Source organism: Diorhabda sublineata, chromosome 6 (assembly GCF_026230105.1).
Source record: "Diorhabda sublineata isolate icDioSubl1.1 chromosome 6, icDioSubl1.1, whole genome shotgun sequence".
Classification (NCBI taxonomy): domain Eukaryota; kingdom Metazoa; phylum Arthropoda; class Insecta; order Coleoptera; family Chrysomelidae; genus Diorhabda; species Diorhabda sublineata.
The window spans coordinates 7,139,046-7,380,498 of NC_079479.1; the positions used below are offsets into that span (position 1 = coordinate 7,139,046).

Consider the following 241,453-nt stretch of genomic DNA (forward strand, 5'->3'; position numbering starts at 1 on the left):
TTTAGTCGTGTACGGAGTTGTATGTGAAAAATTATTAATTTTATGCAAGCAACAAACTAGTACCCTTATTATTTATTAAAAATCTATACATTTATAGACTATTTCAAGAAGTTATTCATCTTAAAAAAATAATTAGTATATATGTAAAGCTAAAATTCAAATCTGATGAGTAGAAATGATATTCAATGAAAAAACAATCACTGACTTAGAAATCGACGTTAGTACGTTGAAATTTTTTAGTATTCAAGTATTTTCACATGGTTTTGGATCAAATTTATTCGTTGCGTGTTATTCTTATTTTTCAAAAAAATTCGATACCTTAAAAGGGCTGAAAAAGTGATTAGTCATATAAAAAAGTTCACTTCTGACTTAGATTAGTGTCAATACTTCTAATTAAACATTTTTTCTGTGGAAAACCAAAGAAACAAACTGAAAAAAGCTACGTAAATATTATCCCGAAAGTATTTCGTCTCATGGAATGAATTATAAGGGATTCTTTGCTTTTAAAAGTGACCATATAAACACAGAATAAAGCCGAACGTCTTGAATCGTCATTTACTGTAATTTCTCCTGAAACGATTAATAAAATCCGTGCCCTTCCATGTAAGTATCAACTAATAAAAGTACGGGAAACAACTAATGAAGTATATATTTCAACAAAACGAGTATGCAATATTATAATGTAAACGAATGTAAAGATATTTCCCAACGTAACAAAAACCAAAAAGATGTCAAAAAGTGCATTTGCTATAAAGAACTTGCTCCAAAAAAAGCGTGGAATGGGAGTTCGGACAAATGTGGAGATAGGGACACAGAGAAACATTTATTTCGTGAAGGTTGGTTGCTTTCAAAACAGAAACTCGCTAAACCAATTGTATAAAGTTAACTGGAGATTATGTTGATAGATAAAATATTTTTTTTTTCGTCATGAGGAAAAGTCGTTCACTTTTCAAAATAATTCATAAAATAAACATGAAATATTACTTTTCGAGGATTTATTATTGACAAAATCAATAATTAGTCATAAAACAATTTCTTGATCAGATACGTTAGATATTACTTAAAGAGTTGATTCCTCAATTTTAATTTGTTTGAAAGAAAATAATTTTTTTTTTTTTTTTGGAAAATATCAATTTTGTTATTCTATCTTCTATCTATCTATCTTCTATTACTACAGAGGCAGATGGCAGATTTATAGCCACCGTGAGGTTTTATCAACTTTTTTTCAAACCAACAGTATTTTAAGAGCAGTAACCTATCGAGATAAAAAATCTCGTCAATATGTCGAAATTGTACAAAAAATGTTGTGTGTATTTCGTGTATAAAATTCATGGTTTCACAGTATAATCGACAGAATTTTTGACCTCCATCTGCAGTTTCCAAAAAAAATTAACACTCTCATGAACCATTTTAAAAAACCCGCACTTTACGCATTTGATACATAAAATAACTATTTTTACAGTTAATATTTTTTTATTAAAAAGTACTTTTGTTAAACCGCCCTGGTAAAAGGTAAATTTATTGTTTTTAAAGTATATTTTAAAAAAATAGTATTTAACAGGAATTGAAATGAATTTGTTCACGTACTGAAAAATGTTAAACTTTTTTCATACATTCACAAAAAAATATGTCCGTTTGTATATTCCTGTATATTTTGAAACCCATTTTATATAACCATAATTTTCGTGATGAATCACATTAATTTTAATAGAAAATCACTTTAAAATAACTTTAATTGTCACATTTCAAAATTAAGCAGCTATCAATTAAATTATTATTAAATTATTATTAAATTATTCTACTAGCATTGATATTTACAAATTAGACCTATAACTTTTACTCGTATTCTGTAGGTTTTTTTTATGTACGTGAATTTTTTTGTGGACTTTTTATGATTGTATATGTTTTTTTTTTGATATATCATTGTTTGTGAATGCCGTTTTATTTTTTTGTCGAATTAATAGAAAAAATTATAACTTTCTAAAAACATGGGCTTTCTAGATTAATACCACAAACACCTAAATACTGCCCCTGGGATTTATTTATAATCATAGCGAAAGCAAGCTGTACTGGAAACTGTAGTCGTTTAAACTTAAATGGTACGTCAGCCGGAATCAATTGGATGCGGGGTATCGAAACATCTTCTCCTTTATTCTTTCCTTTCAATATGATTGCTTCTATTACGTTATTCAGTAAATTTTTTATCTCTAATCGTGTGTTGTTACGAAGTCGCGGTTGATTAATATTTCGCATAATTATAAATACAGTTCCAACCTTTAAGTGAAGATTGTGAGGCGACAATCCTGGCAAATATAATTTAAAAATTTCGCTGAATAGTTCACATTATCTTCATCAATTGCCGTATCAACTTCAGTTACATATCCACGTCACTTAATTGTTTTGCCTTCCCTGAACCTCTCCACCAACACTTTATTATATTATAGAAGATAGAAAAGTGATGTTTTTAGGCTGTTTTAGACAATTTTTTAAATATTTCTCTCCGTAAGAACCATCCTCGTACTTCAAGGAATTGTATAAAAAAAGAATTAGTGAAATCGGTTCAGCTTTTTTAGAGATTTGTGCAAAACATTCAGCGATTTATTTTTATATTATGGATAGATATAAGCTTAAAGGCGAAGTATGAAATCAAAGCAAGCAATTCAGAAATTAGATAAAACAGATAAAAGCAGAATAATAAGCCAGTAATGAAATTTAATGGAATGATTATGGCTTAAGTGGGCATGATAGATGATACAAAATATTCCTAAATTTATAACAAGAAGTGATTTCCCTTTCCTATTACAAAATTTCCTTAACTTTATTTCGAAAAACTTTGTTTTATTTTTCTCTCCAATGAACATAGCAATTTTATAAATTCCGTGCACTCACAAATGACCAACTCTCGATGTTTGTTTCATTATAACCGGGAAAAATTAGCATCCCTTTCGTTCAATATCAAATTTTCAAAAATTCATTTGCATATGCTGAAAATATCTCTCCAGATGACGGTAGGTAGAAGCAAGTTGAAAGAAAAAGTTGAAAAGTATCTAAGGAGATATGGAGCTTGCTGTATTTAAAATTGAATTCAAACTGTAGGATTTTAGTATGCATGCAATGTTTGTTGGAATTACATGGTAAAGCTCCTCTAAGGTATGACGACAATTAAGGTAATGGACATAACCGTTCATGGACAAAGTCGACGTTTGCAGATAGAGGATGGAATAAGGAAGTGGTCACCACACTTCGCAGCGATAGATTAAATTTATAAAATTAATATATTCCTATCAGCGCTTAATAAAATTGTAAAATTTGGGTCTATTTGATTAGGTAACTAATAAAGTATTATTCAGAAATTATCGTATTATTATTGGTCCTTAATGAACATTTTAAAATGCATCTGACGATCTAAACTGCTCAAAAATATCGGGTGATTTTGTTAAGTATAGTAAAACTTCGATTATAATAAGAAATGTTTTGATATTTAAGTTTTTGTAGTATAAAATTTATTAGTTGCATGCTTCAAAAGAAATTTTAGAAGGAATCTTAGAAGGAAGGTTTGATGGAAAAGTGATTTGCCATCTAAAAAATTCAATTCTGACTTAGATTAGTTTCAATACCGCTAATTAACATTTTTTTTTCTGTGAAGAACCAACAAAGAAATCGAAAAAAGCTACGGTAATATTATCTTGAAAGTACTCCGTTTCATGAAATGAATTATAAGTGATTATAAGTGGCCACATGAAGACGAATAAAGCTGAACGCATTGAATTGTCATTTACTGTAATTTCTCTAGAAACGATTAATGAAATCCGTGCCTACAATGAACTATATATTCCAACATTCAAAAAATGCAATTGCTGCAAGGAACTTGTCTCAAAGAAAGAGTGAAAAGGGAGCTCGGATTAATGGAGAGCTGGGGACATGTATTTCGCGAAGCTTGGATGCTTACAAAAAATTAGAAACTCGCTGAACCATTTGTATAAAGTTAACTGGAGATTATGTCGATAAATAAAATATTTATTCTACAACTGCTATGAAAAGTGACGTATTTCTCATATCTAACTTAATATCAAAACCCCATATTTTTCACGACACTTTGTCCATACCACATATATTTATATGGGGAATCAACAAAAATCAACGAAAACTTAGTTGGGTTTTGTCAACTGTACATAGTTGACACAACTGTCACATTATAGAAGTTTTCTAAATTCTTAAAGTAGTTTTGATTCATAGTTTAATAAAAATCGCAATTTCCATGAAATATTATTTTAGTAGGACATAATTATATCAATTTATAATAAATAATAAGGATACTGAGCGTAGTGACGATTTTGATAAAAGCAGCAAAAGTAACTTTAGATTTGGTTTAGATTTAAATTTATCGAATGGAGAAGAAATACAAAAATAAAATCTTTTTCGGAAACTGTACTTTTGGTATACTTTGAAAAGTTGTCGAAAACTTTAAAGGCGTCTACACTTTGGTCACAATATTCAATGTTGCAAAGTACTATCAGTATAAAAAATAACATTGATATATTCACGTATCAGAAATTACGTTTTGGAAAGAAAGTCCGACAATTACGTCCCAAAAAAATCAAACATATTGACAGCAGACCAATTGCAGAGATTTTCTCCTCCTTGAATTAACATAGACTTTTCTAGTGGGTTTTTCAGTAGATAAAAAAAATTAAATAATCATTAGAAATTCTATTTCGAATTATGGTAGATAGATATTTCTACTTCCAATCTACATATTTAAATCAATGGTCAATTGTGCAGTGGATAGCGTGTCCGCTTGGCAATATGGCAAAAATTTTTTTGTAAAATTTTAATTCTAGTTTTTTTTTATTTGGAGACAGCAGTAGCTATAGGCGTAGCAGGGGCATGTCGTAGAGAGCAGTTGTGGAAGTTAAGAATCGATAATTTGGAGCATTCAAATTCAGCTTTACTTGTGAAATTAGATAACACGAAAACAAAAAAGCCAAGAGCGTTAACTGTAACGGAAGAATTTTATGGGAAATATAAAAAAGATGCTGCTCTTCGACCGATTAATTTGCCAGAAAACGTTTCTTTTTAAAATACCAACACAGAAAATGTACTAGACAGGTAGTTGGCATTAACAAATCCGGTAGTATGTAATTTTTTCTTCAGGCTTCAGACGTTCTTCGGCAACAATTTTGGTAAATGCGGAAGGAACATATTAACCTTGAAACGCCATGCAGGAAAGCAATGCAGTACCGTGGCAGAAGGATACGTCGAAGAGTTTGTTAAAAATAAAATTAACGTTGCTTATAAAATTGTCAACTCCATTGAAAAACCACTCGAACCCTTTACAGAAATGGAGACAGAAAATACACTGTATATTAACGATCAACCCTCAACATCTAAAATTAACATAATATAAAATTTAATAAAAAGGTTCAACTACACAAAATTGTAAAAATTTCACAATCAACTACAATTTTAAATAATATTATTCAACAATGAAGAGGACATTTAGGTATTATTTTGGTTTTACTATTCATAAAAATAAACATTAAGTTCCATTACTTTTCTTCTTTCTATTTGTGCAGTTGTAGAAAAAGTATAGTGTCCAACATGTGAGAAAAGTACTTTTCTCACTCGTGAGAAAAGTTGAACTTTTCCCATTTGTTACACAATATACTATTTTTGAAAAATTGTCAAAAATTTGTCATTTCTACATCTATATTGATATGTCAATGTTAACTGTAACACATAATAAACATGAAATATTACTTTCTGAAGGATTAAAATACTGCTAATTGAATATTTTTTCCGTGGAAAATCAATCAAAGAAACCGAAAAAAGCTACGTGAATATTATCCTGAAAGGAACGAGGAAAGTTTTTTTTTTACTTTTCAAAATAATTCACAAAATAAACATTAAATATTACCTCTGATGGATTACAACACTACTACTACTACTAATAATAATTTATTTTTTCCGTGGAAAACCAAACAAAGAAACCGAAAAAAGCTACAGCAATATTATCCTGAAAGTACAATATTTGTTGGAATTACATGGTAAAGCCGTCATGGACAAAGTCAACGTTTGCAGATAGTGGATGGAATAGGAAAATGGTCACCACGTTTCGGGAAAGAAAAGCAGCAATAGATTAAATTTATAAGATTAGTATATTCTTATAAGCTCTTCACAAAATTGCAAAATTTGAGACTATTTGTATCGTATTTGAGACTATAAAGTATTATTCTAGATCCAGGAAATTATCGGTCCTTAATGAACGTGAACATTTTAAAATGCAACTGAAGATTTAAACTGCACAAAATTATCTGGTGCTTCTGTTAAGTATAGTGAAACTATGTATATTGTCATCGGTTCTTGTACAAAAGTTCAAATTATTCCGATATATGAAAGTGTTCGGGAATGCAGTCAAAAACAAGGTGTTCTTTTTTATGAATTAAAACTTTATGATGGAATCGATTTTTGTCAGCCCTGTATTCGGAAAAACACAATTATTCATTAGTCGTTATTCTCTTTATTACTGTCTATAGAAAAAAATGTGTAGTTATCATTGAATTTTGTGAAAATACTCTGAAAAGTACCACAAAGACTCTATTTTTAGGGAAACCTGTTTTTTATGTACATAAATTTCTACAGCTGATAATCTTTTTAAACCCAAGGAACTTTTGAACCTCAACTTTTTGCTACAGTTAGAGAATGGTGAGACCCAAAATAAGTTGAAAATGGAGAATAAAATTTTTCGATATCTCGCTTTGTTTTCGAGATATCGACACTTGAATTTGGAAAAATTTATTTTTATTTAATATTTGTATATATCCGCGAGCCGGATGCAAACCGGTTAAAAACCCACTCTCTTCTCCACTAACGCATGCGGTATCGCTCTCAGCGAACATCGCTTCACACGAAACTAAACTAACCCAACCTACCTAACCTAACCTAACCTAACCTAACGTAACCTAACCTAACGTTCTCGTGGTGCACTTTGAGTGCAAAAAGTTCAAAAATCGTTAATTTTTTACAGCCAAAATTGTCTAAAAAAATTTTTTTTCACGTGAGGATTATTTTAGTTTTATTTTATTATTATTTTTTTCAGGATGATTGTGAAATACTACAATAGTCTGTAACTTTTAAAAGCATTCAGAACGTACTTTTTGCTCGAAAGAGGGTATTTTTACATTAAATTACTAATGAAATCTTCAAACTATCATTAAATATTTTTTATTTTATAAATAATGGAAACCAACCGACAATTCTTCATGAAAAGCATCAAATTATTCATGTATTTATCGTATGTTAAGTTATATTCATAACAGAGTGATGAAAGTTATCAAAAATGGTTCATTTTGCTATAAAAATCTGTTTTTTTTTTCAATATAATTTTGGAATATCAGGGTAAATAATATACAAATTAAATAAAATATCTTTTGTTTATTGAATTACAAGATTCATATTTAATTTGAAGTGATAAAATATTCATTTGAACACCATCTGTTCAATAAAGCGAATTTTGAACAAACCTTTGATTATAACTTTAAGTATCGATATCTCAACATATTCTTCTCTTAATACATTTATCACAGAGAACCTGCAACGTCTCTAGATCTTTCAAAAAAAAATGTTTCTTTTTGCTCTGCCAACCAGACCTCCACAGCTTTTATTACCTCCTCGAAAATTTACGACCTTTCAAAATTTTTTCAATTGAGCAAAAAGATGATAGTCGGACGGAGCCAAATCTGGTGAATAAGGGGGATGTTCTAGTAATTCAAACCCTTTATCACGAATGGCAACTTGAGATTTGTGTGCAGGGGCGTTGTCCTGCAAAAACAAAACACCTTTGGATAGATTTCCGCGTCTTTTCTCATTAATTTTTTCCCGTAGAGTGGTCAGTAATGTCGAATAGTAATTTCCAGTTATTCTACCCTTATCCAAGAAATCAATCATGATTACTCAATGACAACCCCAAAAAACTGAAGCAAGAACTTTTCCAGCAGATTTTTGTACAAGAAGTTTCTTAGGTCTTGGAGAACCAGAGTGTCGCCATTCCACCGATTGTTGCTTTGCTTCTGGATCGTAGAAATGTACCCAAGTCTCACCCATAGTAAAAATTCATAGTAAGAAGTCTACATCGTTTTCAAATCGAGCACAGATCGAACGCGATGCTTCTACCCTTGCACGCTTTTGATCAACATTCAAACATTTGGGGATCCATTTTGCAGCAATTTTTCTCATGTCCAAATTGACGTGAACTATATGATGAACGCGTTCGTATGAAATATTCAGTGCTTCAGATATCCGTTTTAGCCCAATTCGACGGTCTGATAAAATCATGTCATGAACTGCATCGATATTTTCGGAGACTGACACAGAAACTGGCCTTCCCGATCGGTCATCATCTTCAATGGAAAATTTACCTCTTTTCAAGCTTGCAGACCTATTTTTCACGATAGCATACAAAGTACATTGATCACCAAGGGTATTAAGCATATCTCCGTAAATCTGCTTACCTCTTAACCCTTTTAAATACTTGATGATGTCTCGATACTCCAATTTTTCGATTTTCACAATTTCAGTGGAAATCTTTTTTCTTTTAATTTATTGCGTAACTCTGGTTTACTTTTTTGACGTCAAACTTTACACAGACACTTCTAATAAGTTATTGTTCGTTGCTATGGTAACGCAATATTTTGTTTATGCATGGAACTGGTCTAGGCTAACTAGATATCGATACATTCTCGTATCTAATTTTTCTCACTAGTTGTATAATACACTATTTTCACATTATAGTGGAGTGATAACATAAAATATATATGATATCGTTCGGCAAATATTTGACTTACCCCTTTAAAAGATTGTACAGGTCAAAACAATTACATATACATAGTAGTATCTATATTGTTCAAACTCGTAATTACTGTATCTCATTCTGTGATAACACCCTTCAAAATGGTATATATCCTTAGTAATCTTCAAGTAAATGTTTTACTTTAAAGATTCAAATCGAGTGAAAAATCGGAATATGCCCCCAACCATTATTTATAAATTTTTTATTGTACGATTTTCGCACAGGTGTGCGGCGAAGGATCCGTTATAAGAAACGTCCCGATAAGCGATGTCCCTAGAGAAATTCGAGATCGTACTTGTGTACCAACGAGATGAGAGAAGGGTTGACCGGGTCAAAGTTCGTCACTGGACCACTATCGTTACAACAGAAGCTGAACGAGAGAGATCTTGTTCATATACGGGATATACTCATATTCTAACGGATAAAATACAACGGGTTTGTTTTCATAGATACACACATCTAGTGAATCTTGATCTGTAACGTTTAATGTAGTAAATGGTAACGTAATTTAGTGAAAAAATGTATTCACAACCGAAAATATATATCTTTTGATAACTAGTAACGCAAAATTGATTAGTTTAAACAAAAACTTCTCTAAAAATTATATTTGAAATGTTATTTTGGAAATAGTATTTATATTTAACTATATTTTCTAAATTACACATTTGTACATCATGAATTTTTAATGGATGATTACGTATAGTGCTGGGCATAGTGGCGCATTCGTTTGCAAAATTGCTTTAAGTCGTATTTTTTTTAAAATGTCCGAGAGGTGTTCCTGGGTAATTTTTTGCAATGAATTAATTTTTTTATATTCTTTACAATATTTCGATTGAAAAAAGTTCTTACACCTATTATCGTACCTCCAACCCATTAATTGTTATGAATTTTTTAAAATTCAAAATAGCCGAAAATCCTAATTTTCCTGAATTGAATAATATACCTAAAAAATTTAAATGTTATGATTTTTAATTTTTCATCAAATATTTCAACTATCTTAAACAAATCAACCTAAATAGATTTGAGGAATTTTGTTTTTTATATGTTTTATTTGTTATAATAATATAATCCCTAAGCACAATTTCGAGAGACAAGTATTTCTATTTCACTCCCATCTCAATGTATAAGATGAGTGAGAGAAAGGCCGACGACGCGCTTAAAAAGTTGTTTGCTATTTTTCAGTAATACGTTAAAAAAATATTCTTATGACCCCAGTAACCCAACAATGTTCATTGAAACAAATAGAAATTTTTCACGGACCACAACAAAATGGGGGTACATCATTTTTCCCGTGTTTTGAGACCTCCTGAACACGATTATGATGGTTTTTCGAATGTCTGTAGTTTATATATATATATATATATATATATATATATATATATATATATATATATATATATATATATATATTTTAAGCTACAATTCTTATTTTCGTCGTCAAAATTAGCATACATGGCTTTTTTGGCGGCGGATTGATGTTATTAGAGTTTGAAAACAAATGAATATTTCGTGGGGTCGCAGTGCAAAAAAAGTGGTTTTTGACCTTTGCTCACCTCTGCAGGTCAAACGAAAAGCGACTGAAGAATGAAATTTCACGTGTAGGTTCAATTAGTTGCGAGATGATTTCCTGTCTAAGGTCGAAACTTTCCATCTCCACCCCTCTCCATTTTATGGTCATTTTTGTTATATTTTCTTATTTTTTCGCCAGAAAAAGTTTAACTAGAGGGTTCGAACTTCGCATGCAAGTAGGGGTGATGTTAAAGAATTGTCTTTCTCAAGTTCAAAGTTTTCTTCTTCAGTTCTTCTAGCACAAAACGCCCGAAATCATTTTGATCGTTGTAATTGTTGAACTGGACCGCCTCCTATTTAATGAATAATACGAGTATGATGGTTGCTAAGGTGATTTTTTTTACTTCACATTTTCGAAATTTCTTGTCATTATGACAAGTTTTTCTTTGTTGTCAATTGGAATTGAACAAGGGGGTTCGGTACAATTAAAAAAGTTTCCTATGCCTAAGAGTGTCCTCTACAAGATAACATAGGTTTCATTTAGTTATATCTTTGAATCCTAACCTAACCTAAGGCTAGAACCTAAGTTTTACGCTGAACGTTGCTTGTTTCCTTTTTATAGATACGTATCTTCAATTGTTTTTTAGTCTTCTGCAATACTGCTCGTGTATCTCTATATTGTCTGTAGTAATATTAAGATGTCTACCACATACACAGCTGAAGTAAATGTTGATTATAGCTGGGTAACTGAAAGAGAATTTCGACTTTTGTGAAAAAGAAATTGTAAAAATAATCATGAAAAACCTATTATTTAGACGCTAAGAGGAATGAAAGAACAAGCAATCCGAAGGAAAGTTCTCTTTTAGGAACAAAATACAAACTTTAGGTTCTCAGAATAGTTAATGATTAAAGGTTCTGTGGTTTCGTGGTCAATGATGTACTGGCGGAATACTCATAGTTCTATTTGATGCGTGCGGTTGTATTACGCTAACATTGTTTTCAATAAACAGGTTTAGAGTTTACATGGGACACGCTAAAGGCATTCCAGAATATCACCGGTACTTGGAGGAGGAAGAAACTGCAAACGAGTCCTTGTTGAGTGCCAAGCACCCAGTTTTTCAAGGCTCGAATCAATGTGCCCAATTGGCTTTTTCGCGGACATCGGCCTTTAATAGTTTTTAGTGAGGCGCGATGGGTCTACCTTTTGAAAAACAGTTCATGATAAATAAATAATAAATAAATAAACCAAGTTGTTACTAAGAATTTCTCTGTTTCAATTTGAAAGAATAAATGTTTCCTGTATTTGAGTATGTGAAAGTTGCAGTTTTGTTTTTTGTGGAAAAAATACATACTATTGAAATTATGAATTTTCATTCGAGAGAGAGAGAGTTAACTTGAAATGAAAAGTTATTGAGAAATAGCAAATTTTCCATATAAAGAAATAAGATTGAGAATTGATATCATTTCCAAGAAATTCCTTTTTGTGGAAAGATTTGTTTGTGTATTAGTTAAATTCTTCATTGCTGCTCACGGCTTTTTTTATCTTACTAGAAAATAGGGTTACTTCTTAGACGGTATCTGACAATGATTTTTTCATAAATAAAAAGAAATGTTGAAAATAAATGTTTCTGTTAACTACAATTACCAAAAAAGTCATATAAAATATTTTAATAATAAATAAAAATCTCATTACACATAAAAATAATTCGGAAAATTTAATAGATTAATATTAGAAGCAGTAAGAATATTTTTTTAACGTATTACTGCTGAAAAATAACAAACAATTTTTTAAGCGCGTCGTCGGCCTTTCTCTCACTCATCTTATACATTGAGATGGGAGTGAGATAGAAATACTTCTCTCTCGAAAGTGTTTGCGCTTAGGGATTATATTGTAATAACACATAAAACATATAAAAAACAAAATTTCTCAAATCTATTTATGTTAATTTGTTTACGATAGTTGAAATATTTTATAAAAAATTAAAAATCACAACATTTCAATTTTTTAGGTATATTATTTAATTGAGGAAAATTAGGATTTTCGGCTATTTTGAATTTTAAAAAATTCATAACAATTAATGGGTTGGAGATACGATAGTAAGTGTACAGTATTTTTTAATTCGAAATATTGTAAAGAACATAAAAAAAATTAATTCATTGCAAAAAATGCATTTTCTCTGGCTCATTCAGTTTTTCGTCGTTTAAACAATAGCATCAAAAGATATCGAGTGTCATCTTACAACTTTTATAATCAAGAACACCTCACGGACATTTAAAAAAAAATTACGAACAATTTTACAAACGAATGCGTTACTATGCTCTGGTCTAGTATGTCCATGTGTTTGACCGAATGAATAATTCATCACTACAATCTGAAGGCCATGAGAGGCTTATGCACAATTGGGTTAAGAATCCGTAACTTTTACAGGGATAACCTGTACAATCTAACGATAGCAAAAATAAATTTTTCAATCGATTTTTTAACAAAAAGGTATAAATTGCTTAACTCGATGAAATTTATGGTTTATGAAATATGTAGATTTTTAGATCGTTGAGCATACCAAGGAAACCGTTCGCCATGAAGAGACATTCTGAAGAGAAATATCATAAATTTTAAGTATTTATTGAAAATACTTCAAGAGATATAGCAACAGAATCAACCATTCCTAATTGAACACTTCTACATCCTTCTGGAGCCACGAAGGATATTTCTTTGAACTTGAACAGCATTCCAAGATGTTCCCCCAATGGAAGTTTATTCTATGGTTTATTTCATTCCTTGTGTTTACCGGTATTGCATCTACCAAGCTTTTAAGATATACCCAAAAAAATGAATCCATTGTATTTAATTCAGGGAAACCTGGTGGTCATGTAAATGGACTCCCCGACTAATCCACCTGTATCTGCGAATATTTAGAAGAATATCACTTAACATGGGTTGGAAATCATTTTGGAGAAATTCTAAGTATCACTGGCCATTCAGGTTATTAGCAGAAAAATATGGATGTACTAAATTATCACCCACTACTCCTGGGCACACATTAACACAAAATTGACGTTGATTCTTTGTTTGGATTGTATCGTGAGGATTTTTATCTGCCCATAAATGTAAATTATGAGAATTAATAAAACCGTCTCGTGTGAAATCAGCTTCATCAGAAACAGTTATTCTCCACCAAATGTATTATCAACTCGTTGTTTATCTAGAAACCAACGAGCGTAGACCAATCTTGCTGGGTAATATTCTATTTCAATGACATGCACTTGATAGTTATGAATTATTATCATTGTTACGTTAAGTAGTATGTGACATTTTGCGTACGCTACTTGTGGGATTAGTATCAACTGCATCTAATGCATTTTGCTCTAAAGCTTGTGTTCGTATAGTTCGTTGTTGACCTTCGCCATCTTTTTTTGGTAAGACACTTCCTAAAATATCATTTTATAAAACATATTGGGAGCTAGTTTACTTAATTTATGTAGGCAAACCTGTTTTTCGTAAGCTGCTATCAACCCTAACGAAAGTTAAACTGTGGGGTATAATTCTGCCCGGAAAGCGTTCAGTCACAACCTTCTGGCTTCTGACGAGTTACCAAGTCAAACCATACATCAAATGCATGTCAGCATATTCGCTAAAGGTCAATTCTACCATATTGAAACTTTAAATACCGTGTGATTCCAATAAATAATTAAAATTTATGATAATATTCTTCATAATGTCTCTTTATGAAACGATCTAAAAATCTACATACCTCGTAAACCATAAATTTTATCGAATTAAAGAGAGAGTACCTTTTTATTAAAAAAATCTATTGAAAAAGCCGTTTTTGCTATCGTTAGATTGTACGGATTGTTAACCATTGGGTACGAGCCGCCCCTGGCATTCAGATAGAATTATTCATTCGTTCAAACACATGGACATACATAATCATCCATTAAAAATTCATAATGTTCAAATCTATAGTTTAGAGAATATACTTAAATCTAAGTTCTGATTTCGGAACTTTAAAGGCCTATAACTCAGAATCGAGGAGTCGTATGAAATTTTTTTATGTCACAGCATTATTTTCACGTCATCTACTCACTTTCTTCATCAGTTGTGAGTGATAATTTTTTTTATTATAATCTAATATTTTCATATTTTATTAATGTACCGTACAGACGTTCGTGTCGGGGAATCCCTAATTTATGTGTTTACCTATTATTTTCAAGTACAAAATATAACGTATCAATGCTAATGAAAAGCTTAACGTAATGTTTCACCTATTAAGCGAAAAATCAAACAATTTGATCATATCTTAGGTATTGAAAACAATACAGTTAGCTACATTGTAAAAAAACGAATTACAGATCTTTGTAGCTAAAGCAGACAATGCAAACGTTATTTCTAACAGCATTTCTCTAATCTACTTTTCGTGAAGTTCGAGATGCTAGGACTAGATGGTCTTGCAGAGAAGACCCGACCGGTATCACGATATATGTGTCCCAGGCAAGCTCAAACGTGTCACGAGCAGTTGAAATTTAAAGAACACTTTTCGGCATCTTCTGGTGGATTATATAGGTTCAGAAAACGTCATGGAATACGAGCACTGAAAATGAGCACGATCTAAAACCTCAACACCTGCTGCAACCTGCTGAAAAGAACACTTTCTGCAGTCTCAAAAATAAGTGAATCACATATTTTAACGTATACAGTTTTTCATTATAGTAACTTTTTATTCAATTTTCAAAATAAGCAAATATCATTTAACATGCTGTGCTAATGTATCAAAGACCAATATCCTAATCGAAACATCCAAGGACTTTTTAAAATGTGAAAACACTACCTGTTGATTATTATAATCAAAATGCGGCTTAGATAGATTGAGTAGTTTTATACGGATGCAAAGAAATTAAAGTCAACAGATGGGAACATATTCATATCATATTTGCCCTCTAACATCTATTACCTAGACAATCTACCAAGATGTTGTACCGGCCATGAAGAAGCTTTATTGGAAAGACATTATGCTTTAATTATTAATCTCACGTTTAACGTGCATCCACAGCGCTGATCATTGGCACACAAAAACAATCATAAGATACATAAGTTAAATGAAAAACTGTTACAAAATCTATTACAATACATAATATATATATTTTCCTTATTTCCGTCGGGCAGTTAAGTATCTCCTGGAGGTTGGTTTTCATATCAAACTGTTGATATGCGGTAGAGTATTCTCTGCAGTCGGTGAGGATGTGCTTAACAGACTTGACAACTTTAGCCAACAGGACGACTTTCTGACGACATCAAATAGCCGTGAGTAAGTTTTGTGTGGTTGATGCCAAGATTTCTTATTGTCACAGCTTCTCTCCTATTCAAAATGTTTACGGAAAGGTGAGAAGTAGATGGGTGGATGTTATGTAAAGATGTAGTACTCTTGCTCTATGTATTGCGCCAAGATTTTTTATTGAAGTGTTTCAAGTTAGTCTTCAGATCATTGGCAAGCTGAAGTGGGATTTCAGGATGAATCTTTGTGGCTTCTTTAGCATGGCGATCGGCACATTCGTTTCCAGCAATTCTAGTGTGCGATGGAAGCCAGATGAGAGAGACTGTTATATCAAGAGCAATGAGAGATTGGTAGATGTCAAGATTGTGTTGGTCTATTGGATGGTCGGTGAATATGGTTGTGATTAACTGTATAGATGAAAGAGAGTCGGTACGTATAGCGATATGTTTATAGGAAATAGAATTAAATTTGAAAGCTTGAAGGATACTGTATAGTTCACCAATCTAAGCACTGCACGTCAAGGGTAAGCGGAAAGAACTTCGCAACCGACACCGGATTCAGCAGAATATACAGAATTTCCAAGAATGCTTTCTCTATAAGGAAGCTAGGGGATTCTTGTTTATTGTAAATGGTTAATGAGGTATCTACTATGGGAATGTTTTTAATCCAAGGGGAAGAAGAAGGCAAATAAAGTGGGAAGGTCAAACTAAGGTTGGTATTTTGGAGTAGTGGTGCGAACAATTGAGGGATGGAATTTACAATTGCTCGTGAGTTAGTAGGTACGGACGTGGTGGTAAGTAGCGAATGGACAGGATTAGAAGAATTGGAGGATACTTTTGTATTGTCGTAGCTCATTAGCTTTAACATTGACACTAGCGGCTGGGCTTGAGCGAAAGGCACCAAGGCAAAGGCGAAACGCGATGTTGTGTACAGGTTTGAGCGTATGAAAGCTCTGCAAGCTCTTAGCAGTATAGTTTCGTTGGAGCCCCATTATACAAAATAATGACCTAAGAGGATACATTTAATGAAGGTGAGATATCGACCAAGAAAGTAACATATATAGCTCTGCGAGTCAAGTGTTTGAAAGAAGTAAACAACGAAAAAATAAAGGAATGGCTAGAATGTAATTATGAGGAAAGAGGGTATCAGATTATGTTATCATAAAGTTTTAACAAAAGTAGTAATGACTATGAGAATAATTGCGTCATCTAAATAAGTAATTGAGAAGGGGGTATATGTAGTTATTCAATATTTTGAAGAACAGCTTGAAACTGATGATATTCATGTATTTCATCATAAAAAAATGAAGGAAAGTATAAAGTGTAGAAGGTACGGAGTTCAAATATAAACAAAAACTAGCGATTTTTAGAGTAATTTCTTTCACGTAGTATGTATGTCATACTAGTGTCCGACCGAAATATATTTTTCACCTGAAACAGAATCCGAAACCGAACTTGATCTCAGTTTCGACCGAAACCGAAACCTAAACACATTTAAAATAAAATTTCTATGTTAACATGTTAAAGTGAAGATATACTCTTGGAAATAAACTTTTAAGAAAACAACATTCAGTTAGACTTAAACATAAACTACAGACTTTCAATTGATTGTTTGAATTATTGTGTTCACAATATTCTTAAGCTTATCTAATATTTTTTTGAGATCTTTTATTTAGAACTTTGGTTTTAACCAGTCTTCACATTTGGTTTTACCCAGTAATCAGTCAAGGTATATAATCTAATCTTTAATCATTCAACTCTCAGTCTCAGTCTCAACGATAGATCACAATTATTTGTACGACAATTTTTTACCTATTTAGTATTTACTAAGTCACAATTTAATTTCAAAAACAGCTATAAAATCGAATGAAAAAAATGAAACATTATTAGATTACTAACTAATTTTGTAATTTTAGTACTCGTAATTAAAAAGTCTTATATTATACGCTAAAAAAATAATGATCGGCCGAAAGTTCGGCTTCAGCCAATTTCGACCGAGAAATCTAGTTTCGGTTTTGGTCAAAAATTAGCCGAAACTTTCGGCCGCACAGAAACTCAGTGTTCGTGAATTGTCGTGCATCGTTCGGCTAACTCGTGGTCGCCCGCTGCGTCGCTGTCTCAGTTCTCTGCCGTCCTGCAGGTATATATACAGTACGAATACAATTGGAAAAGAAAAAATTTACCTTAACACGTTGACTGCCCATATAACGGTTCTATGCCACATTGAGTGTTGGAACAATGTATGTTGCATATATATGTGACACATGCCCATTCTTATTTTCATCGTCAGAAACAGAAATCAGTGATTACCCCAAGAATATTTTCGAATCTCAAAGTTTCTTGAAAATTCTCAAATTATTAGGTAGAAATTTTGTTGCTTTGATGTTTATCACATTTTACGAGTTATGACCAGCTTTTGCGAACAAAACAGTGCTAATATTTTGATTATACGCTTATACGATCTGTCTAGACTAGAGTTTTGTGGTGTGTTAATCGTTGTTACGCAGATGGCGTGTGTACTAATGACCGCCTGAAAGTTCGGTTTCGGCCAACTTCGACCGAGAAATCTAGTTTCGGTCAAAAATTGGCCGAAACTTTGGGCCGCAGAGAAAATCAGTGTTTGTGAATTGTTGTGCGTCGTTCGGTTAACTTCGCGGCTAACTTGTCGTCGTATTAAATTGAGATTGTGTTTTACACATAAATAATTAGGTAAGTATTTGTTTTATTTAAATCTTGGATCCAGTATTGTAGCAACCATCAACGAAGAAGAGAAAAGAAAAGCTGATGTTTAAAGTCTCGTACAATCAGTTTTTCATGTTTGTCATCATTTCATCGTCGTTTTCGCATCGAACTTGTAATTTGCGGTTTAATAATGATATCAAAGGTATCACTATTGATATACATGCATTACCGAATGATAAATCAAGTGTGGCTTCATAAAAGAATTTCAAAACGGCTATGATGTTCTTTATAACATCCCATTCATTAGAGAGAAGAGTATCAATCTTACCATGCTCAACACTGTACAAGTTAACTGCATTTTTGCTCTAAAAGCTTTTGCAGCATCAAGTAAATGCTATTCCACCTCACATCAACATCTTGCACCAAAGTATGTTCAGGCATTGTTTTTGATATTCTGTCAATTTTCTGGTTGCTGGCTCATTGTGATGTAAAAGGCCTACGATTTTTTTGCATTTTTTGAACAAGTCTAAATATATTGACTTGTATGAACTGGTTCCAGCACGCATGCACCCAAAATAACTTTAAGGCGTTGATGGTTTACGATATTATGAGCTGTAAAGCTGAGAAGTGAACATGTTTTACAAGCGTTGGTCCATATATCGGTGGTAGTACTCATCCACTCCCTCTTTGCAATTAACGTCTTTACTTTAGACTATGTTTTCGGCATCAGTGATGTTCTAAAATATTTTTCAAATTTTATTCGATATTTGTGAGCTGCATGGGGATCGGTGAAATTGAGTCGCCGAAATGCTCCGCCTTCCACCAATGCGAAGGGCAACAAATCCACAATGATAAGGTCCATTATTGCTTTGTCAATGCTCTTTTAGAGATCAAACTCGGGATCTTTTATTGAACAAGATTCGGTTGATGTGTACTCAATAATTCTTGATAATTGAATTCCTTGTCTTCATTTTTCAAATCATTTATTTCTGACTGTCATTTTAACACTTGTATGTGTTCAGCGTCATGAAATTTTGATGAATGTAGCTTTACAACGTGCAATGTTTGTTTTTTAGGTTCGTGGCTTCGCAATGAATATGAATCTTTACAAACACCGCTACGTGCAGGTATATCCCGGCTGTTTATTTTCATTGTATCCAACATAAGATGGCCAGTCTCAATTTCCCGGTACATCAGTTAATTAACTTTCCACTTACGATCAAGAGATACAACAAGGAAAAGATCTTTATTGAATATGTAGCTGTACTCAACGGTTATTTGAAAGCATTGAAATTGCTAAATGCAAGAGTAGCTTCAATAGGGACAAAGGGCCAATTCTTTACAGTACACTCTATAGTTTAGTAGTCAAGTAATAAATATGACGATTCCCGCTAAGAAGGTTTTACCGCTGGAACTAATTTTCACGGGAGAAGGCTTATTGGCGGAAAAATTTAGTATAAAACAGGCAAGTAAACTCATTAGGTTTTAGTTTACCTTCAGTCTCTGATGACGATAACTTGGTTATCAAAACGCGCGTCAGTCAGTGTAATTGTCAGTGTTGTTGTAAATAGTGTGTACAGTATGAATATAATCAACTGTTTCTGAAATTATAATACTCAAATTTTGGTTAGATATTACTGTTTACCTTTTATTTACTATTTTATATCTAAAATCTGTTTTCTTTAATTCTTCCCAGTGTTCGTGCCGAAAATAGTTGGTTACTTAAATTATTAAATTATTGAATCACATTATATATTTTTTTATAAAAAAGTGTCCTTCCGACAAAATAAAATATAATTTCATCTGAATTTTGAGTAAAACTTAAAACATAAAATGCATTTGTAGGTTCATCTTTTCGTTTTCAATTTCTTATTTGGTTTTTTCTTTTCTTCATCTCCATAATTTTCTTGAAACTTTTTAAGATCCGCACAAAACAAAACCTGAAAAATATTTGACATTATTTCAGTTCTAGCTTGCAATTAGTTGTTTACTTACTGTATGCGCCCATCCAGCTAATGGACCAAATATTGATCTGAAATGTTCTCCAATATCATTATACACTTTTTCTGTAACAGTCTTATTATTCGGCAATTTGGGCATATACAGCCGTTTAGCAATTTGATAAATGTGAGTATCTACAGGAATGGCTTGTAAATGCCCCAGTGACATAAGACATATACAATCTGCTACCTGAAAAACAATATATACAGGTTGTTTCATTTAACTCAATTTTAGTTCATATATGTAAAACTCCTATTGTGGTAACAACATTTGTCGTGTATGAAATAACTTCAATTTTAACTTATGTATCTACCACAGATATGAAAATTACAAATGCGCAAATTTACTTTAAGTTCTAAGTGACAGACAAATATTTGTCCAGAACAACTTAAAAAACATTGTTCATAAAACAAAACCTGCTATTATTCAGGAATTAAAAGATAGGATTACCACTGAGATAAGAAGAATTGAGCAAAGAATGACTAGACAGCATCAAACACCCTTACAGATTGTATTGTTCACTGCTATAAAAGCCAAATTCAGCGCCATCTAGTGACACGTGATTTGCGATAATAAATACAAAACTTCATGTGCTACCAAATTTGACAGCTGTTATTAACCTTTTTGAAAACATTTCACCGACCTTGAAATTCTTTACAACAGATTTAATTTTACAATTCATTACATTCTATTTTTCGTTTTCAATTACATTCATTCATTCTTTTACCCCGTGTCATCGCTTCCAATCTAATAACTTTTCCAGTGAATTCTAGTGGTGTGATTCAGGTTTGGTAAAATGGTCCTCCTAGTTTAAAATAGGATATAATTGTTTCAAGAACTTTTTTTTGCTTTTTATTAGTATCAAACTGCATAATTGACATGGGGGACAATGTAATATCTTTTAGAACATAAAAGAGCATCGAGTGCAAAAAATTTGAGAAATACTAAACTAGGTAAACAATCGTAGAATGAAAAATTACCTTTGCTCCTATTCCAGTTAGAGTCATTAATGATTTCTTAGCTTCATGATATGGCATATTTTTTAAATTATTTATCCATTCATCTCCACCTTGTTCTACTATTAATTTCGCAGATTTACTTATATATTTTGACCTGTAGCCGAAACCATTTGATTTTAATGTTTCTTCCACTGTCTCATCAGATAATGCTTGGACACTAGGAAATGAATAATAAGTTTCTCCTTCAACTTGACATATCTCTTCACCATAAAATTTTGCTAACTTTTCTACCATACTGCTTATCCTAATGATTATAAAAAACAATAATATTTATTTGATTGAAACTGTACATAGTTAAATATTTAATATATTTAATATATCAATAGGCATTTTACAAAGTAGGACGAAACTACAAAAAAATAATAAGAGCAAATTATTATTTGTATTATTGAATGAAGCTTTAATCAGGAAACAAGAATCTAAATTATTATCAGAAATTTAAACATTTTCTTCTTACTGATTTAATACAAATGATTACGATACTATGAGGAAAATTACTTTAAAATTATTTCACTTTGCAATGTTAGATGGTAAAGTGGCCAATATATGAGAAACAAAATCAAATCTAAAGTGCTACATATGCAAAACAACTCCGAGGATATGGATACAAAAAAAGTATTTGAAAGAATTCCTGACGCAGACCAGTACTGTTTTGGCTTGTTCACAATCCATTGTTGGATTTGGTTTTTTGAATGTTCACATTTCATATAGAATTTCTTTAAAAAGGCATGTTAAGGGTGACGATTTGAAAGATGTTTATAGATCAAAACAAGAAAAGAATTTAAGAGAGCCTCAAATTGTACTTATCCCGTACAGTAGATAAACCAAAACCTGGGTTTGGTTCATCAAATTATGGAAATACTGCCATAACCTTTTTTGTCAATCCCAAAGTCAGTTCTGAAATTACTGGTTTGAATGAAGTGCTGATTACTAAATTTCATTTGATTTTAAGAACTTTGTCCTTTGCCAAGCATGTGAATGTTGATATATATGGAGTTCTTCAGATTGAACTTGTCAAAGTAAAAGTAAAAAACTTATACATCAGTTATAAAAATACGTTAATCTATCAACTAAACTAAATAGGCCTCATGGTACAACCAGCAGCCAAGCATAGACTTAAATGACAATTTATACTACCTAATTGAAAGTTTTAATGAGTGTAGTGCATAATGAATAAACAAAACTAACTGTGTACTTATCAATAAAAAATAGTAATCACTGGATACCTGCTCAGCATACAAACTGAATAGTATTATCCCACAATTTGCCTATTATAATAATTATTACAGATTACAAATGAATAAGGAATTGAGAAAAAATTACCTTGTAATGTGATTGTTTGAGGAACATATAAAAGAAAAGATGTTCTCAACAACATCTTGTTTCAGTATTCTTATTCCATAAAATTGTTCTGCGGCAGCTTTAAAATATTTATCACATTTAGACCATTCCTCATAATATTTTGCGAGATTTAATTCTAGATGAAAATAGTTCTTTAAAATATCATTATACACAGTTTCACTATTATTTTGAACAGTAGTATTTTTTTCAAACACTTGATAGAAAATACAACTGTCTTCTTGCTTCAAAATCCAAACTCTGTTTGAAAATACACCTATCCATTCGTCCTCATGTTTTGGATGTTTTTTCCATCTACAAACCAAATCCAGAATATATAATAAATATAAAAACGTTAGATGTATAATTTAACACAATTTTCAGATCTAAATAATTACAGTGACAAATTTAAAATTTATTTTGATCGATAGTCTGTATTTTAGGTCTCTTTTGATAGAAAATTATTTTTCAAAAAACAGTTGAGAATTGACAATTTATCAAGAAAAACATATAAAAAGTTTTAAAAAAAGGTGAAGAAATTTAATGTTTATTTACCTAAAACTTTGGCCACCATTCAAGGTACCTGTAAGTTGTAATTCGGCTTTGTTGCATAATAATTTAAACCATTTATTCTTCATCTTAATATGAAGATATTCTTTTCTATCAATTAATAATAAAAATGTTTGGTATTATATTGATGGTCGCTCTATTATTAAGCACAAAATAGATAAACACAATAAACAGCTGTTCCCGGTTTTTTTTACTTAACCTATAATAACGAACTCTTCTCTTTCCATTAGCTGAACTCATTATTATACAGTGTGTTCAATTAAATCGGAACCATATAGGAAACGTTTTGATTCTTAGTTTTATAAAGAAAATTTACTCTTCGATTAAATAAAAAATTATTAAAAATACGATTTATCAATAAACATCTTTTTATTTCAGTATTGTTAGAGTTTAAAAATAAATGTACTTGTTTATTTTTTAACAAATAAAGAAAACTATGTCAAAAAAATGAAAATATTAAAAATAATTATTCATTCATGCGATGATAATAAAGAAAGAAGTTTAAATAATAAAAGGGGGAATTCCAAGAAATTAAAAAATAAAAATTAACAAAGATTAAATATCAAAGCTATTGAGTGATTTCATTGACCAATCACAAACATTCTTTTAAAAACCGACTCTATGTTAATATTTACTACTTGCAGAACGTATTTTTGAAACTGGTGACTGAAAATTAAACAAAAGTTTGAATAAACCCATTATTTCACAAAACGAAAGTTGCGGAAACTTTATTTTTTTTTAGTATGTGTAATTAAAACAAAATTTTTATTCACCTTTTTAGTATTTAATTAATTTTTAGTTTTTGTTCATTAAGTTTCTTTGAACTCTCATGGTTCCAGGGGGGCCATGGGCCTGCCCCTGTCTGCTGGCGCCCATGCGTTTATAGACAAACTTCGATTTAAACCTTAGTAGCGGTCTGGAGGAAATGAATGAAAGGGAGGAACCAAATTTAACTTTTTTACATTTTCACAATATTATAAAGGGTTTTGGTAGAATGATTGAAGATTTGCACTGATCCTGTTAGAGTTGATTGATGATTTGAGACTATAAAAATATACACGAATTATACCGACGTTTATTAAAATGAGTATTATTGAAAACATTTTATATACTAATACGTTAAACATAACTGTTTATATTATTTTTTTTTCTCGCCAGGATGAAACGTTCGCTTTTCGTCTCTGGTATGCGGGACAAAAGTGGCCTCTCCAGGGAAGAACTTTCTTTTGCTCCCAGTATCATAGCAATGACTCGTTTATCGAAATGTTTACTCTCGATGACAATTTGCTTCACACGACATTTAGTATTTATTATCGCGTGAAAAGAGAGAATTGAAGTTAAAAAAATGAATTTAAAAGATTTTAGTGATAGTTTTAGAATATGTCAAGGACGAACTTATCATCCCGGCGATTAAAAAAATAGTATATGCACCACGGGAGAAAAGTAGGCCATCCTACAATAGCGTCGAATTTAGGGACGGTCTAGAGGGGGCTGACGCCCCAGGCCCTGAGCACGTAGGAGCCCCGCAAAATTTTAATTTGATCAAGCAGCATTGGATCTACAGCAAAATTTGTATTTTTTCCAAAAATTGTTTGGAAATTTAAATGAAATTAATGAATTAGTATAATTTAATACACACACTAATTTTTTACTCTATATAATAATGTTATACAGTGCATAATAATAAATTCTACATACCATGCATTCAAAATATAAATGATGAATTAGAAGTACGAGTAAAATCTCTTATCAAACTTCAACCCGAATTGATTAATATTACAAATAAGTTATTAATAGCAATGAAAATGCTCAATTGGATCGTTGAATTTTGCCACAACTAAATCAAAAAAGAAGTTTATTAAATAAAAATTTAATACAGTTTATGAAATAAGATTTGAATTTATGTTTACTTATACACTTGAGTCCCGCTGGTCCGAATACGGGTAATCAGCAGATTTGTAAATATGACATAATTCGGTCTAATGTAAAAATATATTTTACAAAATTTAAAGTAGACAAAGCAGTCGGGAAGGTGAATTATGTTGAAAAGAAATGAAAATAAAGTACAAATAGTTTGTTTAATAACCTAAATTGATACAACGCAAACAATAAACAAAAGAACAAATATGCAGTCAAAAAGTTTGTAGGTACATACCGTACTGTTCTGAACATAAAATCCCTCACCGTTATTTATTGCAGCTGTTTTTATTCGCGCAATTCCGCCATTTTCTAATGAACTTGATATTCGCGATGTGGCAATAGACTGTTGCTCCAAGTAGCGAAGAGCAAGGTCAAGAGCCGCTGCTGCCTCATTGTGCGAGACTTTCTTCTCTCCCTCCGCGCATCCTGGCTCATCACCGCTCCCCTCCTCGTCGCACTAAACCCGCTCATGACTCACATTTGCGATGATGTCATCATATGTGAAAGTTTCAACGCTCTCGGCGTCTGCCGCCATCCATTCATTCACGTCTGCTTCGACTACATCCTCATAACCTGAAATGTTCTGTAGCAGTTGAATCAAGCTAACGATTTCATTTTTTGTAGACTATTCTACAAATTCCAAAGATGTTCATAGTTTATTCGAAGATTTTCTTATTGCCCCAATTGTTTCGTTTTTGTACCAAAGGGATAGTATTGTTTTCAATTACAGATTTCAAAAACCGTTTTCGGTACTTCAGCTTCAGCGCCTGCAAAACTCCTTAATTTATTGGCTGTAGTAAAGGTGTCACATTTGGTGATAAAAAGGCTGCTTTTATCTCATCGCAAGTAAGTTCTACAATGTCTGTGTGGGACGGGGTATTGTCGATCAAAAGGATAGCATGTGCAAGAGATCATTTTCCTTACTAAACTGTTTAACAGAAGGCACGAATTTATCGTAAAACCATTCTTTGAATATTTTGCCATCCATACAGACTCTTTTCAGGTGTCTATAATAGAATGGATGTGACTTCATGATATGCTTGAAGGCTAGAGGTTTAGCAGCTTTGCCTATTACCATGAGAGGAAGTTTATGATTACCGGCAGCATTGAAACAAGCCAGTTACTCTGTTCTTACTCATCTTAACACCAGTAACACAAGTTTCTGTTTTGGAAGCTAAAATTTTTGTTGGCAGAGTTCTAAGATTGAGACCGGTTTCATCGGCGTCATAAATTTGTTGGGGTGGATAATTTCCTTTAGCTATCAAATTTTCAAATGTAGCATGCTCTGCAGCATGATCATAAGAAAGCTGTTCTACAGTTATAGTTAAATGGCGTATACCATGGTGCTTTTTCCATCGATCAAACCATCAACCACCAACAATAGATCCACTTAAAAGGTAAAACCACAGAAAAAATGCATCGTCAACTTCGTCATACTGAACCGCCGCGCTATTTGCCGTTTTTCTAGAGTGCAGTGAAATAGTTTGCTGTCTCTAACGCTTGGTGCTTGTAAATAGACTATTGAAACTGGGTTTTGTGTATTGGTGGTTCATATTTTAACCACGGAGACGTTAAATTGCATTTTTTTTTATTATTTTAGTTATTCCGGCTAAACCGAACAATCAGTTAATCTGAACAGTATTCGGTCCCAATTATTTCGGATTAGCCGGACTCAACTGGAATTTATATTTAATTTGAAACTAATATATTACATTTAAAAGAGTTCGAGCTGATTTTCGTTTCCTTAAGTGGGCCAGGGTCTATTTTAGCCCCAGGATCCACTACTTTTTAATCCGACGCTGGGCGAAAATGCCCTACTTTTCTTCCTAGGTGTGTAATGTACTATTAACGTCAACAAGCATGGCTAAGAGAGTCTTGCCATGCTTGTCTTGCGTTTTAAGACTGACGAACAGGAAACTCGTTTTCCTCTATCCGAATACTTTGTTATTTGTATTACTTTGTAATGTAATGTACTGTCACTCTGGTAAATAAATAAATAGAATTCTAAATTGTTTGATTATTTTTGATTGGTATGTTCGTATAATCTGTTCGCAAGCAAATCGACTACTGTACATAAATTGTATTTTAATCATGCATATCTGTGTACAAATGGTCTCCAAGCAAAATATGTAGTGTTCCCAACCGTGAACACACACGGGCCGGCAATGTTGTGGGCGGTGTGCACGCGATCTCTAACGTCCATTGAACCTCCTATCTTTTTCTCTTTTATTACTTATGTTCAATATTTTCCAGTGTAGAATAAAGTTTATAACTTTTTCTATTTCTAATTCTCAATTCCTTCAAAGTAATCTATTATGTCGTTTTGCCATCAAGGCGTATATGGATTAATGATTTTTGTTGTATTTTAATGGTAAACATTTATTTATAAAAATACAATATATTTAAAAAATTTGCATTTCTTTAAAACAAACCTGGTATAAAATATGTACAAAACAACTAATCAACAAAATAGTTCCTTGATTAAGAGATGATTCCATAATATCCAAGTGAATCTAAAATATGAAAGAAATGTCAATAAAACAAGAATTGAAAACATTCAAAACAACAAATACAGAGAAAATTTAAGGATAAAGGAAAGGCAAGGCAAGGCAAGGCAAAGAAAATAGGATTCGTTAATACGAATGACATGACAGCCAAAGAAATGTCTCGAGTTATGTTACTAGGAACAATAGCAATGATATGAGTGACGAACAAATACTGCATTGTACAGAATATAATTAAAAAAATGATACGTTATTAAAAAAAAATTTGCCACTATGATGTAAAAAAGTAAAATTGACACAAACGTTGTGAACAGATCAATGCTAGTGATAATATTAAGTTTGGATGACATTGATCTACTCAGTCGAAGGAAGCGTGAACTGAAGGAAAGCTTTGAGCAGGTGAAGGAGGAATCCTGTAGAATCCCCCGGGGTTTTTCGAAGTAGGGCGGTATAAGTTTGATTACCTGGGATCACTAGTGATCGAAAATAATGACAACTCGATGGTAACAAGAGAACGAGTGAAAGCGGGGAGTAGATCATACTTCAGCCTTCAACGACTACTTAAATCACGTTTACTGAATTAAAAGATCAAAAAAGCGGTTCTATGGCACAATTCTCCGCCCGGTTGTCATATACGCCGCGAGGAACAGCTGCTCAACAAGTGGAAGCGAAATATCTTGAACCGAGCAGAGCGTGTAGCGCAGCCGTACAAACATCGAGCTCTACCGGCTCTATGAAGACCCCAGCTTGGTCACAGTAGCCAAGAGGACCAGACTCAGATGGCTAGGTTACTTAAAGCGTATGCCTGAGAAGCGGAGGGTGCGCAAAGCGTACCGGCAAAAGCATGAGGGCCGACGACTGCCTGGGCGACCGCGCAAACGATGACTAGTTGATATTGAAGAGGATCTTTGTGAGTTAGGAGTGTGGGGGTGGAGATGCCGAGCGTTGGCCCGTGATGACTGGAGGAATGTGATGTCCGAGGCCAAGAATCTTTGACGGCAGTAGTGCCAGTGGTAGTAATATCTGGTACCGTCAGTGATATTTATATCGAACACACTGTTTGCATTACCACTACACCAATACTCCAAATTACACTGTGATACGCGTTTCGATTAGCATTGTGAGCATTGGTGTGGTTGTAGTGTAAACAATGTGTTCACTAGTGATAAGAAATGAAGATATTTGAATAACAAATTATATAATTGGATAGTTATGATACTGACTATATTTTGCAAATAACTTACAATTTAGTATGTTTTTACTTACCTTTTATGATAAAAGATGCCTGGAAAATCGCAATTCTTGCCTTAAAATACCATCAAAAATTGCCTCTGGTTCGATAACCATTATTTCAGGATGTTGCTTTTTGATTTTGTTATATTTGGCCTTATAATCTGAAGATGCTACAATTACAAATTTGTCGAGATGATTTTTGTTGATTAATTTTGTTACGCACTTTCCTCCGCTTGCCTCAATTGCTCCTAAAATATGTATAAAATGAAAAATATGGAAGAATATAATATGTTTCAAGAGAGAAATTTATGAATGCAGTATACATTTTCCCCTAGTACCAATTCCGTAGAATATCTATCCAGAAGTCTACAGGAGTATCACTATCCGGTTGGAAGTTAACAGTCTTTAACTAACATCTGAGAAAGAATCTGCTCCATTTACGACCAAAAGAATGTATGGGTCGAGTTTGGTGCTCTATATTATTTTTAGGCCTAATACCTATGCAGCAAGCATTGCAAAACCGAATAAAACTCACCATATCCACCTACATTGCCATTTCCAAACATGCCTCATCCAATTATCCAATGAAAATACTTAATTCGGCATCACGTGATTATAACCGTCTTGCGCGGTTCTGTGTTATTCATATTGTTTTAATAGTCTTTTAAATAATTTTTGATAAATTTAAATTTTATTACAAAAAGATTCAATTGTTTACCTAATTTGCAAAAATAGATAATAATGTGGTACTTGCAGAACCATAAAAAGCACGAAAAAACCCAAGTGAGCCTTAAAATAGAAAAAGGAAAGCGACAAAAAGACAAGATTCATTTTGTTTGTTTTACGTTTATTTTATACAAAAGTTTAGATTTTTTATTTATCGATTGTGAGATATGAAGTCTGCCGGGTCATCTAGTAAATTAATATTATCTTGAACAAACATTTTTTTATACCAAAATAATGCCTTGATATTTTGTTGCTTCTAAACTGGAAAATGTAATGAAAAATTGTGATTATTACCTTTTAAAACCTCAGTTGCAGTATTAGTCATTAACTGGAAAACGTATCCAGCTAACAATTTTCCCTTATCTGCTTTTATTAGGGATTCTTTTAACGAAAATTCCCATTTTTTCTCTGCTTCTTCATCAATTAATATATAATCCCATGGATCTACAATATCATAAACATAATGTATGGAGTGTACCTCTAGGAGCTGAGTTCATATAAAATAAGAAACTACTTATCATGTTGCTCTAAAAATTTATATAAGTTTTCTAAGGAGCTTATTTTATTATTATTATTCAATATTATAACTGGAGCTAATACCAACTTTGTATTTTAAATAAAACACGCCATTTTTATTGAATTTTCGGAATATACGATGAATTTCAATATGTATTGAAACGTAAAATGTGCATAACATTACGCATAAACTATTATCGAATTGAAGTATTAATTCATTACTAAATCCTTGATGAATAAAATTGTGCTTTAACATGAAATTATTAGAAAATAGTTTTTCTTGAACGGCTACATTTGTCAAAAGTTTCAAAGAAGATTTATATAATACGAAATTGAAATTTGCCTGTGTATGTCTCGTATAAAGGTGTATTAAAATTCTCAAAATACGAGGGTGGTTCGAATATTAACCGGAATGTTTGAATAAACGCTCGAGAAATTTAGTAGCTGCACTGGATGTTAGACTGGTCAATTACGAAACGTAGAGAACAGCCGTAAACGCAAAACATCGTTTTTTAGTATACTTATAGCCATGAGCGAGAAGGATGACTGTTACGCAACGCATCTTTATTCGTTTTTTGATCGAAGTTAATTTATCGGAAAGTACTCCAGAAATTCGGAGAGGATTCCAATACTCAAATGTATGAATGGTGTTCCGCATGGCCTGGCGTCCCACAACAAGTGTTACCGAAAGTAATTGGGCATCAACATAGGTAGTATTGAGTAAATAATTCATGAAAAGCGCGGTTACCGCGAAATTCACACATTGGGAAGTTTGTACATGTCTCCTACAGTGATATGAAGAGGAAAGAAAAAGTTTATTGCACCGAATAATCACCACAGACGAAACTTGGGTAAATCACTATATTCCGGAGAGTAAACGCGAGGAAGAAAGACGAATGCGCACCAGTTGAAGTTACACTGTCTGCGGAGAAAATATTGTGTACCGTATTTTGGAGTATGAGAGGAGTAATTGAGGTTAATTTTATCACAGAACAACGAACTGTGAATGCGCAGTATTATAATAACTTTCTAAGAAACACGGTGAAACCTGTTGACATATCAAAACGACGTGATATTCCAAACCGTAGTGCGATATTGCTGCAAGATAACGTAAGACCGCATACAGTTTGGCTTACGATGGAAACGTTGGACGAATTTGGTTAAGAAGCACTGGAATACCCTCCTCATAGTCCCGATTGGTCGTCATGCGTCTATTTTTTATTCGGTTTCTTGAAAGAGGCACTTGGCGGACCGAGATTCGAAAATAATGCGGAGGTAGAATCCTTCGCGCGCGAATGGTTACGTGACAAGCCGAGAGATTTTTACGAGAAAGGCATAATACGGAGAGGTAGACTTGGAGTGTGATGGAGACTATCTAGAAAAATTGTACAAAACGTCAACTGTGTAAATTAATTATAAAATTTTCATAGCAAAATTTCTATTTACATTTGAACCGCCCTCGTATAATAAAAAATCGTATATCTCATTTAAAAGAACTAAGTTGGGATGCACTTCAGATATAACCAGTATTCCTAGATAACTGAGAATATTTTATATGAAACTCCCAGTTTAAATTCTAAAAAAAATTACCAAAGTTTCTAATAAATATAAATTCCGCTATACATTCCATATAGTAATGTAAAATATATCAGTCAGTAAGTCATTGCACTCTAAAAAACAAAAACATAAATATCCTCTATCAAATTCTTATAGAAAATAGCTATAAGAAAAATCATAGGGAACACCATAAAAAACGAGGTAATCAATGACATGCGGAGCAACAGAGAAAACACTGAAATAACCCCCACAATAAGGTATGGTCTATACCCCACCTGGACCAATTATCACAAAAAATTGAACAAACGCTCAAAAATGGAAACATAAAATTGCAACCAAAATATTTTAACAATTAACACAATTTACTCAAAAATAAAACGAAAAGAAGAACCTTCACCACAATTAAATTGCATGTACAGTATTCCTTGCATGGACTGTGACAAGAAATACACAGGCCAAACCTCTCAAACATTACAACAACGCATCACACAACACCAAAGTGAATGCATAGCCTTTAAACGTAATTGCGCCCTATCAGAACATGCAATTGATAGGGCTACAATATGAACTTTGGAGAAGCCAAAATTTTGGATATAAAAAATAAATACAATAAAAGAGTAATTTTGGAATCCTTCTATATAAAAAGCAACCATCTGACTCAGAAAACTAACCTAATCTAAATAAACCTAATCATAATATCAAACAAAGTATATTCTTAAATCAATCACAGTAATAAAAATAAAAACTCGAAAAAACAGCGAAGTCGTCTTTTGGAAAATGGGGGATAGAGCATAGGTGGCAAATTGTATCTCTCTCACACGATCCAAAATTTCTCACAAGGGGTTGAGTAACTGGCAATTACTCAATGACTTTACCCCTCTTAAACTTCATAAAATTTAAAACATTATCTTTCGCGCTGAAAACAGCAGTTGGCATTAGTAATGTTGGCAAAAATGTTTCTTAAGAACAAAAATCAAATTTAAAAATTACTTAAAAACAACTAGTCCGATAAGATAAGTTAATTGACCTTGAAAAGCAATAAGAGAAATGGAGTACACATAAAATCTTACAAAATAAATCAAAACCAAAATTAATGTTTTTCACTTTTACAATTTTACATGGATCTCAACTATTGGTAACATTTACCTTAAAAAAAATAACTGTAACAACTAAACTGTATCAATTTTTGTAGCCCTGATGAAGAAATTTCGAAATATTGGCAAAGTAAAAAAGTGTTTAACTTAAACCAAACCTCTTCATTGGTTGTTTCCTAGTGAAAATAATTTTTACGCACAGGCCATCTAGGCCCATAGAGGGTTAATAATTTTCTTCCATTCTTTTCTGTTTCTTGTCTTCACCTTCCAGTCCCGAGCTGCTCTCTCCATAAGATCTCCGTGTCACTCCGCATACCATCTCTTTTTGTGTCTTCCCTTTTTTCGTGTTTTTGTTTATATTTATATTAGCCATTTTGTTTGCCGCCCTTGATTCCAACATTCTTTCTAAGTGTCCTAGCCATCCTAGTCTTCTGGATCATATGGTTTTGCTAATTTATTGTTCATCATATGGGATTTTTATTTCCTAATTTGTCTTTCTTCTCTATCTATCTCCCTCCTAAGTAATTTTCTCTCCCATATATCAACTTGTTCTCCTCCTCTTTATTCAGTATCCACGTTTCGCTTGCATAAAGTACTATCCGTCTGATGAGTATCTGATATAGATGTAGTTTAGTTTTTTGGGAAATGTATCTTGTTTATTGTTCCTCTCTGTTTGCTTTTTCGAGTTAATCTTCTATGTTTTATCTCTCTCTCTCTCTCTCTCATCGCCATTGGCTTTGATAAATGCTCGAATTCAATTATTTTTTGCGTGTGTAATTCCATTGTTATTTGCATGCGTTTTCGGATGAGTCATTTTCATGACCTTGGATTTCACCTCGTTTACGCTTAGGTTCGCTATTTCTATGAAAGCCCTGCACGTACTTTTTAACTCCTTTTTACTTCTTGATAAAATTATTACCGCATCTGCATATGCTAGCAATTGTGTTATTTTTAGTGTCCCCGTGGAGTTGATTCCGCTTCTTCGTACTATCCATTCTAGTGTTATGTTAAACAACGTAGTAGAGGATCTCTCTGTTTTAGTCTTATATTTGTGTTAAATCTATCTGATGATTTCTGTTTTATTTTACTTTTTGTTTGAGTTTTCTCAGAGGTCATTTTAGTGAGCTTTATTAGTTTTATTAGTACTTTCAAGTCTTTCATTATTTTATAAAGATGTTGTTTTGTAACTGTGTCATATGCCTTTTGGAAGTCGATGAAAATTGCAAAAATCGGCAAATTGTATTCTTACCCCATTCTCTGAGTCTGCTTAAGACTGAATATATGGTCTTTTGCGGATCTTCCAATTCGGAATCCGCACTGGTATTCTCCCAGCAGGGTTTCTCTTCTTTTATTTTTCGCTCTAGATAATTTGTCATTATTTTGTCCACTGTGTCCAAAAGTGCAATTCAGTAAGTATATCTGTAATTATTTTGTATACATTAACTAAGTACGATGATGGTCTCATAAGTACCTAGCCTGACCTAGAGATGGCGGTAATTGGTTGGGAAAAATACCACTGTATCAGAGAGTACACATCATCTATACAGCATGAGTTTCAAGTTTGAAGACGCCACGTTGTTGAGTATTTGTTTGGCAGCCATCAATATCGAACGTTTTCAGTGAATTTGTAAACATGGAAAAAATTGGTCATCTTGATACAATACTTTTATTTGAAAGGCTTTGACCCATCTAATATGAAAGCTAAATTATATTCTACTCTGGGCGAGATTCCTTCTTCGTTATCAACAGTAAAATATTGGGTACCAGAGTTTAAATGAGGCTGTATGAACTACGAAGAGCAGCATCGCATCGGTGACGATTCCAGTAATGTTGAAGAACATTCACAAAGCGGTACTGAATGATCGTCGACTGTAGTACGCGAGCTAGCAGATATAATAGGCTTGTCAAAAAATACGGTACATCGCATATAAAATTTAGACATGAGAAAGCAGTGCGCAAGATGGGTGCTGCGTTTGCCGACATGAAACAAAAACAACGTCGTGAAGATGATTCTATTGAGTTTCATAACTATGTAAGAAACGTGGGTCCATCCAAAGAGGTGACGAAGTGCTATTTTGAAGAGCTTGAAGATTCTTATTATAAAAAAGGTGAGGAACTTATTGAACATCGCTTGGAAAAGTGTATGGAGCTAAAAGGATATTACGATAAATGTATTTTTTCCAAAATGTGTGTGTTTTCTTTGTTGAGCCAGGTACTTCTGAAACCATCCTAGTATAGTGCTAATGCAGTTGCAATTCCTATTTAATTGTTTTAATTGAAAAAAAATTCCAACATGCTGTGGAGAAATTAGAAAATTAAAAATTTTAAATAACTACAAATGAGATTTGAATAAATACCTAAAAATCCGTTATTTTTGAGAGACTCGTTTATCCAACTTGGTGGACATATAGGTTTTCCTTGAGCAACTGCTGTTAGTAATTTTTGGGACCTTTTCACACTTTGAGTCATCAAAACTGTAGCAGAATCCACGTTATCTACTATACTACCTCCTGAAATGGATGAGAATACATAAAAGGACAATGAATATTTTCATATCAAAATTTGCTTTTTTTAGCTTATTATGGTCTAATTATTTGAATCACGGTCTGAAATAATGACTCATCTATAAAGGGTTGAATTGGAAAGTGAAAACAATGTAATGAATAAAATCAAAAGTACATTATGTGTCCGGTCAAAAAACGTCCTTAAGGAACCTTCAATAGATCAGCTGAAAGTTTATTTACCTCCTCTGCAAAACTGGGGCTTAAAAACATTTTTGTTAAAGCCTAGATAAAGGACACGTGTCTGTTTATTTGAAACAGAAATTCCCGTGAATAAGTAATTATTTTTGATGGCTAGTCTGTCTATTGAACTAATAGACAGACATCAATAATTTTAATTTGAAATATATTCGCTACTACAAATATTTGGTAGTTATAATTTATATGGAAGAACAACGTTTACTGGGTCAGTTAGTTCATCTATAGAAAAATGTTTTATTTATACGTAACTAATAAATAAACTGTATTATAACAGCACACGCTACGTTGTCGGCAACGATAACCTCAAGCAGACAACTGCTCAATGTTTCCAATCAACCTATGAAGTCACAACTGAAAAACAATGAGAATCGTTTTTTTATGTATTTAAAAATTTGGAATTTCTGCGTATTCAATTAAATATTTAGCTATTATTACTTCAAGTTTAATTAAATATTTTACTTACTGACATTATTTCATATCAAGACCTTTTTTTAAACGAGCATGGAGAGATATTTCATCAGCAAATTGTTAAGATGAAAAAAACGCTACAGTAGGAAAAGGAGTCAAAATATGTTAGCAGACTACTGTTGGACCTTAAAAGCTTTCAAAGATTTACGCCCGACCGTAGAAATTTGTATTATACACAAAAACTATCAATAAAGAGAAATATACAAAATGCAAGATATAAAACATGTGCAGCGCTTAAAAAATATAAGTTAATTTTTATGTAGAATATTATAATTTCTCTATTATTATATAAATAGATAATTTCGAAAAATTACCATTCAATTAATACCGTTGTATCCTTTAATATGAAAGGACTCCTGGCTAATGCAAACGATAAAGACAACCAAATAAGTTGTTTGATTTTATTTATCCGTTTTTTGATACAATAAGAAGTATGTTTTGTGAAAAAAGTGTTTTTTACGTATTAGAATTCAGTACAATAGACCCGAATATACTTCCTAGAGGGACAAAAAGTTTCAAGGTGTGTAACAGTGAATTGCTTCGTTTAAATTCAGATAAAATCCCTTGTAGTATACAAATATTATCAATTGTTAGTGTTTCGATGGTTGACATTCGTTTTTGTAGCATTAATTGTTTATACTTACCTAAATGCCTAATATACGATTCCAGTTTGGGACTATCCAACATTGTAAAAACAACTTTCGGTTTCAGTTTCCTTTTTGATCTCTAAAAATATATTAGCACTAAGTTTGAATTTTTCCAAAATAATGTAACGAACGAAATAAGTGCTTCAATTAAGAACATTTCCAGAAAGAAAATTTGATAAAACTAAGAAAAATTGACGATTACGCTAACAAAATTTGCTTAAGGGAATAGTACTGATTATAAGGGTAAAAAATAATGCATAATTAAATATTTTTTTTCTAGTTTTCTTTAATTTAATTCCATATAAAACTTTTTGTTTATTACTTTTTGATGATAAAGTGTAACAAAAAATTCAAAAAGCTTTTTAAAGCGGAAGGTAGCTTATATGGTAATTCATCACTATGAATAAAAATTGAAAAAAAAATAAGGACAAAAAAATATGTAAAATTAACTTAATTAACTTTTTCCCGTGTAATTTTTTTACAATTTGGTAAATTACGGTAAAATACAACAAATGAAATAAAACGCACTAAGAATTGAAAAAATCTGTCGATTTGCTACAAAGAATAACTCAGCGCAGATTAAAAATACCATTTCGAGCAAAATGCTTGTAGAGCACCGAAAACGTGTGCGTGTCCGAATTATTACAACTTTTTTATTATTTCGAATTTTGCTATGAAATTTTAGGAGCTGTTTTTTGAAAGTAAAGAATTCGAAAAATGTGAAAATTATAACCACTACTAGTGAAAATACCATTGTACACAGAATATAAAACTAAACAACATACAAGGTGTTTCAAGAAAAGGTAACCTCGTCTCAGGATATGTAGAAAACTGAAAAATAATTAGGGTATATATCGATTTGGGGTCTCGTATACACTGCGACCTGAAGGATCTAATGTCTTCCCCTTTCTTGCTGCGATACTGGGGAGCCCAATGTTTGCAGCTGATGCATTAATCCATCCCACTTCTTTTAAAAAGTCTAGAATGTGGGATGGCTTTAATTGCAAATATCTACGTCTTCTATTTCAAGCGCATCCAGATGTAGTGCTCTGGAGCTCCGTAGTGTTCCACATTTTAAGACAATGCGGATAGAGGTTTCTTCCTCTGTACAACAAAATCTGCACACAACATTACCTGCTAGGTCAAGCGTCTTCAGGTGTTTGTTAAGGCAACAGAAGAGTATCTGCCCAGTCTGTCTCAGTCCATGTAGGTTATCCCAATAATTGGTTTTGCTCCTATCTACCTTCTTTTCCAATGATTTTCCCATTGTTCTGTAGCTTTAGCGAGCTTATCAGCTATTTCATTTCCCTTCGCTCGTAATTTTATTTTTCTTGCCTAGCTCATGTTATAATTAGGGTATACTTAGTTGTTATAAGTCACATTTCCTTTCAACCCTTAAGTTCACCCATATTAACTAAATTACAAAAACCTAGCAAGTTAAAATTTTCAAATGTTGCTGATTTCAATAGTTGACTGTATAAAAAATATTTGATTACAATAATTTTACACCTCTTAATATGATTATTGAAAAAAAAAGGGTTTTGACAAATTAAAATGATTAAATAGTAGATATATGATAACTAAATATCTGAACTGAAATTATTGCATTGTTTAAAACCCTAAAAACCATCATTAACGACCAAGATCTTCGTAACCAGGTTATAAATGTAATTGTTATAGGATGTGGCAATGAAGTACCTCAACTTGTATATCTGAAGAGAAGAAAAAGAATTTGATCGAACTCCTGCCATATGTTAATGAAGTATTTCACAACTTTTATAAAAATCCACCTACTGAGAGAAATATCCAGGACACTTCACCAGATTTAGATGAAGCCTCTTCAGGTGTTGATTATTGTGACGGGAGTTGAGTGTTGATTCTTTTGTGCGTTCTGAGTTATACTAGTTTTTTTTCTCAATCCAACAGGTTTTTCTTCTGGTTTGGTATGATGTTTTAGGCTTTACAACTAAATAAATGTGTTGCTCAATAAATGTTGATTTCTTTAATTTCTTAGGCCTTTTGATATATTAATGGATCTAAATGTTCTTGATTTTAGGTCTCTCCTGTTTTAAAATTAGTTTTATCAATAATTTTTGGAAGAAAGATAAATTTTGATAAAGACTTAAAGAAAAGTCGAAACGTCAAATTTTATCTTCCTCCCAAAAATTATTGAAAAGAATAGTTTTAAAACAGAAGAGACCTAAAATCAAGAGCATTTAGATGCATTAAATGTTGGTTTAGTTTAATATGACGTTTTTACAAAACTCAACTGAAAATAGGACCTTTTTTAAAATTAATATATCTCAATACTATTGTTTTTAACCTGTCTTCCTTTGCGCGCACATGAGCGATATCAGATGCCAAAATTTCCTATTTAAAGAATTGGATTTTATACCAATCATTCGAAGGGAGTTGAATACTAAGATCACTGTTTCAAATTTAAGAATTTCGATTTCTCCTTCCAAATTGACATAATGAATTTATTTGATTAGGTTCTTCCAGAGTGATTATTTATTAAGCCTAGCTCATGAAGTATACAAGTATAGATAGTTGTTTTATTTTACAATAGGTTTCTTTTGCATGTCACTTAAATATTGTCAAATCATACTCTTTTCATTTTTGTAGCTTACTTGACTTCATCTTTTTCTTTCTCTGTTTATTTCTGTTCTTTCTACATATACTTTCCTTCCTACTGTTGTTGTGTTCATTGTTTTAATTTTCCACATCAATCCAATTTACTCCTGCTACTCAGTTATTTCATTGTAGTTGTCGATTATTTTTAATCTTTCCTTTAATATTATCATATCCTTTTGAGTCTTAATTATTGCTTCAGGTACTTAAATTATTTTCTTTTCTTGTAAGTTTTTTATAACAATTTTTTGATATAATCATTTTGTTTCACTCTATATATACACACAAGTGTTTTTTTTTAATTCCCCCTGCATCTATTTGACTAAATTTTGACACTTACTTATTTTGCATAAGTTATTTCAAACCTTGTATATCACCGACCTTGCCCTACTAATTTCAATTATAATTTTGAATAAAATTATTAAATAATTGAAAAAGTACTTACCTCTACCGAACTTGATAAAGTGTCTGTTTTTAGAGTATTTCGATTTTTCTTCGGAGTAGTTTCTGAACTATTATTACTATTACTATCTTCTGGAGCAATGGAACTAATTTTTCTACTAGTTCTTGTATGTTTAACTGGTGTTGGGGAATCTGAAGTATCTTCGCTTGAGTCAATAGTTCTCTTTTTTCTTCTGCTACGTTTGATATTGTTTATTCCTACATCATCTTCGCTAGATTCTTCAGTACTTTTCTGGATATTTATAGAGTTTATCAAATTAGTACGATTGCTATTCGACTTTATTGGAGAATCTGCAGGTTCTTTTTTTCTTTTTTTGTCTGTGTCTGTAATAGAGTCGGTGTTTTTAACAATTTTATCATCCCAATTATCAAAAGACAATTTAGATTTTCTAGTTCGTGAAACTTTGGGATCATCTGTTTCGCTATCTTTTGTAAGTTTTTTGCATCTGGTTGTTTTTCGTTTATCAATTGTGCTCAGGTTTTTATTTTTTGGGTTTTCAGGGAGAGATTCTTTAGACGTTGTTGTAATATCATCACATTTTCCAGTATTTGAAATTGTTGGATTATTATTTGGATGTGTTTGATTCAAAGTAGTTGATTGTACCTTGGATTTTCTTGATTTTGTTATTTTAGGGGCCTGTTTTGCTTCAGTTAGATCTATAACATAAACAATATCATCGAGTTTGATAAATTCATAATTAGAGAAAGCTACTAGGAACAACGAACATTCATTCTATTGGTGCTCATAAAAACACATGGGAAACTAATTGGCATAATTAAATAGAGAAAAAAACAATTGCAGTTGAAATAAGAAAAAAAGTATAATTGGTATATCATTGAACCATTACTTACTTGTAAAACTGCTTGAAGCAGTTCTTTTTGATTTTTTTAAAGGAATTATCAAGTCCGGATTATCATTTTCAGCAATACTCATACTTTTTCTATGCGAAGTAACCATAACTTTGATTTCTTCTAGAATAGGATTATTAGTTGGTTTTTTTCTGATTTTTGAAGTCTTTGATTGCAATAAAGCAAAACTTTGATCTACATCGCTACGAATTTCTCTGCTACTATCTTTTTTTTCAATTTCTTCATTACTGTCTTCCATGCTCTCGTTTGAAAATTGTTTAGAACCAATATGTTCCTTCAAGGACTTTGCTTTATTATTAAAACTTTCACCAGAAGTTGATATTTTCTAGAAAAATAATATCTATAATTTTTAAATGATATATATATATATATATATATATATATATATATATATATATATATATATATATATATATATATATAGCGTTTTCTTATTGGAAACGTGGCAATGAAGTTGATATTTTCTAGAAAAATAATATCTATAATTTTTAAATGATATATATATATATATATATATATATATATATATATATATATATATATATATATCGTTATCTTATTGGAAACGTGGCAATAAAACACCAAAGAAAACTAATTCTAATATATTTTCCGAGCTTTCTAAAACTTATGTATTCATCATCTGGGAAATAATTAATTGAGATTTGTGGTGGCTTTAGGTTGTATAAATTCTTGTACAAATTTTAAATACATAGGATTCAAAATTTAAATATTTCTATGAACGCCACTTTGAATATTGAATTTTGAATCCTATGAATTTGAAATTTTTACAAGAATTTATACAACTTAAATGAATAGATAAGTATTTGAAAGCTCGGAAAATATATTAAAATTAGTCTACTTTGGTGTTTCATTGCCACGTTCCAATAGGAAAAAACACTCATAATATGGTAATCTACTGAATAACAATTGAAATTATTGAAATTAATGACTTTCCAAGTAACTTCCAAAAAACTGCTTGAAATCCTTTACTGGTGTGATCAAGAAACTTTTCATCATTTTATACTAGCCTCGATTTAGTTTACAAGAATTGTTGGACTAACATTGTTGATATTCCATTAGATATACATCAGCAAAGTGTACTTCACTAGAAAGAAGAAACTCAATCTCAAGCCAATTGGGAGTATAACCCAAAGATCCTACTGTAGATGTACACAGTAATTGTGAGATCAATCATCACATAAGGGCATAAGTGGCAGTGGTTTGGGGTATTAGAACCATGAATTCCGAGACACACCGGATTGGAGTGAAACGAAATATCTGACAGACTCGCGAAAATAGGTGCAGACAAATCCTTCATATGACCTGAATCCTTCTGCGATATCAGTTACATAACAATAGAAAAATCATTGGAAAAAAAGACAGATAGGGGTAAAATCAATTATTAGAAAAATCTACAGGTGCTGAGACAGGTAAAGACTCTCCTGGGAAACTATAACCAGAGAAGATGCTGCTGAGCGTAAGTGAGAACAATCTATGAATACTCACAGGAGTCCTGTCGGCGCACTATCGTCTCAATGGACACATCCAATCACAATTTTTCGAAGTGTGAAACACTACTGAGCTCCAGAGCACTACACCTGGAAAGGTATGAAATTGAAGACAAAAATCTCTGGCAGCTACAGTTCTCCCACATTCTGACCTTTCTAAGAAGAGTGGGATTAATGGATCAGCTGTAAACTTGGGTTCCTCAGTATCGCCAACAAGAAAGTGGGATGCAATAGATCCTCTGGGTCGTGCTGTACATGGTACCCGAATATACATATATAGTGTAAAGTAAATAAAATACCCCCAGTAATTTGGTTTGTGATCTTAGGTTTGAAATGTAATTTTTTGTAAGCATCTTTCAAATGAATAAAATGACTCATAGAAACATTAATTTTCATTGTTTTTCAATAAATGTTTAGAAAAAAATGGAAAGACAAACAATTTGCTATTAGGCCAGTGAATGAATCCAGAATACATAGAATAAATTATTATAACCAAAAAAACTTATTATCAAATTGATGGAAATTGACTAAAATAAGCTTTACTTACTACTTCTTCCGTACTTTGATTTGCACATTTGTTATGCACTTGCTTTGTGTCCGACTTATTGATAAATGCAACGATCTGACTCAATGTTTCAGCTCTATCTTCATGTTTTATCGGTTTTTTAGCATTATTTAAAATGGATTTATCAACTGATGCTTTTATAACGTTCAATTTGTCTCTGGATCCAAGATGTCTTGCAGACTTTCGAGGTGGTAAAGGTTTTTTCAAAAATGCTTCAATCTGACTCAATGTCTCTGTAGAGCTATTCATTTTGTCAAACTGTAACATACTAACTTTATGTTTATCACCTTTTTCTTTTACGGAAGATTTATTTTCATTGAACATCTCTTGACTGTCCTCTTTGTTTAACTCACGAAGAAGTGGGTTGGAGGGTCTATCGCTATCAACAGGAACTGGTATAGTTTCATTTAAATAGTGCAATTCTAATTGTGTTTCTGTAGAATCTTTGAAGAAAAAATCAAATTATTAAGCGCAATAATTAATATCCAAAATATGTTACTATTCTTCACAAATGTGTATAAACATTCTTTTATATGTATATTCATGGAAATTTCTATTAAACAAATTCATATTTTCTATTAGCAACAAAGCCAAATTTCTTTGAAACACACTGTATAATGATCTGTTATAACTCGAAGAAATAATTTACCTGGACAAATGTCTGTCATTTCTTGTGTGGGTAGCATAAACACATTCTTTTCTGACTGAGTTTTAGGAAGAATATCTGGAATGTCTTCAATTTTCTGAGTTTCTTGCCCATATAAGTCTTCTTGTGTCATGGAAAGTTCTAAACAAAAATGTGTGGTTTTAACCTCAATAAAATAATTAGCTTAATTGTAGCATTACAGTGAGAAGAGACATTATATTATGAATCAAACTATGGCAAGATCGTAACGAAATGAAATTTTGATGAATTATGTAATAAAAATAATTCTTACCTTTAGCTTTACCATCAGGTTTTTCTTGAATAACTTGAGTAGAAGCCAAATATAACTCATTTTGGGTACAAGAATCTGTTGGTATTAAATTTCTTGTTTCTGTTGATCCCATTAATTGAGTTGGTTGTGAGAACAAGTCATCATCCATTTTTTGGGTTTTACACTGAATCAAGCTTGGTTTTGATGAAATATCAACATCAGCCTCTTTGGAATTGATTAATTGAGTTGGTTGTAGAAAAATGTCATTTTCAGGTTCTGTTGGATCATGTACTCGAGTTGGTTTTTGAATTCTCTTTGGTTTTAAAAATAAATCATCATCAGTCTCTTCTGAGATAAGAGATTGAGTTGGTTGCAGAAAAATATCATTTTCAGATTCTTTTGGATTCACTGATTGTGTAGGTTGGTCATAAACATCATTAATTGCCTCAGTTGGATGTTCAATACTTGTTTCGGTTTGAATGCTGTGATGTTCATTTAAATTTGCACTGATACTTTTAATAATTGTTGAAGAAGTTTCCAATTGGTTTGGTTGGAGTAAAACGACATCAATTCCTGCAGTTGGTTGTTCTTCAATGATTTTAGTACTATTTCCAGCTTTAATTATCTCATTATTATTTGAATTTGTATTAATACTTCCAATATTTGTTAACGAAGTTTCCAATTGTGTTGGTTGGAAAAAAACGTCATCTATTGTCTCAGTTGGTTGGTCTCCATTAATTTCAATACTATTTTCAGTTTTGGTGATCTCATCTTTATTTAAATTTTTATTGATGCATTCAATGGTTGTTGATGAAGTATCCAATTGGGTTGGTTGAAGAAAAACGTCACCAATTGTTTGATTTTTTTGTTCCTTGTTGTTTTTATCGATATCTCCAATTTTAAAATTTTCATTATTATCATTTAAATTTGTATTTATGCTTTCAATAGTTATTGATGAAGTATTCAATTGGGTTGGTTGGAGAAAAACCTCAACAATTGTTTGTTCTTTGTTTTTTTTATCAATACCTCCAATTTCAGAATTCTCATTATCATTTAAATTTGTATTGATACCTTCAATAGTTGTTGATGAAGTATCTAATTGGGTTGGTTGAAGAAAAACGTTATCAATTGTTTCATTTGGTTGTTCTCCATTATTTTCAGTATTATTTTTAGTTCTGGTATTCTCATTTTTATTTAAATTTGCTTTTAAACTTTGATTAGCTGCTGGCAAAGTGTCCAATTGAGTTGGTTGGAGAAAAACGTCATCGATTGTTTTATTCGATTTTTCTTTGTTATTTTCATTAATACTTTCAGTTTCAGTGTTTTCATTTTTATTTGAATTTCTATTGGTACTTAGTATAGTTGTTAGAGAATCATCTAAATTAGCAGATTTCTTTTTAAATACAAATTTTTTAATCATTTCTTCTACTTGAGTAGGCATTGGATCATTACTACAGGTACTTGAGGATTTTATTACATTTCCTTCTTTTTCCTTTTCAATTACTTTACCTAAATTTATTTCTGATACTTTATGTGATTCCACATTTTCATCGTCATTTTGTGTAAAACTCATCAATTCCGTTAATCCAAGCTTAAAGCTTTCTTCTGATGAGTGATTAGTACTTAATTGGGAGCTTTTTGTAGGTTTATGCTCTAAACCGTTGGCAAATGCATCTTGAGTTGCTGGAATACAATCAGTGTCATCTAATTCACATTTTTTAGTATTTTCTATGTCTGTATCATCATCAGATACACTATGTGTTCTAGTTATTATCTTGGTTGATGCTTTGCATATACGTAAATCTTCACAGTCAGTATCAGAATCAGAGGTTACAATTTTTTCTCCATTTATGAGTGGTAATTTAGTTATTTGTTCTTGTGTATCATCTTCTGTATCTGAATCTTCAACAATAGGTTTAAGGGATTTCTTTCTAAAACCAATATCTTGTGTATCATCAAAACTAGAATGGATTTCTATTTGCGTGTCTGGTAATTTTAGTATTGGTTTAACACGATGTTTAATTATATCTTCACTCTCATTTGACTCTGAATGGGTTGGAGAAGTAGGAGATTTATGATTTAGGTCAAATTCACTTTGTGTATTGTCTAATTCTAAGAAATCAATAGAACCATCACTACTATTCTTTTCCACTAAACTTTCTTCAACAACAAGATTAGTTTCTGATTTTTTTGATTCGCTTAGAAATGAATCATTGTATTCTTTAAGGAATGTTCCTAGCCCTGATGTAGAAGGTTCTTGACTATAATGTATTACCCCTGTTTTCGTTTTAATAGGTTTATCAATATTTTGTTCTACTTCTTCTGCAGATATTCTAGAATTTTCAACTTTGATTTTATTAGCAATTGCTTCTTTTTCTTCCTCTGTTATTATTTGAGTATTGGGTGATGTTCTTTCACTATATTCTTCTTGATGTTCATAGTTTGGAGAATTTTTTGAGTTAGATTCTTTAGACATATTAGTATTTGAATAAGAAACTATTTGAGTGGGTGCATCATGAATATCAGTGTTTACTTTTTCTTCTGTCACTGCTTGGGAACTTTGTTCCACTTGAATTTTAGATAAAACTGATGGATATTCTCTGATTTGAGTTTGAATCTCATGAATATTATATGGATTGGTATTTGATTGCTTCACAATAGAATGTGGATGAGCGTTTCCATTTTTATTATCAATAATTTGTGTGTTTAAAGCATAAAAATTCTGAGTCATATTTTGGGTCATCTCAACTACCTCCAAAGTTTCTTGTAAATTAATTGTTGTATCGGGAGACAAAATCTGAAATATTTCATCTTAATAACCAAAATTAAAGTGTAATTATTGTTTGATTTTGTTAATAAATTGTCCAAAATAGGTCAAAACGTTTTTCCTGTTTGAAAAACTAATTTTCAATCAGAAAAGACCTGAAATTGAGATCATTTATCAACAAAAATTTATAAAAAAGTATAAGAAGTGAAAAATTAAGGAAAATTTTAGTTTGATGTACTATAACAACAAAACTCAAAAATTTTAAAATTGCAAAATCTAATTTTTTTATGAAACAACTCAAGTTCACAAAATGTTAAATATTTCCCACCATTCGCTTGTCAATGAAATTCAATATATTTGAAAGCAATTGATTTTTGAGAATGAATGTTCATATTATCATGAAACAGCGACATTAAAAACTGAAAAATCGTCCCAACAAACTATAACATTGATTTAGAAAGTAGAAAACTGATAAAAAATCAGTTCATTTTTATTTGAAAAATATAAAAATTGGAACTCTCATATAGAGGCCAACCATAAAGCTCGAGGTGATACATACATTCTCTATAGCAAAAAATAGGGAGGTATCTAACCCTGACGAGATGCAGACCAAGGCTATAAGCTCATTATAGAGGAAAATATTGACTTTGTAGTTAAAATCTATAAGACTGTCAAATTCCGCTTGACTTGTTATTAGCAATCTTTATTGCTCTACCTAAAAAACGTCAGCCAAAAAAATTTAGAGACTATCAATATCACTTAATCAGCCTCATGTTCCACATGCTCAAAGCACACCAACTAATTATACACGCTCGCGTCAGATGTAGATGTGAGGAAGATCTTGATGATTCCTAATTCAGCATTAGAAATGCTTTCAGATCCCGTGAAGCACTTTTCCTCCAAAAATGCCATGATCAGCAAAAATATGTTTTTGCATGCTTTATGTGATGAATGTATTGATATACTATAGGGGGTTGGAATAGATTATAGAGATATCTGCATAATTAAAAATCTATACTGGAATCAAACAGCACATATAAAAATAGGTAATATTAAAACAGAACATATTAAAATACAATGTGGAGTAAGACACAGTTACTCCAACTGAATATTTAAAGAAGTGTTAGAATTGAAAAAATTGAATAACATGAGATCAAAACAGAGTGGATACACAAAATCAAACTGCAATAAACCATCAAATACTAAAATACTAGATATTCCAGTGCAAATCATTTAAAAAATTTTAATAAACTCGTCAATACTCGAGCCATTTATAGAAAATTAGAAAGAAGTGTAATAAAATCCTGTAGAATAAACTTACCTTTTTATATACTGCATCAACATCCCCAAATTTAATTTCTGCATCATTTGTTAATTCATAAAGTTTGAAGGGAATAAGTTTTGTATTGTGCAAAAAAGTACCATTAGAGGAATTTAAATCGCTAATATAGTGTTGTGTTTCATCGATAAGAATGATTAGAGCTTGGTTTTGGCTAACATTCTAAAAATGTGGAGCTGAATCATTGTTTTTCAAAAAAAACTTCAAACTTACCAAATTTTTAATATTAACGACAGCTACTTTATTTCTACCAACTGTATTTATTCCTTTAAAAATGGAATAATATTTGTCACCAATAATCAAAGTTCCACCCTGAAATGATAAATTGGCAATTTAATCTGAAAACAAATTGATTTAAAAAAATATACTTGTATCCTCTTAAATTGGTCCATTTTTAAAATTGCTGGATTATCCATAATTTAATTGTATATTTTCTAAATATAATAGGAAAATATAACCACTTTTACGTATTTGCTTCAGCAAAGAAAATAGGGATGAATAGTAGTTAGCAATTGGTCAAAATAAATACCAAAAATCACTCATTTTTACTGGTATCAACAAATTAAGTACATTATGAATTGTTTATATATGTGCATACCCAAAAAAATGAATTGTCTTATTGTCAGGTATATCATCTTCCATCCTTGTTCGACTTATAGCGTGAGCAGTGGATTTAACCCTGGCAATTTATAATTTCTCCTTAGACGATTTCAGATAGTGAAAAATCATAATTCCAATTAAATTCATTATTTAAAATAACAATTATGTTGACTGTATCTATTTAAAATTATGTTATAGAATATAGATATGTCTAGAAGTTGGCGGCATTATATCAGAACCTATTAGTTGGTAGCAATGTCCGAACGTCATATGACAATTGACTTGCCTATTTCCAAGTTCGTCGTCCATTGGGGACCAGCTGATTTGAGTTGACAATAAAATGTTCCGGTGCGAAAGAGCTGTTTGGGCTGTAAAAGTGATAAAATATTGTGCAGTATTTATTAAAAACCTTTAAATATAACCGAATTGATTTCGGTGATATGGATCATGAAACTTGGACTGCTAAATATCAATCTGAACCGACAGATCTCCAAAGAATTAAAAATCGTTTAAACAATGGAATCCCAGAAAAAAATGGAGAAGACGGGGAATGTTCGATGTCTGATAAAGATGATATAAAAGATTTTGTTAAAAATGAACCTTGCACAGATGTAGGAACCGTTAACATCACAATTAGGTTAGTGATAATTGATTAATTTATTTATAGCCCACCATCTGTTAAAATAAACAAACTCTACCTTCATGTTTTAATAACTAGATTATTAAAAAGTACATTTATTGCAATTTTGATGGTTGAAATTGATTGTTTTTATTTTTTAGTGAGAAGGAAAAGCAAACAATACATTCAATTTTGGAACAAATTAAGCCCCTATCTCAAGTCGAAAAATTCCTTTTTTTCTTGAAGTTGCCGTCGGAGGTAACAAATGCACTTGATCCATTTAGACAGCCCTTAAATCCTCTTGGTAGTAGATCAGAGATAACAAGAACAATATCTTGGATAAAAACACATTTAGAAGAAGATCCTGATATATCATTACCAAAGCAAGAAGTTTACAATGAGTATCAGTAAGTCAATTGTATTAGGTCAATAATAATTAGATAATGTATACATTTAATTTTCTCAATTCATACATAAAAAATTGACTTAACCTTGATATCATAACCAACACAAGGTCATTTGAGTATGTGTTAACTAATATAAATAACACTGTTAATTATAAAAAGTGCTTCATTGAATGAATACATACAAATGCAAAGCACATTTTTCTTAAATAATTGAAAACAAAATTTTTATTTTCTATTGATCATAATGCCTTGACTAATAAAAAATTGAACTTTGCTTTTAAATAAAATTTAAGAAAAGAGGAAAAAACAAAAATAAACCATTAGTTTATAGACTGCTAGACTATTGGTCTATTAATTACAGTCTATTTTTATGGATGAGAGTAATAAAATGAAGAAGCATTCCTAATCAATAGGCAGACCACTTTTAGTAGACTGTTCAAATATTTTTTCAAGTTATTCCTCGAGTATTTTCTATTGAAATAACATTTGTATAAATATAATGAATATATCAGGTGTACACTTTTATTTCCACCCAATTGTTCCTGCTTATAACTTCTAAACAGCCAAAGGTACTAAAGCTCAATTTTTTCTAAAATGCTCATTTTTTCACAAGGTATGAAGAACATTGTGTCATAGCGGTTATATAGGTATAAAGGTGTAATAAATGGTGATTTTTGGTGACAAATTTTTCGTTATTGATGTCAGCACTCTAATAATTTATCAACAGTGTAATAATTATGGATTTGACCTGACCCTGTGTAACAATAAAATAAATTCCTTCCTTAGTAGAAAGACAGCTGCTGTCGCCAGTGCTGGAACAGTAAGGGTAAGAGTTACCCTTTTAGTAAAAGGTGGGCCATTGGCATGGGCATATGCATATATATAGACATTACTTAAGACTTATCCAATCATAAACACTGACATCTATCAAAAATAATGTGACATAAAAATATTGTATATATTCACCCATGAGAATGTCACACTTGTCTCAAATGTTAAACCTTGCCGTAAAATGCCTGGAACCGTCCAAAAAAAAAATAAATCTGCCCAACTCAAAAAAAATTAAATTGCGGCTCCACTGGAGGTCGCTGAACAAACTCTCTCAGGATCGCGGAGCGATTCCCCTTGCAGTCGAGAAACTGACTTCCAGCCGTTTGGGAACTCTCCATTTTATATGAGATCACCAATGTAATTTGTTTTTTTTTGTATTGTAAGTTGTTTGATAATCGTTATTTTGTTAATGTATTTATGGACTATTTTATAAATTTTTTGAATTTATCTTTACAAACATCAGCATTCATGTTCTCATGTTAGTCACAGGAACGAGTAGATTAAAAAGTCAATAAACTACTTTTAACAAAAACGTTTTAACTGCCGAAGTTTACTATTATCATACCTGTAAACCCTCATTGATCTATGTTTTATCTAAATACCATATATTTCTTCTTTGGTTTCTCATTTCTTTTATGGTCCTAAGGGAATTTCTTCTCCATGCAACACTATCATTTTTTTCTATTAAAATCGACTTTTTGGAATGCTTTTTCAAGCGAAAACCTATTTCTTTTAAAAGTTTCCATATTGTGCTTTTATTCAGTTCAGAATAATCCTTCTCCTGTCGAATTGTGACAAAAACGATTACTATAGAAAATTCTTTTATTAATAATTAAGTGAGACTTGAACAAAGCTATCATCTTCAGAGGCTACAAAAGTTTTAGTTTACTTTTAATCTCTGAAAACAAAATATAGTGTAATTGTGAATGTTAATGTAGTGGTAGCAAAAACAGTGTATTTTGCATTAATATCACCAACAGTTCTAGAAATCCCAACATAAATATCTTCTAGCTTTCATATTTGGATTCATATTGGGGCAATTACTTTCGTGTCGCCAATTAACCCATACTATGTATATTTAGGGTAGTTTTAGAGGGCAAAGTAACTTAATAACCCTCACATAGCTTTCAAAAGTACCCTGGTACTATATGGTTTAGGGTAGGAGGTCAAATGAGATCACTCCCAAAATATGAAAAATATGGTTCCTTACTTACCAATTAAAGCGTTTCTATTTGACTTGTTATTGGTTTTATAGAAAAGCGTATATAATACAGTTATCATTATTTCTGCATATACAGCTCTAGAAATTAATGTACTCAATTCTGAACCATCTTGTTAATGTTTTGACTTTTTTTTATAGTAATTATTGTGCAAACAATGGTATCAAACCTTTATCACAAGCTGATTTTGGAAAAGTTATGAAACAAGTTTATCCTAAAGTTAGAGCCAGGAGACTGGGTACAAGAGGAAATTCAAGATATTGTTATTCTGGTTTAAGAAGATATGCAAAATTAAAACCACCTCTTCTACCAGATTTGACAGATAAGCCATTGGTAAGTTAAGCAAAATATTCAAACTTGATAATTGAAAAATAATGTCAAAGAAGAATCAGTCATTTTTTCTGTCGAAATATATTAAAGAACAAAATTTAAAACCATTTCTATCTAACAGATCGACCAGAAAAATGTTTTGTTCTATTATAAATGATCATTTATCTCTTAATTAACATTGGCCTAAAATTGGACTTTGATTCTTCTTCTAATAGGAAATTATATGTACACTAGCAAAAAGGAGTAACATGTCTTTGTCATTAGAATGGGAATTATCATATTTCAATTTTATAGCAACTTATATCTATTTTTTAATTATATATTTTAAGTCCACAGAAATTCCATTCAGCCAAACAAGTATATCTTCTGCTGCATGGTTAATTGTTAAAGAATGGTCAGAGAAGAAGTTGAATCAACATTTTTCCTCTATACAATCTTTAGCATACCATCTAATTATAAATCACCTTGTCGGAACAACATCTGATGCTGCATCCAAAATTACTTCTGCCGGAATATATCCGTTGAAAGGTAAGTTTATCATATTTCAAAGAAAGTAAATTGATCTAGTGTGGATACATCACCACTTATTGGCAGTTGCTTACTAATATTTTAGATGGAGAACATTACATGGAATTTGAAAAAAGAAATTAAAACGCAAATATAAAATTGATATATTTTTCTATTCCGCCATTATTGTAGGAAATAAAGAGATTTGAAAAAAAATTAGAAAAAAAAGCATGTAGGTCCACTTTGGATGTTTTATCCTAATTTCAGTTTGTTCAAGAATATTCCATTAGAGATAACTCATGTAAATTGTGGTCGAGCTGTGAGCTGGCTCTTTTAAGTGTAATTTTAGACGATTTTTGCAATGTGTAGCCAAGCATAGAAAACGTTTGTCTACAACGGAAGCAAAAGGTTAGACTTGTGCTAATACCTAAATAGTATACCTAGGACCATTAAGATTAACTATTTCAATAATCATCATGTCAATGTGGTCCTTCTCTATATTGGGATACACCAAGTAGGCAAAATCTCGATTCAACCAACACAACTGGTGGCTTTCCCAGCACAAATGATCTCTATCAAACTGTAGTTGTGCTCTTCAATTAGCTGAGGTCTAGCCTGAAATCAAAGTTGTTTCCTTATTACATCATTAGTTGATGGTACTACACAAAATCTTGGTGTAGCGCAGTAGATGCAACAAACCTTTATCTTAACATTTGAAGTTCCAAAAATCCGTCCTGGTTAGCATTAGTTAGTCGCCCACGGTCCTAATCTGGCTTTCTTTGATTTATTCCCGTGTCTTGGAACCTTCTTATTGCTCTAGATATTGATAATTATACAACAAGGAATTCTTATGCCAATTGTACTCTGTGAGAAGCTATTGAATCTACTCAATAGCTGCAGTACCCTTTCTGGGGTAATATTCTGATTTTAAGAACGTTAAGGTTCATTTTCATCAAGTTATGATTCATTTTAAAGCTTTAAGTTACAATCGCGTACTTGGACCAAATCATTTTAAAATAAATTATTGGTTTGTAGAAAATTTATATATTTGTACAAAATCAAAAAGTATTGATATTGATGAATCTTGAAAAAAATTACTTTATGTGAGGTAGAAATTTTGGGCAAAAACAAAATTTTGCCGGAAGAAACCTGAAAGTTTTATCAAAACCAATTAACAAATTATGCTTTAATTTTGTTGTTAGATATATTTGTGTGTTCCAATTTATAAAATTCATTTTTTTTTTCAGATGATGGCAATGCGAAAGAATCAAAGCATAGAGAAATGCAACTTCAGCTTCAAAGAAAGATCCAACAAAAGAACGAAGGGAGAGATAGGAAGAAAAGAACGCAGGTATGCATTCCATTTTATTTTTGTTACAACTCTTGAAGTATTGGAATTTGAGTATTCTCCCAGGATTATTATGTCATATTCTGTTTCTCGCATTCTACTTTGATTATTTTCAAAGAGTTTTATTTGTGTTTGTCATATATTGAACTCACCTTAACATTTGTATCTCAGTGGCGACACTACCTGATACGATTCGTCGAATGATCCCTCCCTTTGAATTACTACCATTGTTCTACATAATCCATCATCCTACTACATTCACTCATACATACAATAGCCTAAAGTAGATTGTGATGCATCACCTGGTTTTCAAGATATTTTCAGTGAAATATAGATTACCTTCCCAAAGGCATATACTTCTTCTTCTTCTCTATTGGCCTTTTGTCTAATGACATAAATCCAAGATATGTGTTTGCTTGTTACCAGTTTACTTAAAGAGTTTACCATGTGCTTCGTGCCCTTCAAAATTAGGAATAGTTTTTATGGAAGTAAAAAAAAAAGCTTTAGAAAGTAGTTTCTATGAAAGTAAAAATATTACCTACCATTTTAAAATTATTATAAGCTAAGCCATGCATTTCAAAATTGGATATAAACGCCTACTTAGAGTCCTAAGCCATTTCGTATTAGGTACTTGACTAAAAGCAACACTTCGACCCTGAAACCATAAGCAACGAATAAATGATTATACTTGAGCAGTTATTTGTGTAATTTATCGTTTTGAGATGATCTAATTGTGCATTCAAGAAACATGTGGCTCAAGTCTCTTAATTGTCCACAGTCACAGTGAGGATCTTCCTTAACATTTATTTTATACAGATATTTTGGAGTGCCACAATGTGTTGATCTCATTCTATTGATAATTGATGTCTTTTCCATTTTCCATATTAGACATAATTAGTTGTATAGTATATAGAGTGATATTATCATTTTTAGCCATTAATTTAAAAGCAAGACACCCATTGAATCTGAAACAATTATAATTTTTTCCTGTTCATAGATAATTTATTTTAAACATTCTTTAATTGCAATCATCTCTGCTGTACAAATTGGAGTGAAGTTGCCCATTCTTCGAGCAATCTTTTGTCTAGTGAAGCATCTGTGAAAATTATTGAGTATTTATTGTATTCTTTCATTACATCTAAAATTTTTTCATCGCAGCCTCTTGACCCCTTAAAAATGTTAAATTTTTACTCCAGTTTCCGTATATGCGGCCAATTCTCGTAGTTGTAGCATGTATATCTCTGTAATTTCTAGTTTATCTATATGTTATAGAGCTAAGTCTAGTCCCTCCAGTAAGTTTGAGGGAGGCCCTTTTCTCCAAAACGTTGGTTCCTCATTATACATTTGATAAAACGATCTTCCTATCTCATCATAAACAGAACTTTGCATTAAGCCACACTCTTCTATAAAATAAATAAATTAAAGAACAGTTGTCAACAATAGCTTAATGAATATGTAAGTGACATTAGTGCTACTTACATAGATGAATATGTAGAAGAAACCCCCTATCGAAAGTGATCACAATAAGGCTTTTGAAGAAGAAGGTAAATCATTTTCAAATGAAAACTGTTAAAATATATTTTAATGAAGTGTAACGGTAGCGTAATAAAAAAACACAAGAATTCTTTATATATTTGGCACACTGTTTCAGCAAAATTAATAACTTTATAATAATGTTAAATAGAGATGATGTATATACATAAATTAATGATGAAAATATAGGAATCAATATTAATGTTTATAATAACATAATCATATATTACCTATAAATTAATATTGAATCTTACATTGTCAATTTTGTAACCATATAATTATGTAAAACAAAAAAGGAAGTACGGGAATACTCCCCGTATATTACATAAAACAGATAAAATAAAAGATCATGATTATAAAAAAATTACAATAGTTGAAAAAGACTATAAAAGGCGGCAAAAAAGGTTGTTAGTTACCGAAATTATAAAAATCTTTACATGTCGAGAGTTATCAAAAGTAAATAAGAAATCCTCTTGTGTAAGTAGTCAATTATTATGATGATATGCTTCTGGAAATTAGCTAAAGGGAAAAAAGAAAGAAATATTATGAGCACTAGAATAAGGATAATAGAAATAAATTAGTTAAATAGATAAATTTTAGAATAAAGATATATGATTAGGATAAATATAAATAAGAATAGGTTCCATATTCTTGAAAAATTAATAAAACGATAACAGATTAATAATGTCAAAATCTCCAATTAATAACATTTAATAACACTTTAAAAGAAAATAGTTAATAACATTTGAATAATTATTCTAATAAACTAAACCAAGGTTCTCATGTGCTACCAATCTATCATTTATTATGGTTATTGTGATTACCTAAAATTAAAATTTAGTAAATGTGATGTAATTACAACAATAAGATTGAAGAAAAAATTGAACATAAAATTTAACATAAACTAAAAATATTAAGCAGAGATGGAGGTATAAAATTTTCATAATGTGAAAAGACTAACAGCAAAAGGAAAATCTTAACTAATGGAAAGAGCATACTTACTTAAAACATGTGGCAAAAAGGAAAGATGTGATAGGAAGATTTGCATTAATTTATAGAAGAAGAGGGGAACTGCATAGATTAAAATAATATTAGATTATATTGGAAATAAGTAGAGACTAATAAACAAAATATGAAAATTTATGAAATTGAATTGAAATGGAGATAAATATATGAAATAGTTATTATTATTTATATGAAAAAGAGAGATAAAATGGATTTATTGCTTGTTGGGATAAATATGATATATAAGTATGATTATAGGTGATTTAATTAATATGGTATGAGATATAAAGGAGGAATAAGAAGGAATAAGAAAGGTATATTATGGAATTCGAAGGTTAGAGAAAGGAATTTAGAATTTAATATGGAAGATATATCTAATATTATAAAATAAAATCAAAGAAGATTATTACATATAGAAAAAAAAATCCAAAGAGAGAATTGTGTGAAAAGTTTTTGTTTTTTTTATATTTATCTTTTTGTATAAAATTTGATGAAAATTTACTGTAATTTCAATCGAAAATTCTTGCGTCAATCAGCTTTTTTCAAAATGTCGGCGTGCTTATTCACTGAAAAAAATTGCAACAATCACAATTTTTGGTGAAATTGTATGTAATGATTAAAAAAAAATTCGAATTCGATTTTTTTTGTATTTTCTGAAAACATTTACCAAAAGCACACCGACTTTTAGAAAAAAAGCTGATATTTTAACGCGACAATTTTCGATTGAAAATAAGGCTTTTTTGATATTAATTCAAAATAAGGTGAAAAGTAAAGATTTTAAATCAAATAAATTACAATGTATTTGAGACATAATTTTTCACCAAATTACGTAGAAAAAATTTTTTGTGTAAAAGATAAAAATAAAAAAAAAACAAAAACTTGGTTATTTGAATTTTTCACATAAATTTTGAGGTTATGAGAAAAAATTGTAAACTTGACTATTTAACTTTTTTCTGTAGGACTTGTAGTAGAGATAAACCATTTTTCTCCCTTAAAACCCACCCCTTCCCACTTTACCGAACTCAGATCGTCTGTGATTTATTTTTCCTTTCATTTTTATTGTATTCCCATGGGATTCCAATGGGTTTCATTCTACTGTTATATCAAAAATTATCTACTCTGGCCTATGAGTTTTTATTTCATTTCTAAGGATGATTTTTACTCCTGCAATAATTCCAAGAACAAGTAAATAGTTCATATACCAAAACTATGGAAGTTTTTACTTCTATTTAATGAATGAAATTTATTTTTTTTTTCAGTCACCGAAATCGGAACAAAAACCTAGTATAAAAAAATCCCGTTCACAAAGCGTTCCCGCTCAAAATGTTACTAACAATTTTTCGCCGACATCGACCAATGGCGGTATAAATTTAGCAAGTGGAGAATGCAGCACGACCAGCAGCAGTAGCAGCACGAGCCCAACTCAGGCTAAAATTATCTGTGATAAATCACTAGATTTCACTCAGCTACCTGACTTTAACAGTTTCCAAAAGCCGGCAGTAGACGGCGGCGTTGTGGGCCCTACGGGACAGGTCAGAATTCATTCAATAATAACATAAACAATACATAACTTATATAAAATAGGATACATTTGTGAAATGGTTTATAAATTGATCAATAAGTGTCTGGTATAGTATACTTAGAGAGTTGTAAGGCACTTTCGTGCCTGTGAGAGAAGGGTATTTTTTAAAAAAAAATTAGCTAGTAAATTTCACAGACCTAATAACACAAGAGACCAAATTGTTCACATTTCTAGAATGAGCCATCATTGACCCTTCCACTTTCTATGCTAAAGCAACTGTAGCACCCAATGTAGCCAAATTTACAAACTATAAATTTATCGAGAAAAAATAAAATAAAATTTAGTATCATTTGAAATCTATAGAAAATAGTTATTTAACTTGATTAATATTAAAATTAAACTATACATTATAAAATTATAATTTTATTTTACGAATTATTCGTTTGAGATTTCTATACTAAGTAACAAGAAACATGACAACATCGTTTACAATTTCACGCTAGGTGTTTGATGGATACGCGATAATGAATGAATGTTTTTCTTGCTACGTTGCCTTCCAGACACTGTGCTATAATCATTTTTTTTAATTATTTGGTTATTTTGGTTTATATCTCTGATTTTTCTTGAGAAAATCTTCAATTATCAAACAATTAGGGTTCGTGATTGTGTTTTATGTAAGGAAAACAAATTCGTTTATTGCTAGTGTTACTATTATTATTATTATTACTCTGTATTGTTTTACGTTTTTAATACCTAGTATGTTGATATTTTTGAAGAAAACATTTTTTTTTTATTTTACATTTACATTACCTAGGCATATGAGGTTCCATTCGATCGAACGCGATGCTTCTACCCTTGCTTTTGGTCAACATTCAAGCATTTGGGGATCCATTTTGTAGCAATTTTTCTGACGTCCAAATTGACGTCTTTTTTATTTTAATTTATTGCTTAACTCTCCTTCATTTTTTTGACGTCAAACTTTACACTGACACTTCTAATAAGTTATTGTTCGTTGCTATGGTAACGCAATATTTTGTTTATGCATGGAACTGGTCTAGGCTAACTAGATATCAATACATCCTCGTACACATTTCTACTACTATATTTAATTTAAATTTTGTCCAAGTATTCTATGCATAACACTGATGTGACTTTTGATAAACAAAAATGTGAATGTACTACTCATATGAAACTGAAGCGAATTACTAGTGAAGTATATATAGAAGTGATCCAAAGACCAAAAAATAATAAAATTCAGTTATTCTCCATTTTTATTGATTGTCGTGTTGTAGGATTCACAGTTGGTGATAACGACCAATAAGGTTCGAATATCGAAACTTCATCCATCACCAAGCAATCAGTCTTGTAATGTTATGTCCACATCAAGTAGAAAGCAAAAGTACAAATCGCTCCGGCCCAGACTGCAACCTTGTGATATTGCGTCGTACAACCCACAGCCGCAGCCAGAGGCGGAGGCTGAAAATAGATCTCAACATAATGTACATGATATAGCTAGAATTAAGGAAAGCAACAGTGATGAAGAATGTGATTTTCCCCTCACCAGAGAAAGACTCAACAGCATCAGCAACGTCTCCAAAGATGCAATGGACGAGTATTTAGGTAATTTTGTAAGAACTTCACATTTTTGTCAATTTTAAATGTAACAATATTTTTGTTGGAAAATTGATCTAAGAACTTGGAACATGATACTAACACACTGTGGTTACAAATATTTATTGATAAAAATCAAGAATTGTGATTCCATTTGGAACACTTTAAAAATTTGATAGGTTTCTAATCACTAGCTACTTCTAGACCACTTGCCCAATTTCCTCCCATTCTATGTGTGTTGTTCAGACAGTTTCAAAACATTTATAGAACACTCGATAAGTATGTAGTTGTAAAGGAAAAGTTCTAGTTATGGACGTAACCCATTGACCAACCTATCTAGTTGAGAACCGTGTTGGAATTTTGAAAATTCTCGACGTTTCAGCTCCCGCTTTGGAGCCATTACCAAGGGAAGGCTTGAATAGAGTGGTTATTCGCTCATTGGTAAGAAGTAATCCGATTCCGTGGTGTAGATCTGCCTACTTCACGGAACGATTTACCCCTTTTGTTGGTTGATTCCAAGGCCTCAATCTGTCTTGGAATTCCACCGAGGAAATGTAAAACATCGAGATCACTGTTGGCACCAACACAATCACTGGTGGTTTTGAGCTAACTTGAGAAGTAAAAAACGTGTGGAGATCGGCTTCTTGGGGGTTTCAGAGGAAATGTTATTGTGGACCGGAGTAGTATTAGAGCGAAGTGGATGAATAAGGGGTTTCCAAGTTGCCTGTAATTCGATAGCTTCTCGAATAATACTGGAGCTGAAACAGCGGAGTGGGGAGATACTTTTGGTTCTATTGAAATCGATTGTAAGTCTAGTATGGATACGATGTTGGGCAAGGGTGGAGTTAGTGTTCCTTGGCTCTGACGAAAATACATATATATATGTATAATGTTTCTAAATGTTCTTGATTGTAGGTTTTTCTATTTTAAAATTAGTTTTTGTTAATAATTTTTATAAGAAAGATAAAAATTGAAGTTTCGACTTGTTTTGAAATTAATTTTTTTTAATAATGAAATAAGTCGAAACTTCAATTTTTATCTTTCTTATAAAAATTATTAACAAAAACTAATTTTAAAATAGAAAAACCTACAATCAAGAACATTTAGAAACATTATACATATATATATATATATATATATATATATATATATATATATATATATATATATATATATATATATATGTATTTTCGTCAGAGCCAAGGAACACTAACTCCACCCTTGCCCAACATCGTATCCATACTAGACTTACAATCGATTTCAATAGAACCAAAAGTAGAAGAGACCTAAAATCAAGAACATTTAGAAGCAAATATATCAAAAGGTCTAAGAGTGAATCTACTTTTGTTATTTTCAAATCAATGGATTCAAAACAATTTCAAGTGTTAATTTATCATTGATTCCTTATGAAAAAAAAAACTATACAAGATCAGCAATGGTTTCAAAAGTGTTATTCGGACTCTGCTCCGTCGTAAAGAATAATTTGTTATTGGTTTGCTGAATTTAAAGGTGGTCGTACAAACACCGATGATGGTGAACGTTCTGATCGTTCGATTGAGAAAGTCCAGAAAATATAAAAAAACTCCACAAATTAGTTACATCTCATCCTGAAATGAAATTGCGTGAGATAGTTAAGTAAAGATATTGGAAGGCGATGGTGGTAGAAGTTCATTGGTGGTTACATTTAGTATGAATTGGTAGGTCAAGTTGATAAGTTTTAGTTTACCTTCATACTTTGAAGACGATAATTTGGTTATTGAAACATGCCCAACAATATAAATGTGAGTGTTGCCTTCAGAAACTCCAACTTAATTTCTAAATTCTTTGTAGTACTTTTCCACTTATTGCAATTTTCTACTATACCCATTTTCGTCTCTATCCGTCCCGCTATATTTTTTTGTATTAGTTTTTTGAAAAATATCCCTATTTTGAATGTTTTTGTATTTACTCTTATATTTTCAACTTCCTTGGAAATCATGTTTAACTTTTCTTTTCCCTCAGCGTCTTCATTGTTGTTAAATTATCTTCTTCTATTCGGAGATTTTCCTTTCATACACACATCCATGTATTTATTTTGTCATTTCTCATGTATGTGTTTTTCCCATTTTCTTTAGTCCTCTCCTGTTACTCAGGGTCTTTTAAAAATATTCTCCTTGTACCAAATATTACTACTTTTAAATTTTCTTCTCCCTTGCTCCATTTTATAAACTTACTTAATATGGGTGTCTTTTTATTACTTTTAAAAAATCCTATTTTCCTCACCTTCCCAACATCTGTACTCAGCCCAATTTATTCCTGATATTTCCAATAGACTTTTCATATTTGATAATAACTAAAATTGTTCTTCACTGAAATCATTATTTGTTAGTTACTTTATTGGTCCTTGTAAGGACATCATTTTAAAATGATGACTAAAAAATCCATATTGAAATCATACACATTTATAACGAATGTATAAAAAACTATAACAAGTAGATAATAATACGTTTTTTATCTTAGGTACAAATAATAGCCAGCATGAAGAAGAATTGTCCAAGTACTTCAGTAATAATAATAATAATAATAATATTACGGAATCAAATGAATCAGAAGATACATCAAAATTGTCCACCCTAAGACAGCTACTAGTTCAAAATATCGTAGATACTAAACCTCCTATATTGGAAAACAGGGTAACAGAGCACAAAGCGGTCCCTTTTGCTAATACTTGTTCAATAAATTTGCCAGTACAAAACAATCTCTCTTATATCCATTCGTTGACCCAGCATGAACCCCCTAATGCGCCAGTTAACGTAAAAAGAAGGGTTAGCTTTGAAACACCGGCGTCTGAGGATTCCGTACCACCGAGTCCAAATACTAGAAGAAAAAATTTCAGTTTTACACCTATATCGCCAGGTCCACAATCACCAAGCGGTATACATTCTAAATGTTCGAGTACATCAGCCAGTCCTTTTGTCAGTCCCAGAAATACACCGATATTGAGAAACAAACCTGCGCATCAAACTACAAGTATTCTCAAAAGTGAAAACAGGAAAAGTTTAAGAATTAAACGAGAAATAGATCTCACTTTAGAAATTCCAAATGAAAATCAACAGAGTGTGAATTTATTGCCAATGTCTGCTCCGGTTAGTCCAATGTTGAACAATAACAAATCCGTTTTACAAAAATTATTAAATTCCACAAGCAAAGTACCTTACAATCCCAGTTACACCGCAGTAGCGAATATCAACGTCCAACCGGACAGTTCCTTAGAGGTAAATCAATTTTTAACATCAAACGTCGAATCAAACTTAGAAGGTTACAGATCACGATCTGTACCTCTACACAATATGATAAATCCTATGGATAATGTATACGCCAATACAAATAATGATTTTTCTGAAGTGGATCCCATTCCGGATTCAGAAAGTGATAACGTGAAGCGCATTTTAAATTCTCTGGAAGATCCTCCCGTCGATATGGACATTACATCTAGTAACGGAAATTTGAGAGAATTCGGTTTCCAATTGTACAGCAATTCAATAGATTTCTCACAACATGAATTCGGGAATCAGAGATTGGCTCGGTCTCAAAGCATTGGCGGTGAAGTTACTCTACCGCAAATTATCCCGTCTAGATCAGTTCCAAATACTCCATTGCCATTTATTAAACCACAAAAAATTAATTACAACAATTCCAGATCTTACCCTTCAACACCATTAAACAATGATGGATCATTCACTTATAACATAAACGGCGATTGTCTGTTGAACGGGCAACCGATTAGGAATGATGACGTTGCTGAAAGTTTGGATTATCTTCAAGATTTTGAAATAAATAGAGACGGTACTACGGAACAACTCACACACGAAAAGGACTTTAATATAGCTAGTGATTTCGATATTGTCGAAAATGAAAGTCAGTTAATCAATACTGGATTAATCGAAGCTAATTTTATTGATAATATCGATTAAAAATTAAATAACCAGTCGCTGTGACAGTTGACATCAGAACAATGATTGATAATTTAACATTAAACTGTTGTGTATAGTGTGACCCTTCTTTTTCACATATTGTACTGGTCATCTATTATACTGTTTACTACCATTACACACAATTATACTGTCTGATCCTTCAAGCCAGAGAGAAACTAACGATCTATGGAAGGCTTGAAGGATCAAACCAATAATAGGGAATGTTGGAGTAGTGGTAGTGTGTTCAGTAGGGTGGGATAATTTTTTTTAAAAATTGAGATGAAAAAATTCTCACCAAATATGAGCTCTTTTTTTCATCCCAATAGAACCAAATTCCTACCTCATTATTGATTGATTATACGGAAAAATGTCCTTTAAGAATTTTGTAGGAAATTTAATACTCTACAAAAAAAAAGTATCTGATATTTTTTCCGTAAACCTCACAATTTGAATGATATTGAAGATTTAAGTTTGATTTTATGAGACATTTCATTTTTTTTCCGTGAATTTTATAACAATAAAATACAATAAAAAACTATTATAAATTATTATTATAAACAATTTTTTTTAGGAAATTACAAATTTGATGATGAATATCTTTTGAACACTTAATTTAATAGCTAAAACATAAGGTACCATTTTTATAAAGCAGTCAATTTCCAACAAAAATTTGTATGGTACATTTTATAATAGTTTTTTATTGTCGAGTTATAAAATTCATAAACAAAAATTAAATATGTCTCAAAATAATCAAACTTAAATCTACAATATCATTCAAATTGTGAAGTTTTCGAAAAAATATTAGATACTTTTTTTGTATAGCATTAAATTTCCCACAAAATTCTTCAATAACATTTTTTTGCTCAATCAATTAATGGTACCGAATGAATTTTTTTCTATTGTACTGAGAAACAAATTTTAAACAATTCGATGCAGAGGATCTTCGTATTAAAGTTAAAAGTTCACAAATATTTCCGGCGATCTCATTTTACATTCTTTCCGGATCTTGGCGTATTACTACCATTTAATTCCATTATCGGATTTTTATGTTTATTATGCTTCATTTTCTACCAATCTTGCTTATTTTAAAGATGACAGAAACGTTATTAGCTTCGTTCACGGTAGATAATTTGGACACATTCCGAATGTATTCTGAATATTTTCCAGGCGTGTCAAAGGCACATGCTTTGTTCAGAATGTACTCTGAACATACATCCTTCTACAAACCATTTATGAACATCTAAAATTGTAAATTGAATTCAAAACTATCTAGGAAACGTATATAATTAACTGGCTAAAGGTTTATTCTTGATATTTGTAAGTATAAAGTGAACTGCCACGTTTTTGAAATACAATTACGTAGAAAACCACATAGTTTAGAGGTTATTTCGTGGTAAATATTACAAAAAGGATGAATGAACATCCGAGGATAACTTGGACGTATTCAGAATCCGTTCAGAATTAGAAATCTGTGCTTCACGAACACAGGACATGTTTTCTTAAAACCGCGTAAGCACAATTTCAAACTGCGGATGAATATGGTGACAGAACATGTTCAGGATATCTACCGCGAACAAAGCAATTTTCTAAAGCCAAACCTACCAAAAATCATTTGAGATAGACCAAAATTTCTCTTGCCTTACCGACCTTTGTAAATACATTTTTAGAAAAAAAAAAATGCTGCTCTCAGTTGAAGGGATCTCACTAAATACAATAAAAATAAGGGTTTTTCGATTCAAATGAAATTGAATGAGGATAAGATGCTTTGATTATCAAAACTGTCTAATTATTATATTTACGAAAAGTAGGGTTAAACATAAATTATTTCATGTTAATTTATTCTAAGAATAAATGTGCATGGAATATTTCAAAATACATTATGACTAACCAAAATAATTTAAAAATTTAACATTGTTCCTACATGTCATCTGATAGAACATAGGTCAGGTTGATAATTTTTCTGTGAATTTTAGATAAGAAATAATGCGAGGTATTTTCAGTACTAAAAGTGCACATTAAAAAATGATTAAAATCATTATTTCTTAGCTTGAATAATGAAATTTGTCCTCTTTTTGCAGTTTTAACAATTATATGTCGTTTTTAATGTTTTTTTTTACCTTAAACAAAAAACACAGATTTTAATATATAATTTAGAAATGAATGTGATTGTTAAATTTTAAAGTAAATTTTTTAATGTATTTTGTTATATTTGGACCATGATTACCATGTAACAATTATTAATTGTATCCAAATACCACCTCGGTCATTTTTTTCTTTATGAAAACTCGAGGTATTGTTTGATGCAAATCAAGTAGAATTTTTTCTATTGACTTATGCAAAAACTCTTCCTTATAATTTTTACGATACTCACCTTGTTTGAAACTCAATCTATTTCTAGTTCTTAAAAGTAAGCAAAGTATTCCACATTATTCCATTATAGTTCTCCGTCTCGCTATAATTTCAATGTTTTATAGTTGTATGTCGGTCGTATCCTCTACTAAACACAAGTACTGTGTCTCTTCTACATTCATCTGCAGTCACCATTTCCAATATTCTTCGCTTAGTTTGCGTATTGTATTTTGTATTTGAGCCATCCCTATCGTTTGCACATATTACCTGATCATCTTCAAACTAGAGGGTGTATAAACAGGTGTCATCGTCGACTTGGATCCACATTCCTTTGTGGTTCTTTTTCCAAGTTAAGTAGCCACTTAATCCAGAAGAAGTACATTAACTTTAATTTTTGTTTGACTTATTGGCTTTATCGACTGAGATATAAAAGTGTTGAATAGAAGTTTATTTGTCGCCTAACTTAGAAGCGAATGTATCAAATTGATTGAGTGAATCAACTTAATATTTTTACTTCATTTATGATAGTTCATAAATTTTCGCAATATAAATTTTTATTTTTAAGAATTTAGTTTTAGCGTTATTCAATCATTTTAATTTTTTAACGGTAATTTGTTAACAAAAAAAATCTTGCACTGAATTTTAAAGCAATTATCATTTACTTAAGAGACTTTGAATTTTTTACATGCCATATATGAAACATATATAAAAGGTGTAAGAAATAATAAATTAAAGAATAAAAGATTATTATAACATATCAAATTAAAACATATCTGAAAAATGTTTTTTGCTTCGCAATATCTGGTCAATTGTCAATATATTTTTGTCAATTAATATATACGTGAAAAAGATGGTTTGAATAAAATTTTGATTAAAATTTAAACCGTGTCACTAAATTTATCCAATTAATCGATTAAGACTGCAAAAAATGAGGTTTCATGAAAATAAATTTTGAATTTTAATGTTTTTCTTTGTCTGTGACAAACAATGGGTAGGTTTTGTGAAATATTTGAATTTAAATTAACAAAAAAAATCTTTGACTGTGATAACTTATAAATTGAAAAATTAGAAACACTCAACTCCTGATTTGAGTTGTGTTTTATTTTTTTATAACAAAGTTGAAAATTTTTAAAGTTTTAGAATATAAGGTAAGTCTGACTTTGAGGTGTGATTTCGTCGATGATTTGTTGGTTTCCGATTTTGAGATATAAAATTGTTAAAATTTTTATTATTTTCTTATGTTATGTTCAACATTTTCAAATTTTGTATATATTTTAAAACCTGCAAATTGTTTTTATTTCACAAAAGATGATTGCATTTAATTTGTTAATGGAGTTTACTACATAGCAATTAAACAAAAATACTTCTATATTTAAAAATCGGTCATTTGAAAATTATTGATTGATTAAATTTTTAGCAAGATCTCTATTTTCATGTCAATTATTTGATGAATTTTAGATATGAACTCAAACCTCTAATTATAGGAAACAGCTGGATCGGTTTGGAAATAACAAATACATAACGAAAAAAATGATAAGAAAACTTCGTTAAAAAACGAAAGGGTAGATTAAGAAAAAATCAAAAAACAAGAAGAAAAAACTTGAGGAAAAGACTGTAAACGGGTACATGTGGAATCGAATTCCTCATTTGATATTTGCAAAGGTAAAAGGAAAAGAGGATTAAGGATTTAGAATTCATTTTCAATTAAAATCCTTTGGATACTGGTTGCAGGTCGAGATTGCATATCACATCACATAAAATATATTTCATATCTACTTTTATTTATTCGAGCAGTAGTAATTACAGCAATTCTTCTTCTGTTATCTTTACCAGTTCTTGCAGGTGCAATTACCATACTATTGAAAGATCCAAGTTTAAACCAACATTGATTTTGGTTTTTTTGGACACCCTGAGGTATATATTTTAATTCTTCCAGGATTTGGATCAATCGCCAATATTGTTAGACAAGAAAATAGAGAAAAAAAGGCTTTTTGTCTTTCAGGATATATTGTTTGAGCTCAATATATATTTTCTTTTGCAATAGATGTAGATACTGGAGCTTATTTTACATCAGCTACAATAATTATCGCAGTGCCTACTAAAATTAAAGTTTTTATATGACTAGCAACATTTCATTGATCAAGAATTAATTATGGCACAGCAACATTATGAGCTTTAGGATTTATTTTTCTTTTGACAGTTGATGGATTGCCAGGAGTTGTGTTATCTAATTCATCAATTGATATTGTTCTTCATGATACTACATATCTAAATGTACCTTACATTATTTAATTGCTAAGTTAAAACTTCAAACTCCATTATCAAATATTTATAGATATATGTAAATAGTTGATCCTCGTCCCGTTGTAAAATTTTAAAACAGAAATGTTTAGGTGGTTATATTAACCACCGCCTAATAACCTGTGCCTAGCTTTTACAGCCTAACTATAGACTTTTTTTAATATTTAAGATTTTTGTTCTTAAAATGACCTTTAGTTTAAAAGCAAAGTTTGTTTTTTGAAGAAAAAAAAAACATTTTCTCTTCAAATATCAGTAAAATGTTACATTTGTATGTCATTTGTCAATCAAAAAAAATTTATGTCGCCGTGTCGTTATTATCATTGTCAGTAAAAGTATGATTTTTACTCGAAAAAATATAGTATATGAAGGGATTTTTTAGTTCTTTAGGGTTTTCATCTTCGTAAAACGCCAGATACATGAAAAACGCTTCCTTGATATAGAATTTAAACAATTAGTCCGGTCAATTTACATAAATTCCCACCAAGCTGAAAATCAGTAAAATTGTTTAAAATATGATTAAAAACAAAATGTAAAATTTCCCCATCATTCCCATTTATGGAAAAAATTTTATTTAAAGCCGAAAGAATGTTTTTTTCGCGATTATCAGTAAAACTCAAGTTTTCTCATAAAAATACGTCAGACAAAAATTGTAGATCTTAAAATTATCTGCAAAAAACGTATCAATACTTTTTTCTCTACGAGCCACTGTTTCTGAGAATAATTCAAAAAGTTGTAATCGTCATAATATGCACACGTTTCTACGCCACCTAAGAGGTAGTTACTTAGCACGCTTTTTTCAACGTGGTTTCCCCAGTAGGCTTATTCCAAGGGTCTGTTGTGATAATGTTTAATTTGAAACTATTGCAAAATAATGGAAGTTGCAGATATAGAAAAGATAAAAGATTCAAATTGAAAAAAAAATATGAAATTTAATCATCCGAGTCGTAACTTTCAAATTCTTCTTCTTGTTATTCATCTTCATTCTGAGTGCATGTAAGCTGCTAGGGCCGAACCTATCTGCCGCCAGGGTGCAAGAACAAAATATGCCGCCCAATTAGCTTACCTAGTCGAAATTTGATTAGTGACGCGAGATATGAGGTAAATTTCTGTCGTAACGGCAAGCGGCTTACTCTTTATTATTGCCTATTTATTCTCTTTTTTATGCCGCCCGAACGCTCAACGCACTATTTTGGCATTGTTGCAATAATAAGAAAACAATATTTCGGAGAAATGCCGCTATCAAAGAAAGGCACTTTGCGCTTTGCGACTAAATATTTTGTGCATGATGGGGCTCTGTTATTTTGCTTTTTGCCGCCCCTTGTGTTACACTTTTCGCCAAGTTAATAGAGGTTAACCGAATAAGCAACAAACTTCACTAGCTTACGTCTAACTCCGTCTCCCTCAACTTTTGATTGATTTGAACCGTTCGAGTCAAAGGAGTTGAAGTGAGACAAAGTTCGAACACGAGGGGTGTAACTTCACTACTCGACTCACTTCAGTTTGCAGCGAGACGTCGTTTTTAGTGGATATATCGTGTGCAGTCAGCTCAGCATGGTGTATATGCGTTAATACTAGGGGTTCACTAGTCATGCGGGTCGCATTTTTTTCACCTGTGACGCGAGCGCCATCTAACGGTTAGATACGACAACTGGGCGTCGGCCATATTGTTGATGCGCTTTTCGAAAGAAAAAAAACACTATTGTTGTATTTTGTTTAATCGAAGATATAGGGACACACATAAAATGATCTAGGAAAATTGAAAGCAATGAAAGTGAGAAGAAAAGTTATTCGGACATTACGATAAAATGTGCTAGAGTTAAAACCCGATTCCACAAGAACAAGAGGAAATAAGAACAACACTATGGTGCCAAGTGAAATACAAACCTTACCAAGCACTATCGCACTTTCCCTTGGCAGCACTCTCACAAGAGGAGGAAATACAAGGTTAGAGATGAGGAAATTATGAGCTTCTATACTATTGCAATTCTTTATAGCTCTTTTAGTCGTAAAGTTCATGCGTAAAACTAGATCTAATTCGGTCACGCGTGGCCACTGGTCCTCATCTTTCTCCATATCTTCGTACCGCAGCTCAAACGGGTCACAACCACACTCCTGAACTTTCTTCTGATAGCGCTCACGGCCATGATGACTTAATTTCTCACTATATCCTTTCAAAAAAGCCATACTTCATCAAAAAATAATCACTAGCAATGCTCCGGTATGTCCTCTTTCCTCGAAACCTATCAACAACATGGCCTACTCCACTTGAGCATCTATGTTGCCAAGAGCGCGGACTCCGAGATACCGAGTTTTAACGCAAGGTTGCGGGAGTGCGTGGACATAAGTTTCGAACTTCAATTATTTTCGTCGAAGCTAGTAGTATGACAGACCTTGAATAATTTTACACATTCTAATATTTATTTATGTATGTGTTTTCTCTTTATCACATTCATTTGTGTGTCTACTTCTTTTTAGTTATATCCAATTATTATATTTTCTCTTCTTGGACTTATAATTCGTAGTAGGATTGTAATTGAAATTACTAAAAGCCGATCAGGCACTTTTGCTTAAAATTTTTGACATCAGTAGGCAAACTTTGAAGCTTGTCGAAGTGTAATTGCTGAAGTTTGAAGTTTCTTCCTCCTCTAAGAGGTATGTGACGCCCATAATGTGAAGATAGCGTTTTAGATAACTGTCCGGTTAAAAGGCCCGTCACGAATTTCACTTTGTCTAAGTGAACTAGATGTTTGGTAAAAGAGACGGATGACCTTTCTACGTGTGCTAACTTGTCTTATGCTAGGTGCTTCTATCCATCTCTACTTATCTTGTGAAAAAACTATTGAGACACTTTTGGCTACACCATGGGTTTTGGGCCTATTGGTGGATTTACTGAATATAATCTGGCGAGAGATTTCGCTTTGTTGTTGGCGTTATTGCCCGAGTGATCGGGCCCCCAAACGGCCTGCTTTTACAGCCATCTCTTACTAGTTCTTATAGGACTGCCTTACATTCCAGCATCTATTTTCTATATCTTTAGTTTGCAATAAATTTCATACTGTTACTCAAAAAAGGCAGCAGTTCTTTAATTTTTTTCTTCTATGATACTTTCCTGACTTGAATAATCAACTAAGTTGGTATTTTTGGAAACGTTGGTGATACTCATACTGAATACCCTGTTTACACCACCACTACACCAAACTTAACCAGTTCACCGTCAGTCTCTGAAGACGATAACTTGGTTATCGAAACGCGCGTCAGACAGTGGAATTGTCTAATTTTCTAGTATATCGCTTTTTTTTCTTAATATTGATTTTCTTTTTGTAAAATTCTGCATTCGGGATAAAATTGTTTCATATCAATCGGAGACATAGTTCTGATGTACCTGAGTTTGCATTTTTTCAATATTTTATATTGTATGTTTATTTTAGTTCCAGTTTTAGCTCAAGAGCTATGTTTATCATAATTGCAAGAAGCCGATCACTTAACTGTGATTCTAATTAGTCCTCTACTAATATTCAAATACAAAAATTGTTTTAATTAGCGGTTAAAAATTCGTTGATTGATCTTTTGTGGACTATGTGAAATATTTAAATGAGCAATTTCAGTTTATTCTCAAATAGTATAGACTTGATAAACGTATTAGTGTAACTAGAAGTTTATGTAAATATCTAACAACTTTTCAGAATTGACAATGGTTGACATTACTTTGTAAACATTGAGTAAACCGAAGGACATTTTAAGAAAAAATGCTAAATTCTTTAAATTGATACAATTTTAGCTTTAAAAAAAACATTTTTAGTAGAGAGGTGTAGGAAGGTGAATATTAAGTTGAAAAGAACATCTAGATATTATTTTTTGTAAACAATTCATGTTCCGATAAACTGTTCCATCACGAAATTCGATGTACGTTTGGTGACAAGTACAAAATCCATAAATTCGATATGAAAGGCTTGTATAAGCTATTGAAGATCAAAAGTAACACTAAAGGAAAATTATTAAGTAGCCAAATTTTTGAAACTAAAATTTGAGAAATATAACTCTTTGTGTCGTCAGATATAGGAAATTGATAAAACAGAAAATTCCTTCTTGGTAATCCTGCGATATGGTGGTCTGTGCATAAGTGTGTAAGAAAAACAGACATATTGTAAGTAATTGTCGAATTTGTACAAGAAAACCACCTACTTCACTTCAGTAGTTCATACAGTCTTCAAATGTCTTTTAATAAAATGAATAATGAAATTATAGTCAAAAACGTCGGGTGATAATCCACGTCCCACGGTTCAAAATACAATTAATAACTAACTAAAAAAAGGTTAAGTTTAATGTTGAGTATGTAAGGGTATGTGGAGGGAACGTGTGTAGTCTTGACAGCATGAGAGTCGATTGTAGACCTGGAGGAACAGGGTCAGATGAGCCGTGGAAATACCCAATAAGTTATAAATGGGCGAAGAATTTTTTGGTTGATGATGAAGTAAAAAATGAAGATATCTGAATGACTGGGTCAATGAGGATTTTAATCCGACCTAACTCGTTTCAGCATTTTCCAACCGTTTGTCCAAAAAAAAAACCCACCACTGCAAATTCTAACCCCTATATATGTTAATTTATATTTCTACAATTTAAAGTGTGAAAATTTATTGGATGAAAGAAACAGAAAGAAAAATGATTATTAAAAAAAATTTTTTCGGTTCTATATTAGGACTGAAATTAGGATTACATATGAGGGTGTCAGAGTATCTGGAAAAGACGTACACACAAAGATGATATACAAAAAGCCTAAAATAAGAGCAAGGTGGTTAGGAGACATTGAGAGATTGCCACAGCATATTTTAAATTGTAAAAATATAAATTAACATATGTAGGGGTTTGTATTTGTAGTAGTTTTTTGTTTGGCAAAACGGTTGAGCAATAGGGAAATGAGGTTGTTCGGATTAAAATCCTCAATGACCCAGTCAATCAGATAGCTTCATATTTTACATTATCACCAACCAATCAATTCTTTGCCTCTTTATAACTTACTAGGTATATCCACGCCTTATCTGACCCTGTTCCTCCTGTTCTACAGAAGTGCAATTTTCCTCTTTCGATTCTCCTAGAGAATTGTAAGAACGGTGCCGGAGAAATGGAGAGGGTAAAAGAAGAAGAGGGCGCCTAAAGAAAAAATGGCTACAAGAAGTCAAGCGTGGAGCGTAGAGAGAAGGAGAATAATCTGTGTGTATGAAAAATGTCCATCGAAATGCGTTAAATAAAGGTAGCGCCAAATATATACAACGCAAGTTGTTGAAATTCTTAATAATGAAATATGTGAGAAACAATTTTTATAATTATAACAAAATAGGAGCATTCATATACTATTTTTTTAATCAGGTTTAAGAAAAACTATTCTTTCGAATTTGATATTATTTATATAAGTCCTATGGCACAAAAGTCAACAACTATACATACAACAAAAATGTTATGTTATGTTTCCGGGTGCTTTGTTTATTCTAATCATGTATTTGTCATGGTATATATACTTGCCTAATACTTATCCTGGGAATAGGAAATTTGAGAATGATTCGAGCGTCGCTGGCTTTGAAGTGAGGTTTTGTACAACGTCAAATCCTAAGATTGTCATCTAAAAGACATAAGAGCTTGGATAACCAGTTTCCGCGTGCTCCGGAATTAAACCTAACATAGTATTTGCCTCTCCTCTACTTAACTGCAGTGTTTTGGTCACCCAGTTTGAGGGGTTTGACTTATGAAAGTCTCAGCCTGTCCATTTGTTTTTATCCCTTTCCCACAGGTTAAGGTGTTCCTTAATTCGTAAGTAAAGGATTCCCACTGTAGATTCGTTGATCTTCAAGATTTTCCTAGTCGTCAGGAATTTGATTTCCTCTAAGTCCCCTATGTTTAAAAATCCCGAGCAGCTGTACTGCCTATTCACAATCAAAGTTTGGTTATCACGTCATAGAAGAATTACATCCATGATTGTTTGAAGGCATTGATCTCCAAGAAAATGAGTATCGCTGATATGAATCACACCTAGGATATTCTATACTTTCCTTCAGACACTAAATGTGATTTTATTCAACAGTTTTTTGTAATGGAGCGCCCTTTGAAGATGACGTTGCTATGTATATCAAAACCCTACTTACAATCTTCTCTTCTGGTATATTATATGAGCCTGCAGTTATCAATTTTTCCTAAAGGTAGTGAATTAACAAAACTTATTATGTGCAATTTTATTTATTTGTGGAAATAATTATTTCCTTCTTCAACTAAGCTTTTAAGATACTAGAGACCTAGAAAGCCAAGGAACAAACTGGATAATCTATCCAATATATCCAAAACATTGAAGTATTCACAATGTGAGATGTTTCATTTTTCTACTGGAACCAAACTCGTTTTAAGGGATTTGTCATCTTAGTTCTGGTTTCAAAAACATTGCAAGCATACGAATATATCGAGCTGAATTAACAGTAACTGTGACCATGTTCTTCATCGCTCATCAATAAAATTACATTATAATTTGATATCAAAATCTGGAAAAAAATCTTCGCCTCAAGTTTATGGATAATGAACATTTCATTTTTTTACTTCAAGTTCTTAGCTCGCCAACATAACGTCTAATTACCCATCCTAGGCTTCAGAATATCGCTTTTCTTACCGTTTCAACATTTTCTTGAGTCTTGCGTCTCGAACCAGGATGTTTCTTATTCATTATGTTTCCAGTCTATATGGAGTTATTCATCCACCCGAGGATTGTGATACGGCTCCATGTCGACCGACATTAAACCGAGCAGGAACCAATCGCTGTGCAGCTGTATTATACTCACCATATCTTAGGAAAATGTTATAGAAACACAATTGACGTTGCAACTCTCATTTCATTAAGTGAATGAAGTGGAGTCTTGTGTAAAGGCCGCCATCCCACTTTCTGAACTACGCAGCTCAAAAGGCTCTCTATAAACCAACATTTACCATAGAGATGTCGGAAATAAAAAAAAATATCGATGTATCCAAGATTGACTTACCACCAGCATTTTTAAACTCTGAGAATGCACGGTAATGATTGTTTTGTGAATGTGCTGCGAAAATTGTTGTAATGCCACCAGTTTTATAATTTCTACCACAAAAATTACAAGCAACATTATCTTTATCTTATCTTTTTAAAAAATCCACACAGCACTACTGCTGGACGACGACATGATTCTCGTCGTGAAACATAAACATCGAATTAGAAAAAAGTAAACAAGCCACAAGCCTGAGGTTAATAAAGTATCGAGATCACTCGAAAAATGACAGAAGACATTCATAGACAATACAATTATTATTATTTTTTCGTTCTTTCCTATCTTTTACGGTTTTGGATTCCATCGACGACAGTTCCATAATAATAAATACAATTTTCGATACTGGAAATTTCGTATCAATATTTCATTATATATCGATACTTTTTCAGTTAGCCTAATTTACCATCGTATACTTTTTGCGAAAACTACAAAAGTATTTCGAAAAAAACCGTGCCCAATAGTTGATTAAACATTTAACCAAATTTATTCTATGTTGAACGTTTGTGACGGATTCTTTTGAAATATCCTTAAAATGCTGACAATATCATCTTCAAAGTGCGCTATCTGGGACTATAGTTTACGAGATACCCTATATAAATAATATCGTCAAATTCCGATCTGAATTTCTGAATTTGATAGAAATGGGATTAAGAAAGGTGAAAGTATATCGATTAATATTTGTAATACATGAAAGGAACTTGAAGACTAATTTAATTACAAAATAATTTCTAAGATGATCTGCTACAATGCAATTATATAGAAAAGATTTGAATTTTTTGGCAGCTGTGCTTTTATAAACTAATTTTTATTTCAACACATACATCACTCAACTTTCCTGCGTTTCTTTCTACTCTCTTCAACATACTTTTATTGATCTCTTTTTTTTTGTAACAAATATTTTTGGCCAGTTGTTTATAAATAAATGGAAACATATTTCCTCATTGTTTTTACTGAAGAAATTATTGTAAACTGCCATGAAATTTTTTATGCTTTTATGACATTATTAGACCAAACTAAGAGGTGATAAATACTTTAAAAGAACTGATATTGCACCAACTTCATATTTTTTAAAAATATATCTTTTAGAGAATTCATCAACTACTAATGAAAGAAGGGAAAATATGGTTGAGGCTGATAATTGAAATTAAATTTTAAGGGAGATTATTTCTAAATTGATTGAAGAACTAAGCGGTTGGTATCTATATTTGAATCTAGCTCCTGTTTATTGTTGTTAGGTCAAGCGACGGGTACTTTTTTTTGCAGTTCTAGGAAACGGAGTTTTTGATTATTTTTAGGGGTGTCCCCTGAATGTGAATCCAAGTGGGCGCCCGCGTCAGCCGCCCTCTTGAAAATCGATTAGGTTTTCAATTAAAGTAAGTGCTCCATACAATATTTGATTTATCATGAACCGTTAACTGTATATTTAGTAAAAACCATATTGTAAAAAGTTGAGAATCGCCTCTAAAAACCTATTCAGTTATACAAAAAAAATTTCAAATAAAAAAGATCATAAAAATTATTATCTATAAAATATCGCATTTTTCAAGACTTTTTTGCTCTGGCGCTTGGCCTATTTGAAAATTCAATTCAAATATGTACGAAAACATAACCAAAGTATTTAGTTTCTTTCTACTTATACGTGATAGTAATATTTTTAACACTACCACACTACTAGGCTGTATATACAATAAAAACATAATCAACGAGATCAAAAAGACACTTTGTTTATTAGGTAAATACCATCTTTCCTCCTTTTTCAAATATTCAAGTTTTTTGTTGATCAAGGTTTTCTATTGTTTGTTATACATCATATCGTTTTTAAACGTCTGTGATCCAAGCAAAACAAACTCCGTTTATAGTTGAATTCCTAATTTTTGTGTGTGAATCAGATTATATTCCAGAATAGACTCTCTCTTGCAGACCCATGATTATAAATATAAAACAAACAAAAATGAATATATTCAGGTTAAAATATTTTCGGTAAATTAAGCGGATATGAAATAATTTTCTCATTATTCTGTTATAATTATTTGTTTGTTTGTTTTTCAAATTCTTTCAAGCGTTAGCTTATTGGCGTTTTTAGTTTCCAATCTTCGCTACTTCATTCATTTGTTGTTCCCCTTTCTTCTTATTTCCTGTACTACTTGTTCTAACCAAGTTTACCTGGGTCTTACTACCTTCTTTTCTTATGCTTTCTTATTAGACTTTATGGGGTTCTTCTCTTTATGTATAATTATCAATATAAACATTTTACAACTATTTTGTTTCCTATTGGTTCCTCTTTAAGCTTTTCTATAATCGTTCATTGTTCTCCATATTACACTTAAAATTGATATTAAGAGTTCAAACTTGGTGAATTTTAGGAATTAAACACCCGAGTAAATAGTGTGTTCACAGTGCCGGATTAAGCCAGGGGCTTGGGGGGGCTATAGCTCCGGGCCCCATGTCCAAGAGGGCCCCATCATTTGGAAATCATTCTGTATTTTTTGATGTGTTGATACCACAAATCTAACGTATTGATATTATTTTGTGAATTTTTGCGGGTTTCCGAATTCCTTAAGGGGGCCCCGTCATTACTTCAACCCCGGGCCTTATAAATCTTAATCCGGCCCTGTGTGTTCAGCATAACAATTTATAACTAATAAGCTGCCAGATTACCATTTTCTGAAAATCTACTTATATTTTGATAATTACGTTCATCATCTGGTACCGCTACAAAAAACTCATTCAGCGTCTAATTTTCTTCCTATCTATATATGTTTACATTTATTTACTATAAAAAAAAATATCTCGAAGTATTTTTATTGTACCTACATCTGGCCCAAATGTTTGCAAATGATGGATGTGTTGCTAAATACATTTCGTTCTGCTAATTTCCTTAGTGTTAATGTTAATATATATAAAAATGAATGTCAAAAGTCTGAATTTGTAATTCGTAAGCTCATTTTGTAATGTTGAAAGTTTGGAAGAAAAATGGAAAGATATTTTTGCGACACATTGTTAAACTTGAAGAGCTGTTATTTTATGAAGTACAAATTTATTTAAAAAAGGTGAATTGAAATGTTAGAGGATTAGTCTAGATGTTTTGGTGTAAACTATTTGTATCCATACAAGAAAATATATTGGTATAACTTGTTTAAAATATTGTTTTATTTTTTGATCAAACCTTTGCAGTCCATATTTTATTGAAACTTTGCGTTTCTTGTACAAGGGTGGTCTCAAACGTTTCCCACCAACAATAAATATTTACAAAATTGGCATTTGCATCGTCGTCTGCAAATGAAAATTTAGAAACAAGAAATAATTGCCGGTGGCAAAATCTGATTAATACGGTGAGGGTTCATCCAACTCTAGGTGCAAATCGTGAATTTTAGTTCTTTTTTGGTATACAGAGTGTCCGGGACTTGATGCAAAAAATTCGGGAGTTAGTAGATGACGTGCAAATAATGCTGCCTTATAACGCCAAAATGGAAGTTTATTCTATCGATCATTGTGGTTCATGCAGGATGGATCCCTCTCTCAATTTCCTAAATGATGTAAAAAATCATCTTAATAGCATTTTTTCTAATAGGTGGCTTGGTCGGGCAGGACGATTTGCATGGTCACCACGTACCCCTGAATTAAATACAATGGATTCATTTTTTAATGGAAATCTTAAAAGCTTGGTATATGCAATCACCGGTAAACACAAGCAACCAAATGAATAAACTTCCATTGCGTCGCTATAAGGCAGAATATTGGATTGTTATTTCAAGTTCAAAGAAATATCCTCCGTAGACTCCGGCAGTGTGTGAAAGTGCAAGATGCCCACTTCGAACTATCATTTTAATTGATGAGTTGTAAGCTAACCAACTGAATTTTTCTACATTTCAATGTTTTCCTTATGTAAGCAACACGATGTTCGACAGTATGCAGTTCAATTAGGAATGTTTGATTGTGCTTTAATACTTGTTGAAGTATTTCCAATAAATTACAATTTATGATAATTTCCTTCAGAATGTCTCTTTATGGCGAACGGTTTCCTTGGCATGTACAACGTTCTAAAAATCTACATATCTCCTAAACCATAAATTTTATCAAGTTAAACAAAGAGTGCCACCCTTTTGTTGAAAAATCGATTGAAAAATTCATGTTTGCTATCTTTAGATTGTACAGGTTGTCCCTGTAAAAGTTACGTATTGTTAACCAATGAGCATGAGCCGCCCCTGGCCTTCAGATAGTAGTATAAAATTATTTATTCCATTAAACACACAACAAGGACATACGTAATTATCCATTAAAAATTCATAATGTATAATTTAGAAAACATACTTAAATATATATAAGTTTTTAGAATGTTTCGCATCAAGTCCCGAAACATCCTGTATACAGGGATGCACAGTAAATGATGAAAAACATCTTTCAGAACATCTTGTAGAATTAATCATAATTTTTGGTAATAACAACTATTACAACCACTATCAAAGTTGATCAGCTACTATTAAAAGAATTATAGAAATTTTGTTTGTGGTTGGGTTCTTTTACCACTAAAACATGGCGTTGAGGAAGAATCAGATTCCACGCGCTCTTAGGAAAACTTTTCACTTAAAGTATTGGTATTGTTATTTAAACAAAATTATATTCTTACCTAGATAAGCCCGAAAGTTTGAACAATATTACTTTGAAGCTTTTTCTCCACTATCCTTTTTATTTGTAAAATGTGGATATTATTTTTAATGTCTAAAAATGTCTGTATATTCTTGATAATAAAAAAATATATATTACAGTAAACAAAACTGTTGATGGGTCAAGCAAAGGTTGAAACTAATCGACATGATTTTATTCACTATAATAACTTCACCCCTATAGCTAAAATAAATAAAAAATAAGCAAATAAATGAATAGAATAGAAAGAAAGACACAATGTAAATAAACCGCCTGCTATAATAAAAAACTTATATAAAACATACATCAAACATATTCAGTGGGTTAAAAAAAGTGTGTCAAAGGCGCCGCACTCGCCTTTGCGAATTTTAGAATTTCAATACATCTGGGCAGGATCGGATCTAGGACGGAGAAGCGTTCGTAACAGGTTCGATGGTAGTATTACAAAAGCAACTTGTGAAAATCTCAATCAATCAGATGCTGGAACGTATGATAAAGCTGTGGAATCTCTTCAAAATTATGAAAGAAGTATTAGTTCAAAATTCAATCAACAAATTTCATCAACTATTTATTGATAATTTTAAAGAAGCTGATAAAATTGATAACTAAAGAAAGTAGTAAATTTGAATCAGTTCGAGACGAGCTGGTTTTTGAATTTGATAAATTTATACAATGCCACCAATCAACTTGATCTATTATTTCAATTAATTATTGTAATATTATAAAAGTAAGGGAAATTAAATCTATCACTAACCTGGTATTCCAACTTTATAATAAAAAACATATATTAAATACTGAAAAAGATAATTTATCGAAATATATTATTCCAATTGATATTAATTTTTCTAATTATATTTTATTTTGCATTTTCCAATCCTCCTTCATTTATTCATTACCACCTATATATAATCCCTTCAAAGAACTCAACCACAATTATACCATCTTCAACTTATCTGACAGTTGGTACAGAACTTTCCAGTGCTGAAATACTTCATGAAGGAACGAAAAAAAGTGTTTTGGACTTGGTTTCGAAAGGTTCTGACGATAAAGCAAAGACCATTGTTGATCGTATAGCTGACGTCCCTGCTTGGACGAGGTTGGAGCAAGGTATCATAAAGATTGCAGTAAACAATTATACTACAAAAAATGGTGGGGCGAACAGAAGACTGGTGAACTTGAAAATAACATCGACAATGCTATTGAGGATATTTTTACTTACTTGCATGACAAAAGTGAAGAGTATCAATTTTCAATGACCGATCTAATGAAGTCAATTAAAGGAGATTACATCGCTGGAAGAAGCAAACAAACATGTAGATGCCAATACAAGCTTCCAAGCCTCCAGCACTCTTGGAGCTTATGGAATTAATTTTATGCAGATGTAAAGGAAATTGTGGAATCATATGTGGCTGTAGAAATGCGGGCATCAAATGCTTTGCAGTATATCTTCATTGTTCTGGGGAAACTTGCAGCAACATCATGGAAATATCAAAGTTAATAGAAGAAAACGAATTAGGATATGAACTTCCAACTATGACTCCAATTTTAACTCCCCTCATTCCCCAAACCTTTATTTTTGACACAGAAGTAGATACTGGCCCCGAAAGGTGGCGGGGAAAATAGTTAATTAAAAATAATAAATTTTATATAAATGTTCAGAAAAATCTGTAAAGAAAATAAAAAAAATGGAAATGATAATAAATATTTTGTTTTTGGCACAATGTAGTGAGCATAGACGCGTCCCGGCACTTTTGGAGCGCTCTATGAGCCACAAGAATGAGTGGAATTTAAAAAATCCACATATTAATCCTCAAAGAACAATATAAAAGATTGTTCTGAGGTAATTTTATCGAGAAATCAGAAAATAAAAAGTTATTAAGCCAAAAAAGGAAATTGTTGACAAAATTTTTGCACTTTTGGCTCATAACTTTTCAAATTAGCGGTTAATGACAAAAAGTGTCATGAACAAAATTGTAGGCAAAACGATTTTTAGGGAGATATCGTCAAAAATAGCTTTTCATCCCGTTATTTAAGATGACGGCCGGGGGACAAGGGGTTGAGCTTTCCTTGGCCTCCTCATACATCTACAAAATAAAATTGCGTCTTCAGAAAAAAGCAAAGTCCATTGTAACATTTCAATGGACTATATAGTAATGGTAATGAGTTACGTCCGTATTACATTTCCACGGAAACAAATGATTCTACCAAAATATACAGAGAAGTGACAAAATCAAAACAGAAAAATTACAATATAAATTAACTATAACTGGAGATCACCATATCTCATCTGAAGTAGAAGGTTGTAAATTTTAGTATAGTAATTATTGTAGAATTTTATGTAAGAACAATAGTTCGCGAGATTTGGGGTTAAGCTTTCCTTGACCCTCCCCACACGTAGCTAATAAAATTGCGTCCTAGGAAAAATACAAAGTAAAATTCTAACATTTCGTTTGAAAAATCCACATACCTATTAATCCTCAAAGAACGATCTAAAAGATTGTTATGAGGTAATTTTATTGAGAAATCAGAAAATAAAAAATTATTGAGCCAAAAAAAGAAATTGTTGACAAAATTTTTGCACTTTTGGCTCATAACTTTTCAAATTAGCGATTAATGGCAAAAAGTGTCATGAACAAAATTGTAGGCAGCGTGATTTTCCACAATTTATGTCTTCACGAATTTTTTGTAGGGATAATATTTCGGGAGATATTGTCAAAAAAAAATTTTCACACCTTTGTCTAAGATGGCGGCCGGGGGACAAGGGGTGGACCCCACAAACTTGGGGTTAAGCTTTCGTTGACCCCCCATACATCGATAAAATAACGCAAGGTCCATTGTAACATTTCAATGAACTATATATAATGATGATGAGTCTACCAAAATATACAGAGAAGTGACAAAATCAAAACAGAAAAATTACAATCTAAATTAACTAGTATAGTGATTATTGACTTCGGTGGTTATTTTATTTTAGATCAACTTAGCGGAATTCTTGATAGTTTGTGTCCTTTGACAAAAGCAACTAAAAAAGCGGTAAAAGGAAGGCTACGAGGAAGAAGTCGGAAGTTTTAACAAACACACTCTACAAGGCAGTACTTGATCAGAATTTGGAGGAGAAAAATAGACAAACTGTTAAAAGAGACTTGAACAAAAAACCAAAAAGGAAAAGCAGATTTATCCCAAGCTTAAAAAAAATGGAAATGGTACTCCGAGAAATTAGTGGAACATGTCCAGTGTGCATTGAAGTATACTATGAGCCTCCAATACCAGATTAACGTACTCTTGGCTAGCAAACTGCGTACTTTTGAGGGGAAGTGTATATTTATTTTCGAAAATTGATTTTTAGCCCAGACAAAGTTATGTGCATACTCTTAGGCGACATTACCCTATAATATATAATTATATATAATAATACTATCAAGTACTTATTGAATAAGTCAAAATCAAATTTATTCTATTTTTTATACATTTTCTCAGCTTTTTTATGTGACGTGTTTATGCATTTTTTTTCAAAAATGAACGTTGCACGTTTTATGAATTTTGTGCAATAGGTACCTACTTGATTCATAACTCTGTATACATAAAATGTTGTATATAAATATAGAGTTTAACCTAAATGTGTTTTGTATTGTGCATATTTGATTGAAAAAATTCATTTTTAAAAATATAATTAGCGTAAATAATTTATATTATAAACATTTATTCACCGTTTTTTATAGGTACCACGTATTATAGGTAGAATATTATATTTGAACAAATAACAAATTCACAATAATTTATTAAGTGATGAAAAATAGCGCAACACATTCCAGCAATGTTAGATATATATAAAAATTTGTTTACATAAAATATTTCGTTGCATTTAATCAATTTACAAAGGTAATGGACGTCCCAATAAGAGTGATTCAATATAAAATCAAACGCATTTTTTATTGAGTTTTATTCCATTATAATATAGAAATAGGTACATGATCTTTTCTTGATATTTTGATAAAAGTGTAACTTTATGACCATCTAAACTGATAATCTGGTCGAGAAAGTGGCAAAACATGTCAAAGTAAAGTTTCTCTCTTTTTTTATTATAATTGAAATGCAAAAAGAATAGAAATACATGGAATTACAATGGATTTTTGAAAATAGTTATTTTCCTAACAAGTGCGGAAAGTGATACTTTCCCGCACGCGGCTGCAGTTGTCCCGAACGACGCGGATGTGTTAGGAACATTATTTTTTCTACGACCGTATATACAAAAAAGTATACCAACCCATTTTTCATAAATTCTTGTATTTCAACAAACATAACAATATAAAAAACTGTAACTAAAAACTACTAATTATTATAAATATTAATATTGAAAACACAATTTGTTGCATTCTGTAGACTAGTAAGAATTGCCGATCCAGAGAAGTTATTTGGTTTCAACTGGAGGGTAGATGACGTCGATGAGGATTGCATCGGTTGCAGGTCGCATAAAGATGACGATGACGGTGACGGCAACGGTTTTAAGTCAGTTGGCAGGAATTAGTTTCATTTGCAGCCTTCAAAATGGCTTCGGGAAGTTCTTCCTCGGTTGATGATGAATTAATATTATTTTATCGGATTCGGTTTAATGTGGTTTAATTTAGAAGAAGATTGCACTTATTCGGTCACTTCCAAGACGTTTTGAACAACTTTGACGTTAAAGTAACAATTACATGGTTATATAAAAAATATCTGTATTATTTTATATTTTCAAAAAATTAAAAATGCTACAAAAAGCTTGAAAAGGTTTAAATTTTGTTTGATGGACAATTTCGTAAATATTTATTTACCTGTAGTAACAATAGTTATAATCTCAGAAGTGAAAAACTATCTAATATGGTCAAAATGTGCATAATGTGTGCACTAGTGCGGGAAAGTGACACTTTCAAAACTAAAATGCGTGCGGGAAAGTGGGTTAAAACGCACGGTCGTAGAAAAAATAAATTCCCGCTCTTGAGAAAACAAACCAAAAATTTACTAGTTTGACGTTAGTTCTAATAGATGTTTCAAAGCTTTCATTTTTCTTTGGAAAATAGGAAGAGTAGCAGTATGGTTTGTGGACGCGTTGGATCTCTATTTTGAGATCAAGAGCTGAGACTTTAAAAAACATTCAAGAAAGAAATCTTTCGATTTTTAGGGCAAGTTAAAATCGCGTTATGATTCGATCTTGGGGAATAATTACTCCAATAAATCGATTTTATCATGCGCAGTGTGACAAAAGACAACTTTCTGCTGAAAATACATTTCTTTAGAATTCATACCATTAGGGTATAATAACTCCATTATTATGTTTCTTTCAAGGGTGCGATTTACAGTCACTGCATATTTCTTTCGAAAAATTGCCAATAACTTTATTTTGCTCCGTCATCTATACAATGTATTACCGTTGCTACGGATGGTCTGCTACTTTGAACTCTAAGAAAACGTTGCACTTTTAATAATCGGAACAATAGTTGAATCCAGTTGTCAACTGTGCAAATTTATCCAGACACCCTTTATATAGGAGATAATTTAATTTCTCATTCAAAGAGTTTCGTTCAATAAAAGTACATCGTTTGGTTTGGAAAAATGAATATTTATTAGATAATCTAACATATTATGCAAATAAAATTAAAACTTATTACAATAATCATTATAATATATTTGGTGATATTTGGCAAAGTAAGTTGGTAATCTGTTAAAAATGACGTATTGACGTTTGACGTTCGGCCATTGTGCTGAGAACTGTGGTGAGTGGAGAGAACGCACGCGGTAAGATTTATAGCAGCGTTAAGTTTATGGTGGATTTTTTTATTATATATTTAGTAATTTATTGAAACTAGTGCACAAGATGTCAAATAATACGGCTCCTGATAGTTGGGAATCTCAAGCCGATACTTCATCGACAAATAATTCGCCACAACATACTGCAGATGTGACAGCACACTTTTCCACGTTGAATGTAAATGCTGTCGAATTTGTGCCTTCATTTTCATTTGGAAAAGCTCCAGAAGTAGTTGATAAATCATCCCCAACAAATTCCCAAGAATCCAATAGTTCACCGCAGCATAATCCTCTTTTAAATGGTAAGTAGCGGTGTCTATAAAATTAGTCATATTTAGGTTATACACCCCCCTCTGGCACTTTATTCCCACCTTTATTCTCGTATTGTACCAGTGAAATTCCAATGGGAACTTCTATTTTAAAAAACCGTCTGTATTAATAGATAATGTCCATATTGATACTTTCTATCATCAAGTCAAATAAAATTGTATAAATTTTGATTTTTCAATTCTGTAAATAACAATCAGTAAACTTTTTTGCTTGAAAATATGGTATAGAAAATACTACTTATTTTCTTCCTATATTATCAATATCCATAACCAGTTATAACTGGATTTTAGTAGCAGACTATCAAAATTATAATTTTGGTTATGGTATCATTTCCTATCAAGAAAGTTTCATGAACCATTGAGTTTATGATAAAAGTTTTCCATTGACAAATTATTTGTTCCATTAAGAACTATGTAATTCTACTTTTATTAGCTTTACTTGATTTGGTTTTGAGTAAATGACCCCATCAAAGACATGTTAGTATCTACTTAGTAACTTATTTTGATTGGCTATTATTTATGTACTTCACATCGTAATCTTACATATTTAGATTCACCTAAATCATTTCACTTGTTACAGCTTTCATAAATATTTGCTAATTTTGGCAAATATATTTTTTTCAATTGTCTGACTACAGGTTTTTCTTGAAAGTACTGGAACTTTAGCTCTTCTACTTGAAGTTCTTGTAGTGTTTAATATAAGGAAGGATCTTTGCTCAAAAGAAAGTTTGACTAGATATAAGCATTAATGCCTTAGAAAGAACAATGTATCATCTTTTTTAGTTAACAGGAAGCCAAAAGAGCTGAAATAAAACCTTTATTTCTTATGATTTTCAAGCAGCAACCTTTCATTCTAAGTAATGGCAGTGATGTTGCAGGTTTTCGTTTTAGGTTATTGCTTTGTACCTACTTTATGTTCCTTGTATAATAGCTCTGTTTTAAGATTAAGAAGAGTTATATTTTAAAACTTTGTACTTTAATTATCAATTAAGTGATCTGATGTAGTTATTGACAAATGTACTGTGAGGCTGGCAATTCTCATAATATTAAAGTGGTTAAAACTTTTTTTTTGAAATTTCATAACATGGAAAGAGATTATTGAAATAATAAAAAAGGTTTTTGTATTTTTTATGATAAATGCTTAGGGGTTTTCTATATTTGTTTTCAAATCAGTAATCTGAGAAAGTGAAGTAAATCAAATTACTTTTAACACCATTTAACAATTTTTTGGTTTACCTAGCTGCGAAATCATTTGAAAATTCATAAACAGAATTAATCATTCGAAAAGAGACGATGCCAAATTGAAAAATCTAGTGCCTACAAATTACTCCTTCTTGAAAACAACAAAATTTAGTTCTCACATAAGACTCACAGTCAACAAAAAAATGCATAAGGGAGATGGTGTTATCAGGCATTGGAGAAAGAGACAATCTGAAATCAGCATAGCTTATTACCATTACTTTTAGTTTTATGTACAAGTAACACACATGAGCTTGAATAATAAGATTACTGGAAATGCTAGAAAATAACAATTTTAGACTCTACTGTGATAAGTCCATTATGACCTGTAGGCAGGTGATGAAAAATAGATCTTCCATCATGGTGGTTGATAGAAAGTATTAATTCAGAGTTAATTCCTTCTCTTCGACATAGCCATCTGAACACTCACATTATTCTCAACAAACACCTGGAGAATTTAGCCAAATACGCAATTGAGATGAAAGAGATGTGGTACAGTGAAATTGTGTAAATTGTCCCAATTATTATATCACCAACTTGCGTCGTGCCTAACACCCTGCATGATAGCATTGCCAAAATGCGATTACCAAAAAACACCTACGTTGACATCCAGAAGTCTTTGACATATTTGCCACACAGTGAGCAAGTTTATTCGGTAAACTGAGCCTAATCCTTTTGATACTTTGTATCCGCGAGTGGTAAATGATACCAGCTATAATCTGAGTAGTGCATAAGTCTTCTGAATAATAATAAATTATTAAATTATTAGTATTTGTGAGATTTTATGAAAATATTTTATTAGAAATGTATAAATATTTAATCAAATATTGACATTTCCGAAAGTGAACAGCTGAATGATACTATTTCATACTATTTATTGTAGATATCTCTTTTGCATAATATATTGTCATACATTGAATATATTGGTTTCTAACACATTGTTGCTTACAGTCAATATTAAACCATGTGATCAAAGTTTTTCCACATACTTTATAATATATTAAGGTCACTTCTAAATGTATTGGTGAAAGCAATAAAATATAAACTTGCTTCACATTATAAAAAACTGAAAGATTCTTCTATTCATAAAAAGAATGAATGACATCATATCAATATAACAATAGGTTCCAATTACCTTTCTACAGTGTGCAGTCTCCAACTCTTGTGTTTCCTTGCTCAATTCATTCTCCTCTTATTAATTGGTTAGTGACATACTCTTGAAATAGCTATGCATCATTTAAGATCTTTAATAAGTCTTGTTTTCTGATGCAGTTGAATATCTACCCCATATGTTTGCTTGTATTAACTAAGTATACTGAAATTTCATAGAAGCTATCACTTTTTATGTGCCTAGATGACAGGTTTTATATTTTATATCTCAATAGAATAATCAATAGTTTACTTTTGTATAATTTTTGAATTTCAGCTCACCCATTTTTGTAATAAATGACAAAAAGAAAAACGTATTTATTTTTATAGTTTGATTGTTTAGAGCGTTAAAAAATAATCAAATTGAACCACCATTTTAAATTATTGAAAGCTATATTATTATAGAAATAACTATTTTTTGTATATTTATTCAAATACTGTTATTTAAAAAAATTCCATCACACTTCTAAATTATAGGTTATAAATCACATTTATTTCAGTGACTCATTAGATGATATACAATTTATCAGTGATCTTAAGCCATAAAAAGATATTTAACACCATTTATTTCTTGTTTCCTAACCTGAGAGAGTGATGAAACATAAGTTTACTATGACATTACTGATTTAATATGGTGATTGTATGTATTTTACAATGAGAGCTTTTGAAAATCCAGAAATATTCCTTTTATCCTTTTAAGTTATCAAACTCCTTTCTAATATTCTTGCCAGCAAATATTTTCGACTTTTTCTATATTATCCATTGTTCATTAAACCTATTTATTTTCTTCAATCCTCAATTTTTTCTTACCCATGGGTAGAATGAAAACATCCATATTCATGTGAAACATTATTTGGCTAAGTTAGGTATCTCTTTCTTTTTGTTCTGTTAATTATTTATTGCTATTTAGAAGTTTAGAAGTTCTGAAATAAAAATGTTGCATTAATTTGAGCCACAACTACTGTTCAAATGTTTATCTTGAGTGTTGACACATTAATTTATAGCTGTTTAAAACTACTTATTTTGTTGGAAATCTCCGTTATTTTTTAACATGTGTGTTGAATTTAATAACATGTAAGGACATTACCTTGAAACAATACAGGTTTATAATCAAAGCAGATGAGAAGTTCGAAAATATAAATTTACTAAAAAGATTCAACAACTGCGCTAATGAAATTTGGTGTTCAAAGCTTATGATAAACTCAATTGCAACAAAATTGATAATGAGAAAATAACATGAACAGAATATAGAATGCAATTAGCAGATGAAGTTGTTAGAAACTCTTTTATCCAAATTGTTAATTTAGGAGTTGGCAACATAATATCTTGGAAATATTTGAGTCTGTAGCCTAAAACAACTTTTATAAATTGCGTTGATTAATTCTTTCTGTCATAAATTGTATATAATATGAAACACTTATATTGCAGGTAATGTCCCTGATGCATCTGCAGAACGTGTGGAAGTAAAAGAACCTCCACCTATTCCTCCTGCAGATGGAGATGCGTCGCCCGAAGGCGAAGGAGGCACTTGGGAAGATGTGGCAGATGAAGATAGTACTTCTGCTTCTGCACCTCCGGCTACTACACCCGAAGGTGATGAAGACGAAGAGCCATCTTCAGAGGAAGCTCCTATAAAAATTAAGAAAAAGAATACTGTTAAGGAGAAACCGGAAGAAGATAAAAAGGAACATGTGAATGTAGTTTTTATTGGACACGTCGATGCTGGTAAAAGTACTATTGGAGGTCAGATTATGGCTTTGACGGGAATGGTAGATAAAAGAACATTAGAAAAATACGAAAGAGAAGCAAGAGAGAAAAGCAGAGAAAGTTGGTACTTGAGCTGGGCTTTAGATACCAATCAAGAAGGTAAGACAGTAACATGTTTATAACATTGTATAGATAAATACTTGATCATTTTTTTTTTGTAGAACGAGACAAGGGTAAAACAGTAGAAGTAGGTCGTGCCTTTTTTGAAACAGACAAAAAACATTTCACCATTTTGGATGCTCCAGGACACAAAAGTTTTGTACCAAACATGATTGGTGGTGCTGCTCAAGCCGATCTGGCTGTACTTGTCATTTCTGCTAGAAAAGGAGAATTCGAAACAGGGTTTGATCGAGGTGGTCAAACAAGAGAACATGCTATGTTAGCTAAAACTGCTGGAGTTAAGTACCTTGTAGTACTAGTCAATAAAATGGACGATCCTACCGTAAATTGGGATGAAGCAAGGTAATTATATTTAGTTCTTTATGTCTTTACATGTTTCAAGCAAAACAATTCAAGTCACAGTTATGCACTCCAGCATAACTCAGCACTTTATTAGTTACAAATACATACCTTTGACGTAGAAGAAAAATAGAGTCGTTTTTCTGTCAGCTTTTTCCATTCTTTTATGTTTCTGCATATTATTTCTAGGATTCCGTTTTTCCCTGTTGTTTCCGTATCAGAGGTAATATTACCCATAATATGGGAGAATATTAGTTAATTTGCAAAAGAGTTATCCTCTTGATCTATTGCGGGTTTGGGTGTACTAAATCTTCTTCTATCTACATTTCTTTTAGTTTTTAACTAACACTAAGGTGTGCAGTTTTTAAGATATGACATCTACCTGTGTTCAAAATCCTTCATGTGCATACAACGGGAATAAGATGTCACTGCTGGAGTGCCATTCAAAATTTTAAACCCTCAAATATTTTTAATAGAACCACCTCATAACAAATTAACTGGGAATCTAGATATAAAACAAAAGTTTTGTTTTTGTGTAAACAATTGTCAAATGGCTATATTCTATTCTATTAACTTTATGTTCGTTCATAAATACCATATGGGGCTATTTTATAAACACACTTACAAAACGTTTTTCTAGAGGCAATATCATTGAAAAGGGGTGGGTACTTTATAAGGAATAACCCTTTACACATTTAATATCTTTATAATAAATGATTTATGTTTATATAGATAGAAGAAATATTTCAGTATCATAATTGTACGAATTAATGCTTATATTTTCTTTCAGATACAACGAGTGCAAAGATAAAATACTCCCCTACCTTAAAAAATTAGGTTTTATATTGAACAAAGATTTATTTTTCTTACCGTGCTCTGGTCAAACAGGCCAAGGTTTAAAGGATCGAGTAGACGAATCAATTTGTAATTGGTATAGAGGCGAGGCATTTATACCATTCATAGATAAATTACCATCTCTTAGTAGAAAAGCAGATGGACCTTTTATAATGCCGATTGTTGATAAATATAAAGATATGGGTACCGTTTTAATGGGTAAAGTTGAATCTGGAGAATGTAAGAAAGGCCAGACGATGCTTATAATGCCAAATAGGACACCTGTAACGGTAGATATGTTACTTTCCGATGATGACGAAGTAAGTCGAGTAGTTCCTGGAGAGAATGTTAAAGTCAAAGTTAAAGGCATAGAAGAAGAAGACGTTAGTCCAGGATTTGTTCTTTGCGATTCCGTCAATCCTATTCATACTGGACGAATCTTCGATGCTCAATTGGTTATTTTAGAACATAGATCCATTATTTGCGCTGGTTACAGCGCAGTTATGCATATTCACTGTGCAGCCGAAGAGGTCACCGTTAAAGTAAGTGATAATTATTTTTAGGTTAATGTTCATGAAATACACTACTGAGTAGAACTATAGTCATTCCATAATTCGAATTTCTTATCAAAACTTCTTTTTTGTTGGTTCTTATAACTTATTGAGAAAAGAAAAAAATGTTTGATTATAATTTATTGACAGTGAAATATAAGGTGAAACAAATCACCTGATTTGAATCTCGTCACCCCAATAGTGTGGGACAAGAAGATTGATTGAGAAAAATTAACATGAACTGAACATAAGTCTGCTAGGTAAAAATAATAAGGTCTTCAAATAAACTATTTGTTGGGCCAACTAAAAGTAGATAATTTTAGATTAATGAAACTTTTTCCAGGTAGAACCTAATCATTTGTATCCTCTGATCATAAACCTGCATCTACTGCTAATCCTCCTATAATGACTAGCAAATGAAAAGTGGCAAAATATCTATTAGGACTAGCGCCAACTAGTGGAGATCTTCAATTCTCCTAAAAACGAGAACCTCAAAAATCAATTTCAATTTATGCATTCTTATTTTTTTTGCATTTCAATAATAAAAACAATAGAAAAATTACTTTCTAATTCCCTTGAATTAATAATCGATCTCGATTCTGTAAAAATTATTTAAATATTAAAAGAATCTAAAACAATTCCGGACCATAAAAGCCTTGAATTTTGAATTCTTTTGGAGTCATTAAAACCAGCTGAGGGGATATAGGATCGTGCCTTGTTGTTAAAGATCGATTTGACGTTAGTTCTTTCTAGTGTATTCGATAATCTACTACTAATAATAAAGCTGCTGTCCAGTACTATTTGATATGCTCTCAAGCAGCTTAAAGTCGCCTCTTAACTGTCCAACCAAATATATTTACATTTTGATCTTTCAATAAATCTCTCAATAAATGTAAAAGTGATCATGCTTTACTTCACTTTATGACTTTGCTTACCTTATATTCTCTATTTTTTAACATAATGAGGTACTAGATAGTGCCATTTCTCAAGTTTACTTTGCACTTAAGTTTACACTTGAGCTTGTAATGGGCTAACCCATCCACTTCAAATTGGGGATAGAACTGATATTCATGATTTTTAGCGTTTTTTTTTTTTTTTTTCTATAAGCTACCTCTAGTGCAGGTTCTATATTAGCTAGTACATACATATTCTTTTTTAAATAATTTTACAATAAGTTTCAACGGTTATTTTTACTTTTAGGCCTTAATATGTTTGGTAGATAAAAAAACTGGTGAAAAAAGTAAAACTCGTCCAAGGTTCGTAAAACAAGATCAAGTAGCAATAATGAGAATTGAATGTGCAGGAGTTATTTGCTTAGAACCGTTTAAGTTTATGCCCCAGATGGGAAGATTTACACTGCGAGATGAAAGTAAGTAAAAAATCATACTTGGGCTAAAACTAATATTTTTTCTCAATATTTACCTCAAATTTTATCATTATGAGTAGATTAATGACAAAATTTCCAGCAGTCAATTATTTATTTTATATTTTTCCAAATTTCTATTCTAAGCTCATTATAAAATTAGACACAAGAATATCAGAAAAAAAGAAGAAAAATATTCTAATCCATTCTTTTTATATAGAAAAAATGTAAAAGGTTCAAATTTAATTTTAAATATCTTATATTTGATGACTATCTTATTTGTACCTTATTAAGTTTGTCGATATAACATAAATCATGATCGGACACTAATTTGGATCATGTTCATTTTTGTAGGGAAACTGTTAGGGTCGTAGTCATACCTTATGGTCTTTCTACTCTTGTAGATCGGTGGATAAATGCGATCAGCTGACGGGTTGTTTCATTTGTTTTTTGAACGTTGAAAGTTATACTGAGGTTTGCAGTTTTTATACTTTACCTTATTCAGTTTATTAGTATTAAACTTTAGTGCAAAATAAATATCATAGAAGAATTAACGTTCAACAAAGGAATAAATACGAAATAATAATAAGTTTTTGTAGATCATATTTTAAATTTGAAATGTTCAAAGGAAATTGACCGCGACTTTCGAAAGTTGGGTTAAGATCCGCAATAAGCTGGGTTGTAGTTTCCAAAAAGTCCTATAGTGAAGATTCTTTATTCTCGTGTTATATCGTATTTGATTATTTGAATCTTTCAGTCCTTATTTTATTCAATTTTGATTTTACTGCTCGTCCATTGCATTTACCTCGATGTTTTTTTAACAAAAAAACTGTTTAAATTTCAAAATTATCAATGAAGTCGTAAGTACAAATGTTGGGTGAATATCAGTGTTTAAATGAAATAGCAGAAAATTTTCTGAATGTATAACTTCAAGATTAATACAAGGTACGCCCTTGTGGTTGGTTTATTATACCATTGCATCAATCGTTTGTATGTATGCAAGAAGCATCTGAAAGAATCCCAGAGGAACTATTTGCAATAAGCTCACATAGCACCTATACGGATGATGTTGACAACATGGCAGAAACCACTTCCGCTCTTTCAGGAGTAGTTGAGGAGTTCGAGCAAGCAGCTGAAGCAAGAGGATTCAAAATCAATGAACAGAAAACTATGTACATGAGAATCTCAAGGAGAACACCGACCTCCCGAACCACGTTCGAAGTCAGAGAACATCACTTTCCTGTTTGCCATCAGTTCAAATATCTTGGGGACTTGATAACTGAAGATAATGACGTAATAACAAGCTTCTGGGCAGTCCAGAGAGCGCTCAAGTTTAGAGGGCTTTCACAAAAGTCAAAGCTTACAATTTACAAGACAATAATCCGTCCCATAGTCACACGGATGCGAGACATGGACTATGACAAGTGAGCGGATTTTGAACTGCTGGGAACGTAAGAACCTATTTGCGAGAACGGTGTGTGGAGGTACCGGAGGAATGCTGAGACAAGACAGATGTATAGCGAGCCAGATTTGGTGGCGTTCATCCGGTGGGCGGGACTGAAGTAGCTGGGACACGTGGAGGGGATGCCTTCTGATCGATGCCCGCGCAGATTCATATATGGAGTTCCTTTAGGACGACGACTGAGAGTAAGAACGCTGGTTGGAGGACGTTGAGGCGGACCTGATCCATAGAGTCACCATGCTCAGAACAGAAAGGATGGGCAGTTGATTGTTGAGAAGGCCTTGGTTCTCAAAGTACCGTAGCGCCGGTTAAAGAAGAGAGAATCTATCGTTTTCAATGAAAATAGTTATATTAAGTTTCACTAGAGGTTTATTCCTTTTTTGGCAGTCAGGGGATTTCTGAAACAATATGCAGTGTGAATGTTATCCATATGCGACGTAATTCTGTGTTAAAGCATAACCCATAAATTTATCAAGTACCTATGCCTGTGGTTCTAAGTTTATATATCAATTCCTTTGTCAACCACTGAATTTGTTACATACTTGTAACATGTGAACGAACGTTGCTGGGCTTAGATATATTACGAAGGCTGCTTTATCACCAAAAGTCGAAGCGAGTTGATCGGCACATTGCTGTTGGCTTAATCCACGTCGAAAGTCATAGAAAATCATCGCACGGAAATTGTTGCGATTTGATTCCATTTTTTTGACCAAGATGAATGTTTTAAGTGTCTGTAAACAACTCAAATAGCACTCGTATGATAACACGTTCCGAGAACGTTAGCTATTAAAAATGTCAAATTTTATGATTGCAATGTCAGATTTAGATTTGACATACTCACATCAGTGTTGCCTTATCTCAAAACTTACGTAGCAACCCTCATTTAGTGAATAAGGTCAACATTCTGTAGTTCGAATATGTTATCAGTGTTAAGAAGCGATTTTGGCTCAGCCATCCATCATTATTCTACCCCACACCATTGTGTGATTTTCCTGGGAGAAAGTAACCAAGTCTTCCTCAAACTCTTCATTCAGGTATTGTAGTAGTAGACTGCCTTTTAATGGTTAAAACTAGGAATTCATAGTAACCTGGTGTAGCATTTTCAGGACATGAATTTTGCTTGGTTGGACTTCCAGTGTCACGAGAACGCCGCCATTAAACTCAAATTTGTCACATGTCTTATTGAATATTCTGTTTGAGATTAAATGATGATATTCCAGGATAAGCGACAATATTGTCAAAGCACTTAATAAACATTAACTGTGTAGCGTAAAGAAATTCATGATATTTTTAAACTTTTCAGAAAACCCTCGTACTTTTCTGATGTGCATATTGTCATATATAATATTAATTTAATTAATGTTTAATATTTCGCTTTTTTAAAACTAAATTTGTTTGATTCCTTGTATCTCATAACTTTTTGAAAATATTTATAATTGTGTGAGTCACCTAATATTTATTATTTTATAATTTTTAGATAGGACAATTGCCATTGGAAAGGTCCTGAAACTTGTGGAATAAGGCGACTCGTATTGCGGAAAACAGACTGTCGTAGACCTAAAAAATTGATATTTCATCTATTGAAACACGAACTGAAAACGATTAATGGACACTTTTTATCGGTATACATAAAAAACAACATTTTCAGTGAACGCCACACATCAAGTTCTGTCGAGCAAAAAAGTGTTATCGAGGATCTATTTTTCTTTTGTTTTTTAATTTTTTCATTGCATTTTTTAAACTGTTCTGTTGAGGTGCTGCTTGATTTTGACAAGTTGTAACTAATCATTAATATATTTATCCTGGTATTTTGGTTCTTATTATAATTTTTATTGTGTATATAATATAATTACGTATTTTTTTTGGTTTTTTTCATTTTAATTGTTGGGAGTAAATTGTAACATTTCCGTTTAGAAACATAAAAGTTAAAAGTACAGAAAACATTTCTGTTTATAAATTTTTCTTGTTGGGCAGCATCACTTATATATAATCAAGGAATTTTTAATTATAAGCCATCTAATTTGAAACATTATGAGTGGTTTAATTTTTTAATGAAGCTCAATGTACTCGTATATTTTTTATAATACAGTTTTTCCAACGTCGAATAATTATAGTTCCTGGTTTAAACTTATCACGATCTGTTTATGAAATTTTTCGAGGCCCCCAGGCTGAATCTCTTCACATTAATCAAAGTACCTCATTATCGGGTAATTTTCAGTTCGGTTCCGCGAAAATTACAGGATTGACGTGCATCATGTACAAGCTACATTGGAGAAGAACGTCCCGAAATCCTTGAGAGACACATTTCAGTTCGTTTGCTTTAATTTGACAGTAAAACTTCTGAAGATGACGTCTAGGTTATGGTACATTAGGTACACTGTTACTGATGCTGGATGTGAAATCAGCGACACAAACCCAGGTAGTATATTTCTGATGAAAACAGATTAGTAATGAACTTTGGAGGTCATATTCGGGATCAGCAAGCCACTGGGAACTTATTTGAGTTCACTACAGATGTTATTAACCGATTTATGAATTTTTTCCAAAGTATCTTGAGAAGATGCGTTTTATATTGCATAAATGCAATTTGGTCAGAAATTTGGAATTATGGGAGATTTAGACTATTATGCTTTATTTCCTCGCTTAAATGTAAATAGGAATATTGCTACAGTTAAAAGTGTGGTGATATTCTTCAATCCTCAAAAAAATGATCTGCATTGCTGTATATTTAGTAACAATTAATTAGTGAAATTTTACATATCGGCTGTATATAACAAATTTGTTTGTTTACAGTTTATGACAAATTGACAAGAAAAATTTATAGAGAGTATCCAGTAAGATGCAAAATTATCTTTGATATAGCAGTTATATAACCACACTGCAGCTCAAGTTGAAAAACCTTTTTTTGAATTGCTCATAAGTTGTGTTTTGTGAGGGTAATAATGAAATGCCCATTTGAAAATTTTAAGCATAAACAATTCAAGAAGCTTAGGTATATAGAAAATTTTTCAAGTTTGGCAGTTGAAGCAATTATTTTGTTATATTGACGGAACCCCGGGCCTTGAAGGTAATGCCGCGCTGCAGGATGCTAGATGGTTGCATGGAGGTTGGATGGTAAATGCATCTTGGACGCAGGAAATGAAGCCAGTATCCAACTTCTTTCAAAAGTTGCGAGAAAAATTCTTCATCTTCGGGAATTTTGCTGAGACAAAAAACCGTCGGTACATACTTACAATTTAAAGCGGCACAGGACGGAGAATTCTTGAGAGTATACATCGGTAACGGATCTGCCGGGTCTCAAATGGCTCTTCTTTTTATAACTGAATTAGTAATGCTTTCTTCCATTTACGCTAGGCTACCAAGATGGAATATAAAACACGACTGATATGGGTAGATAGACGCCAGACAGCTCTCTGGGATGGTTTCAGGGAGTTACAATGTTAGTGGTGGGCCACTGCTGCTACCGTCGTTCTGTTAATTACGTTTATAAATAGCTGAATAATAGTCAGGCAGGTATCCACCATCCTACCAACCTTCCTACAGTGCGGCCTCGGGTGGCAGTTATCATCTTACTGATCGATATCAGTAACGATAAATTGGTTATTGAAACATTTTGGATACAATAGAGATTCTTTGATTCCCAATTATTGAGAAGAGCTATCGCCACTCGACACTTGGTTCATTATATAATTTCTGATTTTTGTTATTTACGAGTTCGTTAATGTTTCGCTCCAGTATGACAGATTGGTCAGAAAATTGTTTTGTAAATTTTTATTTTCCTTATGCTCTATTCTATCGGAAAGTGCGAAGAAGACGAGGCGGTTTAGAATGGTTTTTTTCACGATTTTGGGGGATTTTTGGCTTCGACGTATCAGGTTCAAATGGCATACACCAAATCGAGATATGTGGGTGGGTGATTTGCACTAATGCAAAAATAAACAAATGATTTTTTTCATTTTTGGAATCTTTCATGCAAATTTGGATGAATCTGATATCGAAACATTTGCAACTCTCCGGTCCCAGTAGATATTTTAAACTGGTATTCACTTTCTTCTAGTTTTTGACTTATATTTGGTTTTTGTTACTTCTAGTGTAAATACACGGTACTCCAAAGCAGATGATATTTTTCAATGTCCTAACTGACTATTGTGTATACTAATGTTTTTGAGATTTCTTTCAGTTTAGTTTTTGTAAACTGCATTGTCTGAAGTACGTTTAGTATAATTGGCATATTTCAAACTATATACCTTATTGCAATTTAAAAATAAAGTTTTTTTAAATTGACTGAAATTTATATGGATATGGATTTTATGGTATCTGTTTTAAAAATTCTATTATCGTTCAATTTTTTACGAAAGGTGCTTGAAGATATAAATTTTTAGATGAGATTGAATAGTATTGTAATTTTTTATAGGACTTTCTATTAGAAATCTAAAAGATATTATGAAAAAATCCTTTTTCATGTAATCAGTAAAATACAATTTTTCATTGTAAATACTATTATTTATAATTTTCCATCAGTACTTTTTTTGAGAAAATGAAATTTTTCAAATTTATTCCTTCTCACCTAAAAGTTTTTAACGTATTTGTATTGTGTGGATATTGCATAAAACTTTTAAAATGCCTTTTAAGCCAATATTTAAAAAAGGAATTAATACAAGTTGCTTTTTTGACAATTTCTGTGTAAATATTGAAGAGTTTATTAAGTTACAATGTTGTAACGAAAACCTAAAAAAAAATTATATAGTTAGCCTTCTTTTTTGTTCAAGTTTCCTTTTTAGTCTTTTTATTACTATAATTAAGCAAGGAAATGTTGCTATCAATTTTATATATTCAATAAAATGTCAAATTGTAAACACAGTTTTATTTCTTCTATAACAGAAGACTAATACATGGTGAGCTGATGCAGACCTTTCAGAAACTGATAAAAGATCATTTTATGGATATTTAAAAGAATTATTTTAACTTCTCGAGGAAAACAGGTGTTAGGGGGTAGGAGGGGCAGGGACAGGATAAGAAATAACAGAATAAGAGAAATAATTTGAATCAGAACACATTAATCGATGACATTAAAGCCAAAAAAGGTCAATTATTCGTTGATACAATTTTAACAATTTAATATAGCAAAGAGCAATTCAACTTATAAGCGACCCAGAGTTTACCAGAAGCTTGGACAGCTCAGTGCAAAGAAGAAAGGACGTTGACCTGCCTCCGTTTTACCGATGCTACCACGGCGGATACTTTTCTGAGCTGTACAACATAATCCCACTTAGAGTAGTTTTTGAAAGACCTACTCGACAGGCATACGTAGCTCATGAACATCGAATTCGTCTACAGACGCCTAGAACGTCAATTATTCTTTGCAAGCTTGTAGAATCAGCTTTCAAGGCACGTCTTTCCCGAGCGGTACAACCTACAGAAGTTCAAGATCAATATCTATAGGCATCTCCACACAGCAGGCACCAATCGAATTACTCGAATTTTTACCCTCTTGTGCTTCCTTTTTACATAAAAAAAAATATTATAGAGTCGGAAAACTTAATAGTCCAAGAAATATAGCACGGTTATTGGAATTATCGCTTTCATCATGACAGTCAGCCAATTCGAATGTCATGAAACTTAATACAATTAATAATTTATAACAATATATACCTATTCCTAGAGACATTTTCATTATGCCTCTATATTTAAGCTTTTCAATTCCACTCTTAATTTTTAAATAGAACTTTACAAGCAGTATATCTGTAACTCTCCAGGGACATCATTTTTCACAGCACTAAATGAACGGAGGCAAGTGACTCGAAGTCCGCAGTTCTAGAAAAAGTTTTGAAACAAAAATAAGCTTAGGCGGTAAAATAAATCTTTATTTTAATTGTTACAAAAATTGCAAAGTATCATAATATAAAATTTAAGGTTTTTAAAAGTAAACAAAGTCTTTATTGTAATACTATCTCACACAATATCTGTATCAATTTCCTTGTTAACAATAGTTTTCATCTTCTTCATTGTTGAGACCTTCGGCTTCTTAGTTTTCCAAATCTCTGTAGAATTTTAGCGTCCCGTGGTTTCTCCTTCCCTTGTCCAAAGTGCTTTGTTAGCAGTTTCGCAATATTCTTTATTTTTGCAGCTTTAAGACTGACTGCCTTGTTGATGGCTTTTGGATTTATGTGAGCCGCTTGCACTTCCCTTTTTGCTGTTACAAAAATGTCTATTTTTGACGAACACATAGCAGTTCTAATATTCGAAAGAGTAGGGTATAGTTTAAGCAGAGTCGTTAACCTTTAACGCATGCGTTGCGTTGTAGCAGCGCTAGTCTCGTAATAGCCATATTTCGTATATTAGACTAGAAGCTTAGCAAAACAAACCGGTATTATTCTTATAGTTCCATCAGGTAATGTAAAAATATCTACGAATTTCTCCAAAGACTGTAAAACGATGATAATATTGTATATTCTTTGTTTTGTCTTTTATGTTCATTTCATTAGGATAAGAGAACTGCAACACTTATACTGCATAAGCCACCCCCAGAGTAAACAAAATACTTTCATTGAATTTCTTTGTTTTCAAACAAACTAATTAACAAGATTTTGATCTTGTGTACATTGTTGGTAATCCCTTAAAAATTAAGTGGTCTTTAAAAATAAAACCAAAAAAAATCTAAACATTTATTAGTTGAATGATGATACATATATAAATAATACCTTAAAATTAAGTATATAAAGGTGCTTAACAAACGATGGTTATCGTGCAGTTGGGCATGACAGTAAAAATACTCAGCAAATACAATTATGTATATATAAAAAATGTTAGCAAATTTTCTTCAAACGCCGGTTATTAGAGTAAGAATATAACAAGCAACATCCCTCTATGAATAAAAATGTAAGTAAATCAATAAGCGCGTATAAGTAAATGCTGTAAGAATCCTTGTTATTTAATTTTCTGTTCAACAAAAAAAAGTTTATGTTCATTGAAATCGATAGAAAATTAAATAATTTCTCTTGCAAACACGTATCCTAAGGAACTAAATTGACAGCTGGGCAGATGAAGGTAAAAAAATTGTAAGAAATATCACTTTTTAGAAAGAGATCGCATCTCTCGAAATGCTTCTGGAAAATCACAGAGCAAGTTAACATCTAACAAATGCACTACACATATAGTTCCATGTGCTAGATTTTAAAATTACAACATAATACAAATATTTTTAACAGTTTGATTAAATTTAAACGGAGAATATGTAATATACAAGGTACATTAAGTGTCCTAAAATTAATCAACACTTTGAATTAAATAATATTGTTAATTATTTTAAACGTTTGTGCGAAAGAAAATAGCCTAATGAGTGGATTACTTATGGTCATCAGTTGAATTTTTTTTTGAAACATATGTTCCACCTTTTAGCATTCTGTGTTCTCGTTTGAGGACATCAGACTTTTACTATTTTGCTATTTTACATTGTTATTCAGAATTTAGCTGATAATTTAACAACTATTTCACTTGATTTGAAGCGGTATTGGAATACTATTTAGATTTTTTATTTTAATTTCTATATTCAAAAATGTCGAAAAAAAGGCCGAACGTTTTTACAATCCTAGAGGCAGCTCATGAATATTTATTTTCCGAAGAAATTGAGGCGAATATAACTGCTTTTCCTCCTGAAGCAGATGAATTGACGGACGAAGAAAACTTTGACGAGATGAAGAATTAGGTTTCTTCCCCGATTGTGCCAGATATTGCAGAGTCCATTGAAATTCATCTTGACAGAATGGGAGACAAGAAAAGTGAAAACGTTAAAATCACCGCTTGTGAAATAGACAAAATTACATTTCTGGTAATATTGTTGAAGCAACAAATCGATAAGTAAAGGAAGTGAAGATAAAACACGACTATTGCGTTATAATTTCACAAATTTTTTTTGATTCCTTATTTTCGCAGCGTATCATACACTTCCCAGTGAACGAGATTATTGTAACAAGGGTAACGTAATTTTGTGTATAACACGTTTTCCAAGGTACCATGATAAAAATTAATTTGCAAATAATAAATGTAGAAATATAAATTTAAAAAAAAGTCATTTGTAAATTATTGCACATATCCCAGCATGCAATAAATCGACTTTTTTAGAAAAATATATTTATATTGTAACTCATTTTAAATTATTTGTGATTTAATATTATTCTTTTCAAATGAAAACATTACGATACACTTTTCTTTAATCTAGAGAAAAAATTCTCCAAACTGGCATCAACTGACTGTGATGTACCTTGTATATTTACCTTGTACCTCGTTTTTTTCTAGCAATCGACAGTATTTCAGTTGTAACTAAAATATTTATCTTATTTTGATTATGTTTTTTAAAAGTCTACTACGCTCCTAACATTTTTAAATGACTACTATCTATATTTGTACAAACATATAAAAACACAAACAATTATTTGAAATTTTAGATTTCTTCATCTTTGAAGCGTCGGTAAACAGACTGTACATAAGTGAATACACATTTCCAATCAGGCCTTCGAGTAGCTATCATATCGTCAACGTCAAGTAGAGGAAAGATATCAGCCTTTTCACTAAAAAAAAAACAGATTAAACAAAACTCGAGTAAAGAACAAATTCATAAGATTGGAAATAAAATTTCATTTCATCTTCGCAAATAGGAGATGAGGTGGAATCGGAAAGAAGAAGTTTTGAAAGAATGTCTTTCACCCATAGAGATATTACAGATATTATTATGGTAATATCTTTATGCTTTCACCTCTACTTTCCGTTTTGTTTAATCAAATTTTATAACCTAAATAGAAATCACCTGTTATATAGAGTTTTCCATTTTCAATTTAGATCCCAAGGAAAGTGAATAAACAGAGGACCATAGATAAATAAATGGATATCAATTTTGAGGAGGAGCTTGGTCATGGTATTGGAAGTGAAAAGTTGCTCTTGAAAAGTTAGTTAAGTGATTCAAAGTGTCTCTTATTTACGACTAGATACTTGAACCTTCATTAACGTATCGTCTCGAATTACTTCATTTTTGTCTTATATTAATGTGAGAGTGAACGACTATAGTAAATGTCCCTTGTCTACTGGTTTCATAATTATTGATAGTTTTTATTGTATGCGATAAGATTTTGTACTTAAGGTAGTTTGTACACTGACAAATCCTAAAGGGAATCAACCTCATAGACAAGTAATGTCAAGTGTCGTTTTGGATTACTTATTTTTTGTCTTGATGTGACTGTGAACGACCATAAATATCCATATCATAATCATTTATAGTTTGTTTTTGTATACCACAAGATTCAGTATCTTAGGCAGCTTGTACACGGTTACTGGGTTCTTAATAGTTTGAAATTTGAAACCAAGTTTAATCAATTGTTTTGGTTAATAAATAGTTTTTTTTTCAAAGTAGTGATTGAAAAGTTATTTAACTACCGAAACCTTTTGGTGATATATAGAATTTAGATTGGAAATAAGATTAACCACATAAATGGTTGAAAAATAGACCTATTCAAGTAACTATCACTTGAAAACATATATTGCTGATGGACGACACATATATCGTACTTCTGATTAACATTCCCATCTCATTTGCATCAAAAAGTTCTTTACGACACCATTTCAACGCTGAAAAAGTATGGAAGTAGATCTGAATGGAATGCTGTTAGCCTTTTTTAACTCTGGCTATTATCTCAATCAAACTTAAACAGCATCTTAGCCAGCAGTCCAAGTAACATAGAAAACGATCGTTAGATGCTATCAAAAGAATATATTTAACAGAAGAAAAAGCGAAATATACAAGAGTACATTCCAATCAAATTACGTCATGTACGTTTAGTGCTTTACAGCAGTCTAGGAAAAGTATATTTTAGCTAGATAATGTAGTTCAGCTTCTGCTTCTTTCATTTCTGGGAAATCTACACATCTGGAGGACAGATTAAACCCTGATTGAGTCCCCAATTTAAACATAGGCTCGAGAATAGGTGAGAGAATGAGTTAAACATTCATCTCTACAAGAAAAAAATAAGTGATACAAAGTGTCCCTTATTTACCCTCCCTTAACTTATCGTCTCGGATTACCTAATTTTTGTTTTACATTAATGTGATTTTGAAAGACCATAAATGTCTCTTGTCTACTGGTTATTTATAGTTTTTATTGTATACGATAAGATTTGGTAGTTGAAGTAGTTTGTACACTGATCACTCCTAATGGGAACCAACCTCATAGTTAAGTGATTCCAAATGTGCCTTATTTACGACTAGACGCTTGAAGTTCCATTAGAGTATCAGATGACATACTTTTATTTTGTTTAAACGACCATAATTATCCATAATTCTTATTAATTATAGGTTTTGTATATGATAAAATTTAGTATTTAAGACAGATATTGGGTCTTTAACCTTCCATTAGGCGCGCGGGTATCTCTAACGTATTTGGTCGCGTTGTATCTAGCAGATACATATATCAAATACATTTTTTTTTGTTATTATTATTTTTAATATATTAATACGGCAAATTTTATATGAATACTTCTTTTCTCCACTTTTAATTTAACATTTTTTCAAGTAAAAAAAATAATTATTTTATATGTAAAATGTGTAAAATTTTAATTAGGTTATAAACAGAACTAAGTTACATTATTTATTCAAAATATTTTACAAACTTATAAAATTAATCGGAGTATCACCCTCTTCAATTTCTTTATTATAACATTTATTACAAATCATATTTGTATGAAGCTTTATACATAAATGAATTCCACATTTTTTACAACAATATCCAGACACTGACGTTTTCTTATTTTTTACATAGCATGGTTCGCATCGCTTTCTTTTACTTGGTCCAGGTGTTGCCTCTTGAACTTCTTGTTGTGCTTCCAAGGTTTTGTAATTTTTGAGCAAATCTTTGGTTTGTCGTGGAAGACTTTTTATTTGGGCCCTCACTTTTAGTTGTTCGTCTAGCAAGGCGAGTCCTAATTTTTTCAAATATTCTCTTCTTGTGACAAACGTATTTTTGTTTCCAAGAAATATCACCCGGCGAGATGATTCCAGCAACGTTCAGTAAATGGTAAAAAATTACCATAGGCCACCTCTTAGTTGATCTAGCAACATTATAAGTAGCGCAAAGATTATCGACCACATCAACGCCGGATTTTGTGTTGTTATAAAATAATATTATTTCTGGCTTTTTTGAAGCATCTTCTTCCACTTCGTTCGACGCCACATGCAAACTGGAAATAAGGACTACGGTTTTTTTCGGGACATATGAAACTAACGTTTCATTTTTTGTATATCCAAATAAACAAATAAACACTTAAAAACAATAAAATTTACGTTTGAACAATTACAAAACGTCGAAATGAACGAGAACTTATCCCAACTAAATCTGAATATAAACTGCCGCTTTTGGTCGCGCTGTATCTACCAGATACAAATACAGCGGTCGGACGGGTTTAGTGTGGCCAGGGGTTGTAAAAGTGAAATCAGCCGATTGTAGTTCTAGGAAAGGCTTCGAGATACATCTGCCGAGAACTACTGCAAATCTCCATTTTCTAGAGGTATTACATAAATAAATATTTAGCAAAAAGTTAGCCATGTATCTCGTAGATACACGCGCGACTATTGGAAGTTTAATAGTTCAACATTCCTCGAGTACACTAGTCGAATTATTGAAATAAAGTATTTAGGTAAATGGGGCAGAATTTAATTTTAATATTACTTTTTTATAAAAGAGTATCTCCAAGTTTTCCTAGAAGATACTGAAACTCCACGTACAAGTACAGAAAATGTTCCAGAAGAAAGATGTACTCAAGAAGTATAGACAGATTTATCATTTATGATGCTTATAGATAGAGGTGGATTAAGAATAAGAATTTAAAAACACCAAATCTAGCAGAAAATCTTCGTCATACAAACTGATATAGTACAGAAATGTCGCGTGCAATATGCGTCGGCGAAAAGTGACTTATTGTAGAACCAGCCTTAGTAATTTAAAATTTCATAAACGTTCAATAAACTTACCTGGCAACTCTGAAAGCGAGTTCGAAATTATGTCTTCGGTCTTTTGGCGTTAATGCATGATAGTCGAAAGCATCTGGTAGGAAATGGTGTATGAGGGCACAAAATGCTAGTCCATCCGCCCAGCTGGTAGAGAAATTGTCTAGTTGAACGTTCTGCAAAAGTGATAACAACCTAAATTAATTGTTTCCATAAACAGCTTCAATTCAATATTAGTTGGCTCCATTGGATTTCAGATATAAGCAGACACACAAAATAGAACAATAAATAATAAGAATATACAAAACGCTTCCATCAACAAATTAAAAAAAAGGAAAGTATACAACAGCTGTTTTTTAATGCAGTGCAAAAAATAACTCCACAAAAATATCTCAAAGTTGTAAATGTAATGCAATTTAAAGGAAATTTCTATTTTTTATAGCACTCATCTCTTCTTTGGTACTTTTTAGATCATAGTTGCTATCCAATAATTTTGGAATATCCACTTAAAAAAAAATACGAGGGTTGCTACTTAAGTTGTTTACAAGATGATTTTCGACGCGGAGTAAACCAACAGCAGTATACCCAACAACTCCCTTTAACTTTTGGTTATGACGTCGAACCAACGGGTTTCGCTGGTTTTCCGAATTCAATCGTGGTCCCACTTCGCTACAGGATAAATTTCGTGAAGATCGCCTAAAAATTTGCTGTTGAAAACTTCAATGTTGTGCGTAAACTGATATTGCAAGACCTTCTTTTTACTTACCGTGAGATTGAGGCATACTTGGGCATTAAGTTCCACTCATGATTTCATGAACATTTGGCAAAAAGATTTGTTCGCGTTGGATACTTCATAATTTTACAATCGCTCAAAAAAAGTTTATGTTGATTGGAGCAAAAAATGCTGAAAATATTCAATCGCGGTGCTTCAAAAGACGTCCATAAGATCGTAGCGTACAAGTTGTTCACGCACAACGCATTTCGCAGCAAATATTCTCTTGTTTTTTCGGAACAACTGTAGATACATGGCCGCCGTTCCATTTGTATACCAGAAATCACGAAAACCAATAGCAGAAGACGAATCATTCTCCACCTTGACAATGCGAGCATCAGTTCAAACAAAAACGTTTTTAAATAGTCAAAACATCGAATTGATGGGCCATCCGCCGTACAGTTCTTGTTTGGTACCCAATGGTTTCTTGTTATTCCCAAAGTCCCTTATTCCCTTTGCATATGCAAAGTGTGTTGATTTCAATGGATAATATTGAAAAACAATAAAACCATATCCAATTAAAAATGTTTTTTTGCTATTTTTTGCAAAACTTAAGTAGCAACTCTTTTATATCCTTTAATTTCTACCTTTGCGTAAAACCATGTAAAACCATGGCCTTCAAATGTATTTATACTTTTTTCTATGAACAGAGAAATAAATTTGTTATAATAATGAATTTTCCAGTGCCACTGTTGTCCTTTCCGTTTATCACATTGGATAATTTCTTTAGGGAATTTGAATCCTATACAGGATTTCTGGTTTACAGCGAAGAAGTAAAACTAAAACTTTGGGGAATAATAAAGGCCGATAAAAGATTCAAATATTCGTGAAGTATGCCCCGATTGTATTGGCAATAAGTAGTTATATCAAAATAAAGATTTTTACTCCAATGGTAATTAGCTGGACCATTCGATTGGGAAAATATGTCGAGGGACTATCATTATCTCTATATCTAATATTTTTGGACCTCCCAAACAGTAGAGTGTATACAGTAAATATATAAAAAATGATTTCTTCACAAAACAAACGATGATACTATAGATATACATCAGTTATCAGCGTTTTATTAATTGTAAAATCAAAACTGAAAATTTATTCTAAATGATCATAATCTTGGTTTTACTTTTTTGATAGTATAATCTCGAAATTTTGTTGCTCTCCAGTTTCCAACAATCGCATAATGTAGATTTTATAACTCTTAACATATTTTAGCTTTACACCTGAAAAAGTAGAAAGGCTTCAGGATAAAGTAAGTAAAGTACAGATTTTTTCTTCACTTGTTTAAAATTTACAGCTGAGGCGAGTCAATAAGTCTATTCATTCATTCAATTTTCAGCCTCTTAACTGAAAGGACACTGTTCACGTTAACAGGAATTTTTCCTCTTAAAATGTGTTGATGCGTTATTCAGCTAGTGGAGAATTATTTTTGTAAAACAATCAATAAAATCAGAGCTAATACTATGGAAATTCTGCACTATAAATTTCAATGATAAAACTGTTTTACTGTGGCTGTACAAGTATAGTACAGAGTTCTATATTCTCAGTTGGGGTGTTACATAACCGTAGACGAAATGTGATTCCATCACCATATACCAATCAAAAGCGTGAGTTTAACGGGGTGAATCTACGTCAAGGTGAACTTTCCAGCCAATAAAGTCGTAGAGAATGGTTTTCCCCTCATTTCCCACCCTCAAAAATTTCAAAAATTGAGAAGTCTCGCTCCCAAATACTACGAAACTTTGGATCATGATTCAATAAATGAAAAAAACATATGGTCTACAAATAAATGTTAATAAAAAAGCAGCTCTAGCTCTAAACACCATTTTTAAGCAGCTTTATATCAGCTATTTCTCCAAATTTTTTTCATACCTCATACTCCTTTGTCTTCATTCTACACCAAAATAACAGACGATCTTTGATGGTAGCCGCCGATAGGCTGACTGCAGGATCGGTAAATTTAAAAAGGGGACCATTTCCAGGACTCTTTGGGGTACCAGGGGTACTGCAGACCAAGCGAAGGTATTAATATATAGTAAAGAGTATCAAGCAACAAGCATATTTGAAAAAAACAAAAGGTTAACACTAGTAGGGTTTATGTATAAGGCTCAAATGATATCAGAAATGTATAGTATAAGTGTTGTTATTGTATTTAATGATATTTATGGGCGAGTACATTCACAAAATTGATTTTGAGAAAATGGTAAAGTAATTTTGAGCATGTTATTTTGAAGGAGTGGTTTGGAAATTTAGGTATAATAGAAGGGGAGCCAGTGACCAATTTTAGGTGGTCATTTCAAAAGTCACGAAACATTTCACAGTCAAATCTTAATACCTACAGATGCTGAAAAGCCACTTCTGGCAGCACTATCTGGCCGGGGTGAACTAGCCTAAATTTTTAAAGAGGGTCAGAAATAAGACTTATTTTTGTTAAAGTATAAGTCATAAAATTCTAGGAAATTACTTTCGAGAGAATTGTTACTTCATTTGTTGACAAAACGTTATGAATATTTATAAAAAATATCCAATTTTGTCATTTCGAAATTTTAACAGAATAAATAAAATAGATTAATAAGTCATGATATCTAATGCCAGAAAGAAATTCCATCACCAACAGTCTGCCAGAGCGAAAAACGTCTCCGTGCGAGTGCGAGCAATGCATATGGGAACCTCTAAGTTAGAGTGACTAAGTAAGTTAGAGCGTTTATTAAGCATCTGTATACTTTATTGGACGTACATTTAAAATATTCTTAACGTAAGTGAAAACACACGTGGAGAGTAAAATATATATATATATATATATATATATATATATATATATATATATAAACTGGATATATATAATTGAAGAAAAACTTTATTATTCTAATTAAAAAATACAAAATTTATGTTTGTGGAATTATTCTGTTGTTGTCCTCAATGAAAACAGATTAACATTCTCCTACATTTATTCACTTTTTCTACTGTGTCAAACGGTAAAATTTTATCACCAGTTTTTTGCAAATTGCACAAATCATCTTTTAAAAATGCAACTGTAAGAATGAGTTTAAAAAAAAGTTTATAGTAAACGATTTTTTATATATATATATATATATATTTTATAATGGAGTAGACAAATCTATACACGTAGAAATATACCTCACAATACTTTAAAATTGTATTTACACGAATATATTGTCAATCTTTAACAAAAAAAAATATTTGCAATACTTCAGTACAAAATATTTATTCTGATAACAAAATCAACGCACGAGTAAAACTGAACTCTGCTAGACCTTCTACGAATTGTAACTCCCAAAAGGATACCTAGAATATTATCCGTTTTAATATCGTCAAAGTTACAGAAATATCTTTCAAAAGTGAAATCTCAACATGATAACGAAAAATCTATTTCATTATATATCATTCTAAATGTACGTCCAATAAAGTCTACAGATGCCCAATCAGCGCTCTCAATCTAACTTACAGGTTTCCATATGCATTGCTCGCACTCGCACGGACACGTTTTTCGCTCTAGCATACTGTTGGTGATGGAATTTCTTCCTGGCATTAGATATTGTGACTTATTAATCTATTTTATTTATTCTGTTAAAATTTCCTAGAATTTTATGACTTATACTTTAACAAAAATAAGTCTTATATCTGACCCTCTTTAATAATTTATGCTAGTTCACCCCACCCCAGCCAGATAGGGCTGCCAGATGTGGCTTTTCAGCATCTCTAGGTATTAAGATTTGACTATGAAAAGTTTCATGATTTTTCAAACGACCACCTAAAATTGGTCACTGGCTCTTGGTTTATAATAATGAACATTCGCAAGTAGGCAAACAAATAAATAATTTATCTTTAGCATATGCACAGATATTAATTCAGTAAATATTGAATTGAAATATGTTAGAAATAATATTGAACATTATCAAAATTAAGGCCGTAACCAGGGGATCAAGAGGGATTGACCCCTCCTGAAATTGAAAAAAAATTTTTTAGTAACTGAGACCACAATGTGCTCGTCTTTCTATGTTAACAATTAATCGTTATTGATTCCATAGGATAGACACTCACGAAATCGATATCTTTGCTATTGGCGTAAATAGACCAAGAATACGTATTGATTCAACGATTATACTTATTCTTTTATACTGTAAGCTCGAATATATTTAAGATGAGTATACGGATAAAAGCCTATCAAATCGCAGCTTACACATATTTCCGTCACCTCTTATTATACTATAATAAAATCAAGTTATTTTCATCATAATCTACTAAATTTTATTTTCTAGTGGTGGCGAAAGGATCTCCTTAATTCCAAATTGTTACAAACAAATATCGTATCAAGATTAAGTTTATAAATGCATATTGAAACTACTAGAGATAAGTACAAAGCAAGCTCATAAATATGTCAGAACGCGTTAATACCATGATATTTATTTGAGCCTACGATATAAAACTTTTCGTTGGTTTGTATTTATAATGAGGGTGTTAGCTGCCAGTGAACAACTGGATGAAATAGATGAATTTATTTTGAGCCAAATAGTGTAATTTTCAAATAAAAAGCTACTGCAATGTGAGATGACGTTACTCTTGACTGTATTCTAAATTTAAAAGTATTAAGTTTTCAGAATCTGCACTCATATATAAATCATACTGATTTACGGGTATCCTGTGATATTTTCGGAAAGGATTTTTTTGCATAACCTTATTAAAATCATAAGAAGTTTTATCAGATAATCTGGATCTCGTTGAGTCTTTACACGATAAAAAATTGTAATAGACAATTGTAGGGTTCTAATTCAGTTCGTGTTGTTTGGTATTATTTAGAATGAAATAGTTGGTGGGTTAAATGAAAAATTTATATCAAAAAGTCGGTGACGATATAAAGTTTAGTCTTCTAAGCACCTAAATAACTAACGTCTAAATCTTCTAACAAAATAATACGTCTTCTTTGGAAACCGTACGTCTTTCGGATTCACAAAATATCTAAAACTTTATTATTAAATTCATACTTGTCTTTATTTTCACTACACTGTGCAATTTAATTGTCTTCATTCGCTCATGATCTAAAGAATGCCATATTTCTATTTATTCAAAGGAATTTATGAATTGAATTAATCTCACCAAGCCACGCCAATGCTTATCGCAGACTTTCTCGCAGGAATATTTCGAAGAAATTGTGTTCATACGGCTTCGGCCAATAGAAATGCATTTATGTTTACAATTCGATGTTTTCATTTGTAAACAGTGCAGATGATGATTCCATGTGGACTGACGGCTTGTTAGATGTTTACTGAATTTTATATGGGGAGTAATCATTATTTCCATTTCTTAATTTGTTATGAGCGCCGTGCGTATTTATGAAATATTGATTGTTCCTCGCAAAACTGCCTTCTGCAATTGATATTGGAAGAACTATAACAACTACTTAACTCTCGCCCGCTTTTCGTCTAAATTATTATATTATATGACTCCTTCCAATGGGTTAGTCGGGATGTTGTCGGCTGACACAAAAAATTACTTGGGTACTTAGTTAAAGCTAAAAGAATAGAGATAGGAGAAAACGAAAAACGATAACTGAGTGAAAAAGAAACGAAACTAGAAATTTCAAAAATTTGGAAGATATAATTCCCTGCAAAATACTTTCTTATAAAAGTGCCGTAATATTTTCTAGTAAAGTATCGACCTTTTATAAGAATTATTTTCATGATACTTAATATATAAAGGATGTATTGCCTGGAGATTCATACTTCACCTGAGCTGGACATTTAAAGAACCAAAAGCACAAACGCTCTTTATCTTCTGTGACAACCGATAATCTCTCAATTAACTCGGTGCGGTGGTTCATGAGGTACAAATCTTTTGACGAATAGCGTGAGCCCCTATACAGGCTGTGGTCGGAGGAAATGAAAGGATTAGTGAAAAGTTCTGTCGTGAGAATGCGAATAGTCAACATACCAAAACCTTTTTCATTCAACTCCAAATAAATCAGCTAAAGTTGATAATTGGGTTGATTATTGGCTACAGCACCTCAAGTACAAAATGCTCAATATCGAATATGCAAAGAGGAAGCTTCTGTTCACCTATTGTTGAACCGTCCTTCCCTTCGTGGTGTTCGAAAGAACATCTTGAGGGATATCACTTCGAAATCAAGCAAACACATATTTGTGCGCTTCTGTACACAGGACTCGAGCGCAATCAAACTCCAATTGCCAAGCAGATAAATATTCAGATTTCTTGTATGTTGCTAATTTGTTTAGAAAGGTTTTTAATAATATTTACGCAAATAAGAGAATTTCAAATGAATGTCCATGTTCTCTTTTAAATCAATAGTCGAAGAGCTTACTACATAAATCATCAATAATAAGTATCACCAAATGGCTATTCTGCTGGTTTACGTAGGCTGGATAAATGAATGGCAACCTACTTTCTACACCAGAAAAACCCAATAACCCAAACAACCTATAAGGTACATGCGTTAAAATTATTTCAGCTTATTGTTTGGACCTTCACTAAGAGCGATGTAATAATGGTGTCAGAAAGTTAGCAGAAATAAATTTAATAAGGTCCAGGCAGTTGCCCAGGCGACCGCGCAAACGATGACTGGATGATGTTAAAGAGAATCTTCGGAAGTTAGGTGTGAGAGCATTGGACCGTGATGACTGGAGGAATGAGGTGGATGCGGCAAATATGCGTGCAAATATAAAATTTTCACCGGAAAAGACTGATAGTTGTTAACGAAGCTGTGTTGAAGAGAGCTCTTAGAAGTCTTGATCAACTGGATAAGATCAGATATGCATACATCTCTTTTTTGTTACTGGTATTTTTTTCTTATTTTCAAAGCTAGTTTGGCCTCTTACTAATTAAAACTCGATTTCAAGCATATTTTGGGGGTAAATTAAGCAGCCCTAACATTTAACTGTCCTCGTACGAGCTATCTTCTTTGAAGATCCTTATCACCGAATCGTACTTTTGGTGCTTCAAGCCGAATAAAAGTACTTCTTTCAAGTCATTCTTCCAGTTTGACAAAAGTATTCTTCGAAATTTCTAGGTGACTGCTGGTTATTCTGTTATGTGGATTAGTTCGTTAGCTCCATATTTCCTTAAAATGAATCGAGCATGTCAGTTAAGCAATGATGTATGTGTGAGATCTCCAAGATGAAAAAACTAGGTGTTATGTGACCAATTTACTTCCTAAGTGTTAAGGACAATTATATTCGCATGGCTAGAAGATTTAGGGAATCTCGAATCTACCATAGAAAACGTGGTTAAGAAAAGAAAAGAGCTAGTCAAATTGATGACTCAATACAGATATTAAGAAACTAACAGTGCACTGGTAGAAAGGTAAGTAACAGTAGAAAACATAAAAACGTCGAATTAACTATTAAGCGCCTTAGCATTCACTACAGATTGAAATTTGCTAGAAATCATGTACAGCGCACTATCGATGACTGGGAAAGAGAGTGAATCTAAAAACTCCAGATGTTCGTTATAAAATATGACGTAGAACCGGAGAAATATTTTTTGATTGTATTCTCCTATTTTGTTAAAAAATGTGTGGTATATGAATGCGAAATTCTAGAAAGAGAAAGAGATTCCTTGCACAACAATGTATAGCCTTGAATTGGAAGGACTGTTGTGGTGTATTTAAAAGAAATTATTAATTTTTTTAGAGTGGATACTGCGCAGCTCTAACTTCAACGAAATGGAGCATAGCATATTTGAAATTTCTAAAAAGATTACTATCTGCTTAATAGAACTTGCAAGAGTGAGAGAGCGAGCTATTCTGTTGGCATGGAAAAAATTTTCTCAGCAACCATCCAATCCAGTAGCTAGTAGTAGTAGAGGAAGAACTCCCTGGTATTGAAGTTAAATGTTTTGTGCGAAGTTTACTAGATTTCTACACTTTGTATAATTTATGTGAAAAGTTTTTTGGGTCATTTAAATGGGTCTATTGTACAAATATTAATGGGAAAACAATGTTTTTTGTATTAATATATCACAGCTTCTTTGTTTTTTTTAAATGATTAGAAAATTATGAATACTTACCCTGGTGGAGTATTGAGGCTGTTTTGCTTATCCAGTTGTTGGAATTTTGCGAATGGGGATAGAGGCTTTTTCGTTATTTGTTGTTGAGTAGTAGCCTTAGTAACTGAAAAATTTGTGAAATTATTATGGAGAATATAAAAAAAATCTTTAAACATGGTTATAAACGAACTACTATTTTTTGATAAAAGCTCGAGATAATCGCTCAGAACAGATTGTTTACTGATAACGCCTCAAATATTCATTTTCGTGACTTATTATTCAGATAGATCAACGTACTTTTTGGAAATTTCAATGAATTTTTTTTGGTATAAAGGCAACTAAAACGATATATCAGATATACCAAAAATGCAGTACAAATGTGACATTTTAGCAATTCATCAACGCTCATTACCATTTGGATCAATAAACAATTACCTACCTAGAGCAAAATGATATATATTTTATGATTGTGAAACCCATTTTTTTGTTCCAGCATCATTTGTTAGATTTATTTTGCATTGTAGTTGTATAATTCCCAAAGCAGTTATCCAACTGAACCAATTATGGAAAGGGAAATAAAAATAATAAATATTTGTGTTAAGGCTGATATTACCATTAATGGTATGTGTGCTTATTTTTTGTGATTGCTCTTTAGCAAAGACTCTAAATACCTTTTTTCATGAGATACTCAAAATTGTGTTTATCATAATTGTTATAGATTTCTTCGTATACGCTCATACTTTTCGATCGGTCCAACTTGATGAAGCCATTAGAATACAAGCAAACCATGTGTTGTTTCGTTATAGTCCAAGAAAATGGGTCATCAAATGGAATGTTTGAAACAATATGCCGGTGGGCAAAGTTAAAATTTGAAAATTAAATTTTTTAGTACTTTTATATTTTTTTACTATTTTACATTTAGGAGCATTTATAAAATTAAAAATGAGATTTTCAATTCATAATTTGCCAGAACTTTGTCATGAACAATTAGAAAATTTCGTAGAATTAAAATTCTTGGTTTTTATAAAAAATCTGAATTTTTCAGCGTGCTATGAATTTTTCAATTCTTATCATTATCCCTCAAGACTTTTAAAATTTCAATAATAACCAAAACTGCAGTAAACCTTGGTGTAAAATTAAAAGAATTACAATTATGATTTGAAGATTTTTTTCTTACTTTCACCGTTTTACCATAATTCAGAAAAAACACTTCTCATTATTTATTTTCACTCGGGTATGATTACAAAAATCTATTTCTGATAATTCAAAGTATATTGAATATTAAACAGCTTACCTGAAATTAGCATTTGAGGACCCATTGTCTTGGACATAATTAAGAAATCGTCGGAGTATAAATTTTTTATTAATTCTGATCATTTTGAAATATGGCAACAATGATGCGAATATTTCAAATCTGATATTACATTTTTAATGTTAAAATACGAGGGTTGCTTCTTAAGTTGTTTAAGATGATTTTCTATGACTTTCGACTTGGATTAAACCAACAACAGTGTACCTATCAATTCACTTCAACTTTTGGCAATGAAACACCAAGTCGAGCCACCGGGTTTCGCTGGTTTTCCGAATTCAATTGTGGTACCGCTTCGCTACAGGATGAATTTCTTGAAGGTCATCCAAAAACGGTTGTGGTGCCAGAAAACTGCGATGCTGTGCATAAACTGATACTGCAAGATTGTCTTGTGACATACCGTCAGATTGAGGCGCTTAATTTGAGACTCGCTTCAAAAAAACTCGAGTTGATTGGTGCAATGAAGTGATGAAAAAATTCAATCGCGGTACTTCAAAAGACGTTATAGGCGATGAATCATGGATATATGCAAATTAACCCAAAACTTAACAACAATTAAATGTATGGATCTGTCAAGACTTGCCAAATGCAACAAAAGCTGTTCGCGCACGATGTACTTCGAAGCGAAAGGTCGCCTGTTTTTTTGGAACATATCGCCACATTTCCATCAGAGCAGCGGAGAACTGTCAATTATGAACGTTACACCATTTGTTGTGTCATACGTCGTACAGTCCTTTCGAGTTCCAAGTTTTTCTACACCTGAAGTGCCATTGATGCGTTCAAATCACATGTTTTGGAAGTACCTCAAATGGAATGGAAAAAATGTTTCGACTTAAGTACCATCCCTAGTATTATCTTCATAAAATGAATACGAAATGTGATCATATTCAAACGACTAGTGCGGCAATATACTATAGCTTTAAGTTGAGAAAAAGTGCTAAAAAAATTGAAGAAATGTAAAAATATGTTTATGGTGATAATGTAGTAGCTTTTATGATTGTTTAAAAGTTGCCGTATCTGTCCATATCTGCCTTATTTACCAGTTTTAAAACTATGAAACTTATTGAAGCTTTCCAAAAATACCTCGTATCTATTAATATCTCATAATACCAAATTTTGATTCTTGAGAAAACCCATAACAAAATTTTTCAATCAAAATGATACATATAGTCTAAAAACTTTGAAATTGTTCCGTTGAAATGAGAATTATCTACCTAAAAAAACTTCGAAACTAGCACTATTGTGTTATAATCTTATAGAAACTATTTGTTTGTGTTATATAGTTTTATTTGAAAATTATTGATTAGTTCCGAAATATAATAATTTCTTATCAGTGTTGCCTTTGAAATAACAAATTTTTCTTGTGTTGTAGAATTATTATTGATTAATTGAATGTAAATCAATGATTGTTTAAATTAAAAGTGTACGCCAGAATATTTTCTTTGGGCGACAAATAATAATAGTCTTGAAATAGATCTGGAACTCTCATAGATCTCTAAGGTAAACACCAACTGCAGGGATCCAGTAGTCTCCCGAAGGAAATGTTGATGTAAAAATGATGGTGGATTTCTTAAGTTGGTTACAGTGGGTTGTGTAAATGTACTTTCCTAAATAACTGAAACTACTGTTTCTATTTCTTCGGTATCTTCATTTGTTAAAGAGTTATTATTTCTAGTTACTTTTTTTTAAAACATTTTTTTATAACATATGGGATACAATGTGCTACTTGTGATTCGTCCAGAGTTTCTACGCTCTCTGCAGACTCAATAGTAAGTAGGTAATCAGCAGGGTAAAGAAATTTGAATATCGAACGTGCAGCATTGACGCTAGTGATTGCTGAGCAGTGGTGTGATAATCTAAATACATCCAGTTCTGCTGGTCCTTTCTACATAGGCTTCGACAATCTTTTTAGCGTTTAAAAAGCATCTGAAGTACTTTAGCTTTTGCCCAATAAGGTTTGACATGTTTATATTCACCCCACAAATGAGAAGAAAGTACTCTTTAGCTTTGTTTCATTTGGGGTCGTCAGAAACTCCAAAATTTTCACAAGAAAATAGTCTTTAGCACTGTTTCATTTGAGGCTGTCAGAGATCCTAAAATTTTCACCAGATCCTTACAGTTTATGACATAGAATTCGACTAAACCATTTGCATTAATAGGAAACGAGAATACTTATCTATCAGGGCTAATATATGTTTACCCTCCGCAAATTAAACATCAACGGGGAACATATACCAACTATCAGATCTAGGTCTAGTCGGTAACGGAATAATCTAGTTGAAGTCATATCTGAATAGGAAGTCATATGGGCTTCAATAACGAATCCTTTCCAGGAAACTAAAATCGAGGTGGACTGCTTCGTACAAACCATGTCAAAAAGATCTCGGTAAACAAAGTAGGAAACCGCTTCGCAAAGACATGAGCGGATTTCTTCTAAGTACATCCTCAGTTACATTGGTAACCAATAGGACATGCTTTAATAGTTAAAGAAAAGTATCATTATTACAGTGATTTTAGAATATAAAACTAGATCTTAACAAGCTCCGTATTGTCCCTAGTTTCTCTTCTGCACATTTGGAAACTGATGGCTCTATATGGAAACTCTTCCATTCCCCAACTGTCACTTAATTTAAAAGATTTTGCAGAAATAAACTTGATGAGGTTTTGGCCTGCGTGATTTTTTTGCATCCATGATGCATGAGTTATCAATTTTACCAAAATTCTTTCTTAGGAAAGTACGTTATTTCGTGAATAAAATGTAGTCTAAAACACTATTGTGCATATTAAACAGTAAAAAATAATTTTACCTGTGGTTGTAGTTGCAGTTGGATTTTTCGTAGTTGTTTTTTCAACACTCACGTTTTCTGAAACGAATATTTCGAAAATTAATGTCTTACTTAGATTTACACTTAATATATTATAAAAAATATGCAATTGTTAATAGACAAAAGAATTATAAAATGCAATTAAAAACAGAAATAATAACAAAACAATAAAAAGTAGATACAGGAGGATATCAATATAGCGAGTGTTAGTAAAAAGAGCGTTAGTGCGAATAGTATAGTTAGCAGATTCCGTTAAAATATTTTTAATTCAGTACAATTATATCTCTTAAACATCTTTTAAATATAAAAATTTTTGCCCATCACTAAGAGGAGTCTACCTAAGAAGTTCAGCTAATCAAGAAAGAACGACTTTTACATTTCATTGTAGTTGGAATATAAAATTGTACGATGAATCGGCGAATGAGGGTAACGAATAATCAATTTAATGATTTCTTAGATCAATTTTTTGGGCAATATACACTTTCATAGACTTTAACACTTCTTTACTACTTTAATATTCATTTTGTTTGTTTAGTTATCGTATTGCTGTTGAATTCTTTTAAATTGAAAGAAAATTCCAAGGTACTTAACGACTGAAACATTTTCTGACGTTCAAAAAATGTTTCGCGCATAATACTGTTAATTTTTTAAAACGAGGTGCTGAAATAATACTTCTAAATTACAAAATTCTTGGTATAAATATTTTTTAGGTTTCAAAACTAGTTGTAAACTAATATACTCGTAACACTATAATTATATGATTTTCTAAATTTGTTTTAGGGTTACTCGTGTCATGATTTACAAAAAAAAATCCACTCGAAGATAAAATTGCGATTAATAATTGGAAAAATAAATTTCTAAACAAGATTCTTTTACGAGAGCCGTTTTTTTTTCAACCTCCGATCGCTCCGTGCAGATGCTACGCGTGCAGAAGGAAGCGGGCATGCACCGTAGGCGACTGCGACTAAACATTCCGTATTGTTGACATTCAGACTTCAGTCGGCGTTGTGCTACAGACACGTAAACGTGTGATTCGTTTTCTATAGGCTGAAGGCCACAGTGCCACAGACATCCATCGAAGAAAGAGTCATGTGTAAAGGGAAAACTTCATGAATGATGGTGTTATGTGTGAATGGTGTTGAAAATTTAAAGATGGCCGTAATGATGAAGAGGGCCAAGGACGCAAATCTGTCGTTTCAGATGACCTGGTTCAACGAGTTGACAGAATGGTTAAAGAAAACCACTGATTCCCCATTACTGCTTTGTAAACGGAGTTTCAAGGTCTATTTTGTACTCTACTTGAATTCATTGGCGACAACTTTCTTTAAAGAGGGTATTGAAAAGCTTGTCCACAGATATATGACAAATGTCTCAATCTCTTCGGTGATTATGTCGAAAAGTAACCGTAAGTGTATCAATCTTTTGGTAATAAAATTGTTTTGTATGAACTTGTCTTTTAAACATAGCCAATCGGAGGTTAAAAAAAACGGCCCTCGTATAATAAGAAAATGTTTCCTACGAAATTAGTTTCAGTAAAGTTGGCTCAATTACCCATAATGTTATTTGTGAATTTATTTCAAAGTAAATTAAAATTTTATTCGTAATATTTTTGGTTTCCTGGAATGTTTATCTAGAAATTACCAAACCGACAAGGTTATATTACAAAGAGTTTTTATGATGAAACGGCCTTCTTTATAAAAATAGGAGACAATTATGTTGAATGATGTGTTTAACGGCTTCGATAAAGTAAGTTTTGTAAAACAAATAATAATATTTAACGATGCTAAGAAGCCTAATTTGACATTTCAATTACATGCATTAATATTAACAACTCATATTTGAAATGGCGTGTGGTAAAGCTGTTTTTGACGAAATAAAAGAAGCTATTATTCATTTGCATTCAAAATTTCAAGATGCTTCACATTATTGAAAAGTCAACAATTGCAATTTGAAGCAATATTAAAGTAACGGGATTGGTTACTCATAAACGAAGAAGTGGAAGTTAACTGCACTATCCAAAAAAGCAAATATTCAGAAGAAAAATATACTAGTGTGAGCAGGAATTATGGTATTCAATCTAATGGAACTCCTTAAATTCAAGAGATGAAATCAGCTTTGAAGTATGCTTTTGTTATAGTATAAACTGTGTCATAACAACTTAATAGGAAGTATCATATGACGATAGTCTTAAAAAGAAAGTTTTTGGCTTGTTATTATTTGACGATCCGTGTCAGCTAGTGGAGTAGAAAACTTACATTTCGTGAAAGGTATTATGAAAGCTGATAAGTACCTCAATGTCTTTTAAAATAACACTACAAATTGTACACAAGTGATGAATTGGTATTGAATGTGTTTTCCAACAATACAGTGCCGTTTGTTATACGGACAAAAAAGTTGAAGATTCGATGTCAAACACAAAAAGCTCAGATTGAATCCGGCAAGAGCTGGTACAACATTGCCAACTAGCATTCAAGGAATATGGAACAAATTTACATCACATGACGAACAAAAGTTATTGATAGGATGCCAAGACGAATAAAAGAAGGAATTAGGCAAAATAACCAAGTGGTTATTTGGTTTCACTGATATTTTGAAATTCATTTCTAATTCATGAAATATTTTTTAGCTTTTTTAATCAAAATTTAATAAATATGTTTCTTATAAATAGGTAGATTCCTTAAAAAAATAGTTTTTATACTTGGGCCAACTTTACTTAGACAGTACTTGTATGTTAACACTTTATTCCTATTGATAAATTTCAATGTCAAATAACATTTTATTTTTCCAAAATTTGGTTAAAAGGAATGCATAACCTTATTTGGCGCGAATGTGAAGTAAACATGTGGACCATGCACAATAGTAGAATTTATAAATAGACCGTTCATTTCGTATTTGAGTTGGCAAATTTTGAACTTGAAAATTAGAAACTCACGTTCTATTTTTGGGAACAGGAAAAAAATAGATTTAAAATAAACGACCTTAAGAAACCCCAAAACGTTTTAATTATATTGTCGAGCTTTATTTTTATTTTCTCAGAATGTTTCTAATTATTATTTGTTTTTCCGTTGGAAAGTTGTAGTGAATTACACTTATTCTATCTAATAGGATCTATTTAGAATTTCTAGACCATTGAAGAAATTTAATAAGCATTGTATAAATACCAAATAGCAAAGTTAAAAGGCTACGAAATAAAAAAATGATAATCAGAGTGAAAGTACTACTTCAAAAATAGAAAGGACAAACTCTTTATTTAGATACTCCTAGTTTAACACATTCGCCAGACTGAAATCGACTTGTGCTATTCCAAAGCTAGGAGCAGAATTATATTTGATTATATTGGAACAAAAATACGAAGAGAATTCATTTTCTATTTTCTAATAGTAGGCGAAACGTTGAGTCTACCAGTAAAAAATGACGTAATCATAATCCAGAAACTATTTCTATTACATTCAGCTCACTACAAGGATGGTCCTAGAAGTACCTGGCCCAATTCTTCAGCGTAATCTCCTTTTAGCTCCATACAATTTTCCCAGCGATGTTCAATAGGTTCGATACCCTTTTTATAATAAGAATCGGCAAGCTCCTCAAAATAGCCATTAACTACCGACATCACCTCTTCATTATTGAAAAATCTTTGACCACCGAGTCATTTGTTCAAGTCTCGAAACAGAAAATAATCCAAACGGGCTAAATCTGGCGAATAGTGTACATGAGGTAGCAATTCACACTTTTGGCCATTGCTACAACGGATGTGTGAGTTGGTGCATTGTCTTGATGAATAAAAACTTTATTTTTAGCGAAATGAGTCAGTTTTTGCTTGATTTCTTCGCTCAAATGATGCCATAACCCTGCCAGCAGATAAAACGACTTTTGTCTTCTAAGGAGCCTTATCTCCCTTATCAGTGATGGACCCACATTTCATCCATGGTTATGAAACGGCGCAAAAATTTGGTTTTATTCCTGTGAAACACTCGATGGACACATCTTCACTTGAATTGAATATTCCCCGAATACTCGCTTCCGACCTTTGTGGTTGTGAAAATAAGAGAGAAGGAAGTTTGGGAATCTTTCAAAAAAGTGATTAATGGATTTTTATAGAATAAAAAAATAAAAACTGGACTCAATCTCAAAGCCACAAAAATATCCCTCTAGAAATCAATTTTCTCCACTCCTATCTCGATTTTTTTCCAACTAATTGTGAAGCTGAATCTGATGAGTATGGTGAAATGTTCTACCAAGGAAGACCTTTAGGGATGAAGATATTTGGGTCCGCTGGGATGAAGCAATGCTTATAGATTTAAATATAGAGTGCTCCAGATGTCATTTACGAGAGAAAGGACAGAAGACAGAATGACACTAATATTTTGTAAATTAACTGTTTTCTTTTATTATAATATATTATATATATTATTTAATAATATTATGATGAAAATCATGTCAGGAATATTTTTTACTACATAAGAAGAAGATAATCTTTCATTATAATTGTATAAACTAATATCACAGTTTGTTTTTAAAAGTCTTGTTAATAGAGTACATTACCCTTTAATTGAAGTGTTTTAACTGATACCCGTCAGCTGTTTTCTGAGCTAGTGATTTACTTTGACCAAAGTTAATCGGCTTTTCTATATTAGCAAATATTAGGTTAGATTAGATATTACAACAACAAGAACACTTAAGTTTACAGTCAGTTAAACTACAACTCCCTCTGATATTCATAAAACGATCGACGTGTCAACTAATGTTAATTTAGAAATAACTTTTTCGAATATATTAACACCAAGACGGTGATCATGAGCACGGGAGCAAAGACACACGATATCAAAATAGAACAAAGACAAATACCTCGGCTCAACGATAGCGGGAGAAGGAAATAAGAGGAAAAAGATACAAACTACGAAAATGAGATTTCTCTGGAAAATCGACTGCAAAACCCGATTAAACCATATCAGAAACGAAACAGACATATATTAAAAATAAACCTATAGAATAGAAGAAAATCAATTAAGATGGTTGGGACATGCGTAAAGGATGAGTGAGGAAAGGATTACAAAAACAGGAGGAAGAAACTACAAGAAGGACTACCACAAATGACGAATCGAAAGAAATGGGAAAAATTCTGGAAGAAAGATTCGATAAAAAAGGAATTTAATCCACGACTTACACCCGCCAGGGTAGATGGATATAAGGATTAAGTAAGCGGGTAAATATATAGTAATAAAAATCTTCGACAGACAATATTGTGGTATCGAGAAACCTATTGAACTATTACTTGTTGTCGTATAGACGAAAGGAAGGATGAAATATTGAAATAGATGCAACAATAATTTGTCTTTTTTTGATAATATACCAAATGCATGTTGATTGAAGAATTTAAATATGCAATTTTTATAAATAAAAGTGCAGTACAAAGAAAGCTGGGTTAAATCGCTAAATTCAAACCTAAAGAATCTTCAATTAAACCTCCCATATTTTTTGGAAAGATGAAATAAGTATTAATAGCGTAAATGACAAAAATATGCCAGAATTTTGAGAAGACTAGAAAGTTATGGACAGAGAAGCTTCAAAAAGTTTCTACTAACTGTTAGCTATCTACTAATAACAGTTGTGATGAGATCTTTTTTGATATATAGAAAAAATTCCTGAAGTTAGTTCAGGTCAAACAAGTTCTAAAATTCCAAAGGAGATTGAGGGAACGTTAAAAAGTATCAACTAAACAGTACAAGGTTCCTTACAACCGACTAAAACGAGGAAGTAATTTATCGCAGATTAGTGTGTATTATGATTATTTACAGTCGCTTTTTGGCTATTCATGAGCAGCGGGTTTTAGGGAGATTTGTTAAGGGGGGGTGCGCACACCAACACAATCCTCACCCTCTATCTTACGATGACATCACTTGGCATCTTTTTGATCCCGGACAATAATCATGGTGTGCGCACCTCGACACACCATATAATTATATATTTTTTTCAATTCTTCTAGCTCTATGCATAAGAAAATCCAACTCGACATGTTTTTTATCCAGCAAAACGACTAAGTTATAATTCCTAAACCATAAAAACACCTTTACATAGAAAATTGGAATGAATACGTATGATAAATTCTTCTGTTAATAATAATATCTTGTTCCTACGAACTGGATTTGAATAAATCTTCGAAAGCTTGATCCACGTTACTTTCATCTAACATGGGCGGACAAACTATATCCGGCAAGGTTCTACTTCTTGATATACCGGTAGATTTGAACGCAGATTGTTTTTCTGAAGTTTGTTTCCTATTTATACTAGTTTTTACAACTTTCTCGTTAGGTTTTTGCTTCGGTGAACTAGCTCCTCCTATTAAATACGCTTCCATGGCTTTTTTCTTCGTCACTAATTCGTCTTTTGACATTCCGGCCTCGAATTGTCTTTGAGGTACTGCCAGACTGTGACTAGATTTAGATTTAATTACGTTTCTAGTAGGCGGTGATCTAGTAGGTGATTGACTGGCCATACAAATTTGATGCCAAGAATCTGATTTACTGATACCTTTAGGTATGGGGGATATAGCACTAGGTGAGTGAATACCAGGTGAAGTGGGTTCAACGTTTACTATGGGTATGTGAAATTTACTCGTCACTACACCTTGACCTTTTTCGTTGATTTCCACAAATTGTTGATTGTGAGCCGAAGTATTCCGAAATTTGTTTTGAGTTGGTTTTATATCATAAGATTGCTTCTGTTGCATGGGTTTCACAACACCAAATGCCTTAGTATCGTTGTTATTTGGAGGATTTATTAAAATTGTTTTAGGTTCTGATACTTTAGATGTAAAATTTTTATTGTATGTTTCGTTGATCTTCTTGGGTTCGAGAGAGTTATAACTTGGGTTCTGTCTAATGGGAGAAGTCTTCGAATTTCTGTTATCTCCTTTTCCGATGCCGGTGAGAGCTTTCTTCAAGCTGAATGCTGCTGCCATGTCGTGTTCGTTTCGTGTCATAGGAGATTTTTGTCTTATTGTAACAGCTTGTTGACTAACTGGCACTCCCATAACTTTACTGTTTATCGCCGTATATTCATGAACGCTTTCGTTAGAAAGTTGAGTTTGTAATTTTGGAGGAGAATTTATAGTTTCTACGTTTTGAATATTAGGATTAAACGTTAATGTCGATGTATATACGTTCTCAGGAGTATTGAATGTATCCTCTTTACCAGGTACGTGTTGATAAATAGTCTGTGGCTTAATTACGTTACTTTCCAAACTTTTTTGTCTTAAATATGATTGATTATAAGTGGTATTATTTTGATGAGGTTTACCATAAATATTAGTTGTACTTCCAGCTGTGAAAGAGTGATGGTTCCTGGGATAATTAACTGGTTGGTATGTTACACTTGTATAACTGGAATACTCTGGAGCTTTGCTGCCGATGTTATTGTACTGATCACTCAACTTTCTTACAGTACTACTTTTGATATCGTTTCTTGGAAGATACGAAGTAGTAGGTTTTTCTTTTGGAGTTGGGGAAATAAAGGCAGATGTTAATTCCCTGCTAAGTTTTCTCGGTTTAACTACATGCACGTCGTTTTGTTGAGAAGCAGCTTCGAATTTTTTTGCGGTGATACTTATAACTTTATTACTTTTATCGACATCATTTGATAGCCAAGGTTTCGTTATATTAGGAGATATAGCTGGCGAACTGGACTCCGAACTGTATAATGGCTTAGGGCTGTATAAAAATAATGAAGTATCATTATTTTCTTTTATTTCTGTTTTAAGTATATCTTGTGATTCCAAATTCGGTTGATATTGTCGTTGATCTTGTATCCTTTTAGGGATAGGTTTAAAAGCAGATTGAGGAGCGTGTGAAAATTTATTAACCGGTAACGGACCTGGTACTAATTTATAGTTTTTCTCTGGTTCAGTTTTCACGGATAATTTTCCGGTTATAGTGTCCTGTTTACCTTTGACAGGTGAAATTTCTTTTGATACTCTTTGAACCTGTGGTGGTTCGATTCTCTCTTGAGACTCCCTTCTTTTCTCTTCAAACATCTGTTGCAAATTTCTAGCACTCTGCCTACTAATTTTAGGTCCGAATTGATTTGTACGAGCCATTATAGCATCGTCTTGGGTTTTCCAAAAATTTTTAACCGTGTTATTCGGTATCCTACTAACGTTTTCAAAGTTATTTTTGATATTACCAAATCTGTTCTCCCATACTTGTGCTCTATTTTTTTGGTTTGTCCAAGCGGTGCTTTTATTATTTACAGCATCCGAATTCTGATTTTTGTTTAGGAACGCTAAGAATTTTTGATCTGTAGCTGTCTTTGGTTCGAAAGTTGGTACTGGTTTTTTGTTTACTGGATTACCTACTCTTATTGGTCCTCTAAGAGCATAATAATTATTTTTATGTTGTTGAGCTTCAGTTTCACCGTCAGAATCATCTGATTCTTCATAGTAGTGCAATGGTTTTGGTATATCGATAGTGTTGGCACGTTTCATTTTTTGCTTTTTGATTTCTGTGTTAAATCGTGGTCCTTGCTCTTTTGTATGATCCATTGAAGGGAGATAAAAGGAATCTGGTTTTGTATAGAGAGGATTGTATTGTAATGGCTTCGTTTTATCTTGATCTTCATATCCTGATTCTATAATAGTTGGTTGGATGTTAGGACTACGTTCTTCTGTAAATGTATCTGGAATAAGAGATTTAGGAGCTTCGTAAGGTGTTTCATCGGTGAAAAAGACGTCGAAAAGCTCTGCAATATCTGGAGTTTGAGCAGTGGATGAATTATTAGATACGCTATTATTAGAACTGCCGAAAGGCTTTGGTGTTGTGTTTTTAACAGACGATTTATTTAGATATTTATTGATGGAACGATTACTGGTAACGCTGCTATCAGAATTCTGTTTACTTAGTATAGTAGGCTCGATATCGTTGGACTTGGGTACGCTAATCACATTAGAGGGATTCGAAATGTTCGTTTCAGACTTTTGTTTAAGTAAATTGAGTTCTTCCTTGTGAGAATTAGATGGCGCTATTGTATGACCAGAAATTTCTTCCATAAGTCGTCTAGCGTCAGCCAATTCTTCAGAACTTACTCCGACTGTGTGTCTGTTTTGTCTATTTTTTCGTTTATTAAATCTTCCCGGCTCACTAGATAATCTCCTTTCTAGTTTAGGTACCGCAGTGGAAAGACCTGCTTGCAATTTCGTTACTAGATACAACAAAGAACTGCGTCTCTCTTCAGATATATCCGTAGAATCCCTACATAAACTTTGTGATAATTTATCTAGAGCATTTTGTACTTCGGCGATTAGACTGTTTCTTTGGTCTTCGCCGGATTCTGTACCAGAATCAGCAGTTTGATCTTTCTCTGGTGCTTGTAATAAGCCTTGAAGAAGAGGAAGAAGAAGTGACTCACCCTCTATTTTTCCTTCAGATGGATCCTGACTTGCTTTTTCCACTAGTTCTGCACAAGCTGTAACAGAGATATAAATGAAAAAACTTGCAACACTTGTAACACCGAAATTTATTCACAAAGAAAGTTTAGCAGCTGTATATCTAGTAATAAATTAGAAATTTCCACTGAATAAATATAAACTAATAAAATTCAGTGAAACTACTTTTTTTACGAGATTCTCTCACTTTTTTTGTATTTTTCATTAATTGTTTGATGATGTTTATATATGAGTTTGGTTTTATGGAAAAGTGACTTTCTAATGAACACAAAAATGCTTTGATTTTAAAAATTAGCTTTATATTTGTTTCCAATAAGTAATTTTTTTCAATTTGGGAACAGACAGTGATGAGGGATCAAAATTGGGTGAATATGTTGTTTGAAACATAGATCGTAAGAAGACTGAACAGGGACATTTGTTCATTCAAAAAATGCGGTCTTTTGTTGAAAGTTCGGCATCAAAACGTGTCAACAAAAGAACATAATATCGGCCAATTATTGTTTCCCCTTTTCTGAGTAACCCATAATGATTCATCTATGGAATCCCAAAACACTGTAGCTATGATTTTTTTGACCAAAAAACGATTTCTTGGGATAAATGCCTCGCGTGTATTTTTGTTTATGGGATATAATAGTGTACCCACCTTTTATCTAACGTGATATATATCGAAGAAAAAATTCACTTGGAACACGCTTGAATATACCCATTTTTATTATTATTTTTATTTTAACTGAACTTTTGATCAGTAATAAGCAATAGTGGCACCCACGTTGTAAATAGATTTTTCATATATAATTTTTGACGAGAAATATTGCATAACCTTTCAGTAAAATATTGTCTATATTAACTACACGTCCTTTTTATTCAACTTGCCGATATTTTTTAATGATATTTACGTAAATTTTTCTCAGTTTCTTCACTTAATAATTTGCACAATTGTCAAAAAATAACTTTTGTTCCTCTATTGATTCGTAAATAAATACTTTTCACCTCGACTTTTTTTCTCTGCCAAAATAAACATGAAACTTTTTTAACAGAGTTAATTATTGATTATTCATCATAAATCAATTTCATTTATTGAAAAAATAATTGATAGCAAAGTTTAAACAATTACATAAGTTCCCGAAGATGTTTTATGTTACTGCTGATCAGAAACGTTAGATATTTGTTGAAAAGTTGACTCCGCAATTTTATCAGATATTTTATTTAGGAAGAAGATGGTATATTCAATATTTTATTGCAAATCTCCATTTTGTTATTCTAACTACTTTTTGTATGTATGCTTCTTCTACGAAGGCGGATTTCCAGACACCGTGACGTTTTACGGACAACAGTGATAACTTATCGAGACAAAAACCACGTTTAGATGTATTAGAAGTATTTATTTGAAGTAAATTCCCTCACAGTTATACAAAAAACCTCGATTTCGTATATAAAATTCAAGTTTTCATGGCAAATTCGAGATCGGCGAAAGATTGAGAATCTCATATGCCATTACTTACTTAACAGTAAAAAAACTATTCACTGAACTTGTTTTTCATATTCACCCAATATCGAAAATAACTTTTTTCTACGACCGTGCGTTTTAACCCACTTTCCCGCACGCATTTTAGTTTTGAAAGTGTTACGTGTCAAGTAAAATTGTGCAAATTTTGACCTTATTAGATAGCTTTTTACTTCGGAGGTTATAACTATTGTTACTACAGGTAAATAAATATTTACGAAATAGTCCATCAAATAAAATTTAAACCTTTTCTAGCTCTCTGTAGAATCTTTAATTTTTTGAAAATATAAAATAATAAAGATATTTTTTATATAACCTTGTACATTCTTCAAAGGAGTGTCACAAAACAACTATGAAACCACCCGGGTTTGATATCAGTTGCTATGACAACCCAGGCGTGTAATTGTGTAAAACATGAAAGCTGTTCAAAACGTCTTGGAAGTGACCGAATAAGTACAATTCTTCCAAATTAAACCACATTAAACCAAATAACTCCAGTGGGCCGGCAATTCTTACTAGTCTACAGAATGCAACAAATTGTGTTTTCAATATTAATATTTATAATACTTAGTAGTTTTTAGTTAAACTTTTGTATATTATTATGTTTGTTGGAATAAAATAATTTTTTAAAAATGGGTCCTTGTATATACGGTCGTAGAAAAAATAATATTCCTAACTCATGCGTAAAGTGTCTTTCCGCACTTGACCGCTTGCCCGAACTCCGCTCCGCGTCGTTCGGGTCAACTGCAGTCGCGTGCGGGAAAGTATCAATTTCCGCACTTGTTAGGAAAATAACTATTTTATTATGTATGAGTCAGATTTATGTAAAATGATAGATGACATAAGAAGTATGATGGAAACTAATAATAAAATCATCGTAGCTAAAATGTAGTCAATATCTGAAAGCTCACTGTTCCGTAAAACTGCTTCCGTAATAAAAGTTTATATAATGTGATTATCATCATGCTCGTGGCATTATTTGTTTTTTCAAAATCTTACATACGGAGCAAACTATTCAAAAATTTTGACTTGTTGCTATCAATATAGAATACAACATTTATGAAAATAAATATTTTCCAGATACAGCAAAATCGGAACACACAGATGTATTCAAATGTACAGGTAATTATTAACTACACCTTCTATTGTCAAATTAGTGAATATAAGGAAAATTTATATGAATATACATCGAACTGAAAAATCTGTAATGATTGAATAAACCTTAGCAAAATTCAGTTTATAATTTTATTGAATAAATTTCACTGTCTTTATGAATAATTTTTTTATTGATAAACATCTTCAACTATATATGAATATATATACTTTAGTTTTTACCGAAATTTCCTTACCTTCTTGTTCTGCCATAACTGTACGTAGTCTATTTCTTATGACACGTCTTTCTTCGTATTGTGTACTTTGTTCAAGCTGCAATTTTGTTATAAGCAATTATAATTTGTTCAAATCAGTTATTTGATATACTTACTAACAGCCGAAGAGTTTGGTCGTCCCAAATATTTTCAAGTTCTTCTTCTGTAATAGGACTCTGGAATACTAATGTTTTTGTTTTAGTTTTACCACCCTCCTGAAACAATCATATTTTTCAAAGTAAAATCTAAAAATCGAAGCTATATAATGTCATATTGCAAATTTTTCATTACATAGGATCAATTGCAAAGAGAGCAGTAAATACAAAATAACGTTATAAATGCTTATTTCTACATATTTTATGTAATCATGGCACATGACACATATATATTCTGTCAGTAGCAATGCAAAAGAGTTGAGGGACGGTTTTATCGAACGAAGTCAGGGTGTTCGTTTTCTTCCTGGATCTCTGTTCCAAATATTTCGCCCCTGCTTGGAGCATATCTGGATTCTTTCCGCCGAAGTACAATAGTTTATGGGATTTGTTTCGCGCAAAAAGCTAAATTTCAAAAGTATCTAATTTTTTGCTCATATTTTCGTTCAACGTCCAGGACTCTATAAATGAGTAGAGAGAAAACGTAACATCTTAACATTCTTATTTTTATTTCTACAGTTAGATTCTTGAAGTCAAACTCTCAAAGATTCAATCTTCTTTTTAAAAATACAATAGTTAGAAATATCTATGTTTTCTTTTATAAAAAGGGTGAACTTCACCATAGTTTCCACAATATAATCATTTTTGGACACTTTAGTACAGCAGATATCTCGAGAAGGTACGTCAAAAGCAGGGTTTCTGTAACTGCAGTTTTTGTTTGGCCCCATTTCTTGAAGTATTGATACTTTGTTTAATATCTCTTCTTCGATTTCTATATCAGCAGCAGGCAAGCAATATTTGATGATTTTTTTATTTGGCGACAAGATAATTTAGGTTTTGTGATATAAAATAAAACACTTTTTCTTAACAAAAAATAGTCTTTCCATTTTTTTTTCAGCTCATGATACCGTGCTTCTAAAATTTCTGGTCCTTATCAGCAAAAAACTAAACTGGGTGCGATTGACCATTTAAAAATTCAGTAAGCTTTGAAATAAATGGTCGGATCAAGGCTGTGTGTAGCATCACTTCCCAGCCAAAATCCAATAGTTTCCCACGAGTTGACAAAGATGTGTGAGACCTTGCGTTATCATGGTGGAGCACTAATCTTTCCGATTTAACAATTCCGGCCGTTTTTCTTTGATTGCTTCATCCAATTTCATTTTGTTGACAGTAAATATCAGAATTAATCGTTTGGTTCCTTGGAAGTAGCTCAAAAAACACAACATCTTATTACTGTATTGGACCTATTTTTCATCACCAGTGATGATTCTTTCCAAAAAATGGTCGGTTTCATTTCGTTTAAGGTGCATCTCGCAAATGTTGCTTCTTTGTGTTAAATGAATTTTCTTTCAATTTGTGAGGTACCCAAATATCAAGCTTCTTAACCAACCCAAGACATTTTAAGTGTTTTTCAATTGTTGTGTGCGATACATGTGCAACCTCTCGAGCAGTTATATGAAGATCCTCTCCGACTATGACTTTGTTCGGTCATCTTCAAGTCCAGCAGGTCGATCAAAATTTTGCTCATCTTTCAAGGAAAAATCTCCAGAGAGGAATTTTTTATAGCAATTCTGACACGTGCACTCTGTTAAGCAATCATCACCATAACCTTCACATGTTTCTTAGTGAGTCGTTGCATCTTTCTTTCCTTTACGGAAAGTATGCCGAAGATGTTTGTTTCTGCACTCTACACTCTAAAGTTACTTCAATGAGACCGTGACAAACGGCAAAGTACTGCACTAACTTAAGCTATTCAAAAAATAAAGCAAAGCTCTTTATCGGTAAAAAGCGAAAGTACTTAGTTGCCAACCTTACATCCATCTTACATCCATTAGAGTATAAATTATTTCAATTTTAGCTTAACATTATTGATAAAATAACGATGCTTATGCCTATGCTATAGAGATCGCTCAAAGCTGTTCATAATTTCATATGAAAATTATCGATTTAAATCAATAAAAATCTCAGAATGCATAATGTGGAAAACAGAAATATCTTATATACTTCACGGGATGTTAATTTACGTTCCCAAAATCGTAGAAATTGTTATACAGGAACGAAAAACTTTGAAAAGAGACTTTCAATATTATTGATAATACGTGAGAACCCGTGTTTTCCGCTACAATGACTATGTGAATAATTCAACTTCTTCATAAAATCTCATCAGATTCAACCAATTCACTCATATTACATCTCAAATAGAAGGACTTGATTTACTGTGTGCTCTTAGAACAAAGTGAACGATTTACCTCAATTAGAACTCGAGATATGGAGCATTGAGTGGAGAAAAATTTTAGAAAAATTTGTGAAGTGAAGTTGAATGTGCGCGCTTAACTCTCCTCAGACTCATACAATTCACTCATAGTATATCTCAAATGAAAGAGCTTGATTTACTGAGTATTCTTAGACCAGAACGAATAACTTACACCAATTAGAACTCGAGATATGAAAGAAGGAACGTATAAAAACATCGGAGATGAACAGGAAGAGTCTGTTTGACTATAACATAAAAAGGGCAAGTTGAGTGACTTTGAATGCTTGATGACAAATCTAGGCATAAATATACCGTGCAGTGGAAAAAAATAAGGAAAACATTTTAATTTAATCGAATTAATTCCAGTAGAATATTTACTTTGGGTTGAAATATATTAAAATAACGCAATCACGATAATTTTAGTAATTTGGCAAAGCTCAATAACCTCAATCCGAAATTATAATGCTAAATTTTAGTTCAACTTCCAATTAGATTTGTAGAAACTTTCAGTAGTTAAATAAGCATAAACAAGAATTAATTCGAGTATTTTAATTAGCATTGAACCGAATGCACCATTTGAATTTGTTTTAGGTATGCGGAACAACATTCTGGAACTCGATCGATATATATATGTCGACATCTGATTATTCTAATTATATACGAGAGCAGTTTGTTTTGCTTTTGATAATATTTTATGTTTAAATAAAACGATCACAAGATTCAACTACGCAACTAGTAATAACAAATATTTCTAGAAGAGCTTAATATACAACCCTTTTCAATAAAAATTGTATACAAGACCAAACTAAGGCAAATAGATTTGTCTTCTGTTCATTTTACAGATAACGAGAGAGAGAGAAATGCTTTATTGTCAAAAAATGGTTACAAGCATAAAAATAATTAAATAAAGATACAAATAAAGTAAAATTTCAATATACTGAACAAAACAACAATGAGTAACAAAATTATGGGTAACTGTAATAGGTAATAATTAGTATATAAGTCGTTTACTGAGTAGGAGGTACTTTCCAGTAAATATACCCTCAAATTATGCAGGAAAAGATTATATCGATTTGATTTCAATTTGTAACTGATTGTGCATTTTTTTGTATTGTAAAATATTGAGCTCTTACTAATTCTGAGCGTGAGTAGGTTAAAGTTTTTTTTGCATTCCTAAGTGAATTAGGCGAACGTATTCAGAGATGAATTTTTTATCTTTAATACCTGCAGTGAATCCTGCTGTTTAGTCCGAGTAAATATCTAACAGCTCTTTTTTGTAGTTTGAAGATTCGCACTACACGTACCCAAGAAGTGAAGGGCATATCGGAGATGCGACTCAATGAGGGTATAAGAGACTGTTAAGGAGGGAGGAGGGATAATTTCAGTTATTTGGAAACTGATTTCAGCGCAAAGCAGAAGGAACTTATTTTTTTAGATAAGGCGGCAATATGTAACTCCTATTTCAAGGAATTGTCCACAACAAGCACTAAGAATTTCATAGATTTATGGACGTTAATGGTGGTGTTATTTAATAAAAAAGGCTGGAATTATATGATTTATATGATAAAACTTCAGTTTTAGAAACGTTGAATCGATTAGAATCGCACCAAGATTTAAGGGTGATTAGGTCACTAGATATGGTCCTAGAAGTGCCGTGAGATCAGAGTTGCTCCAAGAAAAATTAGTATCTTCTGCAAAAAGACATATTTCCCCACTGATGTCTAGATAGGCGATGTCGTTTATAAACAGAAGAAACAACATAGGGCCTAGTACTGAGCCTTGGGGCACTCCACATTCTATTGGCCTGCAAGAAGACATCGTTGTATTAACCGTTAAAAGCTGACTTCTGTTGGTAAGGTATGACTTAAACCATGCGATAGGTGTTCCCCTAGAGTGATGGCTGTTTAGGCTAGAGTACACATTATTAAGGATTCTATGATCTCAGGTAACCAGGAAAGGAGTGTAATTGGGCGATAATTTGATGCTTGATTTTTATCTCTTCCTCTATACAGAGATATAATTATAGCCGTCTTAAGGTAATTGGGAAAAGTGCCATTTTGAAATGAAGCGTTAATTAAACTGATAAGTGATCCAGTTAATTGTACAATACGAATTTCTAGAATATGTTAATAAACATTTGTGCCAAAATTTTTCTGTCCAGAGAAAGGTGTACTTCCATTTACTCGTGATTAATTTGGCTGAATTTTTTGCCATGCCAATAATCATAAGCTCCAGATAATGCTTTCGGTTTTTCCTGAAATTCAGAAAATTATCTGTCTCTCATGTCCTGAAGAAACAAATCTGAATAACTGATGATAAATCAGCTTGAGATTCTTAACTTACTAATATCATTTAACGATGTAAAATTACATTCCAAACAACGACTAGTATTTTTGTTTCTAAATGTTGTACTTTTCGCTGTAATCTCGTAGCTTCGGATCGCGTGGTCGGTTTCTCATTTCTGTTTACGGCAATGAATCCCAGTGCATCAATTATTACAGACCATTCTTTTTATAATGCCTAGTATGCATCATGTCGAGCAGACCAACGAGTTTGAGAAAGACTTGATCTTGAATGTGTACGATGCATCAAGATCTCTTAACGATGTGTAAATATAGTAAGGGAATTATATAGTTGTTGTAAAGTAGAAAAGAAATCGACTGCTTCTGTTACCGATTCAAATGCATATCATCCTACCAAATTCAAAGAATGGATGGCACAAGGCATTTGATCTACTAAAGGATTCATTGGTTTTGATTCGTATCTGAATGCCTTACATGTTATTCGCATTATCACGTACATATCTTATAATTATAGTATACTGATTTAAAAGGGTTTTATCAGGTGAAGAATCTACAATTATATCCAAATACTAGCAGATTGCACTCCACTAGAAATTAGTTGTAATTTATGAAATGTATTGACTTTTTGTCTCTAAAATTCTGGGATTCAAAAAATTTTGTCACTTCTCAAATTATATCTCACTAGCCAAGGGGTGAATCCATCAATGATTAGAGATACTAATCGACAGGTGCGCGCATTTTCCAAATAAAAATTATTGAATCTATTTCAAAATTACACATATTTTTATTTAATTTTACTGATTGTTCAGGTGCTTAGAACTTTTGTTATTCGTGATTTCATTAAATGAAATATCTGTTGCATACTAAAACTAAGCAGTGCGTAAATTACTTATTCTACCTCTTCTCAAATATATCCTCGATCGTTGGAAAAAAGACTAAAATAGATGGTTTAATTTAGTGTCGGCGGGTAAATGTGAATCTACTGAACTTAAAATATAAAATAAAAGAAAACAAGGTTCGCGAATAATACTTGTTTATCTAGGTTCGTTTATATTTTGTATATGTGATGCAACATCTGAGCTATTTTAGATACAGGAAGAGTTATGGGTCGGTTTTAACGATGAAAAAATGTATGTGGAGCGAATTATTTGAATCAGACTTATTATATTTGACGGTAAAAGTATTTAGAACGATAAAATAAGGTTTATAATTAATTTATTCTACCCACCGTATCACATATATTATACACACATTCCTGTGTAAGGTACAGTTCACATCCGTTATGGTAAAAGGGAGGATTTTAGTTGATTCGACAGATGGGGAGCCAACAAGATTACCAAGAAAATTAAATAAATCCACAATTTTGTTACGAAGACGTTGTCTATTGAAGCTGCGGGTTTACGTGTCACTTTTTTCTTGTCTTTCAGGTATATTACTTCAAAAATTTTCAATGTTTGATAAAATATTTTGTAGCATCGGATTCTAGCTTCTTTAATTTAACTACAAGTTCATTATATTAATACCAAGACAACAGGGATAGCGTAATTGGTCAGAAATATTTAAAAAACGTGCACTTGTCTTTTTGTATCGGAATAATTATCCTTTTTTTTCGAGTTCTTTAGGCCCTTTTTCCAAGGAACTGAATTGTGGATTATACCCTGTAATAAAAAGGGATAATGTCGCAAAGGAGCACTATATTGCCTATGTAGGATGTTTTGGTTAGGTTATCTATTGCCTTCACAAAGTTTGACATTTTTAATGGTGAACACACTCGGAACATTTTGTCATACGAGTGTTATTTTGTTTGATCTACCATAGGCGTAGATACCTTAATTTATTAATTTATTATTTTTCTAAATACTATTAAAAATATGTGTATCTTATGCGAGAAAGTATTCGTTGAAAGGCAATCGAATCATTTTAAATTGGACAGCATTATACGCCGTTATTTAGATAGATGCACTTGATTGTTGTCTTACTTAGAACTTAGAAAAAAATATTATTATACTTCGTTAACTCGCTACAGCTGAATATTAAATTATAAAACGTAAATAGACGAGTAAAATCTACCTATCTGTGAGGGAGTTTGGTTTAAACAGGGTACCAGACGTGAACTGAGCCTTTTTTGTACCCCATTTGTCTATTAGAATTTCGGTAGTCTTTTATCTGACGCAAATAATCTTGTCACCATCAAAGTATCCTTGACGATTCGGTTATTGCCATCCTTTAATACAGTTTTTTGTGTTTAAAACCACATGCTGACAAAACTTGCCGCAATGTTTTTAAACTGGTATAATGGTATTCTGGATAATCTACTTTCAGTTCTTCTTTACACCTTTTTCGGTTCTGTGAATAATTCTCAGCAACCCCTTTCGTGACTACTCGATAAATGGAAAATTTATTTACTCTAGTTAATTCAGCAATTCTTATTATGATTGCATTATCAGATTGCTGAATGTTCTCCTTTTTTAAACATTACAATATATTTAAAAAAACATGCTGGGTTTGTATATCTAAATCTTTATTATTAAATCCATACCTGACTTTATTCTCACTACACTGTATAATTTCATTTACTTCATTCGCCCATGGTCTAAAGAACGCCTTATTTCTATTTATTTAAAAAATTTATGAGTTGAATAAATCTCACCAAACGAAACCACTGGCAGGAATATTTCGAATAAATTGTGTACATACAGCTTCGGCTAATAGAAATGCATTTATGTTTACGATTAAATGTTTTCATTGGTATATAGTAGAGATGATGAGTCCACGTGGACTGACGGTTTGTTAGATGCTTACCGAATTTTATACGGGGGGTAAACATTATTTTTCATTTCTTAATTTGATATGAGTGCCGTGAAATATTGATTGTTCCTTGCATAACTGTCTCCTGCAATTGATATTGGAAGAACTATACACGAATATGCATGAAAAGTGGTAAATAATTGATAAGATTCTAGAGAGAAAATTCAACAATTGAGGTATGTGGAACAGCAAACCTAATAAAAATTAGAAATGATGCAGTAACAGATGAATCAAATATAAAGTGATTAGTACAGAATAGGAGTATTTGAAAGAGGTATACTATTAAACAATTACCAAGTGAAGTTGAATGTTATGATATAATTCATATTTTATATTTAAAATCACAAATACCCAAAGGAAACTAGATAATTTTTATCGAATAAATAAAAAATATCAGACCCAAAACTCAAACTATAGAGCGCCAACGCAAAATTCCTCAAATAATTTCCCACATTTATTTCCAACCCACTCATTTGTTGCAGATACCGACATATTTTATATCTAGCTGTGGCAAGTTGAATCAATGACGTGAACATAGCTTCTTAGTTGGATTGTACGTACAATAACGATATATTTTTGTCTATAATCACCAATAATCAAGTATACATTTATCAAATAAACTAGATGATAATCTGAGCAAAGTTGTTGAAATTATTTTGGGACATTCACTCGTCCAATGCAGTAGAAAAGTGGCTCTACAAATCCTGAATGTAAGAGCACTAACAGCGAACGAATAGTGAAGGTAGATATAGTACAACATAACCTGATTCTTTGAAAATAGTTATCGGTAGACGTAGGAAGTGAGAATAAGACACCAAATAATATAACAAAATTCAATATAAAGTTGTTACAAGAAGACAGCACAAAAGGACTATCACAAAGAAGACTAAATGAGAAGTTGATGCAAAACTGGGTTGTAGAGAACGATGATGTAGAGAAAAAAATATAACAGAAAATGTGTAACAGAAGTCATATATAGACAAAGTAGACACCAACGGAGAGAGACCAAACCAAACCTTGGTTCACCAATGATGTGAAGGAATTGGTAAAAGAGAAGTAAGAAGCACATATAAAATAAAAACAAACAATCACTAAAGAAGGAATGCAGAGAAAAATTCTCAGTAGAAATGAAGACGGTGGTCAGAAGAAAAGAGTAAAAACAAAAGTTACGGGAAAAACTACAAGTGAATGACATTGCAGGAGGAGAACGGATTAGGTATTTTCAAAACGCTCTACAAATATTTATTGATAATGACAATAGACCGATAGAGATCATAGTAAATGAGAATAATATTTAGTCGGAAAACTAGAAGAAGTCGAAATAATAATAACAAAATTCAAAAGCATCTAGCATTGACAACATGAAGAACGAATTCATCCAGTATGGAGTAGAGAAATTAAAGAAGGAACTGATCATCTTATTATATATCAGATGATTACAATATCCGGTGTCATACCAATCAAATGGAAGCTGAGCATTTCCGTACATATAGATAAAACATGAGGAAAAATGAATCCCGACAACTTTCTAAACATAACTTTGGAAAACTTATTGTTAAAACTTTTCAGTAGCGATGCGATGAAGAAAAGATTCCAGCCTCGAAAATAAGAATATAGATCATTAAAAATGTTGTGGGGGTATGGAGTATGAGCATTTCAACTAAGAAAACGACTCAATCTGTACACAACATAATACAGGTTTTAGTTATTTTTTTCTTTTAATGTATAATCTTTATACATACTTCACTTGTAGTAAGCGATAAATAGTAGAATATCAAAATAAACTTATTTTTTGAATCTGTTTAATAATAGCATTTAATTACTTATCTCCATGTTAACGATTTTGGCACTCAAACGTATTTAAAATAACCATTACCATTACCATCAAATAGTTAATAATAATAATAATTGTAGTGTAATATAAAGAAGCTTTCCAGACACCGAAGGCTTCATGAAGGCTAGCCAGGAACAATATTTTAACCCTAACAATTACAAGAAAAAAGTGTGAATATGTGAACACTCATTCCAACAAGAGCAGAAGGTGTTATAATTCTACCAATATCAATTTCAGAAGATAGTTATGCGAGAAAAAATCAATATTTCATAAATATGTACGGCATATAATGTTTACACCTCGTATAAAATTCAGTAAATATCTGACCAAAACGAGACAAACCATGGGCGAAAGAAGGCAATGAAATTGCACATTGTAGTGAGAAAAAATACAGGTATGAATTAGATAATAAAGATTTAGATATAAAAACACTACACAAAAGGGGTTGCTGTGAATCATTCACAGAACCGAAAAACATGTTAAAAAAATTGAAATCAGTTAACAAAGCTACTCAAGATTTTATACATTGGAGAATTTATAGTTTATATAAGGTTGCGACATTAGAAGTAATACAGCAAAAAGTAGCTAATTATCCAAAATACAATTACAACAGTTTAAAAATATTGCGGCAAGTTTTGTCAGCATGTGGTTTTAAACACAAAAAACCAAGGATGGCAATAACCGAATCGTCAAGGATACGATGGCGACAAAATTATTTGCATCAGATAAAGAACTACGAAAGTTCTAATAGACACATAATTTATGTATAAATAGTAGTAAGTGAGTAATTTCGTGATATTAATTGTGTGCTCACCCACCCCTTCTGATCCCGTACCGATCCGTTCTATGGAGAAAATGTCGTCTCGGCCATTACATGTACCAGCCGCAGAGGGTGCTCGAAAATTACAATTTTAGACTTTACTACGATAGATGCATTATCATCGATAGACAAGTGACGAATAACAGACCTGATTTCAGTTTTCGTCTACGCCAGAAAAAACTGGACAAATACGCAGATCTCGCAATTAAGATTGAACCGATGCGGAAAAGCGAAAGTGTGGAAATAGTTCCAGTTATTATGTCAGGCGTCTCTCCTAAGACCATGCATCATAGCATCGCAAAAGTACAAAGAAACACCTTCGTCGGCATCCAGAACGTTGTGATATTTGTCACACAGTAAGCAAATTTATTATGTGATCGGAGCGTAATCCTTTTGATACTTTGTATCCCGGATTAAATACAAAAATCGCAAACGGGATATACATTTTGAAATAATCAGTTCATTGGCGATACTTTGATTTCGTACTGGGGTAATAAAAATGCTGAACTATTAAAATTCTCTACTTTTGTAGAGAGTGTGAGAGTGTGCATTGTAAGCGCCCATGTATGTTAGTTTTGTTCTCATAATACTTTGATTGTTTTTACAGTCTTTTAAATAATAATGAAAAAGTATATAGTAATAAGTAGGGTAAGTTGAATGAACAAAATAATAGAGCTTGAAATGAAAGCTATTTCGGAAGAAGTTGGGAAAAAATTGGTTAGGTAGAGACACGAGAATGGATTAACATAAGAAAAAAGAACTAGCAGCTACCAATTCCCTTCTTATAGTAATAGCAAGTTCTAAATATATTGTTATGACGATTACTGTGGTATTTACGCCCTTAAGAAACGACATTTTTGTCATCACTGATTAATAAAAGCGACTTCTATAGCTCATCACGATATAACTGTGAAATATTCAACAATCTTTCTAATTCAATTTGGTTTTTATTTATTATAGTAGCTAATAACTCTCTCTAATTGATGTGATGTGATAATAAAGATGTATGTAATAATAATTGGTTTAGTAGAATGTCAAATGTATATCCAATATTGGCATTAAATATAGTGTCACGATTTTGACGATCATTATAATAAATAAATATCTATAACTATATTAATCAGTGGATGTACCGTTCAGCCCGAGCTCAGATTTCGGTTATGATGTTTAGCAAAACTTAGCTTGGATGCATCGCTTGATATAAAGTAAAATATCTACACACGTTTTCTTAATTAAATACGTTTTATTTTGGAAAGTGTTATTTCTGAAACTACTCGTAAAACTTACACGAGGTGGTTCAGTTGCCAAACAAAATAAATGCAAAAACGTTAGTTCGTAATAATATTTGATTGCATAAAAATATTCCTATTAAATTTTAGCGTCATTGTATCTTAAATTACCAATAAAGCGAGAAATCAAAATAGAGCCAATATTCAATTTATTATTTCCTGGCACTTCTATGCATAAAGCTATAAATTTTGACAAAAGATGCCTCTTTATCAACACAACGAGCGACAATTTCTTGGCATTGAGGAGATATAAATAACCAACGTAATTATTAGAATCTTTTCAATTATTTTGACATTCTTCTTCATAATTCAACTGATATTATTTGTCTTTCAAAATTAAGAAATGATGTGCAAATATTGGGAATGAATGGATGTTGTTAGTTTTTTTTGAGGACTATTATTCTATATCAAAATGCTAGTGGAGTAAAAAAGGAAAAAAATAAATCTCTTGTATCCAAGCGACCACTGTGTAGGATGCAGTGTATGATGAACATGTATCTGTATCATAAAGGCCATGAAGATTCACTAATATTAGTAATAGGAGTCATCCTAGATTTAACTCCACTATACATTGTCGTATAAAGCAGATTCAGAAACGAGAGACTTTCAAATTCAGGAGAATAGAAATCTAAACGTCTTGTAATTAGCATGATAATTGCAATCATTGCTGATTATTTTCTGGGAAAAAATGTATAATATGAATTTTTATGGAAGCAATTATGCTCCATCTATTTTAATTAGTACTTCATATACCTTGGTGTGTTGAAACAAGCAAAGACACATTTGAACCTGTTTCAACTTTGCAGTGTGTTATTATAGTCATTTAAATGAGATGATTTTTGCCATGTACTTCATGAAACACGGATCCTGAACAACGTAACAGCATTAAGTTTTGTTTGAATATTTGAAAAAACTGCCAAATATTCTAACCAAATATTAGAATTTATCGATTGAGCGATTTAGAATTGGAACTGTTTCGGAAGAAATAGTGGGGAAAACTTTTGTGAAGCGACATGGAAAAAAGGGACCTGAAAAATGGGTTTCGCAACACATTCCAAAAGAAATCATGAATTGAAGTCACTTTGGTATAAGTGCTTTGGTAACCAAGGCCAATACTTTAAAAGAGATGAATCCAAAGTTTCTAAATCCCCTTTGTTCTATGTTTTTTACAACATTTTAGATATAGAAAAATAAAAGATTTATTAATTAAGACCAAAAAGTGAATGGATACAAGTAGTAGTATAAAAACAAAAAACAGAATATTCGAGAATAAAACAAATTTTAACGGGACCTAGAAATGATGACAATCGATAAAACGGGGAATGTAAAAGAAATATTAAGGTAGCAGATTTTAAGCTTCACTACAGTGCGGTATTGAAGCTGATTTATTGAAAAAATTAACGGATGTAGAATTTCACTTGCCACTATTGTGATTTTATTTGTTTACAGTGCTCCCTTTTCTCGTCTCATAAAAATGACGTTTTGCTTTTTTTTCCATTGGAAAAAGATGTAACAAATAATCTGTCTTCAGTTTGGTATCTGAATTGGATTTATGTTGAGTAAAAACCAGGAAAACGTCACATGAGATTAACTTTATCGAAGGCAGATGCTATAGTGCATTAAAAGTGAACGAGATGTAGTGAAAGATTTATCTCGATCTGGGTTACCATCGATAAAGTAAGAAAAACGGTGACTAAATCTTCATTACGAGCTATCTGCTGAAATTCTTAAGGTTGATGAATTAATTCGTTTCAATTTGAATGATTAATTGTTTATTACAGATTTTAGACGAAAAAGAATATATTCAGTTATGTAATTTGATAATAAAGTATGAGTATAAAAGTTTTTGGTTTTGGAAGGTTATTATCGTGTAATAGAAAGAGCAAATTCCCTGCTAAAAACGAGATTCGTTGGTAAACCTCGTGGATTTGCACCATAATAGCGCACACCATAAAAGAAGAATGTCATCGTGAACGAATTTTTCAGCAAAACACAATTAACTCTGTCGTACAATCACCGTATTCTCTTATAAGATAATTTTAGAACACAATTTTCAGTCGACATTAGATGCAAATGAGAACTCGTTACGGTTATGACTCCCCAAAAGCGTTGAAGAAATATTTTGGCCAATGACTTTTTCGTTGATGTAGATATTATTTGAAAGAAATGAGAAAATTCGAAAAAATGTGCCCGATTGACTTATTTACAAGCATTTATTTGGTTTTTTAACGTTCTTATATTTCGATGAAATTTATATTTTATATGGAGAAGAATGATGAAACATATTACAGAATACACTATTCAATATTACCACCAAACTAATTCTCACAAGTACACTGTTTGACGCGCGTTACCTTCTTCAAAGCCCAAACAATGCACTTTTGGTCTCTGAAAACTATACCTTATCTATAGAAACGTGCTTGGTGGAGTACAATTGTAATTCTAATATCACTAACTCTTCCAAAAGTCAAACTACAATAAAGTACTGATGGAGACAAAGAATCAAGTACACAATCTAACACACTCCATAAGTACAGAAAGTGATTGAATTTAGAAGAAGAAAATATATTAAGATATTTGTACAACTGTGCAAGATGCAGAGATTAGCGGGTATCTGCATCATAAGGGTTATGAAGACCTGTCCAACAGTTTTAGTAGAAGTCATAAAGGACTCAAGTTCACTGCATATACCAACGCATCTATAATCAGCAGGATCAAGAGGAAATTCAAAACAGGGATAATCACTAATTTAGATGAATAGAAGGTCTTTGTGATTAAAATCTCAATAGATGACTTAACAATTTCAAAAATAACTCCTGAGTACTGCTACACAGTTCAACTTGGGTAAGTACTATCAATAAAAAGATATAGCAATCCCATCTGACAGTTAAGCAGCCGTTAGACAGCTCACAAATAATCAAGTCGAAGATATACGGATCTAGAAACTCCAAATATGGGTTTCTCAATCTAGGTAGCAACAAACAGGGGCATACAGGGATAAGGAGAAACAAATACTCTAGCAAAAAAGGCAACTGAGATGCTTTTCACTAGACCAGAACCCCACTGTTCTCCAAAGAATTAGCACGACACCGTATCTTGAATACAATCTTAAAAAAATGAAAACACTTACAATTACTGTGGGTTTCGTTGAGAAAAGGGTGAAACACCTGAATACAATTTCTATAAGCACAGAAGTTTCACGCATATAGGGTCGCAGAGAGAGGAGAGAACTTAAAAAATAGCATTCATCATCTCTCCAGCAGTACATGCCTCTCAGGTTGCAGTACACGCAATCTGAGACCTCTTTTATCTCAGTTTACTTCAAAAGGAAATAAATGTCGCTATTCTTTCGAAGATATGCAATAAATGTGCCTAAGTAGGTAGATTATTTAAAGCAAATATTCAACAGTCATAATTTCATTACTAAGAATTTCTAACAATTTTTTAAAACTAAAAAAATTTGTTATTGATAATAGTTCCTTATCTCTACGTATAAATTTGTATTGATCGTATTCATTGTCTGTTGCGTTTTATTTCAGTTTTAGTTCATAGATAAGCGCGAAAAATTGAAGCTCATCTATAAAGAAACATTTCCAAAAAAGTCCACAACTTCGGTATGTCGACATATGATTTATTTTCGATCTGAATTTATTTATACATGAAGCTGACCTTGTAATATTTAGAAAATTTCCGAAAAATACATAACACTATTATTATTATTAAAGGAAAATATAAAAATGGAGGTTGCTTACCAGGAATCAAAAAAAGATAATCCAAAAAAAGTACGCAAAGAATTTTAAGACGACTGAGTGTTAACAATTTGCGGTGTTCACTTCACAAAAATATAAAGAACACAGCCACTAACCAAACGGCTTGCTACGTATCTCGAAAGTTGACGTCACAGCGTCCAAAATTAGCCGCCTTTCGTTTACACTTTTGTTTGACTGGCAACCTTGCATATTAAAGGTAGTCTTTATAGATATAGTTCAGTTTGATCATATTTTAAGAAAAAAATACTAAATATGTAGACGCTAAATAGTAATTACGCGGAAGGGAAACATTAATCCTCCGTATAAATAAAAAAATAGATTCATTTCAATTTTTTTCATGATGTGACAGCTTTACATCAAAAATGAAATGACCTCTATTTTCTCAATTTAGTCATCTATAGTATCTATAATTTCTATCAATAATAAAGACTAATTGTAGTATGATTTACGCTAAACATTTTATTGTTTCGTCCTTTTCAAATGTGTGGATGTTTTAAAAAAAATTATTCAATACCTTAATGTTACCTTGTTTAATTTTATAAGTAGAAAGAGAAGACACACTAGTGCTTTATAGATCTTGAAAAAGCATCCGACAGAGTTAATAGAATAGAAAAATCCTAGACTACCGAGAAATACAAGTTAGAGTTTAACAGAATGTTAGATGAAGAAATGAAGAGACAAAAAAAACATATAAAACAGTATAGTCGGCTACTAGAAAATGGAAGATATTAAAGTTTTGGCTATACTATAGGGTGTGAAAGAGCCAAACGGAATAAATTCGTTAATAATTAAATGAGAGTGTATTGGGAAAAATGTTTGAACATATCCATTTGTAATTTTAAATGCGCATTTTTTTCATGTGACTGTGGCCAATATCAAATTACTTATTTTAAGTGCAACCCACTTTAATTAAGTTATTTTTTATATTCTTCAGAAAAGCCTATATATAATTCATGTACAATGTGCTCCACTACTGTTTTAGCAATATTAAGTGTTTTCAGTATATAAAAATTAACATTTGAATAAGCAAATTATTTTATTTCGAAGATTTGATACATTACACTAAAAAAAAGTGAATAAAACAATGAAAGGACATTAATTTGAATTAACGAAATGTTCAAAATGGTCGCCGCGTCTTGGCAACATGCTAATATGTTATAGAAATATCGTAACTCAAGATCTGAGGCGTGACTGATCCCATCGCAAGCATGATTCGTCTTTTTAAATCATCTTAATTGATTTTGATTTTTAATTTTGAATACTTTTGACATAAAAATAAGTCCACAAGGTGGAGTCGCATCCTTATTTATTCAGAGCTTATTATGTTCTATGAGGGCTGCCTGAGCTCGGCATATCCTGTTAAGGATATGCAGACTTCATAGTCATCAATGCTTGTAGAATATACGCTGAAGCATAGTTCAAACAGGACTCAATTATAGAAAAAGGTGGTGTCGATCTGTGGGGCTAAACGTCAACCCGAATAAGACCAACCTAATTTTCTTCACTAGAAAGTAAAAACTCAACCTCGAACCCATCAAGCTAGACGCACAAGACACTCGAACAGACATGAAAAAGAGATAAACACCAAAGCCACAAAAGCCCTGATGGAGTGCAGAAACTTTGCAGGAAGGAATTGGGGCTGAAACCCAAAAATCCTACTGTGGACGTCCACGGCAATTGTGCAGCCGATCATCATATGGGGCAGTGGTTTAGGGTACTAGATCCAGTCTGAACACCAAGAGGAATAATCTCTCAGAGATAAATAGACTGGCTTGCACATGTGCAACCGAGATCAAGAAACCATGCTCAACAGCTGCACTAGAAGTGATTCTAAATCTGCTACCTCTCCACATAGTACTGGAAAGTGTAGTAGAAAAAAATCACTTAGAATGCTTAGAGATGGAATCGCCAAAGAAAAACCGTCCTTAAATAAAGACCAAACATTAGACATGCCAGAATGATGCATCGAAAAAGTTGAGCTTTTGGAAAAAATGTACCTCAATTCTAAACTGTAGAAGTGGGTTCAAAACACCATACAAGAACTAAACAGAAATGGCATTAAATGTTATACGATCGGATCTAAATCAGCCCAGTACTAAACGCTGTGAAAATGTTTTCGAAGCAGAAATGTATGCAACTGGAAAATATGTATCATTACTCACTTCATTGGCGGCAACTTTTTTCTTCTATCTTACATGACCAAGCTCTAGCGAAACTGCTTTCTTATTTTGCGATGTAGGCAGTAAATTTGTAAATTCGAGAAATAAGCGTGTGTTCTGATAGACCAAGATCTAAAATAAACAAGAAAGAAATCGTAGGAGCAGTTACAATTTCAGAAATTCCTCCGATGGTTATTGTCAGGGTTGTAGGCTACATTGAAACACCACATGGTCTTCGGGATCTGGCTACAGTTCGTGCTGAACATCTTTCTGAAGATTTTAAGAGACGTTTCTATAAGAACTGGTATAATAGTAAGAAGAAGACTTTCACTAGAAGCTTCCAAGAAATGGACCAATGATTTAATTAAAAAGTCAAGAAGGATCTCGAGAAAATTATCAAGGACTGCAAAGTTGTTCGAGTAATGCCCACACTCAGATGAAATTGCTGAAACAGTCTTCGAAAAAGGAGCATATCATGGAAATTCAAGTGAACGGAGGTTCTGTGGCTGATAAAGTAGCATGGGCACGAGAAAACCTCGGAAAACCTATTCCTGTTACTAATGTATTTGATTAAGATGTTTGACTGTATAGGTGTCACCAAAGGTCATGGATACAAAGTTGTTACTTCTCGTTTGCACACCAAGAAATTGCCGCGTAAAACCAACAAAGGTTTGCATAAAGTAGCTAGTATTGGTGCATGGCATCCTTCAAGAGTTTCGTTCAGTGTGTTATTTCCATCACCATTTATTTGTAGAATGGTTATTTTGCACATTTCTGTCAAATAAATCATTATTTTTATATTACTACGTATAGCTAATGAAACTCAAACTAATAGCACTAACAATGATCACTACTGTCATGCAGGTAGACAAGTTCCTAAGGCTATGAGTTTTAAACGAAAATCATATTAAATAATTTTTTCAAATTAAAATCAGTAAAAAGAACGCTGTGATCGTTCTGGATCACTGTCTCAATGTCAAGTGCTAAATGGAAAATAATTATTGAGTGTAATTTAGCGAATTTGTGAAATAAAATATTTTTTTTCATTTCAATAAATCTGAGAACAATTAATATTTCCGAAACAGTTGAAGACAGGCGAGGGATAATATACACGAATTATGATTATTTTTCTGAAAAAACAAAAAAATCAATAGTATACAGGGGGTTGCATTTAACATAAGAAATTTGGTATTAGTCACTGTCACATCATACACTCTTTATATTTTTTTGTGCAAAAAATTCGCATTTAAAAATATAAATTGGCGTGCCCAAGCGTTTTTGCCAACACGATCTCACTTTTATATTTACGAATTTATTCCATTTGGCTTTTCCACACCGCATACAGATGACATGGTTGTAATGGCAGAAGATGAGAAAACTTTCAGGTAAACTTAGAAGATTATAGAACGGCGTAACTATGATAATAAGGAACGAATACATAGATGATGATAATAACGAAGTTACGAACGCGTCCACGACATGCACCATGGAGACGGTCCTGTTTGATTATGATGGAAGAGTCCAAGGTTTTATCATAGCGGCGATTTATTTATATTCTAGGATGGCTTCCTAATTTCTTCATTTGTTTGTTTACTCCTAATTTATTCATTTGTTTGTTTACCTTTTGATTTATTCGAAAACTTTCTTTTGGAGATAAATACGTGTTTGTTTAGCATCGCGAAGTCATATAATTAAAAGTCGTAGTGAACGTGAAGAAATAGTAAAAGTAACCGATGAATATAAATAAATTATTAAAATAGGGAATATTTAATTATATAACTAAGTGATGAGTTAATTATTATATTGTTAGTGTGTAAATAAATCAAGTATATCCGACCGTGTGTACAGAATTAATTCATTTAATCAAAACTTCATCCAATATTGACTTACCGTTGCTGTTGTAGTTATTTTGATGGTTTTTCTTGCACTACTTGTTGTTGGTACGATGTCAGACGTGGAAGTTTTCGAAGTTTTTATGGAAGTACTTCGGTTTTCCATACCAGATAGTATCACTTGAGATCCTATAAACTTATTCAGCAAACTTTTAGCTTCAATATCTTCCGAGGTATCACCTGTAATTATTATTGTAAAATTATTGTGGATGCAATAACATAAATAATAACAAAGGTCGTCATAAGACAGGCAACGCTCTCGGCATAAATCCAGCAACGATGACGAAAAAGATTCGTGCTTCAAACAGTTGTGTCTGTGTCACAATAACACGTGCTCGTCGAGTGGATGGCGTTTTCTGAATGAATAACCGATACAAGTTCATGCTTTAAGAAAGAGTTAGTTTTTTTGTTAAGTCGTATCTTTGTACGAACGCGGACTACCAAACTATGTTTACCGAATTTCAACAACAATTTTCGACCTCGCTGCTAACAAATCGGTCAACAGTGTGGGATACGTATCACAAATTCTTGAAACCGGGCTCTGTTGCCGACGCTACGCGTTCTGGACAACCGGTATCTGTAACTACTAACGAAAATATAGACAACTTTTAGGCTGAATGATCCGGTCAATCGGAATAACTACGTGTTCTGGAATGACCAGAATCCTCACATCTTCATCGAAGAAAAATTAAACCAATCTGTGTGTGGCAGGTTTAAATAGACAACGATACAACACTCGCAAATATCCTTCATTTCATGCATGTGATCCGACACCTTGTCATTTCTTTCTGTGGGTCCTTCTCAAGGACTGAGTTTTCGCAAGAGGAGCACGCACCTTTTCCGATCTCCAAACTGCAATCGAAAAAGAATTTGAAACTCTTTGCGGACAGCTTGACACGCTTTGCCGGACATGCCTCTCCGTTGAGAAACATTACCATAAATGCTTTCATCAAGATGGGAATCAATTTGAATAATTACCCCTTTTTCTAATTCCTTTTGTAATTTCTTTTCATAAATTCAGTTTGACGCTGCATTTTCTCTCTAAATGCAAATTTGTTGCCTGAAGTATACCGACCTCTGTATAGGGTATATTGATAAAGGGTCAATCACATCGAGCGCACTTAGTAGCTGGTAGCCGCTGACCTTACACGCTAACAGCTAGTGGAACAATCGGTCAGAAACCAACTTACTAATAGAAAATACTTAATACCAATTTACTACCATGAGTTTGAGAAGAAGAAGATGAAGATTTTTTTTTGACAAAAGTCGCTTACTATCAGATAGTAAACTTGGTTGGTGGTTAGTAAACTTCCAGATAAAATCAATCCTCTTTTCATTTCTAATGATTCAAAAACAAAGGAGTCCACGGATACAATCTCAAAGTTGCAGCATTCATCTTCGCTAGTATGCTACAGTACTCAAGTAGAAATAACAGCAATGGTGGAAAAATTGTGATATACAGTTTCCAGAAGGTCAAGTCTAGCTTTTTCAAGACCTTTATACATATACTAAAATTTATATCCATCCAGCACAATTACCATAGCCAGGATGACAGGCCACGAAGGTAATGAATTATTGTTGCAAGCATTTGTCAAAAACTGAATGGACAATCCAAATTTGGTGAACAACTAAACACAAAGTGATCTATCAAATTCTGTACGTTAAGTTTACGATAGACCTTATGAACCCCAGCCGTAATGTTGTTCTATGCAGACGAGTAGAAACTTTTGCCGAAATATTACAAGGAGACGCCAGTGTTAACAGTCTGGAGTCTGGTCACAGAATTTTAAGATCGAATACAGGCAATAAATCTGTCAAGGACAACAGAACTTAGTGACCTTTTTTCAAAAATATATGACATTGAAATGTATCTGTATGAAATAAGGCTGAAATGAGCATGATTAAAATTCTATTTGGACAGAGTGAAATCGTATTCTGTATATTTCAAGGAGTTTATTCGTACCTTCTTGATATTCTTCAGTCTTCATTCTAGTTATCACGTCTTGAACACCCGAAATAGTGGATTTGTTACTAAGAAAGGTGCCACCGCTTGTTGTAGTCGTCGTTGTAGTTTTTTTAGAAGTTTTAGTTGCTGTTAAAACGTCTGAAATACAAAAATAGATGGAAAGCTCATAATATATGGGGTATGATCGGTCATTGAATAAGTTGTAGTCATAAGATACCCAAAAAATGGGCTAATTCCTTTCTTATTCATCAAGACAATACGCCACCAGCATGTTGTTTTTTATTTGAGAGTTTTTAGCGGCCATTTGTCTTCCTACTTACCAAATTTAGTACCATACGATTTCTGGCTTGTACCGAAAATAAAAAATGTACCAGAAGGGAAACGATTTGACATTCTTAACATTAATAGAGCCATGTTAGCTTTATAGAAACGCTTTCAGTCATCGAAAAAATGTAGCTTCCGAAGACAGTACTTTGAAGAAGTATTTTTTATCTTTCTTCATAAAATGTACAAATGTTTTTTCTACTTATATAATTCACACATAGCGGGAATTTTCTACGTTAGCGTTTTTCTAATTATAACATCTTCAAATTAAAAAAAAACCATAAACTAAATTTAGTTCGAATAATTTTCCCCAAGATCGCAATAAACTTGAAATATTTCATGTGTTATTCGATGAGTGTTTAATGTACAAATAACTTATTATTATTGAACAATAACTGGTCAAATTGGATTGAATTTTTATGCTTACCAGTTGGGATATCCTCTTCACTTGGAGCACTTTTAGATTCTTTAAAACTTGACGTTCGCAAAATTAGACCTGCCTTGGGATAGGACGTTTGCCGTTCGTTTTTCAAAGAATCTACTACATAAAACAGATAAAGCGCATTGAATTTAAGACGCATTAGATACGATTAATTAAGATTCATTAATGAACAAATAAGTTTTGTTTGAAATAATATTAATAACATTTATCTCTCTAAGATACGCAAAATGTCTCAAAATACAGATTGCATGGAAGTTGGTTAGTTAAAATATAATGTACAACCACATTCTGGTACTCATTGCGTGAATTGCAAATATGACAGCGAATTAAATTCATTAGAACTATTAAAATGTGATCACAAATTACTTCAATCGCTTTGGCCACAGACAGGATGGACTCCATAATGAACTACTGAAGTACAAGAACGTACAAATATTTCCCGAATAATATTGTTACACTGTAAAATACCAGACAAATAGCGAATCAGTACCATGCAATTTGATTTATCGAAGAAAAATAGTAAACCAAAATATATTCACTCAGAGTGCACTTGATCAGTATTGAAAAGTTGAATTTTATATTATTTGTGAACTTGTGATCCTTTTTTGGTTGATGATGCTGATGTTTTGAACAATATACTCAAATACGGTTCTACAGTTGAGCTTGTCCTGTTTGAACAATGTTGATAATTATTAATAAGAATAAAAGCGAATTGTGAGCTATGGTTTTGTTAAATACGAGAAATTATCTTTTGGTACCAGTGCATTAGGGAAAACTTTTCTGAACAAAGAACTAGTTCTTGTAGAAGTAGAGAAATTATTTTCGAGGTCAAATTTTAATACTGGTTCTAAAATAATTATGACAGGAATATGTCAAATAGTTTTAGTTAAGTATCCTTCGAATATGATTTTACAAGATTTACAAATGTACATACCTGCAGTGTCAATGAACTTTTGGGAAAGGGCTTTCACTGAATTTTGTCGTTTAAAATTTGACGTTTTGTTTACTCCAGTTACAGTATCTTCTATTTGTTTTCCCTGAAATACATAAATTGAACTGTTTCTATTTATAATACGATGTTTCAAATAAAACACGAACGTTTCAAATTAGACCACTATTAATTTGTTAATTGCTTTTTAATGTAGCACATTGAATTTTCTCCATATAACTATATATTGATTAAACAAATTCACTATCTATTTTGAAAAACTTCTACCTTTTTATTTGTGAGTGTTTCCAAGGACGGAGTGTTTTCGTATCCAAATTGTTGAGTAGTTGTTACGCTTGTTATCAAATCGTTATTTTGAATTTGTTCTTCGGTACTTAAATCTCTCGGATCTGTCGAATATTTCGTAACGCTTATTTGTCCGACAGGTGCGTTACCATTTTCTGAATAGTATTCACTCTTAACGAAGGTGCCTTGAACTAAAATCAAAACAGAACATACAAAAATAGTACAATCACGATTGTCCAATTGTGAGATATACTCGTATATTTTGATGGTATCTATGAGGATGATCCTAGAAGTACCTAGAGATGGCGGTAGTTTCTTGAAAAATACCACTGTATTAGAAAGTACACAATCTATACAGAATATATTTCGTATTTGAACACGCCACGTTGGTTTGTATTTGTTTGGCAGCCATCAATAGTGAACGTTTTCAGTGAATTTGTATATATGGAAAAAATCGATCATCGTTATGTGTTACAATACTTTTATTTGGCATTAGCTCAACAAATATAAAAGCTGAGCCAGATTCTACTCTGGGTGAGACTGCTCTTTCGATTTAACTGTAAAATATTGGGTAGCCGAGTTTAAACGAGGTCGTGAGACCAGCATCGCAGTGGTTGATCAAATGAGGTGATGACTCCAGAAATCATAAAGAAAATCCATAAATCGGTAGTGGATGATCTTTGACTGAAAGTGTGCGAGCTATCAGATACAGTATGCATTTCAAAAAGTGCGGTAGATCGCATATTAACTGAAAATTTGGATATGAGAAAGCTGTGCGCAAGATGGGTGCCGCGTTTGCTCACAACGGTACAAAAATAGCGTCGTGAAGATGTTTTCATCGAGTGTTTGGCAATGATTTACAGAAATGAAACCGAATTTTGCTCCGTTTCATTACCATGGATGAAACAATAGAACAAAACAATGAAACGAAAAGGGAGAACCGGCTCCAAAGAAGACAAAGACCGTCCCATCTGCAAGCAAGATCATGGCGTCGGTTCTTTGGGATGCGCGTGGGATAATTTTCATTGTCTTTCTTGAAAAAGGAAAACCTAACAACGGCGACTGTTATACGAACTTATTGCAACGTTTAAGCGAAATAATCGCCACATTTAGCTCCTCGGATTATTTTCTGTTCCCAGACTTGGAAAAATTGCTCGATGGTCAAAGATTTTCCAACAATGAAGAGCTGATGTTGGCAGTTAATGGCTATTTTGAAAATATTGACGATTCTTATAATAAAAAGGGTTTCGAACTTATTGAACATCGCCGGAGAAAAGAGTATGGAGCTATGTTGAAAAATAAATATTATATATTATTTGTATTTGGCTTGAATCATGTAAATCAAATAACAAATATAGAGTTACTGATTCAGAATAAATGAAAAAAGAAATACTTTTTGTCACATTTTATTTAATTCACCCTGTTATTCTATTTATTTGTTTAAATGGAATTTTTTGCTCAATTTTTCACTAACTTTCAATAAATTTATTGACTTGTAATTCCACATACCTTCTCGCGTTTGATGACAATACGTGATTTAATGAAAAAAATGGTGAAATATTTAATAATAACATCTGGATTAATTTACTCAAGTTGCATATAAACAAATTTAAATCAAACTTCAAAATTCCATTACAAGGAACAAAGGTTTATAATAATGGGATATTTATAATATCCTAAAAATATGGAAACGAACAAGAAATAGAATATACTAAAAGCAATGGCTGAATTTGAGGTTTAATTGAGTTTTTAAAAGTTAATAAGCAAATGAAGTAACAGATTTCATATATGAATTGTTGCTCAAAGGTTTACAACCAAAAGGCATTAATTTTTGCATAGTTAGGTCGTTGCCTTGTATCAAAATGGTCGCGCGTTTAAGACTGACTAGGAAATCACATTTGACATTAGTATCTATGAATTTTAACTTCATTCAAAAGCGGCTTTTGCAGCTATTTATTAGAGAGTACATATTACTATATGACCAAATTTCCTTTAAATTTGTATACTTTAATGTTCATAATATATTTTTGAACTTTTTGATCACCAGTATATATCTTTATATTATTCTTAAATATAAACTGGAACAAGATTTTTGTCAAATAGAAGATCTGTTTTCACTCATAGTTCTGCTTTATTTTTCAAAACACAAGCAATAAAACTTCTCTGCTCTTAGGTATTTCTTAGTGAAAAATTGAAATAAGACAGAATGACAACTTGTCTATAATGTAATACATGATTTTTAGAAACTTAGATAGTGCAGATTTCTTCCTAAAATCGAATCTTCCATTGTTCGAAATAGTGCAGGAAGTCTTTTTTGTCCGTTTCCTTCAAGACGCCCGTCGCTTCTCACTTCACAGCTTCAATAGACTCAAATGTTCTTCCTTTTCTTAAAGTTCAAGTCATTTTCAATTGCATTAAAAGTGTCTATACAAATATTTTTGCGAGCTTCTTGTTGTTCAAGTGCGAGGATTTTAGGCACCAGTTTTGCACAAACTTTTCGCATGTAAAATTTGTCGCACGTCTTTGTCAATTCCTATGGATTCAGCAATTGCACGAATACTTAGCTGACGGCCATATGAAACTTCACAACTCTATTTTTACACGGCATAACAAAAAATCAACCCCTATGCAAACTAAGACAACGGCTACACTACTCTACAATTACAGTAGATATTACATTGAAAGAGTAGGCTTCAGACTAAACAGCTGACAGTCGTTATTCCTTGGGCATGCGTAATTTTACTTTAGCAGGGCTAGTCTCGTTACTAAATAGCCATACTTCTTAGTGAATTTGAGTACTTTTAGCGGCCAAAAATTCATGAAACAAAAGCAACTTTTTGCGTAATGGAGAAGCAAACCGTTGGCTTATTTTTAGGAATCTTTTTGCCCTCATAATAGAAGAAACCAGGATTATCACTTTGGTAATCGACATTGATACAAAGGCATTTCTAATGCAAAGTAATTCACTATCTTTTTAGTGAAATTCCTTATTTTTGTATCCAAATTGTAGCCATATATGTAACTATATGGATAGTTGGTATTGGAAAAATGTCCCTACGTTACGGTGCCAACAATATTCATTTTCTCTTTTTTTCGGAACGCTTTATCTACAGTGAGCTTGCTTGAGACTGCGCAGAACCGAGCTGGAGCCTCGGAGAATAGAGAAATCGTTGCCATTCTGTCTTCCTTAGTCGGAACAGCTTCCACTAGAAACTGTCCATATAGAAGTATTACATATATGGCTTTATTGTCACTTTTTTAACTCAAACAAACAAAATTCATTCCCCGTATTTTCCTTCAAACCTCGTACGTCTAACGATCATTTGATAAACTGCAATAATGCATAATCGTTAAACTTTTTTTTCTCTATTTTTTTATTTTCATTTTGTGGAAAAATATTATATTTTCTAATATATTTCTAAAAAATACAAAATACCGAGCAAAGCAGGTACTTATATATGAGACAACTGGAAAGTAGCTAGTGCGATAAATTAAAACTCGAATTGTGAAAAATACGGAAGAAAAGAATCATCACTCATTATTCGGCAATGGATAAAGTTATATCAATAATATTTAATCGATTACCTTTAGTTGTGCCGTTATGCTGCGTCCTCAAAGCCTTTAATCCAAATAAGGGAGTACCATTTTCATCGGTAGGTCCAACACCATAACTAGAAGTTATTGAATCAGTAGGCTCACAACCAACGGTGATAATCCTATTCTCTTCTTTTACAGTTCTTCTTACATTGGTACTAATCTTTTCATTCGTATTTGGTGACGATACTTTCTTGAGGTTTCTCTGTTTTACCCATTCCGGCTTATCGTCTTCTATTTTCTTTTGATGTATTTCAGTTTTTTTCAGAATCGAATAACCCGTTTTGGTATCAAGCTTAGGTGAGCTTTTATCTGGTGCATGTGAAATATTTCTACGTTCTGTACTTGATACAGTCGTAGTAGATGATTTTTCGGTGCTTAATTTTCGAGTTTGTTCAGTTTTAGTGGACGTCTCGGTTACTTTAGTTTTTGTAATTCTTTCTGGACTCGATTTTCGTATTATCTCTTCTGTTGTCACTTCTGTTTTACCCGAAATTGGATGGCTAGGACTAGAATGTCGTGAAGGGCTTTGCTGTCGTGTAGGACTGTATCTGGTAGTGGTCGTAGTTGTAGTTTTTATAATTTCACGCGCTCCTGTTCTCTCCGGACTCGATCGTTCATTGTCTGGTTTTCTTGTTATTTCTCTAGTAGGTGAAATATTTTTGACTGCTTCTGGACTTGTGTTACGTGATGTAGTTTTTCTCGTTTCAATATTCTGATCAGAATATTTTCGTGTATATGAAGACTTTTTAGTTATGGTATCTTGTTTGGATTTTAACTGTCTCCTTTCTTTTATGTATGTGGTGAGTGTGTTCTCTGATATTAGCGTCTTTATTAATCGTATTTGTGTTCTTATCATTTTACGTAGTTCATATATTTCAATTTTCTGGAGCTGAAAATAATTAAAATCAAAAGTTAACCATGTTAAAAACTACCGGGTATTCAATATAATCTTATGGATTGATTCCAAGGTGTTTCCTAGGTAATCGAAAATATTGTTACTCATTTTTTAGACGAAAAGTTCTTATAAACTTACGTGATACAAATTGTTTTATTATTTTATTAGAAGTAACAACATATGTTAAACAAATAGTACATTTCAGAGCATACGTTCAATATGTGTACCTCCTGCCAAAATGCAGGCATTCGCTCAACGTCTAATGGATTCCCGAACACGTTCGAAGATACCAGGATTGTCACGAATAACATTACAGTCTTATATGATACGATTTTGAAAATCTCCTAAGTTTAATATCGGCGTTGTGTAAATGATCCATTAAAAATATCCTCACACACAAAAATCTAGAGCATTGCGTCCAGGTGACCTAGGGGACCATAGGTGTGAATAGTCACCGATTCAATGGTCTGGAAAAACGTTATTAAAAAAATTGCGTGCAATCACTGCAAAATGTGGAGTAGGACCGTCATGCATGAACCACATATACCTTCTAACAATAAAAGGTATATCTTCCAAAAAAACTGGAAGTTCATTTTATGGAAAATGGAAATATGTCTGAACGGTGAACCGTGCAGGAAAAAAGCCTTATAAATAATCTTCGATGATACCAAATCAATCATTGGTCGAAAAGGAGTGTCGGTATCGTGTCACAACTGTTGTATGTGGAAATACATCTGACCATATGTGGATGTTATGAAAATTCTTAATGCCATCTCTGGAAAAGTTGGCTTCAACCGTAAACAGAATGTGGGCTGCAGAATTGGGATTTATTTGAAATCCATTGGCAATATTGTATACAAAGCGGTTAGTCAGTAGGTAGGAAATTATATTTTAGAATATTCCAAACAGTTGTATTACTAATATTTACTTCATCAGCAGCTTTTCGGAATGGTATCAATAATTTGAAAATCTGGTTTTCCAATTGTAAAGTTTCTGGTTAGTCCAATAATATTCTTTGATTTAGAAAAAGTTTCAGTCTCTTGGTAAACGATCAGTTGGATAACTCTGGGTATACATACGTCTAGCCTCTAAACGCAGGCATCATTGTTATGATAAAAATATGTTATTCATTTTTTTGAGTTATTTTTTAGCTCTGACACAATATTTGTAAACATTATTTCAAAGGCCACCTAGAATAAGCATGTTATTTCGTATTACATCTAGTAGCGTCACCTGAAAAAATAAATTTCACTCCAGAACTCATTTATTACAAACAATTCAACACCAAGTATCTCATTAACAACAAGACTTATCACACTTTTATAGGAAACTTTTGTCTTAAAACGGAGTGACGAAACGCCCACTACAGTATTTTAGATTACTTAGGAAACACCCTGTATAGACAAGTAATCTGTTTATCCACGACAAACCGATATAGCAGAACGTAGAAAGACTTCAATGAAGTTTGATATAAAAATAAGAAACCAAGATTTTTATTGAAAAAATACTTACCAATTCTTCCAAAATTTCTAGATCAAAAATATCTTCAATATCTTCTTCTGTTATAGACTCGATATTGACAAATTTTGTTTCTGACGGAAATTTATGAAGACTTGGTCTCGATGGCTTACTTACAGGACTACCAGTATTTACTTTCCTCAAGGTGATTCCAAATTTTGTAGCTCTTGTGTCAATGTTTGATGTGGGGGCACTGTGCGGACGTGAATTCTTGTCTAGCGGTAACATATAATGAGGAACATCGGAAGTTTCAGAACGACCATCCGGTGATCTATTTCGTTGACTACATCTTTCGGGAGATTTAGTTCCATCTCTTGTTGGACTATCAGGATGTACGCTGCGATCCAAAGGTAACATGTAATGTGGAATATCGCCAGTTTCACTTCGATCCTCTGGTGATATATTTCTTGAGCTATCTGTTTGAGGAGATTTAGTTCTGTGTCTACTCTCTCTTGTCAAATTTGTAGCAACGATTCTATCAGGATGTACATTTCTATCTAGTGGTAACATGTAATGAGGTACATCACCAGCTTCAGATCGATCTTCTGGTGATCTACTTCTTGTACTATGCCTTTCAGGAGATCTAGTTTTGCTTTCTCGGATTTTACTAGTAGTAGTATGGAAATGCACGTCTCTGTCCAAAGGCAATCTGTAATGAGGAATATCACCAGCTTCTATTTTACTATCCGGTAATCTATTTCTCGAACTATCTCTTATAGGTGAGTTTGTTTCATCTCTTGTTGAATTTGTAACGATCCTATCAGGGTGCACGCTGCGATCCAAAGGTAACATGTAATGAGGAACATCTCCAGTTTCAGATCGATTATCTGGTGTTCTATTTCTTGAGCTATCTGTCTGAGGGGATTTACTTCTGTGTCTACTATCTCTTGTTACGCTTGTATCAACTAGCTTATCGGGATGTACATTTCTATCTAGTGGTAACATGTAATGAGGTACATCACCAGTCTCTGATCGATTATCTGGTGATCTACTTCTTGTACTGGGCCTTTCAGGATATTTAGTCTTACTTCTGCTTTCTCTGACTGTACTGGTAGTAGTATGGATGTGCACATCTCTATCTAAGGGTAATCTGTAATGAGGAATATCATCAGTTTCTAATTTACTATCTGGTGATCTATTTCTTGAACCATCTCTTACAGGAGATTTGTTTTCGTCTGTTGTTGAACTAGTGATGATTTTATCAGGATTAATGCTCCGATCCAATGGTAGCATGTAATGGGGGACATCACCAGATTCAGATAGATCTTCTGGTGATTTACTTCTAGAACTATACCTTCCACTTTTGCTTTCTTTTATAAAATTTGTTGAAGTATGGGTATGCACACTTCGATCTATGGGTAGTCTATAATGTGGAATATTTTCGTACTGATTTTCTGGTGACCTATTTCTTGGACTATCTCTTTCGGGAGATCTAGTTGTCGGTCTACTAACACTTGTTGTCGTAGTAGTAACGTGATGGTCCAAAGGTAGCATATAATGAGGTTTATCAGTTTTAGTTCTCTCAGGAGACTTCGACCTAAATCTAGTATCCTTTATTTCACTTGTGGTAGTGTGTACACTTCGTTCTAGAGGTAATCTATAATGAGGAATATTATCAGTTTCAGAACGAACATCTGGCGAATTATCTCTTCCAGTGGCTTGAAATTTAGTTCTACTTTCTCTTGTTACCGAATTAGTTTCGTGTCTGTGAGTATGTATATCGTGTTTCAATGGCAACATATAATGAGGAACATCACCAGTTTTAGAATGAACTTCTGGTGTTCTATTTTTTGGTCTATCTTCCTCTGGAGATTTAGATCTGTGTTGACTATCTCTAGGAGTAGAATGTGTATGGACGCTTCTATCTAAAGGTAGCATATAATGAGGAACATCACTAGATTCAGATAGAGAATCGGGTGAATTTGATCGAGAGATATTTCTATCCGTAGATATAAGATCTGATTCTGTTTTAACAGTTCTTGATTCATGAGTGATTTTATCGTGGGTTTTTTCGTTTCTATGTAGCGGTAACATATAGTGAGGCAAGTCACCGTTCGTTTTGTAAACATCAAAACTTGATGTTACGTTTCTATCAGTGGATTTAGAATCAGGACTATAAACTGTTGTATTTCTGTCTAAAGGTGCTCTATCAATTTCAGAATGAGTTTCCTTCTTGCGAATATCCTCAGTGTAATTCAGCTTTTTAGATACAGATTTATTTTTAAGGGGACTTTTGGTCGGTTCTTGCTCTTTGGATATATTTTCAAAAATCGCTCGAGCTTTTTTTATACTTTCTGTACTTCTAAGTCTCCCTGTAGAGCTTAAGAAAGTTTTTTTGTCCTCTACATTATTAGCTTTACTTGTTTTTGGAGTAGTATCATCAACTAGCGAATGTTCCCTGTTAGTGGAGATTTTGTCTTGAGTTTTTATATGTTTTATGGAGCCATATTCATTTGAAGGTCGTTTAACGGGAGTTTCTGGTTTGTTGTTTGTAGCAGGTGATTTTCTGTCAGGAGATCTTCTTTCTGGAGTTAATCTGTTTTTATATCCCTTATCCTCGGGAGAAAAATCTCTGCTTCCAGCACGCGTTTCTCTAGTTTCAGTGGTGGTAGTGGTGTCTCTAGATTGCGATTTCTCTGGTGATGGTTTCACAACATTTTCGGAAGTTTTTACAGAGCTTTTTATTTCCAAATTTTCTAACGATATTTTTTTAGTGATTGTATTATATTTGGGATGTTTTTGTTCAGATTTATCTATTGTATCAAGCGTTGGTTTGAACTTAGTTGGACTCGGTACCCTATTTTCACTATTAGGTTTGGAATCTTTCGAGATTTTATTATTAATTTTTTCTAAACTATTTAGAGATATTTTTCCTGTATCTAAGTTCGTACTTTGATTTTCCAAATGTTTTTGCTCGGTTTTAATAAAAGTTTCAGTAGTATTTTTCTCGTCGTAATTTTTACATCTCGGACTTTTTGGTCGTTCAGGTATATCCCTTACGTTCATGAACTGATCAGCTGCGTTCACGAATTTAGTGACTTTTTCAGACACGCTTAATAAGCATTCATCTGATTCTAAACCTTCGCTTACATCCAATTTGGGTCTTTCTACTTTAGGAGCAGGACCTAAAGGTTTATTTTTAACTTGCTTAACTCTATCCACGTTGTCCAAAAACAAATTTATCTTTTTATTAACGCTTAAAAGACTTTCATCTGTTTCTTCTACTTTATCTATATCAGTAACAACTACCTTAGTGTCAGTAATTTCTGTTATTCTGCTGAAATCATTAACATCTTCTGATTCCATTAACGGTATATCAGAGAGACGCTTTGGTTTTTTATGTATCTCATCATCATCGGGCTCTAAAATTTCATCAGGATATCTTGGAAATTGATATTCACCATTACTAGTAGGAACAGGACATATTCTATCTGGAGTCGGCTCTCTGGATGATTTGGATCTTTGTAGATCGACAATAACTTGTCTTTGTTCACCATTATTGTTTATGATTACAGTTTTAGTAGTTATGCATTTCTTTTCTGGTTTCTTGTTGATTGTTTTTCTAGTAATTTCAACATTTTCTTCTATCTTCTCATCATCCGTATCAGTAGATGCATATTCATTTATATGTTTCTGTTTAAGATCATTTACTCGGATTCTTTCAGATTTTGTAATTTTTGTTGTTAGTTTTGGCTTCGTTGTAATTGGTTGTCTGTTGTCTTTTAATGTAATTGTTGTTGTAACAACGTGTTTTTTCGTGATCAATTCATCAGGTTGAGACGATTTGTTTTTAGTAACAGGAGATAGTTTTACAGGATTCTTCATTCCTGTTTCTTTCTTAGATTTTTGTAGAGGACTCATATTTTCCTTTGACACAATTATTTTATTAGTTCTTCTAGTAACTGTTTCCGTCGTATCTAACTTAGTTACTTTGGCTGAATTGACTGTTACTGCTGAAGGTTTGGATGGTCTTGGCGTTTCTTTAGGTTTTTGAATATCGTTAACTAAGGGTTTGGTGATCGGTTTATTTCGTGCAGGGCTTATTTCATCATAATTTTTGTGAATAATCTTTGTTGTTTCTTGTATCGTATTTTTAATTTTATTAGAAGGCGCTTTTGGTGTCGACTTAGGCTTAGAATATTGATCTTTATATTCACTTATACCATTTATAGGTTTACGTTGAATCGAATTTTCTGTGTTCTTGTCAGTATGTTTCCCAATTTTCTTTATTTCTTTCTGTTTGTTGATAGGTAGTTCTTTTTGAGTAGGTTTTTCCACTTTTTTTGATGTCGTTGTTTTGGTTATTTCAGTTTTTTCAACCTCGTCTTCTCTACAATGTGGATTTATATGTTTTTTAATCATTAACGGCTCTTCTACAGGAACTTTGTTTTCATACGAAATCGGTTCTAAGAATTTCTCAGTGACTATAGGTTCCTTATTTACAGGTCTTTTGTCTTTTTTAATTTGTGAAGGAAACTCTGATGGTTTTGGTTTCTGCGTAACAGGTTTTGATTTTGGAGTAATTTTTTCTTGGGAGATCTTTTTGGATATGGTTTTTTTGCTTTGTGGCGGATATTCAGTTATACCTAGTCCATTTTTCAGCGGTTGTTGATTCGGTTTATTAACAATTTCAAATTCATCAGTTACTATAACTGTATCGTCTTGTTTAGTGATTGCATTTATTTTAACACTTTCAGTCAGTGTTTCTTTGCCTTTTTTTATTGGTTTTGTATCTTTAGGTACTGGTTTACCCATGATAATTTTAGGATTATCTGACTCATCTGTCACTACAAATTCATCAATTATAGTTTCTTCATCATTATTTGATATTATTGATTTCATTATATTTTCTCCAGATTTGTTAATCACTTGTTCAGATTGTGGAGAAGTTTTTGGAGTGGCGAGATCTGATTCATTGATTTTTGTATCTGTAGTGGATTTTTTATAACAGATATTTTTATCTTCCACTTCTCTCTGTACTTGCTCAGTTCTGATAAAGTCATTACTTTCTTCTTTTTGCTGATTCGAAATTTCACCTGTTGATTGGATTTGATTATCAGTATCAACTATTATCATAATTTCTCTAGCTTCTACTTCTGTTACCGACTTTTCTTTATCAGAAGGTAACTTCCCTTTTGGCTTGATATTTTCTTTTTCACTGCCTCTTGGACTTTTATCTGTGGTATTATTTCTGTTAGTATCCATATCAACTGTACTTTTTATTTCCTCAGATATGTTTTTAGTAACTTTTTTTGTTTTTGAAAGATCGCTTGTAGGTGCTGTTTTTGGTGCTTTTTTAGAAACTGGAATTTTATCAGACTCTGTCTCTGAAATATTTTTAACATCATCTTCGTCAACTATAACTTCCATACTTGAATGTATATCCGTGCTGATTTTTTCTTGCGAAATAAATTTAGAAGTGGTGTTGATATTATTGGATGGATGTTTAGACGGCATTTTGGACTGAGTAGGAAATTCTTCCTTTAGATGAGAATCTTTTCTTTGAGGTTTTTCATCTGTTGAACTTTTCTTAGAAGTTTTGTATTTTGAAATATAATTGCTACCATCAGTTGTGATAGTTTCTTCAATATTAATTATATCTTCCAGTACAACCTTATCTGTATTTTTTTCTTCAACAAGCGGTTGCTTACTTTTAATTGGTGAATCAGAAGTTTGGTTAGATACTTTTTTGTTCCCAGACTTCTTTGTAGATTTGGATCTTGAAGTTGTAGTACTCTCATTTAATTCTGTATCATATTCGGATGTTATAACAGTACTCTCGATAACATTTTCATTGATATTTTTGTTGGAGGAAAGCACCACCGGGTACTCCGAAATAGTCTTCCTTTTTGGAGTTAATTCATCTATCTGTTTTATAGACTCTTTGTTCTCATTAGTAATTACAGTTTCATCTCTATTTGTAGTGGAAATTAATGTGTCTGTTTTTATGGACGTTACAATTGATGATGGTCGATCCTCATTCGAGCTAATTTGATTGCCTTTGGTAGGGCTCAAATACCGACTCTTTATTGGAGAAATGTCTTGATCTTCTCGGTTATATGCGGTCTCTCTGGTGAAAGTAGTTGTAATTTCTGCATAATCTATATCATCACGACTTTTTGTTGGACTTTCAGGTCTGTCTTTTACGGGGCTTTTGATTTTTTCCGGGCTTACTGGCTTCTCATTTAGGGGACTTTTATTTTTTGTTGGACTAAATGATCTCTCCTTTGTTGGACTTTCCAGTTTTTCTTTTGTGAGACTTTTTGTTGGGCTCATTGTCCTCTCTTTTAGTGGGATCTTACCTTTTGTTGGACTAAGTGTCCCCTCTTTTGTCGGACTTATTGGTCTCTCTTTAATAGGACTTTGACTTTTTGTGGGACTTACTGATCTATCCTTTATTGGACTGTTGCTTTTTGTTGGACTTAATGGTCTTTCCTTTGTTGGACTTATACTTTTTGTAGGACTTACTGGTCTCTCTTTTGTTGGACTTTTGCTTTTTGTTGGACTTTTGCTTTTTGTTGGACTCACTGGTCTCTCTTTTGTTGGACTTTTGGAAGGACTCGTTATTGTTTCAATTGTATCGACAAGTTGGGAAGAAATGTTTCTTCTTAAAGAATTTCTCTTGCTACCCGATCTTTCTAAGCTGGATTTCCTTTTTTCGGTTACTTCAGTGATACCAAGAATTTGTCGACATCTCTCTTCATACGTGTCGGTTCTTTTCAAATGCCTATCTTCAGGAAGGTTTTTAGTGGATGGTGTGTCCTTTGTCGGAGATCTAGGATAACTTGCTTTTGTTGGAGAAGATGGTTCTTTTGTTGGTGAGCGAAAACTACTGCTTCTTCTAATTTCCTTAGTTGGAGATTTTTTTGTGTCAGTAAGAGGCGAAGATGGCGAACGATCGGTAATTTTCTTAGGTTTTCTTGTTAATTCTAAACTTGTTGGTCTTGAACCAGGAGCAACGGGCGACTTTTCTGTAGTTTTAATTAAATCTTCGTCTAAATCTGTAACAATTTCGTTACTAGTTGTAAGGATATTCTTATTTGTTGATTTGTTGGTGGTATTTTGCTTTGATTTGGTTATTGTAATCGTTTCCTGGCTTACTGTTTTCTTGAAATTGTCTGTAGTGGACGATATTTTTCTATGTGATTGGTTATCATCACCTTTCTTATTATAAATATATGTATCTGTAGAAATAGATTTCGTGGGGCTGATACTTCTATCTTTAGGTTGACGTTCGGGCGAAATTCTTGAAGGATGCCTCATTTTTTCTGCAATTGATGAATTACTGGTCCTGTGACTTCCTCTCGATGGTACTCTATCTGGTGATACAGCTCTTAATGATCTAGCGAAAGCATCGTGAGTAGGACTTACATCTACACTTATTTTTCTGCTAGTATAATCTGTTTTGTACGTAGTATCGTATTGACCAGTTGTTGGCTTACTAGGATGATAATCCGGCTTCGAAGTCTCCTTTACTCTTGGTTCTTGGTGCGGAGAATCATCTACTTTTGAAGATACTACTTCACAGATATTTTTATCTCTGGTGACTTCTTCCTGTTGACGTTCCTTATTTATAAAACTATTCGTACTCACATTGTCACTTTTGTATTGTTTTGTGATAGTTACGTTTTCAACATCGTTATCCAAATTAGTTGGTTGTTTCTTTGAAGCTACTTTAGTTGGAGACATTTTATTCCCGTCAGTTTCTCCAATCCTTTGCTTAGTAACATTAACGGTCTCTTTTAACTGGCGATCGTCTTTATTCGTTTTCTCTGTAGTAGATACAACAGTGATTTTATTGTCAGTATTGCTGTACTGATTATTCTCAGTCATATCAGTATGTCTATTCTCATTTACTACTTGTCGATCGTGTTCTTGCTTTTTGTAGCTCTGACGATTATTGGTAGTTATAGCTTCGTCTGTATGTCTGAAAGATTTGCTTAGTACAGAGCTGTGGTCTTTAGATATTTTTACATTTCCTATAATTTCGGAATGTGTGGTTGTACCACTGGGAGTGTCATATTTAGTTATTGTCATTATAGAACCATCTGGGAGCGTCTTCGTCTCTTTAGTAACTTTCGTAACTCCTTGAATGTTATTAGGCAATTCAGGATTCGTAACATGTGATGATTTGGTGGTTAAAATGGATGACGACGTAGGTATAGTTTTTGTATCATCAATTATTGTGTTTTTGCTATCGTTTATAGCATCGTAGTTTGTTGTTGTATATTTTTGATTATCTGGTAATGTTTTCGTTTCTTTAGCAATTGTTGTAAGGGATTCCTTTTCATTGATGACACGCTTTGAAGAAGTAGTGTGCGTAGTTTTTAGGTTATTTTTGGCAACGTCACTTACGTTGTCACATGTTTTTGATGTTATCGTGGAACCGTAAGGTGAAGTTTTGGTTTCTGTAATAACTTTAGTGACTTCTTGAACTTCTTCCGGTAATTCAACTATTTGGCTACCGCTAGAAATAATATTTTCAGAAGTGTGTCGGCTAGATGTTGAAGATTGACTTGTGAATTGAGAACTTCCACCAGAAGTGTCATATCTGGTTGTTGTAACTGTAGAGCCATCTGGTAATGTTTTGGTTTCGCGTATTACTTTCGTAACGCCATGTAAATTACTAGGTAACTCTGTGTGCTCCGGTTGCAAACTGCTTGAAGTTACCATACGCGAAGAGGTAGAAGTTTGACTTCTATTTGTTGATGAATATTCGTTTGAGTCTCGAAACTCATTGGACATTTTTTCAGATTTTGCTCTGAAGTCTATCTGTCCCCCTTCTATTTTTTGTGTTCCTTCTACTGTTGCTACCGTCGAGTGCATTTTAGTTTTACCATCTAAGCTTGTTCCTTTACTGGACTCAACTTGCCATTCTTTCGAAGCCATTTTATCTAAAATAATAATGAACAGATAATAATCAATTTGTTAAACAACACAAAAGGCTAAAAATTATATTCAAATAAAAAAGTAATTCGAAAAGTGAGTTTAATAATCATAAACTCTTCGGGCGTATGACCATCGCGAATGTTCTTGATGAAGTTCATTCTAAAAACCCAAATTTTGACACTTTTGTGAGTATTGCTGTTCCTTCAAGCCATTAACTGTTGCTAGTTTATCAGCATAAATCAATGTGTCATACATCGTTTAAGGTCAATTCCTAGTCCAGGTCACGACTTTATTAAAACGACACTTGACAATTTGCGTATTTGTATTAATCACTAGATCCCCTACATCATGAATATCAAAATAAAAGTACAATCAAAATAGAAATCTGTTTTAACATGAAAAATTAGTTTTTACATCTCAAATATGTAGCAGGGATCAATTAAATTTTTTGTAGTTTTATTAGAATTTACAAAATAGCGTCGTAAATTATACTTAGATTATCCAGGTCTTTTATATGATTGATAAGTTACTTGTTCTTATGAATGTTAATCACTTCTAAAAATTCTCTTTTCTATTTTGTTTTGATTTTGTTTCAGGAATGTTTGAATATTTATAATTGGATTTATGTTTGTTTGATATTTCGTGTCTCGGTATTGATGACCTTTCAATCTATTCTCTAAATTCTAAGATGTCGGCCCTATATAGACAGCGTCACAATCATTACAAGGTATTTAATACATTTTGTTTTTGAGTGTTTTAGATTTTAGTTTATTGAAATATTTGGATAATATGTGCATTATAACATATACATATGGTAAGCGAAAATGTTTTATATTTTGATGTTAGTTTATTAATTGATTCTAGAATCTGTTTATTCTTTTCTTGAATATATTATCATTTTTTCAGAATAATTATTTTCTTTCGATGCAGTTTTTGCTTTTTGAATAGGTAAGCAACTAAATTCAAGATCTGATAGTTGGATAGATCTATCAGCCAAACTTATTATCACTGACCTTTTTTGTGACGTAGGACGGCATGAATTGAAGTTCAAATATCTTGAGGACCAAGTTGGTTTCATATACCAATCTGTTCTTGTATTATTGTTGATTTTATACATTGTGACATTAAGACAATTTATTACATTACATTATTTTGGTCGATTTCAATTGTGAATTGAATTAAATTTGTATGATACGAATTAAATTTTTTATTTTTGTTTCTAATTTGATTTTTTGGTACGGCAGTAATGCAATCATCTAACTACATAGCGGAAAAAGACTGGAATATTTATATAAAGTTTGCTTAAGACCTTTTCCTCAAGATCTTCCATTACTAATTGTGCTACTACATTGATATGAACGTTCCCCAAGCCCAACTGTAATTTTTTATATATATTTCATTTTCATATTTGAAGTATGTTGTTGTAAATATTAGTTCTATAGCTTTGATTAATTCGTTTTGAGATATTTCTGTATATTCTTTAATTTTGTCTCATTTCCCCATCAATATATCTTTAACAATTATAATAGGAATATTTGTATATGAAGAAACTTCATTTAACAAAATAAATACATATTCGTTAGGAATTTTCATAATTTTAATTTTTTCTTTGAAATCCCATGTTTTTTTGATATAGTATTTGTTTTGATATAAAATTTTTTTGAAATTATTAGATAATGCGGTAGAAGGAGTTTGAAAACTTGAAACAATCGGTCGAAGAAAATAATTTATTATGGTATAGAAACAATCTACATTCATAATAACACGACTTATTTTAGTTCAATGATGCAACCAATATCTAATCTTCACCAAATGGTAAATTTTTTCCGTTGTAATGAAATGGGGTCTCTTATGATTCAACTCCATATGTGACAATTTTATTAATTAACAAGTCTTTGAAGCATAAAATGAGGCTAATCTTTAAGCACAATTAGGCAATAAAACAGTATTAATTTGCCTTTAGTTCTCAATCGGTTATGATAAACGCATGTAATAGTTTCGCAAAGTAAATTCTGCACCAGGATCTAGGGTTCTTCTACGTAATGGATAGACATAGCTCCAATTTCTGCACAGACAACTAACCGATAAATTTGAATCTTCTCCAATAGCTTCTTTTACAGCGACGATATTGTGTAATACACATTACTTTGATGAGTTGGTTTTATTTAGAAAGTATAACGGTATCAAATATATCTTCAGTTCGACAGATAGTTTACTCAGAAGTTACGTGAACTGATAACCGATTTTCAATATAAATCTGGATAATTTGGTAGTGTTACTGAAGCATCTATGTAAATAAGAAGATTTTTCGGAGTATGGATCATAAATGTTAAAAAATAAGCTCAGAATGACAGCGCACACATCCTTTCCAAGATACAGAGTGTTAAAGTTTTGAAAATATAATCATTTTCTGTCGATAAATTCAAACGGTGTGATAAAATACTTGTTCTAGCATGAATAAATGATTTCTAGTTGTTTCCAGAGGTGCAGGACCGTTTTTCCACCTCTTAATTCTCCGTCACTAGATAAATTGTTTTTTCAATTTTTGAATTCTACCATCATTTCTCAATAGATAAGTGATAATATTTGACTAAGTTAAAATTAACCGTTTTCGCGAACATCATTTTGTGATCGCTCTTGTGATTATTTGGAAAATTACTAAATATTTTCTTCCGAAACAACTTAAATCGATAGTTGAAAGATGTCATACAGAATTTGTTCGTTAAGCTACAGTGGCGAAGAATTCAGAGGTGGAAAAAGGGTTCTTGACCCCTGCTGCACTCTTCTGGAAACAACTAGAAATTATCTATTCGTTTTATTTTCAAAACTTTAACACCCTATATCTTAGAAAGGATGCGTTTGCGGACATAAGTTCCCTATCCAGAGACGCATAATTTGACCCAAGGAATGTCCCCTAGAACGTTGGCACTCGAATTTAGGGACGTATGTAAAGGCTATATGTATTTTGGTGTGCCTGGCTAATTGAACAATTAATGAATATAATTAGATATATCTCCGAAATAGTCATTATTTTTTAAATACACCACCAATTAACAATAAGACCAGTAATTCACTGTCACTATATCGTATTTGATACGAAAGGAATATAATTTTTTCGCAAATGCGCTATAACACGAGAAAAATTCAGCATTGCTTTGAAGCTAAGATTCTACTCAAGAAAAAAATCCTGGCTAAATATCTTTCAAACTAGAAATTTACTCCATAACTCTAGAAAAGAATACTCATTTTAATTATTATATAACTCGGTTTATTTGCTAATTAAGTGAATTGTTTTCAAAATAAAATTTTAATACAAAAAAGTGAGATTATTACTTCGCAATTTAAAAATTTGGAAACTTTGCTTCAAAGAAATCGAAAATTATGCCAGTAATATTTTCTTAAACGTGTCCTGCTGTCTTTAATTCAATTTATAATTGAAATAACAATGCAGAAAATTTGATTTCATACGTATTTTAAAATATATGTATGAAGAAAATACAATTGAATTTAGAAACGAATCAAATGAGAAAGGGCATAACGAAGATCACATCATTTTTGTTTTAGTAAAGTATATTTCATTTATAGATGATGTAGAACTTCAGTCAATAGTTCTATCAAAATAGACCAGGGTTGATAAGATTTGAAACCAAAAAACAATAATCGTGGGATTGAACGCATTGGAAAAGGAAGAGAATATAATACAAATGAGAGGAAAAATCATTTACGGGTTATCTGAAGTCGGAAAGGTTAAGAGGGTGAGGTTTTAAGGGTAAAAAACGGCTTATCTCGATTTCCGGCAAAACTACAAGTCCTATGGAAAAAAGTCAAGAAGCAAAATTGTAGGTAATAAAAAGATCTACAACTTCTGTATTCACAATTTTTTGACGTAACCTCAAAATTTATGTGTATCATTGGGTTTTTATTTATGCTTTAAAAAATTTTTTTTTTCACGATTCATTTTTTTTGAAATATTAATTTTTTAATTATTTATTTATTTTTCAACCTAATTTAGACTTAAAACCGAAATAGCACTCAATTTTTAGTTATTTATTAAAATTTTACACTCTATTTACAAGAAAAACATGAGATTCCAGGTTGAAATAATAACTATAAGCAATTAAGAGTCTAAAATTTTAATAAATATTCCAAAATTGTACATAATGATCGAAGGATACATTTTCAGTTGCGAGTTTTTATGCATTTTTTTGCCTTTTCTAAGAAGTTTACCATGAGGATGGTGATATTTTTTTGAACCATCAAAAAGTAGAGATTTTCAACGAAAAAGATACTTATCGATAATTTCAAGATGCTGATATTTTAAGGGGAGAACTTTAATTTGAAAACTGCTTTTTTTTCGTTATGAAGTCAAAATAAGGTGGAAAAATAAATATTCCTAATCGAATAAATTACAGTATGATTAGGACATAAAAAATCTAATACAGCTTCAGTTTAGAAGAGAAATTGTGAAAATCTATTTAGAGAGAGCCCGAAATCCCTCAAAGCCTGTGGGCCCTCCACGTATAAATAATTCTAGCAGGTCTTTTTGTAGAGTATCAGATGACATCAGATTTGACAACACTCCAAATGGATAGAAGCAGTGTTGTGTTAGAGAAGATGGCAATTCATAATGCATACTATGTGCATTAAATGCAATGTAGATCTCTGTTTAAATTGTAATATTATTTTGTGTCATAATTAAATAGTATTTCTCTAAAAGTGAATATTTGATTACATTGGACAGATATCAAATATTGTGATATCGCTAAAGACTTATGATATTACTAACTATGATATTACCATGTGGAAACACGTGGTTTAAAGAAACTAAGGATATATATATATATATATATATATATATATATATATATATATATATATATATATATATATATATATATATGTATATATATAATGTTTTATTTTGTTATATTTAGGTTATTATTGATTATTTATATTGAACAAAACTGCCTTCACTATTCAAAAACAAAACATTCGTCCTTTAAGGGTTGATTTATTAAGTCACCAAACATCAAAACCAAAATAAACGCTCATTAATATGTAAAAAATTCTATTTTTTATTCATTATTTTTGGTATAAAATTTTCGTGTCGCATCTCTCACGAGTTTGAATAATTCTCCTCATAATAGTTCACGTTGGCGGAATTTTGGGAAATAATTCAAGCTCTAGGGAGATTATAAGTGATTGTTACTTTTTAAATTACTGATTGTTGACCACTATATATAAGTCACCCTTCGATTTCTATAGTTAATGTTGATTCGTGATATTCTCAAAAATAGCACTAGTTATTGTTAGTGTTAAGTAAGTAAGTGAGATGGACAATGCCGAAAAATACAATTTTTCTCATAATAACCTCATCTATTGTTGTTTTGTATCATGAATTAGAATGAGAAAACAATTTTTTATTATTAATCCTACTCTCAATTATTAAGTAATAAAAAAATTAAGATATAATTAGTGTGATTAAATTTTTGAATTTACTAGAGCTGTTTATCATCAGAGATAGTAAAAAAAAATATACCTGGAACTTTGTATTGAATTTCTCTGGTAGGCGATTCTGAATCTCTCACTTCTTTGCTTTTAAAACTCTGGAAACTCTGATCGACCAGCGAATCCGTATGAGTGGAACACTGAGTAATTTTTCCAGAAGTAGTAGTCGTCTTCGATTCTGATATTTCGCTTCCGTTGTAAAATTCTCTTAGACGTTGTTCTCTCAGCTTATACATATGCGATCTTATTTCTTTTTTCTTTCCGAAATCATCGGTATCTTGCCACTACAAAAATATACGATCACTCGAGTCGACGTTTTATTATATAATAAACAAAAACGATGAGCAAATATTCACTATTGCTTTTAAAAAAAGACAAGTTCGAGAGGTCAAAGAGAATAATCTTAATGTCAGAATTAATTTAAGCCAATCGTTTTTTATTAATTTCATAAATAACATAATCTTTTATGCAAATATTATTGTAACATCAATAATTTATTGTACATCATTAAGTAGTTGTTGCATTAGAATCTCGACCCCACTTGTCACCTAAAATCTGAAGAAGACCGTCAATTCTCAAAGCTGGAAGTTCTAGAAGGGATATTAAATATAGTGGATCTATTCTAACACCAAGGAGCAAAAAATACAGTAAATGTGGAATAGACAATAATTTTATAATAGAATTTTTGTATTGGAATTATATGTGATTTATTGTTTTGCAAAAGTTTTTAAGCAATATGAGAAAAATTATTTTTTACCACACCTACATAATGTTTTTATGGAATAATCGGATCGATTTTTGATTTAAATATTTTTTTAAAAACATCAACCCACATCAGAATGGCGCGGCTCGGCCAAATTTGGATTTTCCCCTTTTCTATTGAGTCAAGTCAAAGACGTCTACACGACAGCTTTTGTCGATGGGCCAGAAAGGACCGGAATCCCAAACTCTCAGTTTATATTTTCAACTCTGAACGGTTTACAAAGTATTCTTTGATGCAAGAAATTCGGGAGTGAGTAGATGACGTGAAAATAGTGCTGTGACCTAAAACAAAATTCTCATACGACCCCTCGTTTCTGAGTTATAGAGGAAATATTACATAACAGCATAAACAATCTCTGGAGTGAAAAAGTAATGGAAAGTTACGTATAACAAGTAAAATTGGCAAATTTCAGCTAACTTTGAAATAGCGACAGTAATGAATTTACGCCTAGGCTCGTGAGGTCCAGACCTAGAGTATATATTAAAATTTTAAATGTCAGAATTTTAAAAGTAAATAAGAAAATTAATTTCTTATGTACGTGAAAACGGTGAAATTGTTGAAAGGTTTCTAGAATTTCTACCAAAAATCGCCCATAAAACTGAAAATATTGATGATCTTTTGTTAGAATCTCTAGAAAAGAATGGCTTGGATATAATGGACTGTCGTGGATAATTGTATGATAATTCGAGCAATATGACAGGCATTCAGAGAGGAATCAAAACATATAATCCTTTAGTAGATTATGTTCTATGAGCCGCCCATTCTTCGACGTCTTTTCTACTTTATATGAGCTATACAATTTCTATACAACTATACATAGTGGGGAGATCTTGGAGCAGCGTACAAATTTAAGTCTCTCTCAAACTTGTTGGTTGCATGCACGCTTCGTATTATAGAAAGAGTGGTCTGCAATAATTGATGCACTGGAATTCATTGCCGCAAGCAGAAATGAGAAACCGACTACTTTAACCACAGCATTATCTGGTACAGGCTGGTGTTGGCAGGATCGCATGACCTGAAATAGTAATTCTTGCTGGAGATGAGAGGAATTGTAAAGAATAACTACGTGAACAGAGGAATATTCAAAATGTTTGAAGAAAAACGTAACAAGTCGAATGGTATCTTACAAACCAAACGAGTTGAAAAATCTTGCTAATGAATTAGTCAATAAGTATCCTGACGATTTGGAAGTGACATTAGGCAATGAATGTATTCATTTCAATTATAAACTCAAAGATTCCTTAACAAAATTAATTCCTGAAATCCATTTTATCAAATAGGATGAACCATCAGGAGTTTGTTTGGGAGCTGCCTTCATGATATTTTATTAAGGGGAGCCTAAACAAATTAAATATTACTCTGGTAGTCGCGCAAAGTCGACATTATCGGAGTTTCAGAGTTAGAAGACTGGAAAAGTTTCAAAAACAGCATTCTTCGTTAAAAAGTCTGGGACTCTCCCTAGTTCAAGCCTATCGACAGAAGCTGCCATGTAGATATTCGTCTTTCACTTACCACTTGCACCGAAATAAACTACTTTTGGACGACCAGCGGCAGGAGCTTCCATTTCTACAGATAAACTCGCTGGTACGTGACAGATACTATAGCACCTTCTTTTAGCAAACATTTTTTTTTTACATTTTGCACTATTCTCTATTAGTATTGTTTTTCTTAAGAAGTCGTCAAATAGCGGCTTCTTTGAAATCAGCCGGCTTTTTAACTTCTCTGGCGAAAATTATTATTGGGTTACTAATAATACGTCTTTTTCTTCTATCTTTTCTTTAGGCAATTCTGCCTGTTTCTTTCTTTTCTGGTGCTTTTATCATTCCACTTTTCGGGGTCGACCGACACTTCTCCTCCCAGTCGGCGATTTGTCTCTTGCGATGTTTACTACCCTATTATCTGTCATTCTACTTATATGGTTGTTCCATTCTTTTTTTTTTCTATTCAATAACCACTCGTTAATCTTTTCCACATAACATGTTGTTCTAATGTAGTCGCTACTTACTCGATCTCTCAGTGTGTTCCCCGTGATTCTCCTCAGTATTCTCATCTCAGCTATTTCCAAAATTCTTTGTATTTTGGACGTGTCCGGTCGCGTTTCTGCTGTATATGTCATTATTGATCTTATAACAACTTTATAAATTCCAGTCTTAGTTTCCGTTCTAATATGTTTGTTTCTCTATATTGTATTATGGAGATATCCTGCTGCTCTATTGGCTTTGTGTATTTGTTTTTTTACTTCTGATTCTGCATCTCAATAGCTTGATAGTGTGATGCTTAAGTAGTTAGTTTCCATAATCTGTTCAATGCTGTTACCTTCAATTTATATCTTACATCTAATCGGTTATTTGCTAATGACCAGAGTTTTTGTTTTTTGGGATGAAATTACCATGTTCAGCTTCTTTGCTACTATGTTGAACTTGTGGACCAATCTTTGTAGGTCCTCTTCACTTTCAGCTATAAGGGTCATTGCCTTTATTATTTCATCCATTATGAGATTAAAAAGTAGGAGGCTTAAGGAATCTCCCGTGAATATGTTTATTTCCTCTGTAAATTGTCCGTCTATGCTAGCCTGTATTTTGTTGTCCCTGTTGGACAACTAAGAATACGTGAATTACTAAAATTCACTACTTTTGTGAGTAAGAATATATAAAGTATGTCTTAGCCTATTGTGCACAAAACAAAACATAATTTCTTAATAACTTTTGCATTAAGTCAAAAACATATGGAGCACAATTAACTTGGATATTAGAAATATAAGCTACTGGAAACTGTTTGTGGCTCAATTTTATACATACCATTTTCCTGAGAACATCTTCATCTTGAATATGAGAATAATTGGATGTGTCGGCCGACATGGCCTTTTCACTTCACCTGCAATTTTGAACAATAGTTATAGTTTATTGAAAATAATGTGAATTTCAAATAATTCACGGATAAATCGAGTAGTATAAAATTAAATAGTATCTCATCAAGAAAGCCGCAATTACACGTATTGAATAGCTCGGATAGTAGCTCAGCTGATCAGGTCGAAACAGTTAAAGTGTAATTCAGACACGGCTGGTAATTCAATAAAGCTGCGAGTAATTTAGGGCGTGAGGATAGGAAAAAAAGTCATTTAATACAGTAGCTTATAAGTAGACGGATCCGATTCTATTTTTGCTGTATAGCAAAGTAATAAGTAATAAACTGTCACTAAAGCAAAACCGAACGCGGGTGTCTAGTAACAACCATTAGCTTAAAACAAAAAATGATATTTTGTTTCATTAAGTAAACAAAGTTTTCGAAATTCGGATTGAAAGTATTCCAAACGATCCTCTATTGCAGGGGTGCTCAAACTTGAACTGCTGGCGATCTACCTCAATATTTTTAGACTACCTATGATCGACTCTGAGAGGCTGCAAGTATGTGTGATGCAGGGTTGTCGTACATACGCGATACACCCTACCTACCAAGGTAGGGTGTACCGTAGCATATATAGATATTAGCTTTCTGCACAATATAGGTACATTATTTTAGTCAAGGTTTGGGTTAGGTTTAGTTAGGTTCTTCTCTACAATATCAATGAAAAAACTCATAGTTATTCAAAATTGCGAGTTTATTGGTTGTTACAAAACAAAAGAGTTACATATAGTGTTAAACCTAACTAAAGAGTGGCTTTGGATGTTGAAGCGTGGCACTGCATGTCCTCAGCATACTTTTCATAAGATGGTACGTAACCACTGAGTGCTAATCGCAAGCATGATGACAAATGATCGTCAGTTAGTGGATTGCGATATTTTGACTTAATTATCTTCATTTCAGAAAATGCAGACTCGCACAAGTAAGTTGACCCAAACAATGCCGTCAGTTGAAGGGCGATTTGCCTTAGATTCGGATATTTATCTTCAGATATAAAACACCAGAAATTTGTATCAGATGCTGTAGCTTTCAGATGTATATCTGATATAATCTGCACCAACTCATTTTCAACAGAACATGAGTTCATATTAAACTGACTTGCTATTTCAGTAGCTAATTCCTCAATGTTTTTACATGAAAAAGGATAATTCATAAATGATGCTATATTTTTCAATTTACTGCAATCATAAAAACGCATTTCGAATTGTCCCAAAATATTTGATAATTCAGCCTCATACGTATCATAATTAAACTGAGGAATCCTTGCTTTCAGATCCTTTCTTTTCAGTTGATCTATCATAAGTTGCAATTTACTTTTGAATGCGTTTACTGCGCTAATCATCTCGATAATAGTTTTTCCTTTACCTTGAAGCTCCAAGTTAACGATGTTTAAGTGCATTGTGATGTCAGTCAAAAATGCCAAATCAGTCAGCCATTTTTCGTTTTTCAAAATCTGAGTGTCATCACCTCTTTCGTCTAGAAAAGCTGTTATTTCGGGCAATAATTCTTGAAACCTTTGTAGGAACTTTCCGCGACTCAACCACCTGACGTCTATGTGAAGAACTAAATCAGTGTGTTCAGCTGACTCCCTATCTTCCAACTGCAACTGAAAGAGCCGCCGTTGCAAGCTACGTGTACGGATGGAATTCATAATTTTTGTTGCAATGCCCATAATTTCCTCCGTGTTTAAAACTTTGGAACACAAAACTTGTTGATGTATAATGCAATGGAATGAAAAAAATTAAGGGAATTCTTCATTAGCTCGACACAATGCCACAAAACCGTTTTTGTTTCCAGTCATTGCTGGTGCTCCATCGGTTGTAATGCACACTAATTTATATATTGGTAGCTCATAGTTTTTTACAAAATTAAAGAAAACTTTATATATATCTTCGCCACGGGTCTTCCCCTTCAGAGGAATGATTGTCAAAAATCCTTCCTTAGCCGACATATCATTGAATACCATCCGAATAAAAATACACAGCTGGGCAGTGTCTGTCATATCGGTGGATTCGTCGAACTGTAAAGAAAAGTATATACATTCCATGATATCATGTTTTAGTTTATCTGCGATGTCCTGACTCATGACTTCAATACGCCTTGTACCGTCGGACGAGATAACTGAAGTTCTCTAATAGCAGACATGATTTCTGTTTTATTTTTAAAATCTCCAAATAAAGTCTCACCCGCTTCAATAAATGCTTCCTTCACCACCGATCCATCTTCGAATGGTTTCTTGTGTTTCGCCAATATATGAGATATTTTAAATAACGCGATCGTAGCAGCTTTTGATTGTTTGGCTGGTCTTGTGAACATGGTTTGTTCTTTTTTCAAACAAGATATAAAATCACTTACTTTTCGTTTTCTTAATTCACTCTGTGGCGGAAAATCCTTTTGATAGTTTTTATGAACCGTTTTATGATGCCTCTCTAAGTTACCACGCTTAGGTATTGCAACTGACGCACGACAAATAACACAAATGCACTTATCCTTCACTATACAAAAGAAAAATTCTTCCTCCCAATCCTTATTAAAATGATACGTTTTAGATTTCTTCACTGCACCCATTTTCCACTATTTAATAATAAACTTTGTATCGACGTAGTATCGCTATCAAGTTACAATTCAGAATGACTCCAATTCATGCAGGCGCAACATTTATATCGGCGTGAAAGAAAGTCTCGAATGTTCCCGTCAAACGCGCCGCCCGAAACTAGACAGTACAGTCTAGTCTAGAAACAACGTGGCTTTTCTTTGACAAGTGCCGCGCGTTCCTTTGATAAAGCCGCCTTTTGCCGCAAGCAGTGTTATTTTATTACGTAATACATTTTTGTAGTTTAGTTACCTACCTACTTATTAAAAATTTTTTTCTTCTCGAGATCTACTCAAAAAGCACGGTCGTAGTGCGCATGTTATTCGACGAATGTTTTGCTACCAACGTTGGCATTGAAACGTTGGCCAAGGAAAGTAGAAAAAAGTATCCAACATTGGAACGAAACTGAAACCAACACTTGTACAACTGCATACATTTCTTGTACTCTTGCGTGTGAATGCTACTTTTTTTGTGTGAAAAGCCGAAGTTACCAGGATTATTCAGTTTATTTTAAAATGATTTATATCTGTTTATCACTTTTTTGCCACCTTTTATTTTTTTTAGGTAAGATTAAGTAAATTTTTAGCCTTCGCCGAATGCTGGAAGTGAATGTGATCGACCAAATTACTTAGTACCTGACTCACTTACTAGCCGTGTCTGAATCAAGCGTAACAAGTATGTTGCGCTATGTTAAGAGGTCTCCGAGACAAAAATGTCTTCAAATTCCACTGAAATTTGTTTCTATCTGCGTTATTGGAAGAAATTTAACAGGATATGGATGAAAGAAAACGTATATGGATACAGCCGTGGCTATTGGAAAGTGCAACGGTGTTGAGCGAATTCGAAACTCAAAGAATAAAGATCATCTATGTGGATGGCAGTGCAGCAGTTCGATTGTTTATTTGAGGCTACAGCTTTGACATTTTCAATGACAAATACTGTTTTAATACATATAATCCTATCAAAAATATTATATTTTCTTCAAATTTCTCAGTAAAATCATTGCTTCAGCCAAGTTCATATAAACAACATTCCGTGATGGTCTCAATGAGCAGCTGACTTGGAATCCCACTCGTAAAATATATATTCTCGTGTGGTTTCACTAGAACACTTGGACATTTTTGAAATGAATAAAAAAGGAATATGAGGAAATGGGGTAAACAGAATAATTTACTGGTTGACTGATTGAACAATTGGCTGATAATGGTAAGAAAGCTGCAATAGAAGAAAGATACTCGTTAGTTACAAAAGAGTTTATACTGGTTGAGTAACACGACGAGTCGTGAGCGTCAAAATGTTAATGAGTAGTAATGGGTCCCTAATCGGCCGAGAAATCAGAAAATGATTCTATTCACTAAATTACTCAAAATTACTCGCCTGTTGCCCGATAGAGTAGTGTCTCGGCTATTTACATTGTGGTTCACTTGACGGACTATTACAAATAAAAGGCCAAGACAAAATGTTGTTTGATAAAGTATTGAAAAAGAAGTGCAAAAGCTATATTAATTTGTTTATACTCACTATGCAAACCAGAACGATTATGGGCAAAACCTTAGCTGTTAAGAAGAATAAGTTAAAGGTGATAATGGACTGTTGTGTGTGGAGATAAAGCGTCACATTGACCAGCTTCGGCGTTCAGAAATTCCAAAGAAGAAGGTTCACTTTGCCCCTGAATCAGAGGGAGAGGATTTGCAACCTACCTCGACCGCTCATTCTCCTTCAAACCTACATGACTTTCAACCTATTCATGATCCAGATTCTGACCGTACTCCCACTATAGATATCAGGTATTCCAATCGTCTTCGCAAAGCGCCCTCTTACTTGAGAGACTATATAATGTCTTAATAAGCGTGGGAGACCGTGAAATTAGAACAGTAATAAGATGATACCGCGTAGTTCACAGTGACTTTTTTATTACTTAATTTTTTTTCAAGTTATCTAACCTTGCGTCAGATATAAAAAACTACTGTCAATAAAATCAGTGTTCATCCAATTTCACTGCTGTGAATAATATATAATGCAGAAAGAAATTGAAGTCACGTTTGTATTGAATGGTATAGTTAATCTCTATGATAGTTAAAATTGAAGTGATACTTATCCTAGATAGATACTATAATATATAACATATTTGAGAGCCACTGTTATTTGATCATTTATTGCGTAAGATAATTTGAGCGGAACAAATAATTCAGACTTGTTAGGAATCAAACAGTTTCCCGCAAGAAAAAATGCGTTTTGTGGTAATTTTATTAACATTTGATTTCGACAAATTAGTGCTGTTTGAAATTATTTCAGCTGTATTGAACGCAAACAAATATTTTTGACATATGTCAATACGTTCTCAATAAAAAATGTCAAACTTCATGATGGTAATGTCAGATTTGACATATTCATGATATTTATGATACATATACTTCCTTACAGTCTCTAATATATGATTGTTTGGAGTGGATGAGAAAAATCGAATATTCCGTTAAATGTTATTCTGATGAACACGGCAAGGATAATTGCCCGAATTTATGAAATTATTGAAGTGTTATCCAACATCTGCATTTATTAGACACACGTTTTGAAGTGAAGATAAATCAATTTTCAAACTTCCCATTTACATAGATAGATTTAAGCGTATCGTATGCCCTTAAAACCTTAATTCATATTTATCGATATTTTCTTCTTCAGCACCCTGTATACCGTGGAGTAAATAAACTATAAACTTTGGTATTTAAAAGGTGATATGTAAACTGTCATTAGAAACTCACGATCAGTTTACAGTACCTAAGCACTAAAAATGTAAAATCTCTCATAAATTTCATTTCCTATATATTATATAAATATCAGCGTCAAATATATGAAGATCGAGAAATAAAACTTTTTTCAATTAAAATTTGCAATATAATACACAGTAATATCATCCATTAAGTGGGAGAAACAACTAAATAAGAAATAAGAGAATGATGTCATAACAACTCGGCGTAGGAGTGATCCTCACTAATGATTATCATTTATTGTTGAAGGTGATAATACCAATCAGATACGTATCGAGACAGAGACGTTACTTGCAAAATTTCGCGGTTAATTAAAATATTCAACAATTATTATTGAACAAGTGTATATGGATGGCCATTACCAAAGTATATAAAAATGAGTCCGGTAAAAGCTTTTACCGGACTATAACAATAATTTTCTGGCAATAGAAGACGAAGATCTCTGGCAAATAAAGCCATCCCACATTCCAGATTTTTTAATAGGGGTGGGATTAATGGATCAGCTGTAAAACTAAGTTTTCCAATCTCGCAGCAGGAAAGAGGGACATAATAGACCCTTTGGGTACCAGTGTGTACGAGAACCCAAATCTATATATACATACATTCAAGGATTATGACACTATAAGATCACCCTGAAGAGAGTATTACTTGGTGTGAGAGGGGAATTGCCGAGTTTAGTACAAGGTATTCATATTGCCAAACTTTTAGTTTGCTATTGGGCTTTGTTTGTTAATTTGAATTACCTAAAACACGAGCTAAGATAGTAAGAAATGAAAAAATGTATATTACTTCTTCGTAGATTAAGTATGACACTTCCATGGTTAAATAAAAAATAAAAATAAAAGCTCCCTCACAACTAGCAATAGTTTTTTTTTTAGTAATGCTAGAGAAACGTAAATAAAGGAGTGCAGTCTGGATAAATGAGTAGACCAACCCAATAGGGAATAAGCATGTAGTTCGAATTCACTTGATTTTTTTTGCTCAGAGACAATATTATCATAAAATTATTATTTACTCCTTTCATTTGCTCTCAATTATTTAAAATATTTTCGATTGGTAGTAGCTTGAAACTAATAAACTCCTAGCCATAAATAACGCACCACCCTTTATTTCAATATCAAAACCTAAAATGTTAATCATTTCGGTTTCTTTTTTTTTCTAACCCAAAAAATTAAAGTATTTGAAATGTTAGCGATAAAATGTAGCAAAATTTCTTATCAGCAAATAACTGTTTTTGTGGTTTTTTAAAATTTTAATTGTTTGTTGGTTGTTGTACATGTACAACTGTATTAACTGTACCAACCGCATTAATTTAAGTCAATCAAGGTGTGTTAAAGTGGAGACTAGTTAAACACAAAATGAATAGAGTTAGGCAGTTAAGTGAACACGAAGCTGAAAGAATAGCCGAGTTAGTTGGACTGGACAAAGTTATCGTGAAGTGGCAAATCTGGCGTACACCACACAACCACTGGCAGATTGATGCAAAGATTTCGAGAGACCGGTTTACATTCTAGGAGGCGTGGACAAGGACGTCCTTCAGTTTTAACTCCTCTAGATGACCGTTTTTTGCAATTCAATTAATTAAGAAATCAGTCAATGACAAGTGTCGAGCTCAACAGCCTTTTACGAAGAGTCCGAAATGTAAATATCTCTGATAGATCAATAAGACGGCACCTTCAGAATGCTGGTCTACACAGCAGAAGAGCTCTCCAGGCACCATTGCTAACCAGGCAGCATCGTGTTGCTAGACTAAGATTTGCAAGGCAACATTTAGATTGGAATTTGGAAAATAGGTGCCAGTTTAATTTATGATGAGACAAGAATCAGTCTAAGAGGTCTAGGGAGAACATACCTCAAAAAGTGTTACAGCACCAAATTGAAAGCATGCCCAGGAGAATGTTAGCAACAATTACATCCAGAGGCGGAAATCCACGCTTCTAGCGTTTTAAAAAAAGGAATATTATTGTTTAGGATGCAAGTTTTATTTTTAAGAAAATTTGGTTTTATTGCAATGTTTTTATTTTTATTTTTTTACTCATTAAAAATCACTCAAAATTACACATTTCTTATTATTGCGTCAATATGATTGAAAAGAAGTTAAACAATAGCAATATTAATTTAAATTTATTAAACAAAAAAATATTTTCAGAAATCAGGGTGGTGCGTTATTTATGACCACGAGTGTAGAAGCGAAGGATATTTGCAGTGTACCTAAGCTTTACATTATTCCAAAAACACTGAAAGTTTTTTATGGGCGGAAGAAAATAATTGTAAGTTGATTGGCGGCACAAATAAACATTTGATGAAATTTTACAGTGAGCCTAGTAAAGTAGAAAAATAATCAATACCTACATTATTTATTACTTTTAAGTACAGCGAAAAATTCGAGTGACTTCATTGAATATTGCAAACTTGCAACAAAGCTTTATACTTTATATTGTCAATAGAATAGAAAAAATTGAGGAAAAATTATGGAAAAAATTAAAAAAGTTATTATATTAGAGGAGAAATGTGTAAGCAACTGTGTGAATATTTGTTGGGAAATGGGAAAATGCTTTGGAGTCTTAGCGATATTTCCCAAATTAAATAGAGAATAAATATGTATTCAACTTGAATGAAACAAATATCTAATGCATCCATTTTTTATTAAAACATCCTTCAAATTTGTCAAGCCACATGCTTTTATAATCACTTGCACAGCTTTGTCAAAGTTTATTTTATTTGCATTACCACAGGTCCAATTTGTGTCCATTTCGCAATCATTAAAAATATCAACAAGAGAAGTACAACACCCTTCTTCATAATCACTTGTTTGTGGTAGCTCAATTCTAAAATATCACCATTGTAATGAAGCTCGAAGAAAGCTTCATTTACGAGTGCTCATCTTAGTGACGGTGGCGTATATCCGCAATGGAATATATGAAACACAATCCTTTCTCTAACTGTAGTGTTACTTTTTTATATTGTTATTTCATAATCTTATATTGTACATAATTTTCTGTGTCTTTTTTGACCTGAAATACATTCATGATTTAGTATGGTCCAAATCGAAAAATAAAAGTTGTACCTTGAGAAAACTACGACAACTATGGTTCTTTGAATAAAAATTCTATTACTTTTGTCAATTAGGTTAGTTTGCCATCGAGAAATATCAATACTTACATTAAAATGATGTTCACAACAATGCAAACATGATTTTAAATAATTCATTTTTTCTCATAAATTTACACCATTATATTCTTGTTTTCGCAGGTCTCAGAACTTGAAAAAACACTATCAGGTGTCGATTTTTTACACTCTTGTACAATACAATACATAAAGTAACTGTTATACTTGAAGTAAGCAAATACTGGACGTGGCAATTGACCCGTGAAAAATAGCGGCGTTCAAAACAACATTTTGATTTTTTGACAAACTATATATTTTATATTGAGCTATAAATATGTGAAGAACGAATTAAAAATATAAAAAAAATACATGCATATTCACTATTCAATCGGGAAAAGCGTAGAATTAAGTGGTCGCAATTAGCAAGAAGCACAAACGAAATCTGAGAGTGTAACCTCGCCCGAAGCAAATCCGATATGAAGATCATACTTATAGCTTCATTAGACAATCCACGGACTGGTTAATAGTTGGTTTTAAGCTTTGGTACAACTGTAGAGTTTATCTGAAAGTCCTCAAATCAGATCCAGAAGGTGCTTATTGATAATTTTCAAATTATTAATGTGGCTGTGAAGAATAATAAATCTACCTATCTAACTTCTACTTACTATTGTATTCGTTAAGATTTATTGTAAACTGACCATCCCCTAATGGGAGTCAACGTCTTACTTAAGCGATTCCATATGTCCCTTAGACACTTGAAGTTCCATTAACTTATCAAATTACTTAGCCTCAATTTTATATTGATGTTACTGCCATAAATATAATTAATTATAGCTTTTGTATACAATAGGATTGAATTTTAAGAGAGCATGTATAGACACAGTGTGTTCTTAATAGTCTTAATATCCAACGAAAACAGTAGTCAGATTATTTATTTATTTATATTTTGTATCAATAAATAGTTTTTACAAACTCGTGAATTGAATTATTTAACTAGCATTATAGATTAATTCAAAGTGTGAAGGTATTGAGTTGTTTCACAGCTGATTTAAAAATAAATGTGTGGTAAAGAAAGACATAATATTGATTCATATTTAAGTATCCAGGTAAACGAATTAGACTTTATAATATCATTGTTATAATTGATAAAAGTCATATTTGAGGAAGTTAAATCTAATATCCTGATAAACATTTGCTCAAAACTTATTAGCAACTTCTGTCTTCTCTTCTAAAAGAACTATATTGACAAGTTCTTCTTCAAATCGCTCTCTGCTGGTACGATGCCGATTAATGTTTGTGGACATGAGCTAGTAACGGTTTCTCATATTCTTCAGCCATGAACATGGTCTTCTGTGTAGATTTCGTCGCCCCTCATTTTTAATTTAACGAATTAATATTTACACACTCTGGATGTGTTCTACTCTGAGCAATTTCATTGTATGGAAATATGCTCTGGAAATTAATAGTATTACACATTACCTATTTTATCTTCTCATAAGGTATAACTGTCTCACAGAAGGTTAGTCACAACTTCTGAACATAGCTTTGAGCTTGTAGAATTCTGAATGCTGAATTTTGAGAGTCAATATTTAGAATATCTAGATACATGTTCAGTATTAAATCAGAAACATTCTGAATATTCTACGCGTTAACCTCATCTAAAAGGCTTACAATCATCATACAAGTCGAAACTGTGTTTCTACTTATCAAAACAACCATATGAGGCTAATAATTTGCAAAAAATTGTTTTGTACAATTTAATTTTAAACAGGAAATATTTTAGTTTCAAACTAATTTTAGGTATGCAATCATTAACTTTGGACAGCCTTGTATACTAATATCAATCTTTTCTGAAACAAACAAAATATATATTCAAGGTTTTTACTTGATTGCTATAAATTGAGTTTGATTGTCCAGATTTTTATGACTGTTACCATCCAATTTTAGAAAAGCATAATAATCGAAAATGAAGCCGCAGACGTTATTTAGCATATTAAACCAAAGGTCATAGGTCACACAAACGTCGCGGGATGCATTAAAAGACCTGATTAATATAATTTGACTATAAGTAAATATTATTAATCAGTGCAAGTGATACCTAAATTTATACACAATGTTTTAAGGTTAATGATATTCACGATCAGGCGAAACAACTTTATTCGTTATTATTGATAATTATAGGTAATTTTTTTTATTGAAATAACTAATGTTGATATAAATAATTTATAATATGAAAGTGAAATAGGTGATATTATACAAAGTATATCAAAACGACCCATACATCATAAAACTTCAGTAGATATTTTTAAAAATATAGATGAATCACGGAAACATACTAGAACTAATAAAGTTTATCTATAAATATTCTGTACCAAACAAGGACGACTAAGTTGGAATTTCTAGAAACGTTGGTGATATAATTCATACTGAACACACTGTTCACACCGACGCGCGTTTCGTTAACCAAGTAATCGTCTTCAGAGAGTGAAGGTAAAGAGTAAACCTTCAGTTTCTGAAGACAATTACTTAGTTATCGAAATGCGCGTCAAATAGCGTAATTGTGAGTGTTGGGTTGTGGTGGTGTAAACAGTGGGTTCAGTAAAAATAAGGACTGTCCGAAGTATTACACATGAATTCGATGTTTTAACTATTTAAAAACGTTTTTGTTTGAACTGATGTATGAGAGCTCGCATTGTCGTGGTGGAGAATGATTCATCTTCTCAATTGATGTCCTTGATTTTTTCGAACAAACATATGCTGGTCTACTGTTCAAAAATGACCATACTACGTTGCTCTATTGGAACCGTGAAGATATGTTCAGTTATTTCGTAAAAACTCCGAAGTGCGCGATCGACTTTTGTTGGATTTGGCCAGTCTTGAAAGATCCATACAAGCAAAACAACTGTAATCGTTATTATTGATAATTTTTTTTATTGGAGTAACAAATGTAAATATGAATAATCTATAATATGAAAGGGGGTAATAGATGATATAATACAAAAGATGTCAAAAAGAGGCATATATCAAAAATATTTGGTAGGTGCTTTCAAAAATATAGATTAATCACAAGAACTAATAAAGTTTATTTATAATAACATTTGAGCAGTTATAGCTCCCCAACGATAATTCTCAATATCTTGCATGTAATACCGGTAATTTTTGTATATTTTTAAACTTTAAACTAATAGTAAAAAATGTGTTTGTATTCGCAATAGAAGAAATTTGGAAAGAGTTGTTGCCTTATTTCTTTGAATAATCAAAGGAATGAATAAACCTCTCCGTATTATGTCCCAAAAGCCTAAAAATTAATTGTTTTGGGAATTCCACAACCAATTACAGAATGCTCTGAACTTAAAATGTCTGCTGTATATAAACAGCGTCAATATTTCTTGTAGTAAATGTCAAAGTAAATACTTTTAATTAAGAGTAATGATGAAAGAGAAAAAGTCCAGATATCAATGTTTTAATCGAGTATAGTGATTGAAAATATACATGTGAAGGGGCAATTCATTCTTTCTACGATGTAAATCTTTAACAGTTCTATAAATAAATTCAAAAGCGTGTTACAACGTCAACTTTATGTCACTCATTAGGAACTGTACAGGAGGATTAACAAAATCTCATCATATTGTAATTATTAAATCAATTGAAATGTTGAAATAGGCAAAATAATATATTTAATAGTTTTTATCACTTTTTTAGTACACATAGTCTTTCAGATTGTCAGGAGTGATGTTTTTTTAAATAAATAATCTAGTTATGTGATTAGTTCTCTAGAGAACTTTTGAGAAATATATAACATTACATTATTCTACGAGCCAGTAATATGCATTACTTACGAATAGAATACTATATTTAATCTGCAACTATCATGAGATAAAAATAATTTTTATCCACATGATAATTATAATTAATAGTAATACAAGGGTTGCTACTTAAGTTTTGAGATATAGACAAAAATAAATATTTATAATTGGATATGGCTTTATTATTTTTCAAAATATTTTCCATTTGGGTCAATACACATTTGTATGCGTTTAAACTAATTATCGAAGTATTTCTTCCATTCCTATTGAGGTTCCTCCATAACATGTGATTTATATGCATCCACCGCTTCTTTGGGTGTAGAAAAACATTGATCTCGCAATTAATTTTTAATCTGTGGGAATGAGAAGGAACCATTGAGTGCCGAACAAGGACTGTACGATGGATGACTCATAAATTCGATGTTTTAACGGTTCAAAAACGTTTTTGTTTAAACTGATGTGTGAGTCTTAGAATTGTCTTCTGCGATTGATTTCCCTTGAGTTTTTCGAACACTTCTGCCAAAACAATACTGGTGTACCATTCAAAATTCACCGTTCTACGTTGCTCTAATGGAACGGTGGTAATATATCTAGTTATTCCGAAAAAACAGAAATTATCTCGCCATGCCTGATGAGAACCATTCAAGATTTGTTAACCATATATTGAGTTATAGAATATGTCTCTTATTTTGTGCTCCATAAACGTACCGTGCTGGATTACCTCATTTCTGTCTTATATTAGTGTGACTGTGAAGAATCGAAGAATCATAAATCTACCTATTTAACTTGATATTGTATTCGTTGATATTTGTATTTAAGAGAGCATGTATACGTATAGTGTGTCTTAATTGTCTGGACATCCAACGGGAACAGTAGTCAAATTATTGAAACCGCTTTATTGATTCATATTTTATGTTAATAAATAGTTTTTAGAAAATTGTGAATTGAGTTATTTAACTCAGGCGACCATTTACTTCGAAGTGCTTCGTGTGCGAAAACCTTTTGTTGGATATGGCTCGTCATGAAAGACCTATACAGTCGGTTGTTGCTTAGTTTTGAGTTCATACACATAGATACATGGTTCCTAGACTGTCTCAACCTAATAAATCTCCTCTGAAGCACTGTGATTAAATTTTTTCAGCATTTCTTTGCAACAATCGACACGTTATTTTTATTAATCCATCATCGTCGCCGTATTTTAGCAGCTGTAGACGTCGAAGCTGTTATCCTCCAATTTTGTTGACGAGCGCTTTCCTTTTGCTTCTCTTTAAAGCTATTTCCACAGCCTTTTTCCTTGTTGAGTTTATCTGATGCAGTTCTTTCTCGGTAGTTTTTCTGCATGAACAGGTCCACCCACCTGCTGTATTATAATTTAATACTTGTATGGTTATATTTGGTTTGGTTTCCATACCTATGGCCTATCTATCTCGTTTTTTGCTTCCCAACAGTTATTAAAATTTTCTGTTCTTCAGTTATCGTCCATTACTTATCTTGTTTGGCCAAAAAAATTTGTATATAATTCATACTCGAAGGCATCTGTTGATGCACGATTGAATTTCCAAGTTCCGACCATATATAACAAAACAGATTTTATATTGGCCAGTCTTGAAATAAATTTTGATTCCAATACCATTGAGGACTGCGTCAAAATACCTTATTTGTTACCGAATCTATGCTACATCACTATGACGACACTTCAAAATTAAAGACAATACCTATCCCAAACTTACGATGTATTAAGACTGTTATTATCCACCCACAATTCATTCGAGTTAAAAACTAATTTTATATTGTGTAATCTAATTTAACTACTAAAAATTGCAATTAATTATGTAGTTGATAACATTGATTGACATGATATTAAAAAGTTAATTAACACGCTTTTCCTCATTATTTCTCATCAACCGACCAGATTTATTGGCAAATCTTCCGTTTAGTATTAAACTATATCTATAATTATAAGAAAAAAATATAAGAAAAAAATTAAATGTATTATATAATATTATTAACAGGATAATTATAATAACAGTTATTTAAATTCACAAGTGGACTCTCTTCATTGATCTCATTAGAAGCAGTACTACCTATGGTAGTTGCACTTGTAATATTGTTGACACTTGTGGTGTGGAAATTGAATATTGAACTATATCTATAATTATAAGAAAAAAAAACAAAATGTATTATGTAATATTATTAACAGGATAATTATAATAATATCACTACAATTATTTAAATTTACAAGTGGATTTTCTTCATATATCTCATTAGAAGTAGTACTACTTATGGTAGTTGCACTTTGAGGAGTGGAAACCAGGTTTTTACATAGATGTGATTTCACTATTCCTGTTCAAATTTATGTCGTTTATTGAGAAAAACAATAGAGCTTTTTAAGCTCATAATCTTTCAGCTACTTGCTCCAAAAGAACGTATACCACCGAATTGTTATTATTATTCAATTTGACACTAATCATTGTGTGTAAATATAATTATAGTAATATTCTCATTTTCCGTTTGCATATATTTTCGTGTTAGCAAAAAAAATGAGTTTTATTTGCTCTATATAAAAACATTTTTTACGGTATTCGCTAAACTATGGTTAGTCACTCGACAGTTACCACGTACTATGTCGGTTTCTGAAAGTGGAAGGTGAAAATAACAATATTTGGGAAATTACAAATATTAAGATGAATCCAACACTAAAAAGACTGAAAGAGAATCCATAAGTGGTGAGAAGCCAAATCTTTCTGAAGCGAAATGGGAAAAGACGGATTAAAAAGAATAAAAAGATTACAAAAACATTCTAGGTACGAGGATGGTCCCAGAAGTACCTGGCCTGCCCTAGAGATGGCGGTAGCTGCTTGAAAAATACCACGAACTATAAGAAAGTACATAATCTATACAGCATATGTTTCAAGTTTGATGACACCAAGTTGTTTAGTATTTGTTTGGCAGCCATCAATAATGAACGTTTTCAGTGAATTAGTAAACATGGAAAGAATTGGTCATCATTATGTGCTACTTTGTTATCAACAGTAAAATTTTGCGTAGCAGAGTTTGAACGAGGCCGTACGACCTGCAAAGACCAGCATCGCAGTAGTCGATCAAATGAAGTAACGATTTGAAATGTTTAAAAAAATGTACTAAGCGGTACTGGATGATCGTCGAGTGGAAGTACGCGAGTTAGCAGACATAGTAGGCATTTCAAAAAATTCGGTATATCGTATATTAACTGAAAATTTGAACATGAGAAAGCTAAAGAACAAAAACAGCGTCGTCAAGATGATTTCATCGAGTATTTGGCAATGTTTCATAAAAATAAAACCGAATTGTTGCGCCGCTTCATAACCATAGATTAAACGTGGATCCATCACTTCATGCCCGAAACAAAAGAAGAATCAAAACAATGGACTGAAAAGGGAGAACCGGGCAGGCAAGGTCATGACGTGAGTTTTTTGGGATACGCGTGGGATAATTTTCAATTACTATATTGAAAAAGGGAAAACTATCAACGGCGAGTATTATGCGAACTTAATGCACCGTTTGAACGAGGAAATCCAGCAAAAACGGCCGCGTTTACCTAGGAAGAAAGTGTTACTTCATCCAGGCAATGCTCACACATTCGTTATTACAATGGCCAAAATTAATGAATTGAAGTTTGATTTACTACCTAATCACCAGATTTAGCCGAATTATTTTCTGTTTTCAGATTTGAAAAAATGACTAGATGGTCAAAAATTTTTCAGCCTTGAAAATGCGATGTCGGCAATAATTGATGACTATTTTTCTGGGAAAAGTATATAGATCTAAGAGGAGATTACGTTGAAAAATAAATATATTTATATTGTGTATCTTTAAATTGTTGAGTCGAATTTAAATTTGGCAGTTTCTGGCGTGAAGTTTTAAAAACTCTTGTAAACATGGAATATGTAGTAAAAATGTATGAGGGAATTTAGAAATGATAAACACGAATATTCCTGATTTTACATTAGATATTATTAATAATCAAATAATAGAGTTTTGACATGTTTGGATTGTTATTGTCTCCTTCAACTAAATGACTGACGGATCCCAATGGTTCGCACTGATGCTGAGTTAAATTACACACAAAAGATTGTACCTCTGTCTAGGTTACGTTTATTCAATATTGAATTCAAATAATCTTAAATGGGAAATTATTATTTCAAAATACGTTTATCTTTCAATTTTACACTTACTGTCTATCAAATGGAAAATTGTTCATTCAAATTATGAAACAATTATCATATATATATAGAAAAAAATTTTTGAAACGTTTTAGTCATAGAATGCCAATGGGCTAACACAACTTGCTGAAGAAATGAAAGCCTTATTTTGTACAAATGTCATCACTATAGCAGCCACCAGCAATGGGGGCTATGTGCCACCCTGGTTCGCTCTAGACCGCTATATTAGTAGCGGTGGACCTCGTTGACCATATCTACACGACAAAGGGTCTTAGAATATTATCCAACCCCGTCAGTAATTTGTTTTCATAGCCCGCACCATCATCCAAATCAGACTCCTTTTCGGGGCGGAACTAAGATATTGTATTGTCAGAAGATATAGGCTGGCGCGCGTTTAAATGGACTAACAACTCCCAGCCTCTGTCGCCAGGCGTCAAGCGGTAAATACGACGATTCAAAACTTGCAAATACAGGATGATTTTTTCGTTATTCTTCAACTGTTAATAATTTCTCCGGTATTTACGATTGTAGTTCAGTTCCAGTAAGCCCTGTGAGACGCAAGAATGTGCTATGATTTATATTTTTTGGATCAAGATATATTTTTGTGAAGTTCGTATACGAATTGTTTTCGTTCTCGTAAATTCAGTTTTAAAATAGGCAAAACCAAGTAACTATCGGTTGCAGCTCGTGCATTAATTGCAAGTCTTCATAGTTTAGGCAAATGTAACCGTACCATTGTCACCGAATAAAAAATGCCTCGACGTACTGTGGACTACAACGTGAAAAATATGCATCCACCAGGAGCTTTGGCGATAGAAAACGGTCAGAGCGGTCTCGATAAAACACAACCGCTAAAAACAAACATATTGTATTCCTCAGTAAACGTAATCGACCACTCACGGGCCCAGAGACAGAAGCTCAGATCAATGAATCTAGGGATCTACCTTTGAGTACTTCTACAGTGAAAAGGAGATTGAGAAAAACTGCACTTTTTGGAACAAAGAAACCTTCAAAATAATATTAATCGGTTGCATTGAGCTAACACACATGAAGAGTAGAAGAGAGTTTTATGGAGTGAAGAGTCAAAGTTTGAGGTTTTTGAACTATACCAAATAATCCATATTTTCCACCGATCCTACTATAAATGAATATGAACTTTGGAGAACTAGAGAAAGTGAAAGGTTTTTTACTTTGATAAAAAATATAATGAGACAGATAATTCCAAAAATACTATAATCAATACCACTGGAATGAAAAAAAAAGGATGCCCACGTCAAAAAAAGTGGAAATTTTGGTTAGTAGCACTAAAAATTATTAGTCTCCAATTTAATACAAATTTTAATTTAAAAAAATATTGGTTAACTTAGAAGAAGCTGAATATACTCGAAATAAAATATTTTACTTAGGTATTAGATATTATCTACTCCACAAAATTTTCAAAATATTTCAGCATTATTTTAAAATGACAATTTCTTCGATAAAAAAATCAGTTCTCCATTTACAAAAAAGTATCAATGTCGTTCAACGATTCTAATTAGGTCATCGTCCATTTTGAATATGTTTACCTTTAAATTGTCTTCATAATAATTATGACACAATAAGTTAAAAATGATAAATACTTTTTCTTGTCAATACCGAACATGTTACATGTCTAATCAATGTTCCATACCATTAATAAATACTTTCAAGTTACATCTACAGAGTACCTTGCCTTGATAACCGCAAACCATAACCATATAAGGGGGATGCCTTATTAGGTCAATTGGGCTATAGTAAACTTTTTTTCTAGAAGTTGCATTATTATTTAAATCGAACAAGTTTACGTCGAAATTTATTTACGTCTATCGATAATAATTGGTACCTATAGTCCATTCTTTTAGCGTTATTTGATCCAATATTTGAGGCAATAAATTAAAAAACTTAGTTCATCATTATTTAATATTGAATATAAGAGAATCAATAAACAGAAAATCATCACAAGAATTACAGGGATAGGACAAGAAACCACGTAATAGAATTAATTTTGGACAAAAAATGAAAACACCAAATATAATCAATTCAATACAATAATAAATGAAGAAATATTCAAATTGAGAGTTCTCCATTAGAATAAAAGTATTCTAGAAAAATATCAAATTACAGTAACACCAACCAAGATACTAATAAAGATATTAGATAATAAAGGAAATAAAAGGCGGAACTGAAAAAATAGAACACTACCATAAAAAAGAAAACAAGAAATTATGGAAAAAAATTGATCTATTTTTTAACGTAATCTCCTTTTAGATCCATACACTTTTCCCGACGATAATCAATAAGTTCCTTGCCCTTCTTATAATAAGAATCGTTTAGCTTAACTGCCGACATCACCTCTTCATTGTTGGTAAATCTTTGACCACCAAGCCATTTTTTCAATTTTGGGAACAGAAAATAATCCGTGGGGGCTAAATCGGGCAAATAGTGTGCATGAGGTAGTACGCCAAACTTCAATTTATTAATTGTGGCAATTGCAATAACGCATGTGTGAGCTGGGGATTAAAATAACACTTTCTTCTTAATCAAATGCGGCCGTTTTTGCTTGATTTCTTAACTCAAATGTTGCAATAATTTGCTTCAATAAGCGTCTTGTGTAGTTTTTACTTTCTCAAGGTAGTCAGTGAACATTAACCCATGCGCATCCCAAAAAATTGACCTTGCCTGTAGATGATACGGTCTTCGCCTTTGGAACCAGTTCTCCCTTTTAAATATATTATTTTGATTGTTCTTTTGCTTCGGATGTCAAGTGGTGGACCCACGTCTCATCCATGGTTATGAATCGGCGCAAAAATTCGGTTTTATTTTTGTGAAACATTGCCAAAGACTCAAGGGAAACATCTTGACGATGCTGTTTTTGTTCTATTGTGAGCAAACGCGGCACCCATCACGCGCACAGCTTTCTCATGTGCAAATTTTCAGTTAATATGCGATGTACAGCACTTTTTGAAATGCCTACTACGTCTACTAGCCTGCATACTTTCAGTCGACGATCATACAATACTGCTTTGTGGATTTTATTCAACATTTTTGGAATCGGCACCTCTTTTGGTCGACAACTCCGATGCTGGTCTTTGCAGGTGTACGGCCTTGTTTAAATTGTGACCAATCTTTTCCATGCTTACAAATTCACTAAAAACGTTCACTATTTATGGCTGTCAAACAAATACTAGCAATGTGGTGTCTTCAAACTTGAAACATATGTTGTATAGATTACGTACTTTCTCATAGTTCGTGGTACTTTTCCAGCAACTATCACCATCTCTAGGTCAGCCCAGGTACTTCTGGGATCATCCTCGTACCTAGAATGTTTTTGTAATATCTTCTTATTCTTCGGTGTTATACGTTCTTTTGGAGCAAGTAGCTGAAAGATCATGAGCTTAAAAAGCTCTATTGTTTTCCTCTATAATCGACATTAATTTGAACAGGAATAGTGAAATCACATCTATGTAAAAAACTGGTTTCCACACCACAAACTGTCAACAATATTACAAGTGCAACTACCATAGGTAGTACTGCTTCTAATGACATTAATGAAGAGAATCCACTTGTAAATTTAAATAACTGTTATTATAATTATCCTGTTAATCATATTATATAATACATTTTATTTTTTTCTTATAATTATAGATATAGTTCAATATCTTATTCGCTAGTAAGGGTTGTTTCATTCGTATAAATTACGTTTAAAGCAAAAATCATCGTCATAAGTGAATAGCCATAATTACTAGCTCATTCAATAATATATATCATACTAAACGAAAAAATTGCTAATAAGTTTGGTCGGTTGGTGAGAAATAATAAGAAAAAGGGTGTTAATTAACTTTTTAATATCATGTCAATCAATGTTATCAACTACATAATTAATTGCAATTTTTAGTAGTTAAATTAGATTACACAATATAAAATTAGTTTTTAACTCGAATGAATTGTGGGTGGATAATAACAGTCTTAATACATCGTAAGTTTGGGATAGGTATTGTCTTTAATTTTGAAGTGTCGTCATAGTGATGTAGCATAGATTCGGTAACAAATAAGGTATTTTGGCGCAGTCCTCAATGGTATTAGAATGATTATACGAATTGCTATTAATATGTTTTGGAAACTTATTTATCTCATTACCATTTTTTCCATGATTACACAAGTTTATCCTTTTTTTTAAATATATTCGGTCATTAAAGTGATGTTGAATCATATCTTCTAATTCTTAAAGTGATCTCACCACTGTATCATAGAGTTTCTCTTTAAGATACAATCAAACTTTGTAGTCCAAAGGATTAAAATCGCATGACGGAGGAGGCTAATGAATTGGAGCTTCTGCACCTCTATTAATCCATCTAGGTAGAATGTAACAACCTATTAATTTACTACTTGAAATTGATCCCTAAACATTGATTTTAAGATTCGATAATATAATACCCTTATGACTATTAGATTCTAATCACACAAGTAGTGTGCAATATGGGAATTAAATATACCTAATAGGGTAATTATCAGGAATTAATCCTGTCGCTGAGCCTGTTTAACTTTGTAATAGATTTGATAATGAAGGAAAACAAAAAATTTTGCTATTTAGGTAGCAAATAAGTAGAAAATAGGGTTATTGAAAAAGACATATGAGAAGAATAGACCTTGCGCAAAACGTTTTTAAATCACTGTTTAAAAAATGGTCTTCAAATTTTATTCCAAGACTATCCAATATAAAATCTGTTTTGTTATATATGGTCGGAACTTGGAAATTCAATCGTGCATCAACAGATGCCTACGAGTTATATACAAAATTTTTTGGCCAAACAAGATAAGTAATGGACACTTTTGGAAGATAACTGAAGAACGGGAAATTTGAATAACGATTGGGAAGCAAAAAACGAGATACATAGGCCATAAGTATAGAAACGAAACCAAATATAACCATACAAGCATTAAATTATAGTACAATGTGTTTGAACATGGAGTAAAACTACCGAGGAAGAACTGCACCAGATAAAATTAACAAGGAAAAAGGCTATAGAAATAGCTTTAAACAGAAGCAAACGGAGAGCCCTTGTCAAAAAAATTGGACGAAACCTATGAGGACAGTAACTTCAACGTCCACAGCTGCTAAAACATCGACAGGTGCCATTTGCTTAACAGGTAGCTATATGACAGTGACGATGATGTATTAATAAAAATAACGAATCGATTGTTGCTGAAAAAATTTAGAGATGAGATTAATGAGATTGTGACAGTCTAGGAACCATTTATCTATGTATATGCACCCAAAACTAAGCAACAATCGACTAAAAGAATCTTTCATTCACCAAAGGTTTTCGCGCACGAAGCACTTCGAAGTTAATGGTCACCTGAGTTAAATAACTCAATTCACAATTTTCTAAAATCTATTTATTAACATTAGATATAAATCGATGAAGTGTTTTAAATAATCTGACTACTGTTTCCGTTGGATGCTCTCTCAAATACATTGTGTACTTTCTAATACAGCGGTATTTTTCAAGCAACTACCACCATTTCTAGTTCAGGACAGGTACTTCTCGGATGATCCTCGTATCAAGCAAATAATCATACATATACATGAGTCAGTAGATGAACAGAAAAGAAAAGAATGAAATTTAACAATGTTCATTTTCTATTTAACTTTTTTATGTCTCATATTACAATCATTTCTCAATAATTTTTGGTAGTTTCAAAAGATCCTTTCCATTAACGTCTAATGAAATTCTATCTACCAACTCTAGAATTGTATGACACTTTTAAAACTATAAAAAGCAGTTTGAAAATGGAAATTATGGAGTGGCAATCATTTTTTTTTCTTCTTTGATGTAGGCTATTCGCCTGTTCCTTTTTCATCGTCATATTGCACTGCTAAATTATTGTTTTCGGGGGACCTTACGTTACATCTCCACGTTTTTTTACAAGTATTCTACTATTGAAATGTTATTAAGAATAAAGTCAAATCGTTTAATATTAATAAGCAAATACCAATAATCGCCGAAATTTTACCAATATTACTAATAATAAATAGAACAAATTATTTCTATTTTAAGTTGATAGGTGATTTACTTTTTTCGTTAAACGAAAGGAATATAATTATTTTTACAGTGATTTAAGCCAAATGCGCTGCGTTTTATTTAAAAAAGTATTGGAACATATGGCTTACGTTTGGTAAAAAAATGCTGTTTAACCAAATAAGAGATACGATTCGCAATATACGATTCAATATTGGAAATGATGCAATTTTTCGTGCTTCTAACGAAAACAATATTGGCCTTGAATGGTAAATTTATATATTATGGTGAGGTGTCAATCTCACAGCAGCTTGTAATTCGAAACCAAATATTGAATGCCAATTAGTACTTTTGACGCCTGAATATCATTAATAATATTAAGTGGCAGCACAGATAAATAGAGTATTTGAAATCGTTTCTAAAACCGCTATAAAAACAAAATAACCATTATAAGTATAAACAAGTTATATTACGATTTTTTTTGCATGAAAAGATTATACATATACAAGGGACAACAATTACTCACTAGAAATGTTTAGAATAATAATGAATGTTCAGTATAATCCAATTTCATGATTGAAATAGATTAGACTGTGGCTATGAATTAATGTATTTAGGTGACGTTGTAACGTTATTACTATAGAATATTAAACTAATCTTGACACCGAAAACTGTAATAATTTCGTAGAATTATACGACGAATAACCCCAAACATTGAAACATACAAAAACAGAAATTGGAAACCACTTAAGAATTAATTTATTACATTAATCAGTTAAGAATTTTTATTATTGTTATACTTTAATACATAGTTTCATTTTGTACATGACCATAATTCCAGTCCCAAACGATGAATATATAAGCTCGGATATATATTAGAATTCGTACACTTTGCCACAATCCTACTATGAAAACGGCGATAAAGTTTTTGAACCTCTCCAGAAGCTATCTTCAGAATTGCATGGAATATGCGCTATTGGGATCAAGCAATATTATGGCACAATTAGATTCTGTTTAATATGAGTGGCTTAATGAAAATGAGTCAAAGTATAGGAATATTTTGTCAAAAATTATATACGGTACTATATACTATAGGCAACATGCAAGTCTAAACCGTTCTTGGAACGGTTATTGGAAGCGTTTAAATGATATTTTCTGAGCAATATCCGGCTATGCACGGTTCCTCTAACAATACTTGCTATCAACCAAGTGTTGAAAAGATCGTTCCGGGAACGGTTCACAAACGATACCTAAGTCAGTTGGAACACAAAACAGAATCATTCGTATAACGGTTGGAACACGTAGGTAATCTCTATTGCGCAGATTCGTTACCGTACCAGGGACGGTTTTTTGATGGGCTGGAACGAACCTAATACCTAACTACGTAGATAAATTACAACTTGAATCTTACCAGTTAATGCTATTGTATTGTGCAATATCTTTTTGTTCAGAAAACAAAAGTTTTCCGAGAATGAGAACGCCCTTAAAATAGTGATTAGTAATGAATCGTAAAGATAGCTATGCCACCAAAACCATCGTGTGTATGTTAGTAAATTAACACGAATTAAAGACTACAAATAATTCTCACACATAGGTCAAAGGTTTGTTTTCTTTATCCTCCATTTTTCGTATCCACTTAACTAGCTCAAGATAGAGATTTCTTATTAGTTGCATTCCAAAACATAGAGTTAGTTTAAAAATATCATAGAAAGTATTTTACACTTTAATAATGACAATAATGTTGTACTCTTAAAAATTGCCTAGTTTAGGATTTTTTTCCATTCGTTTGAAACAATGACGTATGTGTTATATACGGATCAACAGTTGTACGCGATAAAAAACAAACAAAAAAACAAAATTAGTTTTTTAACACTTTATTTGGATATTCACAATATGTGTAGAGTAATCGACCGAAGTTGTCGAAAATCTAATACAATTTACGCCAAAAAACAAAGAAAGGAAAACTATGCAAATTTTCAAGTGTGTATGCCAAGAAACAATCATGAAAATATAATTATTGTTATTACTGGTGATGATACCGTTGTTATAAAAACGGACAACGCAAGAAACTCGTTTTTAGTTTGGATTGGTAGCTGTTGAAAATTAGTTGCAAACATATAGGTGGAACTAATAAAAGCGTATTGGAAAACAGTGACATTTGACAAGACATTTAAAAAATCTTATTCTACCCTAGCACCTCTAGTAGCAAATTCATCCATTCTGTACTAAAAACTAATAAAATAATTTTGACGTTCACTATCAAAATTTTGTAAGTGACTGTCTAATTGTGACAATGGCAAGAAAGAAAAAAATTGTACGGAGAAAGCGTAATACTAAAAAGTGTACAAAAAAACAAAAAAAACGTAAATACACAAAAAAACGAACTCAATCTAGACCGAAAAAATTTAGATACGACCCCAAAAACGTGGTAAAATTTCGATGTCCAGTAAAATGCTATGAAATATGTCATGACAAGTTCTTGACCTGTGAAGAAATTGGCAAATATTTAACTAACATGGAAAAAAAATATCCTGAAAGATTACAATTAGAAATAATAGGAACTTCGATAGAAAAAAGACCAATCTATTTAGTAATTATATCTGATAATTCTTATGATCATGAAAAAATGGCTACGTTAATAGAAGCTGGATCTGACGGATCTGATCGGTTAGCAATTGCATCGGCGCTATACCTCATAGATTTTATCACGAAAAACAAAAGTTTAGTAAAGATTACGAATTACATAATTCTACCATGTTTAAACCCAGACGCTTATCATAAAACTATCAATAAGTGCCCAACAAACTCAACTCCTTTGAACTTATCCTGTAACTATCCTTTGTTACTAGGTGTGAACTACATGGGAGATATTAGTACGGAATTATTCTTGGAAGCTATCGGAAAATGGAAGCAAAATTTTAAATTCGATTCACCGGTAACAAAAGCTTTTTACAACGTATTAAATAATTTTGAATCATCGATAAAATTATTTGTATCTTTACAAGAAAACGGAAAAAGTCTCGTCTATCCTTTTGGTTGTTCTACTGAAGAAGCGTTTGACGCAGCCGACCTTGAACAAGTAGCTCTGTCTGCTCAATCTGTCATGAAACGTATCAATTTTGAGATCGCGCCATTGTGTGAAATTTCCGGCATAGTTTTCGGATCTGTTATTGATTTTTTAAAATTTTATTACAGACATATTAAATTTACGTATATCTTTAATATTAAAGATAAGCACAAAGTTAGCAGAACTGGTGATATTTTGATTTACGGAGACGATATTCTGCGTTGTATCAAATCTTTGGCAAAAAATGTATTTATGATTTATAACAGACTGAATAGTAAATATAAGTGCAATTAATTTGTTTGCATTTTAATAAGTTCAAAATTCCGTTGGTCAAAAAGCCCCTACAAGTAGTAAATTCTTTCTTTTCAACACAAATAATCGTTGAAAGGTTTTATACATTTGTTATTTACATCTATTGATATATCAACATTCTTCTCGCAATTGTGAGTGAAAATGCTGATTCTTTGGAATATTTCTTTCGAGTTGAATAATGTTTTCTAACTACAGAGGGTGTTTAATAAGTAATATCGGTTTTCATATTTGAAAAATTTCTTTTGATTATGTCGTAACTTGTTAATATTAGTTTATAAACCTATGAGGAGTTCAATTCCTACTTTATTTCAATCACTCCTTCTTTCTATATATTCTATATATTGATAATGTTAACGACATTAATGGGAACAAAAATTTCAAGAAGCTGTAATTGCAAAGAATGTTATGTGAAATTGATGTGGTTGAAGAGCGAACGTCACAGCGTTGTTTTAATCGTTTTAACAGTGAAGTTTAGATGCTCGAAGATCGTCCACCCGCATGGGATATTTAGGTTACTAGAAAACCAACCTAGTACCAACACTTACCGATTATAAGACTTTCCTTCTAAAGATACCACACATAGCCATTCAAAATTATTGAATAGAGGTATGGAATAGCTTCTTACCTTGCCAAAACATGATCGTTTTAATTATTTTTATTATATTATTATTTTTATGTATGATAAGTTTTTCTGTATAGTTCTATTTCACACGAAATTTTCATATTAATTTAATCAATTGATTTAACCTATTTTAAGGTTTAAGGGAGGCTCTATAAAAGCAATTTAATGACATTCCATTTTAGCGCTATTATGTACTATGTAATAAAATCCTGAAACAGTTCGATTTTTATTCTTTGACAATTTACAACAGGAAAATATTAACCCCCCTCCAACACCCCCTTGAAATTTTTAAACCAGAAAGGGAGTCGTGTGGCACCTGTACTTTACAATTAAATGTTCAAAATGATTACCATTCGTATCTTGACAGTAACCGAGGGTATTTTGGCATTCTCGTTACCTCGGGGGTTATTTTGTTAATTTTTCCAGTTATCCTAACTTTCAAATTAGTAGTATAGTCTGGTCTATTAAAATATACTTTAGATTTTAAAGAACCCCATAAGAAGTAATCCAGAGGAGTCAAGTCGGAGGATCTAGTCGGCCATTCGATCGTTCCACGTTTTCCACTCCACCTATTGGGAAAAACCTCGTTGAAATAATTTCTAGCTGTACGTGCAAAATGCGATGGAGCTCCGTCTTATTGTGGTAAATAGATCGATTTATCTCATTTGAATGATTAACATCAGAAAAAAAAACAAAATCTAGATAAACCTCAATATTAACTGTGGCCTCAGAAAAATTAGGGCCAATAACTTTGTTAATGATTCAAGCCCTCAATCTCTAGAAGTAAATCGAACAGTGAATTGAACATTTCTAACTGGGTTTCAATATTTTTTACATGTCCAGTTTCACGAAACTTTTTCACAATTTTGGTAACTGTAGACTGTGAAACGTGTTGAGCAGGGTATTTATAATTAAAAATTTTACACACCTCTTCTTTAGCTCTTGTTTTATTACCAATCATAATTGAAATGTCTATTCTTTGAGTCTCGGACAAATGAACTATAATTAAATATAATACGCGCACAAATATTATACTGACATATTTCAGCAACTTTAAATACCTAAATGACAGCAGCCTATTAGATTCATATCAATTGTTTATTTGGCTTTTTGACTAATATTTTTTGGTATCTTAGTAAAACAAATACGAAAATATTTGATTATTTTGAAGTATATTTTAATAGACCAGACAAAATTGGTGATTTAAAAAATAGGATAACGGAATAAATTAACAAAATAACTTCTGGGGTCATATAAAATGCTGTACGAGAAATCCAAAATAGCCTCGGTCATTGTATCAAAAAGTGAATGGTAATTTTGAATTTAATTGTAAATTGCATTGAAAATCTCATTCTAAATATTATGCGACATTATTATCTCCATTCAACGTAAAGTTTTGTGATAGAGACATTATTTTACATGTTAAAAATTAATTTTTTCAGTGATGATTGCACCAAATTCAAAAAACTTTATATTACCGAACAGAGGACTAAAATCACTTCCCAACAAGGTACCACATGATCCCCTTTCTTATTAAAATTTTTCGAGGGGGTGTTTATAATTCAGTGGGGACGCTGGAGGCGGATAATATTTTCAAACTGTAAATTGTAACTGTAAATAACGCTAAAATAGAATTTATTCCTTACATATGGACCTCATTGTATATATAACGCAACAAGTGATGCGATATAAGTATCTAGTAGTTTTCCTATCATTCTCAGAAAAACTCTTCCATTAGAATACGATACGTTAACGGAAATATCACATTGTTGCAACACAAAAACAAATATTTAGTTAAATACGAATGAAGCAAATTCATTGTAACAAGACTTATTTCATTTTACTATCATCATAAATATATAAATATACTATGATTCACAACAAAGAGAATTACCTAAAAAAGCCATAAAAAAATACCATACCATAAAAAAATTATGGTATATCTTGTTAACTTTTGAATGCCATAAACGATTTTTCTGACCCTAAAATGATCAAAATGTAATAAAGTGCTAATAGAAAATAATACACAAAATAATCCAGCAATAACTTTAATAAAAAAAGATACTTAAACAACAAAAGCAGCTAGTATTCTAGTATGCTTTTAACCAATGCTCAATCAATGTTGTGCAATTTCTGCCTTTTTGAAACTGATCCAAAGCATGCTCCATTAGATTCAGACCCTACCAACTAGGTGAATTTAGAAAACGTTAATTTTATTTTATTTTTTCTAAAACCATCTCAGCACGATGAGGTTAAGCAATAAAGCTTGGGTTCTACAGCGGCATGAAAAAGGGGCAATATATTGGCCACTACTTAATCCCTAAATATTTGTCTTAGAGCGTTAATAGTTTTATCCATATTCTTCGTTCGCTTTTCATCTGTGAAGATCGAGTATCTCTATTCTTCATGCGGCAGTGTTGGTTTTTCAATCTCCAAGCTAATCTTTTATTGCATATTCGCAGGTGCTCTCCTTAAAAGTCGCAAAGATCTTAAATTAGCATTAAGGATTCTCTTCCTTACTATTCAGATCGATACTGAAACCCATCTAGCATTAAAAAGTCTTCTTCATTGGATTCTCCAGACATAAAATGGATTTCTACAAACCGTATATCCCAGGAAACTCTTTCAGCCCTTCGTCTTTCGGGGCATATTTAATCGATTCACAGCATTCGTTGGTATTGAGCTCGTTTCAAATAATCCAATAGCCTGAGATGTTTTTATAATCATTGAAGTTAACAAAACTCTTGAACTTGAAAGTCTCAAATTGCAAAACCTAACAACCTAACCAGTTTACAGTTTACGGTTTACAGTTTACCTTTATGTATCACTGTCAGTCTTCAGGAAAATGCTAAAAATATCAATTATAAGATGAAAGAACATCCTTATTAGTTCCACATCTACAAAAAAAATTGTGATATTCTGAATCTTCTCAAAAGAAAATGAAGCAATAAATACTAAACAACTAATTAGACAACATGTCTTAATACAGAAAAATGTATGCTTCAAAAACATAATACGAAACGAATAAAAGGCCTCCTTCGTGAGGAAAGTTTTGAGAGAAGTAACCTATTAAATCAGAAACAAGGGCTAAAAATTCAGAAGACGTAATACACATAAATTTAAAATATAGAGAAGAACTCTTTTTAATAAATCGAATACAAATACTTTTGCTTCCATTCTTGAGGAAGATGTCTTAAAATTAAATAGAATGAATTCTTAAATCTTATTCATTAGTGAAGTATATTATTATCACCTCTAATTAAAATTGATCTTTAAATATGTATTTGTAGATAAAATATTTTTCAGCACGTGGAAATTATACTAATTATTTTAATTCATTATTGAGTCTAGATTGAGCTTTTTCAATCAAAATTACTAAAAAAAATCAAGTTTGAAAAGGATTTAGTAAGTTAAGTATCTCAAAGATTGCGGATTCACACAAACAAATAACAGATGAAGAAAAGAATCTTAAGAAGATAGTTTCGTCAAAAACAAGGAATAGGCCGAAACAAAATTCTATCAGGATGTATTATAACACAAAAATAATCGATACATTGTTGAAAAACTTATTTTTCTTCTAATTTCACTGATCAAATTCATCATAAATGTGTATTGTGTGGTAATTCAAACCTATTATTTTCATTGCACTGTAACTTGACTATACCAGGGTCGATAATTTTTAATCCAACAAAAATGTATCCACTGGTCCCTTTTCTATGTCCGACAACTGCATCGATGCAAAAATTAATTCAGACAAGGCGAGCTGTATTAGAAAATGTCCTCTTGCATATACGTGCCCGGAAAGGCTTTGTCGGACGAATTTTCGGCATATATTTCACAAAAAGCCTCCTTAAGACCACTATCCATGACGAATCCAATTATTTCGAGGAACGACATCAATAAATGAAATCCCTCAAGTATTACCTGGACTGAGGATAAATCTAGAGATCATTACATAGAGAGGCTAAGATTTCACGGTGGATTTCATTTCGTGTTGTAGTGGTTAGTCAGACGTTACGAACACAATATTTTGTTCTTGTTTTTGGCATTGTTTAGCCGCTTCTACAAACTTCTCTATGAAATACCTTCAAATGGGCTAAAAGTTTCCGTAGGTCACTCAGGTAAATAAATAATCTTATAACAGCAATAAATATTATTTAAAGAATATTCTACAGCATTCTCCAAAAATTGTAGATGTCTTATTAAATGAATATTAACTCTATTTTAACTTATTATATTATATTATTATTATAGTAGTATATTTCGATTTGGATTTTTTTCGTTTATCAAAGTAACATATAATCTTACGTTTTCTGAGTAATTAAAGTGTAAAGTTTAATAAATAGCTGAAACTTTTACATAATGATCAAGTTTTTTTCGATTTTTTGCATTTTCTGAGAACATTTACTATAGTAATGTATATTTTTTTAACCATTAGAAAGTAGAGATTTCAACGAACAAAAAACTCACGGACTTTTTCAAAACAACTGTTATTTTGACGCAAGAATTTTCGATTGAAAATTAGATTTGCTTTTTTTATTTCAAGTCAAAATAAGGTGAAAAAAGTAGATATTTCAAATCAAACAAATTACAGTGTATTTGGGAATGAAAAGGCTTTTTTTAAAAGATAAAAATAAAAAACCAAAAACTTGATAATTTGAATTTTTCATATACATTTTGTGAAAATTGTGAAAATAAAAGTTGTAGATCTTTTTATAACCTACAACCATAGGACTTATAGTTTTCCAGCAATTGAGATAAACTATTTTTTAGCCTTAAAAACCCACCCCCTTCCACTTCTCGAACTCAAATCACCAGTAATTTATATTTTCTTTTATTTTCATCATATTCCTCACCTTTTCAAATGAGTTTCATCCTACTATTATTTTCTTTCACTTTTCACGATTTATGAAGGCTTCGACCCTGGTCTAGACATGGAATTTAAACTTTAGTGAGATTGATGTATGTAGGTGTGCGATTCATTGGATATAGAAAAAATGGAAAATAAATAAAAATCTAGAACTAATTCATAAATATCAGTTGTGTACCAATTAATACCAGTTATGTAAACCTCCAAGGATATCTTTCTTCGATTATATCTTTATATGACAAGTTTAAATTATAATATTCTTATATAAAAATTAACTATATACCTACACGTATAGTGTTTGAAGGTCTGTTGACAATACTTTGACATTGTTTCTGAATTCCATCAAACTGTTGAGTAAATACTAGCAAATTTTAGGTGAAATAATGAATATACTAGTCGTAGTCTATTTAGTATGCATAAAAGTGTGACTAGAATCAGTCAATGGAACACAACAAAATATTAACAATTCAAAATTCATTGTTACTCTTACTCTGACGAATAATCTATTCTTTCAAAACATAACTGTGAGAAATATACTCAGTGACATTGAAAGACCAACACCCAGTAAATATTATAATAATTCAAAAATATTCTACGTTCATAGATGTCAGAAGTTCTATTAAGTGAACATTCCTGATTTCATTAATTATTCTTTAGCTATGAATATTGAATGAACGAGTCCATGACGATGTCTGGATACAGAATTTATTCGATTACAATGATGTTAAAATTTCCCTATAAAAATTCACATGTCTAGAAATCAAAGTGTGGGTATTGTCATCAGTTGTTATCAAACATGTGACCAAGAAAGTTAAACTTGATAGCTAGATGTACAGGCAGTGTTGTAAATAGCCTTTTCTGCGCCCTGTGTTAGCTCCTATAACTACGCCCTGGTTTTTTTTAGATATTATAGGTACCTTAGCTAGAGCAATGCTATTTGCCGGCCTACTTTATTTCATTCAGGGTGATAAAATGAGGCACAAGGACTTTGGTGTTGGTGGACTGATTATATATTGGAAGAAAAATCTATGAACAGGTGTGCGAGCTATTTAAGTGGATCCTTCGCCTCTTATAACACCTACTGTGTATCACTCACTAAAACTCAACTTTAATTTTTGGGCCACCATTTATTAACACTAGAAGTGTCGGCGACCAAACCATAACTTCAAAGACCGCAACAGTCAAATTGATGGCATTTGATGTTTATATATAATCTAAGATCCCATCACTTGATCTTGCAGGTATTTGTTGTTTTGATGAAATTAATTTTAAAGGAATCTTGAGGACATATGCAATGGATTAAGGATAGGTTGCTTTGTAAAAATTAGCCGCAATTACCTGTAATTAATTTTAATGTCATTAATATACTAATATGACTTGCAGCTGTATGTTTTTTCAATCAATCTTACAGCATTTGAAAGAAAATGGAAGTATAAAAATAGACAATATCTCTTATGATTCCTATGATGTTGATAGTGACACAGACGATGGAGAAGAAAACTAAAACTTGTAAACGAAATGGATTTTTAGTTATCAGGCAAATGATGAAGAAAGCCGAACATGAATAATCAGAAGCACAGGACGAGTGAGTAGGACAACTGAGGACCAAGATTCCGCGTAAGATTATTAGCTTCAAGACACCGTTTCTCGTCCACAAGTGTAATAGCAATCCAGTGGATTGTAGAACATGGAATTGTTCTTGATTGGTTAGAAAGGTTTTAAGTTCTTCATGTCGACCTCTGTTGGTGTTATATTTAATTTTGGAATATCAAAGAACTACTAATGTGGAATCAATCATGGAACACTACCGTCTTCAGTGATAAATTGCGGTTCTGTCTAAAGAGCAATAATGATCGAGGAAGCTGTTAAAGTCATGGTTCGTGATGTTACTGCTTATGGCAAACTCTTGTGTCTCCCGACATGACATACAGAGTATTTCAGGACTTAATGATAACATAAAAAGGTGACTAGTTGACGTGAAAATAATGCTATGACATAGAAAAACTTTTTATATATTTTTATACGACCCCTTGTTTCTGAGTTATAGGCCTAAGCTGCGAAATCAGAACTTATATTTAAGTATATTTTCTAAATTATACATTTGAACATTTGTTTGACAGTTAACCTTATGGCTAACAATCCGCAACTCTTACAGGGACAACCTATACAATTACGGATTGTTAACCATTGAGCACGAGCCACCTCTGGCCTTCAAATAGGGGTGTAGAATTGTTCATTTCGTCAAACACACTACATGAATATACGACGTAATCATCCATTAAAAATGTGAGCTACAAGCAAATTTGTATAATAAAACACGATAATTTCAATTTCCAGAAAATTGGCGTAATATATTTAAACGGTAAATTTTCTATTGCCGATCAAAATCTAACTTGAAACACTGTTTTGATTTTATTATCGGATGTATAAATGGAATATTTTCTATGTCCGTGATATTTTCATTTTTCATTATCTTATCTTTCAGGAAGATCTCCAACATATTTGTATAGTTTAAGAGAATGTTGTATATAATATAACAAAAGAATTTTGATGAGGTGACTATTTCCTTATTTTTATAATTAGGTATACGTGACGATAATGCTAATTTAAAAGAAATATAATATGATATAATTTATGTTTTTGAAGTCCAGCTATAAATTTAAATTTTTAATAACTTTTGAGGTGGGTTAATACAGATAATTAAAATAACCCGAAATGACATATAATAAATAAATTGTATTTCGATAAAACTAAAAAATATAATAAAATTAGTGATGAGAAAATTAATGTCACTCTTATAAAAGCGTGGGATGTTTTGTATGGCATTTTTAAACTATGCGTATTGTAACCTATAGATCTGAATGTGATATGCAATCCGAGGGCGGTCCGAATTATTTTTTCGACTATTGAACATTATTTACTTTACAGGACTTTCCTTTCATTCCTAATTTGCTTAATAAACTCAAAATAGTTTTGTGGCGTGCGCCAAATCGTGATTTTGAAAGCCGCCATAAAATTTTAACTTTTGTTATAATGGGCCAGCTCGTGATCGTGGTTATCATGAAGATTAAACAACTCGTGACGAAAGATTACGTAGCTCGGGATTTGAATTATGAAATTAAAAATAATATAAAATGAAATTTATATAAAGTGTATTTCAAAAAAAATATTTTACATTTACATTCTAATCACACAAAACAAAAAGTACTTTGGACAATTAAAGTGCCATCCATGTAAAATGCTACTGCGTTTTTTAAACAATTAAACTTTGTCAGTTCCAAATGTCCAATAAGAATATTTTCCTTGTTCAGTTTTTAAAAGATCTGTATTATGCATAAAATTGTGAATTTAAGTTGGGTACCTTAACCTATACTAATTTATGGATTTTCCAACTTTACAAAGTGGATTGGGTACTAAATACTCTTAACGAATCCTGCGACTACCTTTTCGTTTACCTGAAATATCTCCGTACCGAGTTGGCGCATCCAAATTTCAACGGATTAAAAATCGTCGTGAGTTGTAGGCAAGATCGATGGTAGTGTTTCTCGGTGGGTCTCTTTTGAGGTGACCAAAATATAAACGCGGTACTTATTTCTGGGATAGCTTAATTGATTTCTAGCGCATAACTAATAGATAATAATAGGTAATATCGAAATATAGGACTCAATGTCACTTGTTATAAGTTTTTACTAGTTTCATTTTACATATTTAGTTTTAATATGCCACAGATAGAAGTCCGAGATTTTATAATATTAATTATCTCATTAGTTAATTTATTCTTATACCAAAAAGCAAGTTTTTTGTTATTGTGAAAAACGTGTTTTTTAATTTCATCAAAATATAATTAATTTTCCGGTTTTAATTTTAACTAACTCGAAAAGCGTGTTTTCCAGTATTTTGAGTCCAACCATAAATTATTTTTTAGTTCAAGTATAACTAACTCTAATAGCGTATTTTTCAGTATTTGTGAAATGTATTTCATTTTTGGCATACGTTTTTAATATGTTGATGGTTAGTTCTCAATTTTGTGTCTGGAACTACGCGCTTACGTAATTCTTCTAATAGCGCCCATATTTCTTTATCCAAACGATACAAACAGAAATTTAAGAATCCTGGTAAATCTAATAAAGATGATCATATTACTTTGATCGAATTATTACTTTGCAGTTACTCTTTGTAAAGTGTGCAATGTTCAAATTAAATCTAATTGCTCAAAGTGGAGCAAAATCGAGGTCAAAAAATCATCACAATCATACAAACATACAGGTGAAACTAATAAGACCGTATTAAAAAAGAAATAACATAATTTGAGACATAAGAGAGGATCTGCGTTCTCAGATAACAGAATAAAAAGATAAGATAAGACATAACATTACTCATCAAAAAAATGGTCACACCAGCCAATAATAAGCTTGATAAATATTCAATTTTCAAGTTAATAAAAGATTTGTCAAATTTTAGATGTGATATCGCCAAAAAAATGTAAAAAGTTATATGCTGTTGGCCGATCGGACATTGAAATAAAGAAATTTTGTGTGATCAAGTCATTGAGACCTCATATAGCTCAGTTTTAATTTGGAATGATCACTTGGGTAGAAGAAAGCTTGCTAGAAGTTAAGTGCCGCATTTGCTTACAATCAACCAAAACCGCCAACCTTTGACAATTACAAAATTTGGAAAGATTTAGCACCTTCTCATGCCCGTTATTCCACTACATTACACCTAATAAACAAAAGTCAAAACAGTAGATTTGTCAGGGTAAATCAGTGTCAAGGTGGGTTTTTTAGCCAATAAAGTCACGACTATCGTAGATCGGAATGTACGCGGTGAAATAAGAACGAAAAAATCAATGGTCAGCTCATGAAGTCGATTCAATGAGAAAAAAAGTTCTTTCATATCATAATACTACAAGAAATTATACATGTCGCGTATAGGCGTACCAAATTCGGTGCACACACAGTTTGAAGACATCTTCACTGATTAGTGATGTAAAATCTAAAGGCAGCTTTTAAAAAAATTTTTTTAATGACATGGTACTACTGTTGATATTTTTTGTATTTAGACTTGTTGATTTGTGTACCAATGTGTACCAATGTAGCTGTTTCTTGTTTATTTTTCCAGTGAAAAGATTTGTTGTGCTTGTTGTTTGCATATATCTATCAAATCGATTTTATAGTTCTGCGCCAATTTTTTGTTTTGAATCACTCATCACGAGACTCACTTTATATATAAAAAGTGTTTTTTCTTCTCAGTTGGAAACAAAGCTTCATTTGACAAAGTTCTTTTTGATTAAGTTAGTTTGACATGTATTTCATCTGTTTTAAGACGTACATAATAGTTTTTCAAATTAGCTAATTCGAATAACTATGAATCGTATTCAGACCACGTTTTATCTTACTGATAATGTACATCCCGTGAGTCCTCGAAAAGGACGCACTGGAGAAGTTGTAACTCCTGTACAGGAAAGCATTAAACAAGAATCAAATCAAGCAATTTGTCGCCATCCTCAGCGAAAGGGCTTGTCACCTTCCCCTGAATTGAAGATTTTATGGTATGTATTTTATAGGATCTTGGCTTTTTCAAGATTCAGCTTATGCAGGAATTAAAGCCGAACGACCATGGTTTTCGCCGCCAATTCGGCAAATTAGCTGGTAATTTAAGGTAATTGAAATATTTTTTGGCGATTACGGCCGCATATACTGAAAAAATTTGAGAAAACTGATGTTCCCAAATGCGCTCTATAAGCGTCATCTTAGGTCAAAATTATATCTAAATAATGTCATTTTCTATCCAATAGACTCCGTTATATTATTATCAAAAATATATTTCTCTATTTTATTATGATTTAAACTTTCATAATTTCAGCTATTGATTCAATATTTAATTCTTCCCCCACTGCTTCGTTTCTTATTCTGTCTTTACGTGTAATTCCCTTCACTCTCCTTAAGAACTTCTTCACTTCCATTAATACTGGACGGTATAATAACTTATTTAACATAATTTTAATTTCCCTACTGATTTCCTTTTTGCCCATCTTGAAAATTTATAATTGATTTTGATACAGATTCTTCCATTTATTTCCGCATCATCTGTTCCTTTTCTAAGCAGTAACATATCTAAATATTTGATCACATCTAGTAGTTATATCATATTTATCCACATATACTACTTATGACCCAATATTAATCTTCAGATTTCTCATTTTCTTTTCCATATCTTGATGTTATTTAAAAGTTCCTTTCTGTAGATGCACTGGGTTCCATCTATAATAACCAATTTTTGCTTTCATAGATTTTGTTGTGTCTTTCTGTTATAATCCATCTTTTAATATGAAACTTTGGTATTCTAAATTTTTATAACTAACTCATGAATCAATCAGATAAAAATTTTCAATAATCAGAATATCATATAAACCCCTTTATACGAAAAACAAATACGCACAACGATAAATTTTTGTGATTTATTCATATTTATTCAATATTACAAACGTTTAAACAATATATATATACATAATTTATACATAAAAACGTGAATATAATTTAATAAACCTTCATGTAAAAATCTCCATAGATGTTATTTTAAAAAATTATCAAAAACAACATGTTATGCATCATGTTTATCCATTTTTTTTTCTTTCCCACAATGAAAAAAATTAAAATATCAACAAAACGTAAAATATGAATGACAATTCGGCATTACTCACCTAAAAATATTAACCAGAACACTATTAGTCTTTCAATAGTAAAAAAAATTCTGCAGAGTGGATAATTATCACAGAAGGCACATTAAAATTCAAAGCAACTTGGTTTTTTATTTTGTTATTTATTCGCACGTGTGGTGTACACTTTTCGCAGATGCCGACAATCGACTGCGTTAATTTCTGTTATGGACCACGAAGGTGGGACATCTCATTTCTTGTGGTGGGCATCCCACAATTCCACTGACCAGACACCTACTGTAGACATCACCAGTGGTCCCCCACCGCCACAAGAACACGTCATTCTTAACTAACGTTTCAGAAATAGATGAGAAATTATGAACAATAAAAAATTAATGATAATTAGAAGTTTTCACTATATATATATATATATATATATATATATATTGGTATATACAAGGTGTTTGGTGGATCATTTTGGATATATACAAGCATACATCTTGTATTATTTTGAAAACTGTTTTTATTTTTCGGTGTTATCATAAGAATGGAGCATGGTGGCTACACACATTTGATTTCTAATATGATTCTAGTTTGTAATGAAGTCCTAAAACATAGAGGGTGTCTCATCGGCTTCCAATGTTCACTTTGTTCATTGAATAATCATATAAAAAGATAGCATCAATATTCGAATTAAGGCCCATCGTATTCTATGATTCCAGCTCAGCTCTTTGAGACCTTGCTCAAACCATTATTTGGGCTTCGATGTAAATATTTGTCGCACTGTATTCTTCAAATTCAAATTTATTAAACCGAAGAATTTCGCCATGGATCTTAATAAACGGTAGCTGACTAAATCCCCGATAAGGACTATCAGGAAACTCCGCAACCAAGTAAGACATAGGTCAGGATAACCTGAGAAAAACCTGATGAGGATGTAACGAAGTTCGCTAATAAAATCTTGATCAGGATTACCTTATATGGTACTGATTATGATTACCTCATAAGATCCTGATCGGGATTTTCTTATTCGGCCCTTATAACGATTACCACATATTCCTAATTAGATATGTATTTTACAGTTTCCTTGAGTATTGCCTTAAATACTTTCTGGTCAGGTTTATCTTACATAGTACTGATTAGATTATCGTTATATGCAAGGTTTTATGATTAGGATTGGCGTACGTGGTCATTTGGATCATTTTATATAATTTCTAATTTGAATAAGAGTAAGAGGTTCAAACAAGCAAATATTATTTATATACTTTATTAATCATAGAAACTCATCAGGTGATCCTGAGGAATTTTTCACGTGATCATGAAAGCTTGAAGAAAATTTAATATATTTTCAATTGGGTAAACCCAATGTGATCCTATTGTGGATATGATCAAGAAAACCTGAGGAAAATAGAAGAAAAACAACTGTTTCACCAAGACTATGCACCAATTCACAAGTCTATGACAACAATAGTTAAGTTGAACGAATTACACTTTGAATGGCTTCCGTACCCACCAGATATTGCTCCCAATGACTACTGGCTATTCGCTGATCTCAAAAAATGCTCGCTGGCATGAAATTTAGCTCAAATGAAGAAGCAATTACTGAAACTGAAGCCTATTTCGAGGCAAAAGACAAACCCTTCTACAAGCACGGCATCGAGAAGCTCGAGAAGCATTGGAATAATTGTATTGCTTTTCAATCATTGACGAATAAAATCGATTTTTAGCAAATAAATGTTTTTTTCTTAGTCACAATCCTTCTTTTTTATATTTTTGATTTACCTCTGTAATCCAAATAAAAATCATAAGCTTAAATTTTCAAGGGTTTAAATTACTTTTTAAATATAATTTTACTATATTAATGGCTTGAAGTAAACTATATAGTGATATAGTTAATTAAACAATAATTATAATATCCTCAAGTGTTATCCTCAACCTTAGTTAATGACCTTACATCACTATTTTAGCAAAACAAGATAATTATTCCAATATCCAAATCATAACGAAATAAAAAGGAATATACAAGAACATAAATTTTGGTAAATTATTCAAGTGTCATGATTCACTTAGAATGGAACTTATATTTCATGATCAAATATTTTTATTTTTTCATAAGTCTGTTTATTTTTTTTTTTTTAATTTGAACGCAAGCCGAGTCTAAGGTTTAAATTGGGTCGTGGGCGAATTCATAAATATCAAGGTAGACCACGAACCTAAATACCTATATGAAATATATAGTTTTTTGACTGATTGGAGAGAAAGAACTTCAATTCAATTTACTGATCCAAAAAGAAAGTGCCACTACTTTCTTTCTGTAGGTGTACTCTAATATTTTAAGCATTAAATTCGTAATAATGTCACTGTGAACGATATTTTACGATACGAATTGATAGAAAGTGGATATTACTAATAAAAATAGTTAATATTTGAAGGTTTTCATATTGCATCAGTTAGAAAGGTGGTTCGGTTTGTTATATCATCTGTAACTTGTAATCTGCGTATGCATTTATCAAATTTTGGAGCTGTTCTGATTATTTTCGAGAATATTTGAGAAAATCCGACTAGCTACAAAATTATGAGGAAGTTGAAAGATAAAATTCACGAAAACTTTTAAATTTCGAATCGAAAGTTCCATATTTGGTATGAGTTAATGGAACTAAAGCTCCGCGTATTCTGACTATTCAGTACACAGCAGAAAAAATTTCAGAACAGAGTCCTAAAGCGCCAATCTTTAATATTTTGATAAATAAAATCATATGCAATAAAGTTACGTAAGTAAGTGCAAAAAATCTTTTTCTGACAGTTTCTTCAAGATGCGCGCCACTTTTTCTTAATTCATTTCTTTTAATGCAGATTTGACCTTGAAGTAGAAGTCGCATATTGCAAGATGCAAATTTCAGCCGCATTCAAACTGTCAATACAAATATATTTTCGAGCTTCTTGTTGTTCAAATGTGAGGATTTTAGTTATCAGTATTAAACATACTTTTCGCATGTTAAAATTTTCATGTAAAATTTGCCGCACACATTCTTCAACAATTCCCATAGATTCAACCGCACGAATACTTATCCGACGGTCAGATTTAACAAGATTACTTAATTTTTTCCATGTGTATTATCATCATCCGATTTTGACCTGGAAGACCGACCCGAACGTGACTCATCTTCAACATTATCTCGATCATCTTGAAAACACTTAAATCACTCAAAAACACGTGGATGCAACAAACATTCATTGCCATATACTTGTTTCGACGAATTCTATATTTCAGATGCAGTTTCATGTGAATTGCCATAAAAATCGTGGCAGTATTTTAACGTCCATCATTTTAACGGCAAAACAAAAACAAAACAGCCCCTATACGAACGAAGGCGACGACTACACTGGTTTGTCTTCGACCTCTTCAGGTTAAATAGCTGACAGTCGCTAACCTTTGGCGCATGTGAACTTTTTCTGTAGCAGCCCTAGTCTCGTTACTTGACAGTCACACCTCGTATATTAGACTGGAACTTAGCATAACAAACCGGTAGGAGCCTGAAAATACACTTGATGAAAACATTAAGCATAGTACAAAGGGAAATTTACGCTGAAAATGAGTCCAATTTAAGAATAATGAAAAGCAGAGAATAATAGTCATGTCGGATAGTCAAACAGCTATCAAACTACTTATATCGTTTATAATCAGAACCAAAATGGTTAAAAACCTAGGAATAACATAATCATCATATTGTAGTTATCAAAGCGAGTGAAAGGAAATAAGATAATTAATAACATAGCGCCGAAAAGGTGGAGAGATTAGGACCCTTTGACGCAATCAGCACTGATATAGTTATGGAAAAAAATAGGAAAAGATAACTAAAGAAAAGATTCGAGAATATTAATAGAAAACTACAACCAGAATTGATAGAAAGAATGTTAGCAGGGCTAAAACTAAGAGTTTTAACAAGGAAAAACAGAATGTGAATTTGAATTGAAAGTCTCAATGCTTGCTAAATGTAACAGAATCTTGTTGCCGAATACCTGAGACCATACTAATTTTAGAGACATTCTGTTAGTGAATTATCAAATTGCCAAGAATACATACATAATGAATGGATTATTTGAGTAAGATACAAGATACTATTCAATTATAAAAATTTAAATAAAGAACCAATAACATAGACTACAGAAAGAAGTCTAAGAGCTTCCAAATCACAAAGAATGCTGAAGAGAACGAGAGCGTTCTGAATAACAAGAGATAAGTTCCCTATAGGTACAAGGAATGTTGGCTAATAGAAGAGATCCCTATAATCTCCTATTAATTCGAAATTAATACAAGATATAAATCAGTTGCAAATACAATTTTCAATATCATATTTTTTATTGTGTCATGAACAACAAAGCGGCCAAATGGCTTCCTAGGACATACTGGCGTCTATACATGTTTTTGTCGAACATAATTAAGGACAAACTACAGAATTTTCTTCTGTACAAATAGTTGTTAATATTAACTTTTGACTTGAAATAGCTTGAAATAGAAGAAATCTATATAAGAAAACATAAGAGTCTACTCGACTTGGCATTAATAGAATTGCTTCATTTTAAAGCATCTGGTGCTGCTCCGATCATTAAAGTTATTAGAAGAACGGTCACATTTTCAAAAAAAAAAAATTGCCTCCAGTCCAAATTTCGCACCACTTTGTGAATACATTAGATTTTTGAAAATCACTTGTAAGCTCTCCAAACCGCACAACGACAATTTTTGCTATTACTAAGGTGAAAATGTGATTTTCAAGAATGTACAATTATCAATTCAACAAACTCTCTGTCTTCACTGCGCATGACTATAATACTTTAAAGTTGTTGAATTTAATGATAATAGTGACTCAGATATTTTGAGATTATATTCTACAAATGCGCCATTCTTGTTCAAAACGTCCCATAATATAGTGAATCTAATATTTTTACCAATATAAAACAAAATACCTATTCATGTTGCCCTTCTTAGAAACCCTTATACAGAACGGATAGAAAATAACACAGGATTCATCGATTATTTGAAATTACCAAAATGGTTAATACGCATTATCTTTCCGGTGAAAGACCTTGTACGAGTATGAACATTTTAATGGATTTTTTAACTGATGCAGTCTCTGTTGTTCAATAACTCATCTCACAACTTTGAAGAAACTATTTATTAACCAAATAAATAATTAATCACACCTGGTTTCAATAATTTGGCTAATCGACAAATGTCAAACTATTAAGAACCTAGTATCCGTGTACAAGCTGCTTTAAAGGCTAAATCTTATCGTATACAAAAGCTATAATCAATGATAAAAATGGCCTTTTAGAGTCACATCAATATAAAATAAAAGTGAGTAATTTGCTACGTTAATGAAACCTCAAGTGTGGACACTTGGAATCACTTAACTATATGAATAACAGATCCTAATGATTCCCATTCCCCAGGAGTAGTGAAATAATTCTTTTTCATGATTAATAAGAATTTACTGCACACATTGCGATATATTCATTTATTGTCTTAATTTTGTTTCACTGCTTTTAAGTAGAATTTTCTGACAATTTTTTTCAGGATTTCAATACTTACAATAGATGTACGTAGAAATTAACTGAAATTAAGAGAGCGGTTTTACAGTAGAGTGGTATTAAGCTAGAATACTGTTGATTATATTATAAGTATCCCCCATGTTAGATCGATATGACGAAAAAAAACTATTACGTTGATCAAATATTATTTTTTGCTCGCAAAAACCATTTACGAGGATGGTCCCAGAAGTACCTGGCCGACCTATACCTGGTGGTAGTTGCTTGAAAAACTGTATTAGAAAGTATACATTCTATACAATATAATATGTTTCAAGTTTGAAGACGTCACCTAGTTAAATATTTGTTTTGAGTCAATTTGTAAACACAGAAAAAATTAGTCATCGTTATGTGATACAAACTTTTATTTGAAAGAACTTAGTCCAACCAATATTATGAATCTGAACTAGATTCTACTCTGGAAGAGACTGCTCCTTTGCTATCAACAGCTAATTATTGGGTAGCAGAGTTTAAACCAGGCCGTACGACCTTCGAAGACCACTATCGCAGTGGTCGACCAAATGAGGTGACGAGTCCATGGATGTTAATGCAAACATAGTAGGCATTTCAAAAAGCGCTGTACATCGCATATTAACTGAAAATTTGGACATGAGAAAGATGTGAGCAAGATGGGTGCCGCTTTTGCTCACAATATAACAAAAACAGCGTCTTGAAGATGTTTCCATTGAGTTTTTGGCAATGTTACACAGGATTAAAGCTGAATTTTTGGTCCGTTTCCTAACAAATAAAAGAACAATCAAAACAATGGACTGAAAAGGGAAAGCCGGCTCTTAGCATGACAAAGAAGGTTCCATCCGCAGGCAGGTCGGTTTTTTGGGATGCGCGTGGGATAATTTTCATTGACTATTTTGAAACCGGAAAAACTATCAATGGCGAGTATTATGCTAACTTATTGTAATATTTGAGCGAAAAAATCAAGCCAAAACGGATGCATTCAACTAAGAAGGAAATTTAGTTTCACCACCTCCCACATCTCCCAGCTGCCACATCCGTTATTGGAATCAATATTATCAAGAAGTAAATATTATAGTTTTAGACTGACCTGCACGCATCTCGCCCTAATGCATCTGTGTGGTACAATATTTACAGAAGGATGATATCCACAGATTTAATACCAGCTAACTTTCAACACTTACTTGAAATTTGAATGAGTGAGTGGGAACATTTGGACCAAAATTACTTGGACTTGATAAAAAATATTTATATAATTTATTTGGTTTTAAAAGAATGATTTTGTACCATATTTTCCGACTTATGAGCTCCTTTAACTAACATATATGTATACATTTTTTATACCACTTTCTGTCTATAGTTAATTCCAATACAGAAAATAGTTAAGACTTTCTGAAAACATTCATATGAATAATGATAGTTATTATATCTTAGTACAAAGATCAGAAATCATAGTGATGCGATACTTTTTTTGGAGAAGTGTTTTATCTTCATATATATTGTTTGTAGCCTCGTATATTTTTTATTAGGCTCCCGATTAATAAAAAAACTTTCTACTTTACTTAGAATGTACATACATTTCATACTATTGGTTATATTTATTCCAAGTAACGTATCCGACATTGACCCATAACCATATAAGTATATATATTTTAACGCATTTCACTTAAGTCATCGGTGTCTGGGATTTCTCGAATCGACCCTGGCACCATGTGCTTGTTACATACCTATTTATAAATACATTGACTTAACTTTAAGCACTAAAGTCACAGTCACCTTATGTTAACAAAAAATCGAAAAATGCCTACAAATACTGCATTTTATGATTTTAATTGTGATAAATTAACTTGGATACAGTGATAAACATACGGGGAGATAAAAATTTGCTTAAAAAAACCATATAAAGTAATCATATCAGAAAAATATTTTTCACTATAGTATAGATCCCAAATATGAGGCACTAAATTCTTAGAAATGATGGACACTTTTTAACGAGTTAAATAACTCAATTCACAACTTTGTGAAAACTATTTATTAATATAAAATAAAATGTTTTCAATAATCTGACTAATGTACTCGTTGGATGTCAATACTATTAAGAAGACGCTATGCGTGTATATGCTCTCTAAAATTCTAATCCTATTGTATACAAAAACTGTAATTAATTATATTTATAGTCGTTAGAGTCACATCAATACAAAACTAAAGGTAAGTAATTTGTTACATATTTTCAACACAAATATCGTTAACACTCGCCATGCTTACTAATCAAACAGACCGGGACAATGGTGCTTTTTGCAGGAATTTGATTTGTTTTTGCAAAACTACTTGGTGGCTGTAAATTCGTACTATGGTTCTTTTTGTAGAATCTGACTTTCCCAGTCAAACAGATGGCTCCTGATTTATAAGTATGAATGTAAACTGCGCAATCCGTATTTTAGGACTATGGTCGTTTTTGTAAGGAACGCCTCAATTGCTATAACATAAATCAATAAGTAATGGATGGTAACAACCTATTTGGGAAACGTACAAGAAGCAAAAGGTCCTATCAGAACCGCCAAAGCATATGGTACGTCAATGACAGAATATACATACAATAGAAAATTTTACACATAATGTACAATATCCAGACTTTGAACAGACGATAAATAACAATTATAAAAATTTGAAAAAAATTAACAAAATGGTCTATAGGATATTTTATGCGAAATGTCAACTTATAACTCCTACACCAAAAATAACAGCCGGAAATGAAAAACATGGCGTATACTTAACCGCATTCGTGCTGGTATTGCATCAGTGAAATTTAACAAGATGACTGATAACAACGTAGTCTGTAAATGTAAGGAAACTCACAATGTAATAATGGAATTATTTAAATTATGTCCGTACAAGTTTACACGATGCTTCATTTCAAAAGAAACTGTAGACATGCTTCTACATTTGCTGTACCTACGTTGATCTTCAAACTTAATCGCTCTCACATGTACATGTACATGTACAGAAATTTTTTATCGAACCTTTGATTGTTGGTATGTATGTACGTTTCATCACTTGTTATTATCTTAGAGAAAATACAATGACCACCATTATTTGAAATTTCTTTTGGAAATGGTATGTGGATGGTACCGAGTAACAATTTTCTCGCATGAAGTTGTTCATGTAACATTAAATTTACTGTTGCAAAGTCCACTCCAAGAGCTGCGTCATTCGCTTTATAGATGCTTCTTCCATCTTATAACTCACTCTCTCAGTAACTGAGAAACAGGGCCCACAGCTGTTTATGATACTAATCATAATAATTAAATGCTCGTTGCAACCGTTCATGACTTTGTTGTTCTCTAAACTGACTTTTAAATCACAGTAGATCATAATATATGTTCTATCGACCAATCATTTTTTCATGGCAAATCCTATGTGACACTATTTACTCTATGATCGCAGCGACTCAACTACAGACTGAGGTTATTACTTAAATATTGTGGTACTTAAAAAGCGTTTTTGCCGGCTGTAGTTCGTCTAGTGTTGTCATATCTCAAGTCCAATTATATCAAGATTTACGCCGAACAATTTTAATCTTCTGCACAGTACGTGTATGTTACGATGTTATAAAAACTATTTCAATGTCACCTCTAGAATGTTTATTTCACCTCAAGTTGTTTCTATCAAATAATCTAATTCTAATGATATGTAGACATAAATGCGTTTAAATAATAACCAGGTATTTTATATAACATTCGGTTTTCTAGTATTCGCCTTGAATAAAAATTTATAAGCACGAATGTTATAATTATTTCAATAAAAATATGGTCAGTAGGTAGACCAATGTTATAATTTCAACCCAAAATTACAAGCTGCAATTTTCATTCCAATATCCATCCATTGTCAAGTGAATTTGTTAGAAGAGTGGGTCGAAAAGTCGCACCCGCGCCTTCTTATTCTATAAATACAAACATTTACATAAATGTACATCTTTATGGTAACTTGAAATCTATATAAAATTTAATAGTTATGTTAAAATTAGGGTTTTAAACCGTTTAAAAATTAAAGGAATGAAAAATCCAATGTATAAGATCATTCGATATGTTCATAACGTATAGATGTATAGTGTACGATGTCATTTACAATGCTACTCAAAAGATCTATTGTGTACCTTTTATCTTGCTGTGGCACTCAGTACTTACAGGTGATCTATTAATCTCACTCCTTCCAGAAAATTCAATGGGGATGAGGGATGGATGTTAAATATCTCATATTTGTAGTGCTCTGCAGATTTATCTCTTACTAGTCGAAAAATTGTGGATACAAGTTTCAACCTCTAAGTCTTCATTTGTCCACTGAGGCAGACATAGTCATCAATACACTTTGCATGTATATATTTATGAATTTGAGGTTTCGTACACACTGAGACTCCTAGGTCCCCTTTTTTGCTGCGGGACCGGAGAACCCAGTGTTTACAGCTGATCCATCAATCCCACTCTTTTTAAAAAGTCTATTTGTGGGATGGTTCCAATTGCCAGATAGCTTCGTCTTCTATTTCATACACACCCAGGTGTAGTGCTCGGGAGTTCCTCAGTGTTTTACACTTCGAAACAATGTGGATAGAGGTTTCGTCCGCTGGGCAACAAAATCTGCACACCGCATTATCTGCTAGGTCTAGCGCCTTCAGGTGTTTGAGAAAACTACAGTGCCCCGATAGAACTGTTAGTATTCGTAGATTGTTTTTACTTAGGTTGATACATGCAGCAGACCTAATCTGGTTATTTTTCCCAGAAGAGTCTTAGCCTGTTTCAGACCCTGTAGGTTGTCCCAATAATTGGCAGACAAGCAGCCAGTCTTTGTACAATTGAGATATTGTTCCTCATGGTATTCAGATTAGTTCTATTACCCAAAACCACTGCCCCATATGTGAGGATTGGTCTCACAATTGCCATATACATCCACCGTGGGATCTTGGGGCTACAACCCCAATTCCTCCCTGCAAAGTTTCTGCGCACCATCAGGGCTTTTGTGGCTTTGATAATTATATCTTCTCATGTTTATTCCAGAGAAGTTTATTGTCTAATGTGAGTTCCAGATATTTCCCCTCTGTTTTCCATTCAATTACTTGCTTGTCGTATAGTATTTTTTTCACTACTGGCATATTATTTTTGAACGTACTACTTTTCAAAACTAATGAAAACGTAAACATCGGGTTTTTTTGTAGTCGGGATTGATAAAAAGGAGCAATTCTAATGATTGTGTTACTCCTTTTCTATAGCACAAATCAAAGACATGGAGCTATTGCAATACAATTGCAGTTATTTTATGAAAAGTTACCTATGCACCATGGTGCATACACACTTTGATATATTTTTTTAATTTAATATGATTTGCTGTTATTCTATTTTCACCTACGACATTACGTTAGGGAGATATGTATTGAAACGTTGAAATTAAAAATTGAGAATAGGACAAGATATTTTTAACGAATAAACTACGAGGGAAATGTTCTCTGAGATCTCTATGAGCTAATTATTGCATTATAAAGAAGACTTTAATGGTAGTTGTTATTGCTTTTCAGCTACCTTTCCCCTATACCTAGAAGATATTTTGTACAAGTACTTGTTTGTGCAAAGCTGTCTGCTTCCTCATTGCCTGGTATACCCTGGTGTCTGATCACGATATTAGGATTACTTAGTTTCTGCTAACTAGTATTTTTAGAGTTTATCCCATTCCCAAGCTAGCTTAGATGTACAGTCATTAGCCTTAAGGCCACAAAGCCGCTCGCTATCGAAGAGAATGTGCTTTCGAAAGAGGTTTGTATCCTGAGCACATATGTTTACTACAACTCCAACTGATAAATTGTAACTTATTTTCCCTGTGGTATAGAGAGCTTGGCTTTGGTCTAAAAATGCCAAATCTAGTTTCTTCCACTAGTTTCTAGCCATCTGCATAGCAGAGAGTTGCATTTCGATTGTTGATTACCACATCCAATAGGATATCTGAATCTATCACGTTATACATTTTCCATTGGTTTGTCACTGCTTTCTAGTTTTATGAATTCTAGAGGCTAATACGTGAGACTCCCTTACCTCTGCAACACCAAAGCAAAGCAATCTTTGAAACTTCATTCAGTTTTTTGTGCAGTTGTTGCTGAGGTCTTCGAACACCTAATACGCGATACATTGGTGTGATGACTGTTTGGTATACCTAGTCTACCATCCTTGCCTCAAGTACCCCTGTCAAGCCTAGTAGTTTGTGACGAATAGGAATAGCCGTGGTGGATATGGAGATTGATTTGTCTAGATCATTGTTCCAAGGAAGTGTTGAATCCAGAATGGCTCCTAGATCCTTTACTTTTTGGAAAGTATCGGTTCCTCCTTGTAAATAGGAATATTATTGTTTTTCCGAGCTCGATTGAATGTTGTTCTTTACGACTACCAGGCCTAGGACTTATAATCCAGTGCTGCTGACGCTGCTGTGTATAGTAAAAATTTTGTCCACAACCAATAACCGCGATAGGTCTTCGCTTTGAGGACAGTCGTTCACTGTAGTGATAGAGGAGGTTTATTTCTGCTATTACTATACGATGTAGCAATGCCTCGGAGTTTTTGGAAATAGGGATACAAATCTCCCTTTCTTGTAACGACTTATTGAGGGATTGATGTGATATGTTTGCTGTCAATGGCCTTTTCTGCCTTGTTTTGAACTAGCCACTTGCAGTAAAATTGCCGTTTTAATAAGTAAATTATTTTGTATGAAATGGCTTTCTTGCTCTTAATATATTGCTTCACGGCTTTCTTCAAAAGATGGTAGGGCGATTGATTGTTTTTCCTATCAGTTTTTGGTATGAATACCTATTACTTTCTCCTTTCTCCATATTTTAAGTATGTAGCCTAGAATTATAGAAATTTTTCTTCATTACTTCTGTAGCATAGCCGGAAAATAACATCTTTGCCATGTAATTTAAAGGGTCTGAAGCTCTCAATCTTTAACTTGATTGTGTTTATTGAAAAGATTTTTGTGTTAAAATTTTGGTTCCTCTATTAACGTTAAATTGACATGTTTGAAGAATGATACTATTAAAGCTTCCTATTTATTACATCGTTATGTTACTATAGAGTATAGGCTTTTACTAAGATGAAAATCAGACTGATGGTTATCACTAATTCAACAACTGAACTATCGACATGTTTGGCGTGGCGGACCAACGAGAATATCTACAAGTTTTGGCCATTTAAACTCAAAACGAAATCGCTGGTCATCATTAAATTGATGTTTTCTGTTTGACAAAGGAAAAGTTACTATTGCTTTCCTAATAGTGAAATTTCGTTTAATACCTAAAATTGCAAATAACTGGTAATTATATAATATATAACTATATACAATGATGAACCATTTTTCTAACTTTTCAAAAGTCCATCATGTTTTGTTCAAAAGCCATTAGTGAAAAAACATTATTCTATTCCTAAAGTTTATGCGTTTTTCTTAATTTGTTTCCAAATAACGGTATATATCTAGAACCAGAGTTGATTGAAAAAAATAATTCACCAGCAATAAAGGTCAATATTATAAGTATAAATTTACTATGAAAGTTTAAGAGCACACAAAAAATTATGTTGTTGACTTGTGCAATTTATCAATATATTATAGAATATATTGATTTGGTAAGTATGATACGTTAGATTAGAAAAAGTTTATATTGTACAATCACATTTCGCTGTAACAAAACCGAAGTAGGCGACTTCCTTTAAAGGATACATGTCCTGGATGAGTAGGTGTAATCAGATGACGTCATAAGTTGGTGTCTACTCATGTACATACTGAGAGCAAAAAAAACTATATATATATATATATATATATATATATATATATATATATATATATATATATATATATATATACATATATATTATTAAAACAGAAGAGAGGATTCAGAAACATGAACATATTTAAAAGGTCTAAGAAATAAGAAATTTCAATTTCAATCGATGAATACAAAGTATCCGTAAGCTCGAAATATATATTAAACTTTCAAATTTGTTGTTCATCATTAGGATATTATTTTCGTGGTATTCCGTAACTTAAATGATAGTTTCTTCTGAAATTAAAAATTTAAATCATACTTCTAAACTTTTTTTCATTCAATCTAAATAAATCTGTCGTTCCTGAAGGTTCAGATTAGGATCCAATTTTCTTTCTAATATTCATTAATAGAATAAAAAATCAGTGTAAGATTACAAGATTATTGGAGAAACGAGGTAAGCTTGGAGCAACAATAACAATAATTGGAGATAACAATATGTTATCGTTGGAATCGACCATAATCAAGGGTCTTCTAATGATTGTCTTTAATATTGACACGGCTGTAGTTATGTCTGATAGGGGCTCACTACAGCCCTGCAACGTAATAACAACCCATTTGAATCTGAAAACACTATCTACTATTACTACTAATAATATTGTCTGAGGCACGTTCCTCAAGTTCGGGCAATTTTGAATTTTGAAGCTTAAACGTCAGTTTAAACCACTGATAACGATTTTCTCACGTTTTATAGATAGTGTTTATCGATCAACTTCGGTTTGAATGGTCTGGAGAAACTTAAACTTTTGTTTAACCTGAAACAGAGTTTTTTAGCCTAGCTTTTGAAATTGTTCACGTTTTCACGATATTGCCTTGAGTAAATTTTTGTTTTTGGTAAGATAAGTAAAGATTTGCATTCCATGTTTGATGGACTCGAAAATGATAATGAATTTATTAAAATTGTCGGCGCTACAAGAAGGCAAAAAGTTTTTAGTTCTACAGCAAACCTTTTCCAGGAATATGACGATGCTAACTTTCATGGTTGCGCTCCTGACTGTGTCAAGATTTTAGCAAGGGATAATTATGGCAGAGTAGTTGAACACCTGTCAAAAATAAGTTAGACATTAGGATGTTAAATTGTAAATAGTGTTAATAGCAATAACATACCTGAAACACAGGCTTAACGTAATCAAAATTTAAAACTTTAAAGGATCTACCAACGTTTTATCAATTATCTCTAAGGTCGATGAACAATTTTATTTGATTCTAAATTACTATGAATGTCTTGAAACGAAGAATCTTACTTAGTAGAAGTTCCTTGAATTGTATTCTTAACCAATACCAAGATATATCAACGATGTTCTTCAGAACTTCATTTTGAAATCTTTGGCTGACCCATCTCCATAGTTAAAAGGTGTCTGGCCTAAACCAATTTCATAATTTGTTTATTTATAAGTAATTTATTTTATATTAACTGTGTGTATTTCCATCCAAGCAAGTGATAAATGTTCTTATATCTTATACAGAGTTTGTTTTGATATTGCTCTGGCAGTTTTCCATACTGTTTAGGAAAGAGTTTGTTTAGTTTGTATTCAAGTTCTTCATGCCAAACTTTGTCAAATGCCTCAGATATCTCAATCTAGTGAATTTCCTATGAGATGGGTTCACCTATGGGCTTAGTTTATGATAAAGTGGCTTTTGCTGAATTGAAACTGATGTGAAGATATTAATTTTCTATCTTCAATTATATATCATTGGTAGAAGTGACAATGGTCTACGAGTAAATGAAGTTTGATTATATTCTTGGTTTCGACACAATGATGACTTTAGCTACTTTTTACAAGGTATGTACATGCCCACGTCGGGATGAATTTGAATAGCTTACTTTGGTTAAATGTTTTAACATTATAACATTTTCATTGTGGATATTTCCTTTGCAGTTCTTTTCCTTCGTTGTCTGTAAAGGTATTTCTTATTCTTTATAGTCCATTTGTTTTACATTTTACTTTGACGATTCCTTTGATAGTGACTATTCCGTAGACTTGTAGTTTGTCAATTCGTTTATGTATTCTCTTATAGTATTACTCTTGAAATTCTAAGAAATCCCTTTTCAATTGTTGAGTAGCATTATTCAGTCTGGTTTTGCCTTTTGAAGCTTTAGTTTGATGCGTCTCAGTTCGCACCTTTTGCTTATTAGTTGTCTTATTTTGTTTTGGAGTCTTATTGAGATAGATTTATTTCTATCTTCTATCTATTTCTATAATAGAGTCATCGATCGATAGTCGAATGGGAAAATGATCTGAGTTCATATCCCATGCCCTTACTACTGGAAGATAATTCACTAATATATTAATTGTTACCAAGAAGTCGATCAAGTCGGGAATTTTATTCGGATAAGTAAGTCAGTATGTTGCTTGCTAGAGTTTTGCACTTCAGTTACTTAGTTGCAAGAGCTCTTTTCCTTTTGTTGTTTGAGCCCCAGATAATGTGCTTAGCATTGAAGTTACCCCTACTATATCTATAGCCTCATATTTATATGTCTGGGCGGACAACTAACAAATAATTTTTCGTTTTAAACCTTACTGACATATCCTGTAGATATGTTCTAGACTTGTGTAATATCTCCTGATAATGGGTCTTTATGTTATTATAACCACACTAACTTATCAGGATGTGTTTTATATTCTTATAAAATTCATTTCCTTTGTGGTTACTTCGGAATCGTATTACTGTTTTTTTGTTTTGGTTATTATTTTTTGCATTTCTTTTGCAACGATGAAAGTACTCCACCGCACTGCACTTTGGTTTTACGTTTCTTGAATTGTAACAAGACTTTTAAGTGCTTTGCAGTGCATATAAATGCATGTAAGTACTATTCCGCAGTAGCCACGAATATGTCCATATGTTTGGTACCTTTTGCATTACTATACCAATTTTCACAATTTCAGTGGCTCTATTGCTAATTTCATATTAGTATACCAGTAATATCTTGTATTTTTCTAATATTTTCATCATTACTTTAACATTAACATGTTTAGTGACTGTTTTGTTTTGTATTTCAGTTTTAAGATTTCGCCCAATCTTTTGTATCCTTTATTGTTCATGATGATGGATTCTTATGTGACATTATGGTGAAGCTTTGTGACTAGTACTTCGATTGGTCTGTTTTGCTTGTTTTTATATGTTGAGGTTATTAGAATTATTTCCAATTAAATCATGCAGTGCCAAGAATTCGATAATTTTTTGAATTCTCGTAATTAACTCGATTTCACTCTGTCTCTTCAGCCTCTTCTTTGCCAGTTACATATTCGATCTTCTAAGTTTTATATTTTCTCTTCTTTTTTGTAATTTTAAACCAATCAGCAAACTAAACATGAAAACGAGGCCATACCTGAATTTCCAAATGCACTAAGAATTATTGATTGTACTTATACTGAACATACTGTTTACAACATCAGTGTCTGAAGCAATTATTTTGTTATCGAAACACGTGTCAGACAGTGTAATTTTGAGTGTTGTTGTAGTGGTGGTGTATACAGTAATCAATATGAACATCACCAACGGTTCCAAAAATTCCAACTTAGTGACTGGACTCATGTTTGTGTGATAAGTTTACAGAAGGTAAATTGATAATGAATGATCTTGAACAGTACAGTTTTTAATTATAATCGTTTGATTTTCATTTTGATCAAGTACTCCATAGCAACAAATTTTACAATAGTCACAAGAACCTTTATGATGAAAAAAGTTTAATTGAGATTTTACCTGATATTTTATAATGAAGGATAGAAATAGTGGTCATATTTCAAATTTTGATTAGGGGTTAGCTTTAAACAAATGTGAGGTTTTTTATTGTCATAAAATTGATTTTTATTTAATTTGGTATTATGGTAGTTACTTGACAAATACCACTCTATTAGTAGTAGTACACAGTCTATACAGAATACAGAATATGTTAGATTATGTTTCAAGTTTGATAAGCCACGTTGTTTGGTATTTGTAGGGTGAGACTCCTCTTTCGTTATCAACAAGAAAATCCACAAACCGCTACTGAATGATCGTAGACTGAATTTGCGCGAACTAGCAGACAAAGTAGACATTTTAAAAAGTGCGGTACATCGCATATTAACTGAAAATTTGGACGTGAGAAAGCTGCGCGCAAGATGAGTGCCGCGTTTGCTCACAATGGAACAAAAACAGCGTTGTGAAAATGATTTTATCGAGTGTTTGGCAATGTTTCACAGAAATAAAGCCGAATTTTTGCACCGTTTCATAACTATGTAATAAACGGGAGCCAACACTTCACGCCCGAAACAAAAGAACAATCAAAACAATGACCTGAAAAGAGAGAACCAGCTCCAAAGGATGCAAAGACCGTTTCATCTACAGGCAAGGTCATGGCGTCGTTTATTTGGGATACGCATGTTTTAATTTTCATTGACTATCTTGAATAAGGTAAAACTATCAGTGGCGAGTATTGTGCGAACTTATTGCAACGTTTGAGTGAAGAAATCAAGCAAATACTTTTCATTTGGATAAGAAGAAAGTGTTGTTCCATCAACACAATGCACCATCTCACACATCCGTTATTGCAATGGTCATAATTCAGAAAGTTTGAATTGTTATCTCATGCGTCCTATTCGCCAGATTTAGCCCCCCAGACTCGAAAAATTGAATCGTTGGTCAAAGATTTTCCAGATTTTCTTTGGTGGGCCAGATACTTCTGAGACCATCCTCTGACCAAGTATATGATGACATTATGAGAAACGCATAGTCGAGTTGAAACACTTTATTCATTTGATCAAAAACAAGTACACGAAATCCAGCTGGGAGAAAATATAGAGGTGGAGAGTTAGTTTGTGATTCAATTGTTCCTATATTTCGTGCAGATTAACAGAAAATAGAAGCAGTTATTGAGAAAACTGTTTTGTGTCGGATTTTCTCAAGGACTAAGGTTAACACAATTTTCCAGTCGTTAGTCTAGTATTTCTATTGCGTGTCGAAAGATAAACTGCTATCTAACGGTACACGGATAGCTCCAAAACGGCAGATAGAACCGAAATAAGAGTGGACAAGCCCAGAGCCAAACGCTATGAAATATTTGGTAACGAAAATTGTGACTAGCTCAATTTAGAAAGGAATTACCGCAAACAGGAGATCATCTTTTTATCCGATAGCCAAGCAGTTATTAGAGGTCTGAGCTCAAATGTCCTAAGAACTAATTTGGTTTGTAAATGCCAAGTTAAATCAAATGATCTAGGCAAAACACATAATGGGCTCCAAGACTCACTGGAGTGAAGGGAAATCAAATGGCTAACTAAAAAAAGGGGTGGATAAACCCTTCTTAGGACCTAAGCCGTTCTGTGGAATTGGCTTGCAAACAATAGAGAAAATACTAAGTAAGGTAGTAGATAAAAAAAATTAGTTTCTGGGAAAATATACAATAGTTAGAATAGGCACAGATACTTTTGGAAGCCTATAACCAACGAAGATATGATGAATCTATAAACCTAAAGTTGATTAATTTACGAATATTGTCGCTTTATTGCGCAGCTGAAAATATTCCAGTAAAATATACATTGTGTATACTCCTTGGAGGAAAAAACCTCTATCCACATTTTCTCAAAGTGTTAGACACTACAGGGCCTTAAACTTGTGGGCATGTGAAATATAAAGTGTTTAATAGTTAGAGGCCTATCAGATCTTTTTGAAATCAGAAGGATTAATATATGCACTGTGCCAATGTTCAAAGAGAAGAGGAAACAATAGATGTGGGTCGCCTTATAAATGACACCCTAAAAGAAGAAATTTAATTTCTTGGATTTCCGACCGTTTCATACTCTATTTTAACATAACTAAAAAATATTATGGATCTTATGTTACGATAAAGATGTATGTTTATGCAAATGTTTGTATTTATAAAATAAGAAGGCGCGGGTGCGACTTTTCGGCCCACTCTTTTAACAGATTCACCTCGACAATGAATTGCACCTGGTAATTTTGGGATAAAATTACAATATTTCTCTTCCTACTAACCATATTTTTATTAAAATAATTATAACATTCCGGCTTGTAAATTTTTATCGAGGGGAATACAAGGAAATAGATAAACCATAAATGAAACACCTGATTATTATTCATATCAGTTTCTGGTCGGAGGTCAACTTAAATATGTAATATCTGACTCAAGATCATAGTCTATGAATACTGATTCCAAGTTCATGTGATGCTTCTTTTAGTGCATTTTCAGGATATTTTTAAACAAGTTCGAGAAGATAATTAAACATGAAGAAAGAAAAATAACAATTTTAAATTGCAATTTCTGGTACTATCGGTGATATTCTTATCAGTTTCAGTTTACCTCTGAAGACAATATTTATACTGAACACACTGTTTACACCAACACTCATAATTACACTGTCTGACACGCGTTTTGATAACCAAGTTACCGTCTTCAAAGACTGAAGGTAAGGAATAAACAGAGTGAACAGTCTATGTTGACGATAACTTGGTTATCGAAACGCGTCAAATAGTGTAATTATGAGTGTTGGTGTAAACTTTTTATTTATTATATGATGGGCTGTAACTTTTCTACTGTTCATATATTTATTTATACATTATCGTATTTTATATATGAAAGAATAGAAAAACTAAGTAGTGCTTTTCAATCAGATTTTATATTGTTATATCATAAAATTTTATAAATTTTTATCGATATGAGTAATATTTTTGGCACTATAGAATAGTCAATGAGGTTAGAAGATCATTAAAGACATCTGGAGAGACAATGAAAATGAAGTTTTCTCAGAACGTAGAGGAATGTAATTTAACTGAATATCACGATTCGAGTTCTATTCATTTTTAGGAGGCAATACCGTCGCTGGAATCCTCACAAGGAACGAAATTCCAGGTCATAAATTCCTAACATAATTTTCTAACATCTACCAGGTTGATTAAAAAATAAATTTTGTAGTGTTTCCTAACTTTTCATAAAAAATAAATACAATTTTGATTATATTCTCACTTAAAACGATTTAATGAACAGTACGACATGATTTCGTAGTAATTATTCTGTTTCCAAGTTTTTTATGTTCAAATCTAAACATTTATTGGTAATGAGTGAAGTATAAAGAAGGCACAACTAAATCAATCACAGCGCTCGATGTGGTCAAAGTATCGTCAAATAATGCTCTTAATGTAAGCACGTAAAAAACGAATGAAAAATAATTCATAATAGTTTTTGTGCTATTGAGTGGAAAGTGTATAAAAAAAATAAAAATACTGTTTTTTGAGTCAAATGAAATATCATATAAACACTACTGTGTTTAATTAAACTATGTCAGTAGTACATAGTAATGAACATTTCTTAATAACAAATACCTTAAAAAACTTAGCTTAATAGATATTGAAAACATAATCAAAATATAAAAAATCGTAACGATTTTTGCCCTCCTGGATTTCTGAAAATTGCGTTTTATGCTAATGATTATTGATAATTCCGTCTCCCATAAAGCCTTTATGTCACAAATGACTGTTTGTTTCCAATTTTTTTTTCTGTACTTAGTATAACGTCATTTAAAAATTATTCATCTCGACAACTTAATAACAATTACAGGTAAACAACCCAATTACATACAGTTATGCCTGTATTTGGAAAATGGCAGACTAATATTGATGGGTGCTAGGAAAATAACTAAAACAAGTAAATATGTTTCATAATGTCATGTTTCAATGACTTCTTTGGTATGTGCATTTTGAATCTATGTTCACCATTAAACCAACTAGTATTTCGTCTATTGTCTCTGACTACCCCAATAATCCATATAAATTTTAACAATTATTCAAATTTAATGAAATTGCAGCTGCGGAATCTTCTTGCTTGCGAGTACCTTTAGTATCGAGATTATCAAACCGCAAATCTCTTATATCATATCATCTTTATTCGAAATTTATCACGAAATATATTGTAGACTTGAAATTATTATGAACAAAGTATTTACATGTTTAAAACTTTTATGACTCAATCTAGTTCTGAATGTATATAAGAAGGATTTCACGAAACGATAACAATTTACGATAATTATTAAAATATTGTTTCAGTTTAAAACGACGAAAAAAGTTTGGGAACATTTTGTTAATTAACAATAATTTAGTTTTGAAAAATTGACTTCAATGAAATGCCAACGGAAAGAAATTGTCTGTTTAGACTCGTCCATATTTTTTTTAGATTTCTCAATTCAGTTTAAGTACCTTAAAAAGATTTTTAATTGACATACTACCTTTCGATGAGTGTGCGCAAAGTGAAAATGACGCGGAGTACAGATCTGGTAATCATGCTTTTTTCAGTACTTTTTCTTTCAGGACATTTTTTATCGAAATTTCTTACATTATGAATATACCTTTGTTCACGTTTGTGGCACAGTAGTCACTTCTAATTTATTTATTCAAACATTCGAGTTTTTGTAGAAATTAATCAAACTACCACTTTATTCGAAGAATTCAACCTATCTAGACTCTAGACTCTAGTCTTAAAGACAAAGTAAATTTAGTAAAATTTGTGGTCATATTATTCTTTGCATTCGCTGATGAGATTTTCTCATATCTTTTTAACGTTGCTTTTTATATTTCAATAATTTCCTTCCATTTGAAGCATAAGCTCCTTTTCATTCAAATATATTCAACCTACTCGTTTCTTCTTAAGTAATTTCCATCTGTATTCCCGTTTCTTTCCTCATTTTATTTTTTTTTGCAGTTCTACAGCTGCCAGGATGGAGTTCAATCACATCATGAACCCATCTAGTACACCACAAAGTCAACTACTGGGAAATCAGTTAACAACAGTTATCCCGGTTTTCTATAGATAAGAGGATGGTTCCAGAAGTACCTGACCTGACCTAGAGATTGCAGTAGTTTCTGGAAAAACACCACTGTATTAGACAGCACACAATCTATACAGCATGCGTTTCAAGTTTAGAGACGCCACGTTGTTTACAATTTGCTTGGCAGCCATCAATATCGAACATTTTCAGTGAATTTGTCGACATAGAAGAGATTGGTCATCTTTATGTGATACAATAGTTTTATTTGGAAGGCGATAGCCCAACCAATATGAAAGCTGAACTAGATTCTTCTTTGGTTGAAACTGCTCTTTCGTTATGAACAAGAGTTTAAATGAGGTCATATGACCTGCGAAGACCAGCATGACGACTCCATAAGTGTTGAAGAAAATCCACAAACGGGTACTGGATAATCGTTGACTGAGAGTGCTCAAGCTTGCAGACATAGCAGGTATTTCAAAAAGTGCGGTACATCGCATAATAACTGATAATTTGGACATGACAAAGCTGTGCGCAATATAGTTGCCGCGTTTGCTCACAATGGAACAAAAACAGCGCCGTGAAGATGCTTTCATCTCAAAAGAGATTACGTTGAACCAAATACTTCTGGGACCATCCTCGTAAGGCCCAGTCTTATCTTCAATATATAGAAATTTGAACTGTTCTTAAATTATAACTACTTTAATTCGGTGGCTTTTTAGATACGCAGTTGATGCGAAATAATTATTTTTTTTAATAAATTATTTGCTGCTGAAACTTTTTTTGTTTACGGTAATAAATATTAATTTGGATAATCGTGTCCGGGGACAGTTTTTTTTAATCCAATCTATAAGATATTTCCAGCTTCTCCACCTTTTTTAGTCACTTTTAACGTCGTTCGTCAAAAAGCTAGCGGCGATCAATTTAATATCTATTATTTGTTCACCGCATTTAAGAACCAGTTATTTATGTACTATAACTGACGCCGAATACCATTTCCCGAGGAAGAAATTCCAGCCGTGGAAGTAAGATTACAAATTGGCGCCAAAAGTGGGTAAGTCAGCTAAAAATCAAACACTATTTTTGAACTTTCGTATGTGCTGATTAACTTTTTACGCACAATGATCATCAAGGAGCTAATCATCCGATTTAAAGTTGTAGACTATTATAAGTTAATTGGAATAAAACTAATTAGAAGAATCGCAACTCTTAGTTTCCACATTTCAAACATTTAATCGTTGAAAAACACGTTGTTGTGTTATGAAAATATGTTATTCCAACACAAATTGAGAAAAAACCATAAATATCGGCTAATCATATTAATAAATAGTCGTATTATAAAGTAAATTGAAAAAATTCTCCAAAAAACAATGTTTTAATTTTTATGAAATGCCTTAGATTTATAAATAAACAATGATTATCTGTATACAAACTGAACGTTGAAAGAATAAGCTCTAATTTTTATGTTTATTTTAAAAATTGATATCAATAGCTTATGCAAATAAAAAATCAATTTATAGCAACCGGTAAATAATTAAACACATTTTAATTAGATTGGTTAAGAATCGATTAACGGGTAATTATAGTTTGGAAGATACCTTAAGGCATACCTAAATTGACATTATAAGTAGTAATATATACCGAGTGATACATATTATACATTATTACTATTATTGTTGACTATACTAGAGCGAATCAATTCGAAACGTGAGTATAAAACAATTATTTGTTCATATTCCGGTAAGTCTGAGTTTCTTCTAGACAATTATCCGAAACAATCAAACAAACCCCTTAAGATTTGCTTGAAAAATTACATCTCTTGCTTTGCTTTCTCGCTGGTGAAAGTGAAGTAGTGATAGACTGGGAGTAATTAGTACAGTGATTGTGTGATTTTTTGATTCATACCTTTTGGAGTAGTGAAATAGTACTTACGATTTCTGGAAAAATCCTTGTGTTTCCATTGACACTTTCCTGGGAAAATCAGATTTTACAAAATAAATATAAGTGTAAACGATAGTATATCATCAATTTAATTATCAAAATTTTGTTGGCAACCAAAATACCCAACAGAATATGTATGAAGATTCGTAAAAGGCTCCTTGTTTCAAATGTATGTTTTAAAGCTTTCCAAAAAAGATCGTTTTCAAGAATATGTGGATTGATATAAACTATCGTTATATAAACGTGGCAGAAGTCAGAAAATTACGCCAATACCCACTTTT

General features: G+C 32.1%; 6 protein-coding genes across 12 annotated transcripts; 3 read left to right on the forward strand and 3 right to left on the reverse strand.

Annotated features, from left to right (window-relative positions):
- Positions 1-20,043: 20,043 nt before the first annotated feature.
- LOC130445045 (N-glycosylase/DNA lyase) lies at positions 20,044-23,480 on the reverse strand. The gene is made up of 5 exons (XM_056780529.1): positions 23,222-23,480; positions 22,652-22,981; positions 21,290-21,572; positions 20,304-20,498; positions 20,044-20,248 (listed from the first exon to the last, which is right to left on the reverse strand). Exons 1-5 carry the CDS (start codon positions 23,302-23,304, stop codon positions 20,156-20,158), a joined length of 984 nt encoding a protein of 327 aa, XP_056636507.1. The 5' UTR covers positions 23,305-23,480; the 3' UTR covers positions 20,044-20,155.
- A 4,028-nt stretch (positions 23,481-27,508) lies between these two features.
- On the reverse strand, positions 27,509-48,526 carry LOC130445648 (putative uncharacterized protein DDB_G0282133). 3 transcript variants are annotated; one of them, XM_056781400.1, is made up of 14 exons: positions 48,091-48,520; positions 47,936-48,034; positions 47,705-47,884; positions 43,638-46,413; positions 43,349-43,486; positions 42,987-43,142; positions 42,682-42,932; positions 40,609-40,951; positions 39,740-40,413; positions 36,661-36,742; positions 35,144-35,296; positions 29,914-30,063; positions 28,927-29,141; positions 27,533-27,669 (listed from the first exon to the last, which is right to left on the reverse strand). In XM_056781400.1, the coding sequence occupies exons 1-13, from the start codon at positions 48,136-48,138 to the stop codon at positions 28,930-28,932; spliced, it is 5,262 nt and encodes a 1,753-aa protein (XP_056637378.1). In that variant the 5' UTR covers positions 48,139-48,520; the 3' UTR covers positions 27,533-27,669; positions 28,927-28,929. The 3 variants fall into 3 exon arrangements, 2 of the variants coding, with proteins under 2 accessions (XP_056637377.1, XP_056637378.1); XM_056781399.1 differs by having other exon boundaries at positions 27,509-27,669; positions 42,682-43,142; positions 48,091-48,526; XR_008910075.1 differs by lacking the exons at positions 27,533-27,669; positions 28,927-29,141 and adding an exon at positions 34,036-34,205 and having other exon boundaries at positions 30,026-30,063; positions 42,682-43,142.
- Positions 48,527-48,594: 68 nt separating this feature from the next.
- LOC130445196 (putative uncharacterized protein DDB_G0277255) lies at positions 48,595-78,055 on the forward strand. The gene is made up of 8 exons (XM_056780738.1): positions 48,595-48,959; positions 49,103-49,348; positions 51,540-51,732; positions 52,059-52,257; positions 53,484-53,587; positions 57,382-57,654; positions 58,937-59,264; positions 61,755-78,055. Exons 1-8 carry the CDS (start codon positions 48,763-48,765, stop codon positions 63,206-63,208), a joined length of 2,994 nt encoding a protein of 997 aa, XP_056636716.1. The 5' UTR covers positions 48,595-48,762; the 3' UTR covers positions 63,209-78,055.
- A 7,211-nt stretch (positions 78,056-85,266) lies between these two features.
- On the forward strand, positions 85,267-99,350 carry LOC130445483 (eukaryotic peptide chain release factor GTP-binding subunit ERF3A). Its single transcript, XM_056781116.1, has 6 exons — positions 85,267-85,643; positions 89,487-89,924; positions 89,987-90,287; positions 91,075-91,660; positions 92,870-93,038; positions 95,972-99,350. Exons 1-6 carry the CDS (start codon positions 85,409-85,411, stop codon positions 96,013-96,015), a joined length of 1,773 nt encoding a protein of 590 aa, XP_056637094.1. The 5' UTR covers positions 85,267-85,408; the 3' UTR covers positions 96,016-99,350.
- A 1,791-nt stretch (positions 99,351-101,141) lies between these two features.
- On the reverse strand, positions 101,142-217,456 carry LOC130445484 (mucin-2-like). Of its 5 annotated transcripts, none has more exons than XM_056781117.1 (18): positions 217,116-217,451; positions 178,927-179,002; positions 175,397-175,649; positions 160,963-169,862; positions 158,544-159,444; positions 154,941-155,149; positions 154,659-154,761; positions 153,710-153,823; positions 152,956-153,096; positions 150,991-151,172; positions 131,828-131,926; positions 131,694-131,769; positions 128,804-128,860; positions 119,387-119,443; positions 115,292-115,394; positions 109,124-109,256; positions 106,507-106,658; positions 101,142-103,061 (listed from the first exon to the last, which is right to left on the reverse strand). In XM_056781117.1, exons 2-18 carry the CDS (start codon positions 178,984-178,986, stop codon positions 102,935-102,937), a joined length of 11,667 nt encoding a protein of 3,888 aa, XP_056637095.1. In that variant the 5' UTR covers positions 178,987-179,002; positions 217,116-217,451; the 3' UTR covers positions 101,142-102,934. The 5 variants fall into 5 exon arrangements, 3 of the variants coding, with proteins under 3 accessions (XP_056637095.1, XP_056637097.1, XP_056637096.1); XM_056781119.1 differs by having other exon boundaries at positions 101,148-103,061; positions 125,627-128,860; positions 217,116-217,453; XM_056781118.1 differs by having other exon boundaries at positions 101,148-103,061; positions 153,710-153,820; positions 217,116-217,452.
- LOC130445179 (mast cell carboxypeptidase A-like) lies at positions 204,057-204,902 on the forward strand. Its single transcript, XM_056780719.1, has one exon. It carries the CDS (start codon positions 204,057-204,059, stop codon positions 204,900-204,902), a length of 846 nt encoding a protein of 281 aa, XP_056636697.1.
- Positions 217,457-241,453: the final 23,997 nt, after the last annotated feature.

Excerpts from the sequence above, each read along its gene's own strand:
- LOC130445045 (XM_056780529.1), bottom strand. The coding sequence starts at position 23,304 with ATGAAGAATAAATGGTTTAAATTATTATGCAACAAAGCCGAATTACAA. Across the intron at positions 22,982-23,221 it reads AATGGTGGCCAAAGTTTTAG|ATGGAAAAAACATCCAAAAC; the intron begins GTAAATAAACAT and ends TTTGGTTTGTAG. Across the intron at positions 21,573-22,651 it reads TCAAACAATCACATTACAAG|GATAAGCAGTATGGTAGAAA; the intron begins GTAATTTTTTCT and ends TATAATCATTAG.
- LOC130445648 (XM_056781399.1), bottom strand. The coding sequence starts at position 48,138 with ATGGATAATCCAGCAATTTTAAAAATGGACCAATTTAAGAGGATACAA. Across the intron at positions 30,064-35,143 it reads CAAAAATAACGGATTTTTAG|ATCCATGGGATTATATATTA; the intron begins GTATTTATTCAA and ends ATGATATTGTAG. Across the intron at positions 29,142-29,913 it reads TGCAACTGAGGTTTTAAAAG|GAGCAATTGAGGCAAGCGGA; the intron begins GTAATAATCACA and ends TACATATTTTAG.
- LOC130445196 (XM_056780738.1), top strand. The coding sequence starts at position 48,763 with ATGGATCATGAAACTTGGACTGCTAAATATCAATCTGAACCGACAGAT. Across the intron at positions 51,733-52,058 it reads ATTTGACAGATAAGCCATTG|TCCACAGAAATTCCATTCAG; the intron begins GTAAGTTAAGCA and ends ATATATTTTAAG. Across the intron at positions 59,265-61,754 it reads TGCAATGGACGAGTATTTAG|GTACAAATAATAGCCAGCAT; the intron begins GTAATTTTGTAA and ends TTTTTATCTTAG.
- LOC130445483 (XM_056781116.1), top strand. The coding sequence starts at position 85,409 with ATGTCAAATAATACGGCTCCTGATAGTTGGGAATCTCAAGCCGATACT. Across the intron at positions 91,661-92,869 it reads CCGAAGAGGTCACCGTTAAA|GCCTTAATATGTTTGGTAGA; the intron begins GTAAGTGATAAT and ends TTTTACTTTTAG. Across the intron at positions 93,039-95,971 it reads ATTTACACTGCGAGATGAAA|ATAGGACAATTGCCATTGGA; the intron begins GTAAGTAAAAAA and ends TATAATTTTTAG.
- LOC130445484 (XM_056781119.1), bottom strand. The coding sequence starts at position 178,986 with ATGTCGGCCGACACATCCAATTATTCTCATATTCAAGATGAAGATGTT. Across the intron at positions 169,863-175,396 it reads AATTCAATACAAAGTTCCAG|ATAAAATGGCTTCGAAAGAA; the intron begins GTATATTTTTTT and ends TTATTATTTTAG. Across the intron at positions 159,445-160,962 it reads TAGAAATTTTGGAAGAATTG|CTCCAGAAAATTGAAATATA; the intron begins GTAAGTATTTTT and ends AATTATTTTCAG.
- LOC130445179 (XM_056780719.1), top strand. The coding sequence starts at position 204,057 with ATGGAAAAAAAATATCCTGAAAGATTACAATTAGAAATAATAGGAACT.